The 241,724-nt window shown below is 51.7% G+C and overlaps 21 protein-coding genes, 1 long non-coding RNA gene and 1 pseudogene across 47 annotated transcripts; 9 read left to right on the top strand and 14 right to left on the bottom strand.

Moving 5' to 3' along the window:
* Positions 1-17,117: 17,117 nt before the first annotated feature.
* Positions 17,118-20,782, top strand: TYROBP (transmembrane immune signaling adaptor TYROBP). 2 transcript variants are annotated; one of them, XM_032841888.1, is made up of 5 exons: positions 17,120-17,269; positions 17,655-17,681; positions 17,834-17,968; positions 18,155-18,198; positions 20,558-20,782. In XM_032841888.1, exons 1-5 carry the CDS (start codon positions 17,209-17,211, stop codon positions 20,621-20,623), a joined length of 333 nt encoding a protein of 110 aa, XP_032697779.1. In that variant the 5' UTR covers positions 17,120-17,208; the 3' UTR covers positions 20,624-20,782. The 2 variants fall into 2 exon arrangements, with proteins under 2 accessions (XP_032697780.1, XP_032697779.1); XM_032841889.1 differs by lacking the exon at positions 17,655-17,681 and having other exon boundaries at positions 17,118-17,269.
* A 146-nt stretch (positions 20,783-20,928) lies between these two features.
* HCST (hematopoietic cell signal transducer) lies at positions 20,929-22,387 on the bottom strand. Its single transcript, XM_032841890.1, has 4 exons — positions 22,249-22,387; positions 21,886-21,909; positions 21,308-21,439; positions 20,929-21,079 (listed from the first exon to the last, which is right to left on the bottom strand). Exons 1-4 carry the CDS (start codon positions 22,289-22,291, stop codon positions 21,039-21,041), a joined length of 240 nt encoding a protein of 79 aa, XP_032697781.1. The 5' UTR covers positions 22,292-22,387; the 3' UTR covers positions 20,929-21,038.
* A 2,486-nt stretch (positions 22,388-24,873) lies between these two features.
* Positions 24,874-30,568, top strand: NFKBID (NFKB inhibitor delta). Of its 2 annotated transcripts, XM_032841860.1 has the most exons (12): positions 24,874-25,116; positions 25,218-25,318; positions 25,533-25,593; positions 26,003-26,202; positions 26,438-26,628; positions 26,710-26,815; positions 26,934-27,080; positions 27,196-27,247; positions 27,342-27,490; positions 29,142-29,258; positions 29,591-29,755; positions 29,901-30,568. In XM_032841860.1, the coding sequence occupies exons 4-12, from the start codon at positions 26,197-26,199 to the stop codon at positions 29,952-29,954; spliced, it is 987 nt and encodes a 328-aa protein (XP_032697751.1). In that variant the 5' UTR covers positions 24,874-25,116; positions 25,218-25,318; positions 25,533-25,593; positions 26,003-26,196; the 3' UTR covers positions 29,955-30,568. The 2 variants fall into 2 exon arrangements, with proteins under 2 accessions (XP_032697751.1, XP_032697750.1); XM_032841859.1 differs by lacking the exons at positions 24,874-25,116; positions 26,003-26,202.
* A 3,500-nt stretch (positions 30,569-34,068) lies between these two features.
* APLP1 (amyloid beta precursor like protein 1) lies at positions 34,069-43,049 on the bottom strand. The gene is made up of 17 exons (XM_032841748.1): positions 42,809-43,049; positions 41,760-41,903; positions 40,874-41,006; positions 40,545-40,657; positions 40,183-40,316; positions 39,889-40,073; positions 39,305-39,435; positions 38,851-38,925; positions 37,908-38,066; positions 37,697-37,825; positions 36,751-36,850; positions 35,749-35,856; positions 35,465-35,488; positions 35,206-35,276; positions 34,908-34,970; positions 34,633-34,776; positions 34,069-34,519 (listed from the first exon to the last, which is right to left on the bottom strand). Exons 1-17 carry the CDS (start codon positions 42,953-42,955, stop codon positions 34,421-34,423), a joined length of 1,959 nt encoding a protein of 652 aa, XP_032697639.1. The 5' UTR covers positions 42,956-43,049; the 3' UTR covers positions 34,069-34,420.
* Positions 43,050-44,554: 1,505 nt separating this feature from the next.
* Positions 44,555-52,191, bottom strand: KIRREL2 (kirre like nephrin family adhesion molecule 2). The gene is given in 16 exon segments (XM_032841747.1): positions 44,555-45,493; positions 46,622-46,687; positions 47,014-47,114; positions 47,408-47,512; positions 47,986-48,205; positions 48,346-48,446; positions 48,748-48,784; positions 48,786-48,881; positions 48,973-49,100; positions 49,418-49,566; positions 49,676-49,781; positions 50,029-50,179; positions 50,541-50,701; positions 50,858-51,007; positions 51,579-51,728; positions 51,933-52,191. Coding segments are annotated over 16 exon segments (2,109 nt in total). The 5' UTR covers positions 51,985-52,191; the 3' UTR covers positions 44,555-45,157.
* A 3,215-nt stretch (positions 52,192-55,406) lies between these two features.
* On the top strand, positions 55,407-82,263 carry NPHS1 (NPHS1 adhesion molecule, nephrin). The gene is made up of 29 exons (XM_032841749.1): positions 55,407-55,467; positions 55,578-55,793; positions 55,877-55,999; positions 56,185-56,313; positions 56,805-56,886; positions 57,247-57,350; positions 57,539-57,666; positions 57,762-57,933; positions 58,117-58,274; positions 58,512-58,656; positions 58,765-58,889; positions 60,932-61,118; positions 61,291-61,420; positions 61,594-61,766; positions 69,752-69,892; positions 69,970-70,110; positions 71,086-71,207; positions 72,367-72,536; positions 72,633-72,791; positions 72,893-73,044; positions 74,403-74,514; positions 74,598-74,779; positions 76,510-76,566; positions 78,704-78,823; positions 78,965-78,989; positions 79,096-79,171; positions 79,330-79,423; positions 79,511-79,626; positions 81,612-82,263. The coding sequence occupies exons 1-29, from the start codon at positions 55,410-55,412 to the stop codon at positions 81,741-81,743; spliced, it is 3,729 nt and encodes a 1,242-aa protein (XP_032697640.1). The 5' UTR covers positions 55,407-55,409; the 3' UTR covers positions 81,744-82,263.
* Positions 82,264-93,557: 11,294 nt separating this feature from the next.
* PRODH2 (proline dehydrogenase 2) lies at positions 93,558-100,296 on the top strand. Its single transcript, XM_032841959.1, has 10 exons — positions 93,558-93,740; positions 93,816-94,012; positions 94,102-94,240; positions 94,324-94,410; positions 95,766-95,846; positions 95,923-96,078; positions 96,155-96,321; positions 98,533-98,643; positions 99,056-99,141; positions 100,070-100,296. The coding sequence occupies exons 1-10, from the start codon at positions 93,564-93,566 to the stop codon at positions 100,252-100,254; spliced, it is 1,386 nt and encodes a 461-aa protein (XP_032697850.1). The 5' UTR covers positions 93,558-93,563; the 3' UTR covers positions 100,255-100,296.
* A 1,612-nt stretch (positions 100,297-101,908) lies between these two features.
* On the top strand, positions 101,909-109,713 carry LOC116857651 (inactive serine/threonine-protein kinase TEX14-like). Of its 3 annotated transcripts, XM_032841925.1 has the most exons (16): positions 101,909-101,926; positions 102,567-102,821; positions 105,578-105,692; positions 106,065-106,230; positions 106,310-106,464; positions 106,545-106,605; positions 106,682-106,806; positions 106,935-107,027; positions 107,475-107,810; positions 107,889-108,046; positions 108,124-108,317; positions 108,401-108,473; positions 108,556-108,644; positions 108,731-108,904; positions 109,365-109,414; positions 109,505-109,713. In XM_032841925.1, exons 2-16 carry the CDS (start codon positions 102,689-102,691, stop codon positions 109,599-109,601), a joined length of 2,019 nt encoding a protein of 672 aa, XP_032697816.1. In that variant the 5' UTR covers positions 101,909-101,926; positions 102,567-102,688; the 3' UTR covers positions 109,602-109,713. The 3 variants fall into 3 exon arrangements, with proteins under 3 accessions (XP_032697816.1, XP_032697818.1, XP_032697817.1); XM_032841927.1 differs by lacking the exon at positions 101,909-101,926 and having other exon boundaries at positions 102,184-102,821; positions 109,309-109,414; positions 109,505-109,611; XM_032841926.1 differs by lacking the exon at positions 101,909-101,926 and having other exon boundaries at positions 102,184-102,821; positions 109,309-109,573.
* Positions 109,714-109,775: 62 nt separating this feature from the next.
* On the bottom strand, positions 109,776-122,322 carry ARHGAP33 (Rho GTPase activating protein 33). Of its 4 annotated transcripts, none has more exons than XM_032841815.1 (22): positions 122,172-122,322; positions 121,343-121,448; positions 120,179-120,276; positions 120,016-120,100; positions 119,569-119,649; positions 119,328-119,465; positions 118,821-118,913; positions 118,168-118,290; positions 118,002-118,079; positions 117,852-117,918; positions 117,709-117,768; positions 117,463-117,615; positions 117,277-117,379; positions 116,306-116,450; positions 116,144-116,226; positions 115,951-116,058; positions 114,469-114,614; positions 113,674-113,827; positions 113,443-113,588; positions 113,285-113,359; positions 111,526-112,200; positions 109,776-111,434 (listed from the first exon to the last, which is right to left on the bottom strand). In XM_032841815.1, exons 2-22 carry the CDS (start codon positions 121,367-121,369, stop codon positions 110,164-110,166), a joined length of 3,909 nt encoding a protein of 1,302 aa, XP_032697706.1. In that variant the 5' UTR covers positions 121,370-121,448; positions 122,172-122,322; the 3' UTR covers positions 109,776-110,163. The 4 variants fall into 4 exon arrangements, with proteins under 4 accessions (XP_032697706.1, XP_032697707.1, XP_032697708.1 ...); XM_032841816.1 differs by having other exon boundaries at positions 121,343-121,424; XM_032841817.1 differs by lacking the exon at positions 121,343-121,448.
* A 3,217-nt stretch (positions 122,323-125,539) lies between these two features.
* PROSER3 (proline and serine rich 3) lies at positions 125,540-134,035 on the bottom strand. 4 transcript variants are annotated; one of them, XM_032841728.1, is made up of 11 exons: positions 133,768-134,035; positions 132,834-132,930; positions 132,308-132,510; positions 131,342-131,469; positions 131,128-131,234; positions 130,325-130,407; positions 130,070-130,209; positions 127,255-127,442; positions 126,134-127,079; positions 125,964-126,045; positions 125,540-125,854 (listed from the first exon to the last, which is right to left on the bottom strand). In XM_032841728.1, exons 1-11 carry the CDS (start codon positions 133,776-133,778, stop codon positions 125,728-125,730), a joined length of 2,112 nt encoding a protein of 703 aa, XP_032697619.1. In that variant the 5' UTR covers positions 133,779-134,035; the 3' UTR covers positions 125,540-125,727. The 4 variants fall into 4 exon arrangements, with proteins under 4 accessions (XP_032697619.1, XP_032697617.1, XP_032697615.1 ...); XM_032841726.1 differs by having other exon boundaries at positions 131,128-131,237; positions 133,768-134,034; XM_032841724.1 differs by lacking the exon at positions 133,768-134,035 and adding an exon at positions 133,230-133,709 and having other exon boundaries at positions 131,128-131,237.
* An 899-nt stretch (positions 134,036-134,934) lies between these two features.
* Positions 134,935-137,470, top strand: HSPB6 (heat shock protein family B (small) member 6). The gene is made up of 3 exons (XM_032841734.1): positions 134,935-135,188; positions 136,174-136,296; positions 136,409-137,470. Exons 1-3 carry the CDS (start codon positions 134,991-134,993, stop codon positions 136,577-136,579), a joined length of 492 nt encoding a protein of 163 aa, XP_032697625.1. The 5' UTR covers positions 134,935-134,990; the 3' UTR covers positions 136,580-137,470.
* Positions 137,471-137,527: 57 nt separating this feature from the next.
* LIN37 (lin-37 DREAM MuvB core complex component) lies at positions 137,528-142,824 on the bottom strand. Its single transcript, XM_032841733.1, has 9 exons — positions 142,633-142,824; positions 139,761-139,836; positions 139,535-139,585; positions 139,203-139,232; positions 139,035-139,120; positions 138,783-138,949; positions 137,911-138,051; positions 137,749-137,822; positions 137,528-137,663 (listed from the first exon to the last, which is right to left on the bottom strand). Exons 1-9 carry the CDS (start codon positions 142,664-142,666, stop codon positions 137,582-137,584), a joined length of 741 nt encoding a protein of 246 aa, XP_032697624.1. The 5' UTR covers positions 142,667-142,824; the 3' UTR covers positions 137,528-137,581.
* Positions 142,825-143,934: 1,110 nt separating this feature from the next.
* On the bottom strand, positions 143,935-145,325 carry PSENEN (presenilin enhancer, gamma-secretase subunit). The gene is made up of 4 exons (XM_032841735.1): positions 145,224-145,325; positions 144,935-145,091; positions 144,386-144,490; positions 143,935-144,216 (listed from the first exon to the last, which is right to left on the bottom strand). Exons 2-4 carry the CDS (start codon positions 144,993-144,995, stop codon positions 144,077-144,079), a joined length of 306 nt encoding a protein of 101 aa, XP_032697626.1. The 5' UTR covers positions 144,996-145,091; positions 145,224-145,325; the 3' UTR covers positions 143,935-144,076.
* A 114-nt stretch (positions 145,326-145,439) lies between these two features.
* U2AF1L4 (U2 small nuclear RNA auxiliary factor 1 like 4) lies at positions 145,440-147,687 on the top strand. The gene is given in 9 exon segments (XM_032841737.1): positions 145,440-145,557; positions 145,704-145,791; positions 146,174-146,240; positions 146,327-146,357; positions 146,359-146,374; positions 146,450-146,548; positions 146,726-146,893; positions 146,970-147,046; positions 147,401-147,687. Coding segments are annotated over 9 exon segments (735 nt in total). The 5' UTR covers positions 145,440-145,453; the 3' UTR covers positions 147,486-147,687.
* Positions 147,688-147,731: 44 nt separating this feature from the next.
* On the top strand, positions 147,732-150,381 carry IGFLR1 (IGF like family receptor 1). Of its 4 annotated transcripts, XM_032841729.1 has the most exons (4): positions 147,845-148,612; positions 149,095-149,283; positions 149,593-149,926; positions 150,007-150,381. In XM_032841729.1, exons 1-4 carry the CDS (start codon positions 148,277-148,279, stop codon positions 150,330-150,332), a joined length of 1,185 nt encoding a protein of 394 aa, XP_032697620.1. In that variant the 5' UTR covers positions 147,845-148,276; the 3' UTR covers positions 150,333-150,381. The 4 variants fall into 4 exon arrangements, with proteins under 4 accessions (XP_032697623.1, XP_032697620.1, XP_032697621.1 ...); XM_032841732.1 differs by lacking the exons at positions 147,845-148,612; positions 149,095-149,283 and adding an exon at positions 147,732-147,792 and having other exon boundaries at positions 149,858-149,926; XM_032841730.1 differs by lacking the exon at positions 149,095-149,283.
* A 721-nt stretch (positions 150,382-151,102) lies between these two features.
* KMT2B (lysine methyltransferase 2B) lies at positions 151,103-170,737 on the bottom strand. Of its 2 annotated transcripts, XM_032841723.1 has the most exons (38): positions 170,369-170,737; positions 169,179-169,251; positions 168,145-168,933; positions 166,826-168,066; positions 166,468-166,581; positions 166,224-166,374; positions 165,658-165,937; positions 165,441-165,496; positions 164,922-165,200; positions 164,539-164,633; positions 164,163-164,261; positions 163,909-164,022; positions 163,622-163,768; positions 163,427-163,522; positions 162,858-162,975; positions 162,256-162,369; positions 161,876-162,060; positions 161,710-161,799; positions 161,512-161,622; positions 161,304-161,377; positions 160,610-160,725; positions 160,422-160,513; positions 160,202-160,339; positions 159,199-159,357; positions 158,901-159,021; positions 158,746-158,824; positions 158,485-158,645; positions 157,184-157,411; positions 155,806-157,102; positions 155,631-155,720; positions 155,445-155,554; positions 152,769-152,906; positions 152,605-152,679; positions 152,326-152,503; positions 151,941-152,048; positions 151,742-151,825; positions 151,494-151,623; positions 151,103-151,400 (listed from the first exon to the last, which is right to left on the bottom strand). In XM_032841723.1, exons 1-38 carry the CDS (start codon positions 170,735-170,737, stop codon positions 151,125-151,127), a joined length of 8,175 nt encoding a protein of 2,724 aa, XP_032697614.1. In that variant the 3' UTR covers positions 151,103-151,124. The 2 variants fall into 2 exon arrangements, with proteins under 2 accessions (XP_032697614.1, XP_032697613.1); XM_032841722.1 differs by lacking the exons at positions 166,224-166,374; positions 166,468-166,581; positions 166,826-168,066; ... (1 more) ...; positions 169,179-169,251; positions 170,369-170,737 and adding an exon at positions 154,435-154,464 and having other exon boundaries at positions 165,441-165,540; positions 165,658-165,763.
* A 1,009-nt stretch (positions 170,738-171,746) lies between these two features.
* Positions 171,747-181,941, bottom strand: ZBTB32 (zinc finger and BTB domain containing 32). Of its 10 annotated transcripts, XM_032841767.1 has the most exons (7): positions 175,377-175,657; positions 174,141-174,226; positions 173,311-173,358; positions 172,978-173,051; positions 172,797-172,865; positions 172,510-172,671; positions 171,747-172,330 (listed from the first exon to the last, which is right to left on the bottom strand). In XM_032841767.1, the coding sequence occupies exons 2-7, from the start codon at positions 174,155-174,157 to the stop codon at positions 172,053-172,055; spliced, it is 648 nt and encodes a 215-aa protein (XP_032697658.1). In that variant the 5' UTR covers positions 174,158-174,226; positions 175,377-175,657; the 3' UTR covers positions 171,747-172,052. The 10 variants fall into 10 exon arrangements, with proteins under 10 accessions (XP_032697658.1, XP_032697652.1, XP_032697653.1 ...); XM_032841761.1 differs by having other exon boundaries at positions 173,311-174,293; positions 175,377-175,663; XM_032841762.1 differs by having other exon boundaries at positions 173,311-174,226; positions 175,377-175,663.
* Positions 181,942-182,945: 1,004 nt separating this feature from the next.
* LOC116857558 lies at positions 182,946-184,617 on the top strand. Its single transcript, XR_004380768.1, has 3 exons — positions 182,946-183,059; positions 183,307-183,438; positions 183,602-184,617. It is a non-coding gene; the product is annotated as an uncharacterized LOC116857558 (long non-coding RNA).
* A 5,165-nt stretch (positions 184,618-189,782) lies between these two features.
* Positions 189,783-189,899, bottom strand: LOC116857796 (annotated as a pseudogene).
* Positions 189,900-195,584: 5,685 nt separating this feature from the next.
* Positions 195,585-204,544, bottom strand: UPK1A (uroplakin 1A). 2 transcript variants are annotated; one of them, XM_032841772.1, is made up of 9 exons: positions 204,380-204,544; positions 204,189-204,288; positions 203,818-203,905; positions 202,444-202,644; positions 199,782-199,856; positions 199,532-199,639; positions 197,729-197,908; positions 196,330-196,413; positions 195,585-196,247 (listed from the first exon to the last, which is right to left on the bottom strand). In XM_032841772.1, the coding sequence occupies exons 3-9, from the start codon at positions 203,896-203,898 to the stop codon at positions 196,203-196,205; spliced, it is 774 nt and encodes a 257-aa protein (XP_032697663.1). In that variant the 5' UTR covers positions 203,899-203,905; positions 204,189-204,288; positions 204,380-204,544; the 3' UTR covers positions 195,585-196,202. The 2 variants fall into 2 exon arrangements, with proteins under 2 accessions (XP_032697663.1, XP_032697662.1); XM_032841771.1 differs by lacking the exons at positions 195,585-196,247; positions 204,189-204,288; positions 204,380-204,544 and having other exon boundaries at positions 196,264-196,413; positions 203,818-203,922.
* An 8,333-nt stretch (positions 204,545-212,877) lies between these two features.
* On the bottom strand, positions 212,878-219,926 carry LOC116857623 (cytochrome c oxidase subunit 6B1). Its single transcript, XM_032841881.1, has 4 exons — positions 219,802-219,926; positions 217,932-218,047; positions 216,672-216,772; positions 212,878-213,069 (listed from the first exon to the last, which is right to left on the bottom strand). Exons 2-4 carry the CDS (start codon positions 218,035-218,037, stop codon positions 213,016-213,018), a joined length of 261 nt encoding a protein of 86 aa, XP_032697772.1. The 5' UTR covers positions 218,038-218,047; positions 219,802-219,926; the 3' UTR covers positions 212,878-213,015.
* A 1,949-nt stretch (positions 219,927-221,875) lies between these two features.
* ETV2 (ETS variant transcription factor 2) lies at positions 221,876-224,660 on the bottom strand. Its single transcript, XM_032841995.1, has 7 exons — positions 224,506-224,660; positions 224,171-224,260; positions 223,962-224,075; positions 223,655-223,714; positions 222,928-223,407; positions 222,337-222,449; positions 221,876-222,093 (listed from the first exon to the last, which is right to left on the bottom strand). The coding sequence occupies exons 2-7, from the start codon at positions 224,238-224,240 to the stop codon at positions 221,893-221,895; spliced, it is 1,038 nt and encodes a 345-aa protein (XP_032697886.1). The 5' UTR covers positions 224,241-224,260; positions 224,506-224,660; the 3' UTR covers positions 221,876-221,892.
* A 3,659-nt stretch (positions 224,661-228,319) lies between these two features.
* On the bottom strand, positions 228,320-236,209 carry RBM42 (RNA binding motif protein 42). 2 transcript variants are annotated; one of them, XM_032842054.1, is made up of 10 exons: positions 236,082-236,209; positions 235,710-235,854; positions 234,313-234,397; positions 234,130-234,204; positions 232,271-232,336; positions 232,016-232,191; positions 231,282-231,614; positions 230,838-230,955; positions 228,662-228,856; positions 228,320-228,569 (listed from the first exon to the last, which is right to left on the bottom strand). In XM_032842054.1, the coding sequence occupies exons 1-10, from the start codon at positions 236,207-236,209 to the stop codon at positions 228,457-228,459; spliced, it is 1,434 nt and encodes a 477-aa protein (XP_032697945.1). In that variant the 3' UTR covers positions 228,320-228,456. The 2 variants fall into 2 exon arrangements, with proteins under 2 accessions (XP_032697945.1, XP_032697946.1); XM_032842055.1 differs by lacking the exon at positions 232,271-232,336 and having other exon boundaries at positions 228,457-228,569; positions 232,016-232,170.
* Between the last annotated feature and the right edge of the window lie 5,515 nt (positions 236,210-241,724).

Raw genomic sequence — 241,724 nt, 5'->3', positions numbered from 1 at the left:
AGGAAGCAGAGGGGATCCCAGAGGCAGAGTCTAACCTTTTAGGCTCCCCCAACCCCTGTCCCCAGTCAGGGAGGCTTCCTGGGGGAGAAGACCTTTATGCTGAGACCTGAAGGATGAGTACCAACAAAGCAGGTAGGCAAAGGGGCCCTCTGCATTGTTTGTGTGTCCTCATCCTATAGCTTGTGCAGTCTGGGGGGGGGGGTCCCTGCGGTACCTGGATAGTCCCGTGCATGTGTCTGTATGTGCTGTATGTCCCCTTCATCAGCTCCTGCAAGGGGATCCTGGTGGGATGGTGGTTTGGGGGGGCTCTGCTTAATTGCCACATTTACTTAATTACAACATCTGGAGACGGGGACAAAAGGAGCAGAAAGTCCCAGCAGGAAGAAAGAGGTTAAACTGCCTGAGAGCTGAAGAGGCCTTGGGGGGAAGGGGACTGCTCATATACACACACAGAATCTGCCTAAACATACAAATACACACGGCAGACACATCCATATTCCTACATGCACGTCACGTACTCAGAGGCTCACCAAACACAGACAAAGCAGGTGCATGGAACGCATGTACACCTGGTTTCATGTTCAAAAACAAGGGACATACACAAGTGCACACTTAGTGACACACCTCCAATACACACACGCACAGACTCACACTCAGACATGTGAGAAATCATATGTGCAGAAACTTACTCTGCTTAGATTCTTTCTTGCATGCTTGGTGAGCTACATTCTCACATATGTACACAAGAAAAATATGCAGAAAGCCTATCAAACACCTACAAGGGATGGACACACACACACGTGCATACACACATGCATGCACACGGACATTCAAATCAATGATGTCACTCTGTCAGAAAAAGAGTTGATAAATAAACTCAGGTCCCTTTCAAATTGGGGGTTGTTTGAGCAGTGATGGATAGAGGTGGTGTCTCTTTATCCTCAACTAATACCCACCAACCCAAGTCCAGCTTCCGGTGTTCACTGGAATTAGCTCAGCTTTGTAATTAGCACATGAATCAGTACTGGGGACTAGGAACTCACTTTATTATTTTTTAAAGATTTTATTTATTTATTTGACAGAGAGAGAGAGAGAGAGAGAGCATAAGCAGGGGGAACAGGAGAGGGAGAAGCATGCTCTCCACTGAACAGGGATCCCGATGTGGGGCTCGGTCCCAGAACCTTGGGATCAAGACCAAAGCCGAAGGCAGAGGCTTAACCCACTGAGCCAGACAGGCACACCCAGGACCCTACTTTAAAAATTAGGTCTGGGAGTGCCTAGGTGGCTCAGTGGGTTAAGCTTCTGCCTTCAGCTCAGGTCATGATCCCAGGGTCCTGGGATCGAGCCCCGCATCAGGCTTTCTGTTCAACAGGGATCCTGCTTCCCCTTCTCTCTCTCTGCCTGCCTCTCTGCCTACTTGTGATCTCTGTCAAATAAATACATAAAATCTTAAAAAGAAAAAAAAAGATTAGGTCTGAAGGTGCATTCCCGTATGGATGGGTCAAAAGAGACAGGCAGGAAGATGTGTATATCCTCGCCACCCTCCCAAACATATACACTAACCACTCTAAATCAGACTGATGGGTTTCTGGCAAGCATGGACTTTTTTCAGGGCAACCACAAGATCCTGTGTATGAGACTCTGCTTAACGATGGTCGAAGACCTCACTCAATGCTTGAGGTCTGCTTTAATGACTTCCAACTGTCAGCCTGGAAGATAAGAACATGGGGGAAGTTTACATTTGTGCAAAGAATGGAGGGGAATATACTGGTAATTTTTTTTTGTTGTTGTTGAACACATTCTTTTTTTTTTTTTGAACACATTCTTTTTTTTTCTTTCAGATTTTATTTATTTCACAGACAGAGATCACAAGTAGGCAGAGAGGCAGGCACAGAGTGAGGAGGAAGCAGGCTCTCTGCCAAGCAGAGAGCCCGATGTGGGGCTCCATCCCAGGACCCTGGGATCATGACCTGAGCCAAAGGCAGAGGCTTTAACCCACTGAGCCATCCAGGCGCCCCTATACTGGTAATTTTTAATTAGTAAACATAAAGCCTTTGGGCCACTGTATGAAACTGCTATATGAAAGCCTGGACACCACAACTGGGGATTAGAGGTTCATGTCGCAGAATGACAGGCGGGTGTCCAAGGTTTACTGTTATCAGGGGACCAGAGAGGAAGGGTCAGAGTATCCGTGCGTACAATGTCAGCTACTGTAACAAAGAACCCTCTTGATTTCAGTGACTTCATACAATAGTTGATTTCTTGCCACAGGTGTCCTGCTTGGTTGGCAGCTGTCCTCCATCTGGTGACTCACACAGCAGACTTGTTAATCTTCTGCCTCCATTATTTCCTGGGGCTCAGAATTATCTGCTTCCACCTGGCAAATGGGAGGAGACAGGGTGGAGAAAGTTCATCATCTTAAAAAACTGGCCCCAGAAAAAAACTTCAATAAACTTCCCTTCTGTCCATATTTTACTGGAAAGAACTAGTCACATGGCCACCCCGGATGCAAGGAGGGCTGAGAATTTATTCCCAGGTTGGGTAGCTTCCTCCCAGTCACGATTATGCAGAGCGTATGGATTATAATGGACCCAACATCAACCATCACCAGATATACAAGCTCAGGGCAGGCAGCAAGAACAGGAGGTGGGATCTCCTTCCATTGGCTACACCAAATCTCGCTCCAGGGACACGTCTGGGCCCCACCCTGACCACCCACCCACCTATACTGGGCCCCTGCCTTTGGGCTGGGTGACCACAAATTTTACTTCTTTGAGGGAAAAGTGAATCTAGCTTGACTTGATAAATGTTTAGGTCGATGCAGAAAGAGGATGGTGAGTGCCCCATCCCCAAGCATTCTCTCCCCAAGCATTTATTGAGCCCTGGCTGTGTGACAGACCTGATGCAGAGAACGTACCTGTGAATCAGATACGGCCAAGGCTTTGGTATTTTGTCTCCTCATAAGGCAGAAAGAGAATAGGTAATTTCTGAACTGTGGTTTTCGCTGTGATATTCCATTACGAACAAGATGGAGGAGAGGAGAGGAACAAGGACATCACCAAGTCTACCTGCCAGTGCATGATGATGGGGTTGGGGTTGGAGGTTCAGTGAAGGGATGAGGACAACATTTAAGGAGAAGGTCACCTGGCCCAGAAGGGGGTGGGGCTTTCTAGGTGTGAATATAATCCCAGTATGCACAGATCTGTGTGCTAATCAGAAACTAATGATTCCAGCTTCTAACACAAATGGCTGTTGATTCAAGTGCTAATCAGAAATCTGAGTTCTGTGAACAGATACTGTGCTGACTCATGTGCTAATGCTAAATTTATGCTGATTGTAAACTCTGTCCTGGAGCAAGGCTAAATCACAAATTTGGGCAGAAACTCAGAGATCCACATGCCATTTTGAGTTGATTCATGTGCTAATTACAATCTCAGGCTAATTTAACAGAGTGATCAGAGGGTGTTACAGTCTTGGTGAAGAAGAGCACCCACTGGGAAGACTGACAGCCTAAATTCATATCCCAGCTCTGCTACTGACCAGCTGAACTGACTTTGGGCAAATTATTCCCTTCTTTGGGCCTCAACTTCATTCTTGATAGTACCTCAAATGGCTTGTTGAGAGGATTAAATGAGATAATTCATGTACAAAGCTGGAAGCAGTGGTTCACATGTAAGTACTTACTCTGTAAGTACTAGCTGTAATGATAACGATAATATACAGCCAACATTTGTCTTTTTTTTTCTTTTTAAGATTTTATTTATTTATTTGACATACAGAGAGAGAGAGAGAGTAGGCAGAGTGGCAGGCAGAGAGAGAGAGGGAAGCAGGCTCCCTGCTGAGCAGAGAGCCCTATGAGGGACTCGATCCCAGGACCCTGAGATCATGACCTGAGCGGAAGGCAGAGGCTTAACCCACTGAGCCGCCCAGGCCCCAGTTCGGTCCTCATTTCATTTAATCTTCACAGTGGGCCCTACCTCCAACTTATTTACCACCACCATTCTTCCTTGGGCCAGGTGCGGGGCCCCTTCCCTCTGAACTGGCCTCCCAGAGGTTTCCAAGTCAACCCTCAGCGTTCCCCAGTCCCACCCGCTTCTGCTACTCTCAGCACTATTCCCTGGTTTAGACATAACCGCTCATCTGCCACGTGGGGGCAGCAACACATCGCTCAGCCACTACGCGCGCGGTGCATTGTGGAGCACGTAGTCTCGTGCGTGGGTTAAACGGTTGTTCTGGCCTACCAAGCCCACTGCATTTCCCAGAAGGCTACGCGACACCCTCTGCCTCACCTTGCTCAAATCTGGTGGCTGAAGAGGCCTCTCTCCCTCTTAGAGCGCGCCTCCAGAGCGGCGCGGGGGATTGTGGGATGTGGGAACTGAGCCTTGCGCCCTGTGGGGGTACTGCTGCGCAAGCGCGGGGGGGCTGATCAAGCCAGATGGACCTTAGCAGGTGGGTATAGGCCACTGTTCTGTCCCAGAAGTCGCATCCGCTTTGAAGCAGCAGGGGGAGGGGCTCTGTGTGTGTGTGTGTGCAGTCCTTTAAGAACCAGCGAGACCCCCACCGCTGTATATGTCCTGGAGCCAGCCTGCGGCTCTCCTCAATCGCCACTATCCCCTGTCAACTCTCGAGCCTGTTCATAGCGCTTTAGTCTTAAAAGAAGAAAAATCCCTTCCGCTTCCTTTCTCTCTTTTCCTTCACAGCTACCTCTCTACCCCCTTTAAAACAAAACAAAACAAAACAACTCCACCTTATTATGGTAATGTTCAACGATGCATAAAAACAGAATAGTGTAATGACCCCCAGGTACCCATCACCTTTTTTCAGCAATTATCAACATATGGCCAATCTTGCTGTATTTTTCTGCCTCCCTCCCCGCAGAATTAGTTTAAAGCAAAATCCCAGACATCATATGCTTTCGTCCATAAATACTTATTTATGTATCTCTAAAATACACGTTTCTTTTTAAAAAAAAAAAAGAAAAACTTTTATCGCACCAAACAACAAATAATTTCTTAATTTTATTTAATACCCAACTTGTCCCGAAATTTCCCTGATTGTCTTATAAATGTCTTAAGTGTTGACTGGCTCGTATTAGAATCCAAACAAGATCTACGCATTGCATTTTGTTGGCACCTGTTTAAGTCTTTTATTCTAGGGTGGTTCCCCCTCCCTCTCATTTATCCCACAGTCTGATTTGGCTGGTTGCATTTCTTGGTGTCCTTTATTATGTTTTTCTGTCCCCTGTATGTCCTGCAAACTGGTAGATCAAGAGGCTGGGTCAGATTCAGGTTTAATTAATTTATTTATTTTTTAAAAGATTTTATTTATTTATTTGACAGAGAGAAAGTTCACAAGTAGGCAGAGAGGCAGGCTGGGGGGGGGAGGGTAGTAGGCTCCCTGCTGAGCAGAGAGCCTGATGTGGGGCTTGATCCCAGGATCCTGAGACCTTGACCCGAGCCGAAGGCAGAGGCTTCACCCACTGAGCCAGCCAGGTGGTAAGAATACTTCATGGGTGATGCTGAGTTCTTCAGTCAGGAGGCACATAATAATGTCTGGATGTTTCTTTTGTGTTTGTGATATGAATATCCAGTGTTGGGTTTCAGTGTTGTCAGCCTGATCCATCCATTATAGTAACACAGTCAAACTTTAGAAGGGAAGTGTCTACATGCTTTCCCCTCCATCTCTTTCCCTCTGTTTCACAAAAAACCCCAACACTTTTGTGTTGCTAAAACTCTTCCGTGTAGCTAAACTCAAGAGGCAATTCTCTGTCCTTAACACTGGTTCTGCAACAGCCGGCCTATCCTGTGCTGTCCAATATGGTAGGCACTAGCTACACAGGGTACTGAAGGTCTAACTAGTCCTAATTTAGAAGTGCTAGAAGTATAAATAAACACTGGGATTTTGAAGACTTCTTACCAAAAAAAGAAAAAGAATGTAAAATATCTCAAGAGTTTTAAAAACATTGGTAATATGGAGGGGTGCTGGGGTGGCACAGAAGCATCCCACTCTTGGTTTTGGGTCAGGTCGTCATCTCGAGCTCCTTGCTGAGCATGGAGTCTGTTTCAGATTCTCTCTTCTCCCTCTGCCCCTCCTGTTCATCCTCTCTCTCTCTCTCAAGTAAATAAATAAATTAAAAAAAAATTTTTTTAAAGATTTTATTTATTTATTTGACAGACAGAGATCACAAGTAGGCAGAGAGGCAGGCAGTGGCGGGGGTGGGGGGGCCAGGCTCCCCGCCGAGCACCAAGCAGGGAGCCCGATGCGGGGCTTGATCCCAGGACCCTGGGATCATGACCTGAGCTGAAGGCAGAGGCTTTAACCCACTGAGCCACCCAGGTGCCCCCCCCCAATTTTTTTTTTTTAAAGATTTTATTTATTTGACAGACAGAGATCACAAGCAGGCAGAGCAGCAGGCAGAGAGAGAGGAGGAAGCAGGCTCCCGGCGGAGCAGAGAGCCCGATGTGGGGCTCGATCCAAGGACCCTGGGATCATGACCTGAGCCGAAGGCAGAGGCTTAACCCACTGAGCCACCCAGGTGCCCCTCAAAAAAAATTTTTTTAAAAACATTGTCAACTTGCTGAAACAAGAGAATTGGGGATGTATTAATAATAAAACATATGACTGGACTATTTTATTAAAATACTTTCACCTGTTTTTTTTTCTTTTTAACTGTGGCTACTGGAAAATTTTATTTTATTTTTAAATTTATTTAAGTAATCTCTACACCCAACACAGGGCTCGAACTCATGGCTCCCATGATCATAACTCACGTGCTCTTCCGACTGAGCCAGCTAGGTGCCCCCCACAATTTTTAAATGAGGCACATGGCTTACATTGTATTTCTATTAGAAAGCATCGTTTTACACCTAGTGTTTTGCAAAGTGTGATATCTGGGTCTGCAGCAGCAGCATCATATGACAACTTGTTAGAAATGCAAATTATGTTGCTCTAGACCCACTGAACTGTAATCTCAGGGGACAAGACCCAGCAGTCTGCATTTTAACAAGTCCTCCAGACCAGTCCTGTCTGAAAACTCCCCTTCTGGTTTCTGTGACACAGCTCTCCCAAACCCACCCACTTCTCACTGCTCCACTGTTAACACCCTGGTCCAAAACCCATTCAGTGTACCACCTGGACCACCACAATTGCTTACAGACTGGTTTCCCTGCCTCTAATCTTGTGTCCTACTTGTAGTCCTCATACAACACTTTGTGGTGGGTGGGGGGGGAGGTGTCTTTCAAAAACATGGATCATACTACTTCCCTCCTTAAAATCTTCAGCGGCTTCTCCTTGCACTTATAATAAAATCCAAGCTCCTTCCTGTGGCCACTGCACCCTCCCCAACCCCACATAGTCCTTCACCTTCCCTTTCACTTCTTCCGCCTCAGCCATCCCTTCTCGCTGTTCGTCACACACTTCGAGCTCTTTCCTGGCTCGGGGACTTTGTGATGGCCATTCCCTCTTCTGGGAACATGGTTCTCCCAGATCTTCATCAGCCTGACTCTCTTGTCCTTGAGGTCTCTCAGCTCCGATGCCCCATCTCAGTGCTGCCATCGTGTCACCGCAACTAAAGCCTGACTCCCCTGCACCCCCATTCACACAATATCACCCGCCTTTCCTTCTGCCTGGCACGTTCCACATGCTGTCCTTTGTCTCCTTCATTTGCTTTTCTGTTTCCTCTACCGTAATGTAAGCACACAGGGCAGGGACTCCCCTCTCTGGCTTACCACTTTGTCCCCAGCTCCTCACACAGTACCTGGACACAGTAGGTGCTCAGTAAAGGTCTGTTCACTGACCCAGTAAGTACTCCTCCTCAGTCTCTCCTGTTGCTTCTGTCTACTCTGAAGTAAGAGGACCACTGGCAGCCACAGCATTTGAAAACTCAGAACACTCCACAACACTCTTGGTTTTTGGCTTCTGCCATGTTGGGTTATCTGACAACGTGGAGCCCACTTGTCTGTTTGGGCACAGTGGGCAGGAGCTGCTCTACCTTTGAGGGCCTGATGAAGATACAGATATTAGAACAGAGGGATGTTGACACATGGAGATGGTTATGCACCAGATGGAGGAGCTGGGGGGCTAAGCGGGAGCCAGTGAAGCAATCAGAAATTAGCAACAGTGGGAAGCCACTGTCACTCCAGGCTGGAGGAAGAAAGGGAGGAGGTGGCATCAGGAAAACCAAGAGACAAAGTCACCTAAAAGAAACTGGAGACCCAGTGGGACTGTCATGCTGGCTGGAGCTGTGAGGAGGCAGAACCACCGGGAGAGGGATGAATTGCCATGGCCCCTTGCTCCCACTCTTCTGGCTCCTGTCACTGCTTCCCACTGGCAGAACCCCAGATAAATCCAGATAAAGGGGGAGACTGGGAACTGTGACTGGGATGCAGGCAGAAAGGGGAAGATGAGCAGTTCTGGGGGTAAATACAGCCTAGAGCAGCACAGCATGGGTTCCTTGGTAAATCAGGGTCCCCCACCATGCTCTGTTATCCCACACCAGGCCCCGCTCACTGGCTTACATTACATGTCTGGCTACTGTAGGATGCAGGTTAGAGTTGAATTTGCAACCCCAGTGTTTCAGTTATCTTTTGCTAATTGTCCAAAAATTAAGCAGCTTAAACCAACCATTTTCTTTTTCCTCTGACTCTATGGATCAGTTATTCAAGAAGGACCCAGTGGGGCTGGGCTGTGCTCACTTGGTGTCCATCATATGGTTGAAGTCAGATGCTGAGTGGGGCTGAAGGCATTTGAAAACTCAACTGGAGGGACGCCTGGGTGACTCAGTGGGTTAGTCAGCTGCCTTTGGCTCAGGTCATGATCCCAGGGTCCTGGGATTGAGTCCTGCATGGGGCTCCTTGCTCAGCACAGAGCCTGCTTCTCCCTCTGCCCGCCACTCTCCTTGCTTGTGCTCTTTCCCTCTCTCTCTCTCTCTCGATAGATAGATAGATAGATAGATAAAATCTTAAAAAAAAAAAAAAGAAAAAAGAAAAGAAAACTCAACTGGTCCAGATAGCTAAGGTGTCTCACTCACATAGCTGGCCTGTTGACTGTCAGATGAAAGGCCAGTGGGCTGTTGATCAGAGCAAACACACAGGGCCACTCTAGCATGGTGCTCTCACTTGGAGGCTGGCTTCTTTCTCCCAGACTACGTGTCCCAAAAGTTCCAGGGCATTTTTTTTCTGAATTTATTTGGTCAGAGAGCCTGTATCAGCTGTTGTTGGCAACTGTCACTCCATTTCCTTCTTCCACATTCTTTTGACCTCATTGGTTCCCAACACCTGCTCAGATTCAAGGGCGGTGAGAGGGTGGGGGGAGCGGAATAGACTCCACCCTTTGAAGGAAGTTGTGGTAAAGTCAGATGGCAAAAGGCAGGGAGAGGGGAGAAAAATTGGAGCCGTTTTTGTAGTCTTCCAGAGTCTCTGCTTTATGGAGTGTATTAGGTAACCCCCAGATTTCAGTGGCTTAGTACAGTCTATATTTCCTTCACACCAAAGTGTGATGCAGTCAGGATCTGCGGCTGAGTCACCCGGAGAATCAGGCTCCTTCCATCCGTTGTCTCTGGGCAACTTTAGTTGGCTTGCGCCTCCCTGCCCCCCATCCTCTCTAATAGTGGTTGTTGAAAGAGGTGAGGGTCACAAGTGGGAGGTTTTTAGGGTCACACCCGGAGGTCCAATGAAACGGATTTGCTCACGTGCTGTTGGCTCACATACCTGACTGCGAGGGATGATGGGGAATGTCCAGCTGTGTGCAAAGGAGCAAAGGGAAGCCATTTTAATGACAAATTAGCCAGTCTCTCCCGCACGTTTTAGAACGTGGTATCTCTGAAAATAGGAAAGTTATTTATTTAGTTTTCTTGTCTATTGCCTGTCTCCCTCCACATAGGATGTAAGCTCTGTGAGGGCAGTTTTGTTCATCATTACATGTTTATCACCCATCCAGGGGCCTGGACAGATAGTGTTGAATAAATGAATACATGCATGAGTGAATAAAAGTTCAAAAACTTCAGAGGATATAATATTACAAACCCAGTAAGACTGATATATTTTTTTAAGATTTTATTTATTTATTTGACAGACAGAGGTCACAAGTAGGCAGAGAGGCAGGCAGAGAGAGAGGGGGAGGCAGGCTCCCCACTGAGCAGAGAGCCCGATGCGGGGCTCCATCCCAGGACCCTGGGATCATGACCTGAGCCGAAGGCAGAGGTTTTAACCCACTGAGCCACCCAGGTGCCCCAAGACTGATATTTCTAAGGGAGTTTTAGAAACAGGAGAAATTGCTCATGTGTAATGAGCACTTAGATAGGACATAGGCTAGTAGGATATGAACCCTATTACAGAATTCTACATAAGAGTGGCTTAAACAAAGTACAAGTTTATTTCTCTCTCACCAATAAACCAAGTATAAACAGTCCAGGGCTTCATGGTATAAGAGATCCAGGCTGCTTTAACCTATGGTTTTGCCATCCCTTGGGGAACAGCCTGACCTTCCTGGTCCAAGATGGCTCCCACCGCATCCGCATTCCAGGTGGTGGGAAGAAGAAAGAGGAAACAGACTCACCCCGCAGCTCTTTCTTAGCATAAGTGAACTGAGAAATGAAATCTTAGCTTTGGTGTCTGATTTATTTTGCCCTCTATAGTGTGATGGTTGTCTCCTTGGTTCCTTTCCAGGGCAAAGAGCAGAGGTCTGACAGCAAGGTCAGGTCACAGATGAACAGTTGAAGGGAATATAGGTGCTCGTTCCGGGTTCATACAAGTAATTTACAAAAAGGGGCAGGATGAAAACTTGTGTATATGATATGGTCAGAAATCTGAAGTATTTGCATGTACATTATCATATCTATTGATTCTGCTTATTCTTGTTCATGTCGTCTTAGACTTGTAGGAAGACTTTGAAGACCAAATACAGTTGTACATTACTCCAGAGGGGATATTAATCCAGGAAAAGACCTAGGTTTACTTGGCTTAGGGCATATAAGGATAAGCTATTAGTTCACATGAAGGCTACCTGACTTCGAGCTCACTCTTACCTTGAGTGCAACAGCATTCAGATCCCAGCTTAAAATGAAGAGCTGATGTTCAGACTCTCCAGTCAGGGTGGGTCTGGGCATTTACTTCTGCCTGTCTAGTCCCAAACTGTCTTCTGGATTGGAAAATGCCCTTAGAACAAAGTGAAAGCATTTCTTCTGAAGGCATTTGCACTTCGGGTTCCTCTCTTGTTTTATTTTGGATTTGGGGTAGTATTTCCTTACCCTCTTACCAGTGCTTTGCTACTTAGAGTAACTCTTCCCATATATTTCATCCTGCATTTTCATTTGTTCTTCAGTGAGATGGTGCTTTCTGATTTCTTAGACCACCATTACTGGCAACAGAAGTCCTGTCTTTTTATCCCCCTGCAAATTTGCCTTATGTATTCGTTGTGTTTTCTGAAATTAACATATTTTTTAATGATTATACAAGTTAAAAATACTCCCTGTAAAAACAGAAATTTTAAAAATAAAGAAAATGGAAGCAACCTAAATCTCACCACCCAGAGATTCCACTGTTGATATTCTCTTGAATGTCATTCAGTTTATGCTGTGCGGATAAACACAATTTTGCATGCATAATTTGATATAAAAGGCATCTTGTTATACACATTATTGTTATCATCTATTTCTTTCACTTGCAACCCTGTTTTCCTCTTATCCTCCCCGATTTCCTATCCTGACCCAGGTCACCAGTGTTACCAATGGTGGCAGCCTGAGGTGTCTCCTTCCACAACTTTATGCATCACCTCTCAATATGCAAACATATATCTACATATTTACAAGAGATTCTTTTGGTCACTGTTTGGCCTCATACTATATTTTCTTCTCTCTACCTTACTTTTCTCAATTAAAATCCCTTCAAATGAGCTTAAAGAATTCTAATTCATTTATAATGACTGCATTTATGACATAGATGAACCACAATTGATATATTCATGGATCATTGCTCTAATTATATTTTAAAGACCTTCATTTCACAAATAAAAAGTCAGTTGTTGTGGTCTAGGATGTCTGTCCATGCCCAGTGTCAGGATCATGTTCCTGCCAAGAGGAAGAACAGAGAAAGGGAGCCCACATCTTTGCCTCTAGGGATACAACCTGGAAGTTGTTTCTTCCCACATTCCACTGGCCAGAAGACAGTTACAAGGTGTCACTGGGCTCCAAAGAGGCTGAGAAACATAGCCTTGGCTAGAAGACCAGACACCCAATTATAAATTCTATTTTAATAGAAGGGGAGAAAACAATGCCCATCACCGGATCCTGCTTCATTCATCTTGCAAGTCAGTATTTGCCAGCATTTTCCCAGAAGTCAAAGTGGGAAACATCTGTTTACTTGTCAGCATTGCAACTGGTAGGAAATAAAGACATCATGAAACCTCTTTACCAGTTCTTTTGGTGCTTACAATTTTCATCTCTTTAAAACAGTTTTTTTTTTTTCAGGTAGAATTTACATAGAGTAAAATACATCCTTTTTAGTATATTGTTTTGTGAGTTTTGACAAGTGCATTACAGCCATGTAATCTTCACCACAAGAAAAATAGAGAATTTTTTTTTCAATTTTTATTTTTTTATTTGAGAGGGAAAGAGAGAGCACAGAGGGAGAGGCAGAGGTAGACTCCCCACTGAGCAGAGAGCCTGGCATGGGGCTTGATCCCAAGGCCCCAAGATCATGCCCTGAGCTGAAGGCAAACATTCAGCTGACTGAGCCACGCAGGTACCCCCCACCCCCTTTTAAAAAGATTTTATCTATTATTTCTTTGAGAGAGAGAGAGAGCGCACAGAGGGAGAGTGAGAGAGAGAAGCAGACACCCTGCTGAGCAGCTAGCCTGCCAGGACCCTGGAACCTTGACCTGAACCATAGGCAGATGCTTAACTGACTGAGCCACCCAGGTACCCCTCAAGAAATTTTTAATTTAGAGAATTTTGAAAAGATGAAACATAAAAGAGTATGAGGAGTCCTCTGCAGTCTATCTACCCCCCGACAACCATCCAACTTGGGCCCATCCTTTCCCACTCATTCTCCTCCCCTGTGTGGTTATGTAGCGTCGTATTTTATCTGGAAATAGTTTGGTATTCACATCCGAATTTTATCTGAAAGTGAGAAGAAGAAGGAGGTGCCTTAAGCACAGTCCCTCAGTGTGTGCCATTTCCAGGCAGGCTACCTGGCTTACAACTGCCTGCACTGTGACTGTCTTAGGACTCCTTCCACAAGTCGGAGCTACCTACACCCACCTCCTGGCTCTGGTCATTAAATCAAGGTTACGCCTGACCCAGATGAGGCAGTCACGTTCTTCATTGCATACAGTAGAAGCACTAACTCGTTTAAACAGCAAAGGGGATGTGTTCAAGAATGTTAGGGCCCTTCCACCACGTTCTTTGTCAAAGCAAAAGGCACTGAGGCTTCTTCTGTCTTCTCCCTCTTTCATTTTGATGATGTTGCCCTCATCTACTTGTTCTAAGATTCCTACACTCAAATTCCAGGGAATGAGGAAATCAGGAAGAGTGGAGTACATCCATCCGCAAAGGCTAGGACTTCTAAATTGCTCATTTATTCCCACATTGCTCATCAGCCAGAACAAAGTTCTATGACCATTCTAAACACAAATGCAGCCAGAAAATACAGTCTCTAGTTTGGTGGGCAGATGTCCTGCTGAAAATTTCATGGAAGAAGAAGCAGGAGGATATTGGCAGACACTAGCATTCTTATCTGACAAGTGATCAATTCAAAAAGAAACAGTGGGCACGTCTGGGATCCCTTAGACCTCTGCAGGGTTCAAGAGCCATCTTTCTTCCAACCCATTACTGGTGGCCATTTATTGCAATATTGAATGAGTATTTACTGAGCACCTACTATATGTGCTGAGGATATGACAGTGAATAAGGCAGGAAGGTTCCTGTTCTCATGGAGTTCCATTCTAGAGAAAGTAGCAGACAGGAAAAATGGGAACACACAGTTCAGAGAACTTCAGGTATGATAAATACAGGAAGAAAATGAAATTGATGGTGGGAGGTGGCTTGAGTGCTGGTGGGCAGGAGAGGCCTCTGTGAGGGTGTGACATTTGAGCTGATATCGGGAGTATGAGAAAGTGCCGACTCTACATGAACTTTGAGAAAAGCATCATAGGCAGGGGGAACAGCAGGTACAAAGGCCCCGGAGTGAGAATGAACTTGACTTAAGAAACAGAAGGCCAGTGTAGCTGGAGTAGGGGAAGCGAGGGAAAGAGGGGTAGGAGGGGAGGACAGAAAGATGGGCAGGTCTTTATGTAAGTATATGTTTTTGTTTCTCTTGGGTAGATGCCTGCTTCTGTGGGATTGCTGGATCTCTGAGTAGGTGAATATTTACCTCTATGAGAAACTACCAAACTCTTTTCCAAAGTGGAGGTTCTGTTTTCCATTTCCACTAGCAGCGTGAGATTTCCAATTGCTCCCTGTCTCTGCGGACACTCGAGAGCGTTGACCTTTTCATTTTAGTCACTCCAGTGGGTGTGTAATGGTATTTCATTGTGGTTTTAATTCGTATTTCCCTAATGACTAATGATGTTGAACGCTTTCGCGCATGCTTATTGGCCATCCGGGTCTCTTCTTCTGTGATGTATCGGTTCACATTTTTTGGCCACTTACAAAACTGGTTCTCTGACTTTTCAAAAAGCCTCCCCTGACCACTACGGGGAGGATGGATTGTAGGGGGCAAAAGTAGAAGCAGGGAGAGTAGGGAGGGGCTGTCGCTTCCATAGAAATGAGCTTGTCACAGGCTCACCACGTTGCCTGCTTTCTGGCAAAGTCAGCCTGGGCCTTGCCCAACTCTTGGGCTGCTTGCCAGGACAGATTAAGACACTTCACAGATCTCATGGGAGGTGAAGCAGCCCTACTTCCTGGAGCCTGGCACTGGGTGAGGGGTGTCTCCCAGTAGCTGGGTGCCCTCCATCTCACCCTTTTTTCATCCAATGGCCCATCCACCCACGGAGAGCCCAGGCCGACCAGCCTGGATCAGCATTCTGTGCTCTGTACCAGTACAGTCGTACCAGTTGCTAACATATTTAATACTTTATTTTTAGTTGGTAAAGAGCCCAACCCCTCCCCATCCCACCCCACCCCCAGATATCTGCCACCACCCCAGTCTGTTCCTTTGGGATACCTTGGACTTCCCTACATCTCAGCCACTAAAAGTGGTGGTGGGGGCTCCAGGACCCAGAGCCGGCTGTATGGCCACATTTGCTTGATTGGTTGGTGCACGAGTGTACTGGCTATTTCTGGGGACAGCTTGCGCCTGGCTGGAGTCGGGAGGACCAGACCAGGAGGCCGAGTCTGAGGGGTTGAGGGAGGCTGGTTATCAAGGTAAGCCCAGAACTGGAGACTTGAAATACTAACAATAACAGTAATGAGGAGGACGGTGATTAAGAGTCACTGAGCAGGGGCGCCTGGGTGGCTCAGTGGGTTAAGCCGCTGCCTTCGGCTCAGGTCATGATCTCTCTCGGAGTCCTGGGATGGAGCCCCGCATCACATCGGGCTCTCTGCTCAGCAGGGAGCCTGCTTCCTCCTCTCTCTCTGCCTGCCTCTCTGCCTGCTTGTGATCTCTCTGTCAAATAAATAAATAAAATCTTTAAAAAAAAAAAAAAAAGAGTCACTGAGCAGATAGAACAAGCCAGGCAGACATTATTACTCTGATAGACCTCACAAAATCCTCACAGTAAAACTGGACCACAGCAGCCGTGCCCCCCACAGTCTGCTCCCCCAGCCCAGCCAGAGTGAGCCCGAGAGCACTGAGGGCTGGATTCAGATGAAGCCCTTCCAGGCTCAGAGCTTCCCCTGCTCTCTGAAAGCCCTGAGGCTCATTCAGCTTCCACCATCTCGAGGCCCTCTGGGGCCTGTTCTCTCTGCGCCCACTGCAGGCCTGGTGGTGGTGGTGGTGGGGATGTTGGTTCTTTAGCTACCAGACTGGGCCACGCCTGGGTGCTCGCGGCTGTTGGCAGCCAGTGCTGCCTCTGACTGGGCCCTGGCCCTCCTCTGGCTTCCAAATCCCCCCACCAGGAAGGGCCACTCAGAATCTGTCCCATGACTGGCATCCAGTTTCCCCTTTTCTCTCCTGAGACCAGGCCCAGGGAGCTATGGGGTGTGACGCCCTGATGGGGGAGGGGAGCTTCCTGCTGTGGGCCCATCCCCCCAATGCCCTAACCTCAGGTTCCTTCTAGCCAGCCCCAGCTCAGGCTCTGGTGGTGGGGTCTAGAAGTCCCTGTCTCCTCCTGGGTCGCCTTCCCTCCGTCCTCACTTCCAGCTACTTCCTCATTCCGTGGTGCAGCGCAGCCCAGCAGTCTGCATGTTGTCCCCCACTCGCCTCCCTCCAAACCCCCTATCCTGTGTCTGTGCTGTCTGTATCTGTGTCCCTGTCTATCTCTCTCTCTTCTTCTTGGCCTCGCCACCCCTTTCTCCTTCCGTATCTTTCCTCTTGGCTCTTTTTTCCTTCTCTCTAAGGGTCAAATATCTGTCTTTGTGTCCTGTGTTTCCTTACCAAATTTATTTGCTATGTGACCTTGGGCAAGTGTCTGCACCTTTCTGTACAGTGGGGATGATGATGACAAGAGCGTCTACCTCAGATGGCTTCTGTGGGATTAAAAGGGTTAACACCTTAGGACAGAATGCCTGCAGCTCATTAGTGCCCATATCCTGAGGGCTCTCTTAATATCCTATAAACATCACAAAGTTCTGATTATCAAATAATTATAGCTGGTGCTTATAAAAAGCTGATGAGTGTCAGACCCTGTTCTAGAGACATTAATCCATTCGCTCCCCACAAACCCCTACAAAATAGGCACTATTTTACTCCTTATTTTACAGATAAGGAAACTGAGGCCCAGAGAGGTTGGATGACTTGTTTAAGGTTGCCCAGCCAGGAAGAGGCAAAGGTGGCTTCAGTTATAGCTACTAACTTCCTGGTACACTGATGGCTGACCCCTGATTGGGCACATGGACCCTTTCCCCTTTTATGTCCAGTGGTTAGGGGCTACAGCATGGCCCCCTGGGGGTGTCTTGGCCTGATTCTTCCTGGCGTTATCTGTCTCTGTCCCTCCTCCTCTACTGTCCCCTCCTCCCTCCTGCCACCGCCCACCTCAGACTTCCTCCTTCACTTGGACGCAACACCACATCCCACTGGCCCTTGGACTCCGGTGTCCAGCAGTGTTGCCTGCGTCATGGGGGTCCTTGGACCTTCCACCAGGCTCCTGTTCCTGCCTCTCCTTCTGACTGTGGGTGGTGAGTTGGGGGCTATCACAGCTGCCTCCCGAGTCCCTGGGCTCAGCTTGGGGCAGAGCAGGGAGCAGGGAAGAGAGAGAACCAAAAAGGGAGATGGGGGAAAGCAGAGCCCCAGCCCCCCCAAAACTTATGGCTGTCTCCCAGAGCCTGAGACCCCAAGATGTGGCCTCTGGTAGCAGCGGGGGAGGGGACTCTACCGGTGTTGCAACAGGACAAGTCGGGGCAGAAGTAACACAGTCAGTGACCTTGACACTGGCCCACAGGTCCCACCAGACACGGCTTTCCACTCCTATCTCCTGGCTCTCGGGACCCATCCTCCCCAGCTTCTGCACCCACCCTCCAGTCACAACCCCCGCCTCAATTTACCTTCTTTTTCTCTCCTCAGGTTTCAGCTCTGTCCAGGCACAGGACGGTAGGCCTAGACTCTGTAGTCCTCCTCCCTACCTCCCAAAGAGCTCCCCATCTCTGTCTGTTCCCTAAGCTCTCCAAACCTTCCGCTGTTGACCCCTCCTCCCAGTTCCCAGCCCCCAGTGACAACCCCCAACCCCTGTCTCACATTCTCAGGATGCAACTGCTCTGTGGTGAGTCCCGGGGTGCTGGCGGGGATCGTGCTGGGGGACCTGGTGCTGACCCTCCTCATCGCCTTGGCTGTGTACTCCTTGGGCCGGCTCTTCCCTCGGGGGCGAGGGACTGTGGAGGGTGAGTGGCTGTGGAGGGTGAGTGGGTCTGGAGGGGATAGCCTGGGACCCTCTGAGGGAGGGGTAATCTCCCAAGTCACAACCAGCCAAAGGGACAATGATGGAAGGGCTGATTTTGTAGCAGCAAAAGGATCCCAGTTCACCGCCTTAACTCTGCATTCTGCACTACCCCTCAACCCCCCAACAGTGACCAGGAAACAGCGCATCACTGAGACAGAGTCGCCTTACCAGGTGAGAAAACCCCGCTTCTCTTCCTCACATCTCACTCCTACCCTGTGGGTGTCTGTCTTAAACACTTCCCCAGTCCTTCTAGAACCTAGACCCTAAAGCTAATTTCTCAGCAGCATTTCAAACCCTCAGAGACTCATGGAGAGCATCTGTCCAAAACTGCTTTCTTTTCTTTTTTTTTTTTTTTAAGACTTTATTTATTGGGGCGCCTGGGTGGCTCAGAGGGTTAAGCCTTTGCCTTCGGCTCAGGTCATGATCTCAGGGTCCTGGGATCAAGCCCTGAGTCAGGCTCTCTGCTCAGTGGGGAGCCTGCTTCCCCCTCTCTCTCTGCCTGCCTCTCTGCCTACTTGTGATTTCTCTCTGTCAAATAAATAAATAAAATCTTAAAAAAAAACTACTTATAAGATTTTATTTATTTGACAGAGAGAGACACAGTGAGAGGGAACACAAGCACAGGGAGAGGGGATGGGAGAAGCGGGCCTCCCACAGAGCAGGGAGCCTGATGAGGAACTTGATCCCAGGATCCTGGGATCATGACCCGAGCTGAAGGCAGATGCCCAATGACTGAGCCATCCAAGCGCCCCCCCAAAACTGCTTTCAATGATCAATCATGACCTTATGATCAGCTTAAAACATGTGAGGAAATACAGGGAGGGCTTTACCTTCTCAAGGGCAAATGCAGGCCGTAGCGAGAAGGCAGGCACGGAATTGTTCGGGACAGGATGATTTCTGGGAGAAGCTCTAGAAAGGCAGAGGACATGATTCAGCCCTAATTTGGTAATCTGAAAAGAGAAGTTTTAGAATTTTTTGGAAGATTCTGTATCCCTTTGAGAAGCTGACGAAAGCGAGAGACTCCTCAGAAAAATCCACACAAAAATTTACGAAATTGTGAGTATAATCTAGGGGTGGTACAGGGATCTTGAAACCCTTCTTAAGATCCACCATGCAGGGGCACCTGGATGGCTTAGTTGGTTAAGCACCTGACTCTTGATTTTGGCTTAGGTCATGATCTTGGGGCTGTGGGATCTAGTCCTGGCTGGTTCTGTGCTCAGTGGGGAGTCTGCTTGGGATTTTCTCTCTCTCCCTCTCCCTCTGCCCCTCCCCTCCCACTCTTGCTCTCTGTCAAATAAATAAATCTTTATTTATTTATTTTTTAAAGATTTTATTTATTTATTTGACAGACAGAGATCACAAGTAGGCGGAGAGGCAGGCAGAGAGAGAGAGAGGAGGAAGCAGGCTCCCCGCTAAGCAGAAAGCCCGATGTGGGGCTTGATCCCAGGACCCTGGAATCATGACCTGAGCCCATCCCAGGACCCTGGGATCATGACCTGAGCCGAAGGCAGAGGCTTTAACCCACTGAGCCACCCAGGTGCCCCTAAATAAATCTTAAAAAAAAAAAATTCTCTCCCTCGTCCCCCTCCAGGTGTGCATACACATTCTCTCTCTCTCAAGAAAAAAACAAAACAAAACAAACAACCTCCAATCAGAGGTATCTTTCCATTGCTTGCCTCTTTATCATTGCCTTTCTCAACTCTTTAGGGGGTCAAGGGCTCCTGTGAGAATCTAATGGAGGCCAAACAGACCCCTTCCCATAAAGGTGCATACCCAGACCAGTCATTTGCATATGATTTCAGGGACTCAGTCTGAGGGCTGCCTCTTGGGGCCATTAGACCCCTCCTCCCAAAACTGTAAGCCTTGTTCTGTGAAGTCTCTTACTTATTTGCAGCCAGCTTTGCTTTGTGTCACTTGTGGATAAAAAGTCTCTTTGTAAAGCGTAAGCCTCTTGAGTTTGGCTTTATGAGGTCCAGAAGAATGAGGTAACTTTTCAGTCATCAGGGGCCATGAAATTTTAGGGCAAGACATTATTCCAATTTATTCATCCTTAGGTGGAATTTGTGGAGCCCCTACACAGCAACAGAGTTTACATCCTAGGAGATGGACCTGAAGCAAATTAAGAAATAAGATAATTTGAGGAGGAAATAACAACTGGTGTGACAGGGCCTGGAGTGTGTGTGTGGTGGGGAGAAGTTAGATGGCAAAATCAAGAAACACTTCTCTGAGGAAGTGACATGAGCTGAGACTTGAAGTGGGAGAAAGAACCATCCATGGGAATATCCAGGAAAGCGGTGTTCAGGCAGAGAGAACAGCTTGTGCAAAGGCCCTGAGGCTGGTGTATAATGATGAGGCAGAGGAAACAGGGAAACACTAAATGCAGTTGATTAAAATCCACATCTTTTCCATGGCTGCAAGGTTGAAGAAGCTGCTAGGAGCCGTATAGGCCACTGGGAGAAGGCTGATTTTTTTTTAAGTTTATTCAGTGGACCTTACACACTAACGGTTCCCACCCTGTCCCTCCCATTAGGAGCTCCAAGGTCAGAGGTCAGATGTCTATAGTGACCTCAACACACAGAGGCCATATTACAAATGAGCCCACATTGCAGCAGTCAACAACCTGATGCCTGGATCCAGTCATTCCTGATGCCTCCCCAGCACCCTATTCCTACTCCCACCAAGATACAGATCCTCAGAGTGCCCTGCCTGAGGGGTCAGACTTCTCTCCACTACTGCCCCCAAATAAACATGGCACGCAAAAACACTGTTGAGTTATTCCAGATCTCTCGGCTGAGGGGGCAGGGCTATGTGGGGTTCTGGGAGATCATGGACCCAGAAACAGCTAAGTGGGAGGGAGGCTTTGGGCACCCTGGGATTCTGTGAGGAAGAATCAGAACCAGAGGTAGTTCGATAGCTTTATTCCACCCTAAAGTGGGGAGAGCATTTCCTGTGTGGCGGCACACGAAGCGGGATGAGAGGGTCCAACATCAAAGGTCTCACTTACACGGGGGTCAGCCCCTGCTGGGCATGTTGATGTAGACTTTGTCATCTTCTGGGGGTGGGGGAGAGAAAGCATGAGGCCTGACCACCTACCGCCCACCCACATCCCCACCTTCCTGGGGACCCCCTGCCTCAGGGGTTTCCTCTGGAGTTCCCCCCCTGCACCGCCCCCAGGGTTTCCCCAGCATCTTCTCCAGGGCTTCCCTGGGGGACCCCTCCCTGGGGACCCCCGCTCTAGGGACACCACTCCCTCCGGGCCCCACCCTGTCTCTGCCCTCACCTAGGGTGGGCGGGTGGCGTGGGCAAGCACACGCAAACACGACTGCGATGATGAACAGCGACACCAGCGCGTCGGCGGCCACGAGCCCTGCCAGCACTGGCAGAGAGAGGGGCCCACATCCGGAACAGGAACCTGGAGGGTGGGGGCCGAGACAAGAAGGCAGTTGAGGGAGGTTCCAGACCCTCAGGGCTGCACTTGGGGCCAATGGGGCTGAGGAAGTCCCTGGGGGGGGAGGCAGGAGTGTCTGAGATACCCTGAGGTTGACTTGGGGATGAAAAGGGAGGGGGGGGCCTGGAGAGAGGGGGGGGGGGGGGGGGGGGGGATCCTAGCACAGAGAGACATACATGGTGCTTTGGGCATAGTGGGTACTCCCCAAGAAGGCTGGGGGGTAGCCGAGTCCTTGGGGCTTCATTTTGGTGATGAGGGCAGTGAGATGGGGACCTAGAGAGGACTGTAGATCCCCTGCGGGTTCTGATTTGGGGTGAGAGGAGAGCTGGTGACCTAGACAGGATCCTCAGACCACACTTCAGGGATGAAAGCAGTACCACGGCACAAGGGAAGGGGTGCTAATTTCTCACCTGGGGTCATCAGAGTGGCAGCCACTGTGAAAAGAGAGGGAAAGTAGATTAGCAGGGAGAGGTGGTATCCTGAGAAATAACCTCCATTTGGGAGAGAGCAAATGAGAAAGAGCCCAGAGAGATAGAAAATCAGAAGTGGAAGTAGAGACAGACCCAGCAGTGAGAAGGCGAGATCAACAGGCTCCAGACTCAGCTTCTCTCCCACAAAGAACCAGGCTCTGCAGCCAAAACGGATCTCCAGGGAGGAAGGGGTCCTAGGAGGATGTGCCCTCAGCACTCCTCACTTCAGAGGCCGCCCAAGCCACCCCTCTCATAGGGACTCTGCCTGCCACTCCTCCCCCCCCCATAACCACTTTTGCTCACCTGGGAGCAAAAGAAGGAGCAGGATGACACCTGAAGGGGCCATGGTGGGCAAAAGGCTTTGGTCCAGAGAAGTCCTGAGGAACAGTGGGGGAGTAAAGAAGCAGAATAGCGGATGTCACCCTGCTGGTGGCAATGTCACCTGCTTCCTGTGTTAGGGTGTGGGAGGGGGAGAAGTAAAAAGTGGGTCCCTGCGACTGCCTTTGGGGATGAACTGGGGGTAGGGTCAGAGCCCAGGGAGGCTCCTATGATCGTCCAGGCAGGAGAGGACGGATGGCCCGGGTTGTGGGCATTGAGGAGATTCTGGGGATATTTTGGAGGTGGAACCAACAAAACTTGCTGGTCATGTATGTATGGGTGTGTATGAGAGGGATTCAGGATGACCAAAGCTTCTGGACTAAGCTACTGGAAAGACGGAGCATTCCTTGACAGAGATGGAGTAGGAGGGGAGAGTAGATTTAGAGGAAAGTGCCAAAGTCTGGGGACACCGAGTTGGAAATGCCTCCTAGATCTCCCTGCAGCACTGAATGACCACAGCTGCATCTGTGAATTCAGGGATAAGTTTCTGGCCTGAGATGTAAATTTTCGGGTTGATGGCTTATGAATGAATAAAGCCACGGGACTGAATGAGATCACCCAGGAAGTGAGTTCAGACAGAGGAGTGCCCCTGGCCCCCTAGAATGGGTGAAGAGGTGGAAACAGCCCAGGAAACTGGGAAGGAACAGTATGTGAGGGAGGAGAATCAGGACAGCCCAAGTCTTGAAAATCTGGGAGAAATGATTAACATGGCCACCGAGATGGGAACTGAGAACGAGCCTCCCCTGGGAATGTCAGTTGGCTCGAGGGCTGGGAATTCCTGTCCGCTTAGTTCAAGGCTATACCACGGCCCCCAGCAAAGGGCCTCTCTTGAAGTAATAAATAATCTTTAATGACGAATGAATAAATGAGAACTGACCTCTGAACAAGGTGATGTGGGGAAAGGGAGAAATTTGAGTCTACCGATGTCACTCTTACCTACAAACCTTCCCTCCCTTGGGACTAGGAGTCCCGAATTCCAGCCTCCTCTTACCCTGGGACTCGGGAATACTATTCCCTTCCAGCCCAGGCTCCAGAAATCAAAGCCTCCCCTTCCAGCCCAGACCCCAGAAATCAAAGCCTCCCCTTCCAACCCAAGCCCCCAAAATCAAAGCCTCCGGTACCCCCTTGGACAGAGACCCAGAAGTCCAGGCCCCCAGTGCCCTCCTCCTTCAGGTGTCGGCAATCCCTGGCCGCTTCACCCTCAGACCAAAGATGGGGGTCCCCAGCTCCCTCTTTCCAGGTAGGAGGCTCCGGAGTCAGGCCCTCAACGTCAGCCCCGCCCATTCAGAGACTGGGCTAGATCAAGCGCGACACGGGGACTCCCGGGTCTGTGGGAGGGGCCCTGCCCTTGACTGGGCGGTGCCAAGAAGTCCAGTTTAAAAACTCGCGGGGAACAGGCCCTAGATCGGGGACCCGGCGGCGGCTCCGCGGGGGAAGAGCGAGGCTGGCGCAGCGCCGAGGCCGCGGCCCTGGGGGCCCGCAATCCGCGCCACGGAATCCGCGAGGTAATGGAGGGGGTGGGGAGGAGAAGCACGCTCGGCCCCTAGGGAGAGCGAGGGCTGGGAGTCCGGCTCTCACGAACCTGCGGGACTGAGCTGGAGCATTAAGCCTGGGTGCTGGGAATGAGCGTACTCGGTGTTTGAAGGGGGTAGGGGTCCGGGACTTATGGTGGTGATGGAGGAGCGGCTGGGATTCTGGGATCCTGGGTCCTGGAAGGGTAAGGAACCGGGGATTCGGAATTCTGGGTCGGGGGGTGGGGTGAAAGGGCTGGGAGCCCTGACCCCTGGGTACTGTGGGAGGAGGGGGCTGGCGGCCCGGTCCGATAGCTCTAGAAAGGAGCTAGACGGAGTCCTGGGGGCGTGGTTATTTAACAAATCAGCCACGAGTCGGTGTGGGTAAGGAGGCGCCCTGCCGTAGGGGGCCCACGCTGGCCTTGACCCTGCCCGGGCCCCGGGAATTCCCGAGTCGCCACCCACCCCGGGTCCCCGGGCGGAGCAGGAATTCCCCACGTGCGGGGATTCCGAGCGCTCCACGCCTGGCCGCGCGCACCGCCTCTGAGCGGGACACCTGCGGCGCGCCGCCGAGAGAGGAAGGGGTGGATGGAAGATTCCCTTGCGTGAGAGCCGTGACGTCAGCACGTCGTGTCTGGGCTGTTTCCGAGTCCGCCCTCCCCCGCTTAACTCTTCCTCTGCTGGAACCAGGGCTTGGAAGGGTGAGGGTTGAGGGTCCGGACTTCCGGGGTGGTGCGGACCAGGCTTCTGGAAAGTGGGACTCCCAGGTGCAAGGGAGGGCGAGGCTGAGGGCCCGGACTCCTGGGTCCTGGGGAAAGGGGTGTTAGGCGCTCGGAGTTCCGCAGAATGGGGCCTGGACTCTTAGGTCTGAAGAGGGGATGGGGTCTGGACTTCCGATCCCCGACGAGCTAGAGGGCTATTGATTGGTCCTTCTTTGGGGAGAGGGCCCGGGGACTCGGACGCCTGTTTTCCCGGGAAGTGTGTCGAGGGCAGAGAGGTGTTGGGAACCTGAATGTGCAAGTCTCCTGGGAGTGATTCCCAACGACCCCCAAGACCTCGGGACTGGGAGATCTGGGGGCTGGGATTTTTCACGGAAGGTGTGGGGTGGTGCTGCAGAGGAGCGCCCTCCTCAGTTTCCGCGACGCTGGTGGAAAGTTGGGTCAGAGGGGAAAGTGCGGAGCAAAGGGAAGGAAACGGCGGAGGCGGAAGCTGCACCTGAAAGCTAAGATTGGCTTTGGAGTTCTCAGGCGTCGTCAGTGTGCCAGTTTTTCCGCGCAGGAGGGTGAGGGAGGGTGCCCGAGTCCACTCCCCTGCGTAGTTGGGTGACTTAAGGAACTCTGATTGCTTCCCTCCCCTCTCCTTCTGCTCCCGCCTCCCCCGCAGTGAGCCGGAGTGAACGCAGCCACTGCCCATCACAGACCGTGAAGAAGCTCCTAGAAGAACAGAGGCGCCGTCAGCAGCAGCCTGACGCTGGTGGGGCACCGGTAAGGCCCACGAAGCCCTCTAAACTGTAACTCGTGAGGCCATGTCCTGTTGGGCAGACACTTGATGGCTTGTGAGCCCTTGACCCTCGGAGAAGATCAGAGGTGTAGTCCTGACTTAGATGCGCTGTGGGCGGGGCATGGATGCTGAGGGATCTGTCCCATAAATTACCCCTTGTTCCTTTTTTTTTTTTTTTTTTTTTTAATCCCTCTATAGGGACAGTTTCCATCTCCCCTGGCCCAGTCCCTGACCCCATCTGTGAATGAGAGTGAGGCTGGTAAGTCTGGAAACTCACCTGGTTCCCTCAGCTCACCTCCCCAGCTTTCTTCAGGGACTCAAACATTCCAAATCTTAGAACTTTAGGGAACTTGGGAGTCAGACCCTCTTTCTTGCTGGGACCCGGTAGCAGTTTGATCGCCCAGATTCTCTGGAGCCCATGGGTCTATGTACACAGTCCTTAAGTGTTCGAGGGGTACAGGCTCCCAGCCTTTTGCACCTCCTGGAGTCTAAGCCCTCAGCCCTCTGAGTCCCAGCCCTTTGGTGTCCCACAAGTACTAGCTCTCAGGACCCTGGGAGATTCCAGGCCCTCACCCCCGTCCTCCAGCCTTGGTCATGACTTCCCCAACCCTGGTAACCAGGCCTGCCCCTGCTCCTCCTCTCACACACAGGCCATTCTCGCTTCCCAGTACACCAAGAGACTGTGGGTTCTGGACTTGGCAGCCTGGCTCCCACCACGGGCTTTCCAGACTGGGACCCCAACACGCATGCTGCCTATACAGACAGCCCCTACTCTTACCCTGCTTCTGCTGCTGAAGGCTTCCCGACTCCTGACTTCTACCCACCCTCCGACCCAGGGCGGCAGTGTCCATTTTCTGTGGGGATGGAGGTGAGATACAGAGTGGAACAGGATGCTGAAGGTCCCCTAAAATTCCCAGTTGCCCTTGTGCTAGATTAAGAGCCCGTTCTTCAGATGGGCAAAACTGAGGCCCCAAGGTCCAAGGTCACTCGGTACAGATGGGGCACCCAGCCACCCTACCTGGCGCTCTGTGTGTGTGTATGTATATATGTCAGGAAAAGGAGTTTTAAGCTGACTTGCTCTGCCCACCACGTGTATCCTTCAGGACCCTCTGGATACCCGGCTGTATGGAGAACCTTCCCTGCCACAGGCAGGATCCTGGAGAGGTTCTGGACTCCCCTTAGGACCCCCACAGTTGCCCCCCGTGGCCACCGGACCATCCCTGGACACAGCCCGTGCTCACATGCTGGCTCTGGGGCCACAGCAGCTGCTGGCCCAGGATGAGGAGGGAGACACGTGAGTATGGGGATTGCAGTCTGCCTGTTCCTGGCTTAGCTGGGGTTCTGCGCTCACTGCTTGTCCTCTACCTGTCCTCAGGCTCCTGCACCTGTTTGCGGCTCGGGGGCTACGCTGGGCAGCATATGCTGCAGCTGAGATGCTCCAAATGTATAGACATCTGGACATTCGTGAGCATAAGGGCAAGGTGAGGGCCAGGGACCCAGGCTGCTGGATTTGAAGGCAGGAGGTCTGGGGGCCTGGATTATTGGTTTTTCAGAGGGGAGGAGACCAGGGGCCCAGACTGACCTTCTTATTTCCTGCAGACCCCTCTCCTGGTGGCTGCTGCCGCCAACCAGCCCCTGATTGTGGAGGACCTGCTGAACCTCGGAGCAGAGCCCAATGCCACTGATCATCAGGGACGTTCTGTCTTGCATGTGGCTGCTACCTATGGGCTCCCAGGAGTCCTCTCGGTATGACCAGTGGGCCGGTGGGGAGAAGGGGTTGGACTGGTTGTTCAGATCCTGGCTTCCAGGGCTAGGAGGCCTGGGGAGACTCGACTCCAGCACTGTGCCTTCTCCTCCTCAGGCCGTGATTAACTCGGGGGTTCAGGTTGACCTAGAAGCCAGAGACTTCGAGGGTAAGCTGGGTGGTGGGCAGGGAGGGTGTGGCAGGTGGGGCTGGGGTAGGGTGGTCGCCTTGGATGCAGAGCCCTCACCACCTCTATCCTGCAGGCCTCACCCCTCTCCACACAGCCATCCTGGCCCTCAACATGGCTATGCACCCACCTGACCTATGTTCCCGGGTGCTGAGCACCCAGGCCCGAGACAGGCTGGCTTGTGTCCAGATGTTGCTGCACATGGGTGCTGATCACACCAGCCAGGTGAGCTGGGCAGTGGGCAGCCGGCCCCTAGAAGGGTATGTGGGATGGGGCACCCGGACGTCCAGGGCATTCAGACAAATTGACTTTGCTCCTGCCAGCCATGTGAACTTGAGCACATGGCTATGTTTCCCAGGGCCCCAGAGAAGAAGATCACTGATCTTAGGTTGTACTTACTATTCATCAGGCATCAAGTGTCATGGATTAGCTAATCGAATCCTCACCGACCCCCTTTGACAAGTGCGCTGTTATTACTTTTACCTCTTTACTCATAAAGAAACTGAGGCATAGGAGTCAAAAATCTTAGAGCTTGTAAGAGTCAGAGAGGCGATTAGAATCAGGTAGCCTCGTGCCAGAGAACACAGACTCTCTCACTCTCCTCTCTCTCAAATAAATAAATAAAATCTTTAAAAAAAAATAAGAATTTTGAACACAGATAAAATACAGAAAATAGTATATTCACAAAAAATTATGTCTTTTAAGTGAAGAACTCTTTTAACCTCAATACCATCATTTCACCTTAAAAAAAAATTTAAACTCATAATATCAAGTATCCTGGCTGTGTTCAAATTTCTGATTGACTCTAAAGTGATATACATTCTTTGTTTTTTAAGATTTTTTTTTATTTGTTTATTTGATAGACAGAGATCACAAGTAGGCAGAGAGGCAGGCAGAGAGAGAGGGGGAAGCAGGCTCCCTTCCAAGCAGAGAGCCCAATACAGGGCTCTTTCCCAGGACCCTGGGATCACGAACCAAGCCGAAGGCAGAGGCCTTAACCCACTGAGCCACCCAGGCGCCCCTTTTATGTTTTTTTTTTAAAGATTTTATTTATTTATTTGACAGATAGAGATCACAAGTAGGCAGAGAGGCAGGCAGAGAGAGAGGGGGAAGCAGGCTCCCAAGACCCTGGGATCATGACCTAAGCCGAAGGCAGAGGCTTAACCCACTGAGCCACCCAGGTGCCCCTACATTGTTTTTTTATTAAAAAAAAAAAAAAAAAACAAAAAAACTCAGACCCAAATAAAGCCCTCATATTGCCATTGTAAGACTTTTAAAGTTGTTCTTAATTTAGAGCTTTCCCCTTTCCATCTTCTGGTCTCCTCTTCATTATCTATTTGGTGAGCCAGCTGGGTTGTTTTGTCTTGTAGAAACACAGCATATTTTTAATGAGGGCACATAATAAGGTCTCATTGTGGAAAATATCTTTATTTGCTCCAAAATATGAAGAGAACAACTCAAATGGAAGTATGTATGGGTTTGTTGAGTCCTCTGATTAATGCTGTTCAAGTCCCATCCTTATAGATCAAGTACAGTCCATGTGGGATGTGGGTACATTTTACCATGCCTAATGGAATGTGGGGTGGCCAGGGCAGCTGCAAGTGCAGAGTGCCTTTGGAGGATTAGGTAAGAGCCTTCTTCTCAAAGATACTTGGGCTGGAAAACTGTCAAAAGAAACATAGTTCTGTGATGCAAAGGATGCGAATGGCATCCCCTTAAAGGTGATAGTCTTGTATAGTGCACAACATAGATAACTGTGTAAGGAACCCCTGGGTGCTTGCAAAGGAGAGACAAGGTGTCTAAAGGCTCTTGGATTCCATGGGAGGGGCTCTGGGTGTGAGAATTGGCCTGACCTCCGCCGTTCCTTTCTCTACAGGAGATCAAGAGCAATAAGACAGTTCTGCATCTGGCTGTGCAGGCCGCCAATCCTACCCTGGTTCAGCTGCTGCTTGAGTTGCCGCGGGGAGACTTGCGGGCCTTTGTCAACATGAAGGTGGGGACCTAGGTTGGAATGGGCAATTGTGTGAGATGTGACGGAGAAGAGCGGGGGGCTTGGAGAGGCCTGTGGGCTGTGGCAGTGGCAGGGACAACGTAGAGAACCCAGGTGGGGACCAGATAGGATGTGGATGGCTGTAGATTGCAGGAATGTATGGGACATAGACTGAGGGGTGTGTGGAATGTGATTGTGGAGGGGATTCCGGGATGTGAGTAGGGGCACATGGAATACAGCTGGGAAGGCAGCAGTGTTGGACTCTGGAGTGTAATGTGGAAGGCCCGGGCCAGCTGAGTCTGTGTCTTTATCAGCCCTCCCCTCACTGTCCCCAGGCCCATGGGAACACAGCCCTTCACATGGCAGCTGCCCTGCCCCCTGGACCACCCCAGGAGGCCATCGTGCGGCGCCTGCTGGCAGCTGGGGCGGATCCAACATTGCGAAACCTGGAGAACGAGCAGCCTGTCCACCTGCTGCGGCCTGGGCCGGGCCCTGAGGGGGTGAGTGCTGAGCCCACCCTGACCGCAGAGTGGCCTGTGACCTAATGGGCTGAACCCCTGACCCTACCCACTCAGGACTTTAGAGGGTCTGTGGCCCTGGCCTCTCTTTCTAGCCTCCCTGACTTCTCCCCTGTCTTGTCCGCAGCTCCGACAGCTGTTGAAGAGGAGCCGTGTGGCACCCCCAGGCCTGTCCTCTTAGGACTCAAACCCAGAACCTGGACTGATTTTCCAGTCCCCACCGTCCTGTGGGACAGCCAGCGTATGCTAATGTTGCAAATCCATGATAATGTATGTGGAATATCCTGCCATCAGGGTCTTACATTAAAACCCCAAAATGGCTGCCCGGGGGGGGTAAACGATCCCCAATATTTGGGGTGGTGTAATACCCCTCCCCTACCCACAAGGAGCCCTCTTGATGATTTCTGTGAAATCGAGGCCCCTTGATTGTTTCTGTGAAACACCCTAGACCCCTAACCCTTCCTCCCTTGGGATCTTCTGGGACCCCCTCCCCTACTCAAGTCCAGTTCAACTCACCTAGAATCCCAGATGTGATTTCCCTACACAGTACTTGGGGTACCCCCAGAATAGCTCCCACTGTCATCTGGTAGAGTTCCTGAGATGACTCCCCAAACCCACACCATTCAGGTCCTTACCCCTGAGACATAGGAAGGACTCTTCCTAGATTGGAGTTCCCTAGGTCCTATGCTTTCTAATTCAGAACTCAACTGGCAGGGCCCCTATCCCAGATCTCCGCATTTCCGGTGAATCCCTCCCCTAATTGAAATGCCTTATTAAACTCAGTTTGGACTGCGCTGTCATTGTCTTAATCTCTGGGGGCATTGGTGCAGGGGAGCGGCCGTGGTGCTTGGCTGAGGAGGCATGTTTGGATGACTGTGTGGGTGGGGTATGTAGCAGACTGTGGGTGCCAAGTCTGCATCCTTCACCCCATCAGTACCTGGTGGTCTGACTGCCTGTGGACATCGTGAGACCACTGGTGTCTGCTCTACCCTGGGTATGAGCCAGGTAGCCTTAAGTGCCAACGAGTTGATGCCCTTTCCTGTCTAATAGCCCTCAAACTAGAGACTGAAAGGAGATGGTATAGAAGGACTCCAGGTCCCTCACCTCTCTGTGAGGGTAAATGTGGAAGTGTGTGTTCTACACATGCTCTCAGAATTCCCCAACAGAATTAAGCTTCAGTTCCCCGTACTGGTTCTGGCTTGATGACATCCTTTCCTGACTGGTTTCCCTTTTCTGTGTCCTTTCCCACCTCCCCTACCAATAGATTGTCCTCAAATCCTGCTTCTGGAGAGACCCAAACTGAGAAGACCTCCCAATGCCCCTTTCTCATAACTGCCCCACAGTCTCTGCTCTGGACTTCATCCCACTCTTATCACCAAAAGAGCCCCACTGAAAGCCCTCTGACTCATCTTAACCCCTCACTGCTCAGAGCCTCTCATAGACAACAAACAAGCCTACTTGGGGGCATGTACCCATGTCTCCATCCCAAAAGTAAAGGCTTGAAACAACCATCACTATTCGCTAATGATCCTACAGTCTGGGCTGGGCTCAACTAGACAGTCCTGCTTTGGTCACTCATGCAGCTGCAGTCAGCTAGGCCTGTTCGGGCTGGGCAACTTTGCTCACATGTCTGACAGCTTAGCTGGGACCACTGGGAGTGGGCCAAGCACCCTTTCCTCCATGTGGTCTCTCCAGGAACGTGGGTGGTTCCAAGAGGAAGTGTTCTAAGAAAATACGTACTTGCTTGCCTCACACTTGTTGACATCACGTTGGTCAAAGTCATTTACATGGCCAAGCCCAGAATCTGGGGAGGGAGCACTACTCCAGGGCTTGAATATTGGGAGGCGGGGTTTCCGGAGCCCCCTGTGTTAGTCTTCCACATCAGCAGCCCTGTACCAGCATGCACTGCTCTTCTGAGGATGCACATTGTGGCAGCTGACCTGTGAAGAATTCATAGGAACGTTATTCCATAGATTCTAAGAACTTAACTGGAAAGCATCTTACAGTCATTGTAGGGCGTAGTTTAATTTCTGTATTTCTTCCTTTGCATAAAAGTATTTTATCTATCTAGCTATCTATACACCTATCTGTCTTAGAAAGTTTGTGAGTGGGGAGTGGGGCAGAGGGGGAGGGAGAGGGACGAGCACACTGTGCTGAGTGTGGAGCCCAACATTGGGCTCCATCCCAGGACTCATGATCACAACCTCAGCTTAAACCAAAAATTGGATACTCTAAGAACTGAGCCACCCAGGCACCCCCATAAGGATATTTCTTATCATTTATGGCATCTTAGAGCCTACTGACATATAAGATGTATATATATATATAAAAAGATGTATATCCCAAGATGTATCAATAAACACATGCACACACATATTAAAAATGAGAGAATGATAAAATGTCTCTAAGAAACTGTATTATTAAAATAAAAATGAACAAATTGTTTTCAATGGGAAAAAAAGGGCAGCTTAATGGTACAAGAACATCAAATGAACAATAGCAATCCCCTGCTGGAATTCCAGTAATAAGTCTTTTTAAACTAATTACCCTAAGTATCACCGTTAATATGTAAACATTAGTAAGGAATCACACGCTGAGCATACTGAGCAAAATGGCCTTTCACTTCCTGTCCCACGGGCTTGGAGGAGCTCCTTATTCAGTTAGCCTGTTGATCACCCTTGACTGTGAAAACACAAAGGCAGCATTTTCCCCCTGTCTGTGGTGCTAGTCATAGATTTCTGCTAGGTACAGTACAATGCAACTAAAGGTTTAACCAGTATCAGAATGATGATGGAAACCGGGTTCTCCAACGAAGCTGTGGCATTGTATGTAACTTGCGTTGTGTAGGCATTTTCTTCCCGATGTCTACTGTCTATATTTAATATATATGACTTGTAATTACATGTATATACTATGATGAGACACTCTGAGCTCATAGGCTCTTTGGAAGAAAATTAATTCTAAGAGCTTCCTCCCTAGGCCATCTGCCAGAAAATTGTGTACTAAGCTGACATTAGAGCATGACATATTACTGCCACCTGCTGGGAAGTTGTGGTAAAAAGGCAAGTCTACAGTGTGTAGAAAGTGAAAGTTATCACTTGGAATTTTGCAGTGCACACCCTGAACAGCATATGGGACAGCCTCAAATTACTGGACAGCAGGTTAGCAAAATGAGTAAGAACGTGGTTGCTGGAGCCAGGTAGTCCCGGTTGAATCCCTAGATCTGACCCTTCCTAGATGGTGACCATTGGCATGTTATGTAACTTCTTACCTCCATTTCTTAACCTATAAAAGGGAAGAGTGATAGTACCTCCTACATGGGATAGAAGTAATGATTAAGTGTGTCATTGTATGTAAAAAGCTCTGGGAGCAGTGCCTGCCATAGGGTGAGTGCCTTATGAGTATTTGCTGCCATACCGTTTTAAGATTGTTTTTATTTATTTGAGAGAAAGAGAGAGAGCATGGGGGGGGGGCAGAGACAGAGGGAGAGGAAGAGGCAGACTTCCCCACTGAGCAGGGAGCCCAATGCAGTTTAGAGCCCAGGACCCTGGGATCATGACCCGAGCCGAAGGCAGACATTTAACCAACAGAACCACCCAGGCGTCCCTGCTTTATATTGCTTTAAAATTTATTTAACAAATACTTATGAAATAGCAGGCACAGTTCTAACATCTCCACAAATATTAACCCTTTTAATTTCCATAACAACCCTGTTGGGGCAGGGAAAAGCATATGCAGATGGTTAACCCCAACACCATAAGACGGGGTGCAGGAGGGTTTAAATTCCAATAGGCATTTGCAGACAGCACATTCCCCTCTCTGGGACACATAACTGGAATTTACCCAATTCAGGGGGATTCCTATTGCCTCCCAAAAAGGGATGGAAACTTGTGAATAGGAAGAGGGGTTCAAGATTCTCATTCCCTTCTTGGAATCGCAGGTTGGGGGTGGATGCTATGTGTGAATGAGTGTGAGGGTGAATAGAAGGCAGGAGATACTGCCAGAACACAGCTTCCTCGGAGTCTATCTCGGGATTTAGCAAAGAGAGGTCCCGAAGTAATAAACCGTTCAGCACCACGGAAAGCTCCTGAGTGGGCAGGGGGAGGCTGTCCAGCCTGGGCCCCGCCCCCTGCACGCCAATCCTAGCCCTCCTACAGGCTCCGCCCAGATTTTTAGATCCCAGACCATCAAGCTCCTTCCCATTGTTTGAGGAGGTGAAGGAGGCCTGGGCAGGGATCCACAGCAGCGTCCAGGGCTATGATTACACACCGATTCCCCCACAGAGACGCAGGATGGCATGGTGGGGGAAGGATTTTATTGGCTTGTTAGTGGGGAGCACATGGGAGGGTGAATTCTAGGGAACAACAGACACTGGGACCAAGCTGGTGGTCACCTTAAGGAACAATAAATTAACTTACAAAATAAATTAAGGTGAGGGAATCCCAAGCAGGGAGGCAGCTGGGAATATCTGGGGATTTCTTGGGAATGGAATTTGGAATTGGAAAGGGGAAATAAGAACTTCCAGCCCCCTCAAAAAGGGTGTGAAATGAACATTTCTGAGGGCCCCCCAAGGCTGGGAGCTGGGGTTCTGGGGCTCCAGAAAGAGGGAAGGTCTGGGCTCAGCCGAAGGGGGTAACCGGGGCTGGTTCAGGGTCGTTCCTCCAGGAAGCGGTAGGTGGGGTTCTCGTAGCCATGACGCTGCAGTTCCCGAAGCTGCTGCTCCTCCAGGGTCAGCATTGGGTCCACCTGCAGTAGGGGCCGGGAACAGAGGGGCATAGGGACCTGACCACAGATCTCACAGTTCCTTTGTGTCCAGGGTCTGGAATTCCTCCCCCATCCCATGTCTTTGTATCTCTCACCTCCACCACTCCATGGCTGATAGCCCCATAGGGCTTCTTCTTGCGCAAGAGCAGCAGTGAGAGGACGATCAGGGAGCCCCCACCTGCTCCCATGATCAGCAGACCAGACACGGCCTCTCGGGACACTCCTGTCCCTGCTGGTGCCTGCGTGGAGAGGACATGGGGCAGAGGCCATCTCTGAGGCTCACCAAGGCCCTGTGTGGCTTTGGGAGTCACAGCCTAGCCACTGACTTCTGACCTCTCCCCCTAAGTCCCCAGAATAGTCCTCCTCTTACCAGCTCATCTCTCTGAATCTCCGATGAGTGGAAAGGAAAACCCCTTGGAACAGACACATTCACCTGGGGAAGCAGGAGGTGTCAGCGACTCAGGAGTCTGGGCCCCGGCCTCCTCCACCCCTGGGCCCCAGTAGGGCATCCCCCAGCCTCCTTCTTCCCTAGGATCCCGAAATCCATGTTCTCAATCCCTTCTTCACTCAGGCCAAGGAATCCAAACCCCTAACACCCTCCTTCTTCAGATGCTGGAGTCCAGGACCCCTCTCCCATCGACCCTCAGGCTCCCACAGATCTGACTTACCTTTCGCTCATACTGCTCCAGGGGGGACATCTTCTCTTTCCCAGAGGATGCAGCATCTTGTTCTGTGGACCCTAACCCCCAAGTCCTATCTTATTCCTGAGAGTCGAGAATGGTGCTACACCTGCCTGAGGAGGCAGTCAGAAGGGGCTCCGGACTCTACCCAGAAGGTCTGGAGTTCCCAAAGGATGGACCCTTTCCCATTCTGGGCTCAGGGACTAGCGGGATTTGGTGGCTGGGGTCTGCTCTGGGAGATACTCACCTTTCGGAAGGGCCATGGGGGTGTCTGCAGGCAGCCAGAGGAGGCAAGACAGGCAGAACAGTGAAGAAAGGAGGGCATCATCGAGGAAAGGGTGGAGACACACCCTCCCGGGGGCAAGGCAGGAGGATCAAGGATCCCACAGACGTCTGCACAACCTTAGACATCTGTTCCTATCCTCTCCCACTCACTGTGTTGGTAAGATACCCCCAGACTTTAGGGGATTAGCATGGAGGTTGGGTGCCTGTCCCCCAAAGTCTGGGGCTATCATATTTGGGTTAACTCACCATCCTTGGAATCCAGAGGCTGAAGCCCACCCTTGTCCTCACTGCTGCCCACTGGGGAAGGGGCTTCTAATTCATTGGGATCCAGGTGCTCAGAGTGGAGGAGCTCCTCTGAGGGGAACATGAGGAAAGGGGATTGAGATTGTGAGCCTAGGGATGCCTCAAAACAAAACTGGGGGAACAAACGGCACCCTAATAGTAGAGTGATTGGGTATAGCCACAAGTATGATCTGGGAAAGTGGGGAGCTAGATGGAGACACCCCTGGCAGGGAGGAGTGAGGTTGAAGTTTCAAGAGAATGGCTACTTCCGTCCTTCTTTCCTTCCTTCCTTATCTTCTTTCTTTCTTTCTCTCTTTTTCTTTCTCTTTTTCTTTCTTTCTTTCAGATTTTATTCATTCAGGGGCGCCTGGGTGGCTCAGTGGGTTGAGCCTCAGACTTTGGCTCAGGTCATGATCTCAGGGTCCTGGGATTGAGCCCCTCATCAGGCTCTCTGCTCAGCGGGGAGCCTGCTGCCCCAGCCCCCTCTCTCTGCCTGCCTCTCTCCCTACTTGTGATCTCTGTCTGTCAAATAAATAAATACAATCTTTAAAAAAAAAGATTTTATTTATTCATTTGACAGAGACAGACACAGCGAGAGAGGGAACACAAGCAGGGGAAGTGGGAGAGGGAGAAGCAGGCTTCCCAAGAAGCAGAGAGCTTGATTGCAAGCCTCAGTCCCAGGACCTGGAGATCATGACCTAAGCCAAAGGCAGATGCTTAACAACTGAGCCACACAGGCACCCCAAGAGAATGGCTTCTTTAAAGAACAGGGTTAGGTGTGGGATATCCAGTAAGAAGTCACAACAGATCTGGGGCTGTGGTAGGTCACAGTCTCTGGTGTTTGTTCTCTCATGGGGGGTCTTGCCTTCAAATCTGAATTGGGTTTGCCACTTGCTTTAACCAATAGAAGGTGGGCCCCTGCCTTAAGAAGCCCTGGAATGGAAACTGGGGGTCACAGGCACTCACGGATCTGGGGCCGCAGCTCCTGAGCCAGGTGGGGATTCTGGTCAAGAAGCCCCAGGCTCTGATTCATCCTTTCTTCAATGACTTGAAGGTGGGTCTGCACCTGTGGGGGAGGAAGCAGTGGGGAGAGATAGGGAAACTGAGGCAGGGTGAGGCAGGAAGGTCAATAGGGTCCAAGGAAAAGTAGCATATACGACGGACAGAAAATCGGGTCCAAAGGCCAGGAATTGGGCCACAGGAGGGAAAAAACTGGAGGAGGAGAAGCAGAATAAAAAGAAAAGGAAAAGATGTACAGCAGACAGGAAGTGAGGGGCTTGGAAAAGGAAGTAAGGCAGAAGGGAAAGGAGTAGTCACCAGGAAAAGTGCCCAAGAGACAATATAAGTCCAGGATACGGCACAGAAGACAGGAAGTCAATGTGAGTGAGAAGGAGGAGCGCAAAGTAGGGTCTGAGGGATAGAAAATGAGGTTTCAGGGGTTGCAGAGAAGGAAGTGGGATTGGGGGTCCTATGGAAATGATGTGGCTCAAGGGCAAGACTTGGAGTTCAAAAGTGTGGAATGGAGTAGTCAAGACACGAAGAGAACATCCAAGAGATAGAATTGGGATCTGAGGACACAGAACAAGGGCTGCAGGGGACACAAGTGGGATGAGGGAGAAAGGAGAGCAGATGGGCAGGAACAGGATGCAAGGCCCAGGAGGGGGATTCTGGGAAAAGAAGTAGGAATCCAAGGGACAAGATGGGGGTCAAAGGCACAGGGGTGGCGGTGGGGGAGTGGGGGTGAGGGCAGTGTTCCAGGGTCTGAGGAGTAGGGATCCAAGGGGCTGGAAAAGGTCCCGAGGCACGGGGGTGGGGGGTTGGCAGGGATAGGAAGGGCGTCTTGAGGGATGGGGTCCTAGACACTGGGGTCGGAGGGTGAACGGGCTGTTTGGGAGCTGGAAGGATCGGAGACCTGGAAGCGCATCTGCTGGGCCTTCTCAGGGTCCACAGCCGCCACGTGCTGGTAGTGCCGCAAAGTGTGCCGCTGCTCCTTCTGCTCCGCCCGCAGGTAGCGCCGCAGGGCCAGCAGGACGCGCTCCGCCTGCCGAAGGGAGAAAGGCTGCCTGCCGGGGCCTGCCCAAGACCTTTCCACCCTCTGGCCTCTGCCCCCTCGGCTCCCACACCTGAGGCGGATCCCCCTGCAGCGCTGCCAGGAAACCTTCCAGGGCAGCCCGGCGCTGGTCGTTGATAAGGGCGATGACTCGGGTGGCATGGGTCTCCACCAGGCGCTGTCGCTCCCCAGACACCTGCTCCTCCAGGGTCTGCAGGATGGACTGGAAGTGCTGGCGAGGGGGGTAGCACAGGGCCAGGAAAGGTGAAGATGGGTGAGAGTCTGGGGCAAAGGCAGTCTGGAAAGGCAGGGCTCTAGGGCCACAGGGTAGTGGAGGAGGGTGTCGTGGGTCTAGGCATGAGTAGAATCCACCCTAGGGTGGGACTAGGTCCCGGGACACTGACTGGAAGGGGTGGGGATACTGGGCCAGGCAGAGCCAGGCAGGACCAGGCCAAATGGGAACTGGTGGGAACAACCTAGGAACTGAGCGGGCTCACATTCAAGGGAAATACTTTCCAAGTATTACAGGATAGGGAAGGCTTTAGGCCTGGGCGGGGCCAACTGGAGATGGTCTGTGCCCGAATAGGACAAAGAGGAGTAGAGCAAGAGTCAGGGTGTGGGGCTAACTCCAGCCAGGACTAAAGGTGACCGGTGAGTCATGAGGCCAGGCCTACTGAGCAGGGATTGAGAAAAAGTGAGATTAGAGGGGTGGGACCAGAGTCAGGGGGCAGGGCCTCAGAAGGCCCTGGCTGCATCTTTAGGGGCTCAGCTGGGGAGAGGAGCATAGAGCATAGAGCATAGAGCCGGCCCTCCGAGGTAAGCATCAGGTTAAGAGGAGGCTAAACATGGCCAGTCTGAGGAGAAGAGAAAGGTCTGGTCAGCCATAGGCCCAGAGAGGTGGGGGCCAGGTGGAAGGGTGGGGCCAGGAGAGACCAATATAGTAGGGGCAGAGCTGAGGGAGGCCGGACGAGGCCGGAACCAGGTTGAGACCAGGTTGAGACTGGAGGGTGTCCTACCTCGTTCAGGGCCTGTCTGTCAGCCTTGGGCAGGTTCTTGGACTGGTTGTCTGCCATAGCCCATTCACGCATCACCTGGGGTCAAGGGGAGCTTCAGGATCCTGGAATCTTCCCTGCTTTACCCAGTGAGTCCCCCCAAACCCTCTTCAAGACTCTGGAGTCTCCAGATCCTTAAGTTCCACTGGCTCTCGGGTTCACCAGAGGTTGAGGCTCAGAAGGAATTTAACGTAGAAGAATACAGTGTACCAGAGTTTGCATAGAATCTTGGTAGCATCTTAGTGGGATTCTAAGTGGGTCAAGGATCCCTGATAATCTTAGAGGTGGTGTTGAGGGCTAGGGGTTGCTGGGGGCTTGAGGAGTCTTTGGAGGCAGCCTCAATGTGCGCCTGAGGAATTCTGTGTTTGTTTAGGGAGTTCTGTGTTGTGGAAAATCCTGGGGCTCCCAGGATCATTACCTCATTAATCTGGCGCATCCTACGTTCCTCCAGGTCCATCTTGGCCCGCAGGAACCCCTCATGCTCGCTGATTTCTCCAGGCATGCCGAAGTACACATCCACACCATCCGTGGGCCTTGCAGTGGTGGTCGCTGCAAGGAATCAGGGAATCAACCTGAAGCCCATCGCCAGGTCACCTTGCCTTCCTGGAGAACTGCATTTCCTAGAGCACACTGGAGGCTACCGTGTGTCCCCATAACCATAGCTGCTGTGAGGCATTGTGAGAGATCTAGTTCTGAACTGGGCCTGTTCTTGCAAAGCTTAGGAATCCATTACACCATCCTTCAGCCTTCCCCAAAAGAACCCTGAGGAACAACCAGATGTCTCCTCCACCTCTAGGTACCCCCAAACCATCTCCAACCCTTTGTATCCTTCACAGGACAGCCCTTCCTTTTCTTTATCCAGAGTTGCTCCCATCCCTTCCATTCCCCCTTAGTTGGGTCTCTCCCCAACGGTTCCCTCCTAAAGATACCCCTACACCAAGGCTCCCTCAAATCATCCTCCATCCAGGGTAGAGGGAAGTAGGGGTGCAGAGACTGTCTCACCTTTGCTGACCCCTGCAGGGCTGTGGGAGCTTGAGGGTAGAATTCTTTCCTCCTCTTCTTCCTCTTCAGCCCGAGGGGGCTCCACGAAGTAATCATCCACTGGCTGTAGGAAGGAGTCCTCTTCTTCCTCCTCCTCACCCCCCTCTACTCTGCCCCCTAGGGGCCAGGACCGGGTGGAGGGGTCACTGAGGGAACAGAACACTCAGGGCAATGAGAATCTGACCTGCACCCCCAGACTTCTGTTTCCTGCCTCAGGAGCCTTGGAATGGGCATGGAGGATTCCCTCCCACTCACCCAACTGCTGTCCCAGATGGATCGGGGGTCACCGGAGGGGGGCAGCACACATACTCCACACCTCGGAACCGATCTGTGCCACAGGGCAAAAGCATGCCAGAGCCATGCAGGATGAGGCCCTGGGAACTGCAGGCCTGTGGGAAGAGTAGGCCAGATGCCAGGATTGTGGGTTAGGAGAGGATAGAGGGGAGCATGGATGCCTAGGTCTTGGGGACTAATGGGGCTGGAGCCTGGATTCTGGATTCTGTTCCACTGGGAAGAGGGGGCTGAAGTCCAGACTCACTTTCTGGAGGGGATGGGGCCTTAGGGGATTGAACTCCTGGGTTCTGGGGGATGAGGATGGGATGGGCCAGGGTCCTGACCTCCTGTGCCTCCTGATGCCTCCGGGTTGAACTCTCGCACTGGTCCATCCGCTCCTGATGCAAGAATCGGCAGCCTTCAGGCACCAGCAGGGCCTCGCTAACGAATTCACCTGCTGGAGAATGGGGGCACCACAGTGAGACCTTCCCACAGACACTAACTCCAACCTCCTCAGAATCCAGGCATTTTATCCTCAGAGGTTTCTCTGCCCCATTCTGGCACCAAACATCCAGATACCTAATGTGAACCTGAGCCCAGGGCCCAGAATCTCACCCCTGGGAGATACCTCCCCCCCGCCACTTCTAATTTCCTCCCCCAGCCTGTGACTCACGCAGGCAGCGGAAAGGCACAACCTGGTGGTGGGGGTGGGCACAGCGGCCACCCCGGGCACCCCCGCACCAGCGCTCCATGGGGATGGCCTGTGTCGCCTGTTCCACACGTGCAATCTGCAGCTCCGGGTACATCTGGGGGCACCGGGTAGGGGCGATCAGCTCACAGCCTCGCCCCTGCCAGCCGTGCTTCTCCACTGGCCATGTCCCTTTTCAAGGGTCTAATGATCTCCCTAGGCTCTGCTTCTCCGTAGAACGGGTCTTAGACATCTAAGCCCGCCAGGTCCCCTGACCACGCCCCCAGTAGCTTTCCCTCAGAAGCCCCGCCAACCACCCAGAAATTTAATACTCACCTCTCTTCGTGTCACCTCTGTCCTCTCCCCCAATAGGTTTGGCCCACCTTTAAGCCTCACCTCTTCCTCGGTTTGGCTTCTCAGGAAGCATCCCTTCTTTCTGTATTAGAACTGCCTTTTTGTAGCCACGCCTCCTAGCTTTCCTACTCTCATTGGGCCCCACCCCTTTTCCTATCTTGCAGTCCACAAGATATTTTCCTTGGCCCCGCCCCTACTTTGGCCACGCCCACCTTTTACCACTACTTTTTGAAGAGCCCACCACAGATTTCTAAACTCCGTCTCTTCACTAGATACTGCCCTTAATTGGCCCTCTTTGCCCAGTTCTCCTTTCCTGACCTAGTTTCTCAAAAACAGGTCCTGCTCTATCCTAAATGTGCCTCTTTCTTGGCCTCGCCCCCCAGCTCCTCCTGCCTACTTAGATCCCTCATTCTCCTTGGACCGTGCCTTTTGTACCACTAGCTCCTTTTGGGCGACGCGGCCCAGTCTCGGAACCATTTTCCCGCTGACCACGCCCCTCTCAGTAGGTCCCGCCCACCTGTCTGCAGTATTCCAGCACGCGTTGCGGGTCCCGGAGACAGCGTCGAGAGCGTTGTGGGTCTGGCTCCCAGCGGCCGGTGCGCAGGTCTCGGTGAAGGGTTAGGTGCCCGCATAGTCCGGCAACCTGGGCCGACCCCGGGGCCTGAGGGTCGGGTCGGAGGAGTCAGCGAGGGCCCCGGGACGTTGGCACGTGGGTCCCCCGGACCTTTTCTCCTTAGGACCCAGAGGTTCAGACCCCCAACACCAGCCCCCTTAACAAAGCATCGCGCACCCGCCTCCTAAGAGGTACTGTTCCCTGGGAAACAGCTCCCACAGGGCGGGGACGCCCCAGCTCTCCTGTTGCTATGGCGACCCGGGTCCCCCGGGAGTCTCGCGGCCTTGTTGCCGCGGAGACAGGCTCCGCCCCCACCAGGGCGCAGCCGCACTGGAGCCCGAAGGGGTTAAAACTGAATCACGGGGGAGGAGGCCAGAACCCAGGCGTTCTGGCCCCTCCTCCCTCCATCCCTAGCTCAGGGTCCCATTCTCCAGTGCAAAGACGACAAGGCCTGGCTTCAGGGCCCTGCAGGCCTGGACTCCAATCCTTCGAGGGCTGGAGAGCTACATCCTGGGTTGGGGGTCGCAGGCTGAAGACCTAGACTCCTGCGTTCTGGGAGGCTGCGGGGGCCCTCAAATGGGTCCAGAGGATGCAAGGGGCAAACATTCTTGGATCCAGGTGTCTTACTGTCTGGTGGGTCCCGTGTTCAGGTGGGAAGGGGTAGGGGCTGAGTCACCTAGGTCAGGAGGGTCTGAGAGGGCTAGACTTTCGGGACCAGCGGCTCTGGAACAGCCAGTTCCTAAGCTAGGGGCGGGAGGCAGCTGGGAGGACAGAAGATGGGGGAGCTGGGTCCAGAACTCCTGGGTTCATGAATGCCTAGTGCCGTTAGGGGCGTATAGGGGCCGGCCCCTTGACTGGAAAGACTGCGCTTTCTGCCCTGGACGTGTCTGCGTCCGGGTCCAAGGCCCGGTCCCGCCCCTTCCCCCACCCCCCAGGACCCGGCCGGGCCTCACCTCGGCCGCACCGGGGCCCCCACCGGCCAGGCTCCCGACGGCGAGCTGCGCGCGCAGAAGGAGCAGCAATAGCGGCAGCAACAGCGGCAGCGGCGGCGGGCCCCGGCGGCGACCCAGACCGCGAGCGGCGGGGCTGGTGGGCCCCATGTCCCGGCCCTCGCGCCCTCACGTCCCCTGCACTCCCGCCCGGCCCGGCCCGGCCCCAGCGGTGACAGGAGCTCCCAGCTCCACCGCCGCCGCCGCCGCCTCCTCCCGCCGCCCCCGGGCTGCGCCGGCGCCGCCAGCCCCGCCCCACGCCGGCCCCGCCTTCCTAGCCAGGACAATAGCGTGGCAGCTCTGCGCAGAGTGGAGCAGCTTGGGAACCCCGGGTGGGAGCCAGCGCCAAGCCCCCGCCTCCTAGAGATTCCGCGAGTCCCACCCCATGCAAGGGCCTAGCCAGGAGTCTGGGTCATAGGCTCCGCCGTTTTGAGCCCTTCCTCAGAACCCTCACGCCCAGCTTTCTCTTCCCTCACACCCACTCACAAATCAGCCTTCTCTAACAGGCGTGACAACATTGGAGATCTCTCCCCCCAGCAAATTCCTCCCTTGAGGTCCCAGGAATACAGGCCTGGGAAACTTCCCTAATCAAACACAGCAGCTGAGACCCAGTCCCATTCTCCCTCAGATCCAGGAGTCTGAGCTGCAGGGGTCTTCATTTTCAGGACCAGAGACCAAGGACCCTTGCCTCTCCCCCTCCCCACCCCTTTCTTCCTAAGACTCAGGAGTCTTGGCCTTCTGCTCTGCTTTCCAAGGATCCCAGGTGTTTGGACCTTTAATTCCTAGCTCAAGGATTCATAAATCAAAGCCCTTTCTTTAAGGATGACCCGAGTCAGGTGCCATGCACCACAGGACTCAACCCATCCTTGCTTTAAGGACAATGGCATCTCTATTCTCTCTAGCTTCTTCCTCCCCTCCTCCTCTTCAGGGCTCACTGCTTTGTCTCCTCAAATAACTAGAATTCGGTCTACCCCAAGCCCACTGGAGCAGCCCTGTCATGTATGTGCATCTGTGCATGTATGTTTGTGTAGATGTATGTCGAAAGAACCTGGAGTGCTAAACGGGTGGCTCATGGTTTTGTTCCTACTCTCACTTCATTGCCTAGGGTAGAGGAAGGGCCTTAGGGCAGATTTTTTAAAATTAAATTTTTATAAGCATATAATGTATTATTAGCCCCAGGGGTACATGTCTGTGAATCACCAGATTTACTTACACACTTCACAGCACTCACCATATCACATACCCTCCCCAATGTCCATAACCCCACCACCCTCTCCCTACCCCCCTCCCCCTGGTTACCTTCAATTTGTTTTCTGACAGTAAGAGTCTCTTATGGTTTGTCTCCCTCCCCATCCCATCTTGTTTCATTTATTCTTTTCCTACCCCCCAAGCCCCCCACTTTGCATCTCCACTTCCTCATATCAAGAAGATCATATGACAGTTGTCTTTCTCTGATTGACTTATTTCGCTAAGCGTAATACCCTCTAGTTCCATCCACGTCGTAGCAAATGGCAAGATTTCTTTTGATGGCTGCATAGTATTCCGGTGTGTGTGTGTGCGTGCGCATATATATCACATCTTCTTTATCCATTCTTAGGGCAGATTTAATGGAATCCTTCTTTGTGGAGGGTGATAATGCTAGGAGAATCCCCAAGACACATTCACTTCTCAACTTTTATTAAACATAAATATTCTCATCCCCAAATTCCACCCCCACACAACCCAACCCACTTCCCTCTCCTCATGACAGTTCTTACCCTATCCTCACTCCTTGAATTCAATTTTCCAGGGTCTTGAAGGAATTTTGAAGGAATCAAGATAGTGGCCATCTTGGGTTCCCAGAGAGTGAACAGCCATCTTGGCTGCACTTCCATTGGCCAAGCAAAACGCCCCTCAGAGAGAACCAGGACAGGGTCTGGTCTGGCTTCTATCTAGATCTTCCTATGTTGCCTGTCTTCTCAGTACAGGTGGTCATTTTGAAATCTCTTCTTTCAATGTCTGGAAATAATTTCCATCCCTGCCTCTAACTCCTATTACCCCCATCCCCATCCCTCTACAAAGAGCCCATCTGCCATCTTGAATCCCTTTTACACAGGGGGAATAGTTGGTCAAGTGGCCATCTTGCTCCTTTTGGGGCAGCTTCTTTGGCTGACCTGACTATACACCAGTAAGTCAGACAATTGTATGATCTTTCTCTCCCATCAATGTTCAGTTTTGGAGGAGGAAGGTCACCAACTTGTTCTGGTTCCTCAGAAATCAGGACAATCCATTATGGCAAGTTGAAGATTTCAGGACTCTTCATTTGGAGAGGTGTCATACATGAGTCTGGAGACGTGGGTGGCTGGGTATGGGGAAAGCAGCATATGGGAAGGGTGGAGTCCTGGGGGCCAGATCTGGGGGTCCAATGGATGTCGGTTTGCTGTAGCTGGTAAAAGCTCGAGGGTGGGGTGTGGTGAGATAACCTGCCCGAGCTCTATAAAGTCTGCAGGGGGGGACCATGCCTAGGTGTGGGTTGAAGTCACAGAAGGTAGGGGTTCCTGGATGTCCGAGGGGGGCGGGGGGCGGCAGGAAGAGGCCCCCTCCAGGGCCTTCACCAAGGCTCAGGCTCACACTGACTCCTCGGACCTTGTAGTAACCATTGGTTGGATCCTAAGGGGACAAATGGGATTATATGAGTTATATGAGGATATGGTGGGGGGAGGTTAGGGTCCCTAATGGAGAGACACACTTAAAACATGACCCTGAGACTTAGAAATGAGACTTAGAAATAGGAGCAAGCTGAGACCTGGAGACAGAGACAGACATATAGACTGATAGGAAGATAAAGTGGGACAGAAAAACAGTGACAAGAGACAAAAAGACAGAAGGAAATGGGCAGAGAAAGGCAGCAACAGGGGGTTATAGGCCTGCTAAGGGTTGGTGGCATGGGAGGAGATGCAATGGGGAACAGAGATTGAGACCAAGACATTCATTCATCTGCCCACCAGCCCCAAGGCTTTGATTCTGTGTCATGCCTTATGCTGTTGCTGGAGGTGACTACCATGCAGGGAGAGACTGGGGTCCCCTGCCTTCATGGAGATCCCAGGCCAAAGAGGAAATGGCAAATCCCCAGAGTCAAGAGGCATCAGGGTATTGATGGGGGAAGGACAGGCAGAGGGATAAGTCTTAATGGCGTAGCACAAGTAGGATTTCAGGGCTGGGACAGGAAGCCAGGACAGAGTGGTCCCAGTTGTGACAGGTGGAACACAGCATGATCAGGACTGTGAAGAGGGAAGCATGGGCTTTCCAGAACAAGAAATGTGTGAGCCGAGACCAGAGGAATAAAGGACATAATTAGGTAGGTATGGGAAGGAAAGTAGTGTTTCAGGCCAATAGAGTGGCGTGTGCTATGTACAGAGGAGACAGAGAAGGGCTCTGGACTAGAGGCTGAGGTCAGTGGAGCTCGAAAGTGGGGACCCCAAAGGAGAGGCAGGTTTGGGGAGATATGAGGCCAGTGTGGGATCTGGTAGGTGGAAGGGGCCCAGCAGAGACATCCAGGAAGCCTGGGGTGGGACTATGATGGGAAAGCTCAAGAGGGAGGCCAAGGCTGGACAGATTTGTGGGCATAATCAGCAGGTGTGCCAACAGGCTGCAGAGGTGAATGAAGTGGCCCAGGAGGCAGGAGGAAAGGGTGAAGGGGGCTAGGTCCCAGGTCTGGACCCAGAGTGAAATAGGAGAGGACTAAGCTGGGAGAGAGCGGAGACTCAGTAAAGCGAACCCTCCCTTCCCAACACTCACCTTGGTCTCCAGAGCCCCCTCCTCATCCAGAACCAGGTCACTGTGGTCTGTGTGCACAATGGGTCCCTGGGGTAGGGTGCTTAGTTAGAGGGGGTACTCAGAGAATCCTCCTGGCCCAGTACAAGACCCTGACAACCCCCAGCTGGACAGTGGAGGCCAGGCAGGAGGGACCAAGAGCAGCTGGAGCTCAGGTCTGAATTTAAGACAAAGGGTCCTGGGGACATATTTGGTCTAGGGGATAACTGGGTCAGGGGAATATTTAGACTTGAGGGACATTAGAGCCTGGGGTCACTTGTTGGGACTCAGACCCTCTTTGAGTTGGAGGGCCCAGTTGGGACTGGGTTTCTCATTGTTCAAAGGCCGAGTTGTGTCTGGGGACCCTAGTGTCCTACCCGGTCCTCGCCGCTGCCTGTCTCCTCCTCAGGGTCCCGAGAACTGGAACTGTCGCTGCTCCCTGGGATTCGCACCAGGTTCTTTTGCTTGGAGAAAGAGGCTGAGGCCAGGGACAGTGGGACAGCAGAGATAAGGGATGGAGCAAGGTCACAGTTTGTGGAGACCAATGAGCAGGAAGAAAGAGGACTGGGTTGGGTCAGGAGGCTGGGAAACAATGAGAACCTGGGAGGGTAAGGACCCTGAGAAGATGGGCATAGGGCTTGAGGGAGGAATCAGGGCCCAAAGGTAAGCCAAGACCATAGAGGTGGGACTGGGGGCAGGTCAAGGCCAGATCCGTCGGTGGAGGGGGAGCAGGCTTGGGGGAAGGTACCGAGGTGGGGCTCAGTCACTGACCCTTGCCATGGCGCCAGCAGCTGAGGGTCACCCCGATGATGACCATAAGAAGAGTCATGGCTGCAGAAGCCACTCCAGCCACAATCCGGACAGTGGGCAGCAAGTCTATGGGAAGGACAGGGGGTGTTCTAATGAGGCTAAGTGTGAGGCCCAGGAGGAACCAGGGAATAGGGACTCTGAGCTTGCTTGGGTTGGATTCTCTGGGCTCAAAAGGTCACCAAGTTTGGGGATACCCAAGTTTGTAGTCCCTAGCTTAGGGTCCTTCCAGTTTAAGGGCATTTGAATTTGGGGTTCCACAAGTTTAAACTGCCTGGCTTTAGAGAGTCCGAGAGTTTGAGCATTTTTAAACTTTATAATGCCCCATATTTGGAGCTACCCTTCTTTGGGGTACCTAAGTGTGAGGGGTCTCTCAACTTAGAATTCCACATTTAAAGGAATTTACTGTTTGGGGGGGGACTCAGGATTCAAGGGACTCATAGTTTGAGGCTCTCAAGGTTTGAAGCTCTCTGCATGTGGAGGTCCTTGGCTTAGAGATTGTGGCGTTTGGGGGCTTGGAGTCTTCAGGCCCAGGATCTTACCTCTACGCCCCAGGCTGACCTGGGTGCCTCCCTCACCCAACCGGTTTCTGGCACTGCAGTTGAAACCCCGGCTAAAATCGGATTCCTGGGTCCCCGAAATGTGTAGCACAGAGATCAGGGCTGGGCCCTGTCCCTGGCTGCCTTCTGGAACTGGGAATGTCTCCACCAGGAACCGACCCCGTGACCCCGCCTCGAGAAAGCCCTCATCCCATGACCAGACCTGGGGGGCACAAAAAAAGGGAAGTCATTAAGGAGACTGGAAGGGGAGGGAAAGGAGGGCAGGGTGTGGATCATAGCAGTTTTGGACTTCCGACTGGGAGGTCAGGGAGGCCGGTCAGGACAGTGGTGACATTTCCTTACCACGGCATCTGGAGCTGGGGATGCCAAGACTAGACACTGGAGGCGGGCGGGGCCCCTCAAGAAGGCGGGCGCAGAATGCAGGGCGGTCACAACTGGGGGAGCTGGTTTGGAGATTGTGGACGAGTCAGATAGAGGCCTGGCCCTCAGAAACTCCAGTTCTCAATAAGCCGGGGCCAGGTCTTGGCCCTCTCCACTAATGCCAATCAAGCAGGCCACGCCCCTCAATAAACTCTGAACCTCTCAAAGGCTCGCCAGGGTTAGGTCCGGCTCCCACCCCCAGACCCCGCGGTCTACAAAGCTCGCCTTTTCAAGGCCACTCCCACTCCCGCTTAGAGCTCGCCCACTCTACGGGCTCCCAGTCCAGGGCTCTGCCCGGTCTTCTAGAAACCGCCGCTTTCTCACCGTTCACAGTCAGCCTAGCCTCCGCAGCGCCGCCCCCCCAGGCCCGAGAGCCCCGGCTCAGCCCTGCATACGTAGTCGCCTGCATCTTCGGGCCCCACCGACGGAAGACGCAGCGTGGGCCCGGACCCCAGCACCTGGGATAGGGTAGGGGCGTCACGGGCAGGACCTTGAGGGGAAGCCCCGTCCACCGCCCGCCGCGGCCTCAGATCCCAGATTGGGTCTCACCTGTGCGTCCCCGCTGCGGGTCCAAGTTACCCGTGGGAGCGGGTTCCCGCGCCAGGCGCAGCTGAAGGAAACGTCTTCCCCTACGTCTACTGACATGGGCTCTGGCCTTGCCTGCAGAAGTGGCCCGACTAGAGGAGAGAGAGAGGAGGCGTCGCACGGCCGGGGAGGGATGCAAGGATGCAACTTCTGACCCGGGATCGGTCACTGAGAAGCGACAGCCTCAAGGGCCTAGGGATAGGCGGCTGCTCCATAACCACTCGGCTCACGCTTCTGGCTCACACGCTCCGGCCTCGCCCTCGCCCCGCCCCTCCTTGGCCCTGACTCAGCACATCGCATTCCGGCTCCACCTCCTCCTTCTGCCCATCTCAGCCACGCCCCACTCAAGCCCCTGACACTCTACCGTCCGCCACAATTTGGCCCCACTCAGGGCCCCGCCCCGGCTCACACTGCACGTCGAGCGCGGTGCTGCGGTTGGCGCTACCCACAGCGTTGCTGACCTCGCAGGATACGGGCTCAGTCAGGAATGAGGCGTCTGCCACGACCTCCAACATTGGCCCGCGGGCCCCGAGCACCGGGGAACCTCCCTTTGCCCACCTGCGGAGGGAGTGGGGCTGTTGGTGTTGTCTCTGCTCCCCAGGCACGCCCACTTACGTCCCAATCCCAGTCCTCCCCAAACCCGTGCTCCGGTGACCTTCGTCCTCACCTATAGCCAGTGACAGGAGGTTGAGCTGTGGCCTGGCACAGGAAAGTGACCTTCTCTCCCTCCAGCACAGTCTGTGGTTCTGCAGACAGAGTCACCACTGGGGGGTCTGTAGAGGTGGGTCATGGTCAGCGGTGAGCAAGGACCTGGAACACCTCCATGGAGCACCTGAGTCCCAATGCCCAGCCTCTCACAGGCTGGGTCCCCAGTCTCCTCTTCCTTTTGAGCTAGGAGCCCAGGACTCCAATTCCCAGTTCCCCCAGGACCACAGGTCCACAACCTCCTCCTTCCTAATATCCTGGACTCTAGTCTCAGGCCCCTCTTTTCTTTAAGAGCCAGGGTTTGATTATACTCACACTGCAGGCTCAGTGTGATAGCTGTATCCTTCCCCGACGGCAGGGCCTGGCTCCTGGCCCGACAGACCAAGGTGGCTCCATCATCATGGCTGGAAGGAGTCAAGGATAAGATGCTCTCCACTGACCCAGTGGTTCCTTCCTTCAGCAGGGTCTGGAGGTTATGAATAATAATAATGATTTCATTTACCCTGTATGCAGTGTTTACTACCTGTCACTTCTAAACGTTTTATTTAATCGGCACAATTACCCCATGAAGTGACTATAATGGTCCCTATTGTACAGATAAGAAAGCTGAGAGATGGAGAGATTCAGCCACTTGAACTCAAGACCAATCAACCAGCAAGTGGCTGAGCCAGGATTTGAACCTAGGTAGTCTGGCTCTGGAGTTCTTGTCCTTAATCACATACCAAGAGTCCCAACACTTGAACCTCTTCCCTCACATGACCCTCTCCCCTCTGGATAAGCGTGTTTTCCCTGAATGGGCAAGGGCTGCATAGAGATTTGGACCTGACCTGGTAGAAGGTGGTCCCATCCAGTCGGATCCCATCTCGGAACCACAGCAGCTCAGGGGTGGGGCGGGCATCCCCACGGCTCCGACAGGTCAGATTTGCAGGAATTCCAGCCACCAGAGACACAAAGGGGCCGCCCAGCACCTGGGGGGCTTCTGGGGGCACTGAGGGGTGGATTGGGTGTCAGAGCTGTATCCCGGGCCCAGAGACCCCAATCTTCCCGGCTCTAACTGACCACCCCTCTGGGTTCCCTGGACTCTGGTAATCAGTTAGCACTGGCTGTCCCCCTGGGCTTCCCAGGGACAAGTGAGGGTCCTCACCCAGCACATGCAGTTGGGCTGGTCGAGAGCGGAGGCCTGCTTGTGTGGCCTGGCACTCATATGAAGCTTGATCCTCTAGCTCCACGGGCCTAATGTAAAGGTCGTGCTGGCCGCTGGCTGCATTCCCTGAAATCCAGTACCGGGACCACCCTGCAGTTGAGGAAGAGGCAGTCACCATGGTTCTGAGTTTCTGGCCCCAGAAACTCCCTCCCCCCACCCCAGACATCCCACACTAGAAAGACACCCAAAAGTGGGTGCTGGGCCAGAGAGACTCTAACCCCCTCCCAATCCAGAGTCATAGCAAACTAGGGGTGGGTGAAAAAGTCAGAAAAAAGCAAAAGAGCAACTGCCATAGAAGTCAGTTTAGATACTACCTCTGGAGTGAGCAGAGGGCTATGATAGGAGAAAGGAGAAAGGAAGGCTTCTGGGGAACGGCCAGTGAACGTGAGTAGTAGTCACGTGAGGGTCTCCTTTAGAACTACTTGGCAAATCTTCCCTTTATGTTTTAGGTGCGTTTCTGCATTTATGTAATATTTCATAATGCAAATAAAAATCCCCTACTCCCCCAAAGAAGAAACTAAAACTTCAGTTCTTCCAGATGTTCATCTGAGCCCAACAATTTCCCAAATTTGTAAACATCAAAATAGAAACTTCAGATAAGGCCCAAGCCCAGCACCCCCACCTGGAGCCCACCCCTCCTGAGCAGAGATAACTGTCTCACCTGGCAGGTCCCTTTCACCCCCTAGAGCCAGCCCGTCCTTAGTCCACTGAACCAGCCCCCAGTATTCACCCAGGGCACAGGGCAGCCGGGCCTCATCCCCCAGCAGTGCCACCAAGTCATCTGGTTGTTGCAGAAAATGGGGCGACAGACCTAGGAGGATCGGGGGAGGGGACCAGGGTTGAGTTTAAAAATGAGCTTAGCTCCGTCATTCAGGACCCAGGAGTCCAGCCTCCCAGGGTTCTCCTCCTGCAGACCTAGGTGTCTGAGCACACCTCCTCCACCCCGTTCCATCTACCCTAATAAAGAGGCATCTGGCAAACAATCCTTCCCCCATTCACCCCCCCCCCCCCGTACCTGCATGCCCCCGGAGGCAGAAGAGGAGGACAAGGAGGGCGGGAACCAACATTCTGAATGGGTGTCCCCCAAGATCCCGTAGACTTGCTGTTGCACTGGCTTCCTTGGAAACTCCTTCCTCAACGGCACACCTCTCACCACACTGGTCGGAGCTCCTTCCGCTCCCGACTCTTCGCCCCAGGCTAGGAGCCACCCGGTTTCTGGCCTGGAGCTCCCCAAGTCTGCTCAGCCGCAGGCTCCAACAATCTGAAACACCGGCGGTTTCCGCGCGCTTGGTCTCGGAGAAACCGGGGAGGGTCCAATCCCACTCGCCCCGCCCCCTGGGGGATCCGTCCCTTCCCAGTGAGAAACTCCCGCGGCCGAGACACGGATGAATGGGGCCACCGCAGGCCGGGGTCTTCCCGCGGGCGGGCGCCCCAGCCAAATTGAGGTCTGGGAGCCGGAACACCTGGGTCGAAGGAGGGCGTCCTGGCTGGGTTGGACACCTGCACCCTGCCAGGCTTGTGGGGGGGCATGGCGGGGGAGAATGGAAGAAACTTGCTCAGCCTAGGTCCTGGAGGGAACGCGCCGAGTGGAAACGGAGCTATAAATGGGAGCCCTTGGGGCTTCGCTAGTTTCCGCGCCTTGGGGAGGCGGGGCTCGGGGCTCCCCTGGGTCTGCGGGTCAGGAAGAGGACACCGAGGTGCCTGGGGGCAATTGGGACTCCTGAGAAGAGGAGGGGGTTCAGTTCTATTCGCCTCAAAACCCCAGCTCAAAATATCCCTCCCCTGCCTTGTTACTGCTGCAAACCACAGCACGTCCAAGGATCCAGGAATCCAGGCCCCCAGCCCTTCCTTCCCGGAGACCCCGCAGTCCAGGCTCAGCCCCTCATCCCACTCGACTGTGGTTGCCGGGCGACGGCTGGGAGGCGGCGGTGCCCGAGCTGGGCCAGGCAGGGAGGCTGGGAACCGCGCAGCTTGTCCTGACGGCTGCATGCCGCCCAGCTGGGGCGTTCCCACGCTGCAGGCCGGCGGGTGCGCTGCGCAGCTGGCGGGGCAGGTGGGCGGGACCCCGAGCCGACCGAGGGGGGCCTGGGGGCCTGGGACCCTGGGTCTGACATTCCTGAGCCTGCAGGGACTGCGGGGGGGGGGCACACTCAGGTTCTCTGTTGTTCCTGAGCTCGGATTCTTGCCTCTCCAAATGGCAGGGGCTTGGACGCCAGGATTCTAAGGGCATTCAGACCTCCGTTGACTGAGAAGCTAAAGGCCTGAACTGCGAGTTTCTGGGGAGTTAGGGACTCAATTAGGTCTCCTGCCTGCAGCGTGGTGCAGTTGGGAGAGGAGGACAGGGCTCAGAAAATCTGGTCTTATGTCTTAGAGTCCGTGGATTAACCACCAATCTCTTCCACCCCCACACAGGCCCAGGAGGATTTGAAAATCACAGACAGTGAACAACATCTGCCCTAAGCCCTGTGTGTGGTGGGGGGGAGGGTTGGAGGCCTGAACTTCTGGGTCCTTGGGGAGAAGCAGCTTCAGCCTTGGGCTGCTGAGTTTGAGAGGGGTGGGTCCTCAGGACCCAGACTTCTAGGTCTGGGGGCCTGAGCTGGCTTCTGTTTGGGGAATCCAGCCCCTGGATTTTGACAGAAGATGAGCTCGGAGCCAGGACTCCTGAGTCTTGGGGAGGAAGTCAGTTGTAAGGCTGTTTTTCCAGACACCTGACATCTCTTCCCCTTCCTGGCTCTCTTGGGCCCCAGACATGGAAAAATGGAGAGTGGGAGGCCCCAGGAGTACCCAGAGAAGGAAAACAGCCAAGGTGGATGGTGGAAGGTTTGTGCTAATTAAAGGTCCCAGCAACTGACAGCTCTACACCCCGGCCCTGAGGGACACCATCTGGTGAGAGCCCCTACTGACAGAAATGCCAGCTCTGGATCCAGTCCATTCCCCAGGACGTGTGGGGGGCAGTTGGGAGAGGGAATGTGGGGGAGGTTGAGGAGTCAGTAATGGGAGGGAAAAAGAGAGACTAGAGGGAACATCAAGGATGGAGCTGTGGGGGTTCAGACCAGATGCCTTATCTTCTTCCTGGAGGAGGACCAGAGAAGGGAGTGGGAGTGGGGGGGGGGGTGAAACTGAGCAGTTCCAATTCCTGCAGGAGATAAGCAGGCAGAAGAAGCTTATCCTGTGTGTGTGTGTGTGTGTTTGTGTGTGTTGTGTGTTTGTGTGTGTGTGCACGCTGGGGTGGGGTGGGGAGGGCAGGCCAAGCAGCATAGGGTTATAAAATTCTAAGATGGGACAACCAGGAGGGCTCAGCAATGGAGAAACAAATAAAAGAAAGAAGTGTAGTCCCATGTTGACTGGAGAACAAATATTCTTGAGGGTCTGGTGTGTGAGAGAGACAGAGCATGGGGAGTGGGGAATAGAGATGAGAACAAAGAAAGACAGAAAACAGAGACACATAGAGGCATAAAGAGAGACAGTGATATAGGTGAAGGTTGCCTGAGATGTAACCACTAATGGAGGGAGGGAGGGGGAGAGAGGGAGAGACAGAGGGAAGCTTCATGAACTAGAATTCACATGGCCACAGGGTTCTCAAGCTGGGCTTTCTCCTATACCCACTTAGGGGAAGTGGTCTTGGACCCTGCCTTTCCCTCCACCCACTCTGATGGCCCTGCACACTTGTCTACCTTTGACACTCTTTTACACACACATACTCTTGCGTATACTTTCACAGATCATATTTCACTCTCACTTTCTCTGTGCTCACATGCATGCTCCTGCACTCACGCACACATATGCATACAGATATCTGCATTCCTACAGTCTCTCAGACACGCTCTTGCACACTCTCCCCCAGAGACCCCTGATGTCAATGAGGACATGTCTACTCTGGGAAGGTAGAGACTTGCCAAGGTCATGTGCCAGGGGAGGGAAGAGCTGGGGAGTCCTAACCCCACACTGGGTCCAGCTGTCCACCTGGGTCTGACCAGCTACCCCTTATCCCTGGCTCCAGCCAGGCCCTTGGGGTCATGGAGACTGGGGAGGCACCGTGGAATGTTCCTGGCATGTGCTGACAGGGGATTTCATGCCCCAGCTGGGCTGGGAGGAGGCTGCTGGGCAGAGGCCTGGAACTGGAGACTTGGGACGGCAGCCGGGGGAGGCAGGGTCTGGGTCTCTGGGCCACTGACCACATCAGCCTCCTCACTCTCCTGGCCTCCGGGAGCCCGCTGCACTCTGAGCTGCTCTCCTCCCTGAGGGGCCGTGAATGGTGAGAGGAGAGCAGGGGTGGAGGTGGCAGGAGAGAAGAAGGGTGAGACTGAGGAGGAGGAAAGGAGAGAGACAGAGAGACCAACTCACGGGAAGAGAAGAAAACAGAGAAAGAGGAGACAAATGGACGAAGAGAGACAATAAGAAAAGCCAGAGACATAGGGAGAAGGACCCAGTGAAAGACAGAAACAGAGAGGAGGCAGTGGACCCATTGGGAACCACAGGCAGAGGACCTGAGATGACTCTGAGGACACCCAGCAGGGCTCCCCTGCTCCTCATGGGGCTGCTGACCACAGGTGAGTGGGATCCTGGCCCCGTGACTCAGCGCCAAGTGGCCCTCGTTTTCCATTCATGTTCTCCAGACTGACCCCTCTTCCCTCTCCTGCTGACACCCCTGTGTCCCCAGGCCTGGCCCAGTTGCCGCTTTCTGCCTCAGCCCTGCGAGGCTTCTGGGCTCTGCCTGAAAACTTGACGGTGGTGGAGGGGGCCGCTGCTGAGCTGCGGTGTGGGGTCAGCGCCCCCGGCAGTGCAGTGCAATGGGCCAAAGATGGGCTACTCCTTGGCCCGGATCCCAGGATCCCCAGGTTCCCGAGGTATCACCTGGAAGGGGACCCTAGTAGAGGTAAGGGGTCAGGGCCAAAGACCCTGAACCACCAGCAGGGACTGCCTAAGGTCCTGACCTGCGACCCCTGGTCTCGCCTACAGGTGAATTCCACCTGCATATTGAAGCATGTGACCTCAGCGACGACGCAGAGTATGAGTGCCAGGTCGGCCGCTCGGAGACAGGCCCTGAGCTTGTGTCTCCCAGAGTGATCCTCTCCATCCTGGGTACGGGTGAGAGACTCCCAGGACGCATGCATCCAGATTTCCATCCCTCTCCTACCCTGGGATCCAGGATTCAAGCCCCCAGTCCCAGACCCAGGGTGCACATCTGATGAGCACCGAGACTCCAAACCCAAACCCTCATCATTTTCCTCAGTGGTGGCAGCTCACCCCACATCTTTTCTCACCAGTGCCCCCCAAGGTGCTCCAGCTCACCCCCGAGGCAGGGAGCACAGTCACGTGGGTTGCTGGGCAGGAGTACGTGGTCAGCTGTGTGTCTGGGGATGCAAAGCCAGCACCTGACATCACCTTCTTACAGAGTGAGTGTAGGTGAACTGGCGGGAGCCCCTGGGGAGGGGGGAGGGAGACCTCCTAGAGGTCCCAGAAAATAAGATATTCCTGAGTGATGAATGCAGGAATGGACTTGGGGAGATGTTGAGGCCAGTGTGAGACCCTGGGATGGGAGGGAATCTACAGGGAGAGACACCAAAGTGATTGCAGGACTGGCAGTCTGGGACTCAGGGAAGAAGCTGAGGCTCCAGATGGAGATATGGATGTCATCACGGGTGCAGAAGCAAGAAGCAGGGTGATGGAGGTGGGTGACTCAACCCGGCCAGGTGGTGAGGGCAAGGGTGAGGCCCAGGACCTCCAGCATTCAGGGAGGCCTCGGTGGAGGAACCGAGCTGGAGGTTTTCCCCTGGAACCAGGAGGGAGGGGGCACTGTGTCCACCCTAAGGATTTCCAGGCCATTCTCCCCAGAATCAACCTTGGGGGGAACCTGGCATCCCTCTAGCCCTCTTGTTGCCTCCAGGCGGACAAACAGTTTCTGACACCTCTGCTAATGTGAACACGGGATCCCAGGAGAAGCTCTTCACCACGGAGGCCACAGCCAGGTATGAAATTTGCGATGCCCTCCCCTCAGCCTGACCCCCAAGTTTCTCGGTGAGAGCTCCAAGCATGGAGACTAGAGTCAGGCATGAACATCTGGGACCTAATTGTTCACAACGACCCTCCAAAATTAGTTCCAGAGTATCAAGTACAAGGATTTTGGCCAGGAGAGGGCCTCTGGAATCCCAATTTTCACTGCTGACCACCCCCCCGCCAGATCTCTTCCATGGAATTCTAGATGCTAGAGGAAATCAGCAGAGAGACTTAGACCAGGTGTGGGAACTTGGGATCCCTCACCTCTTCTCCCTGAGTCCCCAAAGTTCAGATGATGACTCTGACTCTAGAACCCCAACTTCTCACCCCAGGGTGACACCCCAGAGCTCAGATAATGGGCAGCTACTGGTCTGTGAGGCGTCCAGCCCAGCATTGGACACCCCTATCCGGGTCTCAGTCACCATGAATGTTCTGTGTAAGTGGGGAACTGAGTCAGCTGTGGGCACAGAGGATGGGAAGCAGGAATTAGGGGGTCCTGGGGGAGTGCAGGGATTAGGAAAGGTTCAGGTTATCAAGGAGAAACACAGGGTTTCAGGGGCCACAGAGGGGTCTGGAAAGAATGGATGGGCTCCCCAGGCCCACTGAGTGATTGCTGCTTCCCAGTCCCCCCAGGACCCCCTGTCATTGAATGGCCAGGCCTGGACGAGGGGCACGTGCGGGCAGGACAGAGCTTGGAGCTGTTGTGTGTGGCCCGAGGGGGAAATCCACCAGCCACACTGCAGTGGCTGAAGGTGAGGGCAGAGGCTGGCCTGGGGATGGGAGGGGCATTGGGGAGGGGGGGGGAGGAGCTGGCCCTGAGCAGGTGCAGCTCTCTCTCCATCTCCAGAATGGCCAGCCCATGTCCACAGCATGGGGCACGGAGCATGCTGAGGCGGTGGCCCGTAGCATGCTGGTGATGACCGTGCGACCGGAAGACCACGGGGCGAGGCTCAGCTGTGAGGCCCAAAACAGTGTATCTACAGGGATCCAGGAACGTGGGGTCACGCTCCAGGTCACCTGTGAGTCCTGATCCCAGCTACCCATCTGTCACTCCGTGCCCCAGAGAACCATCTGTTTGTGCCCCCAAATCATGCCTATCTGATGCCAAAGACCTTGTCATCTGTCCCCAGTCCCCTGTCGGGGCCGGTCTGTGAGGCATCCAGCCAAGTTTCACGTCTCTCCTCTGCCCGTCGTCCCTGCAGTCCCCCCCAGTGCCATTACCATCTTGGGATCCGCATCCCAGTCTGAGAACAAGAACGTTTCGCTCTCCTGCGTCACCAAGTCCAGTCGCCCACGGGTCCTGTTGCGATGGTGGCTAGGCTGGCGGCAGCTGGTGCCCACGGAAGAGATGGTCATGGATGTGAGGCAGTGGCCAGACTCCTGGGTCCGAGGGAGGAGGGAGCCGAGTGCACAAATCCTGGATCTGGGAGAGGATGGGCCTGGCAGCCTGGGTGACTGAGTCTGGCCTACAGGGTCTCACAGAGGAGGGGGTGGAGATGCTTTCCGTGTCCTTGCTAGGGTCTGGGGTGAGCCCAGACCTTGGGTACCGGGGATGGGAGTGCTGTTGTTGCCAAGTCTGAAGCTCGCTCCTTGGCAGGGCCTGCATGGTGGCCACATCTCCATGTCCAACCTCACGTTCCTGGTGCGGCGAGAAGACAATGGTCTGACTCTCACGTGTGAGGCCTTTAGCGAGGCCTTCACCAAAGAGACCTTCAAGAAGTCACTCACCCTGAATGTGAAATGTGAGCCTCCACCCTTGCCCCCGGGGTTGCCCCATTCCTTAGAGACCCTCCCCCCAACCCTCAGGCCCAACCCAGAGAGAAAAGCCACTCTTCTTGCTTTCCTCACAGATCCTGCCCAGAAGTTGTGGATAGAAGGTCCCCCAGAGGGACAACGCCTCCGGGCTGGGACTCGAGTGAGGCTGGTGTGTCTGGCCATTGGAGGCAACCCAGAACCCTCTCTTACCTGGCTCAAGGTTGGGCCAAACAAGGGCTTATGGAGGTGGCCAGAAAGGGCTGCGGGATGGGGGTGGGGAAGACAGAGCCCTTTTCTCTCTCCTCCAGAGTCTTTGGAAATGATGGAAAAATGTGAATTTCTTGAAAAATACTGAAGAGTTTGAGTTTTGGTAGGGAATTGGAAAAGACACAAATGCCATGAGGATGAAACGGAATCCTAGGAAAATTCTGGGAATTCTGGGAAAACAGTGAGAATTCTAGGGAAAAGGAAGGTATTCTAGATGAGGATAGGGAATTCTGGAGAAAAGGCAATTAATTTCATCAAAAGTGAAGGGAATTCTGGTTAAATCTTAGGGATTCAGACGAAATGGCTGGAATTTTATGGAAAGACCAAGTATTCCAGGTCCCAGGACAATGATGGGCAAAGGCTAGAAATTTGGGGGAAAGACTAGTTATTCCACAGAACTTGAAAATTTATTAATATAAAATTGCATTCATGGGATTTGGAGGTAAGAAAGTGAAATTCCATTAAAATTAAAAGAAATTCAGGACACCTGGGTGGCTTAGTAGGTTAAGCATCTGCCTTTGGCTCAGGTCATGATCTCAAGGTCCTGGGATTGAGTCAGGATCCCTGCTCAGCAAGGAGCCTGCTTCTCCCTCTACCTTCCACCCCCACTGCTTGTACTCTCGAGCTCTCTTTCTCTCTCTCCCTCTCTCTCTCTTGCTCACTCTCTGGTACATAAATAAATAAATAAAATCCTTTTTTTTAAAGATTTTATTTATTTTTTGACAGTGATCACAAGTAAGCAGAGAGGCAGGCAGAGAGAGAGGAGGAAGCAGGCTTCCTGCTGAGCAGAGAGCCTGATGCGGGGCTCGATCCCAGGATCCTGGGATCATGACCTGAGCTGAAGGCAGAGGCTTTAACCCACTGAGCCACCCAGGCGCCCCTAAATAAATAAAATCTTAAAAAAAATTGGGGGCGCCTGGGTGGCTCAGTGGGTTAAAGCCTCTGCCTTCAGCTTAGGTCATGATCTCAGGATCCTGGGATGGAGCCCCACATCCAGCTCTCTGCTCAGCAGGGAGTCTGCTTCCTTCCCCTCCCATCCCCTCTGTCTACTTGTGATCTCTGTCTGTCAAATGAATAAATAAAATCTTAAAAAAAAACCTTGACTAAAATAAAATAAAATAAAATAAATTCTGACCAAATTCTGAGAAAATCCTGGGAACTTAGGGGGCTAGTGAAAATTCCAGAGGAAAGACTAGGAATTATAGAAATGAAATTTAATTAGGTGGAGTTCGGGGAAAATGCCAAGAATTTGATCAATACAAAGGATTCTAGTAAAAGACTAGTGTAAGGGGCACCTGGGTGGCTCAGTGGGTTAAAGCCTCTGCCTTGAGCTCAGGTCATGATCCCAGGGTCCTGGAATTGAGCCCTGCACTGGGCTCTCTGCTCAGCAGGGAGCCTGCTTCCTCCTCTCTCTCTGCCTGCCTCTCTGCCTACTTGTGATCTCTGTCTGTCAAATAAATAAAATCTTAAAAAAAAGAGACTAGTGTAATAAGGGAATATTGGGAAAAGATTCAGAAATCTGTGAAAGACTATGAAATTAAGGGAACAATCTAAGGAAATTTGGGGGGAAAGTGGGAATTTTAAGAAAAAGAACTAAAGATAGGAAAAGATGAAGAAATTGTGGGAAAGGCTTGGGGATTCCATGGGACTTTCCTGGCCTGTGGTTGTTTGCTTAGTTGGAATGGATTTTGAGGAGTGGAGGGGAAGGTCAGCAGGGGGCACCAACCATTGCTGGCCTCCAGAGAGCCGTGAAGGTGGGGCGCAGGGGTGGGGCATGGGACTGGAGGTGGGTTCCCTCTGCAAAACCTTAGGGCTCTGGTGACCCAGGATAGGCTCTGGGGACCCTGGTGGGAGGTGCTCTATTCTAGTCCCCATTCCTCTACCTTAGCTGGTAGTTCCAGGGGAAGGAGGCCCCTTTTCCTCATCACACGAATGGGGCTGTTTCTGGGGGGAATGGCAGGGCTACGCGGTCCCCCAGTCAGTGTTTGTCCTCAGGACTCCCGGACGGTGACCGAACCGCGGCCGCCCCAGGAGCCGCGGCGGGTGCAGCTGGGAAGTCTGGAGAAGTCAGGGAGCACGTTCTCCCGAGAGCTAGTACTGATCACGGGTCCATCGGACAACCAGGCGAAGTTCACTTGCAAGGCGGGTCAACTCAGCGCATCCACGCAGCTTGTGGTGCAGTGTGAGTGCGCTCTCAGCCAGGGTCTGGGGGAGGGCTTGGTCGCGGCAGGGAACTAAGCCAGAGCCAGGCTGGCGGACAGTGCATACCAAGAGCCAGGACGCTGCTGCAGAGCCTGGGATCTAGGCAAGGCAGATGCAGTTCTGAGTCTTTCTCTTCTGGCCCGTTCTTGAAGTTCCCCCCACCAACGTGACGATCTTGGCCAACGCCACAGCTCTGCGCCCAGGGGATGCGTTAAACTTGACTTGCATCAGTATTAGCAGCAACCCTCCGGTCAACTTATCGTGGGACAAGGAAGGGGAGAGGTGAAAGCACCAGTGGCCCCTCCTCTGTCTGGTTCTGGTCACGCCCCTTCACCGTTTGTGCCCTCCTCCCCACCCCTGGCTGGTGTCCTGTCCTGTACCTAGCACTCCTCTGGCTCTGATTCCATTTCTGCGCTAGCCCTGACCTGACCATACCACCCCTGCTCCGGCCACAGGCTGGAAAGCGTGGCCACACCACCCCGTAGTGCCCCATTCAAAGGCTCTGCAGCAGCTAGGAGCGTCCTTCTGAGACTGTCATCCCGAGACCACGGCCACCGAGTGACCTGCCAAGCCCACAGCCCTGAACTACGGGAAACCATGAGCGCCTTCTATCGCCTCAACGTGTTGTGTATGTGGAACCCCTCTTGATTCCCTCCACCTTATACTACTTGGGTCTTCACCTTGACACCGTCCTTTATCTCCATTCTAAAGCTTGAAACTTTCCTGATCTTTATCATGGACCCTGGCTCTACACCAATTCCTATCCTGCCCAACCTCCGTTTTGCCTTCTGTTCTAACCCCTGCTGTGAACCCTCCTGAACTTCTCTCCAACTTTTTTTTTTTTTTTGGCATTTAAAAAAATTAACGTATAATGTATTATTTGCCCCAGGGGTACAGGTCTGTGGATCATCACGCTTACACATTTCACAGCACTCAATATAGCACATTCCTTCCCCAGTGTCCATAACCCAGCCACCCTATCCCTATCTCCCCACCCCCCAGCAACCCTCAGTTTGTTTCATGAGGTTAAGTCTCTCTTATGGTTTGTCTCCCTCCTGATCCCATCTTGTTTCATTTTTTCCCTCCTTACCCCCCATGACCCCCCTTCCTGCCTCTCAAATTCCTCATATCAGTAAGATCATAGGATAATTGTCTTTTTCTGATTGATTTATTTCACTTAACATAATACCCTCTAGTTCCATCCACATCATTGCAAATAGCAAGTTTTCATTCCTTTTGATGGCTGCATAGTATTCCATTGTGTGTGTGTGTGTGTGTGTGTGTGCGTGTGTTACCACACCTTCTTTATCCATTCATCTGTTGATGGACATCTAAGTTCTTTCCATAGTTTGGCTATTGTGGACATTGCTGCTATAAACATTCAGGTGCATGTGCCCCTTCAGATCACTACATTTGTATCTTTAGGGTAAATACCCAGTAGGGTGATTGCTGGGTCATAGGATAGCTCTATTTTTAACTTTTTGAGGAATCTGCATACTCTTTTCCAGAGTGGCTGCACCAGCTTGCATTCCCACCAACAGTGTAGGAGGGTTCCCCTTTTACTGCATCCTTGCCAAGATCTGTCATTTCCTGACTTGTTAATTTTAGCCATTCTGACCAGTGTGAAGTGGTATCTTATTGTGGTTTTGATTTGTATTTCCCTGATGCCGAGTGATGTTGAGCAATTATTCTTGTGTCTGTTGGCCATTTGGATGTCTTCTTTGCTGAAATTCATCTTCGTGTCTTCTACTGTTCATGTCTTCTGCCCATTTCTTGATTGGAATATTTGTTCTTTGGGTGTTGAGTTTGATAAGTTCTTTATAGATTTTGGATACTAGCCCTTTTTCTGATATGTCATTTGTGAATATCTTCTCCCATTCTGTCAGTTGTCTTTTGGTTTTGTTGACTGTTTCCTTTGCTGTGCAAAAGCTTTTTATCTTGATGAAGTCTCAATAGCTCATTTTTGCCCTCGTTTCCCTCGCCTTTGGTGATGTTTCTAGGAAGAAGTTGCTGAGGCTGAGGTTAAAGAGGTTGCTGCCTGTTCTCTCCTCAAGGATTTTGATGGATTCCTGTCTCACATTGAGGACTTTCATCCATTTGGAGTCTATTTTTGTGTGTGCAGTGTAAGGAAATGGTCCAGTTTTATTCTCCTGCGTGTGGCTGTCCAATTCGTTGGACACCATTCGTTGAAGAGACTTTTTTCCATTGGGCATTCTTTCCTGCTTTGTTGAGGATTAATTGACTATAGAGTTGAGGGTCCCTTTCTGGGCTCTCTATTCTGTTTCATTGATCTATGTGTCTGTTTTTGTGCTAGTACCATACTGTCTTGATGATGACAGCTTTGTAATAGAGCTTGAAGTCTGGAATTGTGATGGTACCACCTTTGGCTTTCTTTTTCGACATTCCTCTGGCTATTTGGGGGCTTTTCTGGTTCCATATAAATTTTAGGATTATTTGTTTCATTTCTTTGAAAAAAAATTGATGGCATTTTGATAGGGATTCATTAAATTTGTAGATAGCTTTAGGTAACATAGACATTTTCACAATATTTGTTCTTCCAATCCATGAGCATGGAATGTTTTTCCATTTCTTTGTGTCTTCCTCAATTTCTTCCATGAGTACTTTATAGTTTTCTGAGTACAGAGTCTTTGCCTCTTTGATTAGGTTTATTCTTAGGTATCTTATGGTTTTGGGTGCAATTGTAAATGGGATGGACTGCTTAATTTCTCTTTCTTCTGTCTTGCTGTTGGTGTATAGAAATGCAACCAATTTCCGTGCATTGATTTCACATCCTGACACTTTACTGAAATCCTATATGAGCTCTAGCAGTTTTGGAGTGGAGTCTTTGGGTTTACCACATAAAGTATCATATCATCTGCAAAGAGTGAGAATTTGACTTCTTCTTTGCCAACTCGGTTGCCTTTTATTTCTTTTTGTTGTCTGATTGCTGAGGCTAGGACTTCTAGTACTATATTGAATAGCAGTGGTGATAGTGGACATCCCTGCCATATTTCTGACCTTAGGGGAAAAGCTCTCAGTTTTTCCCCATTGAGAATATTTGTTGTGGGTTTTTCAGAGATGGCTTTGATGATATTGAGGTATGTACCCTCTATACCTACACTGTGAAGAGTTTTGATCAAGAATTTTGTCAAATGCTTTTTCAGCATCTATTGAGAGTATCATATGGTTATTGTTCTTCCTTTTATTGATGTATTGTATCACATTGATTTGCAGATGTTGAACCAACCTTGCAGCCCAGGAATAAATCCCACTTGGTCGTGGTGAATAATCCTTTTGATGTACTATTAGATCCCATTGGCTATATTTTGGTGAGAATTTTTGCATCTGTGTTCATCAAGGATATTGGTCTGTAATTCTCCTTTTTGATGGGGTCTTTGTCTGGTTTTGGGATTAAGGTAATGCTGGCCTCATAAAATGAGTTTGGAAGTTTTCCTTCCATTTCTATTTTTTGGAACAGTTTCAGGAGAATAGGTACTAATTCTTCTTTAAATGTTTGGTAGAATTCCTCTGGGAAGCCATCTGGCCCTGGGCTCTTGCTTTTTGGGAGATTTTTGATGACTGCTTCAATCTCCTTACTGGTTATGGGTCTGTTCAGGTTTTCTATTTCTTCCTGGTTCAGTTTTGGTAGCATATAGGTCTCTAGGAATGCATCCATTCTTCCAGAGTGTCAAATTTGCTGGTGTATAGTAATATGTTCATAATATGGTCTTATAATTTTTTCTATTTCTTTGGTGTTGGTTGTGAGCTCTCCTCTTTCATTCATGATTTTATTAATTTGGGTCCTTTCTCTTCTTTTTGATAAGTCTGGCCAGGGCTTTATCAATCTTATTAATTCTCTCAGAGAACCAGCTCTTAGTTTCGTTGATTTGTTCTACTTTTCTTTTGGTTTCTATTCCACTGATTTCTGCTCTGATCTTTATTACTTCTCATCTCCTGCTGGGTTTAGGTTTTCTTTGCTGTTCTTTCTCCATCTCCTTTAGGGGTAGGGTTAGGTTGTGCATTTGAGAACTTTCTTGTTTATTTCTTTTTTTTTAAAAAGATTTTATTTATTTATTTGACAGACAGAGATCACTAGTAGGCAGAGACAGGCAGAGAGAGAGGAAGGGAAGCAGGCTCCCGGCCAAGCAAAGAGCCCAATGCAGGACCCTGGGATCACGACCTGAGCCGAAGGTAGAGGCTTTAACCCACTGAGCCACCCAGACACCCCTCTTTTTTTTTTTAAGATTTTATTTATTTATTTGACAGAGAGAGAGAGATCGATCACAAGTAGACAGAGAGAGTGGGGGAAGCAGGCTCCCCACTGAGCAGAGAGCCCGATGCAGGACTTGATCCTGGGACCCTGAGATTATGACCTGAGCTGAAGGCAGAGGCTTAACCCACTGAGCCACACAGGTTCCCCACCTTTCTTGTTTCTTGAGAAAGGCTTGTATTGCTATATACTTTCCTCTCAGGACCGCCTTTACTGTGTCCCAAAGATTTTGAACAGTCGTGTTTTCATTTTTATTTGTTTCCATGAATTTTTAAAAATTCTTCTTTAATTTTCTGGTTGACCCATTCATTCTTTAGTAGGATGTTCTTTAGCCTCCATGTATTTGAGTTCTTTCCAACTTTCCTCTTGTAATTGAGTTCTAGTTTTAGAGCATTTCAGTCTGAAAATATGCAGGGAATGATCCTAATCTTTTGGTACTGGTTGAGACCTGATTTGTGACCCAGGATGTGATCTATTCTGGAGAATGTTCCATGTGTACTAGAGAAGAATGTGTATTCTGTTGTTTTGGGATGGTATGTTCTAAATATATCTGGGATTTCCATCTGGTCCAGTGTGTCATTTAAAGCCTTTATTTCCTTGTTGATCTTTTGCTTAGATGATCTGTCCATTTTGGTAAAGGGGGTGTTAAAGTCCCCCACTATTATTGTATTATTGTTGATGTGTTTCTTTGATTTTGTAATTGTTATTGTTTGTTATTAATTGGTTCATATAATTGGCTGCTCCCATATTAGGGGCATAGATATTTAAAATTTTTAGATCTTCTTGCTGGCCAGGACCTTTAAGTATGATATAGTGTCCTTCCTCATCTATTACTATAGTCTTTGGCTTAAAATCTAATTTATCTGATATAAGGATTGCCACCCCAGCTTTCTTTTGATGTCCATTAGCATGGTAAATTGTTTTCCACCCCCTCACTTTAAATCTGGAGGTGTCCTTGGGTCTAAAATGAGTTTCTTGTAGAGAGCATATCAATGGGTCTTGTTTGTTTATCCATTCTGATACCTTGTGTCTTTTGATTGGAACATTTAGTCCATTTACATTCAGGGTAACTATTGAAAGATATGAATTTAGTGCCATTGTATTGCCTGTAAGGTGACTATTACTGTATATTGTCTCTGTTCCCTTCTGGTCTGTTACTTTTAGGCTCTCTCTTTGCTTAGAGGACCCCTTTCAATATTTCCTGTAGGGCTGGTTTGTTGTTCGCAAATTCTTTTAGTTTTTGTTTGTCCTGGAAGCTTATCTCTCCTTCTATTTTCAATGACAGCCTAGCTGGATATAGTATTCTTGGCTGCTTATTTTTCTTGTTTAGTGCTCTGAATATATCATGCCAGTCCTTTCTGGCCTGCCAGGTCTCTGTGGATAGGTCTGCTGCCAATCTAATATTTCTATTGCTGTGTGTTACAGACCTCTTGTCCTGAGCTGCTTTCAGGATTTCAGGATTTTCTCTTTGTCACTGAGACTTGTAAGTTTTACTATTAGATGACGGGGTATGGACCTATTTTTATTGATTTTGAGGGGGGTTCTTTGTGCCTCTTGGATTTTGATGCTTGTTCCCTTTGCCAATTAGGGAAAGTCTCTGCTATAATTTGTTCCAATATACCTTCTGCCCCCCTCTCTCTTTCTTCTTCTTCTGGGATCCCAATTATTCTATTTGTTTATTTTCTTTTTTAGAGAGAGAGAGAGAGAGAGAGAGAGAGAATGAGAGAGAGCATGAAAGGGGAGAAGGTCAGAGGGAGAACCAGACTCCTTGCAGAGCTGGGAGCCAGATTCAGGACTCAATCCCATGACTCTGGGATCATGACCTGAGCCAAAGGCAGTGGCTTAACCAACTGATCCACTTAGGTACCCCAGGGATCTCAATTATTCTAATATTGTTTCATCTTATGGTATCACTTAGCTCTTGAATTCTCCCCTCATGGTCCATTAGTCGTTTATCTCTCTTTTTCTCAGATTCTTTATTCTCCATCATTTTGTCTTCTGTATCACCAATTCTCTCTTCTATCTCATTCATCCTAGCAGTAAGAGCTTCCATTTTTTATTGCACCTCAGTAATAGCTTTTTTAAAAAATTTCAATGAAGTTAGATTTTAGTTCTTTTATTTCTCCAAAAAGGGATTTTTATCTCTCCAGGAAGGGATTCTCTAGTATCTTCCATGCTTTTTTTTGAGCCCAGCTAGCACCTTGGTAATCATCATTCTGATCTCTGGTTCTAACATCTTACTAATGTCTGAATTGATTAGGTCCCTAGCTGTTGGTACTGCCTCTTGTTCTTTTTTTTTGAGGTGAGTTTTTCCACCCTGTCATTTTATCCAGATAAGAATAGATGAATGAGAGAACAAAATACTAACAGGGTAGCAACAACCCCAGAAAAATATACACTAACCAAATTGGAAGAGACCTGAAACTGGGGGGTGGGGGAGAAGAAAAAAAAATATATATATATATTAGACTGCTGAAAAGAACAGAGCTACACACTTGATTTTGGGTGTATTTTCTTCTGTTAGAAGAAAATACTTCCCAAAATTTTATAGAAAGAAAAATTTATATATATACAAAAATAAGGGTAAGCATGATGAAGGGATAGAATATGTCTGTAAAGATGAAAATTTTAAAAAAATTCTAAAAAAGGAATTGATAAGAAGTGGTTGAAAAAAGAAAAAAAAAAGAGGAAAGAATGCGATCAGGCTGGAAACTAGAACAAAGCCATGCACTAGATTTAGGGTATATTTTGATCTAGTAGAAGAAATTGTATCCCAAAATTGTAAAGAAAAAAAAATCTTTATGAATACAAAAAATAAGGTTAAATACAATGAAGGGATAAAATATGACTATAACAATGAAAATTTAAAAAGATTTTTAAAAAAGGTATTGATAAGATAAAATTGTTTGAAAATGTTAAAATAGGAAAGAGGAAAAAACTTAAAAGAATAAGAAAAAAATAAAATTTAAAAAATTTAACTTTGAAAGACTAAAAGATCATGGGAAAAAAGCCATGAATTCTATGTGTTGCTTTCCCCTTGCTCTGGAGTTCCACAGTTCTCATTGATTGGTAAACTTGGTCTTGGCTCACTGATCTTGTTGATATTCTGGGGGAGGGGTCTGTTGCTGTGATGCTCAAATGTCTTTGCCCCAGATTGAATTGCACTGCCCTTGCTGGGGGCCAGGCTAAGAAATCTGCTTGGGTTTGCTCTCTGGAGTTTTTGTTCCCTATAAGTTTTCCATAGAGCTTTCCTGTTTCCTGTTTTCCCGAACATCCTCCGTAGAGGATGGGAATGAAAATGGCGGCTTCCCAATGAGATGAGATGAGATGAGAGCTCAGGCCCCACTCCTCAGTGTGACCTCAGAGAAAAGCCATCAATCCCTCCCGTCTCCCTGGTCTCTGGCCACGCTCCGAGATCACCCAGCCTGTGACCGAGCATTTCTATCTCTGGCACACCACCCGTTTGGAGTCTCCAAACCCAGCAGATTCCTGCAGTGCACTTTCATGCTGCTCCTCCCAGAGGAAGAAGGAGGGGGTCTCCCCAGATCTGCCACTTGTGGGGTCACTGCAAGAGCAGTGGCTTGACTGTGCCACGGATCACAGTTTAAGGTAACCCTGAGCTGAGAGCTCACTCCTCGGCTCCGTCTCTGTAGCTGGCTTCCTGCTCTGATACTTGGGAGCTCTGCTACACTCAGACATCCTTGATCGTTCTGTGACCAAGCAGAACCTGAGACCACACTGTCTCTGCAAGGGCTCTACCCCCCACTTAGCCTCTGGAGTGATGTCCCTCAATGGAGCAGACTTCTAAAAGTTCTAATTTTGTGCTCTGCTGCTCCACCGTTTGCCAGGAGCTGGCGCTCCCCCCAGGTCTATCTTCCTGTATATCTATATCTATATATATATATAGATATATATATATATATTATATCATTTTGGATTCACTTCTCCGCATGTCCTACCTTCCAGAAAGTGGTTGGTTTTCTGTTCCTAGAATTGCTGCTCTTCCTCTCTTCTATCTCCTGTTGAGTTTGTAGGTGTTCAGAATGGTTTGATAACTATGTAGCTGAACTCCTGGGACCTGATATTTCAGTCTCCTACTCCTCAGCCATCTTGCTCTGGAGGCCTTCTCTCCATCTTTTAACCTGACTCTAGCCTTTACTCTCTTCCTAAGTTAGATCCTAACCTCTATCCTGAACCTAATAGCTGAGCTCAGCTCTGAATACCTTGTCCACAACCTTCAATCTAGTCATGACTCCAACTTTAACCCTTATACCTGATCTCAAATCCATCCCAGACCCCAACGTTGACAACAATCTTGACTCCCGGTGGCGCCCTTCCCACAGACCCTCCGGAGTTCCTGGGAGAGCAAGTGTTTGTGGTGACTGCGGTGGAGCAGGGCGAGGCACTGCTGCCGGTGTCTGTATCTGCCAACCCTGCGCCTGAGGCCTTCAACTGGACCTTCCGTGGCTACCGCCTCAGCCCAGGTGCGTGGAGAGGCCACAGAAAGGGGTGCAGGTCTCCCGCACGGGAGAGTCAGGCTCCTCACACTGACCTCCCCCAGCTGGCGGCCCGCGGCATCGCATCCTGTCTGGTGGAGCCCTGCAGCTATGGAATGTGACCCGCGCTGATGACGGCCTCTATCAGCTGCATTGCCAGAACTCAGAGGGCACCGCTGAAACTCTAGTGCGGCTGGATGTACACTGTGAGGCCCCATCATCACCCTAGGAAACTAGGGAGTTCTGGGAACCCCGCCCCCCCCTGCTAACCACACCCACTCAGGGACTCTAGCCCAATGTGGAGTCTCTTCTTGTGGAAGCTCTGCCTACCTAGGGATGTCCACTCATCCTGAAAGCCTCTCACTTTGGGAGCCTCCATTGTGATGGAGTCATTCCCACTTTGGGAACCCTGACCACTAGAGAGACCCTACGTGGAATCTGCTCAGACAGGGGGCTACCTACATGGGACTCAGTCTCATCAGGAAGCCCTGGGGTGCCTGGGCGGGTCAGTCAGCCAGGCATCTGACTTTTGCTTTCAGCTCAGATCATGATCTCAGGGTCCTGAGATTGAGCCCTGGCTCCTCTGTGCTCAGGGTGGAGCCTGCTTAAGACTTCAGATTCTCTCTCCCTCTCCCTCTGCACACATGAACTCTGTGTATGCAGGAGTTTTCTCCTTCTCTCTCAAAAAAAAAAAAAGGGGGGGGGCGAGGGGGAGGTGCCTGGGTGGCTCAGAGGGTTAAGCCTCTGCCTTCGGCTCAGGTCATGATCACAGGGTCCTGGGATCCAGCCCTGCATCAGGCGCTCTGCTCAGCGGGGAGCCTACTTACCCCTTTCTCTCTCTGCCTGCCTCTCTGCCTACTTGTGATCTCTGTCTGTCAAATAAATAAATAAAATCTTGAAAAAAAAAAAAGAATGAAACCAAACCCACTGTGGAAGATCCACTTCCGTACAATCCTGGAAGTCCACCAGACTTCCTCTTGTCACCACAGAGGTGCAGTATGGTGGAGGGTGGGGGAATGTCTCATTAACCCTGAGAGCTTTACTCCAAGTGCTCTGCATAAAGGGCAGACTGCATACCTGTGACTTTCCTGAGCACCTCTAAGACACTTCTTCCACCTGGGGCCTTCTCCCACCATCATCTGTATGGCACAAGTGCCTTCCCCAACCCCTTGCCTCTCCAGATGCTCCCACTATCCGAGCTCTCCAGGACCCAACTGAGGTGAATATTGGGGGTTCTGTGGACATAGTCTGCACCGTTGATGCCAATCCCATCCTTCCAGAGATGTTCAGCTGGGAGAGGCTGGTAAGGATCAAACCTTTGGTCAATGGAGGTGGGGGCTGGTGGATGTGGTTTCTTGACTGTGAGCTCCTTGGCGGGAAGGATCACAGCTATATCATCCTATATAATGATACATTTGTTGGGACATCCTCCGAGAACTAACTAACTGTTGAATGGCAGATGGATGGGTGCATGAGTGGGTAGGTAAACAAATGAGTGGGTGGGCAGGTGGATGGATAGGTAGGTAGATGGTGCATAAATGGAGGGAAGAACATATGGACAAACAGACAAGTGAATGGATAAATGATGAACAGATGAGTGACTAAATAGTTGAATGAGAGAAATGAATAGATAAATTTATTAGATTAGAGGGCACATGGATAGATAAATACACATTAGTAGGGCACCTGGGTGGCTCAGTGGGTTGAGCCTCTGCCTTTGGCTCGGGTCATGATCTCAGGGTCTTGGGATGTAGCCCCGCATCAGGCTCTCTGTTCAGTGAGGAGCCTGCTTCCTCCCCTCTCTCTGCCTGCCTCTCTGCCTACTTGTGATCTCTCTCTGTCAAATAAATAAATAAATAAAATCTTTAAAAAAAATACACCATCAGTGGAAAGATGTCTGTGGAAGAATGATGGATGGATGGATGGATGGATGGATAGGCAAATGGATGGATGGATGCATGGATCAATGGAGAGATGGAAAAACAGTAGTAGTTAGATGAAGTGATGAACATTTGCATGTATTTATGGGTATGTGCATGTATGAGTAAATAGAAGGGGTGGATGTGTAGAGAGATGGAAGGGTGGATAGGTGGAGGGAGAAGGAAGATAAATGAATGGGTGAATGCACAAAAGGATGAAGGAGAGGTAGATGAATGGATAGATAAATGAATAAAGCGATGCAGAGATGGATGGCTAAATAGATGGTGGATGGGTAGATAGATCATTCTGAGCATGAATGATTGGGTAAATGAATGGGTGAATAATTTTCTTGATTGGTGGACTAATGGATGGGCCCATGAATGAATGATCATATGCATGAATAGATGGATGGATGACTCAGGGAATGGATAGACGGAGGAATGTTTTCTTTGCTAGATCTGTGGAGGATGGACCCAGTTTGGGGGAGAATGAGGCTGGGGCCAGACTTGGGGGGGAGCATCTCCTGTATCTTGTGCCTCAAGGGAGAAGAGGAGGAGGACCAGAGCCTGGAGGACATGGAGAAAATGTCAAAGGGAGCCACAGGGCATCTTCGAATTCACCATGCCAAACTGGCCCAGGCTGGTGCTTACCAGTGCATTGTGGACAATGGAGTGGCACCTCCAGCCCGAGGACTGGTCCGACTTGTTGTCAGATGTGAGTAACACCCAAACTCTGATTTTAAGGCCTCCACTAAACTCACATCTCTCATGTCTTTCCACATACCTCATTTGACCAACAACCCCTTCTAGTTCCCCCCCCAGGTGGAGCACCCCACTCCCCTAACTAAGGTGGCTGCAGCTGGAGACAGCACCAGTTCTGCCACCCTCCACTGTCGTGCCCGAGGTGTCCCCAACATCATCTTCACTTGGACCAAAAATGGAGTCCCTCTGGATCTCCAGGATCCCAGGTGAGTCAAGGCCTAGCCAGGGAGCACACTAGTCCTAACTTTGGTCCCCCAACCCCAGTTACCTTTTCTGAACCTCTGCCCCACTCCCCCCACCGCCCCAGGTACACAGAGCACACATACCACCAGGGTGGCGTCCACAGCAGTCTCCTGACCATTGCCAACGTGTCTGCAGCCCAGGACTACGCCCTCTTCACTTGCACAGCCACCAACACCCTTGGCTCAGATCACACCAACATTCAACTCGTCAGCATCAGTATGGTGGGAGTGGGCTGCGAGGGTGTCGGGCAGATGCTCCCTGGGTCTATCTGCAAGTCTCTGGTTGGCCCAGAAAGGCAGTGTTCCCCAAATCTGAGAAGTGTTTATGAACTGAGATGGAGTTTCAGCCTGCCTTGGAAATACTAGTGGAGACTGGATCTTCAGGGAACCCCACAACAAGGAAAACAAGTGGGGGGATTATTGGTCCAAGTAATCAAAAAGTAGGCTGTCAGGAGTTGTTGGATTTAGGTTCAGCTATCATCAAGAACTATCTGACTCTTAGGTCTGCTTTTCTGTGTTGGCTTTATTCTAAGGCTCTTCATAGAGGCTGTTAGAGTTCCCGGGGGAAATGGAATTTTTTTCTCTTCCTAACAGTGGTATGAAATTACTATACTTAAGATTTATTGGCTCTATTCGGGTCCCATCCCACCCCTACACCAACCCTGTGGTCAGGGAAGGCGACACCCTGGTTGGCTTGGCTCAGTCATGTATCTCTCCTATAAGGAGTGGGGTCATTTCCATCAGAAGTACCTGGTCTGAGAATGTGGACAAGTGGTTTTCCAAAGGATACTCAGGGTTCTGCAACCAGAAGAAACAAGGAATGAATGTGACATAGGCACCAAAAAATCCACACAAGGAACATATATCATATACAGCCAGGGCTGATATTTGTCAAGTCTATTTGCAAATTTGCCTACGTGCTAAAATTTATTTGTAACCCCCAAATCGATACTCATGCTGCTTTCTTGGTCATTCGGGAATATGTACAGAGCAGATAAAAAAAATTGAGTCACCCAATGAACACATTTTCGGTTGGATTAGAACAGGGTGACCCTCTGCTTTCACACTATAAGGAAATGTCCTCTTTGTAGCCTATTTAGTCCCACATGTATTGCACTTTTGTGCTTTTTGTTAGTGATTTTGCTTTTTAAAGTGGCCCTTAGCCATAGTGCTGATATGCTGTCTAGGGTTCCTAAGGATAGGGAGAAAACACTTCTGTTGGATAAGCTTCATTCAAACATGAATTGTAACACTGTTTGGCAGTGAGCTCAATGTTAATGAATAATAAGATACATTAAATAAGGTGTCTTAAACAGAAACACACACAAAAAAAACAAGGTCATGTATTGATTGGTTGATGAAAATGTTGTGACGGGAGGTTCACAGGAACCTAACTGTATTTCCCCCAGAAGCAACGATTTGATATTCTGTAATTCAGTGTTCATAGCAACTTTATAAAACATAACCACCACTAATTACAAGAATCGACTATATATTTAAAATCATTCTTAGAAAAACCTGGAAGGAATCTCCTTTTGTAGCCTCTGACTACTCCCCTCATCCTTTTCCTCACAGGCCGCCCGGATCCCCCAACAGGATTAAAGCTTGTGAGCATGACCCCGTATTCAGTGGGGTTGGAATGGAAACCTGGCTTTGATGGGGGTTTGCCACAGAGGTTCCAGATCAGGTGGGTCCCTGTCAGGGCAGGAAGAGATGGCAGCCAGCAGGGCTGGGGCACCTCCCCAAATGACTACTCTCCTTTTCATGCAGATATGAGGCAATGGAGACTTCAGGGTTCCTCTACGTGGATGTCCTACCACCCGAGGCCACCACCTTCACCCTGACTGGACTGCAGCCCTCTACACGATACAGAGTCTGGCTGCTGGCCAGCAATGCCCTAGGGGACAGCGGAGTAACTGACAAGGGGTCCCAGATCACTATCACAACCCCAGGTGGGAAGGGACAATCTTGAGCAGGTTGCAGAGCTCCTCAGGGGACTTATGAAGTGATACAGGGATGTAGATACTCTTCCCTTTTTACAGATGAAGAAACTGAAGACCATAAAGGCTAAGCAAAGTGCTGAGGCTCACACATCTAGAAGGAAGTAGAGATGAGACTGGAACTCAGGCGGATGAACTCCAGAAACCAGTTTTCAGCCACTAAATGATTCTGTTTGAATGTGGTTAATGAGAAGGGGAAATTAGAAAAATGTTTGTATTCAATGGAAGGAAAACATGGAAATTGTGGGGTGCAGCTAAAGCAGTGTGAGCAGGACATTTACAACATTAAGTGCTCGTTTAGATTTTTTTAAAAAGGTTTCAGACTGATGCTTAATTTCCATCTTAAGAAATTAAAAAAAGGGGATGCTTGGGTGGCTCAGTTTGTTAAGCGGCTGACTTCGGCTCAGGTCATGATCCCCGCGTCCTGGGATCGAGTCCCACATCGGGCTCCTTGTTCTGTAGGGAGCCTGCTTCTCCCTCTGCCACTCTGTCTGCCTGTGCTCACTCTCTCTCACTCTCTCTCACTCTCTCTCTGACAAATAAATAAAAACTTTTAAAAAAAGAAATTAAAAAAAGAAGAGCAAATTAAACCCAAAGTAAACAGAAGGGAGGAAATAATAAAGAACAAAAATCAATGAACTAGAAAACAGAAAAACCATAGAGAAAAATCAATGAGAACAAAAGCTGTTGCTTTGAAAATGTCAAATAACTTTTATAAAGCAAATCAAGGTGAAAAAGAGAGAAGACGCAACTATACCCATATCAGGAATGACAGGGGGCATTACTACTAACCCTACAGGCATTAAGGGGAAGTTAGGGAATATTACGGGCAACTTGATGCCAATAAATTCAGCAACTTTGATGAAAGGGACAAATTCCTTCATATGACTAATGAGAACGTTTGAGTGGCTTATCACACAGAGGCTGGTGTAGGTAAGCCGGGATTCAGGTCCCAGCCTGCCGCTTCCTAGTCTTGAGACCCTAGGCAAGTTACTTAACATTTTCGAGCCTCAGTGTCTAAAAATAAGGTATCTCAGATATCTGTACCTGTTACTAAAAGTAAGGTCTCTCTCAGTCAGTTGTGAGGATTAAATAAATTAATCTATCTACAGTGCTTAGAATGGGGACCTGTATAAATTAAGTGCTATGTAAATACTGATTTAGAGAAACTTCTGTTTACTTTGCCCCATTAAAGCTCCCTCTTTCTGTCTTTCCCTTCCTGACAGAGCAGCCTTCTTCCTAATGGAAGTAAGGAACTTCTCCCATGCCTCCTCTTTCTTTCCTCCATTACCATCTTCCCTCTAAGTACTAAAGCATAAAGCACACTCATTTGCTTGCTCTAGAACTAATACCTCAATTAAGACATTCCAAGGGCCCAGCATCTTTTTTTGGTCACCCCTCCAACATTGATAATTTGGGTTAAAAGGATCTTCCATACCATAAAGCACTCATCAACAATAATCATCATCTTCATCATCATTATTATTATTATTGGCATTAGAGTGGTTATTAATAGTATTGCCATTATTATCAGCAATTTGCAGGTCTCTTGGAAGTATTCCTAAGAAGCCATAAATCAGTACCTCAAAATGGGTTGAAAAGCTTAATAGGAAACTGTGAAATATTTAAGGCTTACCCAGATTCTTGGTGTTAGTTCACAATCACTATATCCACCCCCGCAGGTCTAGACAAGCCTTCTGGAGAGCCTGACTACCAGCTGCCCACAGAGCAGCCTGAAGGTAAGTTTTCAATCCCTTGAATATCCCTCTCTCTGTATGAGGCCACAGCTGCTTAAGACTTAGCTCTGTCCCTTATACACATCCTAAGTTCTTTCTCTTTCTGGATGTGACACACTTTCTCTCTGACTAATTCAGTTTAATTCTGAAAGAATTAGCTGACTCTATGCCCTGTGCAGAGCCTGTATCAGTTGGCTTAAAAGGAGAGAGAGAGATTCATTTATTTATATTAGAGAGGGAGAGAGCAAGCAGGGAGAGGGAAAATCAGAGAATCTTAAGCAGATTCCCCACTAAGCATGGAACCAGAGGTGGGGGCCCGAGACAGAATCCCACACAGGGCGGAGACAGGCCTGGACATGGGCAGTCGTGGAGCCCCAAGCGGTATTCGATCTCACGACCCTGAGATCAGGACCTGAGCTGAAACCAAGAGTCAGATGCTTAACTGACTGCACCGCCCACGTGCTCCTATATCATTTGGCTTTTGATGCAAAATAAACCACTTATCATAATAACCATAGTTTCTCTTGAAACTTTTCATAAGTTTCTCTTGATTCTATGAGTGGCTGAACAGTGCTGGTCTGGGATATAGGTAGCTAGAGGCTCGGCTGGGACCGGTTGATCTAGGATGGCCTCCTCCTCACATATCTGACAATCTGGCTCTTGGTTGGGACAATGGAGATAACTGGGCCACATGTCTCTCCTTGACTTGTTCACATGGAGGTGGTCACAGGAATCCCAAGAGCAGCAGGACTGGGCAAACACTTTCGAGCTCCTGATTCTGTCACATTTGATATTGTCTTATGGGCTGAAACAACTGACATGTCTCAACTCAGACTCAGTGTAGAAGGGGACTACTCAAGAGTGTAGTTACAGGGGTGCCTGGGTGGCTCAGTGGGTTAAAGCCTCTGCCTTTGGCTCAGATCGTGATCCTGGGGTCCTGGGATCAAGCCCCACATTGGGCTCTCTGCTTGCCAGGGAGCCTGCTTCCCATCTCTCTCTCTCTGCCTGCCTCTCTGCCTACTTGTGATCTCTGTCTGTCAAATAAGTAAATACAAATCTTTAAAAAAATGTGTAGTTACAGGGAGAGAATTATGACCATTTTGCTAACAATCTCCCTTCAAAGCCCGAGAAGAAGGTTGCAAGTTACAGAAATTCAGCTGTTGTTCACAATAAAAAGAATTGCTTGGCTTGTGAGGTTGAAAACTCCAATAGATGCTCATGATTTTCACAAAGGACCTATTTCTCACTCTCTCTCAACTTTGCCTTCATCGCTGATGGCTTCCTTCTCAGATTCTTTCATCAAGAGGGCAAAGAAGTACCTGCTCCACTCCACATACCTCCAACTTTGTTCCACTTCTCAGCAGCCAGCAAAGAATTGTCCTAAATGTTCTGGCAAAAATTTACCTTGGGTCAAATGCTGGATGGGTCTGAACTGATCACTGTGGAAAGAGGAATGGGTGCTCTTAGCAGCCAGGGAGGTCCACATGTCCTCCATGGAGATCTGTGGGAATATACAGCCCAAGAGTGAGGAAGGGGTTATTTCCTCAAAGGAAAATGAGTGCTGTTAGCGAAAGATGGGGAGATGGATGCTGAGCAGATGTCTGCTTAGAAGGATTTAGTCTTGTCCTTAGGGATATGGCAGAGGACTCCAATATTACCTTGAGTGGAAGTTTGTGCAAAGGGGAAGTCATTTGAAAAGAAAATCACTTGAGAAGACAGGACATTTAAGGACAGACATTTGACTCTTCCAAAGCTTAGGGGTGTGGCTTTGGCTCAGTGATTCTGGAAACAACTCCACTGGTTAGTTTGTGTGGCTGAGGGGTCCAATACCAGGGTCTATGGTTGATGGGCAAGGCTGAACACATGGGAAGAGGTCTTGAATGCCCAGCTGGAGCTCCTACCTCAAGCTATACACAGGGCTCATGCAAAGGTAGGAACCACTGTTAGTGGTTTGACTTTTGAGAGAAGCCACCTGCCCTGAGGTGGCAAGAAGGAGTGGACCTGGAAATCTCTGCCCATGTCCTTCCTTGACCTATGAAGAAGGGCTTTGCTTGGTCAGAATTGGGCTTTCTCAGAGAATGCTGCTTGGGGCCTAGAGCCAATTGTTTTGGGTTCACTGAGAGATACGTTCTTCCCCCAGGACCCCCAGGGCTGCCCCTGCTGCCTGTGCTGTTTGCTGTTGGGGGTCTTTTGCTGCTTTCTAACATCTCCTGTGTTGGGGGATTCCTCTGGCGGCGGAGACTGAGGCGTCTTGCTGAAGGTGAGGAGAGACCGTTCTTCCCCTACAGGGATGTTGGCCCAACGGTGACAGAGAGCCCTGGGGCTGCTCCATGTTAATCTCCCAGGGCCTGTTTGGCCAGAGGAAGGGTGTCTCTGATCCCTTTTTCCCTACTTTCCTCAGGCATCTCAGAGAAGACAGAGGCAGGGTAAGTGGGAATATTTTTCTGTAAGAAAGGCTCTGAGGAAGGAGGTTTGGGGATGAGAGGTGTCAGAGTCAACACCCAGCTGCCCTCCATATCTCTGTCCTGGAAGGTCGGAGGAGGACCGAGTCAAGAATGAATATGAGGATAGCCAATGGACTGGAGACAGGGACACGCGAAGCTCCATGGTGAGTGGGGATATTCTTGAAAGTTCTGCTGACAGGGAACTGCAGACTAACATTCTGTTATTAACTTCAGGGTAATTGCTGTCTTTCTGGGAACTATGGAGCCAGAGGATAGAAAAGATTTTATCTGGTTTTTTTTGGGGGGGGCGGGCTGTTGACAGGTTAGCACAATGGATGTAGAACCATATTACCACTCCATGAAGAACTTCGGCCCCCAGCTACCACCAACACTGGAGGAGGTGTCTTATCCCCGAGGTGAGTCATGACCATATCAGAGCTCCCTCTGCTCATAGATAACCCTGACATCTGGACAGGTGCCCTGATCATCCCTTCCAACTCCAGGTTTCACACATCTTGAAGAGGAAGATATGGCTTTTCCTGGACACCTGTATGATGAGGTGGAAAGACTTTATGCCCCAACTGGAGCCTGGGGACCCCTCTATGATGAAGTACCAATGGTGAGGCAATTTGTATCAGCAGAAGTCTTTCCTGGCTAGTGTGAGAAACCCACCTCCTACTGTTCATATTAGTTAAGGGTAAGCTAGACGCCATAGCACAAAAGCCTGGCTATGATCCTATTTCCTTCTCACATAGCAATCAGAGGTGAATGACCCTGTTGCACATGGTTATTCCAGAACTCAAGTTCTTTCCACTGATTCCTCTGCCACCCTCTAGTGCATTGTTCAAGTTTGCATAGATAAGCTAGCTCACTGTGGGTTTCAACTGGTGGGAGAGGGAAAAAGAGAGTGTGGTGAAGGTACAACCCTGGCTTATGGCCCAGGCCCAGACATGGTACACTCTACTCCTTCCCTGATGAAAACACAGTCAAATGGTCAACCTAACTGTAAAGGAGACTAAGAAATATAGTCCAGATTGGCAGCTGTATGCCTCCCCAAACTTCTGTTACCAAGTAGAAGGAAGCTATGCATCCTGCTGGATAATTGGCCTTCTCCACTACACTGGTTAAGCATAGAGATATAGAGAAATATGTCTTTAGCCCACTCATTTGAAAAGTCAAGGAACAAAATAGACTCTAGGCTGTACCCAGGTGGACCCAGAGTTTCCTCCTTAGAGATGTCCTTAGAAAATGCAGATTTGTATCCTATTAGACTGGTAACCTTCAGAGCAAGAGAGTGTCTCTTCCAATAGCTCTAAAGTTCCAGAGCTCACACGCTATTAGTCTAGCTTTGGTCACATATTTATTGCTGGACGACTGAGGCAGAGGAAAGACTACGCTAATCAAACAGGTCAGGACTGGTGTCCAGCCATGGCATCAGAGAGTAGGGGCCATCCACTGGACTGAGAAAGAGAGGAACAGAGAGTCCGAGGGAAGTGAGGATGGTGAATGGCCAAGGCAAGAACAACGGACCCTTTGTTGATCAACTACCCCCACCTACTGTAAGGGGGGTGGCACAGAATGCTTGACTTTCTGCGTGTCCTTAGCTGATGCTTTGGGACCTCTGGGCCAAGAATTTCCCTCTGTAGCTCTGTCCCAGATGGGGCACTGTTCTCACAATCGTGGAAAAAAATGTGCATCACAATGCTGTCCGTGGTGCTGAACCACACGTGCCCTCTGAAGAGGAGATGCAGTCCGCACACTTTCCCTGTAAAGGTCCAGAGAGTAAATCCTTTGGGCATCGCAGGACATTCTGTCCTCTTCGAAACTACTCAGCTCAGCCGCTGTCATGTAAAAGCAGCCACAGACAGTACATAAATGAAAAAGTGTGGCTCAGTTCCAAGAAAACTTCATTTTTAGACACTGAAATTTGAACTTCATATAATTTTCATATGTCATAAATATTCTTCATTTGATGTTTTACCATCAATTAAAATATGTAAAACCATTCTTAGCCCCAGGCAGTATGAAAACAAAGCAGCAAGCTCTATTTGGCCCATGGGCAAATCAGCTCTAAAGTTTGCTGAGCTAAAACAACTCTTTCCTCCCAATCCTAGGGCAAAGCACATCCCCAGTAAAGACCACTCTACATGGTTGTTTTTGTCTTCTATTTTGATGAAAATTTTGAAATTTATAGGATGAATAGAATCTTGACTCACATTCCACTCCAATTCCCTATATCATGCACTTTTAAAAGTTTTAAAAGTTTCATATTTCTGACATTTAAATTATTTTTCTGACAGAAATCATGAGTTATCTTAGACTTACTTAAATAACTAGTTAGTGAGGTTAGGAAGTGAAAAAAGATGGAGATATAGATAAACCAAGATCGACCAAGGGTCGATATTGTTGAGGTTAGGTGATGGGTACAGGGAGGTTCATAATAATTGCTCTCCTCTTTGTATTTGTTGGATCCCCCTATAATTAGAAACTAAAACTTTTTTTTTTTTTTTTGGAAGTTGAATAGGAGTGTGTATCCCTCCTAGAGCTGTAATGATGACCCACAGGGCATCTTTCTATGGTTCCAACTCCACCTTTGCTTGTCAGGGCCCCTGCGACCCCTGCTGGCCTGGGGAGACGTATGAGGACTCAAGAGGAGTCTATGATCGGGTGGCAGGAGACTTGGACCCTATGGAACCTGATTCTCTCCCCTTTGAACTGAGGGGACATCTGGTGTGAGAGCCTTCTCAACACCCCTTTCCTACACCTGCAGGACACAATATTCCAATGGCCCTTTTTACTCCAACATCGGCTGAGCTTGTTAAGTGAGCTCCACAAGACACAAAGGGAAAGGACTATTTTCAGGAGAAGTGTGTGTAAGTGACAGATTATTCAAGCTGGTGTCAACAAAGCTCGTATAAATAAGCCAACTCTGGGAACTGACTTTAGAAACTAAACTTCTCCAATGGGAAACAATGAATCGTAAAAGACATCTCAATAGTGAAAAGCTATTCCAGGGTCTTTATACTTTTTAATAGTCCAATTTTCAGAACTTGGAAAAGATATATTCAAAATAGTTCATTTTGAGTTACACTACACCCGAGATAGCTAATTATAAGTGGAATTTGTGGGCCATTGTTATATCCTGCTTGTCTTGTTATTTTCCACAGGTATCTAAAATATGATGTATAAACTATGACACACATGTAAACATAAATAGACTTTACAGAAAAAGACAATAAACAAGCTAGACACAAAAGAATGCGTATTGTATGATTTCATTTTATAGAAATTCTAAAGCAGGCAAAGCTAATTTAAGGTGACAGAGCAGATCAGTGGTTGCCTGGGGCCATGAGAAGGGAATTGACTGCAAAAGGGCACAACAGAACTTTTGAGGGGTGAAGGAAATGTTCTACATCATGATTATGGTTGTGGTTTCATAGGTGTAAGCTGGGGCGCCTGGGTGGCTCAGTGGGTTAAATCCTCTGCCTTTGGCTCAGGTCATGATCTCAGGGTCCTGGGATTGAGCCCCGCATCACATCGGGCTCTCTGCTCAGCAGGGACCCTGCTTCCTCCTCTCTCTCTGCCTGCCTCTCTGCCTACTTGTGATCTCGGTCTGTCAAATAAATAAATAAAATCTTTAAAAAAAAGATTTGTCAAAGCTCATTGAACTGTACACTTATGATGGGTGGATTTTATGGTATATAAATTATACTTCAGTAAAGGTGATTTGTAAAACAGCCTCAATAATTAAGCAGCCCAGCAAGAGAATGCTTACTGTTTATATTGAATAGCAGAAGAACTGAGAAATCTGCCTATTTTCATGGAGAACAGAGTAAAGCTAAGTATAATCTTCATTTAGGCCTCCACTTCTACTTGATTAGTCATATTATCAAAACTGTAGGTTCAAATGCTCATCAACATATTATTATTTTTTTTTCAGTGAAGACTAAAATACTAGCTTTTAGACTACAGCACTTGAATACACAAATACACAGGTCCAAACAATTCCCCCTTAATTTAAAAGATGATTTGATTCCTAAACGTAGAATTTTTCTAATTGTATATTTTTCCTTTTCAAAGAAGACACCTGCAGCATTCTGTTTCCACACTGGCTAAGAAGGAAAGGTGAACTTATTGGCTGTTCTAGCTGACAATATCAGGGATCAAGCATTGCTGGATCCCATATTGAAACGAAGCCAGGAAGGGTCTATTCTTCTATGTCTCTTGGGTCTGCTTTTCTCTGCATTGATTTCATCCTCAGGTAGACTCCTCATTGAAAGATGACCACTTACAGCTCTAGGCTGGCGTTCTACAAACTCAGCAGCCACAGTGCCTCTTTTGCTGGTAGGTCTGGGAAGTCCTGGGGCTGTTTTTCCCTCAGGCCAGCTTGGGTTTTAATCACATCCCTGAACCAATCATTGTGACCACGGAAGAAAATATGCTGATATTCTTGGATCTTGGTTGATGGGTACCACTTGAACAGCTTGGGTAAGTCTCCCCAGAGGAACTCCAGGCTGTTGTTGGGTCTCTTCATGCACTTCCTGTTTCCTCTTTGCCATTGTCTGAAACAATGCAGCAAATATCTATTGCTTCCATCTGCCCAGAATCTAGTCCCTCTTAATTTACATAAATACTGTGAATGAGACAAGTTCCTGATTACAGCAAGCTCCTGGATCCAGCTGTGCCTGAAGTTAGAGTTGCTTCTGGACCATAAATTTCCCTTCCCCCTTAGGCCAATCTGAACGGTGGCTTTAGGTAGTTGCAACCATAGATTACCCTTTTCTTAAGTCTGTTTGAATGCCTTTAGTTAATAGATACAAAAAATGGATAATTTGCAAGGGGCAGAAACTCACTCAAGTTCAAGTAGAGCTAAAAAAGCACTTATTTTACTCATTAGTAAGGGAAAAATAATAGTTTCATAGTTGAGAAAACATGATCGTACCACCTTAACCAAATGATCAGAGTTAACATTACCAGGCATGAGACAAAATGACATCACAAGCCCCCTGGTATGAAATACTGAGGATATGACAGAATGTCAATGAATTCTGGGGTAAAATGCATAATATGAATCTAATAATGAGGGAGACAGGTAGGAATTGAAGGATATTCGATAAAATAACTGGCTTGTAATCTTCATATATGTCAAGGTTATGCAACACAAAAGAAGACTGAAAAAAAAAAAAAGAACATTGATGGGCACCTGACTGGCTCAGTTGATTAAGCATCTGTCTTCTGCTCTTCTGCTCAGGTCATGATCTCAGGGTCCTGGGATGGAGCCCCACACCGGGCTCCCTGCTCAGTGGAGAGTTTGCTTCTCCCTCTCCTTCTGTGATCTCTCTCATTCTCACTCTCTCTCAAATAAATAAATAAAAATCTTTAAAAAAGAGAAAAGAAAAAGGAATTGTTTCAGATTAAAGGATACTAAAGAGTCAACTGAGGGTGACACATAATTTCCATAAAGGCTATTATGGGACCAACTGACAAAACTAAATAAGGATTGTAGATTAGATCATATCTAATCTAATCTAATATCAGGTCATGATCCCAGAATCCTGGGTTGGAACCCCACATCTGCTCCCTGCTCAGCAGGGTGTCTGCTTCTCCCTCTGCCTGCTACTCCCTGTGCTTGTGCTCGCCCCCTCTCTCACTCTCATTCTATCTCAAATGAATAAATAAAAAATTTTTAAAAAAGAGTACATTTATCATGATGAGCACTCAGTAATGTGCAGAATTATTGAATCACCATATTATACATCTGAAACTAACATAACATTATATGTTAACTATACTGAAGTTTAAATTAAAAACCTAATAAAGTTTAAAATAATAATAATAATGTTGGGGAAATTTTGTTTTGGGAAATTTTTTTTTAAATTTACTTGACAGAGATCACAAGTAGGCAGAGAGGCAGGCAGAAAGATAGGAGGAAGCAGGCTCCCTGCTGAGCAGAGAGCCGGATGCACGGCTGGATCCCAGGACACCAAAGATCATGATCTTAGCCCACTGAGACACCCAGGGGCCCCTGTTTTGGGGAAAAATTTTTAAAAAGAAAAAAACACTAGAAAATGAACTATAGAATAAATTCAAAGAAAACAATATTTCTTCTACTTTTAAGAAAATTAAAATACTGCTTGCTTCAGCAACATATATACTGAAACTGGAACAATAAGGACACCATAGCATGGCCCCCATGCAAGGACGACATATAAATTGAGACGTATTCCATGTTAAAAAAAATAAAATAAAAATAAAAGTGCGTTAATGAGAAAGTAAAATGGAGGTTCTTTTTTGATTTTTTATTTTAAAAGATTTTATTTATTTATTTGAAAGATAGAGTGAGAGAGAGCGAGAGCACGAGCGCAAGCAGGGTTAGAGGGATGGAGGAAGCTGGCTCCCTTGTTGATCAACGAGCCCATTGTGGGCCTTGATCCCAGGCAAAATTTATTTCTGGCATTAGAAGTCAGGAGTGGTCATCTTTGGAGCAGAGAGAAATAGGGATTGGAATGCGATATAAGGAGAGCTTCCAGAGGGATAATAATGTTCTTTGACTAGGGTGCTAGTTAACTTCCTGTTAACTAGGTCGTGTAACTTCCTGCACATTTATCATACCAAACATCTGTAACATGGGCACATATCTTTATGTGTGTTTTACACCGTTACAATTTTACATTATAGGGGCGCCTGAGTGGCTCAGTGGGTTAAAACCTCTGCTTTCGGTTTGAGTCATGATCCCACAGTCCTGGGATCAAGCCCAGCGTCCTCAGCGGGGAGCCTGCTCCCTGGCCCCCCCCCCCCCCCCCCCGCCTGTCCCTCTGCGCACTTGTGATCTCTGTCAACAAACAAACAAACAAACAAACAAAAAAACCCTCAAAAAATTTTACATTATATCTCAGAAGTGGCATTATAGTTGGAATCGAAATTTTCCTGTATGGTGAACAACCTTTGGTGTCATTCTGAACAACAAAAACGATCATTTTCACTCAATTCACATTATAGTTTCATTTCAGAAAAAGTATGTTTTAAAGCGTACCACACGTTTTTATGCATTTGTAGATATGTTATATTAATAATTTCAGATAATTAATAAACCTTTTAAACGCCGTTAAGGAAGGTTTCAATTTAGACCAAGGTCTAACGTTCCTGGTTCCTCGCGTGTTAAGTCTGTAGCGCCCTCCAATCTCAGCGGCAACTAACAACGTTTGCGAAAGTTTCCCAAACTCCCACCAGGGGGCGGTAGCGCCCCGTTTGAGAAGAACAAATCAAGCCCAAGATTTTAAAGAAGTGGTTTGTGTATTGGGATCTGGAGCTCTGCGGAGAGGTCTGTGCTGGAGATAAAAACTTGATGGTGGTAATGGGAGTGTCCTCTGATGTTAAGCGGTCACCGAGCCCCGATATTAGAGGCTGAGTAGGTGTGCAGGGCATCGAGACGCAGAGGATCACAGGAGTACCGGGAGGAGATTTTCCTAAAATTGATGCTGGACAATTGTTAAGGCAGGGAGTGATAGGAATTGAGGCTGGTGAGATGGACGAGGATAAACCAAGATCATCTAATAGTGTTTGTACTTTATCCTATGAGTGGTCAGAAGCCAATAAATAGTTGAAGTAAGGACAACAGACAACATTCATAGCTTTCTCCATATGCCAATCCCTATTCTAAGTTATTTTTATGTATTTTCTCCTGGAACCATTAGAATCACTTAGGAGCCCAATTATTTTATCACCCAGTGTCCATTCACCCTTTCTCATGCTGACTCTTGGGAAGCAGCAATATCTATCCCCCCGCGTCAAGTAGGCTTCATGCACTGGATGTAGCCCGTTCCACACGGGGCTACAGAATGGCCACTCGGATTCGGCCATTCCGAATATCTAACTCTCCAGCCCCACTGATGGACTTAGGGGTCATCGGGTGACCCAATCAGAACCGAGAGGATTCTGATCCCACAGAGTCTATGGGATCTTAGACTATAGATCTAAGATATAGATCTATCTATAGTGCCCCTGTTTGTTTTTTAAGTAGGCTTCACACCTAGCCTGGAGCCCACTTCGGGGCCTGAACTCACAACCCTGAGATCAAGACCTGAGCTGAGATCAAGAGTCAGATGCTCAACCATCTGAGCCCTCCAGGCGCCCCAGAAAGTGGAGAGTTTTAAGGGAAAAGGAACAGCAAGTGCAAAGGCCCTGAACAGGAAGAAGTGCGGTGTGTTCAAGGGACAGCAAGGAGTAAAAGAGGGTGGGCTTGGGGGAAATATAAGAGCTAAGTGAGAGGAGCATAGGGGCCAGACAGTGGGGGGTCAGGGTTCTCAGCTGGGATGACCATTTTAATCACCAGGGGAATTGATGACATTGCTAATGCCTGTGAACAATTAAATCAGACTCTATGGGGTAGAAGCCCAGACTTCAGGAATTTTAAAAGCTCACCAGATGCTGGAAACAACAGGTTAATGGATAAACAAGTTGAGATTTATTGGCACGACAGGATACTATTCAGCTGTCAAAAAGAGCAAACTACTGATAAATGTAACAATTTACATAATCTCAAAGACAACAGGTTAAGGGAAAGAAGCCGGTCTCGAAGATTACATACTGTATGGCTGCCTATACTTGACATTCTCAACAATACAAAACCGCAGCAATGTTAGAAAAGATCAGGGGTCGGGGCGCCTGGGTGGCTCAGTGGGTTAAGCCTCTGCCTTCGGCTCAGATCGTGATCCCAGCGTCCTGGGATCGAGCCCCGCATCGGGCTCTCTGCTCAGCAGGGAGCCTGCTTCCTCCTCTCTCTCTGCCTGCCTCTCTGCCTATTTGTGATCTCTTCCTGTCAAATAAATAAATAAAATCTTTAAGAAAAATAAAAAAGAAAAGATCAGGGGTCTTTGGGAGAGGGTGTGGCTGCAAAAGGAAGTGTTTGGGGAGGAGGCAACTGTTCTTATCTTGATTACAATGGGGGTGTGTGCGTAGAATGAATTGATACATGTGTTAGAATTCATTGAACTGTACACCAAAAGAAAAAAAAAGTTATTTTTATGATATGATCATTCAAAAAATTAAATTAAAATAATCTCCCCAGGTGATCTCAATGTGTAGCCAATGCTGAGACCACTGGTATTGGCCGTGAAGACCATTTGAAGGAGTTTTTCTTTCTCTTCAGAACCATGAGGAGCAAGGGAGGGACATTCCCAAGATGGGAACCCCCAGGAGGATTCACACACTGACGTTGGTCCAGGGAGGCCACTCTTTGGTCTGAAGGTGCCAGAGGGATGAGACCCTCTCTGGTTTGTTTCATGCATTCTTTCAATAGTTATTCAGCACCTAAGTTGAGTTGCCTGAACCTGGGAGACAAAACAAGACAAAAGCTAAACCACTCCTTCCTCCTACCAGGCAAGGAGAAAGGAGTACTTTACAGATTGCAAGGGGGAAATCTGGGAAGGGGGTCAGAAGCTGGTATTTCTGGGGTGCCTGGGTGGCTCCATGGGTTAAAACCTCTGGCTTCCGCCCAGGTCATGATCCCAGGGTCCTGGGATAGAGCCCCACATCGGGCTCTCTGCTCAGCAGGGAGCCTGCTTCCCCTCCTCTCTCTCTGCCTTCCTCTCTGCCAACTTGTGATCTCTGTCTGTCAAATAAATAAATAAAATCTTAAAAAAAAGAAGAAGAAGTTGGTATTTCTGATCCCCACACTTGGCTAAGGTCTCTGTGCTTGATTCCCTGGAAACTGGGGTTCTCATGGAAAAGTTTTTGGGGTTAAAAGTGAGAAGACAGTAGGGGCGCCTGGGTGGCTCAGTGGGTTAAGCCTCTGCCATCAGCTCAGGTCATGATCTCAAGGTCCTGGGATCGAGGCCTGAGCCGGGCTTTCTGCTCAGCAGGGAGCCTGCTTCCCCCTCTCCCTCTGCCTGCCTCTCTGCCTACTTGTGATCTCTCTCTCTGTCAAATAAATAAATAAAATCTTAAAAAAAAAAGTGAGGAGACAGTGTCCCTCAGATGTCCACCTGATCAAGGTCTCTGTGACTGTCACCCTTAGGATTTGGGGTTTCCACGAGGATTTGGGGGTCTCCCATCACCCATCCATGTGTTGCCCTGTTTATCTCTACCCTCTTCCTCCTCCACTCTGGCCCCACCTCATCCTTGCGCCCCTATCCCTGCGTCAGTCTCCTCCCTGGCTTCTAGACTGAGACCCTCTCCCCTATCTACTCTCCCACTGGGGAGTCAGGAGGATCTTCTTTATTTTTTTTCCAGGGGGATTGTCTTAAAGCCAAAATGTGAGTTTCTCTTCCATAGCTAGAATCTTCCACAGCTCCCCACTATGCTCAAGGTAAAATTGGCTCTTCACAATGAATATTTAAGGTCCCTCACATCTAGTCCCAAAAGACAATTTTGTTTCTGGCTTCTCTCCTCTCCCTATGCCTCCCTGAACTTTAGTCCTCTTAATCCCCCAATGGCAGGTCTGGGAAGGCTTTGAAACTAGCCCCTCAACCTGTCTCCTACCTTCCTGTCAAGACTGCTCTGGCAGAGTTGTTGAGAAGCCTGGGAGGTCCTAATAACATGGTGGCTAAGAGACCAGACTGGGGACTCTGGAGTCAACCTAAATGGTCAGCAATAGGAGGCTGATCTACTAAATTATGGCCCTCAACCAGAACACAGGATTTACAGTAAATACATAGGATAAAGGAACACATTAGATGACATCACATGAGTATAATTAAGCAAATACAGCATGTGGGGCATTCTACAAGACACTTGTTCTGGGATTTTTTTTGAAAGTCAATATTGTTTGTTTGTTTTTTTAAGTCATGGAGTGCCTGGCGGCTCAGGTGGTTGAGCCTCCAACCCCTGGTTTTGGCTCAGGTCACAATCTCAGGGTCATGAGATCCAGCCCTGTGTTGGGTTCTGTGCTCAGCGGGAAATCTACTTGAGATTATCCCTCCCCCTTTGCCCACCCCCCACTCTCACAGTCTCAAATAAATAAATAAATCTTTAAAAAATATCATGGGGGTGCCTGGGTGGCTCAGTGGGTTAAAGCCTCTGCCTTCGGCTTGGGTCATGATCCCAGGGTCCTGGGATCGAGCCCCGCATCGGGCTCTCTGCTCAGTGGGGAGACTGCTTCCTCCTCTCTCTCTCTCCCTGCCTCTCTGCCTACTTGTAGATCTCTGTCTGTCAAATAAATAAATAAAATCTTTTAAAAAAATATCATGGAATATCCCAGGACCCTGGGATTATGACCTGAGCTAAAGGCAGACGCTTAACAACTGAGCCACCCAGGCACACTGTTCTTAGTCTTTTTTTTTTTCAAGATTTTATTTCTTTATTTGACAGAGAGAGAGAGAGCACAAGTAGGCAGAGAAGCAGGCAGAGAGAGATGAGGGGAAGCAGGCTCCCTGCTGAGTGGAGAACCTGATGCGGGGCTGGATCTCAGGACCCTGAGATCATGACCTGAGCCGAAGGCAGAGGCTTTAACCCACTGAGCCACCCAGGCGCCCCATCCCTGTTCTTATTCTTAATACATGCATACCAAGATGCCACAAGTTCTATAACTTAATTTCAAATGATATGGGGGCACACGTTCATATTAAGAAATAGGGGAAAGAGGAGAGAAAAAGCAAAGATGGCAAGGTTGTTGGATCTAGGTGGAAGGTGTAGAAGTGGTCTGTGGTCATTCTTTAAATTGTGTTTGCAAATTTTTAAACTTAAGTGTCAGAGAAAATGGAATCACCAATGACAAGAGTCCATACAAGAGAAAAATCTCCAAGCGTTAAAAATGAGACAGATCAGTAAACCATGGAGAAAATTAACAAAGCCCAAGTTGGTTGTTTGAAAAGATGAACGAGATTGATAAAATCCCTAGCTAGATGGTTGAAGAAAAAAAGAGAACAGAAATAACCAATATCAAGAGTGAAAGAGGGGTTATCTCTACGAATTCTGTAGTTAGATTTGACAATTTAGATGAAGTGATGATTCCTTGAAAACACAGGAATGAAAGCTTGTGAAATAGAACATATGAAGAGCCCTGTATTTACTAAGGAAAGTGAATTCATTATTTAAAAACGTCCCACAAAATAAATAAATAAAATCTTAAGAAAGAAGCAAACTTCCCACAAAGACAACTAGCACAAATGGCTTTACTGGTGGATTCTGTCAACGATTAAAGGCAGAAATAACACAGAACTTTTCAAATTTGAGACGGAGCTGTATGTGCTGAGATGAGAATAATCTTTCAAAATACATGAATGGAAAAAATCAATGTGCAAAGGAATGAATAGTAATAAATAAAGGAGATATATAGGTGCGTATTCTGCCTTTGCAAGGATGGCCCGCTGCCTTACAGATAGGAAATTGAGGGGCTGAAATTCAGGAGTGGGAGAAAGACTAGTTTTTCACTCTGCCCCCTTTTCTATTGTTTTAATTTTTAAATATGAACTGGGAAAGGAACTAAAAAAAAACAGCATAAAGACTTTTTTTTTAGCTCAAGCTTCCTGGATTTATAGTCTGACTCTAGTCAAATGTTCTGTGAATTGGATGCTGATAAAAGATGAAAAAGAGGCTGCATGGCTAAAATCTTGAACCTGGGGTCTAGGAGACAAGTTCATTAACTCCACACTTAGCCACCCACTGGCTGTGTGCTTTCAGATAGATAGCTCTACCTCTCTGAGCCTCTGCTTTCAACACCTGTGAATTAGGGGTTATACAGTGAAGGATTAATTTTGCCCAGTTCCTGGGAGGTAACCTCTCAGAATATCTTGCTTGGTAAGAGTGTTTTTGATTACCTGGGACATGCAGTGTCAGCTTGACCTCTGGAGGAGCTGGACACCAATGTCAGTCATATCAGAGGACAGCTGGGACTATGTGAATGACACCCCAGTAGAAAGCCTGGACACCAGGGCTCATATGAAGGCCGCTGGCTGCAGTCCTCTGGGTGTGTCATCATGCACTGGGCCTGGAAGCATTGAGCGCTGTTTGCTCAGTGGCCCTGGGAGAGAACAACTAGAAGCTGGTGCCCGGGGTCACCTGGATCCCGTGGGCCTCTTCCTTTTGCTTTTTTAAATCTATATCCTTTCACTGAGGTAAACCATGACTGTGAATAAAACAGCTCTTCTGAGTTCTGGGGGTACTTCTAGTGAATTACTGAGCCTGAGGTGGTTTGGGGGATCCCCAAACCCAGGAGTGATGAACAGTGTATACCTCACTGGGAGCACAGACACTAGGGAGACTGTGCACACACAGTACTTACCGTTACTTACTGAGCTCATTTCATGGGTCAGGCTGTGTGAGCTCGTGAACTCACCAGAACCCCTCATAGCAGCCCCAGGAGACTGATACTATGATTCGTGTTTCCTTTTTGTTTTATTGTGAAATGTACATTCAGGAGTATAAAATGTAGGTGTAGGGCATAGAAAAAAGTCACCTGGGTGACTCAGTTGGTGAAGTGTCTGCCTTTGGTTCAGGTCATGATCCCAGGGTCCCAGGATCGAGCCCCCACATGGGGGGGTGTCCCTGCTCGGTGGGAGTCTGCCTCTCCCTGTGCCCCTCCCCCCCACATGTGCTCCCCCTCTCTCCCCACCCTCTCTTTCTCAAATAAATAAATCAAATCTTTTAAAAAAAATACTTAGAATGGGAACAACTGTGAATTATCAGGTTAAGAAAAAAGGACAGGGAAGCTCCCAAGAGCCCCAACCCAGTTACGGCTCCCCCCATCGCCCGAGGTAACCACCTCTCTGACTTTTGAGATAGTCTTTTTTTGTCTTGTCTGTATGGTTTGGCCACCCACGTGCTTATTCCTAACCCTACTGTTCTTTCATTTTCCCTGCTTTCAAGTGTATTGAACAGACTAATGCAGCATGTCCTGTTCGGTGTCTGTCTTCTTTCACTCACCACTGTGCATGTGAGATTTAACCATGGGGTTGGACGCATCGGAAGTCTGTTCCTTTTTCACTGCCATATAGTATTCCACACAGGATGCCCTTGTAGATCAGGGTATATCTCTACTCGTTCTCCGGTTGATGGAAATTTGGGTGGTTTGTGGCCATTGCAAACCATGCCGCTGTGACCATTCCTCCCTGTACCTGTTTCTCTACGGCCACAACCTGGTTCTCTAAGATGTATGCTCAGCCTGGAACAGCTGGATTACAGGCTATGTGTATTTTCCAATTGATTCAGTAACATTGCCATCTTTCCCATCCAAAGATGTAGTAATTGCAATAAGCAAGATTGAGTAACTTTCCCAAGATCAAAAAACCAAATCGCCTTGAACCCGGAGATCCTTGTTCCAGAACCCCTGCTCTCCCTTAGTACCCACTGGCCCACGGTGGGCATCTAACCGTCGTGAGATGTTCTGCTGAGTGTTTTGGGGGGCTATTTTGGGGGCTTTCCATTCCTGTCCCCGTTAATCTGAACTCTGTCCCCATCGGTTAATAATTAACTGCCCCCCAAGGAGCCTATGATCCTAAAAGATTCACCTTGCCCTGGCTACTGCCTCGTTAATCAGTCACTGCCCCTGGCTGGGCAAGGGGCACTTGGTAGACCTGCCCCCAAAGCCCCTTTACTTGCTCTAGAAACGGCTAGGGATTCATGATGCTTCGGACCTGCCGTGTGCTCTGTTCCCAAGCTGGACCCTCTGCTGGGGGCTGGAAGCCCTTGAATTTTGATGGAGGGGCTTTTCACCTCAAAGGCACAGGAGAACTGACACGAGCTTTGCTGGTGCTGCGGCTGTGTGCCTGGCCCCCTCTGGTCACACATGGCCTGGCGGTGAGCAGGGACCCTGGGGACTGGCCTCGGGCAACCCCGGGCTGGGCTCTGAGCCGTTGCTCTCTGTCACTCCAGCTCCAGGCCTGGTCTCGGCGACTCCTGGGCTCCCGGCTCTCGGGTGCCCTTCTCCGAGCGTCTATCTACGGGCAGTTTGTGGCTGGTGAGACAGCAGACGAGGTGAGGGACTGCGTCCAACAGCTCCAGGCCCTAGGCCTCCGGCCCCTGCTGGCAGTACCCACTGAAGAGGAGCCAGACTCAGTTGTCAAGACGGGGTGAGTAGGGGCCAGGCCCGGGGAGGCGGGGAGGCTGGCAGGAAGGGGATGGGTGTGCTCCTGAAGCTAATGCCCGCTGGCTGGGGCAGTGAGGCCTGGTATGAAGGGAACTTCAGTGCTATGCTTCGGTGTGTGGACCTGTCACGTGGCCTCCTGGATACCCCTGGCCCGACTAGGAACATCCTCATGCAGCTGAAGGTGACGGCGCTGACCAGCGCTCGGCTCTGTGTAAGGGACGGGCAAGATGGGGGCGGGAGGGTAGGGCTGCCGACCAGCTCCCCCTCACCACTCCACCCACCACCCCATTCCAGAAGGAGCTAACCTCCTGCATCAGAAAACCAGGGGCTTCCTTGGAGCTGAGCCCCGAGAGGCTGGCAGAAGCCATGGACTCTGGGCAGGTAAGGATCTCAGGCTGGGAGAGAATAGATGTTTGGTGGGAAATGTGGGGAGGGGGGGTCGGGGGGAAGCAGGGTTCTCTGTACTTGGATGTACCAGGCACTGCTTGCAAGTGGGATGTTCCAACTGTGTAACTACTGCTACTCCCCAGGCTTGGAACAATCGGAAATAAATGTGGCTGTAGCCCTGGGGTGTGGTTGGAATGGATGGAGTATGTGGGTCATCTGGGGCTCCTAGGCGAGGGCCTGGGGGCTGGGAGCTCTCAGGGGAGGGAGTGAGACAGTTAGCTCTTTACCAACTAGAAGAAAGTTATCAGTATTTGGTCAATCAACTGGAAGTTATGATTAGGCCAGTGGGGTTTTGGTTTGGTCATTCATTCATTCATTCATTCGTTTCTTTTTATTTCCATGTACTATTCCAAGCCCCCCTCCGGGCCATTGGCGTCCCTAATACAAAAACCTGGCTCTCCCTTTCCGTCTCTGCTAGCTCATTCTCCTTCCTTGTTAGGTTCTTCTCTGCCTGTCTCTTCAATATGGCAGTACCCCAAGTCTAGGTCCTGCCTCCCGCCTCCTCACTCCTTCCTCCCCTTGATGGGGTCTTCTTACCCACGCCGTAGCCTCAGTTTCCCCACTGGGGGAGTTTCCCCACTCATGAGGCCCACGTTTGTCTCCAGTCCCAGCCTTTCCCCTGAGCCCCTGGACATGCTCCAGACCCCTCACACCTACCAGATCCCACCCTGGCTTCAGTGTCTCCCCAAACCTGTTCCCCTTCCTGCCCCCATTTCAGAGACAGCCCTCCCAACCTCTGTGTCAGTCCCTACCTCAGACAGAAGTGAAGATTGGGTGAGTTAAATATTTGGTGAGGTACCTGAAATAGCACCAGCACCGAGTAGGCCTTTTCTGAGGGTGGCCGTTTTATGTAGGAAGTCTCACCAGTTACTGACTCCCCAGGACCCCCCAAGACTCTGCCCCCAGCCAGGGGGAGACAATCCTCCGGAAAAAAAAAAAATCTTTTTTTTTTTTTAAAGATTTTATTTATTTGACAGACAGAGATCACAAGTAGGCAGAGAGGCAGGCAGAGAGAGAGGAGGAAGCAGGCTCCCTGCTGAGCAGAGAGCCTGATGCGGGGCTCGATCCCAGGACTCTGAGATCATAACCTGACCTGAAGGCAGAGGCTTTAACCCACTGAGCTACCCAGGCACCCCAATAAATAAAATCTTTAAAAAAGATAGTATCTATGTGATACAGCTTCATTTCCTACATCTAACAATTTCTAAACGTGTCTCCCTTCTGGGTGGTGGGGGAGGGGAGACACGGGCCCCGGAAGGATTCAGTCACCTCCTCTGCTTCTCCCCCAGGATCTCCAGGTCTCCTGCCTCAGCGCCGAGCAGAACCGGCATCTCCAGGCCTCTCTGAGCCGCCTGCACCGGGTGGTCCAGGTAACCCCGGCCGTGGCCTGTCCCCCCGCGCGTGCCAGGCACCGCATGGCCTGACCGCGGTCCCTCCCACCCGCAGCACGCCAGGGCCCAGCACGTGAGGCTCCTGGTGGACGCTGAGTACACCTTCCTGAACCCGGCTCTCTCTCTGCTGGTGGATGCCCTGGCCAGGCGCTGGAACAGCCCTGGGGAAGGCGGGCCCTGGGTGTGGAACACTTACCAGGCCTATCTGAAGGTGTGTGGTGCATGGTGGGGGCCCGCGGGCTGGGGTCCCGGGGCCCTGACCCGAAGCTGCCGGGGTGCCCCGCCAGGACACACACGAGCGGCTGAGGCAGGCCGCGGAGGGCGCTGACAGGGCTGGCCTGGCCTTCGGAGTCAAGTTGGTACGAGGGGCATATCTGGACAAGGAGAGACAGGTGGCTCGGCACCAAGGGACAGAAGACCCCACTCAGCCAGACTATGAGGCTACCAGTCGGAGGTAGGACTGGGCCAGACAGGCCTCGGAGATAAATCATAACCTTTCATCCCAGCACACTGTCCATGATGCAGCCTCTGTATGTCCCCATATCACTTCCTCTCCCTGGTCCAGGACATCTTCTCTTCCCACCTCCTCTTTGGGCTCCCTGCTCCTTCCTTTGCCCACCACCCCAGTTTGTACCCCACAGGCAGCCAGAAGGCGCATGCTAATATCTAAGTCAAATCCCGTTCCCTGCTCAGTTCAAAACCCTCCCATTGCTCCCACTGCCCCTCAATAAACCCCAAATCCTTACAGCAGCCCCCAGGCCCCGCATGACCTGGTCTTGTTACCTCAACTTCTCTTCTGCCCACTCTGTTCCTCCACACTGGCCTCCTTGATGACCCCCAGGGCCTTTGCACTTCCTGTTCCCACTGTTTAGAACGTTCTCCCTCCAGACAGCTTCTTGCTTCAATCCCTCACCTTCTTAGGTCTCTACTTTTTGGGACCTCCTTGGGGAGCCTTCCCTGCCCTCCCTATCAAAAATGAGAACTCCCACACCTACCCTCTTCCTGAATTTGCTTTCCCTCCTTAGCGCCTACCAGCATCTGAGATTCTACACACTTTCATATTCAATGGCAAATTGTCTCTCCCTTGAGAGTGTGGGCCCAGGAGGGCAGGGGTTTCTGATTTGTTCATTGTTGAGCATCCAGTGTTTAGAATTGTGCCTGCTACGTGACAGGTGCTCAGAACACATCTGTTGAATACATAAACAACCCCCAAGTGGTAGGTACTATTATCATAACCGCCCCCCCCACCCAACACCTATCTCACAGAGGATGGAACCCAGGCGCGAAGACGAAGAATCACTTACCCAAGGTCACATAGCTAGTAAGTGGCAGGACCAAGTTCTGAACTGAGCAGACTGACTCTGGAACCTGCATTCTTACTCACCTCAAATCACCCTGTGCTGGGAGCAAAACATGGGTGAGCTCCTTGGATCCCCATCCCAGGACCCTGGGAAGAAGCAAACTGTTCCTTTACCACATACTTTCTGATCACTTGATTTAGATCAGGGCCTGGGCTGGACCCTGGTCCTGGTCCCATTCCCAACTAAGGTGGTCCCCAGGCCCAGTCTTTGTAGAGCTTAAAAATCTACTTCCATTTCCCGCTAGCTTCAGGAGAGGTTTGCAGAGCCACAGGGACTGACCCAAGCTCACAGGGCAAGGGGCCATGCCATGGCTGGAAGCTAGGCTCACACCCGAGGCCCATGAGGGCTCCTACATACGGTTGTGCCCCATGGGCTTAATCACATCTGATTATTTCTTACTAAGTCATAATTCACATGCCATAAAATTCATCATTTCGAAGTGTACCAGTCAAGGGCTTTTAATATATTCACAAGGTTTTGCAACCATCCCCACTAATTCCAGAACATTTCATCACCATGTCTATTAGCAGTCACTCCCCATTTGCTTCCCCTCAGGCCCTGGAGGCTTCTAATCCATTTTGTGTCCCTATGGGTTTGCTTCTTCTGGATATTTCATACCAATGGAGTCATATGTATGGTCATAACATATGGCCTTTGGTGTCTGGCCTGTTCCACTCAGTGTAACGTTTTCAGGGTTCAACCACATTGTCGCATTAATCAGTACTTCATTCCCTCTTATGTCTAAAATAATATCCCACTGTATGGATGTACCACAACTTGTCCTTAGGGTGACACACAGCCAGCAGCATGCCGGGAAAGCATTTGCCAGTCAGTTTGTCCTTCTGTATCAGAGTCCCAGAGTGTCCTCACCCTTCTTTGGTGCTGGGCACTCCACGAGCCTTTGTGTGCAGTCATTCCTTTGAGCCGGGCCCCACTGACCGTTACGTTACTGCTGCTCATGTTCTGTGGTCAACGCTGCTGTGAAAGACCTTAGGTAAATGTCATCTCATGAACGTGATGTCGCCCTTTGCTCTGAGTCGGCCACCAAGCCAAGGGCTTTATGACACCCCCATCTTACTCCATCCTCAACAGGGCTGTGAGGTGAACGTGAATCATTACAAGAGAGGAAACAGGCTCAGGGAAGGGCTATCCCCTGCACCTGATGGAGGGGAAATGGGGGTACCCTCTGATCCCAGAGTACTTGCCCTTAAGCACCCCAACTCCCAAGGAGAGGAATCCTGAGTCCCCGGGGCCTGACTTTTAACTACCTGGAGCCGTAAGCTGAACAGAGCGTCTCCCTTTAGTTACAGCCGCTGTCTGGAGCTGATGCTGACCCATGTGTCCCACCGTGGCCCCATGTGCCACCTCATGGTGGCTTCCCACAATGAAGAATCTGTTCGCCAGGCAACCAAGCGGTACGTTAGAGGGATGGGAAACGGGTCCCCACAAGGAGGACCCCTCGATTCCTCTCCCTTGCCAGGGGTGGGCAGAGGGTGGTGGACATGGAATAGGGGTAGGGACGGTGAGGGACAAGTAGGTTCACAGGGATGCAGGGGAGGCTATTAAAATATTTATCCCCCTGTAGGCCCCAGCTAAACAAGGCATTGCTCCTTGTTTGCTGGGGCACAGGGAAGTCTGCGGGTTCCAGGGAAGGAGCTGGGACTCACCGGGGAACTTTCACGGGCCCAGGAGTAGTGGTTATTTATCACTGAGTTTGGAAGTACTTCAAGATTTTAGTAACTGGAACAGCCATATGAGTGTATAATGGCTGACTGTCAGCTCTGGATCCAGCCACTGTGTGGACTGATGATGTGGCCTTCTCTATAGCATGTGGGAGCTGGGCATTCCTCTGGATGGGCCTGTCTGCTTTGGACAACTTCTAGGGATGTGTGACCACGTCTCCTTGGCACTGGGTATGTGGATGGCCCATTCTCTCCATTCCCCAATACCATGCCCCAACTAGCCCTCAGCCTCATCCCCTCCTAGCCAGATCCCTTCTCCCACTCCCAACCAGCACCTGCCCAGGCTCCCCTCCTTAGCCTGCACCTGGCCCAGCCACCAGACTCTTCCTGATAGATCTGTTGCTCCCATATCTGAAGGCCTCACTTGCCTGTTCTCTAAGCCTGCTGTCTCTCGCTTTTGATGTTTTTTGATCATGGTGTCTTGTTTCCTATGTGCTTTGTTATTTTGATTGTGTCTCCCCGGGGTCTGAGACCAGAAGATTTATGTTTTTTTCTGCCAGGTGCTAAGGGGTACAGAACCACTTTACCTTATATTCAGAGCTTGAGGTTTCCAGAAGCATCTCCATGATGCAAGTTTGAGTTACAAATATGTGAGGCTAATCCATGGCCTTGATCTCTCAGAGATAGGCTTTTGTTTTCTTTGCTCTACTTATGGTCAAGGCTACTATTCCCTGTGAGCTGGGGAAGGTCAGAGTGTTGATTTCTGGTTAACTCTGACACTGAGGGTGCAGCTTAACTTGAGGAAATGCTCCTTTACAAGTCACCCTGGTCAGACTCTGGGCCTCAATTTCTGTACCCCCTCCATTCTATGAAGTCATCAAATTTTGCCTTCAGGGTGGAAGTGTTTCCTTGCGTCCTTCCCTTTTTGGGTTCTCATTTTCTCTTAATCCTTGGATTACTAAATTCCTTACTCTTTTGGCAGTATTTTAATAACTTTAGGAACATTTTCTAAATGTTTACTGCAGGACTTTAAGTTTTTTTCATTGGGAATTTTGTCCAACTCACCTAGTCTGTCACATTCTCAGAGATGAGAGCCTCTGTTCCAGGTGGGGTCTCTCCCCAAACATGAGTTCATACCCTGCCAACAATCTCCCTGCAGGGCAGGCCGGCTATGCGGTGTATAAGTCCATCCCTTATGGTTCCCTGGAGGAAGTGATCCCCTATCTGATCCGGAGGGCCCAGGAGAACCGGAGCGTGCTGCAGGGTGCCCGCAGGGAACAGAAGCTGCTCAGCCAAGAACTTCGGAAGAGAGTGCTGGGTCGGGGCCCGAGGGTACCCCATTAGCATCCCTAGGAGTCATGTGGTTAATAAAGATCCTGAGCTAGGGATGCCTGGATGGCTCAGTGGGTTACAGCCTCTGTCTTTGGCTCAGGTCATGGTCCCAGGGTCCTGGGATCGAGCCCCCATAGGGCTCTCTGCTCAGCGGGGAGCCTGCTTCCCCCACTCCCCCTCTGCCTGCTTCTCTGCCTACTTGTGATCTCTGTCTGTCAAATAAATAATTAAATCTTTAAAAAAAAAAAAAAAAGATCCTGAGCTATTGCCCTGCACTGAAGCTGCCTCCTTGGGAAAGGGCTATTCTCGACCTCAGTCAGTCCAAGCTAGCAGCTCTGTAGCTCAAGAGAGACCAGTAGCTGATCACAGAGCATAGCAAGGACATTGATCAAAAACTAACATGCCTCCCTCCAACCCTGAGGTGGCCTATCCTGCACTGGGCCTGGGATCAGCTTTACTCAGCCAGTCAATGACTCAAGGGGGAACTTTCTTAACTCCAGTGGATGCCCAGATGATGAGCAGACACTGAGACACTGAAGCCAAGAGGCTGGGAGGGACAGAGGGAAGAGGCAAATCACTTTTTTTATTTAATAAGCATTTACTGAGGCTCCTCCTGAGCTATGGTCTGAGGTGAACAATGCTGGGGACACAGCAGTGACAAAGACAACTGCAGGTCCTGACTCACAGGCCTTGGTCCAGTAGAGGTAGAGAGACCTATCTTCAGTGACAGCCTGGGGGATCAGGGGAGACTCCTGGTGATTAAGAGGGCTTCTCAGAGAATTCATAAGAATAACCAAGGGAATACTGAGAAGAGCATTCAAAGGCAAGTGTGTGCATAGACAGAAGAGTGTGAAACAGACTGGGGAGTGGGAACACAGGGATGGAAGGGTAAGCAGGCCAGATGATGCCATCTTTGTTGCCAGGCTTCATGGACTGGACTTTGTCCCAAGGGCCTTGGGGAGTCAGGAGGGTTTCAAGCAAGGGAGGGACAAAGTCAGGTTTGGCTTTAGTAAATGTCCCCTGGCTACCTCGCAGTGAGTGTACCAGAGCGGGGAGACAGGCTGGGAGCCCAAGGGAAGCTAGAGTAAGGAATCGCCGCAGGCCGCTGGAGCATGGCAGGACGATAAAAACGGAGGAGGGGGCTGGTGAGGACAGTCTGGAAGCTGAGTGGATGGGCCACCCGGCTGAGAGGCTGGACGGGAGGGAGACAGTGAAGGGCGAGGCCCTGGGCCCTCGCTTGAAGAGGGTGGGCTCTGAGATGGTGATCGGGGAGGAAATGCAGTTTTGGGAAGATACAACAAGTGTGGGACCCAGTGGATGGTACGGTATCAGAGGATTTCCAGGGAGCGGTGTCCAGGACACGTGGGGCCCGTGGTGGTGGTGAGAAGCATGGAAAGAAGACAGCCAAGGACAGGGATTAGGAAGGGCCCACCCCCTCAAACAAGTCCTGGGGCAGGCGGAAGAAGCGGGTAACATGTGCGGCAAAGCCGATAGCTCTGGGGTGGATATCGCTTTCTCTTCTTTCGCATCACGTCAGGACTGTGGGGGCGTCACTCAGAGGAGGGGGATACTGCGCAAGCGCAAGACACAGAAGCGCATGCGCCCCTGGTTCCCGCTCCGACGCCAGCGCCCGTGAGCCTGGGTCACGTGGCAGTCACGTGGTAAGCACTGCAGGAGCGCAACGGTAGGTGCAAAGAGCGGTGGGCTGGAGCCTAGACTCCAGAATCTTCCTAGAGCTTACTGGGCCCTCAGACTAGACCCCGCTGCCAGACCTCCGCCTTCCCTCATACTTCTCCCTCCTTCCCACGCCTGGTGGCCCGCAGAACCTACTGGTTATCAGACTCCGGCTCCCAGCCCACAGACACAGCCCTCAGGTCCCCTTCCTCAGCCCCCTCCCATAGCCCACAGACCCCGCCCCAGCACCCAGAGGCTTTTCTCAACCTCAGTCCGAGTCCGCAACCCTCAGACCCTCTCCCAGCCCACAGAGCCTGCCTCAGCGCCTTTGCCCCTGCCCTGACTGCCCTCCTTTCCACCCCCTCGCATAGCTTGGAGACCCTACCCCTTCTCAGGCCAAGCCCTCAGGCCCCTCTTTACCAGAGCCTTTTCCTAAACCACTAGTGTCCTTTCCAGAGCTCAGGTCCTGTCCCTGGAGCCCTTACACCCCCTTCCCCCAGAGAGAATGCCCAGCCCCCCAGACTCCCTTAGACCCCAGACCTCCCGGTCTGGTCGTTAGCTCTCCCTGTCCGACCACTTTTCCCATTCAAACACCTAACAGCAGAGCAGACTCCTCCTGAGTCTCCCCTCTTTCTCACGCGGCCCTCCAGGACTCCCAGCCGGTTCTGTATTTATTGCCCCCAAGAGGTCCTATGTTTACTTCCTCCTCCCTCATAAGAAACCCCTAGGTGATCCCTGCCCAGGAGCTGAGCGAGGAGGCCAGAGCCCACAGATGCCCTCCCTGCGCTCTCGCTTCCCCATGGAGCTGGGTTCTGTTAGGGATCCAGAAGCCCAGCTGGGACGACTGCATCGCCTGGCCGTGGCTGGGGGCCCAGGATGGGGCCTCACGCGGCTCCTGCGAAGAGGTGAGCATTCTTTTAGCTCCTGCACCTACCTGTGGGGTGCAGCTCAAGAGGCTGTGTGGAAGGCGGGCCTTCAGAGGGCCAGTCACCAGCTGTGTACCAGGCACCTACCGTGTGCCAGCCTCTGATGTCCATGATGGGGATTTAGGGACGACCTTCTGGGTCATTGTGAATGAAATCTATCATGAGAATTTAAGAAAATGGTGAGGAAGAAGTAGATACACCAAAAAGGGTGGCTTTATGAGAGCCAGTCATGCAACCCCCTACCCCCCACCCCAGGGTGAAATAGCCACTGCAAAGGCCTTGAAGTCAAAACAAATTGTTAAGTAGCAGTGGAGGAGAGGGGGATGAGTCCCCCTGGGGTGGAAGAGGGAGAGGGCGGAAGCTAAGTGGCACCAGCCACAGACAGGAAAGGGCCTCTGAAGTAGTGGGTGAATTCTGTTACATTTTGTTCTGTGTGTGATGAGAAGCCATTGGAGTTGTAGGGAGGAAATGAACATCTAATTTACAATTGATTTTTGTAACTCGATTGTGTTTCTGGCCACTTTCTGAACTTTATAGTTGAAATTTTTGACTCTTTAACAGTTTTTGTTACCCACAGATGGTTGACAGTTTGGTATCAGCCCTTTAAACTCTAATTCTTTTTTTTTACCCTGTGTAAGTTGTTGGCCAGAACCCCCAAACCTTATTGTCAATAGATATCTCTTTCCTTGTTTTTGATATTAAAGAGAATTAATCTCTATTTCTACATTAAGTATTGTGGGTGCTTTGGAGTTTTGGTATATAATTTTTATAAAGTGAGGATGTTCCCATTTATTCTTAGTTTTTTGAGGTATTTGCCTCCCCTCAGTCATAAGTAAGTATTGAATTTTATTTTTATTTAATTTAGTGACTCATATTTACATATATCACCCAGTGTTCATCATAACAAGTGTGCTCCTTAATACCCATCACCTATTTAGCTCACCTCCCCCCCACTTCCCTCCATCAACCCTCAGTTTGTTCTCTGTCATTAAGAGTCTCTTATGGAAGATAAACCATAAGTGACTCTTAATCTCACAAAACAAACTGAGGGTTGCTGGGGGGAGGGGGGTTGGGAGAGGGGGGGTGGGGTTATTATGGACATTGGGGAGGGTATGTGCTATGGTGAGTGCTGTGAAGTGTGTAAACCTGGTGATTCACAGACCTGTACCCCTGGGGAAAAAAATATATGTTTATAAAAAATAAAATTTAAAAAAAAGAGTCTCTTATGGAAATTTTGAATTTTATCAGTTGCTTTTTCTGTATCTACTGAGTCAAGTGTGATTTTTTTGTTAATTCATGAATGTGTTTTCTATATTGATTGATTTTCTTACGTTGAATCATCCTTGATTTCTGGGAATAAATCAATTGGATAATCCCTTTTACTTTATTTAGGGGGTTAGCATATATGATCATAAATGGAATTGAAATACGATTTTATTTTTGGTTCTGGAAACTTATGTGGCTTTGGAATTAAGGTCATTCTAGCTTCATAAAAGGAGCCTTGCTCTCCCTCTCTCTTTCTTTCTCTCTCTTTTTTGGAACAACGTGTATAAGATTATACATGAAATGATTACCATTGTAATGATTATATCATGCAATGATTTGTGTTTTAAGAAGACCCTTCTGCAGGGCAATACAAATGCAGAAAATCAGTTAGAATGCCTTTGCAAAAGACAGTGGGCTACTGGCTAAAATAGAAGGCAGTAAATGTGACATTCAGATGTTCTTGAAGGACCACCTTTGGAGGAATTTTGTGACAGTAACTAAGCTGGCTTGAGCCAAGTGCTTGATTGATTTTAGCCATATCTGCCTAGGACATAGGACTGCAATGACAAAGACACTGTGCATTTGCCCTCAGTAGGGAGAGGGGCAAGGGCTTCAAGGAAGAAGAGTTCAGGATAATGGGTGTGGAGAGGAGGGGTGAGAAGGAGGCTCTGAGCAGGATGGTGGGGGAGGGGGTTGGCGTAAGTGAGTGCAGAGGAGGTTGCTTCTTGGATCCAGCTCTTAGAAGCAGAACTCAAAAATAAACTTGAGAGATTTCCTGAGAAAATCCAAGAGTTTGCTTTTCTTTTTCTTTTTTAAGATTTTATTTATTTATTTATCTGATAGAGACAGAGCTAGAGAGGGATCACAAGCAGGGGGAGTGGGAGAGGGAGAAGCAGGCTTCCCACTGAGCAGGGAGCCTGAGGTGGGGCTTAATCCCAGAACCCAGGGATCAGGACCTGAGCTGAAGGCAGACACCTAATGACTGAGCCACCCAGGCACCCCAAGAGTTTGCTTTTCTTGAAGAATTGGATGCTGGCCACATGGGACCTGTGTACATACACTGCAGTAGAGCTGGGTGGAGGCTGCCTGCCCTGGATGGTGCACGAGGCTCCTGTCAGCAGAGGTTCTGAGAAGTCCACGTCCCCCTGGCCCCTGGGGACCTTTGTGTGATTTTTGACACTTCTGGGGTGGCAGATGGGTGTCAGCATAGCAGGTGGTTTTCACCCCTTGTTGTGACTCTGTGGGCTCATTAACAGTGAGCACCTTGTTGAGACAGATCCTGAGCAGAGTCCCCTTTGGTTGGAGGGTGGGGCTTCCAGGGTATAGAGAGAGAACCTGGAGTCAAGGCTCACCCAGTCAAGGAGGGACTGCAGGGACTGGGAATTGGCAGAGGTGTTGCATAGCGGCCCCCAGGACCTCTGCCTCTGGAATAAAGGGCAGGGACAGCCCTAAGCCTTGTTGCCCCTCAGTTGTCCAGGTGGATGGTGAGAACTCCGCTGGGCAGACGGGGCTCTTCCTCTCGGCGCTGCTGGGCCACAGCTCTGCTGTGCAGCTCTTGCTGACCTTTGGCGCCAACCCCAACCAGTGAGTGGACCGATGGCGGTGCCCCCACCGCTCCACGGAGTCTGAGCCCCAGAGAGACTGAGAGGCTTTCCTCCCCAGAGACCACTCCCTCATGACACCCTTCCATCCTGATGACCCTTCTGGCCCCAGTGATCTCCCCCTTGTTCTCTGGATTAACCCCCTCTTGTCCACCAGGGACTACTCCCATTCTCCTGCTACCTGCCATGCTCACAGTAAAGACTTCACCCTGTCCCCAAGTGACCCTCCTGTCCCGAAATCCACCTCCCATGTTCACTGCGACTCCTCTCGTCCCTCAGTGCTCCCATCCTGCCACCTCTTGTCCCTTTTCTGCCTCTTTCCTAATGCATTTCTGTCCTTGTTGTTCCACTGCAGCCGCTGCCTTGATGGCAGCACACCTGTGCACGCAGGCGCCTTCTCGGGCCGCAGCCTGGTGATGCTGCACCTGCTGCAGGCAGGGGGTGACCTGCGTCTGCATGACCAGCGGGGTCGCACGCCTTGGGACTGGGCCGAGCAGGGTGGTGCCAAGCAGAGCTGGGAGGTGAGCAGTGGCCCAGGTGGGGTGGGGGCGTATAGAGCTGGTACCCCCATCTGCTTCACCACACACGTCTCCCGTCCAGGTGCTGGAGCTATTAGAGCTGTGCCGAGCCCACATGTCGGCACTAGTGCATGACGCTGAGTTGGCGGCCAGTGCATCCCTGGGCCAGTTGCAGGCCGGCTGTAGACACAGCCTGTGTGGCTCCCTGCCCTTGCCGCGGCGGGAGTGTGCGGACAGGTAACTACCCATATCCTAAAGCCCACTCACCCCTGCCCCCAGCTGCCCTAGACTTACCCCTGGACTTTCCTTTGCCCCAGAGCACCGAGACGAGAGCGCATCAGAAGACCCCCCCGAATTCCAGCCTTGGGGTTTGGCCAGGTAAGCGGGAGAGGTTGGGGGAGCAGGGAACATCCCTGTCTGCTTTGTGCCTCATAATCCCACTCCCCATTCCCAGCTGAGCTGTCTGAGGCCACTGGGGCTGGTGACAGGCATACCCCTTGCGGACCCCAAGGAGCTGCTGCCAGCCCAGGGCGAGCCCGACCGCACCTACGAGAGCAGCTCCCACACCCTCATGGCCAAGTGAGAGCCCCTCTCACACCCCCTGCGTGGCTGTCAGTAGAGTCTGGGAGGGGTCTGGTTCTCCTCCTTCCCTCGTGGGAAGACCCCCATTTCAGATCTGTGCTCTTTCCCCCTCCGGCATTGTCTAGCCTCCTGTGGAGGGGCCACTCCGTGACAGCTCGGAAGCTGAAGGCACCTGGAGCTCAGCCGGATGTGCTGTTGGCTGACCTTCAGCACTGCAGGTACACCACCCCCAGCCTTACCCTGAGGATGGCCCAGTCCCCCAGACCCGTCTCCGGTCTGCCCTCCGGACTCAGGTGTCTCATAAACAGGGGGCCAGGGAGTGTGGCAGTGGCCACGGTTATGGTTCTTCACTTCTGGGCCAGCACCTGGCACGGAGCCCTCCTACTGGAGTGACTACCCCCCACCCTCCTGCTGTAAAGTGTGTCCTAGGGCCGTATGCTGTGTATTCTAGGCCACAGAGAAGTGGCTGGGTGTAGGCAGAGGTACCCCAGATGGGGTATGAACTGGGAGCTGGCCCTGCGAGCCGGGTCTCAGTTTCTCCTCTGTCCCGTGGCTGATGCGGATCAGATGGTCAACCCCTGGCATGTGCTGATCTGTGCCGAGCAGCAGCCCCCACCACGCAGGTCAGGGCCCCCTTGTGAGTGGCCTGCTCTCCTCCCGCCCAGCACCCTGCACCACCCTAACCTGTTGCTGCTGATGGCACTGAGCCCCTCGGCCGACCTGTCGGGGCTGTGCCTCCTCTTCGAACCGGTGTGGCTGGGCTCCCTGCATGTGGTGCTGCACCCACGTGGGCCGAGTCCAGGAGGACCCCGCGCTGTGCCGGGGCTGCTGCCTGGCCACCTGCTGCTGCAGGTGCTGGAGGCGCTGCTGTTCCTGCAGGCCCGCTGGCACGCCCACGGTGGCCTTAGCTCTCACGCCGTGCAGCTGGTCCGGCCAGGCCTGGCCAAAGTGAGCAGCCTGGAGCACGGGCGGCCCTTGCACCAACGCTGGCTGCAGCCCAGGTGAGCGCCTACTTCCCCCGCCTGCCCCGTATCCCTGTCCCATGGCCGCTGGCTCACCAGGCCCCTCGGCCTCCACAGGCCACAGCAGGGCTACTCCCGGGGAGGCTCAGGCCCAGGGCTGCCCCCGCCTCCTGAATTGTACCCTTGGCTGCCACTTGAGCTCATCTGCGGTGACACGCCCGCTGCCACCTCAGATCTCTACAGCTTCTGCATCCTGGCCCAGGAGGTGTTCACCGGTCAGTGAGTGATCCTACACCCCGGCCCCGCTGAGGTCGTCCTCTGGATCGGGTCCCCCAATCATGCTTCCTCACAGGACAGCTGCCCTGGGCTGGGAGGAAGGGGCCTGAGGTGAAGGCTAAATTGGAGGCAGGAGAGAGCCCGGCCCTGGATCCCCTGGTGCCAGCCCCCTACCAGGCCCTGGTTCAGGCTGGGCTGGGCCTGGGGCCAGCCGACCGCTGGGGCAGCCTGCAGAACACTCGCTACCTGCTGCAGGAGGCCATGGCCCAGGTACGGGATACGCTGGCCGGCCGGGGAGTGGCTGTGGAACCGTAGGCAGGACCCACATCACACACTCAGCCGCCTTTCCCCAGGACTCGGCTCCTGAGGTGAGCTCCCGGATGCACTGGACCACACGGTGCCCTGCGTCTCAGGATTTCCTACCAGGTTAGAGGGCACGAGCGGGTGGTGGCTGGTGCTGAGCTCAGCTCTGCTCCCCCCATTCCAACCAACTGGTCTGTCCCTCCAGACACACTGTACTGTGAGGTGGCTCCCAGAACCAAGATTCCACCCAGGCCTGTGCCCCCTGTGATGTCCCTAGGCCTCTCCCCATGCCAGGTAGGAGCCAGGGCAGAGATGTGGAGGACCAGGGGAGCTGTGGGACACTGGGCAACCCATGACAGCTCCTGCCATTGTCTCCACAGGCCCTGAAGACTCCTGAGGTCACAGGCCGTGGCAGAGTCCAGAGGGCCCCAGCCTGGGACTCAGGCAGCAGCTTGACTCTAGGCAGCAGCCCAAGTCCCGGCTCCAGCCTCTACCCAGGCTCCAGCCCTGCAGCCCGGGTCAGCCTGCACCACTGCCTGGAGCCCAGCTCGACGGTGTAGATCCCCCCAGGGCCCTGTGCAGCCACTCAGTTTGTTAAACTATGAGCCCTCACCCCAGTTGTCACCAGCCTGTTTCCCCAGCTGCCTCGCCTTTGACCAGGGACCCCTCAACTGACCTGTGCCCCCTGACCAACCCGACTTCCCCCAGGGCCCGCCCTACACTCCCAGCCTGCAGGACTTAGCCTCCCTGCTGGGGACCAGGGTTCTGTGGAGCAGTTTGAGAGGAACTCAGCCAAGATGCCAGCCCTGCTGGACCTTCCGGCCTTAAAACCCACCCCCTGCCTGCTGACCCACAGAGAGGCCTCCCACCCCCCTGGAGGCTGCTGGCAGGGGAAGGTCCTGAGGGTGGGTGAGACAGAGGAACGGGAGCCTATCCTCTGCCCTCCTCCCCCTTCCAGGCCCATCCTGAGCTCAACGGCTACTGGGTGGCAGCTCCAGCATTTTTCCTCTGCAGGAGCCCAGTACCGAGCTGATCAGAGGATGTCTCTTCTCCAGCCTGCAGAAGTGAGAAATGGGCCCTGCTGGGGGCCACCTGGGGCCCCTTCCTCATCCCTGTGGTGACCCTGGCTCCACCCCCATCCCACTACTACCCAGGATGGACCTGCTGGAGGAGATCATAGTGGAGCTGCGGGGTGGATGCCCACTCGGAGACAAGCCCAGCCTCGACCCCACTCCTGAAACCGATTCTTAGAGTGCCTGTGACTGCCTTTCTGCAGACACCACCCCTCAGAGCCTCCCAGGACGGACTTCCCATGCAGCACTTGCTGAAATGATAACGTGATAAAGCAATCCATCTGTCTCTGCCTCTTTGTTCCCTGAGTCTGGCCCCAGCATGACACTACCGGCCGTGTTTTCACTGTTTTTCCGTGTTTTCACTGTTTTTATTCATTAATTTTGTCAGATGGTTTAGTGGGGAGTGTCGGGGGAGATGGGCAGGAGCTGTTCCCCAACCCCCTGTGCACAGGTCAGGACAAGCTGGGGGCTCCTGGAGGGAGAGGGAAGACAGGGTGTCAGCCTAGCCCTCAGATTTGTGCGGGAGCCCCCAGGAGGGGAGGTTGGTGGGGGGATAGGTGTGCCCTTCAGCCCGGAGTAGGGAAGCTATAACAGGTTAGGGACCCACATCAGAAACATGTTACAAAGTTAGAAACCTGGGGTATGGGTCAGGAGCTCAAGAAAATACAAAACGAGGGATTGGATTGGGTCAGTATCAGTGAGGGGAAAGGGAGAGGAGGAAGGTCCCTCCCAGCTGCGGCTCAGCAATAGCTTCGGGTCTGACCCTCAGAGTGGCGGGACCAGCTGGGAGTGGGGTAGGGGGGTGGGGGACCAGCCCCCTCCCTTCCTTGCCCCCCATTCCTATACAAGGACCCTCGATGGTGCTCGCCCCCCCTCCCATAGGCTGGTGGGGCTGCCCTGTACAGCAGGAGAGGCTCTGGAGGGCCCCACGGCGCAGGTACCCTGTGAGGGGTGTGGGGGCCCCAGGGGGTCCTCTGTTTCTGGGGTAAGCGGGGGGCTGGGGGTCCAGGATCTGAACGGCTCCGGGGGTGTGCAGGAGGGGAGGAGGAGCTGGAAGAGGCAGGTGAGGGACCCCTGGGCCCCAGAGCTAGATTAACATACAGAGGCTCAGGCCGAGTAGGGCGCCTGGTGGGATGCTGGGGGGCTGAGTAGCCAAGGTGGTCATGGGGAAAGCAGGAAGGGGGTGGTGGGTAGCTGAGCAGGAAGTCCGGGGACCTGTGAAGTGGTGGCGATTGGCCAAGCAGGCCATATGAGGCATTGAGCCTATCTGGGGGCATAGAGCGAAAGGGACTCCAGGACCTAGTGGGGCCAGAGTAGGGGGTTCCCTCACCCGTCTCGATTTCGTAGTATAGGTTCTCTCCCCTGTCAAGTGGTGCAGGGGGACCTAAGGGGCTCCTCCAGACCGGGGCTGGGGAGCTGGGCTGGAAGGATGGGGAACCCAGGGGGTACAAGCCTGGTTTGGGGACCCCAAGGAAGGGCGGCAGGCACTCCCGAGGGGCTGAAGAGAAGAAGCCAGGAGCAGGAACCTGTGGGAGGACAGAATACAGGAACAGAGCTGCCATCTGTGGCTCATCCCCATACCCCCTGCACCCTCCACCTCTCCTGAGCTGAGCACTGACCTGGGCAGGGCCTCTGAGTCCCCTCCTTGAGGTCCCGGGGGGCCGCTGGTTCCTCACCAGGCTCCCGTCACTTTGTTGCCTTGGTAGGGAGGGTGGGGGTCCAGGAACCCAGGCACCTGAATGGGCTAGGGAGTTGGGAGCTGGCCCAACCCCCAAGGTCCCTGGGGGCTCACCGCCCACCTCCAGCGACAGTGAGCGGTGGAAAGGGGAGTGGGGAGCAGAAGGGGTGCTCCCATGCTCCTGTTGGCTCTGTCTCTGGGCCACCTGCTGAGCCCGCTCAGCTAGGGCCAGGGCCATGAGGCGTGCTGGGTTCTTGGGGGGTGGGGGTGGGGCCCCCCCAGGGCGCAGGAGGGACAGGGGTGGGGGCAGCAGCGGTGAATCCATACCAGGACCTACACAGAGAGGAATGGGAAGAGAAGTCAGCCGGGCTTGGGTGCACCTTCAGGGTTCCTAAGGGCATGGGGTGGGCCGAGCAAGACTCACCATGTTGGCCTGGGGCTCCCCGGGGAACAGGCAGGGCCAGCTTGCTGCAGATCTCCTGTTGGCAGGTGTCACTCAGCTGGGCCTCCGCTCCGCGCAGCAGCAAGGGGATGAGATGGGGCCGCAGGCCGGGGCTGGGGCTGAGAGCCGGCGTTGGGGTGACTGAGGCAGGCGTTCCCCCGGCCCCCAGCAGCTCCAGGACAGCAGGTGGCACGGATACAGCCAGGGGTTCTGAGATGTCCAGGGCGGTGGGCGAGGCAGGGCTGGCGGCCCCACGGGGTGAGAGGGCCTGGGGTGTCACCTTAGGTGGGAAGGCGGAGGCAGGGGCTGGGGGTGCTGGGCTGGCGGGAGGTGCCGGGTCGCCTGGCGTGGGGCTGCTGCAGCGAAAGGTAAGGGGATCGAAGTCGAGCCCCCGGAGCCCCTCCAGGCAGCGGGGTGGGCTAAAGTCCAGCTCGTCACCATCATCTAGCCAGGCTGAGGTTCGGTGTGAGGGTGAACCAGAGAGTGCCCCCAGCCCAGCTGCTGAGGATCCGGAGGACGAGGACTCCGAAGAGGAGGAGGATTCAGAGGAGGAGGAGGAGGAGGACAGGCTCTCGCAGGAGCCAGCAGGTGCCGGGCCCACAGGGAAAGCGTCACTGCTGGAGTGGGGTCGCCGGAGCCTGTGCAGCCTCTGGAGGCCTGGAAGGGGGGCAGTTAGGTGTCAGGGGTCAGAACTTCATAGGCATATGGCAGTAAGGATAGGGTACATCACCCAATGGGCTAGGCTGGGGAAGTTACACGAAGAGGCATTCCCCTGGGTAGGGTCTCAGTGGCTGCAAATCCAGGCGCTGTTCAGACTCAAAGTGAGAAAGGAAAGAGATGGCCAGGCCATGATAAGAATCGTTCTACACCCGAAGGCCAGTCCAACATCTGACAACCACAAGGCTGGTGAGCAGGAGACCAGCGGGACCTCCTGAGCTCTCACTATCACTATCAGGAGTGCAGACGTGACTGGTTTTTTTTTGGAAAGCAATTGGGCCTTGTCATGTAAAGTTGAACATGAGCAAGGCCCACAGCACGCCCCTCCCCTCGCTCCTGGGTGCCTGGAACACTCTCCAGAGTGTGGGCGCGCAGGGAGTGCTCCCCACAGCCCCCAAGCCCTCAGGAGGATAGACAAGTGACTCGGGATGGGGGAGCCGCACATGAATACCAGAGAGCAGCTAAGAGGCACAAGGCTGAGCAACACTCAGCCACGTGGTTGGCAGTGAGTGGAAAGTCAAGTTCCGCATCCAGCACCCTTTCTTCAGAGACCTTCAACGTTTACAAAACAGCTAGGACTGTGCCATATGTTACACGGAGGCCTGCAGAGGATAAAATCTTAGAGCAAGGAGATGCTGCGCATGGAATCCAGGGCTGCCTCCAGTGGGGAGGCAGCAGACGGCAGAGGGGAGGAGCTTGCAGCCAAGGGAGTGGGGCTTTTTTAGTTCTGGCCAGTGGGCTCACAGGTGGTCGCTTCATTACTTAGATTTTTTTCCAAAGGAGTGAATAAAAACCTGCAAGGGCCCTGCCTGGACCAGTGATCACAGAGCATCATGAACCAAGGGTGACACTTTTTCTAACACACTGAAACTCATTTCAGGATTAGGAACTAAAGAACATCAAAAAGGAACCCCAAACCCACAAATTTGAAGTACATTTAGAGGCCGCCCCAGGGCTGCCAGCCCTCCCAGCTCCACTGGGCCGGGCCTGAGCCACCCGGCCGGGCCTGGGCCACAGCGCTCACCAGCCCCGCTGGCCTGCGATGACAGAGACTCCTCGCTTTTGGCAGATCTCAGCGTGACTGTGTCAGGTCGGCCACCTGCGAAGAGGCGCAGGATGGGCATGGGGCACTCCGGAGTGCCTCCCTTCCACCCCAACTCCCCACCCACTGCAGCCTCTGACCTGAAGGCTGTGGGGGTGCACGGGTGCCCCCCAGCCACGGTAAAGGCTTCTTTCGGGGGATGCTAGGGCCACGGCCCAGTGCAAAGAAGGTCTTCCAGCTGCTTCCCCCTGGCTTTCGCTGTTTCTCGCCTCTCTCCCCTTTCCTCCTGGGGTTTGCGGTAGACAAAAGGAGGGAGTCTGAGGATCTGGGGCCTCCAGGCTGGCCCTGTGCTCCCCCAGCATCCCACTCACCTTTCCACAGGTGAAGCTGGGGCCTTGGGAGTGGTGGGCTCAGTGGGAGTCCCTAGCCGGCCCTGGGTCCGAGCCTGGGCTTCCTCCAGCGTCAGCAGGCGAGTGGAAGGGCCACTGCCCGCAAGGGACTTGGGCCTGGGGAGGAGGCAGCGGCCTAAGGAGTTGGGAAAGGGGGCAGCTGTCAGCTCTGGGGGCCTCTCAAGGCCACAGGCAAAGCCAAGCGCCACAGCCCAAGCCCCGGCCCCGCAGCGTGCCCACCCGGGCTGGCAAGGCAGGGGGCCAGGGCGGATCAGGCGGGAATGGGTGGGCAGCAGGCAGGTGAGGAGGAGGAGTGAGGCAGGACGAGCTGATGAGGAGGCAGCTCCCGGCAGCCAGCGGGGGCAGCGGCTCTGGCTTCAGTTACCTCGGGCCAGAGGGCCCTCCGACGTGCTGAATCCTGATTGGGCTGGGGTCCGGGGTAGGGCGGGGAGTCTGGGTGGGGCCGGGGCGGGGTCAAGTCTGGGGACCTCCCACCTCCTCCCTGGTGGCCCCAAGGCCCCAAGAGCCCCCGGGAGCTACAAGGGGTGAAGGAAGAACGATGTCCGGGCCAAGAAGTGGGGATCCTGAGCGTAGGAGCTGAAATGAGAAGGGGGGGGGGGGGGGAGGGAGAGGCCGGGGCGGGGTCCTCAAGGAGCCAGGAGGGAGGTCCAGCTTCAGTGGGGTTAGGGATAGGGCTGGGAGCCCACCTGCCCTCCCACTGCAGCCCTAACAATGAGGGGGCAGTAGCCAGGACATCAGGGGGTGGGATGGGCATACCTGCAGGGTCGAGGCCAGCAGAGGTGAAGGTGTCACTAAACAACACATCCACATGGGTGAGCAGGAATTCCACCACCACAGACTGCACCCGGACCTCCCGGAAGGCTGCTGCCCCACCCAGCCCCACGGACTCCAGTTCCATGGACCTGGATGGGACGAGGGGGAGGGGTGCCAGGTGCTTTGAGCCCAGCTGGCAGGTTCCAGCTAGGCACAATGGGAAGTCAATGGAAGAAATGACAGTCATCCAATACCTCTGACCTCATCAAAGTGATCATATCCAGAATTAGGTTCTCAACCTTTCCTCAACCCCCTCCCTCCCTGCCTTCCCCATCTCAGTGCTCAGGCCAGTCACGTCCGGGTGATGCTCCTGACCCCTCTCTTTCCCCTCACACCTACATCCAGCCTCTCAGCAATCCCTGTCTGCTCCATCCACAAAAATCTCTCCAGATTCTAAACTCTTCTCCCCCACTTTCCCCATCGTGGCCCAGCCTCCGTCCTCCCACTCCCAGACATCACAGCGGCTCCTCCCTGGGCTCCCAGGTTATCCTGCCCCCTGCAGTCTGCTCCGGGCCACAACCAGAGGGAGCCTGTGACCCCCTGTCAGGGCCCTGCAGACTCAGAGCCTCCCCCGCTGCACCTCTCTCCTGGCAGAAGCAAAGTCTTTACCGTGACCCGGAACCCAGAAGTTACTGCTCTGGCTGGTCCCCTGTCATCACTCTGACGTTGTCATCTCCTCCCCCTCAACCACTCACTCACTTGCTCGCTCCCTCCTGCCACCCTGGGCTCCCTGCTGGCCCTTCAGCACAGAAGTGCCTTTCCAGCCTCCAGACATTGGCACTTGTGTTCCCCTGGCCTGGTCTGCTCTTCCCCACATGTCCACATGGGTCCCCACCCTCGCCTCCCGCAGGTCTTGACTCAAATGTTACCTTCTCAATGGAGTCTTCCCCACCCACTTTATTTAAAATTATTAAGCTTCCTTCTCTCTTTTTTTTTTTCTTTGTCCTAATAGTTCTTATATCTACCATCTCATGGACCACTTAATTCACGCAGAGCAGAGAGCTCTCCTGTCTTGGTCACCATCAAATCCTCTGGGGTTCACTTCTTATGAAAACCTCGCCTGCCCCTCTAAAATTTTCAAAATTCCATGGCCACATGCATCTCCTTTCCCTGCTTTGTCATCTTTCTCCTTGGAACTCGTCACCATCATACCACACTCTCTAATTTTCTTCTTGCTAGCTCACTGTCTGTCTCCCCCATGAAAATGTGAGCCTAGGAGCACAGGTTCTTGCTCACTGCTGGGTCCTGGGTCCCTTTGCTGAGAACAAGAGCCTGCACCCAGGGGGTCCTTAGGAAATATGTGTGGAATGAAGTGAAAGAGAGAACAGAAGCTGGGTGGGTTCTGGGTGGGAAGTGTGGGGCCGACTTGAGGCCCAGCTTGTGGTAGGAAGCTGAGGGGGTCAGGCTGGTGGGCTGACAGCTTACCGTAGCAGGTTGGGCGCCCAGACGATGGCCAGGTTGCGGGCATGCATGCTGGTGTTGGCACTGTGTCTTGCCATGCGGGCCAGGTGCCTCAGCAGGTACTCTAGGGTCCTGGGGGTGGCAGTGGAGGAAGACACCTGAGCCTCAGCTCCCATGGGACCCCCCCCACAGGCCTTCCCCACCCCTTCTGGCTTACCTGTAGTGAGGCGGGGGCAGCTGCTGGATGACATCATGGACACGCACCAGGCGCTCCTCTTCCCCAGGCACGGACATGGCTTCCTGAGAGGAAGCACAGGCGTGACGGGGGCTGGGCCAGGGCACCCCGGCACCCTCCAACCTTGCCAGCTCCCTTACTCACGCTGAACTTCCCGTAGAGCTGGTATGTGAGCAAGGGATTCGGCAGCTCCCGGAAGTAGAGCTTGCAGAGGGAGGACACGCTGTGGATGTCCTGCAGGAAGGCGGGGCCGGACAGTTCAGGGATCCTCTCGCTGTCGAACTCATGCCTGAGGCCACCAGGTCAAGGAGAAGAAAGATTCAGGTCAGAGCTGACCCACCTGGCCATGTTCTTCCTCCACCTCCCAAAGGGTCCACAGACAGAAGCAACTCTCTTCTTGTGCTGGGCTCTTCCGAGGCAGTACCTTACAGAACCCCCAACAACTCTGTGTGCCCCACCGAGCGTGCCCCATTTTACAGAGGATGACACTGAGGCCCAGGTGGGAGATGCTCCCACTTGTGGCTACCTGAGGTCATCTGAATACAGAACGTGATTACGACGCTACTTCCACAAAGCTGTCCTTCTCCTGGCTTTAAGAGGTCACTGGAAAATGTGGCCCAAATCCTAGCAGCCCCTGCTCAAAACTCTCTGGTGGTGTCCACTGCTCTTGGGTAAATGCCATCTCATGTGACCCTCTGCCTCATCTCGCAGAGCCCCAGGCTCTACACTGTCACCTCGCGCCTCCTGTTAGCCCCAGGGCTCCTGCCTCACTGCCTCCCACCTTAGACGGTTCACACTGTCCCTCCCCAGCTCAGACCCTCCTGTGGTTACCCCCTTCCTCTGAGTAAAAGGCAAAATCCTAACAGTATCCGAAAGGCCCATTTACTCCAGGGACATGAGCTCCTGCTGCTTTCCCCTGCACTCACTGTGCCTCAGCTTGGCTGTCACTTCCTCAAGAAAACCCTCCCTGCCCCCAGCCCCAGTCCAACCCCACTCTGAGCTCTCCTAACCCCCCCCCCCGCACTCTGTGTCCCCATCACATGGCACAGGGCCTGGAAGAGAGATGATGCTCAGTGAGTGTTTGCGGAAGGAAGGGCTTGGCGGAGGGCCCTCACCGTAGCCTCTGGATGTTGGATGACACTCCTGAGAGCCGGTAGATTCCATCCACCACCCCGTGGGCCTCAATAAACTCAGAGCAGCATCGAAGCACCTGGGGCACTGGGAGGAAGCAGGGGCTCAGGTCTGGGCAGGCTGCAACGGGGAGGGAGGAGCAGGCTGGGCAGGTGGACATGGGGCCTCACCATCTTGGCCTGAATTACTGAGGTGCTCGCCAAGGTCACAGCCAAACACCCTCTGCCGCAGGATGCCCCGCTGCCGCAGCCGCTGCCGGGAGGGGCGGGAGCGCATGAAGGTTCTGAGGAGGCCCGCCAGCTTCCCACGTGGCCGGGGCACAGCTGTGGGAGTAAAGGCAAGTCACAGAGTGTCAGTGCGACCACGGGTCCCATGGCGGGTGGGGTGGGCAGGGGCCTGGCCTCTTGTTCCATTACCTGAGGTCAGAGAGGAGACACCTTGGGGCGTTGGGACACCGCACTGGGGACCATCGGCTTCTGTGGGGTGAACAACGGGTGGAAAGACTGGATGATGGGCAAAGGAGGCAGGGAGGCCTCCCCATTTTGCCCCTGGCACTTACCCCCCTTTAGTCCTGGACCAGGCCGCTCTGTGAACAGTTCCACACACTCACTGGGGAAGAAACCGACCTGAGGAGGGTTTGGGGTCAGTGAATGGGCCACCCTAGCTGGCGAGGTGCCCTGGCCCTCCCATCTGCCCGAGCCAGGCTCACCTGGAAGCCTCGTTTGCCCCGCCACCAGCTCCGATCCTCAGTGGGCGGCATGTCGATCACGGAGACAATGTCTCCCACCTGGGAGAGGGACGGTCATTGGAGGGAGGGTCAGAAGGGACAAGGGAAGTGGGGAGCCCAGCCGGAGTCTGCTTCCCCATGGCCTCACCTCAAAGGACAGCTCATCCGGTGCCTGGGCTGTGTACCGCTTGATGACGTGTGCGGCGGCCACTGCAGGGATGTTGAGAGAGGCCTCCTCACTGAGGAGCAAGCGCCGGCCATGGTTGTCCAGCTGAAGTGGGGAGAGACCACGAGGAGGAGACAATAAAGGCAGAGAAGTTTCCTCCAGGCCGGGAGGAGGCCACTAGTCCCCCACCTGAGAGCCTCTGTCGGTCAGAGCTATGGGTCAAACACCTAAACTCTTGTCCAACAAAGCCCCTCCTCCCCTCTCATGTCCCGGGACACCCCGGTGCCCTCATCCTCCGTAGCAGACAAGCTCATCTCCTCTCTGAAAACCTCCTGGTTGGAGCCACTGTGGGCCCGGTGTTCTAGGAGTTACAGTCAAACCTATTTCTAACTGATAGATCCTGAAATGCTCACATGCACACAGTCCAATGCCTGCTCGCTCGCTCGTTCTCTCTCTCTCACACACACACACTCATTCTCCCTCACAGGCATGTGCCCACACAGACACTGAAATACCAGAGCCTCCTCCACTCTGGCTTGTTTCTTTCCTGCGCCCACACACACTCGCAGACTGGTCCTCACTCCTCAGATGGCCCTTGCTCCCTCCCAGCTCCAAGCCCCCCTTCCCGGGCACACCTCCATCCAGGTGAGCACAGGCCCGCAGTTGAGGTTACTGTCCACCAGGCCCGACAGGGTCTCCAGGTACTGCAGCAGCAGGGGTACCAGCATCTGGGGGCAGGTTGTCGGGGGGCTTTTGTGAGGGGACCTTGAGAGAGTTCGCTGCCCTACTCTACTGCCCTAAGCAGGGCTGGGATTCAGCCTGAACGCATGGTGCCGCTCCACTGGTAAGCACTGACCTATTTCCGTATCAGTTAGTAAATGGGCTGCCAGGCTCCTGTGTGCCCGCACTGGGCGGGGCCCCGCTGACTCTCCCACCGAATCCCCTGGAACACCTCATTATCCTAAAACTGAAAGGAGCCTCCCTGCTGCAGCTTCGTCATGGGCCTCTCCCTTCCGACTGGTTGGAACCTGGGCCATACCAGTGTTTAAGTATTTCACTATCCTCTCTTGACGGCTTCCCACATTGCTCAGGAGGACACACCATAGCTGGGGGGCGGGGGGTTGAGACAACCAGCAGTTTACCTGGGCAGCCCTGGCACCCTCTGGGGGTGGAGGGAGCTCTGGGAGGCAGGAGAACCTCCTGTCAAATATGCACCGGTGTAGGTGGGCATCCAGGGATCGGAAGTCATCGTAACTTCGGAGAACTGGCCAGGAGCGGCCCTGTGGGGGCAGGAGGGACAGAAAGGGCCAGGAGTCCCATTACACTGATCTGGGAACCACAAAAACCAATCTGTCAGGCCAGATGAGAAGGGGATGGCCTCACCTGACAGGTCACCTGCACCCCAAACACCAGCTCATTCTCTCCAGAGAAGCTGGGGCCTTCACGCTCTGGAGACAGCAGGAGCTGCAGAGGAAAATAAAGGCCCAGGGAGGAGCCTCACTTTTGTCCCAGTCCTGATCTTTCCAGGTGGGCACTATCTAGAGATGGGTCTGCAACCCTGGCCTCGGCCTCCCTGAGGGCAGGGCCTGGTGATGTCTCAGAGTACAGCATCCTGGCACAGAGCCTACACCTAACAAAAGGTTAGGTGAATGAATAAAGAAACGAACTAATGAATGAACCGTGCTCCCCTTCCACCCTGCGACTCTTGCCACTGACTGCTCAGGTGGGAGGAGCACCTATTCCTGAGACAGGTTTTAAGGGTAAAGTGGCTGATATTGCTTCAGGGTTGGGGAGGCTCTCGCCCTCCCACCTGGTGCAAAGCCCTCATACCTGAATATGGCCAAAGTCAACATTCTCGTAGTGGAAATGGGCACAGTCGGCCAACCGGGGGAAGGGACCTCGAGGAGCCGAGAGCCTGGGGGACAGGTACACATCACTGGTGGCTCCTGCATTCAGCCCCCCTCCTAAGCTGAACCTCACCCTCATCTCTCACCTTTTCCCAGGCTTCCCCTTCACACTGGGCCCCCCAGTGTGAGGCAAGGGCTGCACTGAGCCCTCCCCTGGGCCATCCAGGCTGTCAGTGCTGCGAGCCTGTAGAACAGAAAGAAGAATCAGAGGCCTCCAGAGATGGGAGCAGAGAGACAACGGGAGCATTGTTATCTGTGAGCCTGGGCCCAGAGGCCCGAATTGCTCCACAGGCTGCCCTAAGCATGGAGCAGAAGGGTAGGTCAGGGGGAGGTGAGAGCAACTAAGGGTGGGCCTGCTTCTTTGTGTGTGGTCTGGGGTGGGGGGCTGGAAGAGCACAGCCCGAAGGTGAGGGAGAGCACATGCTGGTACCATCTCTCCCTGTTTAAAGCCCTCCTTTAGCCCCTGAGGAGTATAGTCATGCCCCATGTGCCTCTCCACACCTTTTATTGATGTCTGGACAATCACAGCTCCCATCTTATCAATCTTCCTGCTTCCAACCTCTCCCTCCTGCCAGCTTCTTCACAGCAAGCGCCAGTATAATTTTCATACCACACATATCTGCCTGTCTCTCCACAGATCATAGACCTTCAACGGCTCCCTGTTATCTTCAAGATAAAGTCTGAATTCTCAGATCTGTTTACCTCTCCAGTCCCATCTTCCCCCTTCGGCCTCCACTCTGGAAGCTTTCAAACTTCTAAGAGTCCAACAAAAGCACCATCTTTTCATTTCCTCCTAGGCCTTTGCAAAGGTTGTTCCCTCTGCAAGGAACACTCACTCTTCCTTATCCTTTCCGTAGGTTCCGTCCTCCTCATCCCTCAGGTCTCATCTCTCTCATTCCCTGTCCTGGAAGTGTCAGCCTGCTCTTCTAGACTCCTCTATCCCCTGAGGTTCTCCCATCCCAGCCCTGAGCACTCTGAGAGACCACAGGTGACAAGTCCATCTCCCCCCACTGGACTGTGACTTCCCCAGGATCAGCGACCCAGCACAGAGCTGGGCACAGAACTGATGCTCCTCACAAGGAAGGTTGAGCCTAATTCTTCTCTGGGTCCCAGTGCCCAGTCACACAGCAGGAGCTGGGTAAAATCTGATGAGTAAATTAACCAGCTGCCAGATAGGTATTTCCCAGGCCAGGCTCTAGCCACTCCCTCCTTCATATCCCTGCGACCCCAGGTTCATCCTTGGGTCTCACCCTCGGTTCTGTCCCTCTCCAGCCCATGAAGCTCCCCAAGGCAGGACGGGATGTGAATTTCTTTGCGCCTGGAACATGGGCTCTGCCAGGAAGTATCAGGGAATGTCTGTTAAGTGAGCGAATGAGGGAATGAATGGATGAATGAGCAGGAGCAGTATGGTGGGAGAGGGAGATGGTGGGGAGGGAGGGTGAGGACAAGAAGATGGAGAAGGACCCTAGGATCTAGCCAGAGGTACACTGCTGGTGTGGGGTTGGGGTGTAAGGTCAGGGGAGATGCTGGAGAGGCTGAGGCTCAGGCCAATGGAGGGGTAGGGGAGGGTTGATTGAGAGGGAGCAGAACGGAGTGAGAAGGAGAAGAAAAGGGTCAGGCTGAGGATGGAGTCGGATGGGGGTGGGGCTCAAGAACGCGAAAGGGGCTGGTGGTAGGAGGGGGAGGGGGCTAGCCAGGGAGGGATGGAGGTTGGGAGAAGACGCTGAGGATGGCTGTGGGATGGGGGCTGGCGAAGAACCCAGGAAGCTTTAGCAGGTCCCGGGGAGGGGGCAACCGGCGGTGCGGGTCCTTCCCGGGACTAGCCCATCCCCCCAAGCCTGGGTCCTCGGCCACTGTCACCTCCATCCAGGGCGTGGAAGGGGATGCACACTTAGGGGGCGGGGCCGGGGTAAGAGCTCGGGCCCAAGACCCGACCGGGGGACGAGAGGGACCTCGACGAGGGGTGAGGGGCGGCGCAGGCCGCGGGCTCGGGCGGGGCCGGGGGCGGGGCGCGCGGGGCGGGGCCGCGCGCGGACAGACTGACACGCAGACGGACTGACGGCCGCGTGGGCCCCTCACCACCATGGTAGCGTAGCCTCTTCAGGCGCCGGCTGCGCTCGACCCCTCGCTCGTCGTCCTCGTCGCCGCTGCCGCCGCCATGGCGACACAAAGGGGAGGGCGCGAGCCGCGCGCGGGCGGCTGCAGGCCCCGCCCCTAACGGCTGCCCGTGGCTCCGGCGCGCGCCCCACGGAGGCGGGGGCAGCAGGGACGCGGCGCCGCTTCTCATTGGCTCCACCCTTGGCCTTAGGGCGACGCCCCGCCCACCTGTCGGGTTTTCATTGGCTTAAGCTTCGGCCCCATCCCCGGCTCGGTGCCTTCGGTCCCGCCCAGCGAAGTTTGACAGCGCCGCGCCCATGACAGCTCTTCATTGGCTCTCATTGCCCTCCTGAGACTCACCCCTAGGTTCTTTATGCTTTGCTTCCTACACTTCTAACACTAAGCATTGAGCCCTCCCCTTAGTCCATTCTCAGTGACCAGTCCTCTGACACATTTTTCCCCCTTTGACACTCTTAGTTGGGTTCTTCCATGGCCTCAGAGCTTTTCTCCATCCCCAGGCAGCTTTTCAACGTCTCAATCCTGTAGCTCCAGCTTGTCAGTCCTGACCCCGACACCGCCCACAGAATACTGAGGGCATTCGCCCGTGGACGGTTTTCACGGACTCAGATACCCTGCCTGGGACGTTATCCTAGGCACTCTGCGACTCAGCCTTGCCCTCCCCACTGGATATTTGCCCTTGGCTCCTGCTCTACTGCTTCTTACAGACCGGCCTCCAGCTTTGACTCCTTTTCCCTAGGAACTGGTTTAGCCCGCAATGCCAGAAACAAGACCACACCTCCCATAAAGCCAGTCCCAATCGTTCCGCCTCTGACTTTGAGCCAGGCCCAAAAAAGGCTATTAACAACGTCCTTTCCAAGAGAATTTTTCCCCTGGTCGTGTTCTCAACAGGGGCCCTCACCTCAGAGAGTACCGCTTTGATTTATTCACTCTTTCAAAAACTCTAGTTACTTACTTTGTGGCTACATCAGTAACCAAAACAAGGGAAAATATATCCTGCTTACATGGGGCTCAAAAGCTGGTGGGAGAAAACAATGAACAAAATATTCAAAAATATAGCAAATCAGAAGGTGATAAATTCTAAGGATAAAAAATTAAGCCAGGATTGGGGAAAGGGAATGCTGAGGAGGGGTCAATTTAGAGTTACTTATTTCAGCTTATTGAACTTGCTGACTTCACTCCCATTGCAGGGATTTCTTACATGATGTTCCCATTGCCTGTAGTCTTTAAAATGACTGCAAATTCCTTGACACTGCTTTCATGAGAAGCTGGAGTCTGTGTCCTCTACCCCTTGAATCTGAGCAAGACTGACAACTTCAAACAACAGAGAATAGTGGAATTGACATGCTATGTCCGAGGCTAAGTTGCAAAAAAAGCAATGCATCTTCCTTTTTGTTTGCTGGAATGACTAGCTCCAGAGCTTTGCGGCATCATGTGAGAAGTGCACCTATGGCCAGGAAGCCATGCTTTGAGGAAGCCCAAGCCCTGTGGAGAGACCATGTGTAAGCACTACAGGCTACAGTTCCATCTGAGCCCAGCCTTGGAGTCATCTGAGCCCTGGTGCCAGACTTGTAAGTGAAGAAGCTCCAGAGATTCTGTCCCTGGCTGTCAAGTCACCTTTGAGTCTTTCCAGTTGAACCCCTAAACATCATGGAGCAGAAATAAGCTGTCCCCAACTGTGCCCTGTCTGAATTTCTGATTCACAGAATCCATGAACATAATAAAATGGTTGTTTTATGCCATTAAATTTTGGGGATGATTTATAATCCAGCAATAGTAATTAGAATGGCCCTTTGTCAATGAGTTAATTCCTACCTTTCTCAGCTTAAGTGTAACTTCCTCAGAAATTCTTCTAGGCTCCAGTCACCCCCAACTAGATCAAGTTCTGCTACTATGAACATCTTTCATTTCTCTTTATATCTAAAGAGCAATTTCCTTTTTTTGAAATGTCATTTAAATGTATGATTTGTTCAAAAAGGCTGAAAACAAATATATACCATGTCTATGATATACAGAGCTACTTTTTAAAAAAAATTTCTTTCTGTCTTTATTTGAGAGAAGGAACACCAGCAGGGAGAAAGGCAGAGGGAGAAGCAGCCTCCCTGTTCAGTGGGTAGTCTGACACGGGACTCGATCCCAGGATTCCAGGATCATGACCTGAGCCAATATCAAATAAACACTTATCTGACTGAGCCACCCAGGAGCCCTCAGAAGCTACTTTTGACAGAAACCTGTTCTATCCTCCCTTTTTAATAAATACAGATATCAAAATAATCCTAATCATAAATTCTCCCAATATTTTATTATGAAAAGTTTCTAACATATAGCAAAGTTGAAGAATTTCACAGTAGACACCCATATACCCACCACTTAGATCCTACCACTGACATTTTACTGTATCTACATTCACCTATTACTCCATTCTATTCCAATAGTCTCACTATTTTTTGGATATATTTCAGAATAAATAAGATATTGGTATACTGTCCCCTAAACACTTCAGCATGCATATCTTTAACTAGAGTTCAATATTTGTTTTTATTTTGAGATCAACTCTACCTACAATAAAATTCAGAATTTTCACTGAATCTTGACAAGTGCATACACCTGTGTAACCAAAATCCCTCAGTAGGGCAACTGCACTTTTTACATGGCAGCCCAGGGCTCCAAAACACACAAAAGAGAGGGGATGCTGGGCCACCAAGTGGAAATTGTATCATCTTTTCTAATCTGGTTTAGAAACTTAAAGCAGTGTCATTTCCTCTGTATTCTATTTGTTGAGGCAGTCCCCGAAGTTCTACCTAGTTTCAGGGAGAAGGGACACTGACTCTACTTCTTAATGGGAAGTGCATCAAAGAATTTACAGGCAAAACAACAGGTTTTTCAAAAGTCCAGACAGGTGAAGCTAGATGAGAGCACCTGGGAATGAATACATATAGTTAAGGCCAGGGACCTGGGATATCCTCAAGGGACAGACTGGGCCAATGACAAGGTGTGACCAGAGAGGTGAGGAGAAGGGTGGGGCACTAGGAAGAGGGGAAGGAAGTGTTCCAAGGAGGGAGGGATGAGCACACTGAATGCTGCTGTGGGCTCAAGCAGGCTTCGGACTGAGGACTGACCATTGTCCAGCACTCTGATGACCCCATTAGCTTCATTAGCCCAGAACACAGCCCTTTGGTTTCAGCTGAATCAGGAGGGTCCGCTTCTGAGCTGAGAGTCAACTAAGGTCTCAGTCTTGCCTGAAATCTGGCCTGGAACCCCTCCCCCTCTCCGGACCTCAGAGAGGATTCCTCAGAGGGGAAACGGGAAGAAATTTTGTGCCAACTGTGCCAACGGTCGGTGGGGAACTACAGTGGGGGTGAGGCAGGGGGTGGATTGGGGCGGGAGGGAGCTATTTCTCTAAATTAGCATGACCCTCAGCCTTTCCTGAACAACTTTCTCAGAGACAATCAGTAACGTGAAAAAAATAATATATTGTGTTGGGAAAAACATAATTTATACACTTCAATGTCGTCTGGTCTCAAGAGAAACTCCTTTCCTCTGCAGATGCCTTCCTGGGGACCTGGGGGGGCGACCTAGTTGGAGAAGACCAAGTCCCTGGGTCTCCAGTGTGCTCCAGTAAGAGGCATAGTTGGGCGTCCACTTTCCTGCAAAAAAAGCCAGGATAGTAGAGGCTCAGGTTATGTGCTCAGGATTGGAGTCAGGGGTGGTGGATGGCTCTGGGAACAGGGTGTTGTATATCCCGGCGACGGTCACCTTTTCTGGCGTCTCAGCTCGGACCTCTGAACTCTTAGCAACTGAAGTACCGGGTCGTCCTGGAACTCGCTGCCGTCAGAGTCTAGGGGAAAAAGGGCGAGCGCCAGGATGTCGACTCGTAAGGTGCTGGACTGCCGTCCAGATCCGCGTAGCCACGCACATCAGCTCACCTTCCGCCTCCTCTAGAAGTCGGGCAGCCTGGCAGAGCAGATCTTCTGAGGGGGCGTGGCCAGCAGCAGACGAGGGAGCCCCAGCCGCCTCGAGAGACCCCGCCTTGAAGGAAGGGGGCGGAGCCCTGGCGCCAGGAAACGCCTCCTCAGCTGGAGTGGGCGGGACCTCAGGCGCCTGATACCCAGCTTCAGCCAAGGGAGTGTCTTTGTCTTTCCTAGGCTCCCACACCGCTAGGGGGAGCGTGGCCTTGGCTTTCCGAGACTCGGCTTTAGACCGACTTCGCAGAGTTTGTGCCTTGGGAAATCGTGATCCAGATAGAGGGGGCGTGACCTCTGAGCGAGGTGGCGCAATCTTGGTTTGGGGCTGTGTGGCTTTGACTTTCAGAGATTCACCCTCGGGTAGAGGTGGGTTCTCAAGGTGAGGGGGCGTGTCCTCCAGGCCGTCGGGGAAGAGGCGAGCGGATACTACTTGGCCCAGGGCGCCTCTGAGCTGGGGACCAGGCCCCTCGTCAGCTGCCAGGACTGCCCCAACCGACTCCTGGGACGGGGCTCTGCTACTCTGAGGCTTGGGGCCCTGCCTCTCGGGCTGGGCCGGGCAGCTTGGAGCAGGAGTGGGCGGGTCCTGGGGGGCGGCTGGGGGCTGGAGGGTGGAAGCTGCGGGTGCCGGGGCGGAGGCAGGGGGCAGGGGGGTGGCAGCCAGAGCCACAGGGGTTGACGGCGCAGGAGGAATGGCCCCGAGAGATACCCAGGGACCAGACTGCGGGGCCCAGAAGAACCCATGGGGGCTGGGACCCCAAAAGATGTGTGGAGAGAACCCTGGGGGAATAGGAGATCTCTCCATATAGAAGGCCTCCAGGGGCCCAGGTCGGGCCACACTGGCCCAGTGTGGGACGCAGGGAGGCTGGGTTCCCAGGGAGCCGAGAGTCTCTGCAGGGGCAGAAAGGGCCTGTAGACAAATGGGGGCAGGGACGGGAGAGGGAGAAAAAGGGCAGAGGGTTCTTCAGTCCCCTTCTGGCTTCCCCTTCCTCCAACTTCCCTTAGCATCCCTCCCTCCAGCCCCCTCAAGCTCCCCGCCTCATTCCCCAACCCTCACCCCTACCCCCACCCCTGCCGAGTCTCACTGGAGTGGTGAGGGCAGGAGTCTGGGGTAGTACCCAGGTTCCATCACCCTGCCCTCCTTGAGCCTGAGCCCGAGCCCGTTCAAGCTTCCGCCGCTGCCGCCACTGGTATAGAATGTCATCCTCTGGACGCAGGGGTGCCTGGGAGGAGACCTGGGCTGGCGCAGGGATGGAGGCAGGCGCTGGTGTTGCTGTGGGGTAAGTAGAAGGAGGAAGGGTAAGGCCACGGGCTGGTGTGATGAGCAAACCAAGGATAGCCTGTGCATACCCCCTCTGACTGTACCAGAAAGGTATTCAGACAGGCTCTCCAGATAATGTCCCAGCTCCTCTCCCAAGCAGGAAGTGAGAAAGGGGACAGAGTCAGAGGCAAGAGCACTCATGGGCTTCTTAACCTGTCGTCATTCAGTTCTTTATTCATCAGCAAATATTTATTGAGTTCTTCCTATATGCCAGGCACTGTTCTGGACATGGTGTTCACAGCAGTGAACAAGACAGATTCTCCAGAATCTGCCTACTTCTCCCCCTCTTGACTGCCATTTCCTGGGGCCAGCCCCACAGCAGGGTCTTCTCTAGTCTACTTTTGTCCTCCCAATCTGTCCTGTCTAACCCCCCACACCCCTCCACACACCCCCATGGCCAGAGGGAGCCTGGGAAAACCTGAGTCAGGTCAGGGCCCTCCTGAATTGGAATCCTCCCCTGTCCTGGTAAAAAGCAAGCTTTTGCATTTGTGCTTCCCACTGCTTGGAGTGCTGTTCCCTCCTGGATGCACATGGTTCCATCCCTCCCATGCTTCAGATCTTTACTCAGTATCACCTTCTTAGGGGGGCCTTCCCTGGCCAGTCTATTTAAAACTGCAACAACTGCCAGCCCATATCCTCTTTCCTGTTCCAGGTTCCTTCTTAGCTCTTTCTGCCTTCTAACATATTCAGTGTGGTACTTCTTTGCTTGCTTCTCTCTCCCTTTGCAATGCCAGCTACCCAAGGGCAGTGGTTTTCGTCTATCTGACCATCAGTACATCTGCAGTGTCAAGAACAAGGCTGGTGCCATCAGTATCTGGGCATAAATGCCAAAGGAACTATTTATTATATTGAACTGCAGGGTCCAGGGATACAGCAGTGACCCAGGGGAGGGCCATAGGCTGTCCTCAGTTCAGTGGGGCAAATGGACGTCATTCTGAGCACCCAGAGCATAACTTCATCGGTCAAGGTCAGTAGGGCTCTTGTCTCTATGAACCCCCCCATCTGATGCTGCACAGAGAAGGGGGTGTCATCCTGGATCTTTCTCTCTCTCACTGCCTTCTGTTTCCTGTGACTCTACTTCCAAAGCTGGCCCCTTCCCTCTATTCTGTTCCTTAGGCTCTGGCCCAAAAGAAACTACCAGCATCTCTCATGGTGGGGCAGTAGAGGGGGAGTGGGGGGGTGACAGCAGCCAGAGGGAGTCTGTTATAACCCAAGAAAGACTGAATCCCTCCCTGCTCAGAACCCTCCCATGGCTCCCCAGTACTAAGATAATGACCAAATGCCTCCCATGCTTCTATGGCCCGATGTAATCTGACCCCTGCCAATCTCTTCCACCTGACCCCATACTACTCTCAAACACCCTCCCCCCGCCTTTTCTAGTCCATTATCTGCACCGTGCTCCCTTCCACCTTAGGTCCTCTGTATATGCTGCAGGGGTGTTGTCCCCACCTTCGTTGTTCGGGTCTCCACTTAGCACCTCTTCCAAGAAGGCCTTCTCTTGACTTCCCAGCATCACCATCCTCTCTTACAGGGCCCTCATTTCTGCTTACATTTCACATGTGTTTGTGGGGTTACGTGGCTACTTTCTGGCTCACATGGTCCTATGAGGACCATGAAGGTGGGACCACACCTTCCAGGATTCCACCTGGTTCACTGTGGAATCCCCAAGTCCCCTCCTAGGGCCTCATCCACAATAGACATTCAATGCTTTTTAGATGAAAGGATGAGTAAATTTAAAGGACAACTCACAAAGTAGATACTAGCTTTATCCGCATTTTGCAGATGAGAACACTGAGGCTTAGGAAGGAGAGGTGAATGAAAGGTGAGGTGAAGCTGAAAAGAAGCAAAGAATCAGACAAGCGAGAGCTCCGCCAGGATCACATACCACGCAGGTGCACCTGTTTTCTGTGCCTGCCTGTCCCCATTCACTCGAACCCCATGGGACATGGACAGGATCTGTCCTGTGCACCACTGCGTCCCACGACCTGGCCATGGAGTAACCGTAATCCAGGTCCATAATCCCATCTCTGAAATCTGAAGACTTCAGGTGGCTGGAATTAGGAGCTCAACAATTTGCCTGCTTCGGCGAAATCACATCGTATGTCCAGCACCAGCAGAGGGCTGGCTCAGTACCCTAGACTGAGCAATATGAAACTGTCCATACTCAACCATCTTTTACTAACAAGGACAAGTTTCCTGTGGCTCAAGGTAACACAGCCATAGCAAAAAATATGTCTATTCACCCTCAATGAGATACAGAGAGATGATAAACAGCCTTCATATTCTTTCGGTCAGATTTTGCTGTCCAAACAGGTACAGGGCCAAATGAGGAAAAAGCCTTCAGATTTTGGAAATTTGTGTTCAGAACTGCAAACAGGAGGCAGAGAGAAAACCTGCCATGTTAACAACTGGTGCTGTGAGGACTGTGGCAAGAGCTCCCTGTACCCTCAACTCATTTATTGCTGATTTAAAACTTGGAGAAACAGAGAGGCCCAGAGAGACCCCAGGTCACATAGCGGGTAGATGTCAGAGCTGGGATTCACATCCAGTCTCTTCTCGATCCTTGCCTCAGAACTTACCATGTGCCTTGGGGTCAGAGCCTTTGCTGAAGTCAGGGGTGAAGGTCACGGAGAAGGGAGAGAGGCCATCAGAGCTGACTGGGAATGAGGAGCTGCTGGTATCGCTAGGGCTTAGTGAGGAGGCAGAGATGGATGCCTTGCTGTAGGGAAAAAGCACAAGCAAGGCAATAGGGGTCTCAGAGGCAGTGGGCGGGGCCTGGAGCTGGCGGGGAGGGGGGTGCAGGGGCAGGAGGATGGGGGCAGGAAGGCACCTACCTGTGTCTGAGCAGCCTGGCAGCTCTGCTCTGTAGGCTCAGTGTCTCCAGGTCCAGCAGGGACGAGTTCCATGTGTTGAGGCTCTGTGAGGGAAGAGGGATTAGAGGCTAGCCCCATCTTAAAGGGTGCTGGGAAAAAGACTTTGGACACAACACCTGGAGTACAGGTCTGTGTTACAGCTGATAGGCTCACATGCTGGTAAGCCATCTAAGGAATCCACTCCTCTCCCCAGGGAAGGGGGATCCAGTTTTCCTCTGGGGATTAACACCCCTCCTTGTAGTCATTATTGTGGGAGAAGGGTTGACCCCACATTCCTGACCAGGCCTGGCTAATCACAACAATCTGTCCTCTGATTCCACAGCAACTGGCTCAAAGATAAACGAATAGCAAAAAGAAAAAAGAAAAAAAAAAAAAAAGAATGAATGAATGAGAGTAAGCTCTGGGGCTCTGGATGGAACTACTGGAAAATGCTCCTCTTTCCACTAAAGTGATTATGTAAGCTAGAAGCCAAGAGTCACTGGGGCCACATTCTCTACTTCAAGGGGAAAGCCTGCCTGAGACTGAGCCCAAGAAAGAGGAACAGAGAGTCAAGAGGGTCAAGTTCCTCCTAAAACCATTTAAACACCTGCATCCAGCCATGCCTGAAAACATAAACATTTGGATTTCTTGATTGCATGAGCCAACAAATCCTCCTTTTTTCTTTAAGCTTCCTTGAATTGGGGATTGACTCTGTAATTCTATCCTAGGACTGGTGGTGTCAGTTCAGGTACACAGGGAAGAAAGTAGATGAGAATATATATCACCTGCTTCATTTCCTCAAGGGGGGCCACAGCCTTAGCCTGAGATGCACTGGCCACCTTGGCAAGAATTGGGACTGCTGTGCTGGGTCTTCCTTCTGGTTCATTGGCTCCTGCTGAGAAGCCCCAGTTGATTTTTAGGGGGGCATGGGGCATGTCTGCTGGGGGCATTGATCAGGAAAGGTTTTAGGCCGGCAGTGGACAGGACTAAAGCTGATACCTGCAGCAAGTTGACTGCTGGTGTCTGGACATTCAGGCGGGAGCCACCAAAAGTCAGCTGGGGTTGGGCCTGCAGGCCGGCGCTCCTCTCGGCTTGTGGGCTGAGCCTGACGGAACCGGTTTATGTACCTGTGAGCATCAGAGAATGGGAGGTGGGTGAACGAGGAGCGCCAAATAATAATAACAATAACAATAGTGATGTTTATCAAATACTTTGGCAGTACCTAGTGCTTGTCCCTCAACATCTGTTCTCTCTTACAGAGTAATGCAGTATTATATAAGACTGTATAATACTAGGCCCATAGCCACTCTCCTGCAGATACATTTCTCAGAGGTCCCTATAGTGTTATGGCCCCATAACTAGGTTCTTGACCAGCAGGGTTTTGAGATGAGGAGATGTGATTCTGGAAAGTGGATGTGGTTGGGAGCCATTCTGGTCCATAAAGGAAAGGGCAACAGCCTAGTGATGGGAGGCAACAAGACAGGAAGCAAACCATGTCCCTGACACCTGAGCCGGGGGCTGCCGTGTTGGCCTTTGTTGCTTCTGCCTGGACTGTTGCGTGAGGGAGAAATAAATGCTCTCTTGATTAAGCCACAAGTAATTTGGGGCTGTTTGGTAGAGCAGCTGAAGTTGGATGCTACAAATCCAAGGGTTCACTATGTGATAGCACTGGTTCTAGATACTTTATAGACAGTAACTCATTGAAAGCTTAAAACGGCCCTAGGGGATATATGCTGTTAATACCCCCAATTTACAGATGAAGAAACTGAGGCCCAGATCGTACAGAGAGTAAGTGACAGAGCTGGGACTTGAACCCAGGCAGCCTACCTCCAGAGCTCTTAACAGCACACATAAAGCGTGGTCCTAAAAGTGTTGCATAAACAACTCTTGCTATGGTGATTATTATGGGACGCCTACCCCCTCCTGATCCAAACCCTTCTCTTCCCCAGGGCTGCTGGGACTTACTTGGCCACCACAGACTCCCTGCTGTCCACCAGGGTGGGTGACGGAGAGGTTCCCATCTGTCCTTCAGTGGTGCTGGGCGGGGAAGGGCTTTCTGAGCTGGATGGCCAGGACTCTTCAAACAGTTCAGAGGAGTTGGGACCTGTGGTCAGAGCCTTTGGAGCTTCTGGGGGCCTGGACCTCTGGGACCTGGATGGGGTCAGGGTCTAAGATAGGGGGGTAGGGAGAGAAGAAAGTGAGGGTGGATGGGTCATCCCTGTAGGGGAATGAAGGCACACGTGAAGTTTGTCTTAGTCGAGTCGAGAGGGGAGGAAACATATCCCACAATGGTTACGACTTAGAGTAACTGGGGGCTACAACAGGGGATCCAGATGACAGAAGACTGGGTGAGGACAGAGCCATGGGGAGGTGAGGAGGGACTGTCTCTTAATCTCTCACCCCTGTCTCTCATCACATGTCCTCCTTCCCTCTGGTTGTCACTTCCTCACCACTGGGCTCACACACAGCACTCTCTATGGAGTGTCCTCACCTTGGGGTGCCAAGTCTGGCTTCCAGATGGCCAATAGTGGCTTTGATCCAGGGCAGTATCCTCAAGGGGGTTGTCTTGGATGGAGAAAACTGGCAGACTGCAAGAGGAGAGTGAGTTTGGCAGGCAGAGCCTTCCTGTTGGGGGGTTGTGGGGTGGTCAGGTTTCAAGGTTGGGAAGAGGAGGGGAGAACCAGATTACCATTCCCATAGATTCCAGGAAGAGACGAACTATAATTCCCATGAAGCAGTGCTGCACATTCAAGATAATGATACTAGAGGCTCGATTACCCACCAGCCCTTGGGGGCAGTCTCAGAAAACCAAGAACTGCCAACTGGTGGTTCTTAAGCCTGAATCCAATAAAGGAGCCTTTAAAAAATACAGGTACACGGTCCGCACCCCAAGCCGAAAAGAATCATACTATCTGGAAGCGGGCTAGTCATCTGTATCTCTTCCGCACCGTCCCAGGTGATTTTGACGTGGAGCTCGGGTTGAGAACCACGGCTAACCCCTTACACTGTACATTTCCCATAAAGTCCTGGGTACACTAAGGTGTAAATGGTAAAAGGACTACAATCCCCAACAGCAACTGGGCTCCGTCTAAGCAATAAAGTTAAAAACCAACACCCACAGGAATCTGGGGCAGTTTTAAAATTCAGAAATTTAACTCCCAAGATGACACTGGACCCCTGTGGAGAAAAACGAAAAGCCCTTGGAGCCACTTGGAAAGCGGAACGTAAGACGCTATGGGACCCCGAGATGGTGAAGTCCAAAGCTGGCGCTGCCGGCGGATGTGGAACATCTTGGGAGTCGTAGTTCCAGTGCGGTTTAAAAATAGAGACTCCGGACCCTAGCAAACCGGACCCGACGCTGTGTTCATCTCACCCTAGGTCCTCCCCGGGCCTCCTGGGGTCCCCGGGAGAAGGATCGGCCTCACCTGCGATCCATCCAGCAGCTACCTGGGCGCTTCCGCCAGCTCCGCTCCCTCACTGGGCTGAGCCTTCGTGCATCTTTGTTGCTTAGCAATGCCTGGCTAGGCCCGCCCCTCTCCCGGAGAGCCCGCGCGGGAAGAGAGCGGCCTCCAGGGCGACCAATGATGGAGGAGAAAATAAAAGTAACTGGGAAGCGGCCAAAGGGAGATGTCGCACAACTGGCCGTACCTTCGGCCTGACTGAGAGAGCGTGTTTGATTGGAGAATCGTAGCGCGCAGCAGTAATTGGCAAGCCTGTGAACCAATGGAAAGGATCCGAGGGTGAGCTCGCGGTTAGGAGGGGTCATAAAGTACTCTCTTTCCAGCCGTGCCTTATGGCCACTCCCACTTTTGCTGCCGAAAGCTTGTCTGGACTCCAAAGTAACCACCGTTTCTCGCGTACAGGGCAATCGGGGAGTCTGTCGCCTCTCTAACTGCCGCCCGTCCATCAATCGCGCCAGCCAACCGGTCCCGCGGAGTCATTAACCACTTCCCGTCTTGCTGCAGGAGCAGCTGGTTGCGCTAAGTGCCAGGCCTGGGCTCCTAGCCGAGGTGGTGGGATCAAAACGAGCTATTTCGGGCCCGGCGCGCGGCCCCTGGGGGGCCAGCCTGTTCGTGCCCGCGCCCTCTGGCCGCTGCTCACCTGGCAGACCCCGCTACCCTGCTCACCCGAGGCTGAGTCAGAGGCCCCGAATTAGGCCCGGCTTGCTGGGGGGCTGGGCCCAGCGTTCTGCTGAGATGGGAGTAGGGTCTGTTCTGTGTCCTCCTGACAGCCTGGCTGGCTACCACATTCCCTGTACCCAAGAATCTGCTCTTAAGACCGCCGTCTGCGTCATCCCCAGGGCTGCCTGCGGGGCGGGAGTGAATTAAAGGGACTGCGAACTCTGCAGTGGGGTTTTCGGGCCTTGGGTCCCAAATGCTGCGCCGTCAAGGCTCCGCCTCCTCAGCCTTAGTTTCCCCATTGGGAAAGCGGGGGATCACCTCTCTGGCATCCAGCAGGCGCTTAATAAATGGCCAAGTCATTGTTGGGCTTTCTAAATAAGGCTCTATTAATGGCTGGGGCTGGCCGCGGTCCCGATGTCCCCGGGCGGCCCGCCGAGGGGCGGACACAAGGCGTACTATAAGAGCGGCTGCGGCGCACGCAGGGGCACTGCAGAGCCTAGGGGCGGCGGCGGCGGCGGCGAAGCAGGATGGAGATCCCCGTGCCTGTGCAGCCGTCTTGGCTGCGCCGCGCTTCGGCCCCGTTGCCCGGGCTTTCGGCGCCTGGGCGCCTCTTCGACCAGCGCTTCGGCGAGGGGCTGCTGGAGGCCGAGCTGGCTGCGCTCTGCCCCGCCTCACTGGCCCCCTACTACCTGCGCGCACCCAGCGTGGCGCTGCCTACCGCCCAGGTGCCAGGCCTGGGGGAGGGCGGTAACTCGACCACTTGCATGGCTTGGGGCCCCCGGTCATCCCGAAGGGGCGGTGAGGAATGTCCCCCGACTTTGAGCCGGGTGGAGAGTCCAGCCACTCAAGAGGGGCTTCCAGAGTTCCTGAGTATGGAATCTCACAGGCCGGATTACTGAGGCGGGTGGGAGGCCCCTGGTCATCTGAGGAGGGTCTCAGCTCTGAGGGGCTGGAATGACTGAGTCACGGATAGGGTGGGGCCGTCACTCGGGGGCGAGCTTTGGTGACTCTGAGGGAGGCTAATGACCCGGGAAATCTGGGGAAGAGGGGGCGCTCAGTTACTCTGAAGGGCATGGGGCTTCCCAGGGGCTCCTGAGGGGAGGGAATGTTTTGTCATTTCTCAGGGAAGAATTTGGAGACTGTATGTGGTGACCCTATGTCTCCTGGAGAGACAGAGGGGGGAGGAAGGGTCCTGTGACTTGAGAAAGAGGGGGGGCTGGCTACTCTGAGAAGCTGGGGGGAGAGTACTGTAACTGTGGAGGGCGTAAGCGGCCCGTGACTCCAGTGGGAGGGTAAAAAGACGACACTGGAAGCTGGGGGAAGAGGCATCTTGGCAATTTCTGGTGGTGGTGGGGCGTTGGTGTGCAGTAAGGGCATCAGGAGTTCTGAGGTATAGGGGGCTGGGGATTCTGTGTCCAAAGGACACTCTGACACTGGGGGAGGGGGCAGGCCTTACCCTGTGAGAGCGGAAGTCCCTGACCTTGCAGGGGAAGAGGGCCTCATCACTCTGGATGAGAGAATCTCAGTGATTACAGGGGGACGGGTGATAGCAGTTATTCTGGGTGAAGAGATCCTCTGGGGCTACGAGTGGGAAAGGGGACTGCCCAGTTCCGGAGGCCTGAGACAGGGGCAGCCCCAGAACCGATGGGGGAGGGGCCCTGTTGGCTCCTGGGGGCCTCGCCCGGGTGATGACGATCAGGCTGTGCTTAGGTCCCGACGGAGCCCGGGCATTTCTCGGTGCTGCTGGATGTGAAGCACTTCTCCCCGGAGGAAATCGCCGTCAAGGTGGTTGGCGACCACGTGGAGGTGCATGCGCGCCACGAGGAGCGCCCGGTGAGCCCGCTGGCAGGGGTGGGGCCAGAACGCGTAGGCGGGATCCGCGGGCAGGAGGGGCGGGACATCCATGGGGAAGGGGCGGGGCCCCTCAAGTCCCCTCTCTCTCCAGGATGAGCATGGATACATCGCGCGCGAGTTCCACCGCCGCTACAAATTGCCGGCTGGCGTTGACCCTGCCGCCGTGACGTCCGCGCTGTCCCCTGAGGGCGTCCTGTCCATCCAGGCCGCACCCACAACGCCCCAGGCCCCACTGCCGCAGCCACAGGCTGCTGCCAAATAGGCCTCATGCCTGAACCCCGGGAGCCGCCTCAGGCCCCCTCTTTTAAAGCCGACCTGACTCCGCCCAGCCAGATGTCCCCAGCGCGCCAAAACCACCCACCCAGTCTGGGATCCTACCCTGACCCTTCCCACGTAGACCCTGCCCTGGTAACGTAGATCATTCCACCGACACTCCCGTTCTCACACCCCCTCCAGCTTTCAAACTCCTGACACCTCCCTAGATTCCATGTCCTGGGGGACAACCTTCAGCCTGCAGTCTCCTGGCCCCACTTTCTTGGCATGTAAACCCACTCAGAACTCCCTCCTCTGCTTCCTTCTGACTCATCTATTAAAACATCTCCACATCGCAGCATTTTAATCCTCTTCCCTCTCCAACACTGGATTATGGTGTGGCTAGCCCTGCTCCCACCCCAGGCCAGTCAAGCATAATCCCTCTCCACCCCTCGAATATCCAGACCATCCAAGGCCTGGGCCTTGTGATTCTGGATCCTTCCCCTCATTCCAACTGGACAATCTACTCTCCCCCACCCATCTTGTGACTTAAACCCCCAGCCAGCACCCCCTCCCAGACTCTTGAACCCCTTTTCTGACCCCCCCCACCCTTGGACACCTATTCCAGGCCCAGCAGGACCCTCAACCTCAGACTGCACAGATACCCTAAGCCCCATCCCCAGCTCTAACCAGAACCACCCCCTCCACCCAGTCATTCTGTCTTAATTCCCAAATCATCAGCCACACAGCCCACGATGTAATCCACCTTTCACATACCCCCCCCCCGTTTTCCAAGATCCAACCAGGCAGCCACTTTTGCTTTGGTACCCCACAATCCTTCTCCCACCTTGAATTTCCTGCCACCCTTAACCATTCCCCCCAATAAACGTGCTAGAGCTACGCCAACTGCTTTATGTCTGAGCCGGGAAATGTGGGCTGGAGAGAGCGGAGGTTGGTGTGAAGGTGTGGGGGGGGATGTTTATTGGGGGGATGTGTGAAGAGCAGGGAAACATCACTGTCGCTCATACATCTCCCGGAGGATCTTCATGCTTTCTGAGTACCTAAGCTGGTTCCGATGAGATGCCTCCTTCCACCTGTGGTGGGGGTAGAGAGGCAGAGGGAGGACTTAGCGGCTGGGACAGAAGCCATGGGGGTGCAAGCAGGTTCGGGGACGCTCACCTCTGGCGGATGCGTTTCCAGCGCTGCATGTTGCGGTAGATGAGTGTGGATGGTGAGGGCTCAGGCTCGGAGGGCTGCGTGGACAGAGAGGCCAGGCTGGGTTGGCCATGCCCAAGCCCTGTACCATCTGCCCCAGAGCCCTGGTCCAGCCTGCATACCCACCTCATCATCAGGGGTGCCCTGGGTCTCAGGCTGCAGGGGGGATGGAATTCGGGACCTGCAAGCATCTCCAGGCGGCCCGGGGGCTGTGGGTGGGGGCAGCTTGTACACATCACGACTCTTGCTGTTGGTGACCTCTGAACTCTGGGGACACAAGGGAACCCACGCCAGGCCCAAGAGAGTTAGAGAAGAGGGCCAGCAGTACGCACTTCATTCCTCCTGCCTTTCCCAGTGACAGCAGACACAAGGGTCTCACTAGTGACCCATCTTAGGAGCCATGCCAAAGAAATGTCGCTTCGGGGATCCCTGATTCTATTCTATCCAGCCCAGGGACCCCCAATCACTCCTACCCAGCCCAGTAACCCTCATTCGCTCCCCTAGGCAGGTGGCTACACCTGGTTGCTGTAAGGACCCCCCCCCCCCCAGGCAGGTGGCTACACCTGGTTGCAGTAAGGACCACCCCCCTAGGCAGGTGGCTACACCTGGTTGCAGTAAGGACCCCAGCCCAGGGACCCCCAATCTCTCCTACCCAGCCGAGTAACCCTCATCCGCTTCCCTAGGCAGGTGGCTACACCTGGTTGCAGTAAGGACACCTGGTTGCAGTAAGCCCCCCAGCTTTTGGGAACCTCTAATCTTGGAGGTCACATTTACCTGCCCCAGGAAGCCCTGTCCCCTCCCCCTGGCAGGCCAGGTGGTTGTGTCTGTCTGCTTTAAGGAGTTCCATCCACACTCTCGGCCAAAGGGTTCACATCTGTGTGCTGCATCGGATCCAGCAAACACAGAGACCTGTGCCTGCCTATCACACCAGCTTTGGAGAGGACACCCTTCACCATCTCCCCACTGGCTGCCCGGAAGGGGCCCGCCGCATGTCCAACCTCTTCGTCCTCAGGCAGCGGGCGTAGCGGGGAGCTGGGGGAGCGCTCGCGCTCCCGCACTGAGGGGCTGTTGCGCATCCAGGCTCGGCAGATGGGGTAGAGGGGGGTGTTCTCGCTGAACTGAGCCAAGTCCACACTCCGGTCAAACAGCTTGATCACATACGTGTCTAGGGTAGTGGGAGGGGAAGGCGTGTGACCATCTTCACACAGCTCCCCGACCCAGCCGGCCCTCTAGGGCCATCGCCTACTCACTGGATCGCTGTGGCCCTCCCTCTGCCAGCCCGTCATCCATCTCCCTCCTCTTCTTCCTCCGCTGGTGGGGGAAGCGGGCGGATGGCCTGTGTGGGGCAGAACATCAGGACCAGGGCAAGGGCTGGCGACCTCCTGCCAGTGAGTGGGCTGGGGCCCCTGCCACCTTACCGTTTGCCAGTGGCTGCAATGGAACAATCCCTGTGGGGAGAGACAAGGTGTCAGCAGGCTGACCCTCAAACAAACCCCTGCTCAAAACCACCCAAAGGGAGCCCTGGGGAGACTGAGATGCTCATGTGGACACCCCCCACCGACCCCTTAGAGCCTGCATCCTGCTTGAGCCTCCAGGGCTGTAGGTGTCAACCAGGAGGGGACCTAAGCTTCTGTCACCACAAGGTCTCCATACATGCGGGCTGGTTAGGAGTATGGTGGAGGAAGCTTGGATAAGGGAGGAAGCTGTCCCACACAAACCCTCAGATTCAGATCCCATCCACAAAACTTACTTGTTGTGGGTGTCCGAGGGGGTTTTCCCAGCTTCTTCCTCCAGACGTTCCCTGGTAGCAGGAGAGAACTGTGGGCTCCGGGTTCCCAAGGCCAAGTGGGAAGACACTGAGTGGCTTTTCCATTGGGCCCCCTGCTCCCTAAGTCAGCCTCTGGATGCACCCAGGACCAGAGAGAGGGTCCAATGTGCCAGGACCCCCAACCCCAATGACCCGGCCAGATCCCAACCTGTCCATGTGGCTCTTCTCCAGCAGACACTGCAAAACAGCATCCAGTTGGTTCCGGGCCTTGGCCATCTCCAACTCTGGGGAAGAGGACAGCGAGCAGGAGTCAGTGCCCAGGTCCAAGGCAGGTGGGTAGCCAACTGGGCTGGGGAAGGGCATGAGTATCCAAGCCTCCAGCCAGGCACAGGCATGCTGAGAGGGGGCAGTGGGCAAAGACAACTGATGTGAAGAGCAAAAGCCCTGGGTCCCAGGACTGTCCCACATGCTCACATGTGACCAAAGTCAAGTCACCTTACCTCATTGAGCCTGTTTCCTTATCTTGAAAATAGGCCTTCCAATGCTACCTAACTGCAAAGACTGTTCTGAGATTTAAATAAACCTATGGTGTATATAAATCTCTGAGCAACATGTAATAATAATAATAAAGTTGTACATATGTGCCAAGAATGGTTCTAAGCACGTCACACATGTTAACCCTGTTATATTTTCAAAATGACTCTGGCAGGTAGATATGTATCTCATGTATAATGAAACTGAGGCACAGAGAAGTTAGGCTGCTTGCTCAAGGTCACACAACGAGGCAATTTCAGGGCTGAGGATTTGCACACAGGCCATCTGGCTCTACAGCCACAGTTATAAGGCAGAGACTCAAAGTGGGTGCAGAATCTAGCCCCCAGATGTGTTTTGTTTGGCTGATTTTTTGTTTTGTTTGGTGTTATTTTAAATCTGAACTAAATCTGAATGGACAACACTTAATAATTTGGAGACTAGGGGCACCTGGGTGGCTCAGTGGGTTAAAGCCTCTGCCTTCGGCTCAGGTCATGATCCCAGGGTCCTGGGATTGAGCCCCTTATGTGGGGGATGTGTCTCTACTCAGCAGGGAGCCTGCTTCCCCCCACCCCCACCTGCCTACCTGTGATCTCTGCCTACCTGTGATCTCTGTCAAATAAATAAATAAAATCTTAAAAAAAAATAATTTGGAGACTGCACCCAAAATATCCATTTTTGGCAGGAAATGATATCTGGGCCCACCTTCCTGCATTCCTGGCTCTGTCCGCCTGTGTGTTTGCCTGCCCTCATCATAGAACTTAAGGAGGTGATGATGTTATACATATTCTCCTCTCACTCTTGTGGGGTGTTTATTCTCTTCTTCCAGCCAGTACCAAGCATCACTCTGTCCCAATGCTCAAAGCCTGGAAGGACACTTGGGGACATGCTTTGCCAGCCCTGGGACAGGGAGACACAGGGATTCCCAACGTCACTGAGGAGAGACAGGGTGGGGGTGAAGAGCTAGAGGCAGCTCAGAGTCTAGCAAAGAGCCCTGGGCAGGAGCCAAGGCATTGATCATACCCACATCTCTTTCCCTAGCCCCTCCCTGCTTCTCTCCTGAACCTTAGACCTTGGGATCCCATGGTCTCCTAGATACCTTTCCCTGAACATCCCCTCGGCCCCTACCATCTACTGGGTCCCACACGAGCTTCGAGGCCTCTCTAAACTTTACCCCTTTTCCTGGGCCATTTCGGGGTAGCCCCACGGCCCCCCAGTCCCTCCCTGGGCCTCATAACAGACACCTCTTACCCTCCCCTACCCCAGCCCACCAACCCCAGGGCCTGTCCATTTGGCCTCCTGAGTGTCTCTCCACATACCCCCTCCGTACCCTGGTCTTCTCCCTTACTTCTCCTGGGCTCCCAGCCTCAATCTCCTCCTCTGATCTATTCTCCACAATGTAGCCAGAGGACTCTTCGGAAAACCAAACCAAACCTGATCCTCTCCTGCTTAGAACACTCTACAGTTCTGCAGAGCCCCAGGACTGAGCTCTTCCGCCCGGTGTTCACAGGCCTCCATAACCGTGCCTACCCCTGCCCCAACCATTATTTGTGGCCAGGCCTTTACTCTTCCACCCACAGTTTTTTGTTGTTTGTTTGTTTGTTTGTTTGTTTGTTTGCATTTGGGGGACATTTTTATTAACTTGCTCCTCAGTTCTGAACCCTCCCTTGGCTCCCCAATTCCCCTCTAAGCAAAAACCAAAGTCCTAACTTGGGGCCACAAGATCTGTTCTCTTCCCTCTCGCTCTCTGCTGTTCATCCCCTCATGCTCCCTACCTCACTCCCTCTGCTCCAGCCACACTGGCCTCCCTACTTGTCCTCGCACAGGCCAAATCAGTTTTCCACTTCAGGGCCTCTTCAGAGCTGTATCCTTGATCTGATTTGCTGGTCCCTCACCTACCCTCATGGCTCTCTTCCTCATCTTGTCAGATCTTACCTTCTCCTGTTTCGTTTTTATTACCACTTATACCATTTAACACCCTACACATCATTTTACTCTTTTTGGGGGATGGGTGGGTGGAGGAGGGGTCTGGATTCTGTGCCACTAGCCCTCAACATGCCAGTCCTGGTTTCCCATCAACTTGGACCCAACTCAAAATGACTTCCTCTCTCTCAGCTTCGGTTTCCCCAGCCACCACATTTCCTACTTCCTAGGATTATTGGGATACAGTAACGGCCAAGATTAAAAGCTTCTCTGTACTCAGGCTCTGAGCACAATACTTGATCTTTGCTGTTAATGACCACTTCTGGAAATAGGGAAACTGAGGCAGAGCCAAGACGAGTCCTTTTCAGAGTTACACGGCTCGGGATCCCCATGTCTCACCGCACCAAAGAGTCTGAGCCACCACCATTCAACCTCAATGCTACCTTGAGTACAAACCGGGAGGGTATGAAGATGGCAAGAATCGTTCCATGCCTGACAGCGATAGTCAGACGGGTGGCAGGAAAAAGCTGCGTGGCCCGTCTTATGGCGATAATCCTGTCTTTCGGAGCTCCCATACCCCGATCGTTTGGTGCTCCCCTAAAAGCCCCCTACCTCGGAGTCCTCACCTGATTTCTCCACTTTCACCTTCACCGGGAACATGGTTTGCGTTTGAGGTGTGGCTAACTGGGTCAGAGGAGCCCAGAAGAGCCCAGGATCACAAATCAAGGCTGAAGGCAGACGGGTAGAGGTCAGATAAGCTTTGTGTGCGGCCAATCCTCAGCGCTGAGCAGAGTCCGGCACCGACCGCCACTGCAGCCGCCACCTCTACTAGTTTTCCTTCTGTGGGCGGGCCCCTTCGGCAACTGCTTATTTCCATTTGTCAGTGCAACCGTCGATCTCATCCCTGACCAATTGACAGCTGCAGCCATCGGCTCCCAGGTCTAAGTCCCACCTTTCTGAGGCCCCGTTTCCGGAAACAAACCAACGGCATCCTGGAGAGCTTCTTGGGAGGTGTAGTTCCAGCTCCCAAACACGTAGCCAGAGTAACGGCGCCTGCGTCGCGCGAGGCACTGTGGTTGATGTAGGACCAGGGCTTCGCGAGGCCTCTCGGAACTTGTAGTGTTAGAAGCTTTGAGTAGCACGAATTTAGCTATTGACGGGGTTTATTTAACCGTGGGAGCCCTTTTTGTCCCTGAGGAAGAGAATTCTGGAGTTAGGCCGGTTTCAGTCTTACTGAGCACTCGCTAGATGCCATCTACCTGTTAATCTCTCTTCAGGCACCTCATTTATTTAGCAAGTATTTGTTAGCATGCCAGGCACTCTTCTAGGTACTGGGAACACAGCACTGAACAAAAGAGACAAAAACTCTTCCCGTAATTGAGCTTATATTTTAGAGGATGTGAGATTACAAGAAACAAGTAAAACATATTAAATGAAATGTAATGAGAAAGGATAAACACTGAAGGCACATTGGGAGTACCAAAGTAGGGGCTGAAATTTTAAAGATGGTCAAGGAAGCCCCCTCTGATAAAACTCTTGGCTATGTCTAATGCTGCAGGCAACATCCTCAGAAAACGGGAAACTTCCATTTACCACATACGCTTTGGCTCAGAAAAATTCTAGGAGATAACACTGATATCCAAATTTCTGATGAGAATACTGAGACCAAGTGAGAAAGTAGTTTTCAAATTCACACACCACCAGCACAGGATAAAGGCCCCTAGCAATGCCAGCAATAATCCTTCCTTCTGCATCTGTAAAATAGGGTTCCAGAGCAGGAAAGTTCCTATTTCAGAGGATGCAGAGAATGAAGGACTGCACATATGTGTGAAGCACTAAGCCTGGCACAAGGTGGGCATTAAATATGTATTTCTGAATATTAATAACCATTTTATGCTTCAACCTCCAAAAGATCCAGGAAGTCAATATAGAGAATTAGAGTCCTTTATTGGGGGATGTCAGCAAAGAACACAGGAAATGGGAACAAGTCTTGGGGTTTGAGAGTGAGCTTAGAATAGAGGAGCCCATCCTGGGCGAATGAACAGGTCCCAGTCCTGTGCAGAGGAAGGATCAGGGGGTACCCAGGGGTATGGTGAAGGAGAGGTAGTCACCAAGGGCGCCCCAACGGGGCCGGTAGATCTGGAAGATGGTGATCCAGGTGGTGAGCACAATCACCCAGAAGAGGAAGCCCACAGCTGAGCGCCAGACATCTGCAAAAGGAACAAGAATGGATAAGGTTGGCTTCCACCTGATCTCTAGTCTCCCGCCCCGCCCCCGCCGCGCTGGCCCTCTCTTCTCTTCAGAAGCCCCGAATCCTGAAATCTCCATCATTCCCTCCCAACATCTGATGGCCTTCCTTCATCTGTACCCTGGACTCACAGCCTTTGATTTGGCTCTGCTCCGTGTATGCTGGGACAAGGAAGGCCTCTCGGAAGAACCAGAAGATGTTGACCAACCAGAGAAAAGGCAGGAAAGCAAACCCACCTAAGAGAAAAAAAATAATAATAATATAAATAAAAAACTGTAACGTTAGGCAGTGAGGATCCTCCTCCCCCTACCCTCTCCCCGCCCCAACTCCCACCTAGAGGACCGAAGGCAGTCTCCCATACCCAAGTTCAAGTGGCGATCTCTGCTATCAGAGACTTAGAAATCCTGGCTCCCTCTCTAGGGCCCCCAAATCCGACTCCTCATTCATCTCTTTCTCGTGACCCAGAGTCCGGCCCAACGTCCCCCGTCTCTTGGGACCCAGAAGCTGAGGTCCCAGCTTCCTCTTTCCTTAGGTCCCAGGCCCTTCCCTTCCCTTCCCAGGAGTCCGCAACCTCAGTCTTTATCCCTTAGACTCAAGAATCCAGGCCCCAGGCTCTCTTCCCTCTGGCGCTCTAGTCCGGTCCCCTCTCTTCTCCTGGGATCCTAGGAACCGGCCCTTACCCAGGTAGTACTTCCGGCACAGATTCAATTTTTCCTCGTTAGACACCCGCTCCAAGTTCATAGTGGCGCTGAGGCCGAGTCTCCCCGCGGGTCTGTAGGGCAGGAGCCAAGCCTCGACCCCAAGTGACAGATGCAGGGATCGCGAACAACCACGCCCCTATTACGACAAAACGGAGAAAAACTGAAGGGTGGGTTTGCTGAAAGAAGGGTACCCCGGCCCCCACCAACAAGCTGGCTGGGTTGAACGTTCTTCGTGTTTATTCGGGTGCGCGAACAGTCCCCAACTCACCAGTGCAGTCTATTTCCTCGCTTGGAAGCCCTTGCGGCTTTCAACTCCGGAAGTTTGCGCGAGATACCGCAAGTGTCTCTGGAGTTTGTAGTCTTTTTAGATGCCGCATGCGCCTTCGGGAACTCCAGTGGTGATTTTGCCGGGAGGGCGCAGGCCTCGAACCTGCAAGCGCAGTAGGCAGTTTCTGAGCGCGTGCTGTGTCGGGAGGCAGCGACGAACTACCCTTCCCAATGCTCTTAAGCAACGGAAATGACGTGAAGAGCAGACAGAGTTGGAGGGTTCGGGTAAAAATGGCTGAATATTTAGCTTCGATATTCGGGACTGAGAAGGACAAGTGAGAACGGGCGCAGGGAGTGGCTCCTTGCGGGGGACAGGACCGGGACATTTGGTTCCCTGGTGGCTGGGGGGCGTTGGGCGGTGTTTCTGAGGTGTCCGGCCTCCCCGGCCCTCGGTTCACCTCTGTCTTTGCACCTCTTCCAGGGTTAACTGCTCTTTTTACTTTAAGATCGGGGCCGGCCGGCACGGGGACCGGTGCTCCCGGCTTCACAACAAACCGACTTTCAGCCAGGTGAGACCCGGCACGGAGCTTTGAGGGTTAACGTCTCCCGGCCAATCCCCTTCTGTTGTCCGTCACCACGAGGTGCCGCCTTTTCCGGCTTCCTAAGCCCCACCCCACCACCGGCTTTTTTCTAGTCGGGCCTCTGCAGGTTCCTCCCCCTCCTTCAGGCCCCTCTCCCAGGATCTTGGCCACGCCCCCGTACGTACAAGTTACACGCTGGGCTGTCCCTGACTGCTAGGTGTCTCTTTTGGTTTCCTTAGGGGCAAGCATCGATGATGCACTCAAGATGCTTAGGCTTCTTCTCTGTTGCCAAGTGTCACCCCTCAACCGTCATACCTCACCTCACCCCTTTGCATGAGCTCAGGCCCCGCCCCCTTTAAATTCTGTTCAGACCATAGTGCTACTCAACCTGTACCAGAATCCACAGAACACCGCCCAAACCGCAGACGGATCGCACTGTGAGTGAGGGACCGGTCTTGGGGGCAGGGCGGACAGGCCCCAGCAGGCCAGCCCCTGATTTCACTCTGCTCCTCCTCCCCCCCAGGTCACGTGAGCGACTTGGAGGCGCAAGAACACTGATAACTTCTTGGAGGTGAGGGTTGGCAAGGGATGGGTAGAGTTTCCTGGAGAACAGTAGCTCAGCTGAGTTTCTCCTGGTTTTCCGCAGGAGGTGTTCACGGAGCTGCAGGAGAAGTACGGGGTGATTGAAGAGATGAATGTGTGCGACAACCTGGGGGACCACCTCGTGGACAATGTCTATGTCAAGGTGCCTGCTGTCCCCACATGAGAGCCTAGAGGTGGAGGCATTTCAGTGCCTGATGGCCACCTTTGAAGCCTCATAGCTTGAGGTCCATCACTAAATCCAGCCCGGCCCCAGAGCTGCTGACGAATCCACTAAAGACTTCTGAGTTTGATTGCTGACCCTGATCGACTTTCCCCTCAGTTTCCGCGTGAGGAGGATGCAGAGCGTGCAGTGGCTGAGCTCAATAACCGCTGGTTCAACGGGCAGGCTGTGCACGCTGAGCTGTCTCCTGTCACCGACTTTCGGGAGTCATGCTGCCGGCAGTATGAGATGGGGTATGGTAGCAGGGGGCTGGGATGGGCACCTGGAGTTCCCACACTCCTGTGTGTTGGGATATTGTCATTGACAATGGCTTCGTCCATCCGTCCGTCCATCCTCTACCCAGGGAATGTACTTCATGCACCTGCGGCCCATCTCCCGTAACCTCCGACGTCAGCTGTATGGGTGGGGACCCAGGCGCAGGTACCTCAGGACCAGCCTGTCCAGACAGCTCATACCCTAAGGCCCTTAGACCCTGACATGGACCTCATCCTGTGCCCCCAATAACAGCATCTCTTTTTTGTATCCTAAGACTAGCTCTGAGCACCATCCAAAGACCAGCGCCTGAGTCTCAACCCCCAAACGAGCTGGAACTCCAAAGCCCCAAACCCAAGACCAGTCTGGATCTCCAGTCCCGAGATTGGTCCCTGAGAACCCGTCCCGATACCACTCAGGAACTCTGGTTACCTGCCCCATCCCAGAACAGAGAGGCAGAGCTGGGGAACAGTGCCTCACTCCTTCCAGCTCTAACCCTCATCTCTCCACTCCTGTCCCCAGGTCACCCCCGAGGTCCCACACCAGCCACCATCCCCGAGAAAGAAACCGACGACGTTCCCCAGACCACCGGCATGGCCACTTCTGAGACCCTGGCTCCCTTGACCTCTACCCCTGACAGGCTTAAATGTTCCCAGCTAGGACCCCTCCTTAAAGCTCCCTTAACTCCCCAGCTCCATCTTCCCCAGGCTCCCGGGCTCCATGATGTATCTGTTCAACACAGGGATCTTCTCTTACCACCCCTCCCCTAATAAAGCTCTGTATTGAGGGTTTAGAACCTATTAGCTTGAGCCTAGCTGTGGGCTGGAGTTTCCTTCCACCCCCACATCTCCTCATGAAAGGGGAAGCGGGCTGGTCTCCGGCCACAACTTCTGCTGAAGAACTTCCAACAACAGGTGGGAGAGCAGTAGGCTCAGGCCCAAGGCTCTAGAAACCCCTCAGTGGGATGGGTTGCGGTGGGCACGCCTCTGAGCTGGGAGCCTCAGCACAGCTCTCCGGCTTTTCTAGGGGGAGGTGCCTGGTTGTGACAGGTTGGAGGATCCCCAGCCCGGAGGGAGATTGGGGTTAGACAGCTAAAGTAAGGTTCCTGGGAGTTGAGTGGGAATCTCCAGAGGGTGCAGGCTGGGTCCTCCATGCCAGCTGCCCTGACATGGCGTTGGAAATACCTGCTTTAAGCTTACCATATGCCAGCTTCTGTTCTAAGTACTTCCAGTAACGATTTTAATTCTTCACAATAAACCTTTGAGACAGGTACTGTCATCCCGTTGTAGGGATGAGAAAAGAGGTAAGGAAGATGACAGAGGTGGGATATGAATCCACTCGTTGTGGTCCCAGACTCCTCATTCTAGCCATCTTGAGGCCTTTGTGGCCCTTCCGATAATGGACCAGGAGCTGGACTTGGGGCTGGGGGTAGATTCCTGTCTTCCAAAGGGGTCTGGGGATTCCATGCCCCCACATCACTGCTTCCTTCTTCTGCCTGGGTTTCCTGGAAAGTGTGACAGAGTCGATGTGGTCGGAAGTTCTGCGGTCACGGCTCCCCAGGCTGCAGACCCTGCCCGGATGGGGCCCCTATGCCTCCTCCTGACTCTGCGCTGCTCCTGGCCCAGGTGGTGCCTCGGGAGGCCTCCCAGCACTGCGGGCGCCTGGAGTACTGGAACCCTGATAACCGGTGCTGCGGCAGCTGCCTGCAGCGCTTTGGGCCACCCCCCTGTCCCGGTGAGGAGCCCAGACGGGGCATGCAAATGTTCAGGCCGAGCCAGTGGGTGATAAGGAGCTGGGGAAGGGACGAAGTTTGTGGGTTACTGCCCGTGGGGCTTGCTTCGGGGTGGCGGCAGCAGGCCTTACACAGGTAAGACAATGTGGGGCTCCGCTTGTGATGGAAGGGATGGTACGGGGATTGCCGGTTAGGCCGGATAGCAGCAGTGTTCAAAGGCTGGGCTGAGCAGACAAATCAGGAGTAGGCGGGGCTTGGTGCCGGAGCGGGGTGAGGGTAACGGGTAGCGGGGCCTGTGGAGACAGGGTCTGGAGACTGGCCGGGCTAGTGCGGGGAGGAAGGGTGGGCGCTTCGGTGATAGGTTGGTTTAGTAGGGTACAAGGGCTGGGGCCTGCTGGGATAGGACAAAGGGGGAAAGGGTGTCGCTAGTGCAGGAGAGGAGTGCCTGGGCAGCTGTAAGCTGTAAGACCCTGTTTCCCACCAGACTACGCCCGAGTTTTCGGAAAACTGCGGGCTCAATGATTCTGGCGATCACATGTCGCGTCCCTTCAAAGAATGTCCTTTTGGGCAGTGCAGCCCCGACAGTGCGGAGCTATGTAGCCCCTGTGGCAGCGGAGCCACGGCCCCTGCTCCCGCGGGGAGCCGGAGAGGAACACAGCAGCGCTGCCCACAGGTGCTGGTCGGGCTCCGGAGGGCCTGGGCTAGGGTGCAGCTTGCTGGAGGCGGGTTGGGGGCTGGGGGGCGTGGTCTGGGGTTAGATGGGCGCGGCCTGGATCAAGGGAGGGGGTGTAGCCCCACTGAAGAGAATAGGGTGGGGGCATAATAGATCAGGAGACCTACCTGCGTTCAATTGGGGGGGGGGCGCGGGGGGTAGCTGGATCGGGTGGGGATTTGGTCCCACTGAGGGCTGGAAGGATGGAAGGTTCAGGCTGAGGGGGCAGGAGTCGGGCATGCCTCCCACTTTACTCCAACCTATTTGCAGAGGTCGATCCCTCCCAAGGAGCCCTGCCCCCTGAAGTCTGGGAAACCAGATGTCCTTAGCTCCCAGGATCCCAGCCCATCACCGATTTCCAGTCTGTCGTGGACATCTGAGCGCAGCGTCACTCAGGTCTTGCCAAATTTTGCCCTGCCGGTCGTGCTGGTTTTCATGGTGCTGGTTCTGCTGGTCACCTCAGCAGTGGTCCTCCTGGTGGGCCAGTGGTGTCACCGCCAGGCAAAAGTTGTCCTCCATCCCTCGTCCTCTCCAGGCTCCCTGGAGGCATCAGAGACAGGGGACTCACGGAAGGAGGTCGCTCTGGTTCCACTCCTGGGCAGAGGTTAGTTGGGGACATGCCAGGGAGGGAGGTGGATGGGAAGATTGCCCTTCCTCTCCCTCACCCCCAAATTTGTCTCCCAGAACTGCCGAATTTGGCTTCACAGCCCCTGTCTCGCCTCCTGGATGAGCTGGAGGTGCTGGAGGAACCGACTGTACTGCTGGATCCCGAGCCGGGGCCGGGCGGCGGGATGGCCTGTGGCACCACCAGACACCTGGCGGCGAGATACGGAGTGCCTGCTGCCTGCTGCACCTTCGCGTACTCGTTGCGGCCCGGTCGCTCGCCACTTCGGGCCTTGATTGAGATGGTGGTGGCAAGGGAGCCGTCTGCTTCTCCGGGCCAGCTTGGCACACACCTGGCCCAGCTAGGGCGGGCAGATGCGCTGCAGGTGCTGTCCAAGCTTGGGTGAGCTGGGACTTGCCCAGCCTAGTCCTTAATAAAGTTTCCCGTGAAATAAGTGTCCGCTGTCTCTGAGCCTCATTAAGGCGAGATTTTGAAACAGTCTGAATTAGGCTGAGACCCAACAGGAACGCTCTTACTCCACCACACACACAGACCAGAATAAAGCCTGAGGGGCCACCTAGAGCCGGCCTCTGGTGCCTCTGGGCAGCCCGGGTCCTCCCCGAGAAATGGCCCTGCTACCCCTGGAGCAGGTCATCCGCAGGGAGCCCGACTTGGTTCTCAATGGGAACCAGCAGAGCATGTGCAGCTCTGAAGCTGGAACGGACCCCTCCCCCCAGTTTCCATGTCCTTCCCAAGGGTGGCCTCTCACCTCCTGCTGAGGCTGACAGGCTTCCCTGGCTCAGGAGTGGTGTGGACAACCAGGAGCGCCCACCCGCCGCAGCACCACACAGACAGGAAGACCACCTCTCCAAACATTGACAGACTTTATTATGGGGGGTTCCCACCTGGGAACCCGCCCTCTTAAATAAAAAAGTGCATAGAAAAGAAGGGATTTAGAAACCTTTGTACAGTATCTACATCCTGGGCCCCCAAGGCAGGGAGGGGGCGATTGCTGGGTGGGCTGGAGGGGTGGAGGCGGGGCCTCTGCCACCTGCGGCCCACGTCCACCCTGGACAGGAGGGTGGGGGTGAGAGGCTCCGGGGGCTGGGGGGGGGCTCAGGAGCACCCCCTCCCCAGCTCAGGGCCAGACGGCAGCAGGGGCTGTGGGGCGGCGGTGGCGGCGGCAGCGGCGGCGGCCTCAGTTCAGGAAGCGACGGCAGCGCTTGGCGCCGCAGTTGCAGGGCAGCTTGTTGCTGGCGTCCTCGATGGGGAACTTGTAGTCATAGGTGAGCTCCTCCCCGCGCAGGATGCGGCGCAAGGCGAAGATGACGATGTGCTTCTGGCCCTCCACGTGGATGACCCGGGAGAAGCAGTTGGGCTCGCACGAGTGGTTGATGAAGCGCGCGGCATTGCCGTGCATCGTGGCGTCCACCACATCGAAGTCGTCCATCCGGAACATGTAGCACCCGATCCCCTAGAGTGGCGGGGAGGCAGGGTCAGGGGCTCTCGGTGCCCACGGCCCAGCCCTGCTGTGCCCACCTCGCTCCCACAGCCCCACGGAGCCCACCTTCCCATCGTAGAACTTCTCCCGCTTGTCAGTCAGCACGGAGCGAATGACGATTCCAGAATACTCGATGACCATCTCACCAGCATCAATGTTCCGCTTACAGAACAGGCCCCGCCCGTGGATGGCAGATCTGCAGGGTAGGACGGGCCAGAGGGAGCTCAGGGGGGAGGGGGACAGAACCAAGGTGGCCCTGCACCAGGGCACCTGTCCATCCACCCAAGGGGCATCCTCCCCCCAACCCCACTAACCTGTAGACACCCACAGCCTCTTTGGATGTCTTCTTGAGGTGGCGAAAGCGCATGGCCATGGGCAGCTCCAGGCTGGTGGCACGTCTGGTGGGGTCAGCAGTGTCACAGGCTGGTACCCAGGAATGACCTCTCTTGCCCCTGGTCACCCTCTTTAGGACCCTTCCAGAACACCTCCAGCACCCTGGCCTGCCCTCCGTACCTGGTTGACCTGAGCTGCACCTCATCCTCTTCCTCGTCACAGGCGGCTCCCTCAGGGAGCACCCGGTGCTGGGAGGCCAGGAAGTTGAACATGTCAAAGGTGCATTTCCTGCAGCAAGCGGGGAGGAGAGAGGGTGGGTAACAGCCATTCCTTCAAAGAGATGTCACCCACCTAACCTCTGACTGGGGCTTGCTGCTAGCAAGAAGAAATACTGCTACCCCCAAGACACAGCAGGAGGGGGACGGAGCGGGGGTTCACTCGTCTGCTGTGAACTCTAGGAGTAATTCCTGGAGGGGCCAAGCACCTTCTCCCAGGCCTCAGTTTCCAATCTCGAGACCTAACTCCCGCGCTTGACAACACCCACAGGGCCGCCCCGACATCTCACCGGAGATAAACCTCGGCCCGGGCTGCTCCATGGGGGTTCAAGGGGGGTTCTTCCTGGCCTTCTCCCTGCTGGTGGTAGCGGAACTTGTAGTGCTGGCAGCGCTGGGCCCCGGGCAGCTGCTCTGCCAGGAAGATGACGGCATCGTGGTGGATGCCCAGGAGCCTTGCCCCGCTCATCCCTGGGGACAGTCAAAGGTGAGGACACACGTCATGTCAGAGGTCCATTCTGTCCTCTGGGAGTGCGCTCAGCGCTCAGCATCCCAGCAGCCCCTGGGCTTACCACTGAAGGAGAGATGCCGGAGCCGGGCGTGCCCTCGGGCCTCTTGCACCTTCTCAATCAGAGTTCTCCATGCCCCTGAGGGGAGTGCAGGGCCAGAACGGTCAGGATGGGGCTCGACGGGAGGACCGGACACCTTCCCTCCGTCACCACCACTCCCGACTCACCCTCCAAGCTCTCTGCCTCCACACTGAACCCATCCTCACTGCTGATCTCGAAGCGCAGATGCGGGCCAGCCCGTTTGGGGACCTGGTTCTCTTTGTCCTCTGGGGATGGAGGCTCTTCGTCAGAGCTTGACGCCTCACCTGGTCCCAAGCAGCAGGTCAGAGTAGGTGAGGATCACCCCTCCTGGACTCCGGGGCCCCGGGTTCCCCAACCCCCTCCCTTCCTCTCCATGCACAAGCACAGACACTTGGGCTGAGGGCTCTCTTCCTGCTCTAACTGCCCCATGAGCCCTGCAGGATGGACATTATTTTTTTCTGACGAGCCCACAGTCCCTTTTCTGTTAGAGTTCTCGGAGAGATGAGCATTTCCACGGCAGCAGCCTGGGGTGCCCTGGCTCAGCAGGACACACTTCTGGCTCACTCAAACCCAGTTCACCAACAATGCCCATCTGCCCCTCGTTCTTCTCTCACAGAAAATTAAAAATACCAAAGGAGGATATCTTGCACGTGTATTTTTTTATATGCAGCACAGCTCTGTAAATATTACAAATTTATTATAAAGGCCTCTACCCAAAGAGTCAAGTACATGTACGTTATGAGCTACTTAAGGGATTTCTCAGGGGCTAAAGATTTTGCAGCTCAAACAGAGAGGACTTGCTGCTGTAGGAGATGGGGATGTGAGAGCCAGTGGAGGGTCAAGGACAACTCTGAGGTTTGGGGCCTAAACAACTGGAATGGAGATGGTGAGGAGAGGGTGGAACAAGGTAGAGAGCTGAGTTTGGGACATGCTGAGTCTGAAATTCCTCTCAGAAAACCTGCCCTTGCAACCTGCTGGAGACAGGGAGCAGGCAGCGGGATCTAGGAGCCTGGCTACCAATCTGCAGGCTGTCAGAGTACGAGATGGGATCCAGATCCAGGGAGAGATGAGAACACCTGAGAGTAAGTGCAGACAGAGAAGTCACGGCCGGGGCGCTGGGACACTGGGACATGCCAAAGTGACAGGCTGGGGCAACGAGGAGGCAAGAGCAGAGAGATGAAGAGAGGGGTGGGGTTTGGGAAGCCAACGAAGGAAGTGCTACAAGGGGCGCGGGGCGGGTGTGTGTGTGTGTGTGTGTGTGGAGATCAGCCCAGATGCAGCGGCTCGCTCAAGCATGGCGCGGTCTGAGGACTGACCGTCCAGAGCGGGGAGGGTGAGAAGAACCTAAGTTTGAGTGGAGGGTGCTGTAGGAGAGGCAGGACCCACGTGGCCACGCTTGCTCCCCACACCACTCCTCCGGGCCAACCTGACCACATGCCCTCCCAGCCAGAGGCAAGACTCCAAACCTGGTTTGCTGTGCGACCCCATCATCTCCAGGCCTCAGTGCCCCTGGGTTCACCTCTGACAACTTCTTCCACCTCCTCTTTGCCCTTACCCCATCCTCACCTCCATTCTGTTCCCTGAACCCGACAGGCTGACTACAGGGGCCTCACCCGGGCGCTCTCATTGCCTTCTTTCTCACGGCGCTCGTTCTCAGCTGCAGTACACTTGCTAACGTACGTGTCTGCTTCCTCTACCAAAATGTGGCGTGGTCCCTAAGGGTGGGGACCTGTCCGTCATGGTCACTGCCATATCCTCACGCCACCTCTGACCCCCATACGCAGTCTTTCAGTTAAGCGGTCTCTCGTGTACCTCGCTCGGCTTCCACGCTCAGTAACAGCGCTACGTAATGAGACAATCCACGTATCCGGACAGGGCTGGGGCCAGGAGAAATTCCGAACCTCAGGCTGCTCTGTTACCAGCTCACTTGGCTGTAGCCTACCCCCTCTCCCACGGCCCTCTATAACCAACAGAGCACTCACTGCCCTCCCAGCTTCACCGAGGCCGTTAGCCCAATCCACTCCGCGCGCACCCAACCTGCGTCCTGACAGCTTTGCAACTGCACTGATGGCCCCTCCCCCGGCCCCCACCCCGAGGCTCCCCCTCAGTGGTCTCTTCAGATCCAATGGCCACGCCTTCTCCCACCTCTGCTTCCCTCCGCAAGCCCCCTTCACCCTCCTCCGTGGCTTTGCTGTCTCAGCCCTCATACAAACCCCACTGGGCTGCTGCCCACCCTCTCCTCTCAGACCCTTAGCCAAGCTTGCTGGCAAGATGCCTGGGTCTTGTTTTGGCCCGCTCATCAACCACGGTCTTCAATTCTGGACCCTGATGCAACATCCTTCCCAGGGCAGTACCCCAAGAGTCCACATGCCTGGTGTCCTCTGCGGCACTGCTCTCTTTTTATATCCTTCCTAGTCCTCCTGCCCCTCTGGATCCTAGATGAGCTCCTCGCTGGCTGAGTGCTCTTGTCTAGCTGTATGGCTCTAAATCCCACCTCTAACTCTGACAGCCCCCACACTGCTCAGCCCTGCTAGGGACCTAACCCTCTGACCCCGGCAGATCAGGCTCTGAAGCAGACCCCTGGGCTCTTGGGCACTTCCGCAGGGCCTTTCACGTGGAGCTGACACTTCATCCCTCTTTTTCTGCCATGGGCCACAAGCTCCGAGGACATCTCTCTAACTCTGAATACCTAGTCTCGGGCTCAGAGCCAGTTGGTGCCCAAGAGCTATCTTTTGAAACGGACCGATTCTGCATCTGACCACCATCACCCAACCGAGACAAGCACAAGGAAGGGGTAGGGAGAACGAAAGGCTGGTCCCTACCTGAGTAGTGGTGCCACTGGGACTCAAGCAGCAGGTCAGGGGGACCATCGGGGGCCCGGGGAGGACCACCTTCTGGGAGCGGCAGCAAAGGGGACCGGTCCTGGAGGGGCCTGTGAGGAGAGACCTGTCAGAAAGAGGAAGAGATGATGTCCCAGAGCCTCCAGGAGAAGGGCACTGGCTACTCACCTTGGACTTTCCTCCCCAGTGGGCTCCCCAGGCTCATCCAAGTCAAGAACTCCACGCACTGTGGGCGTTTTCATCCTCACTCGGCTAAACCTGGGGGAGGAACCCCAAGAAGGCTGAGCTGCCGTCTCCTGCCCCCCCTCTTGCCCTCCTCCGCAGACTCAGCACATTCACTCACCCGCTGCCACTAAGCCCTGGACCCCGGGGAGCATCCTCCAAGGACTCTCCATCTTCCTCCAGCCGGGGGGCCTTGTTTGGGGGAGGCGCTGGTGGGGAACGGCCAGAGAAGGTGGACACCCTCTTGACGCGGATGGCCTGATGGGGCGGACTGGGGGGCCCACTGCTCAACACCAGTGTCAGTGGAGGAGGGGGTGGTGGTGGGGCAGGGCGGACCACCCCTACCACGGGCAACACACCCAGCAGCGGTCCCGGGGGCAGAGTCCAGGAAGCAGGGGCTGTGGGGGGGATAGGAGGGGGCAGAGGTGGCTGCTTCACTGGGGGTGAGACGGGTTCACCCTCCCCAGCCATCTTCACGAACACTTGCCCGAGCTTGTTGACAAGGATGATTTTGGATGTGGCGGGTTTGGGGGGCTCAGGGGTAGGGCCCAGGCTCAATACCCGGACCCCTGGGGCCCCAGGGAGCCAGGCAAACGTCCGAGTGGGGTCAGCTGGGTTGGAGGGTAGGCCCTGGGGAGGCTGGCTGCCATTGGCCAGTGGAGGCGCTGGGGGGAGCGGCTCCTCTCTGGGCCCAGCACCTCCCTCCCCGGGCCCCCCTAGGTTCTTCAACACAAAATCCACAATTTCTGACGGCAAGTCCTCAGGAGGTCGGGTTCTGTCCCCTGCAGCCCCGATGACCCCAGCCCGGCCCACTCCTGGCCCTGAAGGAGGAGTCCCCTGGCCCCGAGGCTGCTGGATGGCCTCTGCCTCGCTGTCCGTGCCGTCATCCACTCCATCCAGCTGTTCGATGCGGGGGGCTCCAGGAAGGGCGCCAGGGGCCAGGGCAGGGCCAGACACCACAGTCACAGGGAAGTGGACATAGCGGGGGGTAGGGCTGGCCTCTTCCTCTGAACTGTCCCCTGGGCCCCCGTGGCCACTCCCCACTACCCCCGCAGCCACAATCTCTTCCTGGAAGGGCTCAGTCCCCAGCAGGCTGGCCGCAAAGTCCAGGTCAGCAGCACTCAGTCCTGATACCACCTCCATGTCCTCAAAGTCTGGGCCCAGGTCTTCAGGGGGTGGTGGAGGAGATGGGGCTGGGCCAGGGGGAGCCAGCTCCCCTGAGGTAGGTGTGAGGGCTCTAATGACTGAGGTAGGAGGGGGCACCCTGAGCTGTGGGGAGGTTCTGAGAGGGGGAGAGGCCCGCCGTGATGCCGGCAGCCTTGGGGCCAGGGGGCTGGGACGACGGGAACGTCTCGGGGGAGCTGGGAAGTCCAGGTCTCCCACCGTGGGGATGTGGTGGGTCAGAGAAGATGGACTTCCTGTGGGGGGAAGGGTCAGTGTCAGCCATGAGCTCCTGCCTCACCCACCCACCCCTCTCCCCGACACTCCCAGGTACTCACCAGGGGAGGGCAGGGGTCCAAAGGAGACACCCCCCAAGGGCCTCCGGGATGGTGAGTAGTTGGGCACTTTAATTCGAGCCCCCGAGAAGGAGCGGGGGGCTGGAGGAGGGGCACTGCTTGGATCTGGCCGAAGTGGGGGGTCCAGGTTCTGAACAGGTGAGTGGTGCTCAGGAGCTCCAGGGATGAGGGCATCTATATCTGGAGGGGGGTCCACATGATCTGGGGGCTCTGAGGAGGCAGGAGAATGCCATCAGGAATGGCAGGGGCTCTCTGTTAAAGCCTCTCCTGACCCACCCTCCCTCCTTTTGAGCCAACCGAGCCTTCCCCACCCCTGTCCAATGGTCTGGTCACAATGTGCACTGGTTCCCAATCATCACCCAGGTCTCACACCCCCTTTCTTCAAAACCTCCACACATGCGTGGATCAGGGGCCCTCTGAAACCCTTCCTCACCCATCTCTGACACCTCCCCCATTCCCAGCCGCCTACTGTTCTGACTCAGGCCCCGTATGCCGCGAGGGGCACTGCCCTCTCTCCAGCAGGGCCAGTCCCACCACTTTCTCACCCGTGCCTCGCATCCCTGCCACATCAAACGCATCTGCCCCAACCTGGTGCTTGGGGCTCCCCATTACCTGGCTCCACCAAATCCATGAGAACCAACCTCTGCCACCTCCTCCCAAAACTCCCCTGCTACCAGCCAGGATGGCTACACCCTCCTCCCCGCTCTACTTTATGTCATGCTCCAACCTGGCACAAACCCCTTCCCTGCAAACACACTCCGATCATCTTCTTCCTCCTGTTCAGCCCACAAGCTCTCCTTTACCAGTCTCCAAGCCCAATCCTTGCTGTGTGCCATCCAGCTCTCAGCGACATCCCTCAGCCCTGGCATGGCTACGAGGGGACCGATGTGGCTCACGTCCCGATGCCAGCACGGTGTTACTGTGCGGAGCGATGGCCCTTTCTGCGCTGCAGCAGAGCAGAGCCAGCACCTTCCACAGAGGGCTGCGGGGAGCATCCTGGGCACACACGCCCCAAGCCAGGGGGCTGTAACACTGTTTGTCTAGAAGCTGCCACCCCCCACAAGCAAGTAGCTATCCTTTCACTTCCTGTGAAGTGCTGAGTGTAGTCAGTCCCTGGCACGTAACGCACAGCTGTTAAGTGATCATTTATTGGCATTAGGACAAAAGGCAGAATGGCAAATATCCAGGGGTTTCTTTAGCGAAGAGGGAAACGGGGTTGGTGGGTAACCATTTGGGGAGGGCAGCGTTCAGGGAAGGAAATGAGGGAGTTCCAAGGTCCTTACCTGAGGAAGGGGCAGGACTGTGCACAATGGTCTGATTCTCCTCTGCTGCCTCCAGGTGAACTGGCTCTTCCCTCGGACCCCATGGCCGATACTCCAGAATACGACACCGATACCAGCAGCGCCGTCGAGCATCCACTGTGCTCCAGTACAGACGGGAGCACCTGTCAGGTAGGCGTGTAGGTAAGACGGTCAGGACAACTTGGGAAATGGGATCCTGTCCTGGAGTACTTACACCCCACCCAGGCCCCCTGGGCTGCTCACTGGTAGCCAATGGGGAAGAGCCGTCCCTCGCAGTCCGAGAGATCAGACAAGGTACCCAAGGAGTCAATTCGAATGGAGCCTATGGTGCAGAGAAGAGATCAGGAAGGTGGGCCAGGCAGGATCAGGAAGACCAGGGTAGAGAGCAAGAGGCTTACCAATGAGCACATTGATGGCATCAGGTTCCAGTCCCGTCAAGAACTTTCGCTTAAAGTTGATGCCCTCAAAGTCCACATAGACTCGGCGGAGAACATCAAACCCATCAGGGGTCACAATCTCCTGGAAGAGGGGTGGCAAATGGGGTTGCTGGGTTGGTGAGAAACAAGGGGGATGTGAGGGACGGCTCGGAGGCAGGGACTGGAGAGCTGGGGCTAGGGCTGAGGGGCTGCAGGGGTCTAGGAGTAGAAAGGGAAGAGAGAGCAGCGGGAAGCGGTCTTCCCCATGGTTCTGGCTCACCTTGCCATCCAGCAGGTCTGTGTGTTTCTGGCAGAAAACTTTCTTATCGTCCTGGAAGATGCAATAGCTGGCCCGGGCACACATGAAATGGAAGTTGCTGAGGCAGGAGGAAAGGCAGCAGCCCACTGTGGCTCCAGGCTTCAGGCAGAGTTCACAGCGCTGCGGATGGAAGGGGCTGCTGAGGGGAGAAGCCAGTGACCGAGACCGGGCTCTGATGCTCAGCATCACCATCCTTGAGACTCTGCCTGGGCCCGTCTAGCCCAGCACCTCGCAAAGCAAAGGTCCTCATCAAACATACCCTCTTCCCTAGCTGCATCCAGGGCCAGGTGCACATCAAAACTACTGCAGATTTTCTGAAGCAGGGTGTTGCAACAGAGACAAAAATAACAACATCTAACACCTACCAACCAATATTTACCATATTTCTCATACCATTAAAAAGAAAAAATTTACTTAAGTAATCACTACATTCTACACATGGGGCTTGAACTTATGACCCCAAATCAAGAGATGCATGCTCTTCCTCTCTATTTTAATGTAAAACTTATATCATTTTAATCTTCACATTTGCACCCCCCCACAATACGTATCACCCCATGTCTCACTTCCTGAGCCTGAGACATTCTACAGCACCAGGTCCCACACTGGTGAGGAGAGGTTTTAACCCAGGCAATACCTCACCTCATGGGGACACAGTAGGAGCTACATGTCGCACTGTACAGAAAGCATCCAGCACAGGTTCAATCAACAGATCTTCTAACTTTTAATCTGCCAAGCTTCAGACCCAAATATGGGATCTGATAGGGCAGGGAGCCACTATCAGTGAAGCATCAGAGTCCTGGGACAACAAAAAATGGTACCCAGGACCAGCAGTGAGAGGATATGGTGGGGTAGAAATTGTGAAACAAGAGCAGTTTCCCCTATGTGGGGGGGGGGGGGGGGGGGGGGGGGGGGCCTACCCGAGACCCTGGGGCTGCCCACCTCTCTAGGCCCGGGCTCTCACCATCTGCCTCCCTCGAGCCACAGCAGCATGCACATTCTTGAGGGAGCCATCATTTTCCTCAAACACTTCAGCTGACCAAATGGCACAGTTGACGTGTGTCCACTCATTCTGCCCAATGTATAGGAGTCGTCCTGCCTCCTGGGGGCAGAGGAGAAATGGTGTGAGGGAAGGCCCCAGGGACCAGGCCCCACCACTTGGGGCTTCACATGGTAGCCCTCACCTTAGAATCCGCATCCCCGTATTTGAGGCAGAGCGCACACTGACGAGGGTCCTCCAGGTGTGAGAAAGCAGCTGGATCCTTGCCCTGAAAAGCTAGAAGAGATGTGGGAAGGCAAGTCCCAGAATCAGGACCAAGAGCATGTCCCACCAACTCAGGGGCCCTGGCTTCCAGGCCCCACTTCCCAGTACCTGCTGAGGGGTCCCCCGGAGGCTGCCCTGATTCTGGGGTCTCAGGTTCCTGCTGCCTCCACTGAGCGTAGACATGGTCCAAGGATGGGGGCAACACGGCGTTGGGAAGAACTCCGCTGTGGACAGGCAGGGTCAGCATCTGATACGTCTAACAGGGGTGGCCACCCACTATCTTAGCCTAAACATGCCATGACACACTTGATCCTCTCTCCACGTGGCATTTCTTCCAGTCTCCCAAATAAGCCAGGGCCCCTTACCCACCTATGACGCGTGAAATGCTATTCCTCATGCCTGGAATACTCTTTTTCCACATCTCGGCTTGGATGTCATCTCTTCTGAGAAGCATTAGCCCTAAGCACCTTCTCTGGGCTCCCAAAGCACCCTGAACTTCCCATCACCACTCTAACAGTCTGGATCATCACGCACTAATGTGTCTGCTCAACCCCCCAGAAATGGCTTACTCCCTGCTATTCCCCAACATTACCCTTCCCAAAGTAGAAACAAAGTGAGCAAACCACACAGAGTCTTTGCTGGCCTACAACCACCAAGGACGCTCACCCTGGTTCCACCACGCTCCAGACCCTAACCATGTTCCTCGTCTGTTCTTGGCCCAGGATCCAGACCCTGGATTCCCAGGTGCCCTTGCTTTTGCCCTTGTTCCCTGGTTCCCCTCCTGTTACCCAGCCTTGCTCACTTCGGCAGCCGGGTACTCCGTCGCCAGTACTTGGGGTCGTGGGCGTCGAACCAGCCGAACGCAGACTCTAGCAGCTGGGGAGTGGGTTAACAGGATGAGAAGAACTGGCTTCCCCAGGAAAGCTGGTAGGGATAGGGTCTGCAGGACCCCCACTCTCCTCCCCACTACTACTCAAGCCACTCTAAAGACATTCCCCTAAAGTTCTCACCTTCAGTAGGAGCCCCTTCATCTGGCCTCCAGCCCGGCGCTCTGGCTGAGTGCCTTCTCCTTCTTCTGAGTGCCTCATCAGGATGCCCACCATGTCCTCCATAAAGCTGTGCTGTAAGGGGGCTTGTCAGGATCAGAGCCCCCACCCCACACACCACCCCCTCTTCCTGGCGCCCACCTATTCCCGTGTCCCACTCACCACAGACTTGTAATGGCCTTCCTCGAAGCGCCGACTCACAGCTTGCAGATCGCAGGGGCCTGGGTGTAGCTGCTTTCCAGCCTGCCCACACTGTAGAGACAGAAAAGTCAGCAGGGCTGCTGCTGGGCCTGGCCCCACCCCATCCTACCTCCTGAGCCCCCCAGACCTGAGTGCACAGGAGCAGTGGGCCCGCCACCTTGGAGCTCAGCAGGCCCTGGAGCACCTGGCGCAGGCCCCCCTGCAGGGCCCCACTCAGGGCCTCTCGCCAACGGGGGTGCGTGGCCCCTGCACACGGTCCACAGGTGTACAGCACGGAGTCTGGCAGCCCAGAAAGGATCTCATAGTCTTCATCTAAAATAGCCAGGGTGGGAAAGGAGAGAATGATCTGGGAGAATGCGAGGGCTCTCAGCAGCCCAGAGGAGTTGCCGAGGACATACATTCGTGACACCTGTCCCGTGAGGCCCTGTGCCGAGGGTATACAGGGGACACCTCTGCCCCCGTCCCCCCTGGGGCAGAGGTGGCAGCCCAGGCACTCTGCCTGCTCACCAGAGAGCCCCTCGCACTTGGCATGCACCCAGTGGTCACATTGCGCGCACTGCATCATCTTGCTCTCGTAGTCATTGTCTTCGTAGCAGCGTGTGCAGATTGGGCAAAAATTTCCTGCAGAAGACAGAGGAAAAGGGCAAGTCAGAGGGGCCAGAACCACCACCCCTTGTTTGGCTGCTGTGACGGCTGCCTCTGCCATGCCCCAACTCGGGTCCTTCAATTCTCTAAACGCTGGCTGAGGATATGGCCTCTTGCAGCCCTACAGCCCCAATGCCTCACTGGCTAACATGCTGCCTGAATGAACACGGGGGAAAGCCCAGGTTTTCAAAGTGATCAGTGGAGACTCGAGGTTCTAAGAAGCAGTTCAGGGACCACTACAACAGTGGGGACCAGGCCAACTCCTGCTGCCCTGAGAGGAACTGTGTCCCTCTACTTGAGATACTGGATAGGCTTCTGTGGGAGACTACCATGAACAGAAAGAAAGGTTCTGTGGCTAAAAGAGAATACAAAGCCTCTAAAAAACTGCATCTGTCCTGCCTGTCTAGGAGACTGGCCCACTGCCCGGTGTCCCCCAGGGCCCAGGTCCCCTGACAGGTCCCCACCTTTCTCAAAGAGCTGGGTGCACCTGGGGCAGAGGCTGTAATCTCCAGACCACTCGACGTCCCAGTTCTTGCCTGGAGTTGCCCCACAGCTCTTACAGCGCACGCAGGCCGAGCAGATCTGGGGGGGGGGGGTACCGGGTGACATTAGGGGGAGGAGATTGGAGCACTGTGGGGGGCTACGATGGGAGGAGATGGGCAAAAAGGAGTGGATGGTAAGCAGGAGATAAATGAGGAAGGACAGGTAAGAGGAGAAAAGGTGTACAAGAGAAGTGAGGAGGGAGGGAGGAACAGGAATGAGGTAGGGAAGACTGACAGATGGAGACAAGGAGGAACAGAAGTCAGGCAGGGGCAGGTGATTCTGAGCCCAGGACCATGAAATGCATGAACGCTTTTGCATTCTTCAATCATTCGGTACAAATTCTGCACATAAGTCTCGTCTACGTGAAATTTTGGAAGAAAAATGCTATTTATCAGATAAACTCTCACAAGGACCTCCAACCTTCCAGTCTGGGGGTGGTAGCAGCCTTAATTAGAACTCCAATGCAAGGGGTGTGGGCCTCATCTCTCACCCAGTGGCGCCGTTTGCGTGTGGCCCGGGTTGGGTAGCTGGGCCCCAGGCAGGCTGGGTGATAAGCATGGCGGCAGCGCTCACACTCCAGGAGGTGCTGTTGGAAGTTGGGAGAAAAACAGCAATGGCAGAACCTATGGGCACAAGTATTCCCCCCTCCTCCATGCCTCTACCCTCACGGCTCCTGTGCCCAAACCTTGGATCCCCGGCCTTTGCGCCCACAGACATGGCAAAACTTGCAGCGGCGGCAGCACCAGGTGTCATGATGTTGAGGCAGGGGCCGCTCGGCCTCCTCCAGACAGAACGGATGGAAAGGGTCACAGCAGACTTGGCAGAACACCAGCTAGGGATGGGGAGAGTGAACAATGGGCACAGTGTGAGGCCAAGAGGCCAAGGGATGAGACCCTGTTGAGGGCCGAAGCAATCAGGCAGTAAGGGCCAATGGAGACCTGGGGGGGTTGTGGAAAAAGGCGGGGATCCAACCTCATGCAGGCCTTTGCTGGCACACAGCAAGCACACCATCGGCGGCCCGCCTGGCACGGAGGTGAGCACGCTCAGGCCGCCCATCAGCCACACGTTCTCCAGGTCACAATCCTCCTGAGGGAAGAAAGGACATGAGATCAGAGAGCAGCCAGGAACATAAGCCAAAGCCATTCTTTAAGGCCCTGGTTTCTCAGCTACAACCCTTAGGTTTCTTTCCAACACAGTCCTTGAGACCCTCTCCCTCAATGCCATACCTTAAAATCCACACGGACCCGGTGCACTCCGTCAGGGGACTTCTGTTTTCCAGTCCAGCCATTGGGAAAAGAGGCAAAGGGGCCAGGAGCCAAAGCATCCTAGGGAGGGTGGCGGTGGTCAGAAAGCTGCCAGCCTCACCGTCTGCAGACTTCTCTCCCTACTATCCTCTCCCCCAGCCTGCCCAACCCTGTCTTTTGCCCAGATCCTACTTTGCTTTCCAGAAGGACCTGCCTTACCCCTCAGGGCCTGTCCTCTGGTGTGGACACAACACAGCACTCAGGTGAGCCCGTTACCCTGACTTGCTAGGAAGCTCCTGAAGGGCGGGAGCCACGCCTTCCACAGGGCTCAGGGTTCTTGGTGTGGGGCCGTGCTGACCTTGTCCAGGCGCCTTCGGGCCTTGAGCTGCAACACAGGCTGCAGGGTGGGCTTGCGGGGCCGGCTCTGCTCCTCGGGTTCCGGCACTGGCAGCTCTAGGCAGCACATGTAAGTGGTGAGAGGCCTCCTCTTCCCTGCCCCATTCCCTTTCCTCCATGCCCCCTCATGTTCCCTGGATCCCCAGGACTGCCTTTAACTAACCAACAGGAGGACTCTTAGACCCGGCTCCATAAGCTCTAAAAACTTTACACACCCATTTTCCCTGTCCCATAGATTACCTCCTTCTCTGCACTCTCTATCACACAGATACAGCCCCTGGTCTGAAAACCCATCTACACAAGACACAGGACTGACTGGAAGGGGAAACAACAAGCAATTCGCACCATTCTCTCGGGGGGTCCGACGCCGGGGAGCAGGGGGACCCCCAGGCTCTGAGTCATCCGAGTCCTCGAAGATATCATAGGAGGGTCGCTGTTTGACGCAGCGCCGGGCTGACTTGCGCTGCAGTAGGAGGGAGTCCTGCTCCTCGGGCCCTGGGGGGGCCACCACCTCCTCCCGGGGCCCCCCAGCTCCCGCCCCCCGGCGTGGGCCTGGAGGACCAGGGGAGGCCTCAGGAGATTCATCGGAATCCCAGGGCAACAGCGTCTTCACTATCGTCCGGCCTGTGGGAACAGGGGACTTAGTAGGATCTGAGCTCAGTCAGGGACATGGGACGCTGGGATGCAGAAAAGCCAAAAAGAAGTGGGGCAGACGAGAACGAGTACAGGAGAGATATGAAAGCACACGACGGAAAGATGACAAAGGTAACAGACTGCAAAGATAAAGGGAGGAGAGCAAAGAAAACGCGGTTCTTCCACACCATGGATCTAAATAAGGTTGTGTAAAGCATCAAGCCTCGTTACCTTTTTTAGCCAGCCGTTCCATCTTCCGAGCCTCTATCTTGTCACACTTCCGGTATCTGGGGAGGGGAGCAGCACGTCACCAGGGTAGGGGACTGGTGGTCTGGGGGAAGAGAGGAAGCTCTCCACAAGGATGCCAATCCCACTGCTCTGGTGGGGCAGGAGGCCTGGGTGACTGACAACCACGGGTGGGAACAGAGGCTGCGCCCTGGCTACTCACACACAGCACTGCTTCTTGGTGTTGGGGCCCCCAAATTTGGGCTTGTCCAGGCAGTTGACACAGGACCCACAGTCCTGCACACGCAGGCAGCCCCGACAGTGTCCACACCGTGCCATCCTCATCTTCTTGCCATGATGGGAGGGCAGTGAGCGCCGGGGTGTATGGGCCAGGGTCCCTCCAGACCCTGCAGGCTCTGAGTCTCCCCCAGGCCCTGCTGACTCCACCTTTCCCCGCCGAGACCGTGACGGGACACTCTCAGTCTCAGATGCTGATGATGTATCTAGTGCAATGGAGAGGAAAGGATGGGGCCACAAGGCCACTAGGCTTTTTACCTCAGTTCCCTGTTCTCCCCCAGATCTGATTCAACTGACCCTCTGGTCCCGACTTTCCCACAGTGCTCAGGTCCCAGGTGCCCTCAAATCTGCTCTAAGACCTAGCACTCCAACCCACCTGCCACCTGCCCCAAGCATCCAACTCAGCTCCTGCTCTCCTAGGCTCTCGGTGCACGTGCTCGCCCCCAAATGTGACACAGCTGTCCAATCTTCCCACAACACACCCGCCCCTACCCTCCGTGACGAGGTCCTGCCGATCCCGGAGAGGGAGAGCACTGAGGCGGGGCACGTCTTCGGGCACCATGGCCCGGGCCTGACCTAGGGCCACAGCAGCATGACGACACACATGTTTGATACGGGGGCCTTGCACAGGGGACTCGGGGCCCTAGGGGAGGAGAAACCAGGAATACATGTGGGAAGTTGCCCCTTGTGCTCCTGCAACCAGCCTTCTTCAGAGGGCTCTGCTCCCACTCCATACCGACGGTCTCTCTCTCTTAGTTTCCATCGATTCATCTTCAGACTTGACAGAACCTCTATCTGAGATCTGCTTGACAGTCCCCATGACTTCCTCCATCTGCCCTCCAGGGCTCGGCTGGTGGGGAAATAAACAGGGTCAGAGGCTGGAAAGTGAGGAAAAATAGGGCCAGGGGATGAGCATCGGGGCAGGCCAGGGAAGGAACACAGGCAGCTGAGAAGCAGGGAAGGACTGGCTCTGAGGGTCCCCTGAAATACTGGAGGGGGTCTGAGGAGGCAGGAGGTGACCGAAAACTGAGAGAATGGAGAGAACTGAGGCCAGATGACTGAGTGCAGAAACCTGGCCAAAGTGCCATGCTCACCGGCATCAAAGACGCCACCTTTTGCTGCTGCTGCTGCTGATCGATCTTGAACAGCTGCACCTTGGCTCTCTTGAGGAGGCTGAACATTTTCTCCTCCACACCAGACAGCGGTAAGGAACCCAAGCCCGCAGTACGGGCCTTTTCCAGTGGTGACAGCTGCTGTGGCGGTGGCTGTGGCTGTGGCTGCAGTTGTAAGTGCGCCTGTAGTTGGGGCTGCTGTGGTGGTAGTGCCTGGGGCAGCAGCTGGCTTGGCAAGGCCTGGAGGGGCTGCTGTAGCTGAGCCTGAGACTGATGCCCATTGCTCAGAGACGGAGCCCCAGGAAGGGGCACCTCGGCCTTAACAGGAGTGGCGACCACGGGGGCAAATCGAGGCAGGCTGAGGTGGTTGGTGCGGCCCACTGCCCGTGGCTCAGGCTCAGCTGGAGAGTCGTCGGCAGGAGGAGGCTCTGGCTCAGGGGCTTCCGGGGCCCCAAGAGGAGTAGTAAGCACCGATTCGTAGATCTTCAAGTGGGCTTCACTCGGGGTAAACTGAGGTGCCCGAAGGAGCAGGGGCCTCCGCGATGGAGTGACAGGGGCAGGAGGTGGGGGTGGGGCCGGTGGGGGGGCAGGAGGAGGAGGGGGCAGTTCCCGGGTCAGCGAGGTCCAGCGAAATGTGGGTTCCCTTAGAATGGACCGTCTCTTCTCAGGGAGTGGGACTGGGGTAGATGGGGGGGTTGGGGCACGTGGTGGAGAGGGAGCTGGTGCTGGTTCTGGGGGGGCAAGTGGGGAGGTGGCAACAGGAGGCCGCAGAACAGGTGAGACTTCTACCTTTAGGGGTTTGGGGGGGTCTTCGTCCATAAATCGCCGGGGTGTCTTGATGACTCGGGAGGAGCGGGCACTCACCACAGGCATAATAAACTGCCGGATATTCTTCAGGAAGGTGGTACTTTTGGGGGCCACAGTGGGGCTGTCTTCCAGAGGGCCCCCCGTGGTGGTGCTGGGGGTTGGAGTGGGAGGAGAGGTAGCCTCCGGCACTGCCCGAGCAGCTTCTCGCTCTGCCCGCTGGCTGGGGGTCAGGGGAGGCCGGCCCCTCTTCCTGGAGCATGTAGCTGGGACCACTGGAGGGGATTCTTCCTGCTCCTCTGGGGCAGGAGGCGGTGGAGGCGATGGTGGGGGCAGAGGGGACACTGGGGGTGGTGGAGGGCAAACTGGGGATGAAGGAGAAGTGGAGGGGGGTGGGAGGGGTGGAGGGGGTGGTGGAGGTGGTGGAGGTGGAGGAGGTGGAGGAGGTGGAGGAGGTGGAGGTGGAGGAGATGGAGCAGGTGGAGGGGCTGGAGGGGCTGGAGGAGTCGAGGGTGGAGATGGCAGCTTTGCCTCTTCCTTTTCCTCTGCTAGCATCATCTCTTCTTCAGGTCCAGCTCTCTCTACCTTCTCCTCTCTCTCTTCCTTGTCTTTCTCTTCTTCTGTCTCCTCCTCTCCCTCTTCCTCCAGCTTTTGCTCTTTTCTCCAGCAAGGGCCCTCTCCCTGTCCAGATCCAACTTTTGCTTGGGGGGCATCCTGCCAGCTTTCTTCATGTTGATCTTGACCCTGACCTGATTCAAGTCCCAAGGACAACTGTCCCATCTTCACTTTTTTGGCCTTTGAAACAAACTTGATTACGAGAGGGAGCCCGCCTCGGCCTCGGCCTCTACCTCCACGGCCTCCTCGCCCAGACTGTCCTCCACGCTTGGGGGTCCCAGGTCCTGGGCCAGGCCCCTCCTTGCACTTCCAGCTGCCAGTTCGGTGTTTTACAGGAACCACAGGGGGTGGGGGCTCAGGTTTGGGGATTGTCACAGCTGCTTCTGCCACCACTACTGCTTGTTGCTTCTTCCTGCAGGGGCCTGCTGGCCGTCCTGGGGGCCGTCCCCGAGACCGACGTGGAGTAGAGGGCTCACATGCCCGGCTCCGCGGGGCTGGGGGTGCCTGGGCCCGCCGGAGAAGTTCAGTCAGTGCCTGCACCATCCGTTCTGTGCCCTCCTCACCCCGTTTCCGAGCAGGAGTCTTTGGGGGGGTAGGAGCGACATCTGCTAGGCGAGGAGGCGGAATGGGGGTCGTCTTATGCTTGCGGCCCCGACCTCGGGGGGCTCGACCTAAAAGGAGAATAGGTGTGGGGAGATGGGTCAAGCTAGCCCTGCAGACTGAAGAAGGCACTCCAGGAGGGCAAGGACTAAGTCTTCCTTGTCTCTTTCCCCCACAACCCAGCCTAGCTTGGGCTTTGAACACAGAACACGCTATGTAGCTGATGGAGACTCTAGTTAAACAGGGAAAAGCTAACATGAAGAGCAAGAATAACATTCCTGTAAAGCTACAGAGGTAGAGTTTCCCCATCACTCACCTCGCTGGGATCGGAGCGCAGAGCGCAGGGAACTGGGGGCCACATCTTCATCTGAATGAAAACCCTGAAACTCCTGATTTAGGGGACCAGGGGTGGAGGGAGAAACAGCAGTCAGTGCCAAAGCCCTCGTTCCACCGGAGATTCAGGTATGGAGGTATAGCCCCAGTTTCCCCCTTAACATACCCCTATCTGTTTAGAGAAAAACTTAAGACTGGAAGATAAAAAGAGTAGAAAAGAGTCTCTCCCTAGGATTGGAGGCACAGGGTATTTCGAACCCCCATCCCGTATACCGGACTACACCAGCGCAGCTGTCAGTGGTTTGCTGGCCCGGAAGGGAACAGAACTGGGTCTTCTCAGGCCAGGCAGTAGACACTACGCTCAGACTCCCTCATCCTCCAACTCAAAAAGGTGGGACTACTGTTTACACACTCTCAGGTTGCAGTTTCCTCCTGAATGAAGATGGGAATAGGGGCACTCAAATCGAGTGTGTATGTGTCTGTGTGTTTCAAGTGGTTTACCATAATAAACTCTACTCTGAGCCCTGAGGTGACTACAAACTGTCTGTAATACAATCCACACCCTCCTGACTTTTCTGAGGCTGAGGATAAATCCTGAGCTGAACTTGAACTTGCCAGAGTCCCCAGTCTCAGCCTTTATTCCATTTTTCTTCAACCTGTGCCCCCAAGAGGAAGCCCTCCAACATGCTACCGTCTCTCCACTTTAAGAGGAATCGGGGAACTGGTGAATCTGGGATGTGTCGGAGATTATGAGGCCAGGTGAAGCAGCCTACAGGTAAGAGCCCAGAGAGCCCCAGCCTGGGTCCACTAAAGCCACGCTGCTGCTGTCAACCACCACTGGCTGGGCATGCAGTATCCATAGCCTTTTCGCTCAAAGCTCTACTGCAATAGCTTTGCCAACTACCAAGATCATCAGCCCAGGACACTTCTGCAGGACGTGCCTCAGGCCCAAGTACCCAGCTGCAGCCCGGCTTCTCTATATACTTTCATAGGCCTTTTTCACCGACAGCTCCGTGCAGCCTATCTACTCCCAGGCCTATTTCCAGGGCCCCTTCCCTCCGCAGGGGCCCTGAGAACCTCGCTTCCCCACTCCACCCCTCGGGGCCACCCAGACCCTTGGAAGCCCCCGGCCTCCGCCCCGCCCGGCGTTGGGGACGCCTCCGACTGCCTCACCTCATCGTCGGATTCCTCGTCACTGCTCTCCTCCTCCGGCACGCAGCCACGGCTTGGGCCCCAGCCCCGGCCCCGGCCCCGGCCCCGGCCCCGCTGAATGCGCGGGCCGGCCCACAGGCGGCGGAGCCGGCGCAGGCCCCGGCGGAGCCCCAGCAAACGGAGCAGGGCCGTGTCCTCCCCGGGCTCGGCTCCGCCCGGCCCCCCCGCGCCGCCGCCGCCGCCGCGCCGCAGAGCTACCCGCACTCTCTCGGCTCCGCTGCCCCGTCCGCCGCGGCCCCCGCCCCCGCCGGAGCCCCGCGGGCGGCCCGGGAAGCGGCCCCGCGCGGAGCCAGGCCCGGGGCAACTGCCGCCGCCCGCCGCCGCCGCCATCTTGGCACCGTGAGAGGGGCCGGGGAGGCGGGGGGAGGGGCGGCCCGTGCGCAGGGCCGGCGGGGGGGGGGAGTGGGGGTGGGAGGGAGAGGTGGGGCGGGGCGGCTGCGGCTCACGACAGCAACCAGCGCCGCCGCGGGGCCAGCGGGAGCCGGGGGCTGGGCCGGCCACGCGCGGGGCACCACGGGAGCGGGAGTCCGAGGCCAGTCGGCAGTCACCCTTAGACCGCGCCTGAAGAGCACAGACCCTGTGTGGCGGCCGGAGAGGGATGAGGCGCAGGGAACTCCGGGAAATGTAGTCCAGGCGCCTCGCTTCTTCCGCCGGGAGCTAGGGCCGCGAGAGCTGGGACTAGGTCCTAATGGGACCCAGAAAACCATCTCCCGGGCTGCCGGGAGGTGTGGTTCTCGCCCCCAAACTCTTCCCATTGTTCCTTTCGAGACCAGGGTATGCATGAACTACCACTCCCAGGGTGCTCTGGGCTTCGGATCCTGGGAATCCCAGAGACACTGGGAAATGAAGTTCGCGACTGCAGGAGGCTGGGGTGGGAAAGGGCCGACGCAGAGGATTAGTCTCAGTTGGAGGCGCCACCCGGCTGCCGTTCTGCACCGCATGGAGGGAATGCTCGAGAGGCCGCAGCTTTGCGGTCCTTGTGCTCAAGGAGAGGAGGAGGGTGGCAGAAAGCTCAAGAAAAGGAGGAGGGTGGAGCACGCGTTCCTGGAGCCCCGGGCTGGGGGTCCCAGACTCATATTCTGCGCACCGTTGTTTGCTGTGAAAGGGGCTAATAACTTGGTTTCTCACAGCCTCCGCCAACAGGGCTCCCTGCTAAGTCAGCCTGGACTTCGTGGCCCTCGCGGGCCGCTACCTCTGGGGGAGAGCAGGGACAACCGGAGATGAAGGTGGCCCCCCGCGCTGAACAGTGGAAGCACCGCCAGCAGGGGCCGCCACAGGACAAGGGGCAAGGTTGCCCTTCCTTCCCTCTCCCCAGCTCACAGACTAAAGTGGACTCCGCTTCTGGTCCTGAGAGGAGGGCACAGGAAACTCTTTATTTTGATGATGGAATCGCTAGTCCCCGCACAATTTTCACTCGTGCAAACTTCACTGCCCGCACCCCACACGGGCTCGCTGGCCCAGGCTTCTGGGGCCCGTGGTCATCTGGAAGAAGGCTTGCAGCGCCTTTTCTGCGGCGCTTCTTGGAGCCGGATTTCTCAGGCTGCCAATAGCTGTGGTGCTGGGTCAGAAACCTAGCCAGCCCGTCGGCCCGTCTTTCATTCTTTAATTGTATTGTCAGCTGAAGCCAAAGAAGCTACCAACACCATCAGGTGGTTGAGGAAGGGGACCTACAGGGAGAGGTCGAGGCCCGGGATGGCCTCGAAGAAGAGGAGTAGAGGAAGGTGGAGCGAATGGTCCATCCAGGTGGGAGCTGGCTGGGCGAGTGGCCGCGCATGTGCGCCTGCATGGAGGCCAGGCTGGGGCAGCCGGCCTGGCACAGAGGGCAGCGGTATGGTGCGGCCCCATGCGTACGCAGGTGCTTGGTCATGGCTGAGAAGTCCCGGGAGCGCTGGGGGCAGAGGCTACAGGAGAAGGGCTTCTCTCCTAGGGCAGGTGGAGGGGGAGGCCGGTAAAGGAAAGAAGTGGGTGAAGGCTGGTGTAGGGGTTGATCTGGGCGACTGAGCAAAGGAACTGTGTTGGAGTCAAGCACACAGAGGACTTAGGAGCAGACAGACCAGAGTTTGGAAGGGAGCAGATAATTGCACCGGGTGGGGAGCCCATACCTGTGTGGACTCGGTAGTGGGTCTCCATCTGATGCTTGAGTGAGAACCTTTTTCCACAGACAGAACAAGAATAGGGCCGAGACCGAGCAGGTGGGGGTGGGGGAGGTTGTTGGCGAGATGGGCCTGCTCTACTCACATGACCCACACAGGTTGCAAGTGCACCTGTTGGGGTTAGAGAAGGCAAAGAAAGCAGGGCTGGGAATCCCAGAGCTGGACCACTGGTACTCCCAGACAAGACTTTGGGAGCTACAGTGGGGCTGAAGCAAAATTGCCCTCACCCTACTCACCTGTGTGCCTCTGATCAGACTCTTTCATCTCCCCAGGGCTGAGCTTTGTGGGGCCCTGGGGGAGGAAACCTGGAGGGAGCAGAGTGAAGGAGGTGCTCTCCTCAGACTGGACTCCTGGAGTCCCAGCCTAAGGAGAGAGAGACCATGTTACAGCATTTGTACAGGGTACTTCGGGGCTTACCTGCGGCAGGACTGGAGTTGGCCAACTGGTTCTGGTTCCAGAAACCTTTCTCAGGGTTCAGGGACAATGGGATCCTGGGGATGGGGTGGGGAAGAGTTAGCCTTGGCAAAACCTGGGATCCTGGCCAGGCCCTTCCTGGAGAGGGAGATGTCATGAGTCCTCCTCAGGGGCTGGGCTTTGAATTCCCCTGTGGTGGAAGCTTCTTGTCCTATCACCAGCTCAGGAAATGTACAGTAGAGATAAGAGATGTGGTGCCTTTCTACCCATCACTGCTGCCTATCCTGAGCCACTCCCTCCCAGCCAGGGAGGTCTTCCATTAGGCTCTTCACTCACCTCTGGTCCCGAGGCCAGACCTCCTGCCAGGCTCCAGTGATGGGGGTGCTATGGGAGAAGGGAGTGCCATATCTGGGTGGCAACAGCAGGATGCTCCACAGGGCGGGCTGGCCCTCCCCCAACCAAGGGGCCTCAGCCCACCAGGGCCTAGGAATGACGCTTGTTTGGAGGGAACCTGGTGGGGGAAGGGGGCCAGAGAACTCCCGCAGACCTTCCTCAGAGCCCCCTGGACTCTCTGTCACCCACATAATCCCGTCTTGCTTCCCATCTGTTCCTGCATGGCCATTAGGGGATTGCTTAAGTTTTTCCTTTGATGTCATCTGCTTCCCCGCACCCTCCTTCATTGCCTCTGCTCTCTCAGAGCTGTCTTTTGGTGGCCTTTGCTCATGCAGTGCCTCTTGTTTTCTCCAACCAGCTCTAACAAATGTCTCTGGTCTCTGCTCTCCATGTCCCTCCAGTCCTCTCTCAGAATCCTTTGTGGGTTTCTCTGGCTCCTCCTGATGTTCCTTGAGCCCTGGACCCAGTTCTCTAGCCCTGTCCCGTCGAGCCTTCCTGCATGCCTCTTCCAGAGACTGTACCCCCAGGGCTCTGGCCGCTTCCTCAAGGGGTCCCAGTTCCCCAGGCTGCAGTTCTATACTCTCCCCATAAACAAAGTACAGAAGCTGGGCAAAGGTAGAAGGGCTGATGCCTTTCATCAGAGCCCAGCGGCCCCTGCGGCCCAGCTGCTGGCTCACACCTGCCAAGACCAGGCTGTGGGCAGGGAATTCTTGGCTTCCCACAGTGATCAAGGTATCACACAGTGCTGGCCGGAGCCTGGCTGCTAGCCGTACCAGCCGATCAGAGCCATAGGGGCTAAGCAGTCTTGTCGTCGGGAACAGGGGCATTGTGTCTTGCCTGGGTACCAGTCTCAGAGGACCTGAAAGAAAGGCCACAGTGTGGGGTCCATGGTGGAAAGGGGAGAGAGGAACAGCATATTCTCAAGCCTGTGGAGGTGAGGGGAGAAAGAGTGAGTTGTTGGTTCAGAGCTCTTTGTGCCCTGAATGCAACAAATAAACTAACCCAAGAGAGGACCTGAGCTTATCCAGAATCATAATGGACCACAGGGTAGGGGTGAGGAGGGGGTTGGAAGGAGAATGGAAATTAGACCATATTCAGGACTTAAAGAGTACAGACCAGGCAGTTAGTGACTATATCAAATAGTGGGTTTAAGGCTACTATAGATGGGCCCTGCCAATTGGCAGTCTCTACTTAAAAAAGTGCAGATGCCGATACTTCTGCTACTCTAAGCCCTTCTACAAGGAAAGACCTTGGAGCAGACCAGGCTTTCTTCTTTCCAGACAAAGAAATCACCGTAAGACCCAGTCAGCCCTGGCAGTTAGGGATGGAGCAAGACACAGCTTCATGGGAGAGTTTTGAAAGCTAGTGTGACCCCCAACCCCACCTTCACCCCATCACATGGAGCTGAGTAGTCTTGAGAGGCAGAAAGGACAGTAAGACTGAGGTCATTGCTGCAAGGCAGCATCAGTTGATTATCTCCCTATGGCTGAAACTTCTAGAACATGTCCTCAGAGAAGGACCGAGAAGAGAGTCCCATCCAGTGGGTTGAGAGAGCAGAAGCCACAGAAGACAAGGTTCCGATCAAGGATGGAGAGAGATTTTGGAGAAAGTTTTGACCCCTGAAGAAGCAGGAGAAAGGAAAATGGAATCTGTATAGGGGGAGGCTATTTTCTTACCAGATTTTAGGATAAGGAGATGGGTGATTTTGTTTTTCATAAGCCCAAAGCAACAAATAGAAAGAACCAATGACGCAGAAATTCATCACATATCAAAACTACCACACTGGCTTTTAAGAAGAGAACTGGGAACCCAGATACTAAGAGACAGATCTAAGTGTCTCAGTGCCTGGTAGGGATATTCCTCAGTGTGGACTCACCATGAGTAAGGACCCTTGTGGGGAGGATTACTACTTGGACACCTCAGGGAGAAGGCTACAGGTTGGTAGGAAGGGGACAAAAAGCAGGGTGTAGTGGGAGGAAAGTCTCAGCTGGGGAGAAGCAACCACTCACCGGTTGTAGCTTCCTCCTGGACACCGCATGCTCTGAACTGCTGTTGGGGCTCCTGGGGCCCCCCTGGAGCTAGCCCCGCCCCTGACCTCACAGTCTTCCATTGGGTGTCCCAAGTATCAGTCTGCCACAGTCCCCCTAAGGGGGTGTGGCTTTATACCCCTGGCTCTGCTTTACCCCTCTAAGAAAGACCACCTCCTCTACTTCCAGATTCAAGACATTCTTCCTCCCTTGTCTCCTTATTTCATTTGTGAACTTCTAGAGTCAAAGAAATTCATGTGAGGGGGTGCCTGGCTGGCTTTGTTTGTAGAGCATGCAACTCCTGATCTTGGGGTTGTAGGTTCAAGCCCCATGCTGGGTGTAGAGATTACTTCAAAAGAATAAAAATCAAGGGGCGCCTGGGTGGCTCAGTCAGTTAAGCGTCCACCTTCGGCTCAGATCATCATCTCAGGGTCCTGAGATCGAGCCCCACGATGCATCAAGCTCCATGCTCAGCCAGGAGTCTGCTTTTCCCTCTCCCTCTGCCCCCTCCCCTCTCATGTGCTGTCTCGCACTCTCTGCCTGCTCTCTCAAATAAATAAATAAAAATCTTTTTTTTTTAAAGTTCATCTCGCAGCAAGAACCTTGGAATAATTAGACCCACATTCGAGTCTCATCTCTGCTGTTTACTAGTTGAGTCACGTTAGGCAAGTCACCTCTCTGAGCCTCAGTTATCTCATCCATGAAATAGGGATAACCTTTGCTTATCTCATTTGGAGGTAAGGGTGAAGATGAAGTGACATGATGAATGTGAAAGTGGTTTGTCAGTACAGTAGCATCGTTCAAATAGGATTAGTTCTGAGAACTGTCAGCTCTAGCAGCTAAAAGCTGTTTCTACTACTTCAGAAGAAAAAAGGACTGAAACATCAGGATTCCAAGGAGAGAGTGAAGGAGGGCCAAAAGCATGCCTTGTCCTTCCTCTCCCTGACTTTTAGTACTAGGAAGCCTGACTGCTCTGTGGAAATGACCCCTGTCATCTGGGCCACCACTGGGGACTGAATGTACAAGTGACTCAGATTCTCCCATCAACTTCTGAAGGGGCAACCCCAGGAAGGGCCCGCGGTGGTCTTCGAAGAGAAAACTCCCTTTTCTTGGGTTGATGACAAATGACATTTCTCTGAAATCAGAACTCTGGGGTTTCTTTCACTTCCTGTCAAAAGGGTCAAGCTCTCAGGAGATTTCCCCTGTTTTCACACTTTAGTACTCGTTAACCTGGGGAAAGGATGAGGTCTGAGAGACTCAAATTTCTTTTTATGTTTTTTTATTATTCCGTTATCCCTCATCCTGTGGCTTTTTTATTCATTCAACAAACGTAGATAAATCATTTGTGATATGTGCCTGGTATATCATATATGCCCAATAAGTAACTGGAAGATAAACAAATTAGGCATTGGTAGGCTGCTCTGGTGACCTGACAAAGTCTGGTTCACCCTAGGCTTTTGCTCCCTTAGATCCTAGCCCCCTCCTAGACCCAATTATTATGTCCCTAAACTCCCATTTCTCCCTTTGGCTCCAGGACCCCGAAATGTTCAGACAGCCTTCTGCTTTCTCCCTCCAGACCTAACATGCCTTCCCCGTCTACATCTCATTCTAGCTTGGGTATACACAGATGTTAACCCTTCCTAGATCAGACAGGGTGTGCCAGTGGGTGGGGCTGGTGGAGGGGTGGGGAGAGGGGAAGATGACTCAGAACGAAAGGGAAAATGCAAATGGACAGGTTGTATTCATGTGCTACTCTAAACGTTAAATATTTTCCATTTCTGAGCTTTCTAACTCCTCATACCACCACACCCAGGGATTCACTAAACACCCATATAAAAGACACTTGGCCTGGACATATAAAAGCACCAAGTCCTGATATGTAGGTGTACAGAGAAAAACGTTCTTCAACACAGTAATATAGCCCTGAAGATATGGAATAAGTGGGGAAAACCATGAGAGAGAAACCCCAAGTGCAGAAGAAAAGGTACAGGGGTCTGGAAGATTACAGCATCACCCAGTGGCCTTGCCTCGCAGCCCTACTTTATGTGCCTGTGACTCAGCTCCCCCACTGGTAGGATTTGCTCATTGATGATCAAGAATGTTAGAGATTGTGCTCAAAGGGCAGCATCCTCTATAAGCCAAGTATAGTTGACAGGGAGTGTCAGCAGGCTTTCAGGAAACCTAATAGGGAGGAGAAGGGCAAGGGGACTCCCCATTCAGTGAACAAAAGCCCCCAAGAATGGGAAACCCCATTTTGCCTCCTACCTGGTGTCTACCCCACTTAAGGATATCCTTTTAAAGACCACCCCTTAGAGGTATCTCCAGGGACCTCTAGCCTCAGCCCTTAGGCTGGTGCCACTCTAGGCCCTTCTCTCTCCCTATGTTCTTGACTACACAGCCCAAACCATCTTGCATTGAGTAGTGACAGCAGAAGCATGAGCAAATAGTACTTTGACTTGGAAGGGTAGGGAAAATGATAACTCTATTCTTGAAAAGTCTCCCATCACAATCTCAAAAACCTTGTCCACCTTCTACTTCCCAGGCTGACTCTGTAGGAATCCCCTGCAGTTGTCTCCTGGGGTGGACCCAGGAAACCATTGGTTCTGAGGACACAAACCTGCATCCTGGGATAGGGTAGAGTGGGTAGGAGAGATTAGGTGAGACATAACCAGAAGAACGTATGTGGGGAAAAAAAGGTATGATTTTTGCCTCTCAGTCCCAATACTCATATTATTAAATAAAGTTTAAAGTCTGCTATTTTTAAATTCTAGTTGATAGACATGACCTTCAATAATAATTTCTAATTCTAATTCAATAATAAATTCTAATTGATAGTCATGACCTTCAATAATAAATGATAGGCATGCTCCTTCATATGCCCCTGTAGGTACAACCCGGCTTGATATAAAAATGTCAACACAGCAATGCAAGTATGGATTCTCTTTAAATATAATTAAAACTAAACCATCAGAATAGGCCAATTGGAGACATGATTATTTGTTTTATGAAAAACGTTTTCCCTTTATCGCACTTATTTTAAATACTAAGTATTCCAAAACCAAGTTAAACAAGATTCAATTTAGAAAAATAGGAACTTTCCCTTTTTCCAGGAACACATCTCTTTCTTCAAATTAAGGTGGTTAAATTCCCCCACAGTATTTTATGAAGATGAAGGCCAATTATCCAAATCTTACATAAACTTTCAAATGCCCACTCTTTCTAGTTAAGTACATCCAACACATAACAGAGAAGAGACAAAGCGGAGTAAATTAGTCTCTTTCTTCCCTTAAATCTATGTTTCATATAACTCAAGAACCAGTGTAATTATAGCCATGTGAACTGCACCTAGGTCATAGAGACCTTATCCTAGCATATCTTTTGTGGATCAAGTGGAAAAAGAACTAGACTAGAAGTTATAAAAAAAGTTTAGGTTCCATTGCATCTTCTCTGTGGGTGGCCTTTTTCTCCAGCCTAATATGGGGCTAACTCTTCTGAGATCCTCAATTTGCTCAGAGGGGCTGTTTTCAAGACCAGTACTGAATGCCAGTATTGCATTAAACCCACTCTGACCCCCTCTGGCTGTGTCCCCCAACCTTGGGCCAAGGATCCAAGGGCATCTAGGAAAGGCCCACCTGGAACATGTGTCCCCCAGTTCTAGGCTGTGCTTTGGGAGCTTAGAACCCTGGACTTCCTCTCCTAAATGGCCCATTTCCAGGACCTACACAGCCCTTAACCCCAAGTCTATACTCAGAAGGATGAACTGTATGACCGATGTACACACTCCAGGCCTTGGTTTTGTGTGAAGGGCAGGTAGACTGAGCTCAGACATGCAGACTAATATGTCTTGAAATGTGTGCCAACACCAGGTGTGGGAAGAAAAGGGGAATCTGGGGCGCCTGGGTGGCTCAGTGGGTTAAGCCGCTGCCTTCGGCTCAGGTCATGATCTCGGAGTCCTGGGATCGAGCCCCACATGGGGCTCTCTGCTCAGCAGGGAGCCTGCTTCCTCCTCTCTCTGCCTGCCTCTCTGCCTGCTTGTGATCTCTCTGTCAAATAAATAAATAAAATCTTTAAAAAAAAAAAAAAGAAAAAAAAGAAAAGGGGAATCTTCATTTCTAGTCTGGCCTAGGCCCCACAGGTAATACAGGAACCTGCTTATTCCAGTGGTTCTTAATGTCATAGGTTAAGGGGATTACCATCCTTTTTAAAATTTTAAGCCACGGAATCAACTCTTTATATCAGAAAATTATAGATACTCATACCATTGTATATGTGAATGATAAGGGATTCACAGACTGAAGCCAGTCCTTGGACAGGTTAAATACTCCTTGTTTATCCTTGTGGCTGCTTTGCATGCTCCCCTCCAAACAACATGCATACGGTTTTTCTTATGATTTCCAAGAGCTCAAAAACCCTTGAAATCTACTCATAGACCACTCCCTTGTATCCCCCATCCAAGGTTTAAGAACTCTGGGTGTACATGAAAGCACTCTGAAAGCTCTAATACCATGTATAATTTGAATAGCTGAGTGAAATTAGATATCAACACCCTGTCCCATAAGAATAAAAGATTTTCTGTAAAGACAACCTGGGTGATTTCTTAAGGAGCAGGATATTTCACACACCTCTTCTTGTGCTCCAGTATAATGTCCATCTTCCTTATGCATCTGGCCCTATTCTCACTGCCTGATACCTTTTCGGAATGACCAGAGTTTGGGAGAGAGTGGACCCAAAGGCCTAACATGAACCAATCCTGTTTTTTTTCTAGAGTCACACAGCAATAATAGTCCACAGAGGGCAAACAACCTCTGAGATTCAGAAACTCCCTCCTCAAGAACCTCCTGAAGACCTTGGGCCTAACCTCCTGGTCAGGCTGTCTAACCTGGACCCAATACTGGAAAATCTGTGCCTCAACCTGGAGTCCAGCAACCCCCGCCAAGAGCCTTGCAGCCACATGTTCTTAGCACAGCCTGGGTGCAATGGCCATTGACAACTTCCCATTGGGCTTTCAACCTTAGCAACTCTCACTCTCAGCCCAAGCTGGATCCTAAGACCCCAGAAAACCTCTCAAGTACACACAAATTTCATCTTTGGCCCAGTGACTCCCAACAACCTCTGGAGAGTCACAGGCCTCTCCTTCCAGTCACCAGATTCAGACTCAGTCCAGAGCCCTCAGACAACGTCCCACAGTTCAGAGGCCATACCTCATGGCCAGTGACGCCATGCAGAGCTCCAAGGGCCTCCCAACAGCCCCGCAAATACAACTTCCAAATCAAGTTAGCCTCAGGGACCATGGACCAACTCAGGACATGTTGGCCTGGCCTCCAAAGGTGCCCAGGAGGTCCCATTGCCAGCCTCGCCAGGGCAAAGGGAGTCCCCACAGAATAAAGCCCTCAACCCTCACAGCGACCACTCAAGCCGTCATACTCCAGGTTGGCCTGGACCAGTCCCAAGCCTTAATAAGTGTAAGAAAAACCACAGCACTCACCCACTCGGACCCTGTTCCTCTGACCACAGTCTCACATACACTGAGGGCGGCACAAGCTCGAGTGGCCGTTAGAAAGTGGTGAGTGTCGCGAGGCCGGGAGCTCGAGGCCCGGGCGCGTGCACAGCTTGCATGTCGCGCCTGGATTCCGAGGCAGACGCTGATTGGCTGCAGCGCTGGCCGCATCCTGCTGAGCATGCTCAACATTCTAGGCGGCACCTAGGACAGCTCCACTTGCTCGCTCCCGCCTCGCACCCACCCCTGATTGGCTGCGGAGCTCCCACCCACCCCGCGGACCCTGAGGTGTGGCAGGGCGGTGGAGCCTGATTGGTCCATGGACTTGGTTCAGGTCCCTAACGCTGAGCCATTACCCTCCAGCTCGCCCCCCTCCCCTGCTGAGTGGTTGTGTCACCCCCTCTTTGAAAGCACTAGGCCCTGAACCTCCTTTGCCTCAACAGCCTTGGAAGCTTCCTCTGCAAGGGCTCGGGATACCACCGCTTCCTGCTTCTGTCTTGCCACCCTGCTTAGCTCTCGTTGCAAAGCCTTTCACCTCTCCCTCAACCCCTGACAGTCTATGAAGTGTGTGTCTCTGATTGGTTGGGAGGCCCTCAAGGGCCTGCCAGGCTTCGGGTGCCCGTGGACAGCTTCCCTTTCCCGCCTCTTGCCCTGCCCACCACTGATTGGTTGCAGAACGCACCATGCTTCACCGGAAGTAAGGGGGGACAAGGAAAGCATTAGAAGGGGTAGTGCCTTGACCTGTGATTGGTCTAGATGATCGCGCTTCAAATGCTCATTGCCTGAGCCATGGTTAACTGCACACTTCACGTACTAGCCGTCTCCCTTCTCTCTCTCTCTCTCTCTCTCTCTCTCTCACACACACACACACACACACACCACACCGCAGAGAGAATGACCCATTGCTCTGCCCCGCCATTAATTGGCCAGGGCTAAGAGCTTAGCCAGCTGGCTTTCTGTCCATACAGGGTTTTGGCGCTGACAGGCGGCGAGCTCGCACCGCGCGAGTCTGTGAGCTGACACTGCCTCTCCGGTCCCACCAGCCCGGCTGCGGTTGCACTGCTGATTGGCTGGCCCCACTCTCTTCTAAGTGGCTTAGCTTTGGGTCCGCGCTTGGGCACATCCAATGAGGAGCTAGGGCGCTTTAAGGAGGCGGGCATTGCTCGACCGCTTCCACTTCTGATTGGTCTAGGGGCTTGCTTCTTTTCTTTTGATTGATTAGAGGACCGGGAGGCGGGAGCCCAGTCCAACGGTTTCAGGCGGTGGTTGGACTTCTGTCCCGGTGCTTGGTGGAGTGTTGTCTGGCTCCCACCTCCCCGCAGCTGGCTGAGGAGCTGGGGACGAAGGAAGGGCGCAGGAGGACCCTCCTGAGGAGGGGCTGGGACAGTAGCTGCTGCCAGAAGTCGGGACGGAGACCGACTAAGGCGAGTGGCCGGTGGGAGTAAACCCCTCAAAAAGCTGGAGAAGACAGGTGCTGTGGCAATAGTAACAGCCTCCGATCGCTGAACCCTTTCCAGATGACGTGTTGTGTGCGTCATCTCATCGACGTCTGCTAAATAACCCTGCGAGGGAGCTGATTACTCTGCTGGTTAACCTCTGAGGCTTACTTGGCTCACGTCCCAGGGCGGGCATGGGTGTTGTTGCGATTCTGACCTTGTTCTGGTGAGAGTCCGGCATTCGAGCTACACTATGGTTAAGTAGGGTTGATCTTGTAGATGTGGGATGGGGCCTGATGTCATCCCGTGGCCCTTGTTTCTCCTCAACTACAAATGAAGGTGGGTATTTTGTTTTTTGTTTTTTTTGTTTTGTTTTGGTTTGGACTTGAATCTGATCCTGAAGGCTTCACTACGTGCATGTTTTCAAGTCCTCAAACTTTGGGGCAAATAAATGCATTTGCTTTCTAGGAAAGGATATTTTAAAAATTGTCCTCCTAATATCTTTGCCACTTACACTGAACCAAGCCAGTTTTAAGTGCTTTACATGTATGGAATTCTTATAACAAGCTCTATTGGACATTTACTGATATTATTCTCACTTCACAGATAAATGAATTGAGGTTGGGAGAAGAAATTGATTTCCCTAAGACTTCACCAGGGGTAATTGTCAGAGCTGGAATTTGAACAAGGCCTGTTGCAACCTGACTCCAGAGCCTAAACTCCTAACTCTTGGTATAAACTGCTACAGGGTGCAGAGTGTGGCACATGTGGTCCTGGGAAATCCTCATAGCCACCTCAGGGATAGGAATGGTGACAACACCCAATGGAGCAGACAACCAAGGCTCACAGAGCTGAAGACACTCATCTCATCCCCCATAGCTGGTCTGTGGCTAAGCAAGGAGTAGAATGAATATCATATAACCTGAATTAAACTCATATTCTTAATCAGTCTTAACAGTAGTCTCTTCCCATTTGACAGATGAAGAAACTGAGGTCCTGAGGAGAAATCAGAGCTGGAATTCAGACCCAGGTCTATCAGACCCAAGAGATTACTCCCCTGAACCACCTTGCCTCTAGGAAGTAACTGTCTGGTAGATCTGGGTTGGATCAGGTGAGGAGTCCTCTCACCCAGCCAACCTCTTGTCTATGAACAATGAGTTCATCTGGTCCCAATCTTGGCCCTTAATGTGGTTGGGAGTGTATTTCACAGCCCCAGAAGTTTGGCAGGGGGGCTTCTCACTGAGAGGCTCTAATCATACATGTTATAATTTGAGTCATTTTTATGGGCAGGACAAGGTGGAAAGCATTCTGCATGCATCATCTCACGAAGCCCTAGAGCAATTCTAGAACATAGTGATTGTTACTGTCCCCATTTTACAGGTGAGGAAACTGAGACCTGGGGAGGGGTGTACCATTCCCATGTTTACTGAGCTAGTGAAAGGTGGAGCCTAGATGGGAACCCAGAGAACCTGATTTTTGAGTCCCCAAATCTAGCTACCTAGATGCACAGGCATAAGAAGGTGAAGTGAGGGACTCCAGATTCTGGCAAGATAGACTAGGAAGGGTTGTCAACTTGGTTCTGGGGGTTGGACTATAAGATTAGGAGAGTCAAATGAGAGGAGTAGAGAAATAACTATTGCTTGTTGAGCAACATCCCCACTCCAGACCCTGTGTTAACTAAGCAATATTTGTTGAGAAGCAGGGAGCTTTGTGGGTAAGAAACTTGACACTGGATCCAAATTGCCTGGATTCCTATCCTAGCCCTGCTACTTTCTAGTTGTGAGAACTTTAGCAAGTTACTTAACCTCTCATGGCCTTAATTTCTTCACCTGTAAAATGGGGATAATGACAACGTTCAGGACTGCTGAGAGGATTCAATGAACTAATAGAACAATGGCATCTCTTTTTCTCCAGTGCCCTGAAACTGAGTTGGTTTCTCCCGATCAACCATCACCCCTCCTTGACTTTGGCATAAACACTGAAAATTAAGGCCATTATTTGCAATGGAAAATTCTGGGGGAGGTGTGTTCCCAGAAGAGATAGCAAGTGCAAAAGCCCTGAGACAGGAGTGAATTTAGTATGTTTGAGATACAGCAAGAAGTCTAGTTAGAGCTAGGCAGATGACTAAGACTCAGGAGTGCAGTTCAACTGCACAGGTGTTTGATAAAAAACGACCCTGTACTTTCTGCTTGTTAGAGCATAAAAGACTTTTCCCCAAGCTTTGATCTCTGGAGAAACTCAAGGCCATGATTACTTTTGAGGTTTCAGGATCCAAGGTTGCTCAGGAATTTAGAGATAAGCTTAGAACGCAAGCCTTCTTGCTCTCTATCCAGGGATTGTGTGTGGAGATCAGGAGATTTGCATTCACTCAAATATTTACTAAACTCCCAACAGCATATACCATCTGTGCTGAGCCCTGGGGAAGACTCAGATCTTTAGGTTCAAAGATGTAACCTTCTAGAAAGGAATAATTCAACCTCAAAACATATCCTTCCAGAATCAAGTGAAAAGTGTAACAACAAAAGCCCAAAAGGGGCACTTAAACCAGGCGTGGGAGGAGGAGAAGGGTGAGCAAAGACTTTCCAGAGAAGGTAGTGGCACCTGAGTATATATTTTTGGAGCACTTGTTACGTGTTCGGCATGGTTCTAGGTACAAATGGCAAGCATGAAGAGACCAAATGTATGTGTACTTGGGCTGCTGTAACAAAATTACACAGATGGGGGGTAGTTTAAACATCAGAAATTTATTTCTCACAGTTCTGGAGGCTGGAAGTCCAAGATCAAGTGGCCAGTGAGTTGGCCTCTCTCCTTGGCTTGCAGATGGTGGCCTTCTCACTGGGCCCTTCATGGCCTTTCCCCTGTGCATACACACTCCTTGTATCTCTTTCTCTTCTTAAAAGGTACCATAGGCTGAATGTTTGTGTCAGTTCATATATTGAAACCTGATCCCCACTGTGCTGATATTTGGAGATGGGGCTGGGTGGGGGGGATTAGGTCATAAGGGTGGAGTCTTTATGAATAGGATTAGCGCCCTTATATAAAGACCCCAGAGAACTCCCTTGCCCCTTCCACCATGTGGTGTTAGGGTAAGAAGACAGCTATCTATGAACCAGAAAGTAGGTTCTCTCCAGATACCAAATCTTCCAGTGCCTTGATCTGGGACATCGCAACCTCCAGAACTGTGAGCTCAAGAAAAATAGATTTCAGTTGTTTGTAAGTTGCACAGTCCATGGTGTTCTACTATAGCAGCCTGAGTGGACTGAGAAATGACACTAGTCCTATTGGATCAGGGCTCTCCCTACTCTTATGACCTCATTTCACCTTAATTCCCTCCTTCAAGGCCCTATTTCCAAATACAGCCACATTGTGGGTTAGGGCTTCCACATATGAATTTTGGAGAGGACACAATTCAGTCAGTCACACAGAGTATCTACCGCTGCCCAGCTCACAGTCTGGTAGTGAGATGCAGATTATTTACTTCAGGGCGAGGGAACAGAGCAGAATGGTTAAGATGTTAGCTCTGGGGGCACCTGGGTGGCTCAGTGGGTTAAAGCCTCTGCCTTCGGCTCAGGTCATGATCCCGGGGTCCTGGGATCGAGCCCCGCATCGCATCGAGCTCTCTGCTCAGCAGGGAGCCTGCTTCCCTTCCTCTGTCTCTGTCTGCCTCTGCCTACTTGTGATCTCTGTCAAGTAAATAAATAAATAAAATCTTTAAAAAAAAAAAAAAGATGTTAGCTCTGGAACCAGACTGACAGGTTTGGGTCCTGTCTGTACCACTCCTCAACCGTGTGAACTGGAGCAAGTTTCTTCTCCTTTCTGTGCCTGGAGAAAATCATATGAACAGACATCATGAAGTTCTTAGAACAACCCGGGGTGCAGAGCCAGGGGTGATTTAAATGTTAGCTATTGTTATTAGTTGCAAGTAAACTTAAAACTATGCTACAGGCTCTGAAGAAAAATCACGAGGTAGATACTTTAAGAAAGGAAAACAGAACTCTAACCTGGTCAGGGTTTTCCTGAAAGGCTTCTGGGAGGAGGTGATGCTTACACTAATATTTTACAAGTAATTACTCACTAACCTGACTAGGAGAGGGGTGAGTCTTCCAGGCAGTAGGAAAATCGGTTCCAGAGCTCTGGGGTGGGAGAAAGCATAACCCTGAAGTCCACTGTTGGAATGGAGAGAGCAAAGTGGGGAGGAGCATGGGGGAGCAGGGGGCAGTGAGGCTGGGTGTGGTGGGGAGGGCCTGGCCTGGTAGGCTGTGCTGGGGAGTGTTGGCATTTCCTAAGAACATGCAAAGTCACAGAAAGAGGTATTTTTTACAGAGAATAATTTAACAAACCCTTTCTGGGAACCCTATGAGCACGGCCATGTGAACAAGCTGGGGCTGGCCTGCTGTAGACACATGGCCCAATGAGAGCCATTAACCCAGCCACCTACACCCACTGCCAGCCAGCCATACATGTGAGGGGAACCACCCTAGACCAAACAGCCCCCAGTCATCCCACTAGCTGACTGCAGCTGCAAGAGTCAGCCCAGGTGAGACCCACAGAACTGCCTGGCTGGGCTCAGCCCAAAGGGTCCCAAAGAATCAGGAGCTAAAAAATAATTTTAAGTCATTGTGTTTGGGGTGGTTTAAAAAGCGAATTGGCATGGACCAGAGTAGTTTCTAGGCAACAGATATCACTTGCCTTGATTCTGGATCTTGAAAGTTGAAAAATTCCAGGGCACCTGGGTGGCTCAGTCTTCTGAACCAAAGGCATTTGGTTCAGGTCATGATCCCAGGGTCCTGGGATCGAGCCCCACATCAGGCTCCCTACTCAGTCTGCTTCTCTGTCTCCCTCTGCCCCTCCTGCTTGCTCGCTCTCTCTCAAAATCTTTTTTTAAAAAGTTGAAAAATTCCTTCCATTTCCAGACTTGTTCAATTTTTGGAATGAATTTTTATGAGATGAACTTTAATGCCAGGGATCTTTCAGATCATTTTTTTTTTTTTCTCTGCAGTAGGACTGGAAGCAGCTCTTCAAAAAACAAAAACAAAAAAACACTTGCTCTGTTTTGCATCTTTCTATTTCCATTTGCAGAGCATCAGAAAAGGCGGTCAAGGGAGAAATAATTCTATTTCATATTTTCAATACATCTCTTAGTTGGGCTAAGTGGTGTGTTTCTAGCTGGGCTCAAGAAGGTGCTGGAGGTGGCCAGCTACAACGTGGAGAACAGTAACGGCCACCTGCTGGTCGCAGTCCTGGGGAAACAGGAACAAAGCCCTGGGATCCGGGGAGAAGCCACTTGCAGTGTCCCTCCAGCGCCCCCTACTGACAAGGTCTAACCTCAGGCCAACTGATACATTTTGAAATTAAGACACAATAAATGGATAACTGGCCCAGTGATTGATGGGGTCCCCAAATGCTAATAAAAATGACAGCCATGATAATAGCTAACACTGAATTCTCAGTACTTTTTTTGTATCATTTATCTCTGAATCATCAGGAGAAGGCTTATAGGGCGAGAGGATAGTGGTCCTTTCTGCTCCCAGGGTCTGTTCATCTTTCCCTAGGCTCAGAGCCTGAGTCCGCTCTGGGTAACCAACTTTTCTCCCTACTGGACAGATCCATTGGGCAGCGCTGAATCCATCTCTGCTCCAAGGCAGGCACGTGCTGCAGGGATGGGCAGTCTGAGCTCCCTCCAACCCCCACACATGGTGATGAGACAATGGACAATGGGAAATAATCCAGAAGAGGGGCTTTGCCATTTAGGGAAACTCAGACCTAGACAGGATATAGATGTGCTGAAATGGCTTGCCTCTCCTCCCTGTTCATTTTTAAATCTTATTTTTACATTTTCTTTTCCTCCCTAGCACTTATTTCCTCTGACATGTATATTTCCCTTCTTGGTGTTCTTGATCTCCTCTTTCAAAAGGTAAGCTTTTATAAGGGAGAGATTGAGGTCTGATTTGTTCCCTACTGGGTCCCCAGATCTAGACCAGTGCCCGGTGCATGCCCATGTTAGGCAAGCAATAAATATTTGAATGTTTGAATGAGTCATTATGTTACTGGAAAGACATTCACAATCTTACCACCCAGGATGAGGGCAGATGCAACTTGTCTCATCAACATAGCTTCCTGGGCCCCCTGGTCGGTGCCTGGGCCCCCTGAGCCCTGGGGCTTAAGGGATCAGTGACGTCTGCATAAGACTGGTTCTCACCAGAGTGGCTCAGTCTGTTAAGCATCTGCAGCACCACCTCGGGCTCCCTGCTCCGTGGGGAGCCCACTTCTCCCATCTGCCCCTCCCCCAACTCGTGCTCTCCCTCTCTCTCTCCTTCTTAAATAAAAATCTTTAAGAAAAAATTGGTTCTCGCTAGATCTGGAAAATTTGGTTCTTGTAATTCTACAGTGCCTTGAATACCCAGGACTTTACATCACAACTCTGGAAGAATTAACATAACAATGTAAGCTTTTCCATTTAAGAGAGGTTAGCCCACATTGGACTCTTGGTGTTCGAACCCTAACTCGGAATAAGCCAGCGACTTCAGTGGCCAGATTTCCCTGAAGACTGTTCCTGCCTTCAGGTCCCCACCCTGCTGGGAAGCCTGTTCCCTGCTTTCTGCTCTGTCTCTGATGGAGCACTCTGAACTCAGTTCTGAGGGGACGACAACTAAAAATCCATTTCTTGGGCGCCTGGGTGGCTCAGTGGGTTAAAGCCTCTGCCTTTGGCTCAGGTCATGGTCCCACGGTCCTGGGATCGAGGCCCGCATCGGGCTCTCTGCTCAGCAGGGAGCCTGCTTCCTCCTCTCTCTCTGCCTGCCTCTCTGCCTACTTGTGATCTCTCTCTGTGTCAAATAAATAAATAAAATTTAAAAAAAAATCCATTTCTCTCCAATCTTTTAAACCATTTGGGTTAATACCAGTAAAAGACTTTTTGATAAATAAAGTGAGTTGGCCATTTGAAACAATGGACATTTTGTGAGTTGGTTTCTAGTGAATTGCCCTGTGTCCTTTTTTTTCCCCATCTGGTCCTCAACCGTGTGTAATTTCTTTCTACAATCCAAATTGGAAGACATTTTGAAATTATGCCATCAGATACAAATTTTCAAATAATGACATTGGTCAGGTTGGTACTCTGAAAAAATCATGATGCAAGTGCAAGTAGAACATTTTTTTTTAAGATTTTATTTATTTGACAGAGATCACAAGCAGGCAGAGAGGCAGGCAGATAGAGAAGGGGAAGCAGGCTCCCTGCTGAGCAGAGAGCCCGATGTGGGGCTCAATCCCAGGACCCTGGGATCATGACCTGAGCCGAAGGCAGAGGCTTTAACCCACTGAGCCACCCAGGTGCCCAGTATAACTTATTTTTAAACTATTCATCAGTTGTCAAAGTGGATAATCATTCCTGAATTAAGGAAAATTACTCCTAAAAATAAAGGACACTTCCCATGCATACAAAAACTGCCCTTTTTTCCTCCTTTTTAGAGTTCTACAAATACAGAAACACAGTTTTTTCAAACAAACGTTTTCAATTAGCAATAATTGCGCCTCAGATAAACCTCATTGGCTATGATACTGCCACTGCGCAAAGCTTCAAACAAACGTTTTAAAAATTTTTTGTTAGAGAGAGAGAGTGAGCATGCATAAGGGCATGGCCAGAGGGAGAGGGAGAAGCAGGCTCCCCACTGAGCAGGGAACCCCACAGGGGTCTCAATTCCAGGACCCCAGGATCATAACCTGAGCCAAAGGCAGACGCTTAACTGAGCCACCCAGGTGTGTTTTATTTTGGAAGAATTCTAGATTTGCGGATAAGTTACAAAGACAGTACAGAGAATTCTTGTATACCCTTCTCCCAGTTTCTCCCCGTGTTAACATATTACATAGCCATGTTACAAAAATCCAAACCAAGAAATTAAAGTGTCGGGCTGCAACCACTAACTAAACTCCAGACTTGGGCGCCTGGGTGGCTCAGTGGATTATAAGCCTCTACTTTCAGCTCCGGTCATGATCTCAGGCTCCTGGGCTCGAGCCCCGCATTGGGCTCTCTGCTTGGCAGGAAACCTGCTTCCTCCTCTTTCTCTGCCTGCCTCTCTGCCTACTTGTGATCTCTGTCAAATAAATAAAATCTTAAAACAAAAAACAAAAAACGAAACTTCAGACTTTATTTGGATCGTGCTAGTTTTTCCACTAATGTATTTTGTCTTCCAGGCTCCAATCTAGGATACTACGTTGCATTTAGCATACATTCAGTTTTGCACGTTGCATTTTTCTCAACGAACAATATATCTTGGAGATGGTTTCATATTAACTAATGTAAATGTGTTTCCCTTTAAACCTAGCTGCATAGAGTTCCCTGGAGTGCAAATTAATTATAGAACTCCTTCCATTCTGACATGATTTAGGCTGTTTCCCAGGCATGGCTTTTTAGTTATTCGTGCACATAGGTCTTTGCACACACATGTGAGCACATTTGCAGAATAGATTCCCAGAGGGAGAATCAGGAGGTCAAAGGGGTGAGATGTAATATTTTAGTGACTGAGCCAACCTGCCCTCTGTAAGGAGTGTAAACACCAGTGGATGTAATCAGAGGTGTGTTTCTGCTTGATTGCTAGTACAGTTCATTTTTTCCATTCTACACTCTCCGATGGTGAAAGAGAGATTGGCCCAGTAGGGCAGAAGAGGGAGATAAGCCTGGGCAAGTGGCAGGGAGACAGGCCATAAGTGCCCCTCAGTGCCAGGCAGAGGTGCTGGACGTCCTGAGGACACTGGGGAGCCATGGAGGGTTAGAGGCTAGATCAAGCCATGGACAGATATGGTCATGTAGAGATGTGGTAGGAAGAGTCATTAAATGGCTCCCTTTCCCTTGGATGGTCCTGAGAGCCCCACCTGGCCCTCGTCTCTCAGTTTCCCTCTCACCTACAGGGCGTCTGAGTGGTGGGGCCGGGGCAGACATACCTGTTCTGCTAGGCAAGGCCTGCCTAGACCAGGCCACGCTGCTGCTCCTCCGGCCGAGTGAGCCACATTCTGCGGGTGTGTGACCAGATGGAGCCAAGGAAGGCAGGGACAGATCTGGGACAGAGGTGGAAGCCGGGCTCTCTGCCCTCCCAGAGGCCAACCCCCAGTCCCCAGCATTTGGCAAGGCCTGGCCTGTTTTCGCTGCTCAGGTAAAATTAAAAATGTTTAGCAGAATCTTTCTTTCTTTCTTTCTTTCTTTTTTTTTTCTTGGTCAATGCACCTCTCACATCCCATGGTGACATTTTTTTTTTTTAAAGATTTTATTTATTTATTTGACAAAGAGAGATCACAAGCAGGCAGAGAGGCAGGCGGAGAGAGAGAGGGGGAAGCAGGCTCCCCGCTGAGCAGAGAGCCCGATGCGGGGCTCGATCCCAGGACCCTGAGACCATGACCTGAGCCGAAGGCAGAGGCTTAACCCACTGAGCCACCCAGGCGCCCCCCCATGGTGACATTTTGATTAATATTTATTTCTTGGTTTTGGAGGCTAGCAATAATCATCATAGAATATTTGGAAAATGCCAAAATGCCCAAGGCATGAAATAAAAATCCCCTGCACTTATCTCCCCTTCCTTCATAACCAATGGTAACTTTTGGGGGGCTTTGTTTCATAATTTTAATGCTAACATACACATATTTATATTTTTATCAGAAAAGCAATCATAGGCGCACCTGGGTGGCTCAGTTGGTTAAATATCTGCCTTCAGCTTGGGTCATGATCCCAGGGTCCTGGGTTTGAGTCCTGGATCGGGCTCCCTCTCCCTTTGCCCCTCCACCTGCTTGTGCTCTCTTTCTGTGTCAAACAAATAAACAAAATCTGGGGGAGAAAAAAAGAAGAAAAGCAATCGTACTTAGCATGCTCTTTTGTAATCTTTTTGCACTGAATAATTTCCCAAGTATTTTCCCATGACAGATATTCATTTGCAATGTGATTTTTTTTAAAGATCTTATTTATTTATTTGAGAGAGAAAAATCACAAGTAGGCAGAGAAGCAGGCAGAGGGGGAGGGGGGGAGCAGGCTCCCTGCTGAGCAGAGAGCCCTATGCGGGGCTCGAACCCAGGACTCTGGGATCATGACCTGCGTGCCCCTGCAGTGTGATTTTTAAGGGAAAACTTGATTTTATGCATACCAATCTCCATTAATTCCACAAACACTCTTTAAAGCCCCTCAGATAAAAAGTATCATATTAGGGGCACCTGGATGGCTCAGTCGTTAAGTGTCTGCCTTCAGGTTGGGTCATGATCCCATCCTGGGATCGAGCCCCAAATGGGCTTCCTGCTCCGAGGGAAGCCTGTTTCTCCCTCTCCCATTCCGCCTGCTTGTGTTCCCTCTCTCACTGCATCTGTCTCTGTCAAATAGATAAATAAAATCTTAAAAAAATATATATATTGTATTAACCCTAATGTACGCTGAGCTCTTGGGTTGAACATCTGTTAGCGAAAGCACAAAGCATTTTCAAGTGTGACCTTACTGTTTGAAGTACAAGTATGGAGTCACCTTGCTGAATCAGCCTCTGTACCTTGGGCACCGTGGAGTCCAGACGTCGGAAATCAGGACTCATGCAGCCTCAGCGGACGGTACATTTCTGCACTGGATTCTGATAACACCAAATTGAGAAAATTCGTGATTCGCAATAAAAAGGTCTGTTAGTTCCTGAGCTCTTAGAATGAGTGGGGTCCTATGCCCCAAGGCAGGGACTGTTAAAACCCCAGTTTCACAGGGGGGCACGCTAGGGCTCAGAGAAAATCTGGTGAGGCCTCTTTGCCTCCCTTGTTCTCCGAGGGAGAGTCACAGACGAGGTCACTGTGAACTTGCTCATGAGGACACACCTGAATGTAAAAGCAGATTAGGCCGGAATCCCCCTTTTCCTTGCCGCATTTACAAGGCAGTCAAATATGTGCACAGGATCAGGGAGATTTTCATTCCAGAGCCTGCAGGAAAGCCAGTTATGTCAGTTAACCCAGAGCAGCTCTTGTGTGTTAAAATACGGTGTGTAGGGGCGCCTGGCTGGTTGACTCGTTTAAGGTGTCTGACTCTTGATTTCGGCTCAGGTCATGATCTCCGGGTGGTGGAATTGAGCCCCATGTCCGGTGCCTTGCTCAGCACAAGTCAGGATACATAACCTTGTTATGTAAGGGCTTGACCCTTGCCCTCTGCTCCTCCCCATGCTCACTTATGCTCTTTCTCTCCCTCTCTGTCTAAAGTAAATAACTAGAGGCGCCTGGGTGGCTCAGTGGGTTAAGCCTCTGCCTTTGGCTCAGTCATGATCTCAGGGTCCTGGAATAGAGCCCCACGTTGGGCTCTCTGCTCAGCAGGGAGCTTGCTTCCCCGCCCCCCCTCCACCTGCCTCTCTGCCTACTTGTGATCTCTCTCTCTGTCAAATAAATAAACAAAATCTTAAAAAAATATATCTATAGGGGCGCCTGGGTGGCTCAGTGGTTAAGGCCTCTGCCTTTGGTTCGGGTCTTGATCTTGGGGTCCTGGGATGGAGTCCCACATCGGGCTCTCTGCTCCGCGGGGAGCCTGCCTCCTCCTCCTGTCTTTCTCTGCCTGCCTCTCTGTCTACTTGTGATCTGTCAAATAAAAAAATAAAAAAAAAAAACTTAAAATATATATATATATATCTATAGATGTGTCAATATAAACTTTTGAAAAGCCAGAAAGGACATTCATCATGTGTTCATCACAATTATTCTAGGGCCTGTTGGACCAGATTTGGGGAGGGGTGGTGATTTACTGGGGAGTGAAATATGGGACACTAACATTTCTAAATTTTTATCTTCTTCAAATAGTAGGGTTATGAATGATTTTGGGTTTTTTTTAAAGTATTTTTTTCCATTGTTTTAAACATTAGGCTAAAAACATTGACCCATTTCTTTAAAAGACCAGCTCTGAAAATGTATCTACGAATAAAAGTACTATATGTGGCTTGTAAGTTTTTCTACTCTGCATCTCTTGAAGATTTCTCCATGGTAAAACATTATTTTTTACTACTGTGTGGTATTCCAGACTACAGACATAGCCTAGCTAACCTAACCAGTCCCCTCCAGAGGTTTATTTAGGTCACTGTAATGAACACCCTTATATATACTTTCCAGTTACTTAGACCATTGTGACATCTTTTTGTATTGGCTCACATAGCTCTATCTTCTTATTAAGCAACAGGGAATCCAGCCCAAGGATAGAACATGAGCTGTACATTCCCTGCTGAGGGATGTTTCCAATTCTTCAACCTAACAAAAAAACCTCTTTGACATATATATATATATATATATATATATATATATATTATTTATCCATTTGACAGAGATCACAAGTAGGCAGAGAGTTAGGCAGAGAGAGAGAGGAGGAAGCAGGCCCCCTGTTGTGCAGAGAGCCCAATGCGGGGCTCCATCCCAGGACCCTGAGAACATGACCTGAGCTGAAGGCAGAGGCTTTAACCCACTGAGCCACCCAGGCACCCCTGACCATTATATATACTTTTAAAAGTACATTTAAAGGGGCCCTTGGGTGACTTGGGCAGTTAAGCACCTGCCTTGGCTCAGGTCATGATCCCAGGGTCCTGGGATCGAGTACTGTGTTGGGCTCTTTGCTCAGCTCCCCATTCATGCTTTCTCTCGCTATCTCTGTCTCTGTCTCTGTCTCAAACAAATAAAATCTTAAAAAAAAATAAACAAAAGTATATTTTTAGAAGCTTGTATCTGAATTCAGGGTTTGCAGACCAGTGGAGTAAAGGAGGACTCTGGGAAACGTCATTTGGAGGGGAAGGAAGCCCAGCCCTCTTGGCAGGACCTAACCGCTATAAAAGAGACAGAGGTTGGCCTGCTTGAGAGAGGACAACAGTGAGGATAAGATTCCTAGAGTGTTTGCTGCCATGCATCTGTTAGAGAACTTGCTGGAAGCTACAGCCGTTGGAGGAGGCTATCTGCCACGTGTACCAGCCCAACAACCCTGCACTCTAATTTTCCTTTGATAAATCACCCCCACTTCCCAACACCGTCCTTCACAGCAGTAGTAATTCAGGTACCCTCCCTTCCCCCACCAAAGGATGGGCCTAGACTCTAAGTGAGATTGAATCCTTGACCTTGGCTCAAGCTATTGGGAGAGAGGTGTCTCTTCCTGCTGTGTTGCTTAGTGTAAAGTTGTTTAAGTCTGGTGTTGCCAAAGGAATCCTGCCTGAGAATGAAACAGGTTTCCTGGAAACTTTGATTGAACTCCTGGATCTAGATATGCCGGAAGCCAGCAATGTTGTCTCAGTTACACAAGCCAAGAAATTCCATGTTATGTTTCAGTCAGTGCCCATTGGGTTTCTGCCACTTCCATTGGAAGAGTTCTTGTTCATTCGCCTTTGCCCCCAAGGAAAACAAATTAATTCATTCAACCAGTATTTATTGAATATTGATGCCCCTCCCTCTGCTGGGTGATATTGAGGACAATAAAGTAACCATGACAGAGCTTGTCCCTCCCTTCATGGCAATCCTATCTACCAGAGTATAAACAATCAAACTATTTAGCAAAAATGGCAACAACTGCCATAAAGGAGGAACTACAGGAGAGGCATTGGTGATGGGGTAGTGGGATCCGGGAAAGGTCCCCTGAGAACAGAACTTTAAATTGATGCTGAAAGATGGGCCAGGAATCAGCAGAGTGAAATGAGGTCCCTAAGGGTCCTAAGAGTCCCTGTACACATGTCTAAGGGTTTCAGGGCATCCCCAAGTCTCAGCAGGGCTCAGAAAGTTGGTAAAAGGTCTTTGGAGGGAGAGGAAGGAGGGAAGGTTGTGGGAGGTGGGAAGGGAGGAGGTGGGGCAGCCATCAAGCCCTCAGCCAGAGGAAACAGGAACAGGAGGAGGCTGCACGTGCACGTGACCTTCCCTTCTTGCTCCTCACAATGTGGTGTAGAAATACATGGCTATGAGCATCACAGGGAGCTGTACAAGGAGGCAGTCAGGTGAGGGGCGCTCCAGCCCCACACCCACATCCCCCTCTTGCCCATAGGCTCCCACCTCTCACCGTCCACATCAGGATGGCAAAACCAAACCACGAAATCCCCCATGTGTAGCTGTCGATGGCATGGCCGATGTGCTCAAAGCAGCCCTGGGCAAGGGGAAAAACATGGGAGTTTGAGGAAATGCCCAGTAGGGCTAGCCCTGAGGGAGAGTCACTGTGTGCCTTTCGGAAGGTCACCTCCTTCTTCAAGCCTTGGTTTTCTCAGCCGTGCAATGGGGATTGTGGCAGTGTCTACCTCCCAGAATGGTTTTGGGGAACCAGGGATGTGATATTGAACCCAGGCCCCACACAAGTAGGTGTGTGGCAGTGGCTATGACAGTCTGAGGGCAGGTTTGTGCAGAGCTGGCTTGCCATGCTGCCCACAGGTGCCCAGGATTGAAATTTGCCTTTACTACGAGCAGTGCAGTTTTGATGCCTCCCCATTTAGGAATGAGGTCAAGTGGGACCTGAGCCTCACAACAGAGTCACCCTCAGGTAGACCCCTGCCTCGACTTGGAAGCAGCCGAGAACAAAGTTTCGGGGTGTGCGTCCTAGAGTCAGGCAGGACTGAGTTGGGGGTCATCTCCGTCATTTGTTAGCTGTTGGAGCCTGGGAATGATTCTGGCTCTCTGAGCCTTAGTTTTCCCATCTGGGAGGTGACAATCTTGACAGCACTGGCCTTGAAGGTGGCCGTGGAGCGTCCGTGAATGGACGCACGCGCACACTCTGCGCAGAATTGGGCTTCAGAAATGGCTGTCTGGCTCCGAGGGTGGCGATGGTTGGCGCAGGCACCCTTCTCCATGACACCTGATCTAAGTCGTATGGTTCCAGGGTCCTGAAGCAGCCAGAGGGACCACTGGAACCATTTCTTCTCCTAGTCTAACCTCCTCTGGTTTCTCTCTCTGCCTTTCCACTCCCCTTGCCCTGGTTAAAGCCCCTAATTGGGGCCTGTCTGCCTGAAATCCAGTCCCAGCTCCATCCCTTACTAGCGAATGAACTCCGTTTCATCATCCTTAAAATGCGATCATTATAAACGCATACCTCACAGGCCGTGGTGGGAATTAAGTAAGATGAAGACTTAAAGCCCTTAGAAGAATGCCAGGCACAACGCAAAGGCTCAGTGAAAGTTGGTTACTATGGTGGTGGTGCTGTTTCTGTGATTCCTGTTGCTCTCATTCCCAGGCAACCGGAAGAAAAGTTGCAGGTCCGGCTCGGGATCAGACAGACCCTGTGCCTCCCACTGACTTGCAGAGGGAAGAGGGACAGATGGAGAGAGAGTTGAGAGAGCCAGAGAGAGGGGAGAGAATGAAAGAAGCCAGAGGGGGGAGGAGGAGAAGACCGTGGGAGGGAGGAAGAGATAGGAGGACCAGAGGGGGCCAGAACCATGCCGCACAGACAGGGGAGCTGCAGGGAGGGGACACACCTTGGTGAACAGGTAGTCCGTGTGGCCCAGGCGGCAGCCTTCTTCATTGAGGGGGATAAAGTTGCCAGTCCTCCGACAGCACAGTGGGGGCCAGGGGAACACCACCTCCGGGGTGGCCGCCCGGAAGGCTGATGTGAAGTTCACCCAGTCCATGGGACCGGATGTGCCACAGCACTCTTGCTGGAGAGAAAGGCAGGGGGTCAGGCAGGATCTGGCTCTGAGAGGACAGCCATTCACCTAAGGTCACAGAGTGAGGAAGGTCCCGACTTCCCATGTCCTGGGCCTTGAGGTGGGGGGGCGGGCAGCGTCTGTGCTTGTGAACAAGGAGCAAGAGGTATTTATCCCGGCACCAAGGGGCTGGTGGGGGGTTTGAGTCAAACCCACACTCATGACTCATTTTAAAATTCTTTTGAATTAGCTGTCAAAAAAATTTGAGGTAAATGACACCCAAAGAAGGATTTCTGGTTTCTTCTAGCATCTATGTTTAGTTGGTGGCCCTGAATGATGAAAACATAGGCGCCTTCACATATGAGTTCCAATCCTGGCTACAGGTATGATTTGAACCAAATTACGACCTCAATTTCTCTTGGGTCCTCAATATTCTTCTCTTGTGCCATATCATGTTGGGTTTAATTAAGAATGTGGCTTCTGGGGGCGCCTGGGTGGTGTAGTCAGTTGAGCATCTGACTCTTGGTTTCAGCTTGGGTCGTGATGGGTTGTGATCTCAGGGTTGTGGGGTCGAGCCCTGCGTCAAGCTCTGCACTTGGTACGGAGTCCGCTTGAGACTCTCTCTCCCATCCCCTCTGCCCTTCCCCACCCCCCCCACACGTGCATGCTCTCTTACTCAAATAAATATGTGAATGTTTAAAAAAAAAAAAAGGGGGGGACCCCTGGATGGCTCAGTAGGTTAAAGCCTCTGCCTTTGGCTCAGGTCATGATCCCAGGACCCTAGGATCAAGCCCCACATCGGGCTTTCTGCTCAGCAGGGAGCCTGCTTCCTCCTCTCTCTCTGCCTGCCTCTCTGTGATCTCTGTCTGTCAAATAAATAAATAAAATCTTAAAAAAAAGAGAGAGAGAGAGAGAGAGAGAGAGAGAATGTGGCTTCTGGAAGCTGGTGGCCTGGGTTTGAATCCCTCTGGTTCTATGACCTACCAGCTGTGTGACCTTGTGTAAGCCACTCAACCTCTTACCTTGATTTCTTCATGGCTGGAAAGCTGATCTCCCTTATGGTGGCTGTGAGAATTAAATAAGCTTTAAAAGTGCTTCTAACAGGGGCGCCTGGGTGGCTCAGTGGATTAAGCCTCTGTCTTCGGCTCAGGTCATGATCCCAGGGTCCTGGGATCGAGCCCCACATTGGGCTTTCTGCTCAGCAGGGAACCTGCTCCCACCCCCCGCCTCTCTGCCTACTTGTGATCTCTATAAAATAAATAAGTAAAATCTTAAAAAAAAGAAAGTGCTTCTAACAGTACTCAAAAAAAGTTAGTGCTCATTAAATGTTCCTTATTATGATTATCCTCCTTATTAAGAAGGTATCTATAACAGCCAAGAGCAGGGGCTCTGGATCCAGGCTGGCAGACTCTGATCCCAGCTTACCAACCACGTGACACCAGGTGACATTCCCTTTTCTGGGCCTGTCTAGTCACCTGGAAAATGGCCATGACCAATCCTGTTCTCCAGAAGAACCACAGGAGTGGGTATTATCTATCAGTGGGCATAAGGGGAGGCACCTATATACTTCTGTGGTCAGAGCCCCATTCCTCCAGCCCTTCCTACCCCATCACCTCCTTGCCCCCCCTCGTCTACCTCAATCATGACACGGTCCCAGAGGCGAGTCAGTTCCTGGCCCTGGTCAGTGTCTGCACTGTAGAAGGTCAGCATCTGCTTGGTAATCAGGGATGGGTTGGACACCATCTGTGGAGGTCCAGGAAGAACAGGGTCCAGTGGGGCTAGGTGGGGAGCAAGGTCGACCACCACTCCACCCGCAGACCCAGACCCGGACCCTTGCCACTCTAGCCCCAAGTCACACCCCTCCCCTGGCCTCTGCCCAGCTCACATAGTCGCGGTGAGTGTAGGACGTGATGCAGGAGGCACACTCGAAGATGTAGACAATGAGCATGAGCAACAGGTACTGGGGAGAGATGGAGGGCGAGACAGAGGCACCACCCAGTCAGGGCAAAGCCTGCCAAGTCACACCCCCTCAAGGGATTGTCTTTTATTTTTTAATTTTATTCATTTATTTTGACAGAGAGAGAGATCACAAGTAGGCAGAGAGCAGGCAGAGAGGGAAGGGGAAGCAGACTCCCTGATGAGCAGAGAGCCCAATGCGGGGCTCCATCCCAGGACCCTGAGACCATGACCTGAGCTGAAGGCAGAGGCTTTCAACCCACTGAGCCACCCAGCTGTGCCCCCCCCACCCCCACCCCGCTGAGGGATTTTAAAAAGAAGTTCAGGACAATGTGACCAGTAGCATCTAGGTGGTGGGTGTACAAGCATTCCCTAGTCAAGTCTTTCACCTTTCCTGTATGTTTAAGTTTTTTAATAATAAAATGTTAGGAAAAAATTAAATCAGGGGCTCCTGGGTGGCTTGATGGGTTAAGCCTCTGGGTTTGGCTCAGGTCATGATCTCAGGGTCCTGGGATCGAGCCCCACATTGGGCTCTCTGCTCAAGGGGAGCCTGCTCCCCCCCACCCCTGCCTGCCTCTCTGCCTACTTGTGATCTCTGTCAAGTAAATAAATAAAATCTTTAAAAAAATGATATCAACAAAAATATGTAAAATATTGCCTGAAATTAACTATCAGTCTGGGCACAGTAAAATAAATGTCTACTACAGGAAAAACAAAACAAAACAGACATTCTTGGGACAACCAGAGGCATTTGAACAGAGACTAGATATTGAATTTGTAGGGCATACTCGTGGCACGGTTGTTGTGCATAAAAAGAAAAAAAAGCACTTTCCTCACCCCTCACCTTCTCCCTTAAAGCAACAGGGGGTGGAATGTGGATACGCCAACACCTTTGCCAAGAGATGAGCGGCACAACATGCCTGACTGCTCTCAACAACGTCCTTAGCGCTCAGAGAAACGTGCACTCAAGTACTTACAGGTAAATGACTTGGTGTCTGGAATGCACTTCAAAATACCCCAGGAAGAAGGATGTGGGCAGGCAGAGGGTGAAGCCGAGGGAACCTGGCTGGCCAGACTGTGGTCAATATTGTTGAAACTAGGTGATGGGTATGTGGGGTTCATGCCATTCACTGCATGCAATGTTTGAAATTTCCCATAATAATTTAAAAAAAAAATTCATGTCTTAGTTAATGACAAACTAATAAGGGAGTAAGACACAGACACAAACTTTTTTTTTTTTTTAACCGGTTGGCTGAGCTTTTAGGGCTTCAGGTAAATTGTTATGTCAGAGAATTACATGCAGGAAAGAAAGCAAAAGAGAAGGAAAAGAGCCTTTCCAAGGCTCCATCTTACTCACAAGAAAGCCAAAGTCCTTACCAAGGCTGGCAAGACTCAACTGATAGGCCCACTTGCCCTTTCTTACCCCCATTCTCCATGCCCATCGCCCATAGTACCTCCCTTCTCTGACCCCTTACTGCCTCTCCCACACCCCACTCCCTCTTGGTTCCAGCCACACTGGACTCCTGGCCCCCTCTTGCTGTTCCCTCCCACAGAAAAGCACACCCCCTCACCTCCCCGAGGCCTCCCCTCCCCTTTCCCAGCTCCAGACCTTCCTTCCATCCTTACTGTCCACTGTCCCCCCACTGGGGGCGCCCTCCCCTTAGGGCTTTCCTATTTTCTCTCTAGATAGCCAAAGTGCCCAGCGCAGGACTGGGCCCACGGTTCTCACTCTATCCACATTTGTTGATGGAATAACCCGCTGCTCCCAGGAATCTAAGAGGCCCTCGGCTGTGGAGGCAGCACAATGTTGTCTCTAGGTCGGGGGTGCTGGGATCGGAGCTCCTGCCTTCCCTATCACCTGGGCTGTTGGCCTCTTTGAGCCCTCGTTTTCCTGTCTGGTAAACGGGCAGAGAAGCACTAACTCCAGACGGGGGCTGGGGACACTGAGGGAGCTCATTTTCTAAACGGCTTCGCCTAGTGCCAGGCACAGGAGCGGTCCTTGGGAAGCCTGGGTTCTTGTGGTGGTGGTTATCACCGGCGGAAATTAAGAGCAAGGCTCAAGCTGAAGTGCTCAGGTTTCAATCCTGACTCTGTCACCCACCTGCTGTGCAACCTCGGATAAGTGACTTCACTTCTCTGAGCCTCCGTTTCAACTCTGTCAAATGTGCTCACCGTAATGATGGGATCTCCTGGTGGGTTGTAAGGAGTAAATGCACCCATCTATGCAAAGCATTTAGAACATGGCAGCCATGCTATTGTTGTGGTTGTTTTGACAGAGCTCATGTGCACAGATTCTGGGGACCAACTAGTTGAGATTTCGCATCTCTGTCCTGCCACTCAAGAGCCATCCTCCTGGGCGGAGCTCCCTTCCCTTCCTCTCTGTGCCCCAGTTTTCTCTGGAGATTCAGGGTAATGGCTGAGCCTGTGTTATAGGGTTATGGGAAGATTAAATAGAATGGTTGCCACGAGGCCCAAGTGTGGTGCATACTGGATACAAACTCAGGGCTCGGTGGCCATGGTTACAGTGACTCTGTGGAGACAATCTCCATGCCTGCCCGGCCCCATGCCCTCCCCCGCCCCGGGGGCCTCACCGTGAGGATCATGGACCGGCGGTGGCAGAGTGCTGCGCCCACCCCAAAGCTGGCCACCACGAAGAAGGAGAAGCCGCAGAAGATGGCGATCCAGGCGCCGGCGAAGATGTCATCCTTGCCTGAGACGCCCATCAGTGGGTACACACGGTACTGGTCAGCTGTCACCCACACCGTCTCGGCAAACAGGGCCAGGCCTGACAGCTGGACAGGGCAGCAGTTTAGAGAGGACACAGCAGGTGGGGCCGCAGGACTGTCTCTGAGCAGGTTCTCCTTCTGAGCCTCTGCTGCCCTCGGCAAGGTGGGCACATGCGAATGGCAAGGATGTCGCCTTCCATGACCAGGGATGGGCTGGACAGAGGCCAGAAGGGAAGCGCTGCCCGGCTAGATCCCTTCTCCTCCTCCCCCCAGCCGCCCGCCCCCACCTCCCCCCACCGCCCGAGCTGCCGGATGCTTCAAGGATGCCAGGAGATGCCACATGCGAAGCCCAGAGTGCATGACAGGAACAGAGGAGATGCTCTGTCCCCCTGGCCTCCCTCAAACAGTGTTGTTATTGCCGAGTGGGGGAACCTGCCCAGGCCCAGAGCAACTACAAGTGCATCATCCCTTTGACCCAGCAATGCTGCCTGCAGAAATCAGTCCTGCCTGTGCAGGAAAATCATAAAACCGCGAAGTTATTCTCTGCATCCCCGTGTCATAGGCACCGGCGTGCCGCACAGGGAGTGCTCTGCCGGGTGGAAGAGGGCAGGGCGGCTCTCTGAGGACTCCCGTTGGAGTGGCCTATGGACTGTGTGAGCAGGAAAAACGGGGAAGCACAGAACAGGATGTAGAATGAACTACCGTTTGGACAAAAAAGGAATAAAATAGCTATATATGCTATTTGTTTGTATGCGCTTAAAGAAATGTTGGAGAAACTAAAAATCTAGTACCTATAGGGATGAGAGATAGGAGCAAGGAGAGGGGAAGGCTTCTCAGAGGATACCTTTGACCCCAATCAAGCTAACACTCACAGAGCGCGTGGTGTGCGTGCTTCTCGGTAGTCCTAGTAACAGCTGTGTGACGATCCTTGTTACCGCTGCAGGGCACTACTGTTGCTGTGGCCGACACAGATAGTAGCCGCACATGCAGCTACTCAGACTCTGGTCTGAGCCCAAGAATCCAGTAACTCATCCTCTCGGCATTCCTATTTTCAGAGAACTAGTGGCTTGCTCCCGCTTACAAAGCTGGGGATTGGCAGAGCTGGGATTCGAATCCAGGTTTCTCTGACAGCTGGCGGCATTGGCCATGGCAGGGGGCCCTCAGTCCCCACTCCCAGGCCTGGGCTGTCCCCTCCTCCCCACCCACCCACTGGGCTCCCGGCACTGGGGGAGGTCTCACCAGAATAATGATGTTGCCCACCACCAGCAGGCCCACCACAGCCGGAGACCCCTTCTCCGCCTCTGTTGCTGAGGATGCCATAGTCCTCCTGGGACACACGAGCCTGAATAAGGTCAGGCAGAGGCCAGGCATAGAGGGCAGCCCCAGCTGGAGCCACTGCCCTCCCTCCACACCCCAGCTGCCGGGGATGCTCCTGGTCTCTGCTGGGCCCAGAATCCTCCCAAAAACCCTGATGGTGTGCCACCTTACAGAAGAGGGAACCAAGGCTCAGGCAGGGCAGTCACTGGCCAGAGCTCAGCGTTGGCTTCCCTGCACATCCAAGCTTCCCAGGTCCCCCCTGCTCATCCAGACCCCCAGAGCCCCCTCCTCACCTTCTCTTTCCGAAGTCTCTGTGGCTAGCTCCTCCCACAGTGGCTCCCTATATATGCCCAGGCCCCTCCTCGGGCCAGTCTCCAGGAAGGCAAAAGGTGTCTGGAGGGGACAAGAGGTCAAGCAGGCCGACCAGCATAGAAGAACAGTTTTATGAGCACCCCCTCCCCCCCAACCCAAGTGATTTATAGACCTGAAATTCAAGATTGGGCTAAGGTCTGGCTGCATAGCAGGGTGAGGTGCCCAAGGCTTCCTGCTCCCAGGCTGCTGTGGTGGGGGTGGGTGAGGGGAGTTCCAGATGAGTGAATAAGGCAGGGTGGGGGCGGGGAGAAGAGAGTGTGCTAGAAACTGAGAGAAGGCACACAGAATAGGCTTGGTGGGAGAAAAGTACACTGTCCCCCCCCACCGCCCCCCGACAAAGCAGGGTCACAGTGAGGAGCCACAGGCGGAAATGTCTTCAGGCTACAGAGTCAAGGAGACCAAGGTTGAAATCCCAGTTCGGCCTCCTCTGGGCTGAGTAACTTGGTATGTGTGTTTGCCCATCAGCAGAATGGGTATCATCAGACGACTCACCTCAGCAGCAGTGGGAACTGAGCACAGGGATGTCTGCAAAGGATGTCCTCTGGCCTGGTGTACAGCAAGAGGCCAGGCTGCATCAGCAAGGCTCCTGAGGGGCCCACTTTCCCTCCGATGGTTCCCCCTAGCGTCACAAGGCTGGTTCCTCAGATGAAAATGGCTTGGGGCACCCAGTCCTCCCCCAGAACTTCTCAAGAACCAAGGCCTTGACTGTGTTTTCTTTCTGAGCTGTAGCTCCCTCAGTGCATGTGAAATGGACAAACAAATGGAACTTAAAATTGCGGTGTTAAGACAATGGCTTGATAAAAAAACACATGAGATGTGTTCTGATTAAAATTAAAATAATTTGGTTTTTAGTCAATCTGCTTTACATTTAAAATAGTCTTTCTCTATTGATTTACATTTATATTAAGGATTAATAAGAAAATTTAAATAATAACATACATGATCTGTCAAGTACATTTTATGAGGTTTAGCTAAAATAACTTTGTAATAATAGGGCTATGCTAACAATATGAAATATTTTTTACTTTCAAATAGTTGGTAACTGTTAGTAGTTGAAAGTTATATAAAATGACTCAGTCTTTTGGCTAAGATCAAGTGTAAACCGTCTGGTAGAAGGAAAAAGTTATCATCAATGGGGCATTACCATCATCTGTCATAAAAGGGATCGATTTTGTTCTAATGTGATGTCAAAGCCTTCTTTAGCTTGTTTTAGTTAGTTAGTTGTTTTTTTTTTTTAATAGATTTTACTTATTTATTTGATAGAGACACAGAGAGAGGGGTGGGGGAGAAGCAGACTCCCTGCTGAGTAGAGAGCCCGATGTGGGACTCGATCCCATGACCTGAGCTGAAGGCTAACACTTAACCAACTGAGTCACCCAGGCACCCCTGTTCTAGTTCGATGTCAGACTTGAAATTTCACAATTCCTGGGGCATCTGGGTGGCTCAGTGGGTTAAAGTCTCTGCCTTCGGCTCGGGTCATGATCCCAGGTCCTGGGATTGAGGCCCACATCGGGCTCTCTGCTTGGCAGGGAGCCTGCTTCCCTTCCTCTCTCTCTGCCTGCCTCTCTGCCTACTTGTGATCTCTGTCTGTCAAATAAATAAATAAATAAATAAATAAATAAATAAATAAATAAATAAATAAAAAAAATAAATTTCACAATTCCTTTTCATTATATAAGCCAGTCTTCAAACAATACATTTTGGAGTGCTAATTACCTCCTTTAAAAAATCACAAGGCTGGGATGCCTGGGTGGCTCGGTCAGTTAGGCATCCAACTCTTAATTTTGGCTCAGATCATGATCTTGGGGTTGTGGGATTGAGGCCCCCACCCCACTTGCTTGCTCTCTCTCTAAAGAAAAAAAAAATCACAATGCCAAGATCTCCTAAAGAGGACGTATGCCTCTCCTATGACTATCCTATGATCCAGCCATTTGTCCCTGGGAATTCCATTTCTGTCTATCAAATGCTCTGAATGTATTCATACTAGTCCCAAGCTGGAAGCCACCCAAATGCTCCTTCCCAGTAGAGTGGGTAAGTACATTACGGTATAGGCATACAAGGGATACTATTCAGCAATAAAAGGCAATGAACTACTGGTACCTGCAACTACAGAGATGAATTTCAAAAGCATTACAGTAAATGAGAAAAGCCATACCCAAAAGACTGTCACTGTAGGATTCTAGATATGAAGTTCGAAAACAGGCAAAACCAATCTAGGGGGATAAACGTCAGGGGAGTGGTTACCCTTGGGGGCATTGTGACTAGAAGGGACAGGGAGGGGATTTCTCTTTCTGGGTTTGGACACTGGTTACACATGGGGTGCTCAGATTTTGAAAATCTGTCTAGCCGTACGGTCTCGATAAGTGCACTTTTCTGTGTATATGTATATATATATTTTTAAAGATTTTATTTATTTATTTGACAGAGATCACAAGTAGGCAGAGAGGCAGGCAGAGAGAGAGAGAGAGGAGGAAGCAGGCTCCCCGCTGAGCAGAGAGCCTGATGCGGGTCTCGATCCCAGGACCCCGGGATCATGACCTGAGCCGAAGGCAGAGGCTTTAACCCACTGAGCCACCCAGGCGCCCCTACATATATATTCCTAATTGCAATGTGTTCTAGAGGGTAAAACCTTTTCAAAGAAACACATTTGATGTGTCAAAGGGGTGTTTTCCAAAGGTGCACAAGAGCTGATTTTAGGCTGTCTATGGGCTTGAAAGGAAATGGTATGAACCCATGTAACTAACATCTAATGGAAAAATGATCTAGTTCTAATCCTGATGGTGCCATCGCGAAAGGCTCAATAGTCTGATGCCGTGTCCTAAACACCTGTCACCTTGCTTAGAGCAGGTTCCAAAAGGCCTCGATGTCTGAGTAGAATTGAATAATATATATTTTCATTGTATTTTTTTAAAAGTCTGATTCATTTATTTTTTTTTAAGATTTTTTTTATTTATTTGACAGACAGAGATCACAAGTAGGCAGAGAGATAGGCAGAGAGAGGAGGAAGCAGGCTCCCTGCTGAGCAGAGAGCCCGATGTGAGGCTCAATCCCAGGTCCCTGAGATCATGACCTGAGCCAAAGGCAGAGGCTTTAACCCACTGAGCCACCCGGGCACCCCTCATTGTATTTATTTTTAAGACATTTTCTTTCCCATGGTCAGTGGTGTAATCTAAAAATACTGATATATTTCAAATATACAAGACAATGTAGAAAATACCTGTAACAAACACCAACATCCTACCAGCTTTGTCAAAAGTACATATTTTTCTATATTCACTGAAGATTGTTGTTGTTTTAAGTGGCATACATGGCAGATGCCTTTGAAGCCACCTGATCTCACCTAAGATACCTTCATTACTACATTTGAGGCTCATCACCCTTCACAATCCTTGCACCATCTTCTTTTTCAGATCCCAGATGTCATGGGTTAATTCCATACCCTCAGCTCATTATTTCCCACAAGATAGTTCTGGTTTTGTTTTAAGATTTTATTTATTTGACAGAGAGAAATGGAACACAAGCAGGAGGAGGGGAAGAGGGAGAAGCAGGCTTAACGCTGAGCAGGGAGCCCCATGCCAGGCTGGATCCCAGGACCCTGGGATCATGACCTGAGATGAAAGGAGACACTTAACCAACTGAGCCACCCAGGCACCCCATGATATCTCATTTTAAGTTTTTGTGTTTTTTTTGATATCTCATTTTAATTTTTTTTTATAAGAGGTGTTCCAAAAACACCCACACATCTTTTTTTTTTTTTTAATTTTTTTTTATTTATCTGAGAGAGAGACAGTGAGAGAGAACATGAGAGGCGAGAAGGTCAGAAGGAGAAGCAGACTCCCCGCGGAGGTGGGAACCTGATGCCGGACTCGATCCCTGGGTTCTGGGATCATGACCTGAGCTGAAGGCAGTCGCTTAACCAACTGAGCCACCAGCTGCCCTCTCAGTTTTTAAATTTAACTCCTTCCCTTGTATCCCCATATCCCAGTTGCTTTCAGTGCCCTCTACTGGCAAATACTCTAATTAGTCTGCATGTATCTTTTTAGTTGGGTGTGCTCTTGTAAAATGGATACCATTGTTTCCGATTTTCTCTTTTTGTTATTTTCTTTTTTGTTGTTAAGATTTACTTATTTATTCTTGGGGCTGGGGAGGGACAGCATCACAAGCAGACATGGGGCTTGATATCATGACCCTGGTATCAGGACCTGAGAGGAAACAAAGAGTGGGACAGTTAACCAGTTAACCTACTGCGCCACCCAAGTGCCCCACCTGCGGGTTTTCTGATTTACATACCCATGACTGTGTTCGTACTTTTCTCACTTGGCACAGATTTTAGGGTCCACCCACTACTCTGGACACACTGAGTCTGCAGCTTCTCATGGTTGCATGAGGCACCTCTCATACACCCCCTCCAGTTTACTGTTTCCTCCCTGGTGAGGACACTTAGGCTCCTTCTTAACCCCTCCCCCCACCACTGTAAATAGTGCTGCTGTGAGCACCCGCGTGCATGGCTCTCACATACTTCCGGGTCTCTTTCCAGGGAGTATTGCTGGTCATGAATGTGTATGTACCAGGTTGCTTTCCACACTCCGACCGAGAGCTCCTGTACCCTTCCTTCACCACTCGCGCTTGGCGTTACCCAGCTTTCTCGTTTTTGTCAGAGTAATTCCTTGTAAAGTGATACCTACCATGATTTCAATTCTCAATTCTCTTATTACTAATGATTTTGAGCATCTTTGCAAATGTCTGTGAGCCTTTTGGGTTCCGACTGTCATGCATGCTTTCATATTTTTAATATATACGCATATATTCATCAACACATAGAATAGTTCTCGATTTTCAGATAAATTCTATATAAAGTGTATCTTAGATATCCTCATGCAATTGATTTTCACCTCAACATTATGTTTTTGAAAATTTACTCATCACATATTTTGGCTCTAGTTCATCCATTTTTTTTAAAAGATTTTATTTATTTATTTGACAGAAATCACAAGCAGACAGAGAGGCAGGCAGAGAGAGAGAGGAGGAAGCAGGCTCCCCGCTGAGCAGAGCCTGATTCGGGGCTCAATCACAGGACCCCAAGACCATGACCTGAGCCGAAGGCAGAGGCTTTAACCCACTGAGCCATCCAGGCGCCTCTAGTTCATCCATTTTTTATAACAATATTTCATAGGTTGTTTCCTTTCCAAATTCATTTTGGCAAAGACGCTACGGAACAATGGCGGCACAAAGGTCTGCAGGCCTAGCGACAGTCTGAAGCCTGAAGCTGGGCACTCAAGGTAATGAGCAAATTTAAGTCTCAGGTGCTCCTTGGCTCAGCTGAGCAGTGGAGGGCCTCAAAGGCATGGGTGGGCATGGGTAGGCATGGGAGACCTTCCAAGAAAAGGGGACTTTGGAGCTGGGTGGGGCCAGCGTGAAGTGTGGGATGAGGAGGAGAGAGGAAAGAGAGAAGGCGGGGGGAGACTAGGATGTGGTGCGAGGCGAAGCAAGGAGGAAGGCGCTTCGGTGGAGTAGTCAAAGGAGCTTTTCAGTTTTTTCTCAAATTCACTGAGCACCAAGTACGCGATCAGGCCAGAACTAAGCCTCAAGGACAGGGTCCAGCTGATGAGTTTCCCAGGCCCTGCCCTGTGTGGGGCCGAGCTGAGAAAACAGCAGTGATCAGGACAGCTCAGTTCCCATCCTCACAGGCAGACAGACATTCAGCAGAGAATGACAGGCTGGCATGCTCAGGGAGATGCCGAAGGGACCCGGGCACTGAGAGAGGAAGCACAGTCCAGGGCCACAGCGGGGAAAACAAAAGGGAGATGTGTGCGCCCCAGGGAGGTGTAGGAAGGAAGGGGTGTTGGAGAAGGAGACTGAAGCCATCTGGTAAAAGGGAGTAGAGAACATTCCTAACAGAAGAACACAGTATACACATGCAATGGAGTATGATTCAGCCTTAGAAAAGGAGATCTTGTGATATGTGACAACATGGAGGAAACTTGCAGACCTGATGCTAAGTGAAATCAGCCAGTCTTACAAGGACAGAGTACACAATTCCACTTACATGAGGTATAATCTATAACAGTGAAACCCATTAGAGCAGAGAGCAGTATGGTGGCTGCCAGTGCTGGGGGTGGGGGGAGAGGAAATGGGGAACTGATGATCTGATCTGCTGATATGATCGCCAGGTACAAAGGTTCAGTTACGCAAGATGCAGAGGTTCTAGAGAGTGAAACGTTGTATCTACAGTTAACAATACTGTATTACAGGCTAAAAATCTATTAAGAAAGGAGATCCCCTGTTAGGGGTTCTCACCATGGTAATAGCAGTAGGAAAAGACATTTAGAAGGAATATTTCCTCATTATGTCCGCACTCTAGAAAGGAGACCAATGTGCTGAGAGCAGCTAATATTTAAAGAGCATTTCCAACACACCCGGCGTTGTTCTGAAGACCCCACATATAGCATCAGGCACTAGTCTACGCACCTAACATGTAGCATCTCATTTAACCTGTATAATGGCCCTACGTAGGTGTCATTAATTTCATTTTATAGATGAGGAAACTGAGACATAGAGAGGTCAAGCAACTTGCTCAGAGTCTCACAGCTGGTTAAGTGGTAGAGCCTGAATTTGAACCCATGTGGTCTGGCTCCAGTCTCTGTCCCCTTAACCACTACATTGTTTCTCTGTGGGTAAACTGCCTTGCTGGAGTATTTCCTTTTGTTTTGGGGTTTTGGTTTCTTTCTTTTTTTTTTTTTTTTGTTTTTAATCAGAAGAATATATTCATGCATTAATTGTACAATCTGGAAAAGCTTGAGATATGAGATTGACAAGGCATGATCTTTAATACTATTAGTAATGGAGAAAAGCAAGTTCACAACATCAGGAATAGCAGGCTATGATGGTGGACGGGCAGGTAGGAGGGAAGGTCTCCTTGCAAAAGGATAAACTATTTTCAGAAGGAGATGCAGGAAACCAGTAATGGCAGTCCCTTCTCATGGCTAGAAGAGCTGAGGAAGAAACACATTATTCCTGCATAGTTTCTGCACCTTTGAAAAGGCTGAGAGTGATGTATCCAATGGTGAAACAGTTCTTCTACCCTTTCTCCCAAAGAACGATTTTGAAAACCGCACATGGACAAGAGCAGCTCTGTGGGAACCCAGGGAGTCCAGCAGAGAAGTTCTCTCACACCTCCGGCACAAAATCCCCAAGACCGAATGTGTTAAAGAGAAATTCTATACAACTAAGAGTCAGGAAGCAGCTGGGAGAGTGGCAGTTGGGGTCTTGGAAGCAGCAAAAAGCACTTGGATCCTACTAAATACACCGCAGACACAGGGGGATTGCCCATGCCTTGCCTGTGGACTCCCTCAACTGATCCATGGGCATTCTACTGCTCTGCATGCCTCACCTGTACACCCAGACCCATTCCGTGGCTGGCTCCCTGCAGATGCCTCTGCGGGTTGGGAGAGCGCATTTCTGAAGGTGGCTAGTAAGCATGTGCGGGGCCAGATGACTCCGTGGCACTGGGAGAAGGCATGCACACTTGAGCAAGCAGCACAACCCAAGGGAAAGGAAATGGGAGGCAGTCCATGCTTGGTCTGGCTTTGCAGGATCAAGAGGAGACATATCATCCCAAAAAGCACCATACCCTGCAAGGGAACAAGAAGTATGGAGCAGGTATATCCACAGAGAAGGCCTGAGAAAGCCTCAGAATCCCCAATAAAGCTGATGGAAGGTATTGCTTGCCTGAAGCCAGTGTAAGACTGGATAAGGTGACTGCGCCTACTAATGCGAACACAATGCCAGACATCAAGGAACAGGAAAAATCAAGGAAACAGAACACTACTGAAGGAACACCATAATTTTCCAGTAACTGACCCCAAAGAAAGGGTATCTGAGATTTGCTTGATAAAGAGTTCAAAATAGTTAGGGGGCGCCTGGATGGCTCAGTCAGTTAAGCATCTGCCTTCAGTTCAGGTCATGACCTGACCCCAGGGGTCCTAGGATCAAGCCCCACATCTGGCTCTCTGCTCAGCAGGGACCCTGCTTCTCCCTTTCTCTCTGCCTGCTGCTTTGCCTGTAAACTTACGTTGTCAAATAAATAAATAATCTTAAAAAAAAAAACCCTCCTTATATTAAAAATTTATCAATTTCTTAGACCGTAACAGTGAAGTGTAATTATGTACAAAATAAACCTGTGACTCTAAAAGACACACATACTTATTTCTGGATGACATGTGATCCCCAGGCTTTGCTTTAGAATCACCTAGAGGGGGAGGGCAATAATTAGAGATAAAACTGGCCATTTGTTGGTAACCACTCAAGCTAGGTAATGAGTACACAGAATTTTTATTATACTCTTTTCGTGTGGTTCAAAAATTACACAAGAAAAGTTTTTTGAAATTGTGTAAATAAAGGGGAACATACAGATAAATTTCAGCACATCCAGGGGCTTGAGACTATTCTCTCGCTCACTCCAGTGTCTGGTATAGATAAGGTGGTCAGTTTAATAACATGAAACAAAACAGAAAAAAACCAATTAGCCTGAAGCCCCTCTTACTGGTCAAGGTATTAATTCCCACCACAGCTTCATGCCCGATCACCTGGCTCTTTTACACATACGCAGTCTTACACTTTTCCAATGAGTATTTATTATTAGTTAGGCCATGATTCAGAATCCCAGGGTGGGGATCACCATGCATCCAGGTCCCCCTTCACCACCCTGGGAGAAGGACGGAGGACAGAGGAGAGGTGGGCGGAGCCAGTTCAGATCTTCCCAGGAAATGTGCCTTCTGCCCGGCGGTCATCCCAGGCCGACACCTGAGGAAAAACAGCTAGTGTTACTTCCTTCCTCTGTGGGGAAACCAGACGGGTGAACCCTGTCTTCCTAACTTTGCCCACCTGTTCAGATGGTCAACAAGGAAGGCCAGTACTGCCACTGTTCCAGGAGCAAGAGAATCGGCAGTGACCCAGAAAGAGAAGAATCACTGTCAATTGACACACTGAGGGGGTAGGGCATTGGAGGGGGCGAGTAACAAGCAGAAAAGTCCCACATTCACTGTAGGGCTGTCCTTAGGGAGATGCAGGACTGTACAGAGAGAGATTCAAGAGTGTGGCTGTACCCTGTTTCGGGAACCCCCGAGTCAACACTCAATGATGTTTGTCAGAACAGAGGAAAGAAGAAATACCAGGCAGCTGTGCGGGGGTGGGGGGGGGGGGGAGGCTGATCTATGCCTCAGCACAAATGGATCTCCAAGATGTACAGTCAAGTGCAAAAAGATGCAAAACTGAATAGAGTATGATCCTACTGCTGATCACTGATGTATGCACACATATAAACAATGATGGAAAAGCCCGTATCCAACCATTAACATTCCCCAGAAGAAACACTCGGCAACTTGTGGACCCTCGTACAGGCAGCCAGAAGCATATCCATTTAGACACACCCACTCACATTTACACGCATACATTAGAGGCAGTAGACAAAAGCATGGATAAGAAAAACTGACTGAATCCCCGCCCTATCACTTCCTAGCTCTACGATCTTGGGCAAATTCCTCAACATTTCAGGGCCTGAGTTTTCAATTGTGTAAAATAAGAATAGTGAAAATGGTATCCATCTCATCCCATTTTTTTAGCATGTTTGCCCTTATAGGATAGAAAATGCTTACAAAGTAGCTGGCTCACAGTTAAATGTCTATTTACACACACATATACACAGGCACGCATGCACACACACACAGATTCGCTCTACTCTGAAAAACATGTATACAAGCTGGGCCATACTATGTAGCTGGTCCTGCAACTGCCTTTCCCCCAAGTCTTAGAGCTCCTTCTGTATTCGGTCACAGAGATCAAGATAAGTGTACCACCATTTATCTAACTTGGGCTGTTTCTGAATGTTCCTCATCACAAACAACTCTGCTATGGACACATCCTTGGACACAAGCATCTTCCTAGGACGTCTACATGTAAAACTGCCACATCTGGAGAGGTTTTCTTTTTTTCCATTTTGAAAGATCCTGCCAAAATGACATCAATTTATAGAACCACCAACATTTAGCACAGTTAACCTTCTTAATTCTTGCATCAGATTGCAAGGTAAAAATAAGCATCTCTCTGTTGTTTTAAGCTGTCTTGTCCTGATGACTTCAATGTGGATGGACATCTTTTCATGCCTGGGTTCCCCTGGAATCCCTAGCACTGGAATTGTACTGTCCACAGTCCAGAGTTTTCTGTGTGAATTTCTCATTCGCTGGGTTTACCCCTCTCTCTCTTTTTAAAGAGTCAGGCTGCTCTGATCCATATTTCCCTTTGCCCAATAATCCCACCACTTCATGGGGTGGAAGCTCAGGAAACCATTCCAATAGAGGGGAAAACATTTCCTGCAATGGAATCGTACACTCAAGTGTCACTTAAAAAAATCGAAAAAAAAAAAAGGGGCGCCTGTGTGGCTCGGTCAGTTAAGCCTCTGACTCTTGGTCATGACCACAGGGTCTTGGGATCAAGCCCTTTATCAGGTCCCCTGGTGGGAGCTCAGCAGGGAGTCGGCTTCTCCTTCTGCCCCTTCTCCTGCTGGTGTTCTCTCTCAAATTAAAAAAAAAAAAAAAAAAAAAAAAAATCTTAAAAAAGATTTTTTAATTCTTACTTCACCAAGTTTTTGAAATAAAGAAGCCAGGGCAGCCAGTACAAAGGGGACTGCAGAATACATTTGTAAGCCCTAACAATGGGGACACTGCGGGCACTGGAGGGTAGGAACCACACAATCTGATCCTCCCAAGGCGAGGACAGGCCCAGGTCCCAGAGAATGGGGTGTAGGGCAGCACTGGGACTAGAAGCATGCTTGCTGGCACCCTGCCCAGCAGGCACCCGATGAGGGCTCTGAGGCTGGAGGAGGGATGTTATGTACTTACAACATCAGGTTACTCAAGATCACCCAGGGACAAGGGGAAATCCTGGAAGAGCACAGGGCACTTAAAGACACTTGAGACAGTGTGGCCAGAGAGGGGGGAGGAAAATCAGGCAAGCTGAGGGAGACTACATTAAGGAAGTTTGTTCTCAAGAAATAAGCTCCAAAGGCACATATCAAGGATGCTTCAAATATACTGAAAAAAATCAGATCACCATCTCTATCAAAAGGAAATCAGCTAAATAAAAGCACATGGAAGTTACTAAAGCAAGTAAGGCAGGCCTAAAGGCTCCATGACACACTGGTAAGTCAAAGTAGTCAAAGACTATATGGTATGACTCACCCATACACAGAAAGCTCCACAGACTTCTGTATGATTAATTTATACAGAGAAAAAAGGTAATGAGCTAGAAGTAGTTACCTCGGGCAAGGGGGGCTGGGAAGCCCAAAAGGGCTCCTACTTTTATTTTGCTGTACTGCTCACATTTTTTAAAAAAGACTTACTTATCTGAGAGAAAGAGCAAGAGAGCCTGCTTGAATGGGAGGAGGGGGAGAGGGAGAGAAAGATCTCTAGCAGATTTCCTGCTGAGCAAATGTCTGGACTCCCATCTCATAACCCTGAGATCATGACCTGACCCGAAATCAAGAGTCGGATGTTGAACTGACTGAGCCACCCAGGAGCCCCTGTTTTTTGTTTTTTAAATGAGCACTATGACTTGTACTGTATCATATCTCTAAGACACAGGATTTTTCATTTTAACGTCTCTGAAATTAGCATGCTGGTTACATTCGCTTCTGGCATTTTAAAAAAAGATCTGACCATCTCTCCATGTTTCTTGAAGCCAATGGGATCTTTGCTTTGATGAAACAGTACAAAGTTAAACACAAATTCTTCATTTGAAAAAGTGTATGGCAGAGAGTATAAAATGGTGACAAAAGGTCTGGTCAGATCAGGGCTAAACAGACTAATTGTCTTAGTGGGTCTGTGTCTTTTAGAGACACACACTGAAGTAGGTAGGGATGAAAGGCATGCTTGGGATTTGCTTCAGAACACTTCAGCAAAGAAGAAAAGGTGACAGATGAAGGGAATGTAGAAAAATCTTGAAACTATTCAATTTGGGTAGTGGGTATAACTGGGAGGGAGGTCACTGGATTATTCTATTTTTATGCATAATTTAAAAATGTGCATAATAAAAAGGCACAGAATTGCACAAGATGGTGAGCCCCAGAGGGGCGGGGAGCTGGCACTGTGTATATATTTATGGGGTGCACGGGCAAGATGGATGTAGCAAGGAGAGGGCCCTGGTTGCCCTGGGCGAGAGCCCTGCCTGATTGAGAGTACCGGTGAAAAGAGGGAAGGGAGGCAATTCCAGAAGGAGGACAAGGCCGAGTCCCATGGACAGCGCAATGCCTGTCCTCCCTCTGCCTCTCCCAGATGAGGCTCCACCAAGCTAACATACTCCTCTGCTGAGACCCCACTCCATGTCCCAGGGCCCCAGGAGGCAGCACGTACCCAGGATATGGGGCAGAGGGACTTGTATACACGCCGGTACCATTCACACACGGAGACATCGCCCCCTTTAGCAGTCATTGCCTTCTCACAGCGGTGGAAGTCTGCAGAGAAAGCAGGTCAGGGTCAGCCAGGGCCAAGGGCTGAAACACATTTTTTGATCAAATCTCACAGAAATCATCTTTACTTCACAACCACTTATATACACACATATACCTACAAAATATGTGTCACAAGGAATGTCTATGCCTACAGATGTACTGAAAAGGGCTGGACAGGCCTCCCTAAGTTGATTTTGCAACCCCTAGACAACTACTGTTTGACTTGAAAATTCTGCGGTCTGGAATGAGGGGGCAACATGAGGGGCACGTGTAGGGATTATGGAAGTCCAAAACCAGGGCAAGGGAAGGGGAAGATATCTTGGGGCTAAGATGCTGGCATCCTATAGAGGAGGACAGGAGGGAGATAATCTGATTTTTTAAAGTAAGCAATTAATTAAAAAAAAAAAAAATTACTCCAGGTATTCCACTCCTGGGCACGTTCCCTACACAGACATAGCCTGGATGTCAGGTTACATTTATAAGAACATTTTTAGCATCCTCATTCATAAAAGCCCCAAACTGGAAAGCACACAAGTGCCTGGGAATAAATTATGGAAAACTATACGCACTGAAAATGAGCAAACTACACGCCATAACAAGGATAAATCTTTCAAGCTGCTGAATGAAGAAATCCAAACAAAAGAGAATATATAAAGTATCTGTCAAGTTCATCAAGAGGCAAACCTAAAAGCAGTGATAAAACCAAAATGCGATTGCCTTCAGTTGGCAGGGTAACATCTCTAGGGCGGAGAGTATGATGTTGTGTTTAAGACAGGGAGTGTGGTAGGCAAGCAAGCTCCGAATGCTGAAAGGATCTAAATTTCTATCCAGGTTATACTTACACATAGGGATCCACTTAAGTATTACTCATTTAGCTGTACTATGATTTATGTATTTCTTATACACATGTTAACATGTCTCAGACACAAATAAATCTTAAAAACAAAAAAAATCGAAGGAACCAAAGTCTGTGACCCTGTCCCAGATCTTGGATCTTGAACACAGCTGTGATGAGGGGCACGGATACTGCAAGGTAGGACATCCAGACCAAGAGAGGCCTGGGATGTATAGATCCCCTAGATAAGTAGGCAACAGGTAAGCACCTTGAAATGTGAACTAGGAAAAGGTTCTGCATCCCTTCCCAACCCCGCGCCCCGCTTACCCAGGTAGTTCTGCCAGCAGTTCCTGGTCTGGTTCTGGTTGGGGAAGCGGCTGTCAAAAGGGGCAGTCTGGTAGTTCTTGATTTTGGTCTTGATGTCTTCTGCCATGGTGCTGACTCTTGGAGGCAAAGAGAATGGATGCTGGCAAACATTCTAGGGGACCCGGGCATGGGGATGTCAGCCCACCCAGACACAGGAGAATGGAGTAGGTAGATGTGAGCAAGCTACATCTTTCTCCCTCTCAACATATACACACAGAGGTGAAGTGTGGGGGCAAATCCACACTTCTAAGTGTGGCATTTACAGCAGGTTTTGGTGGAAGGGGTAAGTACCTACTTAGCAAAATCAGGCCTTATTCATCCCAAAATAACACCAGCTAACATTCACTGAAGGCTTAGTCTGGGCCAAGCACTGGTCTACACTTTACTCCTGCAGGCACTCGAAAAGGTAGGAACTATTGCTATCACTGTTTCACAGACAAGGGAGAGGGTGTCTAAGTGACTTCCCAAGGTCATACAAGTGAAGGAGGGGCAGGAATCATTGACAGAACCTACACCGCAGAGGTTCTTCATCTCTGTGGTGCCATCAACTCCTCAGGGGTCTAATGAGCCTCCCTCAGAATATTTTCAAATGCATTAAAAAAATTGCAGAGGATCACAAAGAACACCAGTTGTATGTAGCTGAGGATTTACTGACTACCACAATTCTGAAATACGGTAAGTGGAAATTATTCTGTGACATCTGCAACCATAATGCGATATAAGACGACCTATGATTTTTTAAAAAGATTGTATTTATTTATTTGACAGAGATCACAAGTAGGCAGAGAGGCAGGTTGCAGGGGGGGGGAGCAGGCTCCCTGCTGAGCAGAGAGCCTGATATGGGGCTGGATCCCAGGATCATGACCTGAGCTGAAGGCAGAGGCTTTAACCCACTGAGCCACCCGGGCGCCCCTGACCTGTGATTTTTGATTGCTGACAAAGTCACAGATGATTCTAATATTACTAAGGTTGTTGCCTCCATTTCTACCTGAAGGAAATGCTACATTTCAATTACAGATTAAGAAAAATCTAATTTTTCCCCCATTCAAGTCCTAGCACACCTTGCATTCTATTGATTTTGCAGACCCAGAGTTAAAAACCTCTGTTATAAAGTCTTTTAGGAGGTGACACGCAGCAGTTTTCGCCAGGGAATGTGAAACTGCCTCTATCCCAGAGGACTCGAGGAGTAATGGGGTTACAAAGAAGTGAGCAGGCCAGTGTTAAATTTAAGAGATCCAACATAGTGGCGGAGATATGGGGCACCACAGCGGAGTCTGTGGTGTGGAGTCTGTAGAGGGGCGTGGGGAGGGGGACCCAAAAGATTTGTTCGGAGTTGTTTAGGGGGAAGGGGGCTGGGAGGAAGGGTGGTTCAGGGAGACTCTGAGGCCCCTCCAACGCCCAAGCGGGAAGGAGGACCAGAAACCAGGGAGCCAGGCTGCGGCCCGGGAAAGCCACGGGAGGCCAAGCCTGCGGCCTGGTGACTGAGGGCACTACAGTCCGAACTACAGAACACAAACCCTGAACACTCGCTAAGTAGCTTAATACCGCGGAGCTTCAGTTGCTCCTCTGTCAAAAACGGACCGTTGCAGGCCCTACCTCATAGGGCTGGAGGGAAGACGAAATGAATTAATAAAGTCACTTGAACTGTTACCTGGCATTAAGGAAGAGCTTCATAATCGTTAGCTAGAAGACTACTAACAGGACAGAACCCCAGGGACCGGGAAGGCCGGACGCCGCGGGCCAGAAACTTACTTCATTCTCGGGGAAACTACGGTCCGGTTCCTCAGTTCCCCGAGATAGGGTCCCAGCTTCCCAAGCCCTCGACACTTACCTAAACACACCACAGCAGAACCTCGCAGCTCAATGTGACCCTCAGCAAAGACGCCAGAGTCGGACCGGAAGCGGAATTAAGACCGGCCGGAAGCGGGGTGAGGCGGCGTAAACCCGAGTCTTCCGCGTGGGTAGAGCGCCCTCGGAGGCCATCCGCAAAGCCATTAAGGCCACGCCCATCCGGGCGAATTCTGAGCTCCTATTGGGCTGAATGCCTGTTCATTATCACTCTCGGCCCAATCGTGAACTTGCGCGGCACTTCGAAGGTCTCGGGTGGGGCTTGAGACCCTTGGTTACCGATTCTCATCACTTTAGGGTTTTTACGTCGGGGAAGGAGTTCTGGTTTTTGAGGCTAAATGCAGAGTGGGCCTGGGGAAAATATCCCAGCAGAAGTATCCTTATTCATGCAAGAATTACTTATTATTGAACGCTTACCATGTGCCACGTACTTCTGTAATTCCTGGGGAAGCATCACTGAATAAAATACAAGAATCCTTACACTCTTTATGCTTATTAGGGGATCAGTTGTTAGGGGTTTGAAATCGAACCAGTTGTTCTCCCACGGTCATTTGCCGCATTATGATGAATACCCAGATTCCACCTCCCTGTTCATTATCTTCTTTTCCCAAGCCTCAGAAGGCACAAATTAACCCAGATTTGGGTTCCTGAGGACTCAAACCAAAGACCTGCATCACAGAGAGGAGAGGTTAAGAATAAAAGTTTGGGTCTGGCAGAAATTTGTCCATCTCAGAAAGTGACACATCTATGCTTCCGGTCACAGAGTTGGCTCTCTCATACCCCACAGCTGATCTATCAAAAAACCATGTTGGCTCTGTCTTAGCAATATATCCAGAATTTTCTCCGACCTCTGGTTCAACCCACAGGCACCTCTAGCCTGGGCTATTGCAGTAGAGCACTCCCTAGCCTCCTGGTTTCCCTACTGCTCTCCACAATCGTCCACTCAGCCAGAGGGACCCTGTTAACACCTCAGTGAGATCACTTCCCTTTGGCCTAGAACCCTCTCCCTGGGTCTTGTCTGACTCAGTAAAAAGCCAAAGTCCTTACAAATGACCTGCACAGTTTGGGTGCGCACTCTCTCTCTCTTTTTAGATTTTATTTATTTATTTGACAGAGAGGGAGAGATCACAAGTAGGCAGAGCAGCAGGCAGAGAGAGGGAAAAGCAGGCTCCCCACTGAGCAGAGAGCCCAATGTGGGGCTCAATCCCAGGACCCTGAGATCAAGACCTGAGTCCAAGGCAGGGGTCCAACCCACTGAACCACCCAGGTGCCCCAGTTTGGTCTCTCTTAAACCTTCATTTCCTATCCTTCTTCTCTTTACTCCCACTGCTCCAACCACATTGGCCTCATCCTGCTTAAACTTGCAGGCTGACTTTCCTCTAAGGACCTTTGCATTTACTGTCCCCTTGGTCTGCAATGCTCTTTCTAAAGCTGGCTCCCTCCCTTACCTCCTTCAGGTCACCTTGGTTAGTCCGTCCCAGACCAGATATTTAAAATGTGCATCTGGTCAGTCCATAGGAGGACCATTCTTTAGGGGCTCAGTGGTTCCCAGAAAGTGGTAAGCTCTCCTTGGGGTCTAGATTGGAGTTCTATCTCCCTCAGCTTGGAGTGGGAAGACAGTAGGTAGTTTGGGGGATCAAACCCTAGGCCAAATTCCTTAATGGTCCCAAGCACTGAAAGGACGCACATGAACTGTTTTTTGTTTGTTTGTTTGTTTTTTGTTTTTTGTTTTTTTGGAGTCTTGAGTGTTTGGGAGTCTTCAGGAGGGACACGGTAGGTAAGCTCGAAAGTTAGTGATTGGGTTTGATTCCTTTGCAAGTACCAGCACAGGCAGGCACACAGTAGGCCCTGTAGGGACTGAGATGATTCCTTTGAAAGTCCCATCACACAGTGACCACACAAGTAGGTCCCCTAAGGGTCTGGGTGTGTCTTCGGATCACACGGGGTGGGGTGGGGTGTGTGGTGTGTGTGTGATGTGAGTATGGTGGTGCACATTTAGGGTCCCTAGCGGGTTTTAGTCAGTATCCATGGGAAGAATGCAGGCAGCACTCACGACAAGTTTGATAGGATAGTTTTATTGGATCGTTTCTCCCGGTCCAACCCGGGCGCAGTCCGGATAGGCCAGGCCGGGCACGCGGCCCCCGAAACGGTACGTGTACTTGCGCCCACCGCTCTTGCGCACGATGTCCCGGCGGTAGTAGTAGCGTAGACCTCGGCTCAATTTCTCGTAGTTCATGCCCGGTTTCCTTTTGCGCTCACCCCACAGCCGCGCCACCTAGGACAGAGGCCGGGCTTAGTCTGAAAGGGCAGGAGGGAGTCGGGCTCGGCAACGGACGGGAGGGGCGGGGGGCGCGGTTTCGGGTAGGTTCTGGATGCGAGTTAGTCGCGGTAACTCCCGGCAGGGGGAGAGGAGTACGAGCTGGGGGCGAGGCCAACTACTAGGCAAACAGAATGGCGAGGCCAAATTGAACGGGCGGAGACCCGGGCGGGACTTTGCGCGTCTGGGAGGCTACCCCACCTCTCTGGGGTCACATAGCTGGAACTCGCGGCTGTTGCCAGTCCAGCGGATGCAGTTGCTACGCTCGCCGTCTCGGAGCAGCTCCAGGAGGAACTGCCACAGCTGAATGGGACCTGCGGAGGGCAGGCAGGTGAACACTCAGGTTTCCTAGCCCCAGACCATGTCTCTTCAACGACCCAGCGGTCCGGCCTCCCTCGCTTCGAAGGTTCAAGGGTCCAGATCTTCCCAACTTGGGACCCAGAAGTCCAGATCCCCTCCATATAAGGAACCCAAGAATCGGCCTCAGGGACCCACGCAGCCGGGGTCCCCATCTCGGAAACTTAGAGGAGACTGGCTGCCACACCTTGGTGACCCAGGCGTCCAGACCCTCACCTCTTTCCTCTCACCTAACCCAGGAATCTAGGTTCTAGTCTCTTGTTCCCTATTAGACTACCGTGTCTTAGTCCTCTCCCCACTCAGGACCCACGGTTTTAAGAGCCTCTCTCCGGCTCTGAGGTAAGTAAGCCCCACACCTTCACTCTCAGGTTCCGGTCCCGCCCCCGCGCGCCTACGTCCCGACTCACTAGATTCCGGTCCTGCGGACCCTCTCACCTCGATGATTATTTTTGGGGTAACAAGCCAAGGTTACGCCGCCCGACTGCTGGCTTGGTTCGGAGGACGTGGTGAAATCTGAAGTCTGGTACCCTTTTGAAGTGGTCGTGCAGTCCGTATGCAGCCCCGAGACCCAGGAGGTGGTACAGTCTGAGCCCGCAGGCCCATCCCACGAAATGGTAGAGTCCGCGCTCGGCTCCCCGCGGAGGTCCTTGCCCCAGTAGGTATGGCGGTCGAGGCCAATAGAACAGTCCCAGTTGGTGGAGCTGGCGGCGGCCTGGGCGCCGGGCCACGAGCTGGTCCCTCCCCCGGAGGTGGTACAGTTCTGGCCCGCAGCCCCCTCCACACCAGCGAAGGGGGCGGGGCTCAGGCCGGGAGGGGCGGGGCCCAGGGCCTGGGAGACGCCCCTCCAAGGGTCCGAGCTACTGCAAGCCAAGTCTGTCCAGTTTCCCGACCACGGAAGAGCCTGAGGGGCGGACTCTGTGAGAAGTAAAAGACCCCATGTGAGGGGTGCCCAGGTGTTCCGGTTCCCGGTCCCCTCAGGGGTTCTTGGAGTCTAAGCTCTCAGCCCTGGCGCCCTGGGCTCCCGGATCTAGGCTATGCCATCTCGAGGGCAGAGGGATTCCCGTCTTAGCCCTGTTCCCCTTAAAGATCAAGGAGTTTAAACCTCTAGCTACGGTGGAGGACCCCAGTCCCCTCCTTACCCCGCCTCTGCACGCATACTCACCCGCTCCCCATGGAGCTTCTGGGTGCGGTAACGCGGAGCCCCAGTCCGGCTGTGGGAGCCCTGCTATGGGTAATGAAGGGACAGAGTTTAGGGAAGGGTGTGAGCAATGACTAGAGACGCCCCCTCGACCCCAGCAGTCTTTATTTGTCAGGGGCTGAGTTATTCCCCCTAGTCCCTACACACTCAAACCTAGAAGGCCTCGTCCTCTTTCAGCCTCAGGACTCAGCCGCCAGCCCTCTCCCCATTCAGCCTCAGGAGTCCAGGCACGCCCCCTTCCTCCCTCCGGCCCTGGAGCCCCTCCTCTCACCTTCCTCAGCTCCCTGGAGTCCCGGCCTACAGCCACCTTTCCAGCGTGCCTCCGCTGTCAGCGTGTCCCCTGGGAGCGCCAGTTCGGGGAAATAAAAGCCGAGTTCAGCTCCTTCTGCAGGCAATGAGGCGGTTAGGGCCAGGTCGGGGTCAGCGGAGGCCCCCCACCTGTGCACCCTTCCCATACAGGGACTCAGCCCCCCAGCCTACCCAGCCCTGACAGTCTATTTCCTGGGGGCACTTCCTGTGCAGGAGCTTCAGACCAGTTCCAGAGGTCCATGGATGCTCCTTGTGAATGTTCTGGGCAGAGAGGAAAAAGGGGGCAAGGGTTGAGCTGGGGACACTTAGGGACCCTGGAGTCTGGGCCCCAACCCTTGCTTCCCTCAGACCCAGGAGTCCAGGCCTTTTGCTCCCTTCTTCCCCCGGACCCTGGAATCTTGGCCTCCGTGTCTTTTTCAGACTAGGAGTAAGAGACCTCAGCCCTCTCCTTCCTCTGACCCAGGAGTCCGGGCCCCCAGACCTCCAGTCCCCAGTTCTTGGCTCACCTCTGGCGGGTTTCTCTGTCCCCGGCCAGGGGTCTCAGCCCCATTTCATACCATGTACCCCCTCCCCTGGGGAGCCTGGGCAGGGGGGAATTTTCCGAGACGTCAGAGCCGGGGGTCGCAGTCGGGTCGAGTTGCAGGGCCAGGGGCGGGGCCAAGCCCCCTACCCCCCGCCCCGCACACACCTCAGGGGTGGCCGCCTGCCTCCTGATAGCTACAGCTGTCGGGCCGCAGGGGTGGCTTAGACTTGGACAGGAGTTTGGGGAACGGCAGGCTGGGAGAGACCCGGGGTCCGGAGCCGTGTTTACGGGGTGATGGGGATCTAGCGTGGCGGGGGGGAGGGGTTGGTGGACAGGTTTTCCGTCTTGGGGACTTGATCCTGCGACATGGGGGGGGGGGGGGGGGGGGGTCGGGGGTCAGCGGGGCTGCGCCAGGCTTATCTGCAACAGGAAGGGGGATTTCCGGCCAGATCCCAGGTCCGCCAACGTCACAATCTGTAGGGGGACTGCGGGGCGGGGTGGGGCAATATAGTTGGGGGAAGCCAACGCAGGATCCCCTTTGAGGGCTTTGAGGATGTTCTGGTGCTGCTCTTGAGGAGTGTCAATCGTGATGACACAACAGTGTAAACAATAACCAGAGTAATTATAATAGCTAATATTTATTGAGGGCTCGTTGCCCTCCCCCAACTATGCCATGGGCCTTCATTTAATCCTCTTATGAGGTAAGTACTAGTCTTTATTTTATGAAAGGGGAAATTGAAGCAGACTTCCTTTTCACTTCCCTTCATCTCCAGAATCCTATACTGTAATAGTCTGGGACAAATGGGGGAAACTTGAGAATGCACTGAATATGTGATATAGAATTATTCATTTTCCTAGATGTGATTATGGTATTACAGTAGGAAAGATGTCTCATAAGGAAATGAACACGGATATTTAGGGGTAAAGTATTACTTGCTTCAAATGATTCAGACAACCCCCCCCATATACATGTAACATATACATACATTCATGCAATAGTTGGAACATAATTATTCTAAAAAATTATCTGAAACTTCAAATTTAACTAGGTGTCCTGTATTTTTTTAAAAAGATTTATTTATTTGAGAGAGAAAGAGAGAGAATGCAGGCAGGGGGAGGGACAGAGGAAGAGGGAGAGAGAGCAGCAGAATCCCCGCTGAGCACAGAGCCCAAGGAGGAGGGGATAGGGCTCAGTATTAAAACCCTGACACCATGAAGGGAGCCGAAATAAAGAGAAGGGAGCCGAAAACAAGCTGCTCAACTAACTGACTCACCCAGACATCCCTGCCCTGTATTTTTATTTCCTACATCTGGTAACCCTAAACCCAGGCAGCTTGGCTTCAGAGCTGTGGTTGTACCGATTCTGCTGTATGTATTAAGTACTTGCCATTAAAAAGAACCTCTTAGATATGGGCATTTTCCAGTATTCACCCTGCTTGGCCATTAACTATTTGGCATTCTGGGGGTGAGAGGATGGCGGTGTGGGTACTGCTCTTCTGTTCATGTTACATTAGGGAAACTGGGCCTTAGGAGGGAGGGCCACTTAATGGGTCACAGAGTGAGCCAGTGGGAGGTGCCAGGATCAGCATCGGGGGATCCGAGAGCCCCCAGGCATCACTGCTCCACCATCTATCTAACCCAGGGGACTGCAGCATTTCCTACTGAGCCCCACGGGCCCCAGGCCTCCTCTCCCTGAAGTCGGCCTTTCTCCTGTGTGTGTGTGTGTGTGTGTGTGTGTGTGTGTGTCTGTCCATGGCTCTCTGCCCTAGTTAGTGTCTTTGGCTCTGGGTCTCTGTTGTACCAGGCCTGACCCCAGTGAGGCCTTGCCGCCCAGTCTTTCCTGCTAAGTTTCAGTCCCTCCCCATCTGTCTCCCTACCTCCTTATCTCTCAGTCCCCATTGTTGTCTCTGGGTTTTCTTCCCATGCCCCTTCCCTTTGTACTGCCTTCACTTGCAGGTCTCATCTCTCCAGTTTTGTCTCCCTCCCCATCTCTCCATCTCTGCTTGCTACATGCCTTCATCTCTGTCCATCTGTCTCTCAACCCAACGGTTGAGTTTTTTCTCCCTTTCCTCAGGACTTAAATGCACACATTTAAAAGCTTCCTTTCAGAGACAAACCATAAGAGATTTTTAATCATAGGAAACAAACTGAAGGGTTGCTTGAGGGGAGGGGGGTGGGGGGATGGGGGTCACTGAGTAATGAACATTAGGGAGGGCATGTGATGTCATGAGCACTGGGTATTATATAGGACTGATGAATCACTGACCTCTACCTCTGAAACCAATAATACATTATATGTTAATTGAATTTGAAAAAAAGCTTCCTTTCTGCAGTCATTCCCTCTTCCCATCTCCTCTCTGGTTCCTGTGACTGAAGTGATCAGAGGGGGTCAGGAGTGGGAAGGGCTAGTGATGTGGGGGTAGGGGCCAGTCCTGGGGCTGGGTTGTCTAGCCCAGGTGGCAGGGGGCTGAAGGGCACTTCCTGTGAGGGAGGGAGGGAGGCCTTCACCCTTCTAACCAGACTGGAAAATGTGACGTCAGAGAGGGAGCAATAAGGGAGGAAGGCAGGAACAGAGGTAATTTGACACCTCTCCTGGGCTACCAGCTTCCCAGGGAGGTCTTGGCATTGTTTCCTTCCTCCTCCCATGCCCCCTCCTCCCATGCCCCCTCGGACACTTCTTCACATAGGCAGTGTCAAGCTTGGGGCTGGGAAAAGAGAGGTGGGAGAGATCCATAGATGCAGAGAGAGAACAAAGACTCAGAGACAGACACTTAGAGACAAAAACAAACAAACAAACAAACAAAAAAACAAACAAAACCAACCAGAGGGGCACTCACAGAGACACTCACAGGGAAAAACAGACATAGAGAAGAACTTGAGGGGGTCCACACAGACATAAGGCAAGAGAAGGTGGCTGGGGTTTGGCAGAATGAAGAAACTGGAAAACAGTCTCAGGGATACAGATGGCTCTTCTCCCCGTTCAAGTCAAGTCCAAGCTTGACACTGCCTATCTGAAGAAGTGTCCGAGCAGGATCTTGAACACTAGACTAAGAGCTTGCACTTTACCCTGAAGGCAGCAGCGAGCCCTGAGAAGCCGGAACCAAGTTCAAACGGGACTGGCATCAGATTTGCACTTTAGAAAGAACCCTGACAGGGCCATGCTGTGGACTGGAGGTCTGAAGGAGGCAGGGGCAGGGACCAGAAGGTGAGAACTTCAGAGACTGGGCGAGAATGATAGGAAGAGCATGAGACAGACTCAGAAGTGGCCAGTTCCTTCAGGAAGCCCTCCCCGACTCCCACGTCCGCACCCTGGGCTCCATCACCCCAACCCTAACCACTCCATGTCGCAATGGGCCTATCTGCTGCCACTGGACCAAGCTCTGAGGGAAGAGTCCAGGATGGTTTCAGTCACCATGTCCCCAGCACTGGCTAGGCCTTCTGTGAGTTTGCTGAATGGATGAAAGCCTGGAAGGCTGTGACCTCCAGAAGGGCAGGGCCCAGAAGACCCCCTACCTTGGTACTGAGAACACAGGCTGGAGTCGGAAGACAACTGGACTGAGTCTCGGCTTGGTTGTGGCCTCACTCTAATAAGCCTTTGCTTTCTCCTCTGTCAAATGGGCTGTGCTCAAAATGCACTTAAAAGAGGGTTCAGGAAGATGTGACGGGAGCACAGTAGGGACAGAAAGATGTCCATCTGCATGTTTGTCTAGGTAAACTTTCAAAGCTCCCTACTAATCACTATTCCCAGATTGGGGGATGCCAAGCCCTGCTCCCCAAAGAGTGCTTGCAAGCCCAGCCAGGGACGGAAATAATGTAAATTTATTGAAACTGGTTTTGGGGAGGGTGGGTGGGTGGCTAGTTGGGGGTCTTCCAAAGAGAACGGGGAGAAGAGCCAGCGCCCGGCCAGGAGGGAGCGGGTGCCTGGCCACCGACCCTATCTCAGGCCCAGCTTCTTCTTCTCCTTCTGCTTCTTACGCACCACATCCAGGTTCCGGTCCTTCCACATACTCTTGCGGAGCTTGATGGGGCGTGAGCCCACATACTTCCCTGTGGGAATGGAGGGTTCAAGGTCAGGTTCGGGGTCAGGCTTAGGCCAGATGCTCATCACACCCATGGTCCCTGAGAGAGGCCTCACCCACCATTCATCTCACGCATGGCGCGCACGTAGTCGCTGGGGTCCTTAAAGCTGACGAAGCCATAGCCCTTGGTCTTGCCTGTGCGCTTGTCTCGGATCACCTTAGCCTTAAGGAAGGATGGGAAGCGGCTGAAGGCGCGTGCTAAGATGTCATCATTCACTTCATTGCCCAAATCCCCACAGAAGATCCGGAAGTCATCTGGGGTTGGGAAAGAGGAGGTCAGAAGATGCAGATGCCCGGTCCTGTGTCCGCCTTACTTAAATAACTCTCCTTCTCTGGAGGCATCCCCCAACATCCCCCCCCCCCACCGCCTCTGTATTTCCAGCAGTCTTGGCCTGGGGCCCTCTCTGTAATAACAGCCAAAATCTGTATGGTATTTACCCTGCACTAGACTGTCTGCTAAGTACTCATGAGGTTTTAAGACACCTGGAACTCCCAATGGGCCCTTTTATACCGAGGCACAGAGCAGTCATGTTACCTGCCCAAAATTACTCAACCAGGTAGTCACAGAGCTAGGACAAGACCTCAGGCACCTGGCTCCAGAGTCCTCACTTTTAACTACCTGCACTGCCCTTCCCCACCCCAGGGCCATCTCACCCATTGCCATGATGAAGGCTCCAACTCTGTCCTACCCCTGGCCTCTCCTCGGAGCTCCTGGCACCCCTTGGTCTCCTGGACATCTCACCATGGATATCCCCTAGGCTCCTTACACTCTCTGGCTTTCTTTGCAAAGCCCACTCTAATTCTCCGAAACATGAACACACTGTCTGACCCTTCTCCAAGGCCGACCTCAGCTGCCATTCCTGAGCATCTCCCCTGGGCTGGGCATGAGCCAGACTGAATATACTCGAGCCCAAAGCATCCCTTCCCCAACAAGGCACATACTATTATTATCCCCTTGTTAGAGTGAGGAAAGAAGGATAGAAAGGCTAAGTGGTTTGCCCAGATCACAGAATTAGGGTCCATAGCATGCCCTGACCACCTCTAGGCTGACACTGCCATGCCCTGGCCTGGGGCAGGCGGACGATGCTCAAAAGAGGCAGAAGTCAAGGACTCAGATGGGAGGCAGGTCCATTTCCTCGGTTAGCACTGTGGCTGCCGGACAGCTTCGGTGGTGATTAGGGACACTCTCTGAGAATAAGTTAGGCTCCCCTAAGAGGAAATAGTCTGATAAACTCAGAGGGAGGGGTCTTCTAAAAACTGACTAGGTTGGACATTAAAAAAAAACTGTTACACGCAAGACAAAGTGGTAGTAGGGAGACCATTCTCATTACAAGGTAATCTAGAGACCAAAAATTGCCTGCATCCTGATTCACGGGCAAAGATGGCTGCAACAGATGCTTTAGAGGCAACTGGGGAAATTTAAACATAAAGGGAATATGAGATAACACAGAATGATCATTTTCTTAGGAATGTTAACGATATTATGATATAAAAGAGACTGTCACTTTTCTTAGGAGATGAATGCGGAGGTATTTAGGAGTGAAGTGATAACTTCATTTATAACTTGCTCCAAATGACTGAGCAAAATCCAAAAAAAAAATGTATACACACAGAAAGGTAAAGTGAATACAGCAAAATGGCCACTGCTGAATGTAGGGGCGGATATACATGACTGTTCACTGCGTAATTCAGTGTTTCAAAAATTTTTTTTTAAAGATTGTATTTATTTATTTGACAGAGGAAGAGAAAGAGAGCACGCGCACAAACAGGGGGAGTGGCAGGCAGAGGGAGAGGGAGAAGCAGGTTCCCCACTGAGCAGGGAGCCAGATGTGGGGCTTGATCCCAGGACCCTGGGTTTATGACTGGAGCCAAAGGCAGAGGCGTAACTGACTGAGCCACCCAGGCGCCCCCAGTGTTTAAAATTTTTCATAAGAAGTTGAGAGGAAAAAAAAAATTCCTTTTACCTTTAGCAAGCCAGGCCTCTCATCAATAAAACAGTTTAGGAAGTCCTAGGTATCAGTTGCCTTTATGAAATTCTGTTCACTGGCTAGGTGAGGGCCTGTCCCCCAGAACCATAGCCTAGCCCTCCATGAAGCAGGCAGATAGCAGGGCCTACTCTACAGAGAGGCGGCAGTTGCGGAGTTTGTTGGTTTACCTTCCCTGTGTCTGTCCCAAGGAGGAGACCTTGGTGCGTCCTTGACTGAGCAATCCCTGGCCCTGCACTTGGGCCCCTTACCTGCATCCCACTCCAGCAGGCTGGGGTCCTCCCAGCTGCTCCCAGCTGCTGTGCGAATGCAGCGTTTCAATTTCTCTGGCTTTCCTTTCTTCTTGTCCTCACCCAAGGGCTCTGGGACCTGTAGAGGAAAGGGGGATGGGGCGCAAAAGGCTTGGTGTTAAGTCTCCTGGACCCACGTGTCCCCTTCAACCTTCCCCACCTGCCTATGCCTCTCACTGTCCTGCTTCTATAATTAAAGAGCTGGATGTACTTCTGAATGTGAAGTACCTGTGTCTGTCTCCTTTTCCCCATGTCTTCCCAGCCCCTCCAATTTCCTGGGTCCCTCTTACCTCCATCAGTACAGGACTACATGTGTTTCTGGGTGTGGAAGATCATGGGTTCCTGTCTGCCCTCCCTGCCCATTCTACCTGCCTCCCATCCCCAGCTGCTATGCTCCCTGCTTACCTCAAGAGCCATGAGGCCAGGTGGTGGCTCAGGCCGTGGAGGCCGGGGTCGTGGACGCAGGGACAGGAGCTCAGGAATGCGCAGTGGGGGCAGTAGGCCTCGTACAACTTCTAGCGGGAGGGGCAGGGGCTCAGGCTCAGGCAAAGGCATGGCCAGGGCCAATGGCAGGCTGGGCCCAATGACCGCAGGGCCGGTGGGGGCACCTCCTGCCCCAACGGCCACAGCTGCGCTAGCCTCCTCCAGCCCGGCTGCCGCTGCCACCACTGCCTCTTCCTTCTCTTTCAAGCCCAACCCCAGGCCTAGCCCCAGCTCTCGAGGTGTTGCTGGCTCCTCCTGTAGAAAAGGGAGAAAATGAAGAGTGCCCTTTCCCAGGCTCAGACCTTACCCCCATCCTGTACAACAAAGCAAGGGTCTGAGGCCAGAGAGCAGACAAGAGACACCTACCCCGAGAAAGGAATCTCTAGTCAGAGACAGACACAAGGGCAAAGACATGAGAACAGAAGAACAGAGAGGGACAATCAGAAAAATAGAGATATAGGGACAGAAACAACCCAAGGCATGTGTTTCTCTACTTTCCTCACAAAAGAAAGAAAAACAGATTCAGCCACAAAAAGAAATAGTGAGAGACAGAGTCAGAGAGTGAGAAGGCAGATTCAGACATGGCCCATCAAGCCAGGATTGCGCATCTCTCTACCCGTCACACCTCTGGCCACGAGCTCCCTGTCCACACTTACCAGCGGAGGTCTCAGAGCAGCCATGGAGCCCAGTGGGGGCCCTGGGGCCCGAGCCATCGGTGGCAGCATCATAGGTGGTCCCGGGGGGCCAGGCAGAGGGGGACCCACGAGGGCCTGGTGAGGGGGCCGCAGGGCCATGGGGCGGGGACCACCTGCTGCAGAAGAAAGAGCAGAATCTGTCAGGGTGTTAGTGGGGGAGCTGGAGGATTTAAGAGGGAAGTTATGTGGCACAGATGATGACCCTGGCCCCCTCACCTGCTCTCTGTAGCACGTGGGGGACGAAGGCCGGACGCAGGATAGGGGCCCTCTGAGGGGCCACAGCTGTGGGAGAGAGAGATGGGGGTGTGTGTCATGGGGGACCGGGGCACTTGAGGTGAGGTGTGTGTGTGTGTGGGTACTCTCAGCATCCAAGAAATCCTGGAGAAGAGTCTGGGGAACCTTCTAGGTGATGCAGGAGTCTTTCCATTTGTTCATTCAGCAAAAATTTACCACTGAGCATCTCCTCTGGGTGTCCCTGTCCTGGACAATATTATGGACACACCAAAGGACCAAAGGCTCTCAGGGAGCTCCTGGTCCAGAGCAGGAGGGAAGAGACCCATCACCAGAGGGTGACAGTCTAGAGTGATCAGGGCCAGGATGGGGTAAAGCCCAGGTAGGGTGACTGGAACTATGAGGGGGAAGCCTGGGGAGCGGTGGGAACCCATAGAAGCCCTCCGACTTAGCCAGGGCAGCTAGAGGCTTCCTAGAGAAAGGGACCTATGAGCTAAAACCTAAAGGATAATAAAGACCCAGCTGCCTTTGGTCAGGCAAAGGGTGACTGTAAAGATTACTGGCAAGGAGAACATTTACAAATAATTTTCTTTCCCTTTTCAATTCAGTATAATTTTAATAACAGGCTGAAATTTGGAGAGCACTGTAAGAGAATGGTCAAAAGGTTAGCAGGCATCCAAGCATAGCCTTGTTGGCCTGATCATGGATGTCCTCCTGAGGGCAGCAGGGAGCCACAGCAAGGTTGGTAGCTAGGCAGGGTGACTAGGTCAGATGTACATTATGATCAAAGCCTACTAAAGAATAAGAGATGTTAAGATTTCTCAGATATCAGATAAAAAAAAGTGTAAAAGGAATTAAGTAACACAACACCTAAGTTTGATCTAATAGTGACTGTACCAGAACTTTAAGAACATGTATTCTTGCAGCACCTTGGTGGCTCAGTGGGTTAAAGCCTCTGCCTTTGGTTCAGGTCATGATCCCAGGGTCCTGGGATCGAGCCCTGCATCGGGCTCTCTGCTCTTCGGGGAGCCTGCTTTCCCTCCTTCGCTCTCTGCCTGCCTCTCTGCCTACTTGTGGATCTCTGTCTGTCAAATAAAAATAAATTAAAAAAAAAAATCTTAGAAAAAAAAAAAAGAACATGTATTCTTTCATACATATCAGGAAGTAGTGTTAAAAAAATTGACCATGTGTATATAAACGTCACCTTGACAACAAAAGTAAGAATGACCTGTGGAGAGGATAGGTTTAGTTAACTTGATTCTGATTTAGTTAATAGGCTTTGGAAGATTATAGCTGGATGACAGCAGGGGACAGAAGGGAGGTCAACAAGAACATTGTGGGCACATTCTAGCAATGCCTAGGACTTCTGGGGAGTATATGTGGATCTCTGTGTAAGGGGCTAGGGGATGCAGGGTCTTGACTGCCAGCTGAAGAGCTTGGTGTTTATTTGATGGTTTATTTACCCCATCCACAAATAGCACATACTGCTTACAATGTGGCAGGCACAAGACTTTTGTTCCTCATAGACCTTATATTTTAGAGGAAACAAAAGGTGATTGCCGTAATAAATGATTTGTATAGCTTGTTACAGGGTATTAAGTACCACGGAGAAACACAGCAAAGAGTAGCGATTAGGAGTAACAATAAGGGGGTTGGTTTGCAATGATCAAGTGAAGCCTTACTAAGGGCAAACTCCTAAGTGTATGATCCGGTTTGTGCTTTACGAAGACGGTAATGTCAGAATGGGGATGAAATGAAGAGTTAGCACAATGATGTCGGCAAGATGCTGTAGTCGTCAAAACAAGAGTGCTTGGTTACAGGTGGGATTCCTGGCCCAGACCTACCTGCTCGACGCAGGAACATAGCTTCTCGAGCCTCTGGACTATCCAGGTGACTCCGATCACCAGGGCCAAAGCCAACTGTTGGAATGGAAAGAGACAAGGGTTGTGGGAGGAGTGTCCCAGGCATCCCTTTTTATTACTCTGATTGATCCCCTGGCTCCCTCTCCTCCACCACTCCTTACTTACCTGGACCCACGAAAGGAGGTCCACCCACCATGGGAGGAACCACTGTGGCTGCAGCAGCTGCCCGGGCCTCCAGAGTCTGTTGGACCTGTTGGGAAGGAAATTGGGGTGAGGGGCCTGATTTAGTGCCCACAAGCTGCACTGGCTGGCTCACCCTGGGAGGCCAGGGGTTTTATTCTTTGTATTCTGTGTGGGGCTGGCTATCTGTCAACCTTAAGTCTAAGTTAAAATGTCACTTTTCAGGGAGGCTTTTGGGATTCCACTAGTGAAAGCTGTCCTTAACCCCTCTCAGTTGCAACTTTTCTTGTTATCCTGTTTCATCTTCCTCAATGCATTTAGCACTATCTGAAGTTGTGTCCATCCTGTCCTTCTCATCTCCCATGCCACCACCCTGGTCCAAGCCATCATTATATCTTGCCTAGATGATTACGGTAGCCTCTTCTTCAGTCTCCTTGACTCTGTCCCGGCCCCCTACAGTCTGTTCTCCAAACACAGCCATAATTAGTTAATGTCTAAGTTGGACCATATTACCCCTTTGCTCAAAATCCTTCAAAAGCATCCCATCTCAGAGTAAAGACCAAGGTCTTTATGGTAGCCCACATGGTACTACCAGGTCTGTCTCTATCACCTCTCTGTCCTCATCTCCTCCCAATCTCTCTCTCTCTCTTGCTTGCTTGCTTGCTTGCTCTACTCTAGCCACACTGTTCTCTCTGCTGTCCCCTGAACATGTCACCTGTGTCATGGCCCTTGCACTCGCAGTTCTCTCTGCGGGGAATGCTCTTCCCCTAGATATCCCCAAGGTTCCCTCTATCATGTCCTTTTTATCTTTGCTTAACTGTCACCTCCTCAGAAAGGATTTTCCTCATCACACTGATAAACCTTTTCTTTCTTACTCTACTTTACCTGTCTTCACCCAGTAAAATGTAAACCTCAAAAAAGGTAGTGACTGTTTTTCCTGTATTGTTCTCTGCTATGTGCTTAATGCCTAGAATAGTGCCTGATGCATAGAAGGCACCCAACAATTACTGACAGAATGAACAAGTTTCATTTACTTGTTTTCTTTCTAATAGTTTCTCTCCACTAGTCACATACAGCTGGCTATTGAGCAGGTGAATGTAACTAATAAGAGTGAGGAACTATTTAACTTAAATGTAAATTTTAAATAGATACAGAGTATTTTTATCATTACAGAAAGTTCTACTGGATAACATGCTCCAGAATATAAGCTCCCAAAGGGCAGAGATATTGTTTGCTTAGTGGTTACTGTGTTCTCAGTGCCTGACACATAAAACACATCTGTCATGTTAATCAATAAGTCAACATGTCAACAGCTCTTTGTATACAAACACTGTGTTCAAGGCACTGTGCTCTCGGAGTTATATGCCTTGGCTCAGCCGTACCTGCTGGTAAGTGTTGGTTGCGATAATTGGGCGGATCACAGGAGCCGCTGGGACCTGCATCGCTTCTACCGTGGGGACCGTGGGCACCGCAGGCACAGCAGTTGGGATGCCGGTTACCGGAGCCCCCAGAACTTCCTGCTCAAACCTGAGGAGGCAAAACCGACATCACAGCTCAGGACCTCCCATTAATTCTGAAACGCTGGGTATACCGCGATAGCGCCTTCACCCCTGCCAACCTCTTCTTTCTCCCTCCCCCACAATCCCCAAAGTCCCATTCCCCCATGAAAGAGCCATAGCGGGCTAAATTTCGGCCTGGAGACTCCAGGGCTCGGTGGCTCTAACTGTGGGACAGCTTTTTATCGCGGGCCTTACAGGGCCATCTCCGCCTCCATCTCCTTCAAGCGTTCCTCCCCGCTCTTGCCCGGCATGCCGGCGCCAGGGCCTGGGACCACAGGTCCTCCTGCACCCGGGAGTCCCGGGGCTGGCCCCGCCCCGGCCATCGCTGCTGCCGTCGCTGTCGCCACTACTACCGCCTCGGTTCAGCGGCCTCCTCCAGTTCCGCTGTCTACTCTCTGGTCTTGTCGGGGTTGGCGCCCTTGAATGACGTATCAGCGAAAGCGACGGGCGCTGGTCCATGACATCAGATGAAGAGAGGCCAATGAGAATCTGGTCACACTTGGAGGGCCCGCCCCAAGGGGGGAAAATAAACCAATCAGAGTGCTGGAAAAAGGAACCAATGAAGAGCCTGGGTCTAAGTAAGTGCAACTAAGTGAGGTGGCCACGCCTTCATTGGAGGAACAAGGGCTAATGAGAGCGCTGTAAAGTGGTTGGCCCCGTCCCTAACGAGGAAACCGGACCTTTGAGAGCTCAGCAAAGTTTGGAGGCTCCGCCTGTGCCACTGAGGCTCCGCCTGTGCCACTGAGGCTCCTTCCGGAAGTTTTAAAACACAGAGGTCCGCATCAACGCAGGGCTGGGCGAGGCTATAGAGTGCTGAGTACCGTGGCCTTTTAGTCGGTAGAGACACACTACTGGACAGTTACTTCCAGAAAGACCAGGGACGGGGCGCCTGAACCATGCTTTCTGGGGAAGGTGACGTCTGAAGAGTTGCTACATGAAAATGAAGATGTTCTGGGTGGGAGAATAGTTCCTGTAAAGGCCGAGAGAGTAGTAAAATGCGTCAACCCAGAAAGTCGCGTGTGTGTAGATTTGGTCTCTCTGTCCTTTCTTGGGACACAGCTGACTGATCTTTTTTTTTTTTTTGGTAGTCCTCAGTGTGTTTCATAACGAATATTTATTTATTTATTTTAAGATTTTTTTTTTTTTGACAGAGAGAGATCAGGGGGGGGGGGGGGGGGGGGGCGGGGGGAGGAAGCAGACTTCCTGCTGAGAAGAGAGCCCGATGTGGGGGGCTCTATCCCAGGACCCTGAGACCATGACCCGAGCTGAAGGCAGAGGTTTAACCCACTGAGCCACCCAGGTGCCCCACGAATATTTATTTTTAAAAAAGGTTTTATTTATTTATTTGACAGCGAGAGATCACAAGTAGGCAGAGAGGCAGGCAGAGAGGGGGAAGCAAGCTCCCCGCTGAGCAGAGAGCCCGTTGCTAGGCCCGATCCCAGGACCCAGAGATCATGACCTGAGCAGAAGGCAGAGATCTAACCCACTGAGCCAGCCAGGCGCCCCTCATTACGAATATTTAAAACACACAACACTAGGAGTGCCTGGGTTGCTCAGTCGGCTAAGCGTCTGCCTTGGGCTCTGGTCATGATCCGGGGTTCTGGGTTTGAGCTCCATCTGGGCTTCCTGCTTAGCTGGAAGCCTACTTCTCCCTCTTCCTCTGCCCTTTCCTTCTGCTTGTGCTCACTCGCTCTCTCTCTCTCTCTCTCTCTCAAGTAAATAAATATTTTTTAAAAACCACTGGCTTTTGTTTGCTTCTGTGCTACAGATGCGATAAAAAGAATAGGACGCCTTTTAAAAAAACACATTATTAACTAGAATCCATACTTTGTATTCATATTTTCTTGGTGTTTAATCTCTTACGTTTGAGCATTCCATCCAGAATACATTGCATTTAGTTGCCTTGCTTCTTTAGGCTCTTCTTGCCAGTGACAATACACTTACCTTGCTTTTCATGAGTTTGATAGTTTTCAGGAGTACTGGTCAGGTATTTTGTAGAACGTTCTTCATTTGGGATCTGATGTGTTTCTCATCATTAGAGTGGGGTTATGTGGGGTCTTTTGGGGGATGGGGGTTGGGGGAAGACCTCAGAGGTAAAGTGCAATTCTCATCACGTCATATCAAGGGCACACATACTATCAACATGACTTAACTGTTGGTGTTTTAACTTTGATCTCTTGGCTGAGGTAGCGTTTGTCAGGTTTCTCCACTATAAAGTTTTCTTCTTACTCCCTTTCCATGCTCTTTGGAAGGAAGTCACTATGCACAGCCCACATTTAAGGGGTGGAGAGTTAAATTCTACCTTCTAAGAATGGAATATTTACATTAATTATACGCAATTCTTCTGCACAGAGGATGTCTGTTCTTCTATTACATCATTTTTATCAGTATGGACTCATGGATATTTTATACTCTGGGTTATAATTCAACACTATTTTGTTGCTGAAATTGTTTCAGCATCTAAAATTTCATTCTTTTTTAGTCTATACATTTCCCTCCCCCTGCCTTTTTGCCCCCCTCATCCCCATTTTTTTTTTTTTTGGCTTTCTATTTGTTGAAGAAACTGGACCAGTTGTCCTATAGGATATCTCATATTTTGGATTTGACTGATTATAGTTTCATTTGTTCCTCACTGCCCCCCCTTTCTTATATATTGTGTTGACAGCTAAAAGCTTGATTAGATTTAGAGTTTATTTGGTGAGAGAGTATGTCTTCCATAGTGCTATTGTAATATACCACCGTATCTTACTGTATTCTATCAGGAGCACATGATGTCTAGTTGTCTTCCTTTGGTCCCCTAAGACTGATCAGCAATGTCATCTTGTTCCATCTTAAGATGCCCAATCTTTCCACTACTAGCTTTAGCAGCCCTTGATCATCATTACCTGCATCTACTACTTTTTTTGATAAACGAAAAATAGTGGTTATCAAATTTTATCATTTTTTCTCTAATTAGCAGTTATTCTTTCATAAATAACTTCCCCCTTATCAGGAGTTTGGTTACTTGTTCACATTACAGGGGGGACATGCTTGATTCTTTCCCTATTTTATGAAAACAAAACAAAACAAAATGACCTGGTTCCTAGCACCCTTCAAAAGTGACCAGTGAGGGGGTGCCTGGGTGGCTCAGTGGGTTAAGCCTCTGCCTTTGGCTCGGGTCATGATCCCAGGGTTCTGGGATTGAGCCCTGCATTGGGCTCTCTGCTCAGCAGGGAGCCTGCTTCCCCCTGACCCCACCCCCCCCCCCCGGCTTCTCTGCCTACTTGTGATCTCTTTCTCTGTCAAATAAATAAATAAAATCTTTTAAAAAATGTCTCTACTAGAAACATTAAAAAAAAGTGACCAGTGAGGTACTGTGTGTATGAATACTAATATGAACTTACATTTTCTAACATATTTGATGTGCTTCAAATCACTGCAGTCGCTCTAATTGCTACTCAGAATGTCCCATCTTTGGCCAGTGGCAGTCTCTTTAGATTGACTCCTGAGTCCTTCTGACTCAACCTCATTGGTCTTAGAAGACTTCCCTGCTTTTTGACACAAGATGCCTCAAACTCATTTGTCAATTTCCTGTCCCAGACCTGGAATCTGCTGTCTCCCCAAAGATCCTTGGTTTTATCTAGTCAAAAATGGCATTTAGAGACCATAGTCTGGGACTAGGATTGCTCACTGTTACTGGCTTGTCATAATTAGACTTTTTCTGTGGACTTAGGGAAATACGCTTTCTAGAAAGAGAAAAACCCATGAATTCATTCTTCCCAAGTCAAATGAAAGATTACAGGGTGTTTACTCCTTTGATTTTATTTCTTTTCTTTTATATTTAAAAAAAACCCTTGGTTCTCAGCAGGGCACCTGGATGGCTCAGTCAGTTAAACACCCAACTCTTGATCTCAGCTCAGGTCTTAATCTCAGGGTCACGAGTTGAAGCCTCTCATTGTGCTCCACGCTGGGCATGGAGCCTACTTAAAAAAAAAAAAAAATCTTGTTTCCCAGTAGCATTAGCACAAATACTTATTTGCTTTAGTCAAATATATAATTTCAAAATATATAATGTAGGGTCTCAAAAATGTAAACTATGTATTTTTATCAAAATAAAAACCAGTGTTATTATGGACTGTAAGACTAATAAATACAGTTTAAGATTGTATTGCTGTTCTTTTTCCCTTAGGATACCTGTACCACTGGAGGCATCGAGTAAAAGTACTATTTTACTTTATTTTCAAAGATTTTATTTGTTTATTTGGCAGAGAGAGAGAGAGAGAGAGAGAGAGAAGCAGAAGTAGAGGGAAATGCAGACTTTCCACTCAGCAGGGAACCCACTGTGGGACTTGATCCCATAACCTCGGGATCATGACCTGAGCCAAAGGCAGGCGCTTAGCCAACCGCACCACTCAGGTGCCCCAAAAGTACTATTTTAACCTAACCTGGAATAATTCTCATCTAAATCAATTGTGCTACCAACATGATATAGTTAGGTTCATTTGTTTGTTTGTTTTCAGCTTTTAGGGATTACTTTCTCACTTTTTTAAATTATGAAAAATTAGATGTTTCCACAGTGCCAAGTATGAAACAGTATACATTCATAGATGTTTGGCTTCATTTCTGTCCCTTTTACCTTATTCTCTTCTCAACTATCTCAAAGTTGCAGACATTATCCTTAATACCTCAACACGCATCCTCTAAGAATAGTCTCCCACCCAAACACAATGCCATTATTTCAGTAAAGACATTTAACAAAGACACAGTAATATTCTCCAACATACAAGTTTCCCATTCCCAATTTTCAAATTTCCTGTTGACCCCTAAGTGTACTTTCACTTAAAAAAATTCCATGGTTCGATCAAGACCCACCTTGCATGTGGTCGTCCCCACCCGAGCCCCAATGACTTTCGGAAGATAGTCGTTTTGTACAAGGTCCCCCAACTTGTCTTGCAGTCTGATAGGTGGAAAATGTATCAAAGTAGGGTTTTTAGTATATGTGTTGCTGAAGCAAGCACTCAAAGTAGGGTTTTAATTTGCTTTTCTCTTATTATATTGAATTCGAGGATATTTTCTGAGAATTGTCCATTCACTTTGCCAACTTTTCTACGGACTTGGAATTTTTTTTTCTATTTTGACATACACATGTGCACACACACACACACACACACACACACTTCCCTTTATGGTATAAACTGCAAATCCCTCCCCTCCCATTTATCAATTTTTACTTTGTTATTATTATTATTTTGCCATGCAAAAGTTTTTAAAATTAATTAATTAATTACTTGATTGATTAAGAGTGTGTGCAAGCATGGGGAGGGGCAGAGGGAGAAGGAGAAAGAGAATCCCAAACAGACTGTGCTAAGCAGGAGCCCAATGCAGGGCTTGATCCTACGACCCTGAGGTCATGACCCAAGTGGAAACCAAGAGTCGGCCGCTCAAATGACTGGGCCACCCAGGTACCCTGCAAAAGTTTGTTTTTATGTTTTCATTAATAATTCCCCTACTGCATCTGGAGTTTGAATCATATTTAGGAAAGTTTGCCCAACTTCTGGTTTATAGAGAACTTCACTTTCATGGAGCTCCCATTCTGTCTGGAGGACAACAAAGGATAAATAAAGTAGAACACAAAATATGTTAGAAGATGTACTATGGAGGGGTGCCTGGGTGGCTCAGTGGGTTAAAGCCTCTGCCTTTGGCTCAGGTCATGATCCCAGGGTCCTGGGATCAAGCCCCACATCGGGGGGGGTCTCTGCTCAGCAGGGAGCCTGCTTCCCCCCGCCACCGCTTGCCTCTCTGCCTACTTGTGATCTCTCTCTGTAAAATAAATAAATAAAATCTTAAAAAAAAAAAGAA

This window comes from Lontra canadensis, unplaced genomic scaffold, assembly GCF_010015895.1.
Source record: "Lontra canadensis isolate GAN:19392208 unplaced genomic scaffold, GSC_riverotter_1.0 scaffold125, whole genome shotgun sequence".
NCBI lineage: Eukaryota > Metazoa > Chordata > Mammalia > Carnivora > Mustelidae > Lontra > Lontra canadensis.
This window is presented reverse-complemented; position numbering and strand designations above follow the sequence as displayed.

Bases quoted from the DNA above. Each gene is read 5' to 3' on its own strand.
- TYROBP (XM_032841888.1), top strand. From the start codon at position 17,209: ATGGGGGTCCTTGGACCTTCCACCAGGCTCCTGTTCCTGCCTCTCCTT. The intron at 17,969-18,154 runs GTGAGTGGCTGT...ACCCCCCAACAG, and splicing joins GGGGCGAGGGACTGTGGAGG to TGACCAGGAAACAGCGCATC. The intron at 18,199-20,557 runs GTGAGAAAACCC...CCCTCCCATTAG, and splicing joins AGACAGAGTCGCCTTACCAG to GAGCTCCAAGGTCAGAGGTC.
- HCST (XM_032841890.1), bottom strand. From the start codon at position 22,291: ATGGCCCCTTCAGGTGTCATCCTGCTCCTTCTTTTGCTCCCAG. The intron at 21,440-21,885 runs GTGAGAAATTAG...CCCACCCTCCAG, and splicing joins TGCCACTCTGATGACCCCAG to GTTCCTGTTCCGGATGTGGG. The intron at 21,080-21,307 runs GTGAGGGCAGAG...CCCCACCCCCAG, and splicing joins ACGCCACCCGCCCACCCTAG to AAGATGACAAAGTCTACATC.
- NFKBID (XM_032841859.1), top strand. The intron at 27,248-27,341 runs GTAAGCTGGGTG...TCTATCCTGCAG, and splicing joins AGAAGCCAGAGACTTCGAGG to GCCTCACCCCTCTCCACACA. The intron at 29,259-29,590 runs GTGGGGACCTAG...CACTGTCCCCAG, and splicing joins GGGCCTTTGTCAACATGAAG to GCCCATGGGAACACAGCCCT.
- APLP1 (XM_032841748.1), bottom strand. From the start codon at position 42,955: ATGGGGCCCACCAGCCCCGCCGCTCGCGGTCTGGGTCGCCGCCGGGGC. The intron at 39,436-39,888 runs GTGAGACAGTCT...GATTCCTTGCAG, and splicing joins CCCTGCAGGGGTCAGCAAAG to CGACCACCACTGCAAGGCCC. The intron at 37,826-37,907 runs GTGTGGGAGCCG...TCCCTTCGGCAG, and splicing joins TGCAGGGGGATCCGCCTCAG to GCGGAGCGCGTCCTGCTGGC.
- NPHS1 (XM_032841749.1), top strand. From the start codon at position 55,410: ATGACTCTGAGGACACCCAGCAGGGCTCCCCTGCTCCTCATGGGGCTG. The intron at 57,351-57,538 runs GTAAGTGGGGAA...GCTGCTTCCCAG, and splicing joins AGTCACCATGAATGTTCTGT to TCCCCCCAGGACCCCCTGTC. The intron at 79,424-79,510 runs GTGAGTCATGAC...TTCCAACTCCAG, and splicing joins GGAGGTGTCTTATCCCCGAG to GTTTCACACATCTTGAAGAG.
- PRODH2 (XM_032841959.1), top strand. From the start codon at position 93,564: ATGATGCTTCGGACCTGCCGTGTGCTCTGTTCCCAAGCTGGACCCTCT. The intron at 93,741-93,815 runs GTGAGCAGGGAC...CTGTCACTCCAG, and splicing joins TGGTCACACATGGCCTGGCG to CTCCAGGCCTGGTCTCGGCG. The intron at 94,411-95,765 runs GTAAGGATCTCA...CTTCTCCCCCAG, and splicing joins AAGCCATGGACTCTGGGCAG to GATCTCCAGGTCTCCTGCCT.
- LOC116857651 (XM_032841925.1), top strand. From the start codon at position 102,689: ATGCCCTCCCTGCGCTCTCGCTTCCCCATGGAGCTGGGTTCTGTTAGG. The intron at 106,807-106,934 runs GTGAGAGCCCCT...GGCATTGTCTAG, and splicing joins TCCCACACCCTCATGGCCAA to CCTCCTGTGGAGGGGCCACT. The intron at 108,474-108,555 runs GTTAGAGGGCAC...CTGTCCCTCCAG, and splicing joins GTCTCAGGATTTCCTACCAG to ACACACTGTACTGTGAGGTG.
- ARHGAP33 (XM_032841815.1), bottom strand. From the start codon at position 121,369: ATGGGCTGGAGAGGGACAGAACCGAGG. The intron at 120,101-120,178 runs GTGAGAGATGAG...CCTGTCCCCCAG, and splicing joins AAGGGGAAGCCTGGGAAAAG to GCTCTCGGCTCCTCGAGGTC. The intron at 116,059-116,143 runs GTAAGCCAGAAG...TGCCACCCCCAG, and splicing joins CTGCCCCCGCCTCACTACAG to GACCCTAGAGTACCTGCTGA.
- PROSER3 (XM_032841724.1), bottom strand. From the start codon at position 133,273: ATGACTAGCCCGCTTCCAGATAGTATGATTCTTTTCGGCTTGGG. The intron at 132,931-133,229 runs GTGCGGACCGTG...CTCCTCTTGCAG, and splicing joins ATGATTCTTTTCGGCTTGGG to TCTGCCAGTTTTCTCCATCC. The intron at 127,080-127,254 runs GTGAGACTCGGC...ATTTGTCTACAG, and splicing joins CTCCTGCCCTCACCACTCCA to GCCCTTTCTGCCCCTGCAGA.
- HSPB6 (XM_032841734.1), top strand. From the start codon at position 134,991: ATGGAGATCCCCGTGCCTGTGCAGCCGTCTTGGCTGCGCCGCGCTTCG. The intron at 135,189-136,173 runs GTGCCAGGCCTG...GGCTGTGCTTAG, and splicing joins TGGCGCTGCCTACCGCCCAG to GTCCCGACGGAGCCCGGGCA. The intron at 136,297-136,408 runs GTGAGCCCGCTG...CTCTCTCTCCAG, and splicing joins CGCGCCACGAGGAGCGCCCG to GATGAGCATGGATACATCGC.
- LIN37 (XM_032841733.1), bottom strand. From the start codon at position 142,666: ATGTTCCCGGTGAAGGTGAAAGTGGAGAAATCAG. The intron at 139,586-139,760 runs GTTGGGATCTGG...TCCTGCTACCAG, and splicing joins GAGAAGAGCCACATGGACAG to GGAACGTCTGGAGGAAGAAG. The intron at 139,121-139,202 runs GTAAGGTGGCAG...TGCCCCACACAG, and splicing joins ATTGCAGCCACTGGCAAACG to GCCATCCGCCCGCTTCCCCC.
- PSENEN (XM_032841735.1), bottom strand. From the start codon at position 144,995: ATGAACTTGGAGCGGGTGTCTAACGAGGAAAAATTGAATCTGTGCCGG. The intron at 144,491-144,934 runs GTAAGGGCCGGT...TTTTTCTCTTAG, and splicing joins GTGCCGGAAGTACTACCTGG to GTGGGTTTGCTTTCCTGCCT. The intron at 144,217-144,385 runs GTGAGTCCAGGG...TTCCTTTTGCAG, and splicing joins GCAGAGCCAAATCAAAGGCT to ATGTCTGGCGCTCAGCTGTG.
- IGFLR1 (XM_032841729.1), top strand. From the start codon at position 148,277: ATGGACCAGGAGCTGGACTTGGGGCTGGGGGTAGATTCCTGTCTTCCA. The intron at 148,613-149,094 runs GTGAGGAGCCCA...GTTTCCCACCAG, and splicing joins TGGGCCACCCCCCTGTCCCG to ACTACGCCCGAGTTTTCGGA. The intron at 149,284-149,592 runs GTGCTGGTCGGG...ACCTATTTGCAG, and splicing joins CACAGCAGCGCTGCCCACAG to AGGTCGATCCCTCCCAAGGA.
- KMT2B (XM_032841723.1), bottom strand. From the start codon at position 170,737: ATGGCGGCGGCGGCGGGCGGCGGCAGTTGCCCCGGGCCTGGCTCCGCG. The intron at 166,582-166,825 runs GTGAGCATGGCA...TTTCCCCACCAG, and splicing joins AGGTGGCGTCTTTGATGCCG to CCGAGCCCTGGAGGGCAGAT. The intron at 151,624-151,741 runs GTTAGTGGGGTT...CCTACCCTGCAG, and splicing joins GAGGCTGTGGGTGTCTACAG to ATCTGCCATCCACGGGCGGG.
- ZBTB32 (XM_032841761.1), bottom strand. From the start codon at position 174,194: ATGCCCCTGTTCCCGACGACAAGACTGCTTAGCCCCTATGGCTCTGAT. The intron at 173,052-173,310 runs GTGAGTGAAGAG...CCCCATCCCCAG, and splicing joins GTCTGGCCTCGGGACCAGAG to GATCCCATTGTCCCTGAACC. The intron at 172,672-172,796 runs GTGAGTAGGGTG...TAACCCCAACAG, and splicing joins GTCTGATCAGAGGCACACAG to GTGCACTTGCAACCTGTGTG.
- UPK1A (XM_032841771.1), bottom strand. From the start codon at position 203,898: ATGGCATCCTCAGCAACAGAGGCGGAGAAGGGGTCTCCGGCTGTGGTG. The intron at 199,640-199,781 runs GTGAGCTGGGCA...GGACCTCCACAG, and splicing joins CCTACACTCACCGCGACTAT to ATGGTGTCCAACCCATCCCT. The intron at 197,909-199,531 runs GTAGACGAGGGG...CTTTCTCTCCAG, and splicing joins GGGACCGTGTCATGATTGAG to CAAGAGTGCTGTGGCACATC.
- LOC116857623 (XM_032841881.1), bottom strand. From the start codon at position 218,037: ATGGCAGAAGACATCAAGACCAAAATCAAGAACTACCAGACTGCCCCT. The intron at 216,773-217,931 runs GTAAGCGGGGCG...CTTTCTCTGCAG, and splicing joins CTGCTGGCAGAACTACCTGG to ACTTCCACCGCTGTGAGAAG. The intron at 213,070-216,671 runs GTACGTGCTGCC...GTTTTTCCTCAG, and splicing joins CCCTCTGCCCCATATCCTGG to GTGTCGGCCTGGGATGACCG.
- ETV2 (XM_032841995.1), bottom strand. From the start codon at position 224,240: ATGGACCTCTGGAACTGGTCTGAAGCTCCTGCACAGGAAGTGCCCCCA. The intron at 223,408-223,654 runs GTGAGTATGCGT...TACTTCTCACAG, and splicing joins AGAAGCTCCATGGGGAGCGG to AGTCCGCCCCTCAGGCTCTT. The intron at 222,094-222,336 runs GTGGGGTAGCCT...CCTCTGTCCTAG, and splicing joins AGCTATGTGACCCCAGAGAG to GTGGCGCGGCTGTGGGGTGA.
- RBM42 (XM_032842054.1), bottom strand. From the start codon at position 236,209: ATGGCCGGGGCGGGGCCAGCCCCGGGACTCCCGGGTGCAGGAGGACCT. The intron at 234,205-234,312 runs GTAAGTAAGGAG...CCATTCCAACAG, and splicing joins ACCTCCTTTCGTGGGTCCAG to TTGGCTTTGGCCCTGGTGAT. The intron at 228,570-228,661 runs GTGGGTGAGGCC...CCATTCCCACAG, and splicing joins CGCCATGCGTGAGATGAATG to GGAAGTATGTGGGCTCACGC.